The 288,358-nt window shown below is 43.0% G+C and overlaps 4 protein-coding genes and 1 long non-coding RNA gene across 6 annotated transcripts; all 5 read left to right on the plus strand.

The window, feature by feature from the left end:
• The first annotated feature begins 2,664 nt into the window (after positions 1 to 2,664).
• On the plus strand, positions 2,665 to 17,716 carry CLN8 (CLN8 transmembrane ER and ERGIC protein). Its single transcript, XM_053380812.1, has 3 exons — positions 2,665 to 2,936; positions 6,227 to 6,910; positions 12,305 to 17,716. The coding sequence occupies exons 2-3, from the start codon at positions 6,368 to 6,370 to the stop codon at positions 12,626 to 12,628; spliced, it is 867 nt and encodes a 288-aa protein (XP_053236787.1). The 5' UTR covers positions 2,665 to 2,936; positions 6,227 to 6,367; the 3' UTR covers positions 12,629 to 17,716.
• Positions 17,717 to 24,244: 6,528 nt separating this feature from the next.
• On the plus strand, positions 24,245 to 125,865 carry ARHGEF10 (Rho guanine nucleotide exchange factor 10). Its single transcript, XM_053380813.1, has 29 exons — positions 24,245 to 24,422; positions 35,386 to 35,480; positions 42,880 to 43,053; positions 44,492 to 44,782; positions 47,286 to 47,349; positions 49,768 to 49,847; positions 51,650 to 51,706; positions 54,226 to 54,389; positions 55,339 to 55,455; positions 56,766 to 56,880; positions 58,162 to 58,268; positions 60,394 to 60,471; positions 60,651 to 60,830; positions 62,972 to 63,088; positions 64,429 to 64,521; positions 66,193 to 66,363; positions 68,160 to 68,305; positions 72,100 to 72,272; positions 83,455 to 83,570; positions 84,922 to 85,049; positions 85,564 to 85,664; positions 86,950 to 87,071; positions 88,254 to 88,340; positions 90,328 to 90,551; positions 91,491 to 91,648; positions 99,043 to 99,185; positions 106,326 to 106,500; positions 118,570 to 118,692; positions 122,036 to 125,865. The coding sequence occupies exons 2-29, from the start codon at positions 35,441 to 35,443 to the stop codon at positions 122,554 to 122,556; spliced, it is 4,065 nt and encodes a 1,354-aa protein (XP_053236788.1). The 5' UTR covers positions 24,245 to 24,422; positions 35,386 to 35,440; the 3' UTR covers positions 122,557 to 125,865.
• Positions 125,866 to 131,302: 5,437 nt separating this feature from the next.
• KBTBD11 (kelch repeat and BTB domain containing 11) lies at positions 131,303 to 152,639 on the plus strand. Of its 2 annotated transcripts, none has more exons than XM_053380814.1 (3): positions 131,303 to 132,044; positions 145,786 to 146,090; positions 148,597 to 152,639. In XM_053380814.1, the coding sequence occupies exons 2-3, from the start codon at positions 146,066 to 146,068 to the stop codon at positions 150,621 to 150,623; spliced, it is 2,052 nt and encodes a 683-aa protein (XP_053236789.1). In that variant the 5' UTR covers positions 131,303 to 132,044; positions 145,786 to 146,065; the 3' UTR covers positions 150,624 to 152,639. The 2 variants fall into 2 exon arrangements, with proteins under 2 accessions (XP_053236789.1, XP_053236790.1); XM_053380815.1 differs by having other exon boundaries at positions 131,304 to 132,044; positions 145,786 to 145,920.
• A 450-nt stretch (positions 152,640 to 153,089) lies between these two features.
• Positions 153,090 to 156,844, plus strand: LOC128410086 (uncharacterized). The gene is made up of 2 exons (XR_008329382.1): positions 153,090 to 155,414; positions 155,776 to 156,844. It is a non-coding gene; the product is annotated as an uncharacterized LOC128410086 (long non-coding RNA).
• A 38,986-nt stretch (positions 156,845 to 195,830) lies between these two features.
• Positions 195,831 to 279,032, plus strand: MYOM2 (myomesin 2). The gene is made up of 37 exons (XM_053380816.1): positions 195,831 to 195,937; positions 207,061 to 207,187; positions 208,704 to 208,847; positions 213,649 to 213,790; positions 213,924 to 214,081; positions 216,270 to 216,362; positions 224,334 to 224,422; positions 224,512 to 224,562; positions 225,966 to 226,130; positions 228,428 to 228,589; positions 231,737 to 231,878; positions 232,593 to 232,792; positions 234,655 to 234,708; positions 237,375 to 237,502; positions 239,386 to 239,569; positions 242,137 to 242,311; positions 243,309 to 243,430; positions 244,389 to 244,576; positions 245,915 to 246,041; positions 249,571 to 249,749; positions 250,355 to 250,469; positions 250,988 to 251,144; positions 251,242 to 251,348; positions 253,926 to 253,970; positions 254,475 to 254,611; positions 259,275 to 259,419; positions 259,702 to 259,761; positions 261,637 to 261,704; positions 264,569 to 264,682; positions 265,528 to 265,615; positions 266,437 to 266,475; positions 267,494 to 267,599; positions 270,689 to 270,852; positions 271,167 to 271,203; positions 271,740 to 271,762; positions 276,138 to 276,193; positions 278,058 to 279,032. The coding sequence occupies exons 2-37, from the start codon at positions 207,084 to 207,086 to the stop codon at positions 278,364 to 278,366; spliced, it is 4,377 nt and encodes a 1,458-aa protein (XP_053236791.1). The 5' UTR covers positions 195,831 to 195,937; positions 207,061 to 207,083; the 3' UTR covers positions 278,367 to 279,032.
• Positions 279,033 to 288,358: the final 9,326 nt, after the last annotated feature.

Consider the following 288,358-nt stretch of genomic DNA (forward strand, 5'->3'; position numbering starts at 1 on the left):
GGGTCGTGCGCCCATCTCACTTAAGAGGTCGGGGGCCAGCGCTGTCCAGAGACACTTCCAGGTCACGTGGCCAGCGTGACGAAGCTGCTCTGGCGAGGCAGCACCAGCGCAGCACACGGAGATGCCGTTTACCTTCCCGCTATAAAGCAGTACCTATTTATCTACTTGCACTTAGGGGTGCTTTTGAACTGCTATGTGGGCAGGAGCTGGGACCAAAGGACGGGAGCTCACCCCCGCTGCGGGGATTCGAACTGCCGACCATGTGATCGGCAAGCCCTAGGTCCTGAGGTTTTACCCACAGCGCCACCCGCGTCCTAATTATATATATATATATATATATAAGCATTGAAAGTACTCAATTATCTGAGGTTCTGTCTCCCAGTAAGCAGCCTGCCTCCCACAATGTCCTATTTAGAAAAACTGGATTTCCTTTTTTTAAAAAAGCTCAGCAACTTTGGCTGTCCCCTCAACAGAAATCCTGGCCATGCCCATGCCCTAGGGAGACCCTTCCACTGTCAAACTGCTCTTACTGTCAGAAAGTGCTTCCTGATGTTTAGTGGGAATCTCATTTCTTTTAACTTGAAGGCATTGGTTCAGATCCCACCTCTGGAGCAAGAAAAACCACACTTGCACTATCTTCCATGTGACAGCCCTTTAGCTATCTGAAGACAGCTATCGTATCTCCTTTCAGTCTCCTCTTTTCTAGGCTAAACATACAGTGGTACCTCTGGTTACGTACTTAATTCGTTCTGGAGGTCCATTCTTAACCTGAAACTGTTCTTAACCTGAGTACCACTTTAGCTAATGGGGCCTCCTGCTGCTGCTGCACGATTTCTCGTCTCATCCTGAAGCAAAGTTCTTAACCCGAGGTACTATTTCTGGATTAGCGGGGTTTGTAACATAAGGTGTGTGTAACCCGAGGTACCACTGTCCTCAGCTCCTTCAACCCTTCCTCATAAGGCTTGGTTTCCAGACCCCTGGTGATAATCTTGGTTGCCCTCTCATCTTAATGGTCCATTGATTTCCCACCATTGAATCTCCATAGTGGGAAAAAGCTAACGATGTTGTTGTTGTTGAGCTAGGAGCCTCTTAAGAAACCAAAAGGGACAGCCCCACAACTACCTATTCTTAACTACAAGGATCAGAAAATAAGAACAGATGCAGCGTGGCCACCCTGAGCACCCCACAGAACTCCTTTTTACCACTGCCACAAGATGAGAAAAACAACAAAGCAGGCAGGGGGACCATTTTTACTTCCCCACAATAATTATATGGAGAAAAATGAGTTACACAAAACACGTTGGCTGTTGTGCAATTGGCACACCCGTCTCAAGATTTCAGCTAGCAGAACTGCCACAGACACATAACATGCCATAATTTTTTAGCATCTCTGAGGCGCAGTTACTTTCCTCTTCAAGTGGCATTTTAAACTGTATTATTCCCATGCTGGTTATTAGAAATAATGTACTAATTGTCAGTTTGTTTTTGATGGCCTGTTTTTCACTGTCACTGCAACGTTGTTAATGGAGTAGTTAATACTTGGGTTTTTTCCCCTGGTATGCGTGTTTGGATTGTAGGGCAAGCGTTGCTCATCCTCTGCATGAGTTATTCAGTAGGGCTTACTCGCATGTAAGAGGCATGCTTGTAAATAAAACCACACTAAACACAGCAGAGCTTCACTCTAAAACAGGCAGTGAATTGCAGCTGGTACTTACTACCCTAACAATTGGACTCCCAAGTAAATGTACTCGGGCTGCTGTCCAATCCTGTGCTCGCTTTCTGTGGAGTAAGTCCCATGAAACGTAAGTGATATTTATTTCCTGGGATAGCTCAGCAGGTAGAGCATGAGACCCTTAAACCCAGGATTGTTAAGAGGCCCATGTTGGGCAAAAGACTAGATAACCCTTGTGAGCCATTCAAACTCTATGATTCTATGACACATATGGCCCGGCAGCTATCCTACACATGCTTCCCCAGAATAAAAACAAATGGGCTTTATTTCCAAGTACCTTCACACAGGATTACAGTGGGATTTGCAGGGGCTCCTCGTTTGTGGAAGAGGTTTGCCTTGTGCCTTCATTATACATTTTAGGAGCCCAGCAAAAACGTTCCTCTTTAGCCAATGCCCTTTTAAAATGTGTTGGGGAGAGGGGTTTATTGGGTTCTTTTCGTTTTTATCATGTATTTTGTTTTTATATTGTGGTTTTATAACCGCCCTGAGACCTGCGGCTACAGGGCAGTCTAATCATCATCATCATTATCATTATTATAGCCGTGCTGAATCTGATCCTGCAACTATTTATTTGGAAGTGAGCTCTGTTTCATCCACACCAAGTGCTCACACTAGCACTTTTTCAAAAAGGCTTATTTGCCTCGTGAAACTCGTCACGTGAGAGGGAGTCAGGCGCCGCTTGCGAAGCGATCTCTTTATTTAGCGGCTAACATTACAAGGGGGACCTTGCGCTTGGTTCAGCAAACGGCGTCTCCTCCGATTTTGCAACGCGGCCTCTCCCTGCAAGCTCGTCTAAGATGCCTTTCCTGCGCTTTGCGGCCGAGGAGGCGAGGATCCCTCCCACCCAAGGGCGGAGAGGCTGGTTGCTCCTGCTCGGCGCGCTCCTCCTCCTCCTCGATCCTCTCCACCCCCTGCCGGTGGAACAAAATGGTTTGCTCCAAATTTCAGGGCTCCACCCCCCACCCCAAGAAAAAAACACGCACACACACAGAGAGAGGTCCAGGGGAAGCAGTTGTATGCCTCTGTGTGTGTGTGTCTGCTTTGCGTGCGCCTCGTTTCCTCCAGCGCTTCCTGGCGCACCGGGCTTTCGCCGTCCGCCGATTCGCCGAGAGGCGCATGACGGGAAGCCCGGGGTAGGGCAGTTGCGAGGAGCAGCAACAAGATCAAGTGACTGGAGGCCTCTGTCCCTGCAACATCGGATCCAGTGAGTAGCACAACATGCATTTTATTTTACTTTATTTCCACGGAGGCCAAAATCGGGGGGTTGGAACGGCGAAGTTTCCAGAGCTACCCGGCGCTTCTTGGGGTGCGTTTCATCGTCTGGGCTGTTGTGTCAGTTGCGGTGAACTTCAGCGATCCGGTGGGGCTGACATAGGTGCCACATCTCCCTGGGGCTCTGGGTGCCTGAGCACCCACAAAATTCCCCACGGAGGGGCTGGGCACCCACAAAGTTCGGTGCCAGAGCCATGCGCTCTGCATGGCGCCCACTTCCCCGGGCACCCACGGTCGCGGAGCCAAGCTGACATTCCCGGGGGCTGGTTGGTAGGTAGGGGCGGAGGGGGAGAGGAGATTGTTATTGGGGTTCCCCCCCTCCTTCCTTGCTGTTTTCTAATATCTTCCTCCTAAGGGTGAATTTGGATCAGTAGGTTTGGAAGCCAGACGAAGGCAGGATGCGATTAACCGTTATTGGCCGGCCCTGCTCTGGAAAGCAGATCTCATGGAGAACTTTGTTCTGTTTGCTTTCTTTCCGAAGGACAGTTTGGGAGGGTGAGAGGCGATTTAAACCACAGCACCTCGCATGACCTCTCAGATCTGTGAGCTAGCGTGTTTTAGAAAGAGTAGTAGAACAACCAGAAACTGTGGTAATGTCTTTAGCTGATCTTTCTCTCTCTTATAATTGTTCCTTTGCGTGACAAAATAACATGGCCTGGTCTAATTTTGGCTTGTTAGACAGGCGGTTCTCATGTACTAACAGGAACCTGATGAAAAGTAAACTGTTCTTTGTTTATCATGTGCATGTTACTGCCTGAAATGCAACTGTTCCTTTTTCTCAATTCAATGCTCAATGCTCATTTGGGGGGGGGGGACATATCAAAAACACAATAGAAATGACAGGCTAGACACAGCATCAAGATGGATTGTGATTAGTGTTGTCCGCTGTGTGTTGCTAAAACTTTCTGAAGTTCTCTCCTCTTCCTTAACTTGCTCTCTCTCTTCTCTCCCCTTCTCTGAAATCAATAAGGGTCCCTAAACTCAACAAGGCTTCCTTATGAGTAAAGTGCTCAATAGTTAAGGGACTACAGTGGTACCTCTAGTTATGAACTTAATTCGTTCTGGAGGTCCATTCTTAACCTGAAACTGTTCTTAACTAGAGGCGCGCTTTCGCTAATGCGGCCTCTTGCTGGTGCTGCGCCGCCGGCACATAATTTTTGTTCTTATCCTGGGACAAAGTTCTCAACTCGAGGTAACTCTTCCAGGTTAGCAGAGTTTGTAACCTGAGGTGTTTGTAACTCGAAGTACCACTGTAATTGAGCTGAAAGTGTAGAACGTGAAAGCAAGACACTTAGGTAGAGTATTTCAATATGCATCTCCTGAAATAAGGAAGGCTGGAACCAAATAAACTGCCAGCTCAAAAAAACAAAACAAAACCATGTCAAAGCAATCTAAGGGCAAATGCATCATCATGAAACCGTAAAATCATGGTCGTAAAACACTAAAATGCTGAACAAGTGACCATTTGTTGGCATGGGATTCTTTGCCCATGATTCAGAGGCATGCAGTAGTTGCATGGGGCCTGAGGATGGTGGAGTATTTGTTGGCAGAATTGTGCTCTTTTGTCATATTATATTATAGGAAATGGGTCACTGCTCAGTGACCCACTTGCATGTAGACATCTCCACCTTTGATCCCTGGCATCTCCGGGTTAAAAGGATCAGGTAGCAGCTGATGTGTGGAACTTCTGCCATTGCCACTCAAAGGAGACGTTTCTGGGCTGAGAGGACAAATAGTCTGAAACTTTGTGATTTGTGTGTGTGAGTGTGTGGTGGAGAGGGACTCTTCAGCTGAACTGTTCAAGATATTTCCTGCTTGGTTGTATTCATAGCTGCTCTTGCTTGTTCATCAGATAACTACAGTGTTTTGTTTTGTTTTGTTTTGTTTTGTTTTTGCCAGCCTTGGTAACTACTGTTTTCTATATGGTATTTAAACAAACACAGTAAAAGTTGTTTACAAATGCAGAAATCACAGTTGAAAGCGGGACAACTGGTTAAAAAAAATTCTCCAAAATGGTTACAAACAGCGCTTAGAGCTTTTATACAGATGCATTTTAAGCTATATTCAGTTAAGACCATAATCTGAATCACACTTGTGTGGATGTATGTAATAGCTTGCTAAATGAGGCCCTACACACCAAGGACTGGTAAAAAGCCCTTGCGGAAGAACATTTCAGTGCCCTTTACCTGTCAGTGACAAGTAATAATAATAATAATTTTATTTTTTTATATGCCACCCATCTGATTGGGTTGCCCCAGCCACTCTGATGGCTTCCAGCAAAATACAAAAAACACAATAAAACATCAAACATTTAAAACTTCCCTGTACAGAACTGCCTTCGGATGTCTTCTAAAAGCCATATGTGTGTATATATATATATATATATATATATACACACACACACACACACACATACACACACACACACACACACACACATATATATATATATATATATATATACACACACACACACACACACACATACATATATATATTTGTTCATCTGTTTGTTTATCTGATGAGTAAACCTATTGGCCGCACCAAGCAGATTCTCTTCTCTGCCCCTAAATCCTTTCCCTCTTCAGTGTGCCTCCTGGGATCCACGTCACAGCCAGTGGATTTAGATAAAAAGAAGTGTATGCATTACAGGTGAATGCTGTAAAATAGGATACAGTTGGTGTCGCAACTTCTAAGCCTGCAAATGTCCAGCATTTGGATTTGGGGCCATGTTGGCAGGGCCTGATGATGGGCGACAAAGGAATCCCGTCATCGGCTCTGCCCTTGATGGATCCAGATGTTACCTGGAAGGAAGTGGGCAGAGAACGTGGGAAAGCAGTTAATTGTGCTGCTATTGCTAATGCGTGCATCATCGCTTGATTGCAAGTTGTAAGAGCTACTAGTGAGGCATGAGTGTGTACGTGCTTACATTTCTTGGCACACAAACATGCTTATAGCTTTCTACAGTGGTACCTCTGGTTATGAACTTAATTCGTTCCGGAGGTCCGTTCTTAACCTGAAACCGTTCTTAACCTGAGGTACCACTTTAGCTAATGGGGCCTCTCGCTGCCGCCACACAATTTCTGTTCTCATCCTGAGGTAAAGTTCTTAACCCGAGGTACTACTGGGTTAGCGGAGTCTGTAACCCAAAGTGTTTGTAACCTGAGGTGTTTGTAACCTGAGGTACCACTGTATAGCTTTCCTCTTTGTTTTCCTCTGCAGATGGCAGCGTGTATTGGGCCACAGCTAAACCTAACGGCAGAAATTTGAGATCCGTAAGCAGGCCCGAGACGTGGGCGAGATCTTCCTGGGTGTGGGGAAACACACTCTCACAAGTTCAGCTTTGCAGCGTGAACTGAAGAAATGAATCTTGAAACTGCTGGGCCGACATCCTCGTCCCTGTTTTCGTGGGATTACGTTCTGTGGGAAGTCCGTCTGAAGCTAGTGGCGGCTGGCTTCTTCCTCTACTTGGGAGTGTTCCTCCTCTCACACTGCCTGTCTTCATGGCTGGTAGCCACTTACCGCTCGTTGCCAGCGAAGGAGAAAGTCTTCTGGAACCTGGCTGCTACGCGAGGCGTGTTTGGCATCCAGAGTTGTGTCGCCGGCTTGTGGGCCTTGCTTTTCGATCCGGTTTTTCAAGCCGACAAGGTCTACTCCCAGCAGGAGTGGAGCTGGTTCAACTGCCTCATAGCCTCTGGCTTCTTCCTGCTCGAAAATGTAGCTGTTCACGTTTCCAACGTTGTCTTCAGGACATTTGACTTGTTCTTAGTCGTTCACCATTTCCTTGCCTTCGGTGGCTTTTTTGGTCTGGTCACCAACATAAAGTCCGGGCACTACATCCCCTTGATGGGAATGTTGCTGGAGATGAGTACGCCTTTCACTTGCATATCGTGGATGCTTTTAAAGGTGAGATGTTGGGTGAGCAAAGGTCTAAAACATGGGTAGGCAAACTAAGGCCCGGGGGCCGGATTCGGCCCAGTCGCCTTCTAAATCCGGCCCGCGGATGGTCCAGGAATCAGCGTGTTTTTACATGAGTAGAATGTGTGCTTTTATTTAAAATGCATCTCTGGGTTATTTGTGGGGCATAGGAATTCGTTCTTTTCCCCCCATTAAAAATATGTTCCGGCCCCCAACAAGGTCTGAGGGACATTGGACCAGCCCCCTGCTGCAAAAGTTTGCCTACCCCTGGTCTAAAACCACTGTCCTGTTAATACCACCAACACAAACTGCGTTACCCTGTCTTTCGAGTGGAAGCCTTTGGGGCAAGGCAGGCCAGAGCTGTGGTGCCTCAAAAGAGCTCTGTCTGAGAAGCTTGGCCTGCCAAGGCCTGGAGGGGACAAATGAGGCCTTTAATACCTTGCTCAAATGAACACTGTCAGGTATGCATCTTTTCTGGAGAGTGGTGATCTTCAAAGGTCCAGTCTCCTGGCCAGGGGCATTTAGACAACCAACCTTTGTATGATAAAGGTCTAATATGGCGCCCAAGCTTCTAACTGAAAGCTGAAAGCTTTATGGCCTTCCTAGAAGTCTTCCCAGAAAGTGTATTTTTATAAAACAACAACAAAAACCTAGATTTTCGAACTTGTAACAGTGATCTGTTGGTTGCTCATCTGTTGACCTTCAGGCGTTTCTTTATATATAATTTGTTACCAGGTTTTTCCAAACATTTTCACAATAACCTTCCAGTCAAAATAATTGCATTGTTTCATAAGCTGACATCCCGCCCTCACCTCCACAGCGTTTTTACTCAAACGTTTTCTACTGCATTATATAATCATCGATTACAAAAAGTTTCTCTGTTACAATTAATTTATCATTTTTCGTCCGCTGCTTTTATCTCGAATCCTGCCCACGATTTCATTTGACTGCAATATATTTTTTTAATAGTCCATGAAAGGCCTCCAGTACTCTATATAAAGTTCATCATTTCTATCTCTTTAATTTCGCTGTCAGCTTTGCCATATCTGCATAGTCCATTACTTTCAAAAGCTCTTCCTCCTTTGTCTGAACCTTCTCTTCCTTCCATTTCTGTGCAAATAATATTCTAGCTGTTATTGCCAAATATAACAGTCAGGAGTTTCTTGCCTTCCTTTTCCAAAGACCGTAGCCTTGGTTTCTGAGTAATTCATCTCTAGATTTTCCATATTTACAATATTCACCAAGCTCACCTCCACATGCAGGAGAACCCCATCACTTGCACATCAAAGAACAGAAACCACCCTTGATAAAGTTGATTTTAGACTTTTCAGGCATTCTTTCTGGATGGAATTAGCTATAAACAGTGGAAAGTGACCATCGTTCAAAACCAATATGTGGTGTTGTTAGTGTAGCGCTCTCAGCTTACGAAGAAAGCAAATTCAAACTCTATTCTCGACTTTACTTGCGAAAATTCTGAACATTCTCACAAACTGAACAGCTGTTGGGAGAGAGCCAGTGTGGTGTAGTGGTTAAGAGCGGTAGTCTCGTAATCTGGGGAACTGGGTTCGCGTCTCTGCTCCTCCACCTGCAGCTGCTGGGTGACCTTGGGCTAGTCACACTTCTCTGAAGTCTCTCAGCCCCACTCACCTCACAGAGTGTTTGTTGTGGGGGAGGAAGGGAAAGGAGAATGTTAGCCACTTTGAGGCTCCTTCGGATAGTGATAAAGCGGGATATCAAATCCAAACTCCTCCTCCTCCTCCTCCTCCTCCTCCTCCTCCTCCTCTTCCTCCTCTTCTTCTTCTTCTTCTTCTGTGTTTCATTGGGATTAATTCCATTTGGGGCATTAATCTTGAGGGAAAGGCACTCTGCACCTGCTCAGGAGTACTCTCACCTATTAATCTTGTATTCCTTGCTCTACTTTTCAACTAGCGCTTCTAGTATTGGGTAGCTTGAGCATACTCAGGAATTAGAGGTTTGTGTCTCTTTTGCAGGAAATGCATGAGATCTTTTGATAAAGGGTGGTGTACAATTTGAATAAACAATAATAATAATACTGTTTTGTGTGTTACCACCCATCAAAAATTAGAGGGAATGGCATGCTGATCACAGGGTGCTATTTACAAACAAAGAAACCACGCCAGCATTCGAGTCAAAGGAACAATTAAACATTTATCTTTCTCTAGCATACTCTTTAAAGTGGTCAGGTTGTCACTTGCTTAGAAATTGTGGCATGATCTTCTTACCATATAAAGAGGGAGTGTGTACTAACAACCTATTTTCCTTTGTTGGAAATAGACATAGTCTGCAGTTTTGAAACCTGCAGCCCTGTGGAATCCAGTTTTAGCCAGGATTTATCTAGCAATCCTAAGATAAGTTAGCTTTAGGCCAGACATGGGCAAACTTGGCCCTCCAGATGTTTTGGGACTACAACTCCCATCATCCCTAGCTAACAGGACCAGTGGTCAAGGATGGTGGGAATTGTAGTCCCAAAACATCTGGCGGGCCGAGTTTGCCTATGCCTGCTTAGGCAGTTCATGGAAGGCAAGTTTTCCTTCCTTCTCTCTTCCATCTACCTGCAGCCTCTGAAAAGGTATTTTGGATAGTGTTTTCGTTTAGTTTTTTTAGGGGGCCTTAATGATGGGAGAGCATTCTTTTCTGGTCCTGGGAAGAAAGGCTGGATGCAATTTGAGTCAAACAATCCAACATGCATCTTGGACAACAGCCTATTAACAAGATAGAAAGATGCTGAGTCAAAATACAAAATGCACATGAGGACTTTGGATACATTTCCCCAAAGACCTTGGTTCAAAATATTTTCCCCCAAGGACTTTCGATAATTGCGACACATATTGGTTGAAACAGATTTGTAACGGATTCTTCTATTGTCGATTGTCCTGTTTGTGTTATTGTTTCCTTTTTGTGCGTTTCTCAGATACATCACCGCTTGTGAGAGCCAGTGCGGTGTAGTGGTTAAGAGCAGTAGACTCGTAATCTGGGGAACCGGATTCGCATCTCCGCTCCTCCACTTGCAGCTGCTGGGTGACCTTGGGCTAGTCACACTTCTCTGAAGTCTCTCAGCCCCACTCACCTCACAGAGTGTTTGTTGTGGGGGAGGAAGGGAAAGGAGAATGTTAGCTGCTTTGAGACTCCTTCGGGTAGTGATAAAGCGGGATAGCAAATCCAAACTCTTCTTCTTCTTGTGAGTCTTTCTGCTGGTTGTGTTTTGATGTAGAGAGATTTCCATCCGTGGCAGAGAACAAGAAACCTTCCTTCTGTAAAGTTCTAGAGATAAACTTGTCTTTAGTTTCAAGCCTTTTTTTGGACTTGGTTTAATGGAACCTGCTTATTCCATATTGAGGGACACAAGCCAGGGACAATCTGGTAGCAGCTCTTTCTTTAACTCACATTAAAGAGTTTAATTAAGGCAGACTCGCCCAAATGCTGACTTTGTGTTTTTGAGTAAACATTAAATTAACAGGCTCCTGCATTGGGAAGCTTAGGTGTTCACTATAAGTGCTCAAACTTCACTGCTGTGTTGGGTCTTCATGCAAAGATTTCTCCTGTGTTCTTTTCTAATACTATGGGTTATCCTTAAGATCTGTAATGTAATGAGAATACTTTTTCTGTGCAGCCTGAGCAGGAGCAGTGAACAGTGTGAATCGCTGCAGCTTGTTTTCACTTACCTCACAGTTGTGAAGAGTATTCTCAGGTGATGAAACAATTGAGAAAAAGAGGAATGAACAGGACACATACATATAGAAGAAGAAGAAGAAGAAGAAGAAGAAGAAGAAGAAGAAGAAGAAGAAGAAGAAATTATTTATACCCTGCCCATCTGGCTGAGTTTCCCCAGCCACTCTGGGCGGCTCCCAATCAAATGTTAAAAACAGTACAGCATTAAATATTAAAAACTTCCCTAAACAGGGCTGCCTTCAGATGTCTTTTAAAGATAGGATAGCTGCTTATTTCCTTCACATCTGAAGAGAGGGAGTTCCACAGGGCGGGCGCCACCACCAAGAAGGCCCTCTGTCTTGTTCCCTGTAACCTCACTTCTCGCAATGAGGGAACCGCCAGAAGGCCCTCAGCGCTGGACCTCAGTGTATGTGTGTGTGTGTGTGTATATATATATGGACAGTCCCTGGATCAAGTGTCTTTTCTTCTTTAAGTTCTCAAAGCTCTTAACTTGAGCTCAAGGTTGTCATCTGAACTGGCCAGACGTTTAACTGAGAATCCATTACAGTCCGTCCATCCTTTGAAAAATAAGATTTTAGAGCTGCCTTGCCCCCAAATGGGCAACTAGACATTCCATCCTGGCTACTGTATCCTTGGCTTAAGGAGCCATTTGGCTCCTAGCTTATAGATCAGAGTTTCTAAGACGCTGAGGAGGAACTCTTATTGGTCCTCAGAGGCACCACACCCCCTGATTGAGAAAGGTGCATGTCTTAGTATCAGCTCCTGGGAACGACCCGTATTGCTGTTCTGAGATGCCTGTCATCTTCACGTTCCAGTCATCAGTCATTGCCCAAACTTATTGCTTTCAATGCCAGCGTGTTTCTTCCTCTTGGAAGATGGCTGTTTAAAAGCCTCCTGGCATTTTAAAACAATTGACTTCCAGAAAGTTTGGTGTGTAAATATCTATACAGTAGTACCTTGCTTCTCAAACTTAATCCGTTCTGGAATTCCACTCCAAAACCAAAGCGTTCCAAAACCAAGGCATGTTTTCCCATGGAAAGTAATGCAAAACAGATTAATCCATTCCAGACTCTTAAAAACAACCCCTAAAACAGCAAATTAATTTGAATTTTACTATCTAACGAGACCATTGATCCATAAAATGAAAGCAATAATCAATGTACTGTATAATAAAATAAAAAACTATAAAATAAATAAGACAGTATTGTAGATGATAAAAATGTAAATTAGTTTTTTTTTCCTTACCTGCACTGATGATAGTCATTGTTTGGATGGGAGGCTTTTATCCATTTCCGCAGCCACACAATCAATCAATCAGTAGCTGAACTGGGTTCCACACAGTCACAAAAATAAATTAACCAAAAAAAGCCTCAAAAACAAAAACGCAAAATAAATGCACCAAACTTAATCCTTTCCGGAAGTCCGTTTGACTTCCGAAATGTTCGAAAACCAAGGCGCAGCTTCTGATTGGTGCAGGTGCCCCGGGAACAAAAGCCGACAGCCTCATCGGACGTTCGGCTTCCGAAGTCACTTAATTCCGGGTTTTCGGTGTTTGGGAACCGAGGCAAACTGGCAAACTTTGCGCATGTTCTTGGTGGTGTTATTTGAGGTGAAATGTGTTCTGAATAGAACTCCCATGAAAAATATGTGCTATATATAGAGTCTTTAACTTTTGATTTTCTTCTTTTCCAGGTCGGCTTGGCAAAGACTTCCTTTTGGAAGGCAAACCAGTGGCTGATGATCCACATGTTCCATTGCCGCATGATTCTTACCTACCACATGTGGTGGGTGTGTATTTCTAACTGGAACGCTGTTGTGGAGAACCTGGGCCTCCTGCATTTTGCTGTCGTCTTCACAGGGATGAGCGCCGTCACCGTAATACTTAACCCCTACTGGACATACAAAAAGACTCAGCAGCTCCTCTGCCCCGTGGACTGGAACTTTGCCAATAGAGCAATGGAAAACGGCTCATCCCCAAAACCCAACGGGGACGTGTTGCAGAAGAAAGGGTTGTGACGGCGACATTATTAGGCCTCTTCGGGAACCGATATAAAAAAAAAAGGGCAGGTGGAGGTAGCTCGGGTAGGCAGGATCGCGAAGCTTCAGTTTTTTTGAGTTAAGGGACCTGAAACGTATTTATTACTAGTCTGCAGTTTTCTTATCAGTATTCTTAATCAAATAACTGTGACGTTGCAAATTTGGTTTAAATATCTGTGTTGCACACCTGCATACTTCAAGAAATGTAGAAGAGAGAACTGAATACGAGAAAAAGCAGGAGATGAGTTGGCTGTGATCCAGTTTTGGGAACCAGCCTTCCATTTCTTAGAGCTGCCGCAAACACATTCACCAGATCACTGTCCAGAATACTATTCTGGTTGTCTCCAGAATGTCACCAGGGACAGGTGGTGTTTCCAGATGGACCCCCATCTTTCTAGACTCGCTCTCAGTTTTACATAGACATGCTGAGCTCTCTTCATTAGTCGGTGCTCATAGCCTTAAACCCCCGCTTGCAAATAGTGTTGAACGTTAACCTAGTGTATTTTTTTAAAAAAATAATAGAGGTGTAGAGCAGGTGGAGCAATGTGATTTGCACGCAGTCGACACCAGAAAAGTGCAAGAGGCAACACTAGTGCAAAGAGAACTGCTGGGCAACTCTAGAATAGCCAGATCATCAAAACAGAGGTAGTTTGATGATTCAGAATGCCAGGGTTGGTCTTACAGGTTTCGTTCCTTATGGCACCGTACATGCACAAACATGCCCCTTTTGCCTCTTGCAGTCAGTGAGTTTAATTGCCTCCGAGATGCAGAATCACCTTTTTGTAGCATGAACCAGCCCCCCCCCAACCTGGAGACTTCCGGATCTTTTGGGTTCCCAACTCACTAATGATGGTGAGAGTTTTAGTCTAAAATATCTGAGGGTAGGCTGCTGCAAACCTTTGGCACCTCTTTCAGAACAGTCCTGACCCCTATTTTACACTGCACTTTGGGGGCGGTATGTGTGTAGCCTGAGTGGAGGCCCCTCTGTGCTCAGGCCACAAGGCTGCTGGCACCCCTGCCTGTGGAAAGCCCCCCTAATGGAACAGGGCTGAGCCAGTCCTTCTGAGCTGGTCTCGCTGCCATTTGGACAACCGCGTCAGCCCTGCTGCTGTCCTTGCTGCTGTCCCAGCCTGGAGCTGATGCAGGGATTGGCCCGATCTTTGTGCCTCTGCTTCTGTTGCTGCCATGACCAGCTGGGCTCAGAGGGATCAGTAGCTCCACTGCACCCCAGAGAGGTTTTAGATTTCATCTTTTAAAACGTGTGTCACATTTAACAGACAGGGGCAGAGAGCAGATTTTGGATCTCTTGAGCAGTTTCCAATAGCTCCCCAACTGGTTGCTAGGAATTTAGCGATGAATAGTACAGTGCAGGCATCCCCAAACTCGGCCCTCCAGATGTTTTGGGACTACAGTTCCCATCATCCCTGACCACTGGTTCTGTTAGCTAGGGATGATGGGAGTTGTAGTCCCAAAAACATCTGGAGGGCCGAGTTTGGGGGTGCCTGCTCTAGTGGGTGAACTTGCCCTACAGGGCTCACTTAATTAGTACTGCCTTAACTGCTAAAAGACCCTGAGTGTTTGCCCTTTGCTTCGTAAATTTAAACTATAGTTAAAAGGCTATATATATATTAAAAATCCTATTTATAAGGTCAGACCTCTATCCTTCTCAGCCCTATCCCCTTCACGTGTCGGGTATTAAGATGCTTCTGAAAAGGTACCAACAGTTTTTGAAAGGTCCAAGAGGAAAGTCGTCCTTTTAACTTTTCCCAGTGTTAATGTTGTAAATCGCTTTGTTTTTTTAAAAGAAGTTGCAGGAAACTTGTTCAAAGAATCCGTATTCCAGCAGAAAGTTGTGGAACGCTGACACCTGGTGGCCATTGCGATGTATAGTTCGCTTGTTTTGACAAGCAGAATATATTCAATCAGCAAAGGATATAATTGCATGGAGGCAGTTTACCTAAGCTTGCCTGTGAGTTACGTCTGACTGAACTCAGTGGGACTTACGTCTGAGTAGACAGGATTGCACTGAAAGCATGCTTGTTCGTTTGTTTTTATTTATTTTGAGTGCATAATTCTTCCTGCTGTGTAGCTTTGCATTCCAACCTGTGGTGCAGAGGTGTAAGGGAAACGAGGTTTTTCCATTCACTAATGCATACTGATGGAACTGCTGGCGGAAAATTAGCATGATGAAGGACATGTTAAATGCAGGGTTTTTTCCTCCCTCTCTTCTGATCCCTCTTCCCTTGGTAAATAGACATTAATGTACAGTTGTGAAGGTCCAGTACAGAGGAATTACACCCAGGGTAATGTGCATTTGTCCTGGCATGTACTTGGGTGGAGTAATAGCAGTGAGGGAGCACATTTTGGTAGCATAAATGCAACTATAGAAAATTAGCATTGGAAACTCAAAGCATGGTGATTAATAGCAATATTCCATCCATTGATAGATGGGAGTATCTGTTCACAGAAGTCTTCCCAGGGTTAAAAGGGTCCTTTTGCGATCAGAGGAGAAACTTTGGATCCAACACACAATATATTGTTCTTGTTTAAAGGTACCTGTTACCTTCTACTGTTGCAATGTCACAGCAAGATATGAAACCCCAGGACATAAGCCGATGGAACTGAATAATTTTGTCGGTGGTTCTCGTTGAGCTCTGTGAGGCAAAGCGAACATGTCAAAATCGTTCTTTTTGTAGGCCGCCTTTCCGTAGTTAAAACCGTGCTCGAGGCGGCTTACAAAACTGGGAGAGGTTTACATAACTGTATGACGAAAACAGGCGTAAATAATAAATGAAACACATCCAAAAGTACACAACCAAATGGAACAATTTCCCCATAAACCGTAGCACAGTGGAACCTTGGTTCTTGAACGCCTTGGTACTCGAACATTTCGGCTCGTGAGCGCTGAAAACCAGAAGTATTGTAACTCCTTAGAAATATTCTGATACGAACAGATGAGGATCGGTGTGCCCTTTGTGTAACCTTGTTTTTATTTGTATGTGAAAGCTTATACAAAAGGGCTGTTCCAGTGGAGAGGGAGGCTGGTCTAAGTCAAGGTGACGCACTTCTGAAACCTTGTGGCAATGAAGATTCCTCCCTCCCCCTTCATTCAGTGGTCTAGTGCTGAGGTTTTCAACCTTTTTGAGTCCACAGCTCCCTTGATCAACTACATTTTTTCTGCAGCACCCCTGTAGGGGCCCGGGGGCCCAGTTGTGTCACCCCTTGCAGGGCTGGCAGCCTCTCAACCCTCTTTGAACACCCTCCCTTGTGGGGTGTTTCCTTGGCCTCCTCTCCTCTTACCTCTCCTTGGGAGTCCTCCGGGCAGCCACAGCTACCGCCCCTGGTCTCTGAGCTGCCCCCCACCTCCTCACAACGGTCCCACAGGGGTCTGGGATTTGTTTGCCCATTCCCAACAGCAAGGGCTGGCAGACCGGCTGGTTGGGCTCCCTCACCCACTTGCTTGCTTACTCTGAGGCCTCCTCAACTCCTGGCGACCAGCACCCCTTGGTCAGCACCAGGGACGCCATTCGCCTGGGGGACTTGTAGCCAGGGCTGCTGCAACAAACAGCTGCTCGTGCCTTTGGAAGGCAGAGACTCCAGAGGGCCTCAGAGGAAGGGAGGGAAGGACAGAGGCCAGTGTTGCCCGCAGCACCCCTGATCATCATTCAAGGCACCCCAGGGTGCCATGGCACACTGAAAACCACTGGTCTGGTGAACTAAGAAGTATATTTTGTCACAGAACCTTGGCCTAATTGTTTTTCTTAGAACTCCCAAGGTGGTTTTCAGCTGCAGCATTACACACACACACACACACACACACACAGAGTCCAGAAGATGTGCAATGTTACATTTTGGAATATAATCCCCTTGCAGCTTTTGAAAATGAGTTAACAAGTTCGCTTTACTAGTCTGCTTCTGATCAGAAGTTCGGTTTCTTGTTTCCCCCAGAGATCATCTTCTCTGCGTCTAAAAAGGGGAAGTAGGTGAAATAAACCTGAAAGGGCTTATCTTCAGTATGAGCTTACCTCAGACAAGAGCTGATCTGAATTCAACTTGGCCCACAGCCTGTTTACACAGAGCTGGGCAGGTGGTGGGAAATTTGGGGAATGGACGCTTCCGTGGTTCAAGCTGTGCAGAATCAAAAGTCGGCAAAAGTTTTCGTCATGCAAAATATGTAGCAGCAGAAATCTTGAGTTTAACCCTGTACCTCTTCCACTGTTGGCTGAGGTGGCTGCATTCACACGTCCTCATTCCCTCGATCCGTTCTGCCTGCTGCCGAAATGTCACTCTCAGCCCCAGCTGAGCCCATTTTCTCCCTAGTTCAATAGCATTTTCCCTTGGTGCAGTTCTGCAAACCTGCAATAGCCGTCTCTTTGCAGAACTCTGCATTTTTTTCTCAAAGGTCTTAAATTACTGAAAAGTGAGTGTGGGGAGAAAAAAAAACAGACTGAGGACAGAGATCCTTCTGGAAGCTAGCTGCCTATTGTGCATATACAGGTTCTGATTCTCGTTTTAGCAGAACCAGGTTCCGCGTGGCTTCGTGCTTTAAGGGGATCAAATCCTTTCTTTTCCTCCATGCGTGTTCTTTTCCGTAAATGTTCCCTGGCAGTTCCAAATAGTTTTTCTCCCTGCAGGAGGGGCTGCAAAACAGGAAGGCCATTTGGCATAGAGGACAAAATTGCCGTAAGAAGGCATTTGGCAGGAGGAAATAGGGCAGTTCAGGGGAGGCTAAGTGCCACCCGTCTGTTCAGTTCTGCCTTGGATTTCTGTTATGTTGCCAGGTTTGTTTCCCAGTATAATGTCAGTGCTGCAGAGATGGGACCAAGACATGTAAGCCAACACCATGCCTACTTGCACTTTTATAGTTTAACATGAGTCTTGAACTTGGGAGGAGGCGGTAGGACTGAATAGAGGCAACTGTTCTGTCTTATGTCCTCGAACTGTAATAAAGAGGGGGCTTAGTCTCTGTCTCCCCCCATCAGTTACTATCTGCCACATGCAACTGGTGTGTGATCCCTATTTTTTAAAAAAATGTTTCTAATTGTATAATAAAGAGTGTTTTATATACTAAGCGGTGTGATTCCTCCTTCCCCCACCCCCATCTCTGCACTAGTGGTGTATTTGGGGGCTTTTGGAAACATTATTCTTCCTTTAAATCACAGCGGCTTCGCAAGCCTTTGCAATACAGTGGTACCTCGGGTTACATACGCTTCAGGTTACAGACTTTGCTAACCCAGAAATATTACCTCGGGTTAAGAACTTTGCTTCAGGATGAAAAGAGAAATTGTGCTCTAGCGGCACGGAGGCAGCAGGAGGCCCCATTAGCTAAAGTGGTGCTTCAGGTTAAGAACAGTTTCAGGTTAAGAACGGACCTCCAGAACAAATTAAGTTCTTAACCCGAGATACCACTGTATATTGTTTGTAGCTGAAATGCTTTGCATATCCATGTCGTCGTGCTAAGCTCCCTTTTAGTGCACTAATGAAAAAGGGGTTCTCCCCTCTGGGCTTGCCAGTTAGATCGCTTCTTAATGAAGTTGATGTTAAAACGTTGTGCTTTGAAAGCAGTAGATTTGCAGGTCCGTCTAGCATCCTGCTTTCCACAGTGGCTAGATAACTTCCAGGAAGCCCAGATGCAGGATATGATGAGAAAATAGACCTCCCCTCACAACCGGTGTTCAGTGACGTATGACCTCAGACTGGAAATTCTGTTTCATTTATTTACATATGTACTTCTCCTGCCTTTCCTCCCAAAGGAAGCCAGGCCAGCAAATGACAAAATATAAAGATAATACAACTGACAAAGCAGCCTCTTTTTGAAGAGGCTGAAAAAGAGAGGTACTTGGTGCAGATGGGGCTTGTTGGTCTGGAAAGGGAGCCTGTCTAGGATATGGAAAACTATGATTCTAAATCTCCACTACCTTGTGGGAGAAGAAAATGCTGAGGATTAAACCCTACACAAATTCAGAGACAGTAGGATGGCGTCTTGAATGCCTCCTTCCAGCAACTCCTGCAGCCAAGCCGGTGCCAAACGTATTGCTCTGCTTCGCTTTGGACCACATTAGAGAGGCTGAGGGGGGGTCGTCTTGTCCGGACAGCCCAGGACCTCCATATATACACTGTCCAGCCTTCCACCCCAGGAAGGTCACAGCAGTTTGACTTCACTCCCGGAGGTGCACTCCATTGTCTCTCGAGGCAGATGGCTGCCAACAATGGACTGGTGGCACGTGGTCCCATCAGACTGCCCCACCTGCCAATCTTACGCACAGCTGCATTCTGCACTAGTGGCAGCTTTTGGAGTGTCTTCAAGGGCAGGTCTGTGCAGAGCGCCTTGTAGCAGTCAAGCAAGGAGGTCACTAGAGCATCGCAACTAAAGCCAGGCTAGCAGGACTGGTGGTCAGGGATGATGGGAGTTTTAGTCCAACAGCCGGAGACCCAGATTTGAGAAACCAACCAATATTTCAAATGAAGTATGCTTTTAAATATGTATAATATGTGGGGATGGGGGTTAATATAAAGTGAGAGTTAATATAAAGCTTAAAGGAGATTATCAGGTATAATAGGGCATATTATATGTAATTTACTGAAAAGTGGCCTGATGGTGGGGATCTTCCTTCCCGTTGTCAACCTGTTGGTTTAGATTTGTACTTGGCTATGTCCAATTACGGGATGCGGGTGGCGCTGTGGGTTAAACCACAGAGCCTAGGACTTGCCGATCAGAAGGTCGGCGGTCCGAATCCCTGTGATGGGGTGAGCTCCCGTTGCTCAGTCCCTGCTGCTGCCAACCTAGCAGTTCGAAAGCACAAAGTGCAAGTAGATAAATAGGTACTGCTCTGGTGGGAAGGTAAACGGCGTTTCTGTGCACTGCTCTGGTTCGTCAGAAGCGGCTTAGTCATGCTGGCCACATGACCCAGAAGCTGTACGCCGGCTCCCTTGGCCAATAAAGCCAACCCCAGAGTCGGCCACGGCTGGAACTAATGGTCAGGGATCCCTTTACCTTTATGTCCAATTATGTTGCATCTCCCCAAACTCTTCCTATGGTGCAAACAGAAAAAGTCCCTACATTTTGGAATGCACACACACGTATCTCAATGCCAGAGGGGTGGGAAATGGTGAACTGATTCTGCTAACAGTGATTTTAGAATGGCCCATTCTGGAGGTGGAGGGGAGGAGAAATCCCATCTTAATGGATAAAAAGCTGGTGCTGAGAAAGAAATATTAAGGAATGAATCAATACTGCAGGCTCTGAAATTGTTCTGTTCCTACTGGGGAAGGGGGATCCCTGGAACGGAGCCTAATATTGATTGAGAAGCCATGTATAATTTATAGAATTTTATATAAATAGAGTGTATCTGAAGGTCACCTGCTATCTGACTCTCTCCGGTTGAATGAAAGTTATTCCTCTGGTACACACACACACACACACACACACACACACACACACTCATTTTAGCTACAGTTTTGCATGTGTCTTGGGGAAATTTGTAGGGTGACAAAACAACTTTAAAGAATTCAGACCCTCCAAGTGTCCCTATTTTCCAGGGACAGTCCTGGATTTACAGAAGACATCCCTGTTCCTGATTTCATCGTAGAATGTCCCACTTTTTCTTAGGACGTCCCTATTTTTATCAGAGAAATGTTGAGTGGTATGGAGTTATGCAACCCCCGAGCCAAGGAGATAAGTAACTATGCAACCTTTAGAAGACATCTGAAGGCAGCCCTGTATAGGGAAGATTTTGAATGTTTCATGTTTTATTACATTTTTATGTATGTTGTAATCTACCCAGAGTGGCTGAAGCAACACAGTCAAATGATGATGATGATTTATGGAATAGGATGTCCCTCTTTTAGTCAGAGAAATGTTGGAGGGTATAAGAGTTACCTGTCCTATGAGAGTTTTATGGGGTGGTTAGAACATATTTTTAGGAATATGGGAGCCTAAAAAAGGGACATGATGGGAGCACAATTCTGAAAGTGCCCTAATTGGTGCTTCTAAGCCATGCTTACTCCTAAACCTGAATTGGTTCCCTATGGGGCACCAAATGCTTCCCATAAGTTCTGATTGCCCTGTCAATAAAAAATGAATGGGACTATGGCTTCATTGAAATGCCTTAAGTGGGGGAACGACTTATTATTTGAACCAGTGGTAGGTCCGAAGTGTTGTCAGCTTCAGTTGATCTTCCCCACTGACCATTAAGTCCAGTTGTGGACGACTCTGGGGTTGCGGTGCTCATCTCGCTTTATTGGCCGAGGGAGCCGGCGTTTGTCCACAGACAGCTTCCAGGTCATGTGGCCACTTCTGGCAAACCAGAGCAGTGCACAGAAACACCGTGTACCTTCCCACTGGAGTGGTACCTATTTATCTACTTGCACTTTGACATGCTTTTGAACTGCTAGGTTCCCCACTTACCAGCAAACAAGGACAGAGAACACGGAGCAAGACCTTGTTCTATAAAATGACTAAGGAAAAGTCACTACTTCATGAGTTTGCCTCTGGATTCAAAGCTTTGCGTTTCCCTCCACCATTCCTAAGATTTTTGCTAAGGATCTCATGTGGACTTCAGAGCATGACATTAACAAAATGAATTCCACATCAAAGCTTCATGAACTGTGTGTAACCTATTAGTAGTTCCCTTGTTTCTAGTCTTGTGCAACCTCCATTGTACTCAAATAGTGTGGAGGAAAGATGCTGATCACCAAAGGATTTGAGGGGATTTATTGATGACTTCTAGTGCTATGGAGATGTCTTGTTAGCACTGTGAATTGGTGCCTGAAAGTAATATCGGGCTACATGATGGCTAAAAAAGTACATCTTAATTCATAGATGAGCTCCTGGTCCAGAAGGAGATTTACCACTGATTCAATCTGTTTTGAATGGGGGATGCATTTTCCTTGAAGAATCGGGGTGCCACTGGATTTGACTTTATACCTGGATAAACAGGTGATGGCCAGGAGTGCCTTTGGCCAGTTAAGCCTGATGCAGTAGCTGTTCCTGAGAAGGTTGGATCTGACCAATGGACCCAGGTAGGATTATGGCAAAGCATTCTACCGGTGGGATTATATTTGAAGAGTTTTGAGGAGTTTATAGGAGCTGCAATCTGGACCAAAATGGATGAATACTTGCCTTTGGGTGATGTTGCAGCGATTCTGCAACAGCCGCACTGGTTACCAGTTTGCTTGGGGCACAATTCAAAGTGTTGGCGATTTACCTTTTCAACTAAAGCTTTCAATAGCTTGGGCCCAGGATCCGAGGAAGTCCTGTCGCAGGGTGGAGGCACAGCCTCTGGGTGGGACAAGAGAGGCCTCAGCAGCTATGCCCATATAATAGAAGTACTGTTGGCACTCTTACCCCATTTTGGGGCAGAGGCTCTGTGCCCTTAACAGCTGTGGCATGCAAAAATTCAGCAGGCACAGCTTTTCTAGCATGGAGGTGTATAACAATAGGAAAAGCTGTGCTGCACCTGCCGGATATTTATTGTGTGTCTCTAAAAGGCAGAGAACCTGCCAGCATAATGGAGGGTGGGAGAGAGATATGTCAATCTATTATTATTTTAATATCACACAGCACCCCAAAACAGCATAGGAAGCAGTCTTCAATTTCCCTTTGGGCTTTTAGGATTTGGCACAGCAATTATTTTTAACCTACTTAGCTTCTGCAGCTTTACCACAAGTAAAACATGATTATTTCTGCACCCTCTTTAAAGAGCCAGTGCAGAAACTTTTTTTAAAAAAAAGGTCAGGTGCAGACAGTGTCCAAACACATTGCTTCCGAGGCAAACTGATGGAATGTGTAGATGACATGAGGCATTTTCAGAAGGAGCTGCCCCAAGGAGCCACAATTTAAGAAGGATGTTGACAAGCTGGATCGTGTGCAGAGGAGGGCAACCAAGATGATCAAGGGTCCGGAAAGCAATCCTTACAAGGAGCACTTGAAGGAGCTGGGGATGTTTAGCCTGGAAAAGAGGAAATATGATAACCATCTTCAATAACCTCAATGGCTGTCATGTGAAAGAGGGAACAAGCTTGTTTTCTCCTGCTCCAGAGGGTAGGGCTCAAACCAATGGCTTCAAGTTATATGAAAAGGGATTCCGACTAAACACACAGAAAAACCTTCTGGCAGTAAGAGCTGTTTGACAGTGGAACGGTCTCCCTTGGGAGGCTGTGGATTCTCCTTCCTTGGGAGGTTGTTACACAGAGGCTGGATGGCCATCTGTCCTGGATGCTTTAGCTGAGGTTCCTGCATTGCAGGGGGTTGGACTAGATGACCCTTGGTGTCCCTTTCAATGCTCAGATTCTGCACAATGCAGGAAAATGCAGCTGTCCCATACGGAGATTGAGCCTGCAAACTTGGCGTGATCAGCATCAACCAGGGCCGGATTTAGGTTTGATGAGGCTCTAAGCTACTGAAGGTAATGGGGCCCTTAATATGTCCAGCTGTCCTTTGTCAGCAACAAATTGTTTTTGTGTTGAATATATGCTATATGGTAATTTATGGACCTAATAGGTATCTAATGCCATTTGCACATAACAAAATACAGTGGTACCTCGGTTTACGAACTTAATCCATTCCGGAAGTCCGTTCTTAAACTGAAACCGTTCTTAAACTGAGGCACACTTTCCCTAATAAGGCTTCCCACCACTAGTTACCTTCAACTGTTTGGATTCCATTCTTAGACTGAGATAAAGTTTGCAAACCGGGACACTACTTCCGATTTTGCGGAGTTCATAAACCAAATAGTTTGTAAACAGGACTGTTCTTAAACCGAGGTACCACTGTATGTATTTTATCAAAGTAATTGTTGAACTGAAATACAATTAAGAAGCATATTGATAGTGAAATACAATTAAGAAGTAGTATATTTTTTTGGGGGGGGCGAAGAGAGTGGGGCCCTAAGCTTATAGCTCAGGCATAGGCAAACTCCAGCCCTCCAGATGTTTTGGAACTACAATTCCCATCATCCCTAGCTAACAGGACCAGTGGTCAGGGATGATGGGAACTGTAGTCTCAAAACATATGGAGGGCCAGAGTTTGCCTATGCCTGAGCTATAACTTGTTTAGCTTATACATAAATCCGGCACTGTCTCTAACCAACTGAGCCAAAGCTTCTCCGCTTAAATTTATCATGGTGTTTTTTAAAAAGTGCAACTCCACCTGCTAATAGGGGCTCCCCTAACTTTCCGCCCCACCCGTTGGAGAAGAAACTTGCTGGGACGAAACAGCCCAGGGATGCTGCGGGGAGGTGACCGATGGGTTTCCACGCCTAAAATGGAGGCTTTTTAGTTTGTTTGTTTTTTGCTCCATCTGCTTGCAGGAACAGCGGCCGAGTTGGCCGCGCAAGTGCGTGCGTGCGCCTGGCCTGTTCTCCTCCCCAGCTCCGTCTATGGGCGACTCTTGACAGCTTCCCGACCCCGTACAGCTGTACAAAAGAGAGCAATTATAGGCGCGTCACGTGGGCAATGTAAGGAATGCGATGGGAGGCGGGAGGGAGCGGAGGGCGGCTCTCCCAACTCTCTCCCTGCGCGTTTGTGGCGCTTTCCCTCGCCAGCGACAAAGAGGGTGGGGCGAAAAGACAAAAAAGAAAGACTGGCAGCCGTGGGAGCCAACGGGAGAGCCGCGACTGCTGGCTGCTCCCTCCAATCACGGGGAAGCTGGGGCTCCCAGCTTTGAAGGCTGGGTATCCTGTGTGTGGATGGATGAGCTGGGAAATGCTGTATCCATATTCCGGGCGCGCGCGCCTCTGCGAAGGGGCGTCCGAGTTGGCACCCGCTAAGTGAGGTAAGGAGAAGGAGGCGGCAGGCAGCGCTTGGCTCCCTCTCTCTCCCCGGCCTGAGGCGCAGAAAGAAACGCTGGAAAGGTGAAAAAAATAAAAAGGGGGGTGTTTTTTGTCGTCGAAGCAAAGCAGGAGTCGAAGGGGCAGGGCTTTCGAAGCTTTGCCTGAGAGGCTCTTTGTGTGCGCCTTTGGGCATCTCGGCGGAGAGGGCTTCTTCGCGCGCCCTGGGGAGGAGGAAGAAGGAAAAGGGCTCGTGTAAGTGCAGTGTCGGGTCCGGACTCCGAAGCGCTGCTGCGGTGCAACTGCTGCCTCCTTGGCAGGCAGGTGCCCCCATGCCCCATCCCTCCAAAAAAAAGAACCCTGCATCTTGCTGCTGTTTCCTTGCCAGCGAGAAAAGTTGGAAGGCTTGTTTTGTATTGGAGGAGAAGCCTCTCCACCCTGCTCCCTTTCCCTCCCTCCCTCTCTCACCCCACCCCTCTTTGGGATCCCCCCACGGAGAGTAGTGATTCATAAGCTGCGAGTGGGTGTGGAGCTTTCTTCTGGATTCAGAAACCGGTGGTGTCATGGCCCAAAAATGCCTATATGCGCACTGCACAGATGCAAAGCGCTTCGTGGCTTTTTTGTTGGCTCAGCAGGTCTGCGAAGAAATGGACTTGGAGGAGAGAGACGCTGTTAGCTAACTGCTGGGATTTTATTTATTTTTTAAGTATAAATTTTGGTTTGATGTTTTGAAACCTTAAATAAATGGAAGGGAATCGTGGAATATACTGAGAAAGAGCTTGGCATAGTTGGGACTGGAATAGACTGTGCAAAAGGAGCATTTAGTAAATTAGGATGGTATTCAATTAAGTTTTACTCGGAGTAGACCCATTGAAATTAATGAGCATGACTAAGTTAGGCCCATTAATTTCAGTGGGTCTAAGCTGATTGAAACTTGAATATCACCTATAGGATTTTGTGATATTTCTACTGAGTATGCGTAATTAATAATATGTTAAAGTATATGAAAATGATATGTGGCTATTTCATATTTAAAAGTATCTGCATTGCCTATATTACTCAGACAGGGAAGTTTTACAAGGCATGCATTAGAAACTTTTTAAACGTTTTCTGAGGTTTGATACATGGTACATGACTTACGATGCTGTAAGATGTTTATGTAAACTGACACAAACAAAATAACTTCAAAAAAAGAGTCAGGGAGAAAACAATTAATTTTGTTGAATTAAATCTGTGGATTTTAATTTCATACACACTTCTCTGGTTGCAATCCAGTCGAGAGTTAGGGGTACTGAATTCCATTGAAATAAGTTTAAGTGTATTTAACTATGCCAGATTGTGGCCCAAGTCTTACTAAAATCAAGACATGCATATAGCTTGTAGAATGTTTATATATAAGTAAGTCCCATTTAACAAAGTGTATCAGCAGTGAGTAAACCTGCCTAAGATAGGATTAATACACACCTAACTGGAATGCTCTGCAGCATAGCAGTACCAATGTAAGGTGCAAGAACTAAATCAAGACACTGTGTTTCTGTCAATTGTGCAACTTTAACCAGTTTGTGTCTGCAGAGATGATTAAAGATTGCTTTGTAGTCTGCAGAAAAAGCTGCTGGCTATAGCATCCTGAAACATGAACTACAGGCATCACCTTAATGGTTGGATAACTTGGTACATGTTGAATTTTAATTTATTTTTTTATGATGGAAGCTGATTTATAGAGTACTTCCTCTTAAAAGGCATCCTACAAATGCTATAAAATTAATTAATTTATTTCCACTGGTCACTCACCTGTGTCTAGTATAAACTGCCAAGTCTGCACAAGAAGATCCTCACTTTGATTGCACAGAGAAAATGGGTCACCTCATTCATTCATTCATTGGGCCTGTTTCATTAACGTACTGTGTCTCCCTGAACTGTAAGGTAAAGCTAAAGGGATCCCTGACCATTAGGTCCAGTCGTGGCCGACTCTGGGGTTGGGGCGCTCATCTTGCTTTATCGACCGAGGGAGCCGGCGTACAGCTTCCGGGTCATGCAGCCAGCATGACTAAGCTGCTTCTGGCGAACCAGAGCAGCGCATGGAAACGCTGTTTACCTTCCCGCTGGAGCGGTACCTATTTATCTACTTGCACTTTGACGTGCTTTCAAACTGCTAGGTTGGCAGGAGCAGGGACCGAGCAACAGGAGCTCACCCCATCATGGGGATTCAAACCGCCGACCCTCTGATTGGCAAGCCCTAGGCTCTGTGGTTTAACCCACAGCGCCATCCACGTCCCTTTTCCCTGAACTGTACTAATATGCTAAACCAGGATTACCAGAAGCTTGCTGCTACATTGGTCTTTTCTGTAGGAGCTTGTTATTGAAGTCCTGTGGCAGCAGTACTAAGAATTTTCCTTCTCATTTCAAGATGTTGGTTTGGTAAAACAGATTATTAAGTGACTCCCAGAGAGGTGTCTTCTGATCTACATGAATCTGAGGGTTCACGATCCTTTTCTTCTGATCTGCAGTGTGGAGTTAATTTTAAAACTGAAGGAGACCATGCTGTCTTACATATTTTGTTCAATCTTCTCTCTCAACATACATTATTTCTGTTTTGCTAGGGACTACACTACAGTCGCGGGTGGCGCTGTGGGTTAAACCACAGAGCCTAGGACTTGCTGATCAGAAGGTCGGCGGTTCGAATCCCCGCGACGGGGTGAGCTTCCGTTGCTCTGTCCCAGCTCCTGCCAACCTAGCAGTTCGAAAGCATGTCAAAGTGCAAGTAGATAAATAGGTACCGCTCCGGTGGGAAGGTAAACGGCGTTTCTGTGCGCTGCTCTGGTTCGCCAGAAGCGGCTTAGTCCTGCTGGCCACATCACCTGGAAGCTGTACGCCGGCTCCCTCGGCCAATAAAGCGAGATGAGCGCTGCAACCCCAGAGTCGGCCACAACTGGATCTAATGGTCGGGGGTCCCTTTACCTTACACTATACTCAAAGTAAATATATTCATTAGCCTTGCTATGTTCCCCCCACTAAGACCTCCTTCTAACAGCCATAAGTGACCTGTTCTTTACTGAATTGAGGCTTAGAGCATCAGGACTCTATTTGCCCAGTGTACATTCTTTAACCTTTCATGAAGCTAGCAGCTTGATCCTAGGTGTGCTGATTCAGTTGAGTTTGATATGTTGGCAGCTGACTTGCACTTAAAATACTCATGTGGGCAATTTATTCACATGAGCAGTAATGCCAGAGTTGCAGAAGTTGTGATTTTTTCTTTCATGGGAGCAAATAGAGTTACGATATGTAAATCAATGTGACCTTGATGTTGCATTGCTCTCTACTTCTCTTTAACTGCTGGTATAGGATAAGAACCAATTTGCAGAAGTAATGTCTCTGATTTTAATGAATTTACTATGAAGTGTATGCCGTATTATAGCCATAGCTGACGGGGAGCCAGTTACATCACCTTTGACTGCGATCAGAGAAAAGATGCTTGAAAAGGTGACAAAGTGACAACTGATGAATAATCTGTTCGGCGACATTCCCCCTTCTAATATTTACCCATCACTTGGCACACTAAGCAGTAACTGATGACCCTGAGACATAAAGATTTATATTCAGGGTGGGGGTGGGGAAGTCTGCTAGCCCTAACTATAGAGAAGTGTGTTTTGATTACTTAGCCATTCCATCTGAAATCTTGATGCAAATAACTTTAGGAAATGAATGCATGCAAGGTCAATTTGAGAAGAACTACAAAAAACCACTCAGGCTTTTCTCCAGAATACAGTGGTACCTCGGGTTAAGTACTTAATTCGTTCCGGAGGTCCGTTCTTAACCTGAAAGTGTTCTTAACCTGAAGCACCACTTTAGCTAATGGGGCCTCCTGCTGCCGCCGCGCCGCCAAATCACAATTTCTGTTCTCATCCTGAAGCAAAGTTCTTAACCCGAAGTACTATTTCTGGGTTAGCGGAGTCTGTAACCTGAAGTGTATGTAACCTGAAGCATATGTAACCCGAGGTACCACTGTATAGCTGATCTAGTTGTTTCTTTCAAACTAATATGACCTACGTTGCCTGAAAAAGAAGGTGCTGTACCGTCAACAGATACTATTAATAGGTACCTTGCCATATATTGTAATAATAATGCAACTGTAAAACACTGCTACAAATACATTGGCTGCATTAAGACTTCATGCTGAACCATAATTAAGCATTATGTGAATGAGTCTTTGGCATCCAAGCTACACACATGCGTGCACACACACACACACACCTGTGCTATGGTACAAGTGCAAGGAAGAGATCAGGAGCTTCGGCCTCCATTTTCAGTTTGTTGTGATTTGTAATGTGTAAATGTGAAGAGACTGTAGTTAATCTTACCTGTGGTTTAGGGATTGCCACCCCCCAACCTGGTGTCTTCCAGATCTTTCAGACAACAACTCCAGCCATCCCTAACCATTTTTTTGTGCTGGCCAGATGGGACAGATGGGAGTCGGGAGAGCACCAAACCTCCATCTAGAGGACACCAAGCTGGCTCTGCTCTGCTTCAGATAAATAAAATATTTCAGGAAGTCCCAATATGCTAATCCCATTTGCTTCCATAGTTCCTTTGGGGAACGGGACGTACCTGTCAGTGTCCATAATCTTTCCTACATAATTGCCTGTTATAATTTAGGAAAATCAGTCTTTTGTTTTGAGATAAAAAATTACAAACCTTGGATTTCATTATCTCAGTGAAATCCAAGGTTTGTAAGACAAGCTGAGCTGAGTTAAAATGATGTATTCAGCATTCCCCTGTAAGCAGCAGAGAGAACCTTCCATCTGGGTCACTTGTCCCTCTGTTTAACTGCTTGGCTGCATAGACTGCCACTGGCATGTTGTGGGTAAAGTGCAGAGACTTGATATATATTTTTGGAGGCTAAACGTACCTGGATGGAGTAAATTAGTTGGGCACCATCCAACATGTTTGCTCAGTGTGCTTTAGTAGAAGCCTCTAGACTTAGTGGTTTTGGAAAGGCCATGAGGAGTTTGATAGAAGTGTAACTGAATCCCCTGGGCTCTTTGGGAAGCTACAGAAAGGCGTATTCTTGTGTGTAGAAGGAAGGTACAGAGTCTGAGGCAGCTGCAGGACAGAGCCCGGGTTCGAGAACTTCCATGGCTCTTGAGAACTGTGGAAAGGGTTGCAGCTCAACAAGTGGCAATTTGTAAGTGGGCGGTAGGTGCTTTCAGACATGGGGAGGTTTTGGTGGGGAGTAATGTAAATGACTTGCAGGCTGAGATCTTTCGAGAGGCATTGCTAGAGTTACAGGGATGTTCGTGGCTAAGCCTTAGACATGGCAACCATGAATGATGATATCGACAGTATGGCTCTTGTGCCATAGAGTATGTGAGGAGCTGAATTATATGGGCCTGAAGTCTGAGTTTGTGGGTTTGGGATATGTGCTAGATAATGGGTAGGCAAACTAAGGCCCGGGGGCCGGATCTGGCCCAGTCGCCTTCTCAATCCAGCCCATGGATGGTCTGGGAATCAGCATGTTTTTACATGACTAGAATGTGTCCTTTTATTTAAAATGCATGTCTGGGTTATTTGTGGGGCATAGGAATTCGTTCATCCCCCCCCCCAAAAAATAATATAGTCCAGCCCCCACAAGGTCTGAGGGACAGTGGACCGGCCCCCTGCTGAAAAGGTTTGCTGACCCCTGTCTAGATCTATGGGACTACATGAATCTTAAGATGTATGTATGGGGGGGGAGCAGGTGGGAGGAACTTCCTTGTGCTGTAAGAATTTTTTTAAAAAAAAAATTATTGCACTGGACTCACTGAAGTCCCTTTGTTGGGGCTCACAGTTTCCCTTATAACACACACTCTCTCCTGAATATTTTCACATAAGGGTCCCTTACAGTGCGCTATCTCTCGCCTGAATATTTCTACAATTTAAACAAAAGGCATATTGATTTTGAAAGGGATTAGTCACGTTACCAGAAAATGCTTTGCAGAGTTGGGCTGGAATAGTTGGGAATAAATGTCACAGCATACAGTTTCTGTGTGAAGACAGAGGGGTGATAACCATGGAAGCCAATGATCTTAATATCTTGTAAAGTTTAAAAAGAAATGGAGGTGGGAGATGAAGGCCATATCACTGATAGCAGAAATACTGAAGTTCAAAGTACTTTGTGTAGGTTATTGATAACCCTTGGTAGAACTCTGCAGTACCATCCACCCAGTGTGAGAAGAATAGAAATTTTCAAATAAGTAAACAGTAATCTTGTGTTTATGTGGTGGGGATGTTGCGACTGAACTGGGGATTTCACAGTCTATGCTGTGCACATTAACAAGGATGCTTGATCAGTTCACACCAGATCAATGTAAGAGCAGTGTTTGAGTAGCAAGAAACAGATTGAAGCATAGAGTTGGATTTTGTTAACCTGCTTTGCTAACAGCAGCTACCAAAATAACTCATGCTAGTGCAATGAGATAGTCCCCTCTCTTCTCCCCCCCATGTACCCCCCACTTCACCTAAATCTGCTCTAGGAGGTTGGGAGAACCCCCAGAATAACACATGGGGGGTTGCTAATTTGACCGTTCCATCATCCTGTCTGGCAAGCAGGAATGTTTGCACTGATGGAACGGTCAAATCAGCACAACAAAATAATACTGGAGAGTATTAAATTGAATGACTATGTCAACCACTGTAGGTTTCCCCATTTTATTATTTTTTAAAAAATATGAGCTTATTTAAAACAAAGCTGACTTAAACCATGTGTGGGCTTGTAGCATGCCTTCCAGTGCATGTCATCTTGAAAACAATTCCTATTGACTTCAGCAGGATTTATTCTCATGTTGGCCCTGTATAAGACGAACAGCCTTATTCAACGTATTCTTGGGGATTTGTAAGAAATACTTGCCTTTATAGAATGAACAAATGTGAATAATGCAAAGTTGAAGTACGCAGCCACAGAAATGTCTGTATATTAGCATAATGCTTTATCCTTCGTAGCATCGATAAAGGCTTTGGGAAGCAGTGAGTAGTTTCAACACAGTGGTTCAAACCTAGGGTGACTGCACAAGCAACACTGTCTTCCATAGAACAGAGGTTCTATGTTTAGAGAAAAATGTTGCAGTTATTTGGTGTATTGTACAAAGCGTTTGCTTCTTGAGGCAAACATCTGGGTATTATGGTAACGTTCAAGGTTATGTTCTGCTTTCTGTTTCTTACTTATGGTAGGAAAAAAGAGCCTTTGAACTATTTTCTAGAGTGATAAAGATTTTTCATGAGCAATTTGTAATAAATAGAAAAACCTTAGCAGAGATATAGCAATGTCCATTATAATTGGCGTACGCTGAAGTTCAGGTGGTAACAGATCACTTATTCCAAAGTATAAGAATAAAGTCTAATGTAGTATGAACTATGAAATGGGTGAGTTCATATCATGTACTTGCCATATTATGGATGGGATAGTTAGGATATTTTTCATAACAGGAACTCCTTCAATTGCTGTATTTTTTAAAGTGGATTTGAAGTGCCCAGATCCATCTGAAGCAGTCATGCAGTTTGTGTAAAATAGATATATATTCACAGGTTTGTCTTAAAATTGCGCTAGACATTGTATAATCATTAAAATGCAGCAGTTTTGTTTCTAGCATGTAACTATTGAAATAATTGTGCTGCCATCTTTATTTGAACAGCATGGTGCTTTTCCATAGTAAACCATGCTCAAAACAGTTCACAACATCAAAAAAGTTTATGTAAGTTTGCAACAGAATTTAAATAGATCAATAGTTTAATGCAAACATCTCATATTAATCACTTTATAATAAAATTAAACAGCCCACTGATAATTCATTACATGATCTAACAATAAAAATGCAAGAACGTAATCAAGATAACAGCAAAAAGTTATGGATCTTCAAAACTAGACATTGACATTAGCACCAACCCGTAAACAATACCCCTTCCTGTTGGCCTATAGGTACCTTAAAGAGCAGAAGCAGCCTCTGTAAAATAGGGTAAGGAGATGGAATGGAAGAAATTTGAAGCAATTGAAAATGGTGCATGTGCTGCGCCGTAGGACTTTGACAGCTGGAAAGCTGTGCCTGGTAGGATAAAAAGATGCCACAGAAATTTCAACCGGCAAGGCACACAATGGAAAGCAAGGAGGAAAAAGAATGTGTGCAGTTTTATATAGATTGCTTTAGATCCCTTTTTAAATTAAGTGATTTTTTTAAAAAAATGCTTAAATGAAATAAATATTATTAAACCCTTAACTCATCTCCTTGTATGTGAAGTGGAACTTATTCCCAGGTAAGTATGTACAGTGGTGCCTCTGGTTACGAACTTAATTCATTCCGGAGGTCCGTTCTTAAGCTGAAATCGTTCTTATCCTGAGGCGCGCTTTTGCTAATGGCGCCTCCGGCACGCAACTTCCGCTTGCATCCTGGGGCAAAGTGCGCAACTACTTCCGGATTAGCGGAGCTCGTTATCCGAAGCGTGCGTAACCAGAAGCGTGCATAACCAGAGGTAGCACTGGATAAGATTGCAGCATTAATAAAGGATCATGGCATGATATGTGGGAAAGATGGAGGGGGGGGGACACCCAATGAATTCCCACAGTAGCAGCCAGCCAGATAGACGGAATGTAGACAAGAAAGTGACTGAGATTTGAGGATTAGCAAATGGAATAGAATCTGAAGAATTTAACATCATGATCTTAAGCATATTTACAGTGCTGTACAGGTAAGTGGGGCTTTGTCCCCAGTAAATACGTTTCCTACAGAGTAGCATTCACACATGCTGCCTCCCTCCTGATTTTGTTGCATCTGTAGGATGCTTGTACAGTGGTACCTCAGGTTACAGACGCTTCAGGTTACAGACACTTCAGGTTACAGACTCCGCTAACCCAGAAATAGTACCTTGGGTTAAGAACTTTGCTTCAGGACAAGAACAGAAATCTTGTGGCGGTGGCTTGGCAGCAGCGGGAGGTCCCATTAGCTAAAGTGGTACCTCAGGTTAAGAACAGTTTCAGGTTAAGAATGGACCCCTGGAAAGAATTAAGTTCTTAACCCGAGGTACCACTGTAATGTGTATTGGCGGTGCAGTATCAAACCACACGAGCCAGTGTGCCATTTTATGCAACTTTAAAAAAGAAACTGGCGACTGAGCACTTTTCTCTCCAGATTTGTAAGAGTGTTGCAAAAATTAGTGCGGTTGGATGGAACTCATTGTTTGCCTTTGCAGAGAGGCATCTGAACACCCTTGCAATATGGAACAAGTGGTTCTTTATTTTCAGTGTATTCAACTTTGAAGATGTTTAATAAAAAGAAACCTCCGCTGTGAACTTCAGCTGTGCATATCCTATTAGAAAGAAATAATAGTCGAAACGAAGACATTTAATTTGAGCCATCTGTGTTGCAAATGCAAAAGTAAAACAGAGTTGCTCATTAGATCGTAATAATAATAATCAATAATGATTTTAATATTTATACCCCGCCCATCTGGCTGGGTTTCCCCAGCCACTCTGGGCGGCTTACAGCATATCTAAAAATATAATAAGAACATCAAGTGTTAAAAACCTCCTGATACAGGGCTGCCTTCAGATGCCTTCTAAAGACATCAACACTTCAGCGAAGTTGCATTGTTGCATAAGAATTATGTACACATAATACTTCTCCCCACAAGATGGTCACTGCTTAGTAGGATAATCTGTGTACACATAGACCTGCTTTTCATGTAACATTAAATCATGGTTTAAATAAACCCTTAGTTAATAATAAATCAAGATTTAGTGTTGCATGTGAACCCAGGCCAGTGACTTAACCATAGTTTATTAACTATGGTTTTAGCAAAAATAAGCCATGGTTTATTGTTGGCTTACTTGCCTTAACATTGCTTGTGTTAATGCGCAAAGATCAAACACATGAATCTGAAATGCATCTGTACATGTAAGCAGGAAGCTGTAGAAAGCCATTATGGCTTTCTGACATGAACATAAATACACCAAAACAGACTTCACTGTGCATACTTTTTTCCTACATGAAAATAGTATGTGAAGTGGCCTGTTTTAATGTGGCATCATGCTGTATGACTTGCTTTGAAAGGGAGGTTCTTTTTCTTACATCTTATTCACATATGTGATTCTTAGCACACACAGTCAGAAAGAGCTTTTTTGGGCAAAGTAATGAAAGAAGCGTTGACGCTACTCTGAAGGGTTCTTGTATGCTCTGGTCTTCTCCCTACAAGGAACTTGGAGAGAAATAATTGAAGACTTGCCCAGTCGTCTTGTTTATAATTGAAAACGGTCTGGTAGCAAGCTGCACCACTGAAAGGACTTCACTACTAAAAGATCATGCAAATACAGAGCAAGCTAACTATAGACTTATGGTAGACGTGTGGTACTTGTGAGTCCCCTCTTTTTTTAGAGAGAGAGAAAGAGGTGCATTTGCTAAAACGTGCAGATCACATTCTCTTAATTGCACATAAGCCATAGCCATTCTCTGCACATGGAGGGTTAAGGGGAGGGTTCAGTGCTGATGGTGAGTGGTTGGCAACAAGCTGAGGTGGAGCTGTCTAATGGTATCAGGCACCATGCTGCATTTGTGCAGAGGCCTCTAGCAAGTGGCGCCATTCAGTAACATCTATGCCAATATAAACAACTGGAGGTCTCCCAGCAACTGCAGCCAACTTGTACCTGCACTATGAAACTCTTCCTATCCGGTAGTATTGAGGCAGGAGAGCTGGAATCCCTTGCTCAACTTCAGCCGCTTGGAGTACAGATCTTTGTGTTAGCTCAGTGTTTCTCAACCTGTGCGTCCCCAGCTGTTTTTGGACTACAAGTCCCATCATTCCTAGCCAGTGGTCAGGGATGATGGGAGTTGTAGTCCAACAACATCGGGGACCCACAGGTTGAGAACTGCTGTGTTGCATCTGACAAACAGGAAATTTCAATAATATTAATACCTGTTTGTTTGTTCTTTTAAAAATGTTTTTCTGCAGGATCATTTATTGTGTGTTTTCAGAAGGAACCACAATAGACAGAGTACACAAAAGCATGGACACAGAAGGATTCCCTCCACCGCCACCACCTGAAGGTAAAAAGAAAGAGAGAAAAATCACTATGTTTGCATTGTATTTTAAAAGCCATCTGCTTGAACTGATTGCGTGCTTGCCTGTTCTTTTCACATTTTCACCTGCATTAACTTTCTCCTGCACAATCCCCTCAATGAATTCATAGGCATAAGGGCCTGCTCATAGCATGTGTTTTGAATATGATGAGATTCCACCAAGTGACTTCCTTCACTGACGCCAGCCTTTAGAGTTGCAGCACTTCTTCTAAAATGGTTTCCCCATTTGTTATGAATTATGCTGTGCTTGGAATTCAGTTCCTGTTATGGAATGTAACAGGGGATTGGGTGTGTATGTGCGCGCGCTAAATGCCGAAAGGTTACGTATATGAATGTGCAGTTTTGTGATGACAAGAATGCAGCGAACCTATTTTCTGAAATGGAGTTGATATTTTGCAGTCACACCCGTTCATACTGATTACTTAGGGTATTGCGGTTCAAACATATGCGCTGAGAGGGAACCAGAGAAAGGAATACACATGTGTGATAGATGCAGAATTAGGTGAAACATTTTTTTTTAAAAAAATTATCAGAATATTTGTAAACAGTCAACTCATTTAAAAATATTGAGGTGGTGCACAATTAGTGGCGCTGTGGGTTAAACCACAGAGCCTAGGAGTTGCCGATCAGAAGGTTGGCGGTTCAAATCCCCGCAACGGGGTGAGCTCCCGTTGCTCGGTCCCAGCTCCTGCCCACTTAGCAGTTGGAAAGCACGTCAAAGTGCAAGTAGATAAATAGGTACCGCTCCGGCGGGAAGGTAAACGGTGTTTCTGTGTGCTGCTCTGGTTCGCCAGAAGCAGCTTAGTCCTGCTGGCCACATGACCCGGAAGCTGTACGCCGGCTCCCTTGGCCAATAAAGCAAGATGAGCGCCGCAACCCCAGAGTCGGTCACAACTGGACCTAATGGTCAGGGGTCCTTTTACCTTTACCTTTATAACACTGTGTTAATTAGGTGTTTCATTCTTGTTTCATTGTCTTGAAGTCGCTAGCCATTTCAAGGGTGTAGGAATGAAGCATACTAGATTACCTACCTCCCAGAATAACTGTGAAGATATGCACCTCTCTGACTTCCTTGGAGAGATGCAGGAATCAGGATGCAATAAGATTCTGAGACTCCTAGCTTCCAGTTTCCTAAACGTGAAAGAGAGAGGCTCTGACTTTCTTGTTTGTGCAAGTGTAATCAAAACACGAGTGCTCAGAAGCAAGAAGACAAAGGCACGATTGAAAAGAAACAATATTATGTGCACCAAGCAGAACCATATGTACAAGCCAGAGAACAGTTTCCACGGCCATACTGATAAGTCACTGCTCCCCCCCTCTTTTTTTTTTACAAAGCAGCTTTGATTCTCTAGTGATAGCAACTGTTTCTACTGCAACATCCAACAAAGGTACAGCTGCAGTCATGGTTCTTTAAAGTATAATGCATAGCACTGCGCTAGATTGTAGTTTTAGGGCAAACAGCACAGGAAACCTGAAAAGTTACACTGGCGTTTTTTTCAAAGGGGTGGTATTGGGTTGGAGAGATGGGGGGAGAGATGTTCTGTATAAATGTGTTAGTTACGGTTTAATTAAACATAATTTTAAGAAAGATACACAAAGACCTCTTTAATGTTTTTTTCCACAGCACATTAATATACCATGTATCTGTAGAATGTGCCTTGTTCTTATTGTAATGTATGGTCTGTTTTTATGTTCTGCCTTGGCTCTTAATATTTGTAAGTTGCTTAGACTTTTGCCTTTTGGATTAAGTGATTAACAAATGAAATAAATATAATAATAATAATAGAATCTGTATATCAGAAGGTGACTGCACTTGCAAATTTTCGTTTGTGTCATCTAGGAGCAGAGGTTTGCGTGACTAGCTTTGTTTTGAAAGTTGTAAGAATATTGCCTAAAGTGAGCAGACACGGTAAAATGCGTTGTCTGTGCTGCATTTGTTTTGTGAGAAATGCCTGTTTGAGCATAGAGACAGGATGGTTACAAAGGATGATAAAAATGGAGCCAAGGTTTGAGATGAATGAGAACAGCATCTGAATTGTAATTATCAATAGTCTCTTGTTTGGGAAGCTGTTAATAGCTTGTTTGGTGTCTGAAATAGAGCAATGCCTTTCAGAAGAGAAAGTGAGACAGATCCTGTGGCTTTCCTTTTAGAAAAGCAACAGCCAGGAAAAATAAATCTGTTGAAAGTAAATAATCAATACTGTATTTAAAATTAGTCCTTTATAACAGAGAAGGAGAATGGAAAACTTTTTCTTTCTTCGTAGATAATTGCATTGCAATTTGTTCATAAAACTACCATATTTTTCGCACCATAGGGCGCACCGGACAATAGGATGCACCTTGTTTTAGAGGGGGGAGAACAAGAAAAAAAATTCTCCCCCTCTCTGCCCAGCGCCCCTTCAGTGAAGCGGCAGGAGGCGCTGCGCAGAGAGGGGGAGAATTTCCCCCCTCTTGTTTCCCCCCTCTAAAACAAGGTGCCGTTTAAGGTGCGTTCAGACGCCTTCAGGCGGCTACCTTGGAAGCCTGGAGAGCGAGAGGGGTCGGTGCGCACCGACCCCTCTCACTCTCCAGGCTTCAGGTTCCTTTCGACCTGCTCTTTGGGGCTGCCGGGTGGAAGCCCACCTCCAGCCCCAAAGAGCAGGTCGGGGAGCAGCGCAAAGGCGCGCGGCTATAGAGGCTCCTGCTATAGCCGCATGTCACCTCTCCAGCCGGGAGAGGGTCGCGGGGGGGGGCCTTCTTTAGCCCCATGCGCGCGCTCCCAGCTGGAGAGATGGCGCGCGGCTAAAGAGGCTGCTGCAATTGCTGTGTGTCACCTCTCCAGCTGGGAGAGGGTAAGTGGGGCTTCTTTAGCCCCGCACGCGTTCTCCCGGCTGGAGAGGTGGCGCACGGCTATAGAGGCTCCTGCCATAGGCGCGCGTCACCTCTCCAGCCGGCAGAGGGTCGCGGGGCTATGCTGTCTTCGCTCCATAGGATGCACACACATTCCCCCTTCATTTTTGAAGGGGGAAAAGTGCGTCCTATGGTGTGAAAAATACGGTACATGTCTCCAAACTGCATGTTACATTAAAATGCCCTTTCACATTTGTGTTTGAGCGTGCACATTTTAAAAAGTCTGCCTTGTGGTTTTGGGTGGAAGGGAATTTTGATCCCTACTCTGTGTCATAAGTCTGACAAAAGTTTCTTCACTAGAATCTATTTGCCCTTAAAACAAGGACAAGGCTTGTACTAGACCTTGACTTCTTCTCCAGGTTATTTCTACAATCTGGATGTAATCCATTCATAACAATATTGACTTGTGTAATTCCCCTTTTATCAGGCAGCCGTGATTATAAAAGATAACAAGCTACTGACAAGTGACACCTTCAAGCTTAACCACATTGGGAAGGAAACCAAAGAAAACATAAGCATGGCCCAGACAGAGAAAAAGACAGAGAAAATGGATAAAACAAGCAGGGCAGTGAATATTGTTTGGATTAAGCGTGAAACACTGTCCAAGCTCACGCCCAAAGGAGGTCACTTTATTGCTGCTAATGTAGTAGTTTGACTTTACCCACAGAGGTGCACTCCATTGTCTTTTGGAACAGACAGATTCCAACAATAGCAGGCATGAAGGATGTAAATTGGCCTGGTAAAATTAAGGACAGATTTCGCATAAAGTTGCACTGCTCCAAAAGTTCTCATTGAGTTGGCACAAAATTTGCAGTTGCTACTTGTGCTTTGTAAAAGCTGCTTTGGTGCAACAAAGCTTCATCTTTATAAATGAGGTCATGCACAAAATTACGCATGAACGATAAATGTGATAAGGGGGAGAGACGACAATGAGATTTCTGTAGACTTTGTTTCTGTGGCTGTGAGGAAAAATAATGGCCACACTGCTTTCATGGTCTGAAGCTGCTTGACTGCCTTTCTGAATGTAATGCTTCTGAGAAATCCTTATAAAGCCCTAGGATTTAGTCCAAAGTATTGCAGAGCCAATGGGATATGTTCAGCAAGAGAAAGAGTGAGCGACTTTCCTTCTGTGCAATAGAGCACTTCATTCTTGCTGCCTTCTTAATGCTCCAATTTCTCCTTTGCTGCATGACATTGTGGCCAGAGAAGGAGAATAGCTGAAGATTCACGATGCCAAATATGCTGACTGGTTATGAGATTAGGGTGTATTCTGTCTCTTCATTTATTAATTTTTTTAAAAAGACTAACAGTACAGTGGCAAGTACTCAGGATCACTAGTTTGACAACACCATTTTGGGACCACTGTGTGGCGATCACACAGGGTCCCCGGACGTTTAACGGTCTCTTGATCCCTGTGCCACCACTGTGCTCGCTTCCCTGCTGCCACCAATCCGTTACTCTCTGGTAAAACACTGAGTCCAGACAGTTGCTAAAAGTGAACAAAAAAAGGAAGAAGTTTATTTTACAAACATTAACAAGTTTATGGCTTCTCAGATAATATTCCTGTCAGCACCTTAACTTTAGTTTCTTTACCGGCCTAGACCTTCCTAATACCTTCTGACTGATTATCTCAACTGGTTGACTGACTCCTCTTAACAAATTCTCTCACTCTCTAACACCAGACTAGCCCAACCCACAGACTTATCTTCTCTATCTCTTCTAACTCCAGACTGTCTTCTCAACCAACCTAACTCTAACTCCCTCAAAAAAACAACACCACCTCTGTGCTTAAACCTTATATACAGTTAACTCTGCCCCTTGGGTTCCCATTAGTTAGTCATTTTACAATTAGGTAACCCTTTCCTTATGAACCTAATATGATGTCACACACCTAGGAGGGCAAACGCCACATACTGTTTTCTTAATTGCTCTGTGTGCTTGTTGCCATTTCTGAAGATAACTGCTAGTTCAACACTTTCTCCAGTGGTCTGAATGACTTTGAGTGAGCTTTCTTCAGAAAGGGGCTTGGTGTTACTCTCTCTGTTGTGGAAACAGAGCTGGCATCAAGGGTCTGCATAGTGGACATTTGCTGCAGGGAAATGGTGAAGAGCAGTGGCGGTGATTATCTTAATACAGTGGTACCTCGCAAGACGAATGCCTCGCAAGACAAAAAACTCGCTAGACGAAAGGGTTTTTTGTTTTTTGAGCTGCTTCGCAAGACGATTTTCCCTATGGGCTTGCTTCGCAAGACGGAAACGTCTTGCAAGTTTGTTTCCTTTTTCTTAACACCGTTAATACAGTTGCGACTTGACTTCGAGGAGCAACTCATAGAACACGGTGTGGTAGCCTTTTTTGAGGTTTTTAAAGACTTTGGTGATTTTTGAAGCTTTTCCAAAACTTTCCCGACACCGTGCTTCGCAAGACAAAAAAAATCGCAAGACGACAAAACTCGCAGAACGAATTAATTTCGTCTTGCGAGGCACCACTGTACATAGTGAAAAGGTGGACTCATAGGGGGAGGGGGCCCCTTGCCCACGGGCCCTTGAAAACAAGGAACCAGTACCACAAGACATACCTTGTTACTGCATTACTCAATTGTGCCTGCGTTCAGAAATTTGAGCCAATGGTATAATGGGCAGGGCCTTCAACCATTGCTGAAGAGTTTTGAATTAGCTTGCATGTTAATACATGAATAGATGGGTAAACCTCCCACAGAAAAGCTGTCAAAGAGTTGCATGAGTGTTGAAGGTCCCCAGTATCTGCCTTAGCTTATTTCACAGGATTAGACTTTTGCAGGTTTGTTCCTGAGATAATGGAGCAGGTTTTTGTCTCTGCTGTTATACGATTGGACCTTAAGTTGAATTAAGATGGTTGATGGAACCTTTCGAAACTGCACTGATTTTCTTTCTTTCTTAGAATTACCAAGCAGTGCCGGGTGTGAGGCTCTCAGTGTAAAGTATTTTGGGAAGAGTGAACAAAGATAACGTATCTTGTGCAAGCAGCAGAGAATTTCTATATTTGCTTGAGAGCTTGTAACACTTCTCCTTGGTGGTCTCTTGATGCTGGTTTGCTCAGCTCTGTTACAGCGTATGAGCATTCCTGTCAACAGCAACTTTTGCTTTTGAGCTTCTGTGGTTGTCGCCTCAATCCCTTAGGATGTGAATGATAGGATATTTAGCTTTGTGTTCAGAGACAAGTGAAAGAAGGAGCTTTTAAATGGTGCACACAAAAACTTAGCCATTTAACATGTCACACCAGCTAGATAATGAATATTATTTTAGTTTTTAAGTGGAAAAATATTGACCTTCCTTCCTTATAGTGCGTTAGAGGTGTCACTAACAGGCATGCTGAGTCAACGTGGTTCAGGAAACAGAATATATAGCAAGAAAGCTTATTGCTTTGACAGTCAGAACAGTTGAGCAGTGTGAATTTTTGTAGAGGAATTTTTCAGAGCGTGTCCAAGCTGGTAGAGTGTCTGAGAAAATCTTACATAATAATTAGATTTTCTAAGATTTATGTGGGTTTCCCTTGACCTCTTCTTACCTTCAAGTTAAATAATCTTGTTTCTAAATATATGCCTGGTTTCCTCCACTTCCCAAAGGAAAATATTTACATGGAAGTTTTTGAAGGAAAGAAAATAGATTTTTTTGTCAAGGTTCAGAAGAAGAGAGAGCTGAAAGGATTGCTTTTGACAAACTTAAGAAACACTTTGAAACACTGAAGACAACATTAGCATTGATGAATCACAGAACCCAAAGTTTTGATAGTATGTTTATCTTCTGTTCTTCTCCTAAGATGTTGGGCTTTGGTGAAGTACAAAGCAGTCCTATGAGATGTGTATTTGTGTGGAACTTGGTAGCAGAGCTACCACCACTCCCAGCTGAGATGTTAAAAAATTCTTTGTTTAGTCCACATGTATGATTAAATACAATGGTTTCCAAACTTTCCCCACCATAGACCACGTGAAACAACAACACAAAACTAGGGTGATAATTCAAGTATTATTCAGAGCAGACTCACTACTCATTGACTTCACTTACTCATGTTACTAATTCATTTCAGTGGGTCTACTCGGGGGAAAACTTAGATGAATACCACACTAATGATAATATCTATATATGATCATATTCAAAAGCTTTGCTAAACTACTGTTAAAAATTGTATAACCATTGTCAAAAAGTGAAATTGATCTTTATCATGATAGTGACATTGGATCTTTTCTTCCTTTGGGCATTATGGCAATTAAAACATCTCCGTACACTTCCTGTAATTTATTTCCAGACAATGTTTCACTGTTAGCTAGAAGTTCAGCAGTATATTTATAGAAGGATGAAGTCACCATAACCGTGTCCCAGAGTTGTATTGTCTTTTAATAATCATTTGTCCAATATTTCTTGTTTGACTCTGCAACTAGAGCTGTCTAGTCTACCTAAGTTAGACGTGGTCATTGTTTTGTTTATAAAGTCTGTTTTTTAAGTTTTAGAAAACGAACTAACAACCGGCACTGCTGATGATGAAGAGGAGGAGGAAGGAGAACAGTTTGACTTTGATAGTGGAGATGAAATTCCAGAAGCAGACAGGCAAAGTGCTTTGCCATCGAATTTAGAGCCTAAGAAGAATAACACAGAACAGGAAGAAGTGAATTCTACAGGTACGTGTGACCATGCCTAATAATGCCATGAGAGCATTGCTGATAATTTATTTATTTACTTAGTGCATGTGAGACCTCTTTCAACATAATAATGAACTGCAAACGTTCATTCAAAACAGAAATAAGTACATGGAAAGAACATTGGGATAGTTTCTATGGGCAACTCTCCATGAGCTCATAGCTTCAAGGTGTCGTTTACATAAGAGGCGACATGCAATAAGTGTGCTTGAAGAGCGCACAGATTGCGCACAGGCTTTCTAAGGACCAGATTCAGCTAATGGGTCCTACTAGTGGAAGCCCATGCAAGAACTGCTAATTCAACGGGACATTTTTCCCCTCACTTCCCCCTCCCAAAATTAGGTGTTTTTTTGGGGGGGGGGACAGAAGAATCCTCAGAACAGCAAATGGTGGGAGGAGAAGGAAGATTGTGCTGTTCTTCTGAAATGCTTGCACAGGTGGAATGATCTCCTTAGCACTACATTCTACGCAGTCCTTATGGGTGTTCGAGTCCTGTTTACATAAGGGTGGTGATGGAACCAGAGCCAGCGGGTGTAGTCTCAAGTCATTTCTATGCAGAATGAACACTTGTGCAGGCTGGCCTAAGGTGATATCAAAAGATAAAGATATGCTGCTTAGGAAATAAAAAGAAGAAATTGCTTCATCTTCTTCCACTCCTCTTTAAGTTTGCCTGATATAACATATGCAAGATGATACAATGGTACCTCAGGTTACATACACTTCAGGTTACATATGCTTCAGGTTACAGACTCTGCTAACCCAGAAATAGTGCTTCAGGTTAAGAACTTTGCTTCAGGATGAGAACAGAAATTGTGCTCCGGCGGCGCGGCAGCAGTAGGAGGCCCCATTAGCTAAAGTGGTGCTTCAGGTTAAGAACAGTTTCAGGTTAAGAACGGGCCTCCGGAACGAATTAAGTACTTAACCCGAGGTACCACTGTATCATTTACTTCACAAGCTGGTTGAGTTTCTCTGTCAGCAGAGGCACTGGGTTGCATCCAAAGTACCAATAATCTTACAGAAGGTGGAGCACAAGTAAGCTCAGGTCCCCTCTTGTGGTTTCCACCAAAGTCTCTCAGGTTGGGCATGGAAGGCTGCTGTAGGAAGACGGTCATTGGCTGAATATGGCTTTACAGGGGCCAGAACTGTCAAACTGAATCAAAACCACTATGCCAAACCATAGTTTGTGCTCACTATAATTTATAACCCAAACCAAAAGTTTGATCTTTCATCTGGCAGGCTGCAGTTTAGAGTTGCTCTCTTCCATTCTTCGTCTGAGCAGCACACTTGTTTCTGGAGTCTGCTACAGAATTATCTCCTTAAGAAGGGTTTTGAGGATTCATCTGAAGGGCAAGAGCATTGCAACAGGGTTCCTGCAAGGGAATTTGTGTTTTGACAACAACTTGTGTGGTTTTCATTCAAGGGAATGAAAATGTGGATGGAGCCGAGAAAATGGCGGGAGCTGACAGCACAGCAGAGGTGGTCCCACCAAGAGTAAACCCATACTCTGTCATAACAATTTCGCCAATGCAAGAAAAGGAGCCATCATTGTCACCAGAGCCAAGCCCACAGGATGGAAGTATAAGCCCTACCCTCCCAAGTGGATATTCTGTTCCTGTGCCCTGCGGTTATGCTGTACCATCCAACTTACCATTGCTGTTGCCAGCATACTCCAGTCCTGTCATAATACGAACTGTGTCTGTGGATGAAGAAGGTAATGTAACTTTGGAAGGCACCGTTTATGAAGCAGTATCATAGTTCAGATACTTTACATACATACATAATTTTATTTGCATGCCGCCTTTCCATAATTTAAAACCATGCTCAAGGAGGCTTATGACATGCAAAAAGTTACCTAATTCCAAACATAAGTACTCGTAAGCAATAAATAAAACATCAAAGCACACAAATTGAACAGTTTCAACATAAATTACAATAAGATCTAAAATAAAATACAAAATAATAATATCAATAACAGCAACAACACACACACTCAACAACCCCCACTAAAGTTACTGCAGCCCAAGAGTCTGTTCAGCCGCCTCAATTTTTGTAGCTGGAGTCAGTCAGGGTCTTGCCTTCCCAGGCCAGGTGGGAAAAGGCCTGCAAGACAGGGAGCAAGTCCCCCAGAACTCACAGCCAAGATGATACTTTGTGGGCGACTGCACCCAATAAGAGGGAAGGAACTTGCAGCCTTCTATCACTGTTCTTCTCTTTGCCGCTGTATGGTTATTTCACAATGGGTTACTTAGTGGATTGTTTGTTCCTCGCTGTAATCCAAGATGCGATTTGTCTGGATTGGTTCCATTGACAGGGAAGGGCTGTAGCTCAGTGATACATAGGGAATGGAATGGGTGAATCCGCCAGTTTCTGTTTCAGTTTTTCCTTTTCCCAACCTTGTTCTCTACATTCTCACATTAGTTTGCATTTTTTTTTAAAGTTCTCTTGCAAACTCATCAGCATCTTAGTATAAATTTCTCCTAATGTGCACATTTTTTGTAGGTGATTTTGCTCAATATACCCATTTTTGCAAAGCAATTTCCCCTGTAAAAATGCATTTTTGAACGGTGTTTTTATTGAAATATGCACTTTTATATATACAGTGCTACCTCGGTTTACAAACTTAATCCGTTCCAGAAGTCCGTTCTTAAACCGAAACTGTTCTTAAACTGAGGTGTGCTTTCCCTAATGAGGCCTCCCCCCACTGGTGCCTTTCCACCGTTCAGATTCTGTTCTTAGACCAAGGTAAAGTTCACAAACCGGGACACTACTTCCGGTTTTGCAGAGTTCGTAAACCAAATCGTTCGTAAACAGGACTGTTCTTAAACCGAGGTACCACTGTATATAAAAACTTCATCCCAGTACATGCACTTCAGTACACATTACTTGGCTGGAGACCTGCAATGCAAAACACAGAGAAGTGCTGTGTTCTGGTTTGCACGCTGTCTTGGAAAAATGTGAATTGGGTAGGTTTGCCTTTAAATGTGAGCTGAAATGAATTTCACCTGCATCTCTAGTGGCAGAACATCTGTTTTGCATACAAAAGGTCCTAGGTTTAAGCCCCTGCATCTCCAGAGAGAGAACCTTGTATGAAATCCTGGACAGCCACTGTCAACTTCTTTAGACAGTACTGAGCAAGGTAGACCCATTGTTCTGGCTCAGTATAAAGCAGGTTCCTATGTTCCTACAAGGATTATTTTGAACATCGAGAGTAATCTACAATAGCAGTGTGTAATTTGTAAATCTTTGACATATATAGCTGCTAATGCTCTGAAGAGTACTGGCTTTCATTCTAAAAACAACATTAAATCCTTATATTTCTAGTTTAAATATGTTGCCACAAACATATCTGTCAGCCTGTGTATTTCTGAATGTGTTACCTATCCCTAGCCTGAAGTTAGATCACTTTAGTGTTCAAATAGTTTGCTAACAAGAGGAGTAAAGTGAAAAGGTTAGAAAACGTATGCAAGGAAGATATAATATATAGGGTCTGGTTTGCAACTCTACAGGTTTGTCTTTTCTATTTTTTTTTTATTTTCCTACCTTTTACTCCAAGCCCAAGGTAGAGAATGCTGTTTGCATTTAAGAGAACTAATTTTTATTTTGCAAAGTACCGTATTTTTCACTCTATAAGAAACACTTTCCCCCTCCTAAAAAGTAAGGGGAAATGTGTGTGCGTCTTATGAAGCGAATGCAGGCTGCACAGCTATCCCTGAAGCCAGGAGAGCAAGAGGAATCGGTGCGCACCAATCCCTCTTGCTCTCCTGACTTCAGGGATAGCCGCCCGAAGCCTCCTGAGCACAGCACTTGCTCTCCTGGCTTCGCTTCGCTGGAGAGGCGCTGCGCAGCTTTCCCTCTCTGCACACGCCCCTTCAGCGAAGTGGGAGGAGAAATGGAAGGGGCTCTGCTTCTCCTGCTGCTTCGCTGAAGGGGCGCTGTGCAGAGAGGGAAAGCTGCGCAGCGCTTCTTCAGCGAAGCGACAGGAGAAACGGAGCCCCTTCCATTTCTCCTCCTGCTTTGCTGGAGAGGCACTGAGCAGAGAGGGAGAGAATTTTTTTCTTCTTGTTCTCCTCCTTTAAAACTAGGTGCGTCTTATGGTCGGGGGCGTCTTATAGAGCGAAAAATACGGTGATGTGAGTGTTTCAATCACAACTATTGTATTTTTTTAACATGGCTGTTACTGAGAGAGATTCTATTACTACTTCTGTTTCCTTTAGCAAATGTTCATATAGTTGCTGAAGATTGCCATAATTCTCAGAGTTCAGAGGATCCCCAGAACGGGTAAGAAGAAAATACTGGAGTTTATTAAAAAAAAAATCTTCTGTAAAGAGTAAAGTGCATGTGTTGGATGCAAGAGCTGGTATCCATGCCCCTTGTTTTGTCTTGAGTTTGAGGGTCAAAATGTTTGTTTCATAACAGCCTCCTTCAGTAAGAACAGTCGATGAGGCAGACTCTGATAGTGAATGGATTCTTTTGCAGCTCCTTCACCTTGTTTTAGACACCTTTCCACATTCCTCCATTTTGCAGGTTGTCTACTTCTCCAGCAGGGGTGGGAGTCCTTATCTTCCTCCCTCCCCTCTCCCACTGGCCAAGTTTGACTTTCCCACCTGTCAATCATGTGATGCCACAACGATGCCAGGGGGCCTCCTTTGTGGGTATAGAGGAACAGCCTGGTGTGCAATTCTTCATCCAACAAGGCATGTTGGGGCCAGTGCAGTGGCAAGGATTTGGGCTCGATAAACTTTGAGGTCCCTACCAAGCCTGTAGTCCTGCAATCAGGTTGGCCGCTGTAAGAAATGGGCTGTTGCGTGAGTGGACATTTGGGTCAGATCCACCAGAACTCCTACATTCTCTCTGCATGGTTTCTGTTGCAGTTCCTCTGCCTTCAACAACAGCTGTCTCTGTCAAGCCAGAACCCTATGCTTCTGCAAACTTTCTCTGCTCTGCAGAGCCTTAACTCCCCTGCAGCTTTGCTTCTACTTGCCCGTCCCTGTGACTCATTTATTAAGTCATCCTTGGGCATCTCCCTTTATGACATGTTTTTCTTCCTCGGCATGCTAGAATTCTGGGCAGTGGCTGTCCTGTCAGAGCCTCAGACAGTCATTTTCAAACCAAAGTATTTATTTTGGATAAATTAAGGGATAGCATTTCTTGAGCGAGGCTGTCATTGCCAGATTGCTAAGTTTAGGCTTCTAGTGGAAACAAACTGCAGTGATCCATAGAGCCATATTTGAGCAAAGGGCAACTCAGTCCCTTGAGATCTGTGATGCAATAGCTGCTTTGCCCAAACACACACACACACACACACACACACACACACACGTCTAGCTACTGCCTAGGTAGAATGTTTCTTTCTCAGTTTCTGCCCTGAAGCACTGCAAACCATCTTCTTGCTACTCCATTGTGAGCAAACAGCACTGGTGGAGCAAACAGCACTGGTGGAACTGTACACAGACCCATCACTACCTGAAGCCCATTACATGAGAAAGCACCCATATCATAGGTGATTGCCATATCAAACTGCATCTCAATGGTGGGAAGAGAGAAACACTTACAGATATGGGAGGGGGCTGGGATAGGCAAGCTGTTAAATAGCTTCCTGGCCCCAGCAGACATTGTGATCAAGTACATGTGGTTTGCTAGAACCATTGGACCACTGCTGCATTGCTGCTCTGCCTCTGCTATGTAGCTTGATGCAGTTAACACCCCTCTCCTGCAAGAAGCATTGTACAATCTCTTCCACCTTCAGTGGCTGTGTTTAACAGCATCTAGTTTGCTGGCATGCACACAGAGCCTCCCTGAGCACACTTGGAAAGGGGATTTTAGAATCAGTTGTATTTAGTAGGAGTAGTGCAGAAACTACAGCACAGGCTGGCATTATCCGCTATCTGTGCATGCAAATTAGGATCATGACAGGAGTCAATATTTGGTACATTTTAGGTTTGTTTGTTTTTTAACATCTCCTATTTCTGCATTGGTTTCCTCCCCTGCATTTTGTAATTAAAACCTCAAGCAAAGCCAGGCTCGCTTTCCAGTTCTCATTCTGCAGCAAACTGAAAGAATGTTAAGGAAGAGCAGCTGCACAGAACTACTTTGTGGGTAGGGACGCAGGTGGCACTGTGGTCTAAACCACTGAGCCTCTTGGGTTTGCCAATCAGAAGGTCGGCGGTTCGAATCCCCGCATCGGGGTGAGCTCCCATTGCTCTGTCCCAGCTCCTGCCAACCTAGCAGTTCGAAAGCACGCCAGTGCAAGTAGATAAATAGGTACCGCTCCCACGGGAAGGTAAACTGCATTTTTGTGTGCTCTGGTTTCTGTCATGGTGTTCCATTGTGCCAGAAGCGGTTTAGTCGTGCTGGCCACATGACCCGCAAAGTTGTCTGTGGACAAACTCCGGCTTCCTTGGCTTGAAAGCAAAATGAGCACCGCATCCCCATAGTCACCTTTAACTGGACCTAACCATCCAGGGGTCCTTTACCTTTTACCTTTACATTATGGGTGGTGGTGGTGGGGAATGTGCTGAAGGCTTAAACTGCATTCCAAGTCCCTGAATGTCAGACAGTACAGCTTCTATTCACCCTTACTTATGAATAAGCTTCACCGAACTTCATTGAGATTACAAAGCAAACATACATAGTATTGCACTGTGGATAACTGAAATATTTATTATAATTAATAACTTATATGTGCTTATTTTAAAGTGAAGATAATCGGGGGAATAAAGATGAGAATGCCTTGGCCAAATGGGCTGCTGATCCTGCAAACACAGACTGGATGGAGAGTAAGTACTGGTGATTATGGTTCCTCTAGAAATCAGGGAATGGGAAACTGTGGTCCACCAATATTGTTGGATTACGACTCCCATTGGCGATGGTGGCTGGGGCTGATGGGACTTTGGACGACCATTGGGTCCAACTTTTCTGCTCTGTAGAATGAGTTGGTGTGTCTCAGTTTATCGCTCAAATAGCTGTTTATATTGGAATGTTTTATTTAAGTCTGGAATGAATGCCTCCTTGTTTCTGGATACCTGGTCCGATTTCATTATTCAGGGTCGGTCCGGAAATTCCACATACAGTTCTCTGCTTCTAGGGATGTTGATGGTTAGATTCCTCTGATACGATTGCTCTACAAGTATCCTAGACACTGCTTATGTCTAATTCGATCTCATTTTATTTCCCTCATTATCAGCAACTGGGTATCCAAGCTCGCGCACATGTTGGCCAGACAAAAAGAAAAAGATGAAATTAGCAGGGCACATATCTTCTGTAAACTCAGGGGAATTGTGCAAAATTGCAGCTTCTTTGACTTGCGAGTCTGAAGAAGCCCCCTTCAGTACATATATGCTTGACCAATTCAATCTCTAATATTGGCACACCTTATGTGCACTTCATGGAGTAATGAGTATAGTCGTACCTTGATTCTCGAATGTAATGTGTTCTGGAAGTCTGTTCGACTTCCGAAAACATTCAAAAACCAAGGCGCACCTTCCGATTGGCTGCAGGAGCTTCCTGCACTCAATTTGAAGCCACAGAAGCCGCGTCACGTGTTCAGCTTCCAAAAAACGTTTGCAAACTGGAACACTTACTTCCGGGTTTGCGGCGTTCGGGAGCTGAAACGTACGAGTACCAAGGCGTTTGAGAACTAAGGTACAATAGTACTGTAGTTGATCCCTCTGTGTCTCCAGCAAGTCTCCTTCATCTTCTTGCTCATGCCTCTTCTCTTTTCTATATGGTGTCGTCTGATGCTTCTTTTCTTTTGCCTTCAGCATGTCTGCAGAACAAGAGATTGTGAAGGGCAGAGAAGGGTGCAGTTTTCCACCATCTTGGGGAGTAGGCAGGGAGCCGCAAAACGCATGGACACCCTTGTTGAATTTATTTATTTATATTTATATACCACCTTTCCCCCAGAACTGGGGCTCAAGGCAGCTAGAAACACCACTGGACTGTTAAAAGAACTACATGTGGGTCCTGGGACCTAGTTAGGCAACAGCTGGATTACATAATGGCTTATATTGCCACCCTGGGATCCTTTGGGAGAAAGGTTGGCAAGCAAATATATAAATAAATAAATATGCAGTCGGTGCAGAAAATATAAAAGCATGTTGCAGATGATGCTGCTGCTGTTATTATTTGTACCCCTACCATCTATTATTTCTTCTTAACCTTTATAATAATAATATAATAATAATTTATTATTTATACTTCGCCCATCTGGTTGAGATTCCCCAGCCACTCTGGGCGGCTTCCAATCGAGTGTTAAAAACAATACAGCATTAAATATTAAAAACTTCCCTAAACAGGGCTGCCTTCAGATGTCTTTTAACGATAAGATAGCTACTTATTTCCTTCACATCTGAAGGGAGGGCGTTCCACAGGGCTGGCGCCACTACCGAGAAGGCCCTCTGTCTGGTTCCCTGTAACCTCGCTTCTCACAATGAGGGAACCGCCAGAAGGCCCTCGGCGCTGGATCTCAGTGTCCGGGCTGAACAATGGGGGCTCTGCAAATATTTTTGTGTGTGTCTTGCTAAAAGTCTATGGTGTTTGTCTAATATATTGTGGTTTTTCCATCTTTTTTTGCGTTCAGATCCAGATGAGGTAATATATGACGATGTGCCAAGAGAAAATTCAGACTCAGAACCAGGTATGAGTTTGAATTCAAAACCTAGGCTTAGACTTAGAATTATTGATAAATGGTACAGGGAAAAATCACTATCTGAAGTTTTAATGGGAGCTGATGATCAATCCTTTCCCGTCCTGCCCTCCCCCCCCACCAAATCCTCCCTTATTAGCCTTGAACCTCACAGGGTTAGAATAGAATAGAATAGAATAGAATAGAATAGAATAGAATAGAATATTGCAGCGGAGGACACCAGATTTAGCCTTATGGAAGAGAAATCCCATCAACCTCCATGAAGAAACTCACTTGACTTACTCTGAAAAAGGGCTTCAATTTACAGATTTAAAGATCATCCTTATGAAGGGTGAAAAAGCCAGTTGGGGAAGTGAATTGTTACACAAAGAAGGAATTAAGAACTCCACTCATGCTTTACCATCCCCAATTGCCCCTTCTGGAAATGACATTTGCATGTTAAATATATGGGATGTTCCTGTTTTGTCAGTGCCATTTTAGGCTATGTGTGTTATGGGGTTGATGTAGAGTTCACATGTGAATTTATTCAGAGCAGGGGTGGTATTCATAGAGGGAGCAGGGAATGTTCTACAAGAAAATCCATGAACCACCCCCTTTCCATTTATCTTCCTGACTCTTTTTAGGCTCTTCTGAAATGCTGTATATAAGTACCATGTCTTTGTTGTTATGTAATCCCTGCCAATCGGGGATTATATAGTGAACATAATGACCTCCTAACCCTATGATTGCCAATGTAATCAGGAAGCTTTGCCTTCCATCTGAAGTGGATATATTTGCCTCCTGTGATATCACATAACCAAATACGGCTGGCTGAGTAATACAATGATGCCATGAGAATATATTTTCATCTCCTTTGATTTATTCCCCCCCCCAAAAAAAAAATTGCTGAAAGACGGCTTATATGTGAAGTGTTTGTAGAAACTGACTCCCATTTTGTCTCAGCCTATTTTTGTGTGTGCCTCTGTATTCATGTACCATTTCTTGTTTTCCATAATCGTTTTCCAGAAATGTTATTGCATATCTCAGCTTCCTTCTATATCTCTTTATATCTATGGGCAACACATTACAGTGGTACCTCGCAAGACGAATGCCTCACAAGACAAAAAACTCGCTAGACGAAAGGGTTTTTTGTTTTTTGAGCTGCTTCGCAAGACGATTTTCCCTATGGGCTTGCTTTGCAAGACGGAAACGTCTTGCAAGTTTGTTTCCTTTTTCTTAACACCGTTAATACAGTTGCGACTTGACTTCGAGGAGCAACTCATAGAGCGCGGAGTGGTAGCCTTTTTTGAGGTTTTTAAAGACTTTGGTGATTTTTGAAGCTTTTCCAAAACTTTCCCGACACCGTGCTTCGCAAGACGAAAAAAATCGCAAGATGACAAAACTCGCGAAACGAATTAATTTTGTCTTGCGAGGCACCACTGTACATTTGTTCTGGGTCACTTTTAGCCAGGAAATTTAGCCTGCTTTTTAGAGTACTTGCAATCCAAATGTTGTTGCATATTATGATATTAAAGGTGACTGCTTCTAAAATTCCGTAATGCTTCTTATGTGATTTTATTTATTTATATATTTTTACTTTGGTTGTAAATTGCTTGAGAACCTTTTTAGTGCAAAGCTATAAATTGAATAAACCTATAATTTTATAAAATTTGCCAACCACCCTGTGATCTTCGTATGAAGGGTGGTATATTATTATTATTATTATTATTATTATTATTATTATTATTATTATTACTATTACTATTACTATTACTATTATTATTATTATTATTATTATTATTATCTACAACAACAAAAACAGGAGGCATAGGAAAAGGAGGTGCATATGCCTGTGAATAATTCCTTGGCACACTATGCAATACCATAACTTGATTTTTGCATTTAAGCAAAGCTACGTTTCCCCCCCTGAAATCGCAAATTATATGCATGGCCAAACGTATGACACCTGTACTTGCTAACTGTGGGAAAGGCACACTATTAAGTGTATTCAGCAATTGGACCAAAGTCAGTGGTTTTCTCACAACGATTATCTGGGCACCTCCAACCTTTACCATCTGATCTATCAAAGAAAGATGTAGACTTTCCTTTAGATAAGGAATTATTCGCTTAAAGTAATAGAAGTGAATTGTAAAGCCAGACTTTGCACAAGGAATTAAGTGTGTAAATAAGACAAGACAACATAAATTTATTCATTCCTGGGATATAGTTTAAATAAAGGGTATGAGTTTCCCGAACATGGAGTAATATAATGATGTATCTCCTTTATGCCCAACGCTATAGGACCTGAGGTCTCCCATTGCTGCTCTAGAACCTATACTCTGAAAGATATTCCAAGACAGAATGCAAACTCTGCCTTTTGTGGCGTGATAATAGATGTGTTGATTTCTTAACCTTTTACTAATTCTTTAATCCTGCATTGAAAAGTGCAGGTGCAAGCTCATAGAACTGGTAATGAATTTGAACTTCTTCATAGCTTAACAAAATTATATTTTGCGTATTAATGCATGCAGAGGAGATGATTTACGATGATGTTGAAAATGGAGATGAAGGTGGAAATAGCTCTCTAGAATATGGGTGGAGTTCGAGTGAGTTTGAAAGCTATGAAGAGCAAAGCGATTCAGAGTGTAAGAATGGAATGCCCAGTTCTTTTCTGCGTGGCAACCACAGAAGACAAGTATGTAACTTTCTTTGGTAGCATTTTTTGTAGCACATTGTTGACATGCTTCCAAACACCGTAGTTTCCCCAAGCTTTATGATGTCCATTTTTTCTCATGCATTTGATTTCAAACCACATAGGTAGTAATCTAAAAATGAGAGATGACAAATATCCAGGCATAGTAAGACAAGAAAGGAAGTTAATAAATGCATACAAATGGAATTTTAAAGTAAGCTATTTGTCTTTTATAGATACAAAGAACTCTACTAGCATTCATTAAGCAGTGTTGTTTAAGAAATGTGGCTTGTATTTATAAGACATGTAAAGTGCACATGTTTCTTTCCACCCTATGACTGTAAAAATCTAAAACTAAGTTTTCTTTGCCAAGCATGTAGTAAGGGGAAACCTCACTTTATAAATGGTAGTTTCCAGACCTAGACATGGAAGACTGGGGATTTCTTAAAAATAAGGGTGATTTCCTAAAGCTTCACTTAAAATCATGAGACCTGCTTGGGTGTGCTTTTAAGTGCAAAACTTTTAAAAGAAGTGTGCATGCACACAAAAGCTTATACCCAGAACAAACTTAGTTGGTCTCTAAGGTGCTACTGGACAATTTTTAATTTTTTAAAAAAACCATGATATTTATAATCATCACATACTTTTAAAATTACGGTATTCACAATAATGTACAAAGGACTGCTGTCGTTCTTTAACCTAGCGTCATTGTATTGGTTCAGATGATCTGACGATTCTGTGTTCTACCCAGTCAGAAAAGTTGTATTGACAGCAAACTTGGAAACAAACCCATTGCTGAGTTGTTGTTTTTTTAGTACGTACTGCTGAAAACAAAAGCTAGATTTCCCTTCTGCTGGTTGCAAATCCTTTTCTTATCTGGCCGCCAGCATGCATGCTACAGCTCAAGCGCTTTAGAGTAAAGTTTAAGATTGTATCTTTTTGTATGCTATAGCTTTCTCATGACCTAACCCGTTTAAAGGAGCACTATGAGAGAAAGATGAAAGATTTGATGGCAAACACGGTGGGAGCTGTAGAGATTCAGCAACTAAAGCAAAAACATGAGCTGAAGGTAGCGTAGCTGATTTTCGTAACAAGCTAAAATGTTAAAATTATTGTTCTTCCAAACACAATGAACATGTGTTTTAATAAACAAAAGCTGATGGGGAAAACTGGACAGCATGTGTTCAAACTGTGCTGTCTGCATTGCCCACTGGCCTTAAAAGAACATTGTCAAGGACTTTTATGCCAGCTAACTTGCCTTTGCCCTACTGCTTATAACACTTACAAAGTGAAATGCAAAAGTTATTGCCCATATTGATTTTTTTTGTTTGTTTAGCTTCCGCTGTTGCAGTCTGATCCATATGGATGTATTATTGTGTCTATAAAGACAGCTGTAGTGGTTGTTGCTTCCAACAAGATCATATAGGTCTTAGCCCTTTTGGATTTTTGAAAATGAAATAAATGGGATTGCTTGCTCTACCTTTTTTAGGTTAAAATAATGTAACTGCTTATGTCAGCACTGCTATTATACAACATTATTTTATCCTTTTTATTGAGGGCAGGAAGAAAATAGTTTGCCACAAAGGGAGGGAAACTGGGTTGTATTCAGCTAACTTACTCAGAGTATGCCTGCTGCAATTAACAGCCATGGCTAATATAGATCTGTTAATTTCAGTGGGTCTGCTTTGAGAAAGTTAGATTGATACAAGTCACTGTGTGTAAATGCAGCCAAGAAGGGGATTATCCATGCTCCCTCCCTTAATTCTCTGATATATGGTGAGCTATGCATGATTCCCCCTCTCTTCTCCTGCATGTAAAGCAGGAAAGGGGTCATATTAATTTATGCTTGCTTGTTCATCTTGATGCCCTGCCTTCACCCCAGACAGTATGGAGTTAGTCATTAAAAGCATTTTAGGAACACAGTCTTACAATTCCGCAATACATTTATTTTGAGTGTGTCTTAAAATTTATGCTGGTAGATTCCGTGTCTTGATGCCGAGGGAGCTGAGTGCTCAGAAAAAGGCATCACATTTTTAACTTATTAAATACTGTTTGGATTTACATACAAAATTTGGATGGAATTTGTTCAGGTTCTATTAAGTGATAAGCACCATACATATATTGTATGGATGAATATCTGTATGCTTCCACAGCAAATCCATAAAGTATAGATTATCTGGGTTGTGTTTTTTTATAAAAACAACAACACACACCTAGAAAGGGCTTTGGCCTCCACAACTTGACAGTGTTCTTTTTAAGAGCAACTATTTGCATGCTCTAGTACCTGCTGCAAACCTCCGGTACCATGCTTAACAAGCCATTGAATTCCACCCTTACTCTTCACTGAACTTGTAGAATGTGTTTAATACTGTCTTGCAGATGCAAAAGCTAATGAGGGCAGCTAGGGAAGGAACCAAAGATGGACTAGAAAAAACGAAAGCGGCTGTGAAGAAAGGCCGGTCTTTCATTAGAACGAAGTCATTTATTAGTCATGGTGCGTATTGACTCTTTCTTTTCTTTTTTTAAAAAAGGTGTATGATCATCCTTTCTCATCCTGAGGGTTGCAGTTCATTGTGGGGCCACTTTGTGCCACTGGTGGGCAGGGCCAGGGTTAAAGGGGACAGGCACAGAGTGAAGAGATGGGACACACACACACACAATATTCAGAAGTTCACACACACGAAGCCTAACTAGCTTTCTACTCTCCATCTAGACAAGCAAAAGGCATTGTCAGAGTAGCACATTCCAGCCAAGCAAAAGTAGTCCAGGAGGACCAGGGTTGTGGGTCTGAGGTTCCCCATCCCTGATGTACAGCCCACTTCTCTGCAAATAAATTGGATTCATTTGTAAGCCAAGTAATGTAGATATTGGCCTGGTGTCACCTAAATAGCCCTGTTGACTTTGAAGCCATGCTGCTTGTATAACTTGCTACACCTTCTTACGCAGTTGTTCTTGTATATTGAGAAAGAAGAAAGTACAAAACAATGACAAAGAGAGGTTACATATGAATAGTCAAGGATAATGTTCTGCCTCTTTTTCTTGTTATTAACGCTCCTCTTTTAGGTAAGCATTAAATCAGGGGACGTGGGTGGCCCTGTGGTCTAAACCACTGAGCCTCTTGGGCTTGCCGATCAGAAGATCGGCGGTTTGAATCCCCGCGACAGGGTGAGCTCCCGTTGCTCGGTCCCAGCTCCTGCCAACCTAGCAGTTCGAAAGCACGCCAAAAAGTGCAAGTAGATAAATAGGTGCTGCTCCGGGGGGAAGGTGCGCTGCTCTGGTTTTGCCAGAAGCTGCTTAGTCATGCTGGCCACATGGCCTGGAAAAACTGTCTGTGACAAACACCGGCTCCCTCAGCCTGTAAAGCGAGATTAGTGCCGCAACCCTAGAGTCGTCTGCGACTGGACTTAACTATCAGGGGTCCTTTACCTTTACCTTTTTTAACACTCCTCTTTTAGGTAAGTGTTAAATCAGTCTCGAGTCCAGCTTGGTGCAAGGACCAGGATGTTACTTAACTACACTTACTGTGTAGACGTGGGCAAATGGTTCTTCTGAATGCACACTGTGATGGACTTTCTTCCTGGACATCCAGTGTCTTTTAGAGCTACAGGTCTTTCATTGTGGATGGTTATTCAGAAGAAGTGTTCATTGCATGAAATAATACTGAAGCAAATGCAGAGATGTCACAGTTAATCTCATCCAAAGAATATGTGTTTTTATTGCCTGCATCTGTAATATATATGTGAAGGAAATCTAGCATATTAAAATATTTCTGCAGACCATAGATCGACCTGCCTAGAAGAAGAGGAACTGTTTATTGATGTAGACTGTATGCATACAGAGGCAATCATGACACCGATGCCCGATGGATTATCGCAACAACAGGTTTGTGTGATGGCTGTTGAAACTGAACCTTCTTTCTGTGTCCTTTGTAGAATAAGTTGTGCAGTATTTGCTCATTAGAAAACTGAGGGTGAAAACCAAGTTGGTTCAAATGCAAGGATGTTAACACCCCTAAGTGGAGGGTTTTTTGGAGGAGAAAATGAAAAATGTACCTTCATTGCATAAATCATTACGATTGATTCTATTCAGTTATTTGCAGGCAGCACGTTAATATTCTGTATGCTGATTTCCTGTGATAGCGCACTGCAAAAGTGTTCAAAAAACAGGAAAGCCAAAATTGGTTTCATAAGTAACTTGCCCTAAACATCTCCCTATAAAGCTTTTGAGGCTCCACATATTGTAGAATTATTTGCCAAAACAACAACAAATCTTCACTGGCCACCTTGCTTACCTACTCATATCTGTGTTAGGCATTTCTGGCTTAAAAAAACTTTTGTGAAGCTTCACTTGATTCAATCTATACTTACCATAGGTGAGCAAGGTAGTTGTGTATAAGCTTTTACTTTGGATGTGGCTAACCTTTGGTCTTCCAGATGATGCACCTCAATTCCCATTGTCTCTGACTGTTTTCCATGCTGGCTGGGGCTGGTGGGAGTCTTGCAACATCTGGGCGGAACCAGATTTCCCATCATTGCTCTGCTGCCTGGTAGCAATTTTGGGGGAAATGTATTTAAACCTGCACAAGCTGCTGCTTGCCACAGGGTGGCATAATAGGATTCCTGTTTCCTTTTTTAACCACCAGTCATTGCACTTTGCAGATTACCAAGGCTATAAATGCTAGATCACTGAATCATTTTGGTTCTTAACGTTTTTAGTTCTTTGATGAACCAATACTGGGTTTTTTGAACTTAAAAATAATGTGAGATGCCTTACTTTTTTCCCGTTCATATTGGTCACGGTACGCAGTAAAAATATAATCATAGTGACCTCAAAATATTGTACCCAGCTTAAGTCACTCTTGGAGAACACTCATTGAAATAAATGGAATTAAGGTAGTCATGTGTATTGATTTCAGAGTATGATTTAATTGGTTAAAAAACTGATCAAGCAGCTTGGGCATTTGCCTTGGTTGTACTCTACAGCCAAGGCAACAAGGGGTGCCATATTTTGAAGAGCCAAAAAGAGAACACATCTGCTGAGTTCAGCTATGGGTCACTATGATGACTCTACCCATGAAAAAGAGGACATGTCCTGGAAAAAGAGAGGACATTTAGCAGCCTAAAGAATCCACAAAAACTTTGCGGCAATGTTGATTGCTGCTTCTCTTAAATAAAAATAAACAAAATAATTCAAGGAGCTTGAATAAAGAAATAAAGGATGCAGCCTGTTTCTGCAACTTTGGCACCCATTGCCTGTAAGTCAGGGAGGGGAACCTTTTAGTCCAGATATACGCCTGTTCTTCTGTCTATTGGAAAATGGACACAAATATAGTAATAAAATAAACTCGGTTTTGATCTTCTGTGTACATTTAAACAGTTAAGAATATTTGGTCATGCTGATACAATTATACTTATGAATGGAGTGTGTGTGTATTTTCTTTGGCTGATTTTGTTTTTGTACACAATATATGAGGTTTGTTTGTTTTTGTTTTGTTACCAGTCAGGTAAAGTGAGGTTTGTGCTCATATAACATATCTGTACTTGGGGATACCTTGTAAGGTTATCCCCATCATTGTGTATACACAAGAATGCACAAGGAACCCATCCTTGTGTATTCAAAAAGGTCATTAAAATAGGTACCGCCACCTGTTCTGAATCTTTGACGCCGCCATCTGCCCTCTTCCATGCAGAGAGAACAAGCTGTAATTCAGCAAAGTAACAGATCTGGTTAGCTATGTATGTGGGACTGCAGCAGTTGATTGCTTTTGGTTAAGGCTACCATCAGGCGACTCTGACTGCAAGCAAGAAGGCAGCGGAAGGTTGTGTGAAATACAGTGCTGTATCCAACTAAGTTATTGTACAAGTTCATCAACTTGTGCAAGTGCAATGGAATTACTTCTGCACTCCTCCAAATCGGGTCCCCCAACCTTCCAGAGCAAATTTGGAAGTATTCCTTAACCCCAGTTCTCAGTGTGTCATTCCTTGCGTGTGTGTTTTTTGTTGTACAGGTGGTGAGAAGATATATTTTAGGTGCCGTGGTTGACAGTGAGAAAAATTACGTGGATGCTCTCAAAAGGATTCTAGAGGTATGTCAATGCCTTTTGCCCTTTTATAACTTTGAAAGCAAATGGATCATTCTTTTGCTAGAAATAAGTTGTCGCAAATGTGTAATTGATTGCTGCTGATGTGTTTACTTATAATGAAAAACCTTTATTTGAATTATGGCTGTAACTACTTTATCCTTTTCTTAAAAAAAAAAAATCAGCAGTACGAGAAGCCTCTTTCAGAAATGGAACCCAAATTATTGAGCGAGAGGAAACTGAAGATGGTGTTTTACCGAATTAAGGAGATTCTTCAGTGCCATTCCATGTTTCAAATAGCACTGGCCAGTCGTGTCTCTGAGTGGGATTCTGTTGAGATGATTGGAGATGTCTTCGTTGCATCGGTATGTAAACCACCACATTTATATAAGTGGCCAAACTTGCCCTGCTGCTGCTGCCTGTTTGATTTAAGACTGAGCTTGGCAACAAAATTAGAAAACAGCTCTGGTTGTGCCAAGCTCAGTGCAGATCCTCATTGCCCCCGTGATAACCAGAGCATAAGAAGGTCAAAACATGTTGCCCACTAGCCCCTGCCTGTGTCCCCACATTGCCTGGCCTGTTGCCTGCTTCTCAGTTGCTTAGCAGTGGTAGCAGATGGAAAGTCCTTGCTTCGAACCTTCTGGTATGTAGCTGCAGCATGTCAGAGACACTAGAGCAGGGATATCCAATCTGGTATCCTATTATTGGACTCCAACTCCCATCAGCCCCTGCTAGCATAGCCAGTAGGAAGGGATGATGGGATTTGTAGACCAACAACTTCTAGAGTCTGACTACTGCAATGCGCTCTACGTGGGGCTACCTTTGAAGGTGACCCGGAAACTGCAATTAATCCAGAATGCAGCAGCTAGACCACATAACACCGGTCCTGAGAGATCTGCATTGGCTCCGTGGCTCCACCCCAATCGTTCAGCCCGGACACTGAGGTCCAGCACCGAGGGCCTTCTGGCGGTTCCCTCATTGTGAGAAGTGAGGTTACAGGAAACCAGACAGAGGGCCTTCTCGGTAGTGGCGCCCACCCTGTGGAACACCCTCCCTTCAGACGTAGATAATGTGAAGGAAATAAGCAGCTATCCTAACTTTAAAAGACATCTGAAGGCAGCCCTGTTCAGGGAAGTTTTTAATATTTAATGCTGTACTGTTTTTAACACTTGATTGGGAGCCGCCCAGAGTGGCTGGGGAAACTCAGCCAGATGGGCGGGGTATAAATAATAAATTATTATTATATATATTATATAGAGGGCATCATGCTAGCTATCCCTGCCCTGAGAAATGCAGCTTTCCCTGCATGTCCATACAAAGGACTCAGATACCTTAGAGGGGAGGGAAACAGATTAACCCAGCTCCATTATATTTGGGGTGCTGCTTTTGTAGTTATACCAGCAGGTGCCAGCTTAGTGGCTTGGGAAATCTCCAGAAAGATATAATTGCTGTCACAACTGCTGCTATTGCTGCCAGTTAGGTAAGTGGGAAGTGAGTTATTCTTGGCATGGACTGAAATGTGATACGAAGAACCCACAGGGACATAAAGCTCACCTCCTTTTTTCTGGCAAGGAGTGCACCCAGAAGAACCATGTATTCACGGTGTAGGTTTCTGCCTTTTGAAAGAACGACGTGACCTGATGCTGGCTTGGTTATCTGCACAGAATGGAAGATGGCAGGATCTCCAAGGATGTGCTCTCCAGGGAGCTAGCTTCAGGCACCGGACCAATTGGCAGGCCAACTCTGTTTTACAAAGATGTCTGCAAATATATGACATGAAGACTGACAACATCAACCCCACAGTGTGGGAATCCCTTGCAGACGACTGCAGTGCCTGGAGACAGACAGACAGACAGGTTGTGCATCCATAGCAGTGATCAGAGGACAAATGACCGCTGGGAGGAGCGCAGAAAGAGGATATGTCATGATACACCTACACGAGCCCAACTGGATGCTTTCATCTGCCCCAGCTGCAACAAAACATGTCTCCTCCATATCAATCTCTACAGCCACATCAGGCGCTGTAACCTTCCAACAGATTGACTTCATCCCCAAAGGCCCACTCCTCCCATGGTCTCCTGAGACAAATGCCAACAATATTTACATTTTCATCCCACTTTTTGTCATGGAATTCAAAAGTCATGTGCATAGTGGTCCCAGGCAGTTTCCCCTCCAGGCACTGTCCAGACCTCTTAGGCTTTTCAACACGTTTGTTAGTTTACTGCATAGTTTTTGAGTTGCTGAAGATGGGTGGAATTTAGGAATGTTTGGACTGAGATCAAACTACTTCCTCCCCCTCCCCAAAACTATGTTCTTGAATTGTCAAAGTCCTTAAGTACAGTACAATCTGGATTTAACTGCCATATAACTTCTGTGAGTCTTAAGTGTTGAATTAAGAGGCTGGTTGCTGAACTATGGCGAAGCGATTAAAGCTTGGTGCTCTGACGTAGATAATGCGAAGGAGCTAAAAGATTTCCGACTTTACTCTCTTTTTTATGTATTTCAGTTTTCTAAATCTATGGTGCTGGATGCTTACAGCGAGTATGTAAATAATTTTAGCACTGCTGTGGGGATTCTCAAGAAAACGTGTGCCACTAAACCTGCCTTCCTTGAATTTTTAAAGGTGAGTGTATTGGGCTTTTTAAATTCTGAAGTAGGTGGGGGCAAATAGGAGATCACAAACTGAGGGAAGGATCTGACTCTGTGGCTTCATTTTTGGTAGTTTGGTTTCATGGGTTGTCAAGGCAATTATGAATAACCAGTGTTCAGATTTTGGACTCAATTAATTTAATTCTATGGGTAATAAGTAATTCTATGTTCATAAGTAATGGTAAAATATTTACAGCCATCTATGCAGTATCGCTTAGTGAACTATTATCCTTTCCATGTCTAAAGCTCAGACTGTAAGTACCATTGTTTGTGTAGCCAAAATTGTACTTTTCACATGCAAGAGGGAGCATGCCCAGGGGTGCTCCAAAGTTCGCAGAAAAACATAAACTCCTTAAGAAAAGGCTTTCAGGGGGAACCTTCCAAACAGCCATGCAAGGCCTGAGCACACTCATAGGGTACAAATTGCTTGCTAACAGTGTGAGGTGAAACCATGGAGGGGGACTGGAATGGAATAGCTAGACTCTTGAACTTGAGAACTCCATGCTGCAACATTTTGTCGCGGGTCTCGACCTGTAGAAATCTTTTTGGCGAAGCACAATGTAAAAATGGGCACACAGTGGCCATATTAGCACATAATGCTGACCAAAAAACCATAGTTGGCTACATTGGACAGAGCATGGGTTGCATGCTAGTGCAGTCACCTTGAGCAGTCCCCCCCCACCCCCCGAGTTGAGAAACAAACCAGGGAATGGTTGGTTTAGCACTGCCTCCAAACAAACCATAATCAGAAGCTTTGCTTCCCAATCATGATTCGCTTGTGAGAAACAAATGGCAAGTGACACAAAATCACCCACTCCTTTATTTATTTCCCTACTCTAGAAAGAGAGAAGCAAAAGCTGTACATAGCTTATGCACTGGCTAATTTGCCTAATTGAGCCTCTTGGGCTTGCCGATCAGAAGGTTGGCGATTTGAATCCCCACGACGGGGTGAGTTCCCATTGCTCCGTTGCAGCTGCTGCCAACCTAGCAGTTCGAAAGCACACCAGTACAAGTAGATAAATAGGTACTGCTGCGGTGGGAAGGCGAATGCCCTGTTTTCCATCACGATGTTCCGCTGTGCCAGAAGTGGTTTAGCTATGCTGGCCACATGACCTGGAAAAGCTGTCTGTGGACAAACACCGGGTCCCTCGGCCTGAAAGCAAGATGAGCACCGCAACCCCATAGTCGCCTTTGACTAGACTTAACCATCCAGAGGTCCTTTATCTATATGTTATATGTGAATACAACTTTTACCTCTGTTATTAAAAAAAATGTGGTTGATACAAAGAAAGACTTGACCCTTTCTCATTACAGCAATGCCAAGAATCTAGTCCTGATAGAATTACACTCTATGGCTTAATGATGAAACCCATACAACGCTTTCCTCAGTTCATCCTATTGCTACAGGCAAGTGCAGTCTGATCATTCAAAGTACTTGCATGCACTGTTCATTGGTTACAGCTCAATGTTATTTGGCTAATTCTAAGTAAAAATTAAATGCACCATGTAATGTCCTATGCAGTTGTATTTTTGAAGCCAATGAGACTGTGTATGTTTTCATCAAGAAATGGTACAAGTATTACCCAATTTCATATACAAATAAATGCAAATGGTTTTCATGAGCAGTTTGAATTTTCCATCTGCTTTCTTTTGTATGCTGTTCCATATCCAGTTGCGAGCTCGAGAAGCAATTATGCAATGTACCTATTCATAAGAATAATATTGCAATATGACATGCAATATATCACCAGTGCCAAATGGATTCTTCAGGAAAATTGGAGGGGGCAGGGCAAGATGGGATGGAAGTCAAATGGCTGAACACCTCCTCAGTGCAACATATTGCTGCAGATCCTACTTGTAGTATATAGTTTCATAAGCTTTTCTTCCTCAGTCCTCCCCCGCTTCCACTGCTGGCATTAATAGCCTCCTGATAGCCTCCTAAATGGGACATGGGTGGTGCTGTGGGTTAAACCACAGAGCCTAGGACTTGCAGATCAGAAGGTTGGCGGTTCGAACCCTGCAACGGGGTGAGTGCCCGTTGCTGGGTCCCTGCTCCTGCCCACCTAGCAGTTCAAAAGCACGTCAAAGTGCTATTAGATAAATAGGTACCACTCCAGCGGGAAGGTAAACGGTGTTTCCGTGCGTTGCTCTGGTTCGCCAGAAGCGGCTTAGTCATGCTGGCCACATGACCCGGAAGCTGTCCCTCAGCCAATAAAGCGAGATGAGCGCTGCAACCCCAGAGTCGTCCACGACTGGACCTAATGGTCAGGAGTCCCTTTACCTTTACCTTTAGCCTCCTAATGCCTGAGCCATATGAACTCCATGTCTGTGAAAAAGATACTGCTAAGTTGGTCACCTTTTATTATAGAGCCATGACTACATGGAATTTGGTAGGGCCATGTTGCAAAATATCCTTTGGAACATAAAACTTGCCACAGAAATATGGAACTTGCCCAACAGTACAGAATCTATCAGGTGATGATCTGATGGACTGGAACCATTGATAACACTTCCTCATTTTTCCCCTTATGCAATACATAGATGCTGATATTTTGCACCCAAAGTATCAGTATTGTGTGGCAAGAGCAGGACAGGAGGAGCATAGCAGCCCCAATCTTTGCTCTGAGAAGCCTGCATGTTTGCTCATTTGCATGGCTTAGTGCTGCACATGCAACTGTGCCTGTATATTCGAATGTAATGTACAGCCCACAACATAGAAATAGGTTTAAATGGATTAATGAGCGATTGATAGGAAGCTATCATCCGGTTAAAATATGGCCTTTGCCTCACCCCTCCATGTGAAGAAGAGTTGTAAGAAGACATCTCAGGCTTTAACAACCTGGATGTGGATGGAGCTTTGTCAAATCTGGGGTACTAGGAACATTTCTGTGTGTGCATCTTTCTTGACATGCCAACCATATTCTCAGGCACGTGCTATAGGTGTACTTTAGAGATTATGATGGGGGGAAAGGCTTGACATTACTGCTTGGGTATCCTGAGATCATAAAAGAAAAAATCTTGACTTGTGCTGAAATAGTAACCGTAATAATTTGGGTTTTTTGGGGGGGGTCTTTTAAGGATATGTTGAAGAACACGACTAAAGGCCACCCTGACAGACTGCCTCTACAGATGGCCCTCACAGAGCTTGAAACATTGGCAGAGAAATTAAACGAAAGGAAAAGGGATGCAGATCAGCGCTGCGAAATAAAACAAATCGCAAAAGCCATGAATGAGCGTTATCTGAACAAGGTTGGAACAGCCATCCTTTTGCTCCTTCCTGATTTCTCTTGTAGAGGAAGTAGATATCAGACAAACCAGATGCCTTTCACATTGAGAGTGTGGGTGTCTATTTTTCCCCCCTTCCTGTGCTGGAAAATGGCATTTTGAGGTCATGTGTTTGGTTCAGTAGCACTGTGATGCTGACAAGCCATCTTCTAAAATGTACCATGTGGTTTGGGGTAGCAATTGTGGTGGAGATGTTTACCCACCAAGGTCAATAACTTTTTTTGTCTTTATCCTTCCCCATATCTTCAACACATACTTTGCACAAATGTATTTCTGTTTCAAGCAAACTGGAAAACACAACTACAGCCAGTACCTTTTAACCTTTCCTCCACTAATGTTGTGTAGGAAATATGTTTCAAAGGCAATTTTTCCTTTTTTAAAAAAATGGAGTTGGAAACTAGTATGAAATAAGTGGGCATGACATGAACACACCAAAAAAATAAGCACTTCTTCTAAGTCCCACTTACCCCATTGGGAAAGATTTAAACAAAGGCAAAAACATTCTTTTTTAATCAGGCCTGTAGATTTTTTTGTTTTTGCTGGTTTAAATGTATGTGTTAGCTTTTTGCTTAAAATATTGAATGCTACTTTGAATTTCCATGGCAAACAAGCGACTAATAATTTTAAATTTAAATTTATTTATTAAATTTAAGTTGTTGTTGTTGTTGTTGTTATATACTACTACTACTAATAATAAAAACAATAATGCTTCCATTAAGTAGAAAATAAGCGTGACCAAGGGAACAAGCAGGAGTCAGACTGGTGGGTTGGTTTGTGTTGATGAGTGTGCAGTGCTATGAGCCCTTCTTTTATACTATGTCTGTCTCCATTCAAATGCTAAAACATATTCTAAGGCTGGATTGAGCCAGCAGCGAAGCAAGCCGATTGGGCGCCTGGGGCGGTGCGTGTGCTCTGCGGCCAGGGGCGGGGCCAGCCACCCGCGGGACAGGGCGAGCCAGGGCAGGATGCTCCGCGGGGCTCCGAGGAGTCTGCCTGCCTCCTCCCACTCAGCCGCCCTACAGCTGAGGAGGAGCCAGCGGGTGGACCTTTTGGGGCAGCGTGGAGCCTGCGGGCGCCCAAGCCACCGTGTCACTCTTAGGAGAGATGTGTAGCTCGGGCACACTGCAGGCCCCGTGGTGAGTGCCGCCTGGCATTTTGTCACTCCTTTCAGTTGTGACACCTGGGGCGGCCCGCCCCCACCACACCCCCTTCCTCCACCCCTGGATTGAGACGGTATCATTTTTGCCTTAAGAACACCCCATCACAGTAGGAATCAACAGCTGTGGCCTCTGGAGTTGGAGTTGCCAACCTAAAGGCAAAAGGAGGGTTTAGGCAGCGGTTCTCAACCTGTGGGTCCCCAGATGTTGTTGGACTACAACTCCCATCATCCCTGAGCTCTGGCTAGGGAGCTAGGGGTGATGGGAGTTGTAGTTCAACAACTTCTGGGGACCCACAGGTTGAGAAAGGCTGGTTTAGAGGGAGCGTCTGTAGCAAAACAAAATTCTTGTTACTCAGTAATAATTGCAACCACCACCCCTTGACCCCATTCTCAAAGTGATTATTCAAGGAAAGTTGTTGATGAACTTGCATTGACATAGCCAAGGTTTTAATAAAATTTACAAAAACTGTTGTGCGTGCCTGATCCTGATTCATAGAAGCTTTAAAAGCAAAAAATAAAAACCCCATTTCTAGGAGTGTTATGAATTAGTCACTTTGGGGTTCTCCCTCTCGCTCTCTCTCTCTCTCTTGCAAAACTTCAGTTACTCAGCAGTGGGAACAGATGCCTCGTGCGAACTGATGACATGCTGGAAACTGTTTACAACGACAGAGGAGAAATCGTGAAAACCAAAGAGCGGCGGCTCTTCATGTTAAATGATGTACTGATGTGTGCGACTGTGAATGTCCGGTAAGATTCTACCTGCATTCTCTAAAACAGAGAGTGGGAGAGTTCCTGAAATTTGGCAGCACTGTTTTGTCTTTTTTTTTTTTTTAAATTGTGCTGATCACTGTGATGTTGAGGTGTTCCAGGGGTTTGAGGAGATAAATAAAATACCTATGGGAGATATCAAAAAGCACCTCAAAAGTGATCGCAAGCCATTGCAGGCACTGCACCCCATAAGCAGGGTATCACTTCCTTATCCTGGTACTCTGAAATCTTTGTGCCTTCTGCTTCCTCTATGTTTGTGCTTCAGAGAGATACGATCCCTCATAACCTTTCTCAAGAGTAGCCAAAATATGTAACTACAGAGAGTGCAACAAGTCCTCCTCTAGGCAGGTGGGCAGGGAGAGTGGCTTGGTTGCTGCTCCTGTTGCAGCTTAGCTGTGGGGTAACCTGAAGAGTGTGGGACACAGGTGGCGCTGTGGGTTAAACAACAGAGCCTAGGACTTGCTGATCAGAAGGTCGGCAGTTCAAATCCCCGTGACGGGGTGAGCTCCCGTTGCTCGGTCCCTGCTCCTGCCAAGCTAGCAGTTCGAAAGCACATCAAAGTGCAAGTAGATAAATAGGTACCGCTCCAGCGGGAAGGTAAATGGCATTTCCGTGCGCTGCTCTGGTTCGCCAGAAGCGGCTTAGTCATGCTGGCCACATGACCCGGAAGCTGTACGCCAGCTCCCTCGGCCAATAAAGCGAGATGAGTGCCGCAACCCCAGAGTTAGCCATGACTGGACCTAATGGTCAGGGGTCCCTTTGCCTTTTAAGAGATCTTTACAGCTGTGAATCTTAGGTACACTTGAGAGTAAGCCCCAACTTAATTCAGTGATACTTATGTCTGAGTAAACATTCATAAAACAGGCTGCAAAAGTGCCTGGCTTGTTTGGGAGCCAGATTGTTAGTGTCAGATCTATGATTTTATAGTCAACTCAGAGCGGAGTTATAAACTATTAGTATACACTGCAGAAAAGGAGAGACTGTGTGTGTGTGTGTGTGCATGCGCGTGCGCGTGCGCATCCATGCATGTGGGAGGCTGCATGATGTGCATGTTTGTTGTGTGTGTGTGTGTGAATTTCTAAGTTTTGTGAAGTGGCTACACACCGCTTTTGCATGTGGTTCTTGGTGGACTGGCCAAGGAGCAATGCTGCCCTAAGGCTGAAAAGGATATCTGAGAATGTGGAGAGAGAGAGGATGCAGTTATGCTGAACAGAAACTGTGTTGCTGTAACTGTTACACATGACTTTTCTGTTCTGCTGATTCTGTGAATATGGGAAGGGACCCAGGTCAGTGAGAGTGCATGCTTTTTATGTAGAAGGTCTCTTGTTCAATATCCAACATCAAGGGATATCTGCTAGAACTATGGCACTGGGTTAGATGGCTTGAGAATCTGGCCTAAATCACCTTGATTTCTGTTGCCCTTCAGATTGTTGTTGTTATACCCTGCCCACCTGCCTGGTTTTCCCCAGCCACTCTGGGCAGTAACTAGCAGGATAGTAAAAATACAAAAAAAATATCGAACATTAAAAACTTCACAGGGCTGCCTTCAAATGTTTTCAATAAAAGTTAGATAGTTGTTTATTTCTCCCTGTGTTCCACAGGGAGGGCACCACTACCGAGAAGGCCCTCTGCCTGGTTCTCTGTAACTTCGCTTCTTGCAGTGAGGGAACCAGCAGAAGACCCTCGGAGGAGGCCTCCGGGCTGAACAATGGGGGTGGAGACGCTCCTTTAGGTATACTGGGCCGAGGCCACTTACTCTAACTCAAACTCTCATCAGCCCTTGCAGACTGTTGGGAAATAATATGTGTTGCATTCCAGCAGCATTCTGAAGGATGCTGAGTTTGTTTAGACCTAACTCACTGTGAGCTGTTTGGCTTTTTCTGTGGGTGCGGATTAGAAAGTACCTTTTTGTTTGTAGATATTAACACTGTAATCATTCGTGTTTTGAATGTGGGAGATGTGGGACAGCTCTGTTTCAAGCCCTGGCATAGATTTTCCTGACATATACACATTCCATCTTTTAAAATAGGTCACCAATGCCCATCCTACAAATCCGATCAAATGGAATGAGGATTGCAGAAACTATTTGCATAATATAATTAGGCCATGATGCAGCAAATCTTTTTGCTCCATGTTTTGCAGATCACAGTTGGGCTCCTTCCCCCTTTTGTTTCTCCCATTGTTCACAAACAAGTGGACAAGTCACAGTCCATTATTCAAGCCCCATCTAGTGCTGCTAGGAATCTCGAGAGAGAGAGAGGGTTGCATGAGGGCGTAGGTGGCACATATTTACAAATGTAGGCTGAGTTGGTCTCTCATCACAGAGAAGCTCTATTCAGCAGCATTCCTATGGCAACTGCAACATGTCCTCTGAATTTGACATATTGAAGAAAACAGGCCTACCCTGTTTCTTGGCACCAGTTTAAAAACACTAGAAGGAAAAAGGAACCTTCTCAACTTAAGCAAGCAATTCTGATCCAAGATTTCTCTAGATATAGTCATATGTGTTGTTAACAACTTTTAAGCATATTGAATCGCATCCAGACTGCCCTTCTGCAAATGGAAGGGGCTGAGGTTCAACAATATCTACTGGAGAGCAGTGTAGAAGGGATGCTTGCCACTTCTAAGCTGCATTCTCATCGCCAAGTTGAATGTTGTTTGCAGGGTATATCGTTCACCTCCAAGCATCTAGCACATTTTTTCCAGAAGCACAGGGGACTGTAGGAAGAAGGGGGAGCCAGCAAAAATTGCCTCCTTCCTACAGAGCGTCCAATGGACAGAACTCTGCCCACAGGTTGTTTAGATGCTGTTATCATTAATGGGGTTTATAATTTCTCCAACTTTCTCCTCTCTTTCCATCTGAAAATTTACGGTCTTGTTATGCAAAATTTTTTTTTTCTTTCCAGTAGCACCTTAAAGACCAACTAAGTTAGTCTTGTTATGCATTTGTGATTTAAAATGAAGGGTTGTTGTGGCTGTTCTAATATTTCTCCTGTTCTACTGTGTGCCTGTTTTTGTAGGATTTTTAAAAATGAACATATATATTTAATCTATCAGCCTTCATTCATATGCTTGTTCTTAGGGCCAGCCCTATCATAAGGCAGAATGAAGGTTGCCACCTCAGGCAGCTGATTTTGGGTGTCATTAAAATATAGCAAACAGTTAAGTTACTTAACTTATTATCGTTGTTATTATCAGGGAAGAAGAGAGTCACTTGTATTTTTAGCCTCAGGTGTCAGAAACAAAAACTTGAGGTGGGGTGGGATTCTAGTTGCTGGTTCGCCTCGCACAGCATAAGGCCTTGGGCTGGTCCTGCCATATTCTAATGTAAATATCTATGCAAAGCATAAAAGCAATATGTAACCAAGATCTCAGAATAGTTATACAAGGTGTTTCCTCAAAGCACTGTGTCCTAGGGGGAGAGCGAAGGGAAGCCTGCAAAACTGCCTTTTCCTTTTGCATGATATCATTTTATCCTTTAATTAGGAAAATAACTTTTCCTTTGGAACCTTTTCTCCCCCAGAAGCAGCTTAAAAATAGTAGAACACCTTTAGGAGAAAAAAAATAAAGAAAAGTATATCAAAACATTTTCATGAGATTTTCAGTGCACTCAATAACCAAAAATAAAAGTGAACTTTGAGCACAAAACAAGACATTAAAAGCACTATATACAGTTTGGAGTTATCTATGCAGTTGAAAGTGTCTGCTGGAATTTAAATGTCTGCTAAAACATCTCTCATACTGTAAACTGTTCTCTTGTGGCCTTCTTTCAGTTCTTCCCATGAAAACAGTGGCATTGTGACTGGCGAAAGGTACTTACTAAAATGGAGTGTTCCCCTTGGGCATGTGGACGTTATAGAGTATGGGAGCAATGAAGGTCAAGATGAAAATTGCAGATTCCCTCCCCAACATTCCTCTGAGAATATTGCTGTTAATGCCAAGCCAAGTAAGTATCAGCTAGTATTTTCTTATGGCTACTCCTTTCTCATTGTTCATGAGTTGGTGCTTTCCTTTATGTCATTACCATACCACAAGTTATGCTTTTATGTTAATATTTGGAAGCATGGCTCCCCAGCTCTAATGTTTAGAAAGTGTGATCATCTTGGCGTAATTTGATATTATGCAACACGCCTATTGTGAAAACTACAAATACCCAGTCTGCTAAAGTTGAACTGGCAGCCACTGGTCTGATGGCTGATGGCAGCCAATGCTGATGTCTAGTGAGTAATATTGACATATTCTGAAATTTGTGTTCCAGTGTCAGTGGACTAAACACAGTTTTCAGACAATGGATTATTTGGATAAATAAGCACTTGGTTTGGTCACATTGATCTCAGATGACTAGAAGTTAGATGGGGTGGGGTATAGCGTCTCAAAAAATTACTGTGAGCTAAAAAAATGAGGACATTTTCATGTTGAGCAGATCTAGAGGTCTGTAAGTACTTCACATCTGCCACAACAAACATGTGTTTTATGTTATACCAGGCACCTTGTATGAAATCCACTCTTCCTGGTGTAGTTTAAAGTAGTCTACATTGTGTGTGCACTGCTTCATAGAAGCATTTGACAATACTGAGTGTGCCCCGTGCCCTATGACTTCTCAGTTGCAACTGTACCACCTGTATAATGTATTATTAACCTGTGAAACTTGCAGAGCTTCTGAAGCAGGTGCACATGTTGTCTGGGTAAGACTCAGTGTTGGAATACTTCCACCAGATATGAAGGATTGTATCAACTGACTTTCCTACCCACCCATATGCTGGAAGCAGCTCTTACAGGCTTTCTCATTTTAGGACTAAAACTTGGAGAGCCAACATCTTTCTTTTAAAAACAACAAACCACCTTATACAAAGTGAACTAGTTTCTGTTCATTCTGGAAGAAATAAAGAACAAGCATTTATTTGCCTAGGCAGGCAAATTATGTGACTCATGAGAGCAGCAAAATAACCAGACTGTGATGGGATGGTAAAGGTAAAGGTACCCCTGCCCGTGCGGGCCAGTCGTGTCCGACTCTAGGGTTGTGCGCTCATCTCACTTAAGAGGCCGGGAGCCGGCGCTGTCCGGAGACACTTCTGGGTCACGTGGCCAGCGTGACGAAGCTGCTCTGGCGAGCCAGCACCAGCGCAGCACACGGAAACGCTGTTTACCTTCCCGCTATAAAGCGGTACCTATTTATCTACTTGCACTTAGGGGTGCTTTCGAACTGCTAGGTGGGCAGGAGCTGGGACCGCAGACGGGAGCTCACCCCGCCGCGGGGATTCGAACCGCCGACCATACGATTGGCAAGTCCTAGGCACTGAGGTTTTACCCACAGCGCCACCCACGTCCCTTGTGATGGGATGAAAACAGGCCAATTTTTTATTGACAGCAGCAGGCAGGGCAAGGGTGGGCATGGCATTGGATCCCAGGATCAGTTCATCATTCCACAAGCCCCATGTTGATGAAATGGATCAGCTGGCTTTGGATCACTCCAAACTTACACCATAGGAGTCGGCCAGTGTTGAATCTTGCAAGCCAAGCAAGCGAGGTCTCACTGGGGAACCAGGGTGCAGATTCCAATCAGATACCGAACCCACGTTTAGGTTTGCCGTGGTCAATCCTCCCCTTGGGCCCCTTATGGGGGCTCCCTATACTATGTTGACCCTGCCCAATGCCATTTCTAACACCATACAAAACAATTTTCTTCCGCCTAACAACGGAAAGCCATATTTTCACTGAGGGAAAACCAAGTGCCTATCAGGTTGGGGGGGGGGAATCATTTCCAGCCCTGTCAACCAGTGACCCAAAATTGCTCTAACCCAAGGGCGGGTGGGTGGGCAGGAAGCTCTCAAAGCAAAATGTCTGTGAGCTCCAGGGGAAGCAGCCTTATATAGGGTTTCCTCTCCCCTCTTCAGCAAGGGCTCACGGGACAGATTTTTCTCATGAGCCCATCACACAGAGAAGATATTGCACAAAACCATGCCCAGTATTTTGCTGCAATCTATGGGCCACAGCGCAGCCGGGCAAAGGCATCCCATGCTTATTGGGCACGGAACAGGGCTTTCAATCCTTCAACCCATCTTGTACCACAGTTCTTTAAAGGTTGACCAGGTTTATTGACAAATGAGTACTAACTAATGTGGACAGCTTCTGGTTTCCATAGGAACACTGAGGATCAAACCAGATACCCCTTTGGTTTTCAACCCCCATCATGCATTGCTCACATTGAAAGTGCAAAATGTATAGAAAGGAAGTTATGCTGTTGACCCTGCCCTGGTGTTGCATGACTTTTCCTGCCCACAACATCCATGCATTTGTGTGGGTATCTGAGATAGGGGAACCTTCACACTTAAGTCTATGTCAGGCTTCCTCAAACTCGGCCTTCCAGATGTTTTGAGACTGCAATTCCCATCATCCCTGACCACTGGTCCTGCTAGCTAGAGATCATGGGAGTTGTAGGCCAAAAACATCTGGAGGGCCCAGGTTGAGGAAGCCTGGTCTATGTGATCCTGGAACTCTGGTGAGACATTGTTTTCAGCTGTGATTAACCGGACACCAATGGAAGGTAACAAGCAGATATGAAGGAGTTGAGAAGGCACTCATAGGTCTATATAAATGGCTGTCTGCCTCCACAGATTTATCTAATCCTTTTTAAAAAGTTATTTGAAATTGTGGTGATGGTATTCCATCTTGTGACAGTCAGTTCCTTAAGTTAATTATAGACTGTGTGAAGAATTACTTTCTTTTGTCAGTCCCCAGTTTACTGCTGATCTGCTTCATTGGCTGACCCTAAATACCTGTTGCTATGAGAGAGAATTTTTCCTCCACTTTTGCCATCTTGTTAGGCTTAACTCTTAAGGAAGTAAACAGCTTCATCGTTTACTTGTCCTTTTCTGTACCGTCTCCAGCTTGAACTGAGAATGGGAGACAGGAAATTGTTCTAATTGCATTTAAGAGTATTAAGTTCTTAAGGATTACCTCATCTAAGACAGCTCAGAAAAAATGTGTTTATATGTTTTATAAAAGTAACCTTAGTATGTAACGAACAACCTTGTTGTGAATTGTTAATTGATGGTGATTTGTGTCCTTGGCTTGAATCACCCATACAGCATTTGTCTATTTTCTCTTCAATAATCTCAATCCTACAAAATCATTTCTTTGTAGGGAGAGAAGTTGTTGCAATACCGTCCTTACACTGTCTGGCTTCTACAACTTTACATTTCATTTTACCTTTGGTTAATTGTATCAAGTGATATGGCAAGATCATAGATTTTAGTTAGAACTGCGTTTTGAGGATTTTGAATCCCTCTTTATCCCTCCTGTAAATATCACATAAAGAATGAAAAATTAAGCTGTAAGCTATATAAGAGGCCAGCTGGATACCATTTTATTTATAACATTTTTTGTTGTTTTTAAATACAGCAACTTATGCATATTTAACTTCTGCACATTCAGCTTTACACACTTGGCAAGAAAAAAATTAAAAACAGGAAAGGGGTGTGGGCATGCAGGTAAAAAGACTTTGTCAATCTCACCCACCATTGAACCCAATGTGTTTTGACTATATGCAATTTTGGCTTCCGAAGCAATCCTCGGACTTACTATAATAACAACTTTCTTTACTTGAAATCCCACTGCTTCAGAAGGCTGTAGGAACTACTTCATACAGCTGTAACTGACCCTGTTGCTGTGCTTTGCAGTTTGTGTTCTGAGCCCCAGGCAGCTCTTTCGATGACATTTTCCTAAAGATCCTGGCCTAGGCATTTATAGATACCCTTCCATTCAGGTGGTACAGTGGCATCAGCCTTGCTTGTGGTACAAAACTGGTTGGCATACAAGGCACTTGCTAGGCTTGGTCACATGGTTACTAGAGCACTGTAGTTTTAGGGCATTTGCACAAAATAAAATCAATCAGCAGAGGAAGTGTGTTACGTAACAGCCATCTAAATCCCAAACACTTTTTGGAAAAGTGAGTATCCCAAGGGTGGGAATTTCATAGTTTTGGTACCACCATAGGCAAAGGTCCTGCCCTTCAGAAGATGGGGTTAATTGAGGGCAAGCTCATGTGGTCCTATATTATTGTATCGTATTGATCATTCTATTCTGTTCTATTATCTCTCATGTTTGGTTTATATTACAAGGATTATAAATTATATGTAAATGTCTATCGAGTAAGTAGAAAGCAAATATTTGGTTTCTGTAGAGGTTTATCTAGCAGAGCCTCATTGCTTCATCTTGGATCATCCTTATGGCTGGGGTGGTTTAGTAGCTTTTAAAGACATTGGTTTCACACTTAGGGCTCAGAAGTAGCTGGCTTGATTTCAGCAGAAAGTGAGTACAACTTAAAGCTGAGCTAGACAACATCCCTGTGAAGAGCAAGAGGAATGATTGTGACAAAATTGGCTTGATTTTTAAAACACAAATCTGTAGGAACCATTAATACTGTCCTAAGTAGCTGTGAAAAGGGCTTAATGTCTTAAATCCTCTTCTCCTGAAAGGAAAATAACTTGTTAACTCAAACGTCTCCTCTTTTTAACTGAAATAGGCTCTCTGTATGGAAATAACAAAAACATATTACTCCTGTTTTGGTTGTGCTTCAGGAATAATATATGCACTCAGAGATGTGGCAAAGATAGCAAGTGCGCTGCTCTGAATTATTTAAACTTCCAATATCATTTGTGGCAATGATGCAGACAGATGCTGTGATGAAGATTTTATTTTGGATTGGTTTTCCACTGTGTATTTTTGGATTTCTTTGTGTTACGGAGATGACAGGCAATTATCAAACATTTAAGGCATATATAGTATGATGGAACCTTCTTCTTTTTAATGGAAGCTCTACCATAGTCCTATAATAAGGACTATAGTGGTTTGTTTCACTTTGCTTCTTAATACAACCCAACTGACCTTCTTAAAGCATGCCAGGATTTTACCACCAAACATATGGCTGCTTCTTTCCTGACCTCGAACAGTTTGATATTTTTGTTGTACCGCAGTGCTTCTAGAGCAGTAGACTGGCATTTACCTGTGGGTCTTGGGCCATTTTCAGGTGGGATTCATTGCCACATCCTGCTCACTTGTCTGCCCACCTCCTAGCTCTGCCATAGCCTTTTATTGGACCAATGTTTTGCATACTGAGTAAAAGTAGCCGGGGCCGGTGTTATATGGTCTCGGCGGCCACTCCCAGCCACCAGTCTAGCTGCTGCATTCTGGATTAATTGCAGTTTCCGAGTCACATTCAAAGGTAGCCCCACGTAGAGTCCATTGCAGTAGTCCAAGCGGGAGATAACTATAGCATGCACCACTCTGGCAAGACAGTCTGCGGGCAGGTAGGGTCTCAGCCTGCATACCAGATGGAGCTGGAAAGTGAAATAAAATATCTAATAATAAATACTTTAAAATGGGAATAGAAAGGGAAGGGATAATAGAGAGAACTTGCTGCAGGAGGAAGAAGTAAATGTAAAGATTGAGCAGGAAAGTGGCAGGGTTTTTTGAGTGGGTAAATAAGGTGCAAGTTGAATGTGAAAGGAGAGCAGGAGAAGAAATTACAGGAGATAGGTAAAAATACCTTGGGGTCATAGTGGAGATGTCGACGCACTGTGCAACAGCCGTGTAAAAGGCAAATTCCATGCTAGGATTAATTAGGAAAGGGGTTAAAATAAAAGTGCCAATATCATAATGCTACTGTACAAATAAATGATTATTATATTGTACACAACAGTTCTCATGATAAGATTGTATCTGCAGGAAACACTCTTCTGTAAAGGACAGTTCTGAGGTGATCTTTTTAGTATCCTGGTGCCAAGCTGCATATGGCTTGGTACACCAGAAACCAACACAGTGAACTTACCTTGACAGCTAAGTGGCTTCCAGTGCAATTCTTTAAGCAGCTGTATAACATGGTGGCAACTGTCTGCCCCGGTGTGTCTGCATTTTGCTCTGGCTGTAGCTTCTGGGCCGACCTCAAGGGCAGCCCCACATACTTCACCATTGCAGGGATAAAATAGAAGTTAAATGTCAAAAGCAGGGGAGAAGAAATTGCAGAAGGTAAGTAAAAACCGTTCAAGAGGCATTTTGGAGAGAGGGGCAAATATAGAATTAACATCCTCTGCACCAGCCTCTGCACCAGCAAATTACTTCTAAAATAAAAATACTTCCAGAACTCATGCCTGCATTTAATGTGAGGAAAGCTGAACTATGGCATCTGTAAATTAATACTCCCTGATGCCCAGCTTGTTTTTTATATGTATCCCATGTATATGTTCAAATTGGAACCTCTTTGCATTGTGAAATCTGCTTTATAGGTTTATCTGGAACCGCTGTGCTAAGCAAAATCCAGTTCTTCTCTTCTTCCTGCACCCAGTTTGTTTGTTCAACTGTTGTTTTGGGGGGGGTGGCTTTGGGAAGCTTTTGGAGGTAGTCATGGAAACGGCAACCGTGCTAGTTCCAACTCAAAGTGAACGACAAGTGAAATGACTATTGTTGGGGGTGGTACAGATGTAAAGAGCTTTGCTTACATAACAGAAATGTGCAGGAAGTTTGTAGAGCAGCAGGAGCTATAAATAAAACTTGGCTGCTTTATCACTGGCTTTGACATTAATAATGAATCTGTAGAGCCAGGAGTTTGGTGATCAACATCTAAATCACCACCGAGGCTTTTTCTTTCTCATTTAGCTAAGCCTCTGGTGGATTTTTTTGTTTGTTTCTTTTTCACAAACAGCACCAGGCTTTGTTTTTTAAAAATGTTTTTTTAAAAAAGTGTATTTGAAGATACTTGATACGGTGAAAAGCTGGAATTATCCTCTTGTTTGGCTGATTTGTGATATTGTACAATATAAGCCTTGATTTGGGGGAGGAGAAGGAAGAGAAGCATGCAAATTGACAAATCTGTATATACATTCGTAATAACTGTATTAATATTTTTTGACACTTGGAATGAAAATGAAATAAAAAAATTATCCAGAAAAAACCCTCCTTCCCCATATAAAACTTTTAAGAGAGGACCGAAGGCTTCACTTTGTTTAATTGTTCTGGAGTACAGTCAAGTTAGTTGGTTTCCTTCTCTCTCCTGCTCTTTCCCTTAGTCCCCCTTCTCCACCTCCATCTTTATTTTGTTTTGAGGCAGGATCTCAGGGAAACACAACCTTGTGTGTCCCTCTCCAAGTGTTCACTCAAACAGCCTTCTGCAAGAAGTAGAGATTTAATAAATAAATAATCAATGCAAATAAAATATGCAGTGTCGCAGTTGCCCCCAGTTCCCAACCAACTCCTGATCTACAATGCTCCTCTGGAGAAGAAGATATCTCTTTCTCTCTACCCCTCCACTTTGGGATGAGTGATATCTCTATATGGTACCTTTTCCTTCTCTAATTTTTCCCTCCTTTCTCCTCTTTTGAAACACCCCGAGCAAGTTACCTGTGCTTGTCTGCCAATGAAGTTGACATATCTCCAGATTGTAAATAATTTTGGGTGGTGGGGTTTCAACCACTGCCTCTTTTAGCAGCTGTGAACCTATGTCAAACCTCTCATCTGGACATTCCATCACTTCTTGGCTGCTTAAGCTTCTCATTTAGGCAAAATCGAGATCCGTATTTGGGCTTTAGTTGGGTTAAAGTTTGGGCCCAAATCTTATAGCAACATATCGTTGCTGTAGCTGCTGTTCCTTCTCTGTCGCACAGATTTAGAACAGCTGCATCTTTCCCCACTAGCCACAACAGTAATTCTGTATTGTACTAAATTAGCTGTAGGCCTAATCTGGGTTTTTACAGCTTTTCCTCATCCTTGCAGCCCTTCGTTCTTGCGTGTTTTGTTCTATTGCTTGATTACAGTACAAGCAGATGGCTCAGTAGGCAGAATCAAGACATGCACACTTGCCCGTGCAAGAACTGTAGCCGCCTTGTCGCATCATGCCCTACCATCCTTCACAGCATTATTCACGATTGACATCACCTTCAAGCACACAATTGACTTTGTGTTTCATCTCAAGAATACTGCATATTGTCAGGAAAGTCTTCTCTTCCTATGTTGTCTGTTGCATTGGGTGCATGAGTGTACTGAATTGTCAGATTGATTTACAGGAAGGCTGTGGTCAGATCTGGGCAAAAGGTCAAGTGCTAGCTACTGATATCAAATGCTCCTAGGTCCTCAAGCATTATTCTTTCTTCAGGGGGTTTTAGTACTTCTGTTTCCAAGTTGCTTAGTTAAGGGCTCTTGCAATTATTACATGTAGGTGCAGCTATTAAATAGAGCAAGTGCCCGACAACATCTTAAGGATAAAACAGGTGTTGTCACATAATTCTCCATGCAGAAGGGACACTAGTACCAGCCCGCTGCTCACTGGAAACTTAAGGTAATATTTTTCCGACAGTCTCACCTTTTTGGAAAAAACGTGTTCTCAGCCCCTCTCCCCTCACATGCAAACACAAGGCTGTGTTATTATTTGACAGAACTGGAACATTGGAAAGGAAGTGAACTTTCACTTCTGGCTTTATTCTCCCTCCTCCAAGGTTTCTGTTTTGTTCTGAGAGAAAAAGCTGCAAGCCCAGGGTTCAGGCATCAGGAGAAACCTGGGACTCAGCTACTTAGTCAAAATGCAGTGTTTTAAATGTGTTATGACACCAGATGGTGCTGCAGAGTTTGATCCTTTGGCAGTGTGATTTTGTATTATGAGCTTTACAGTGCGTTTCCTGAAAACAGTTTTTGCTGGCTTGTTACCTGCAATTCACACAAGATAAGCTAAAGAGCTTAGTAAACAAGCTTTGTAGTAAATAATATATAAGAGAGGACAGTATGTAAATGACTTAAAGCAGGGGTATATCTGTCCCCATCTGCATGTTTCCAGTGGGAGGAGCGTAGAAAGAGGATGATGTTTTTCAGTTTGACAAACTACAAAGCTTGATGACTAAGCTTTTTAACAACGAAATGTTGGATTACCGGAACGACGTCCGAGCACGGACTCTTTATTACTGCATTTGTAATTGTTCAAGATAAAAAATTATTTTGTAAAGAGAAGAAATGAGCACTGAACCACTGATATATTACAAGTCAACTCTCTATTTACTGTGTTTGCTATTATTTCAGATAAAACCTATTTGGGAAAGAAACTACTTTTGCCCATTTTTATGGACGGTTGTTGTTTGTTTACAGAGAGTTGCCTTGGTGATATTATCATGTGTCGATTGCAGTAGTCATTGTATCACCACCCTGTTCGTTGACTTCTTACCTGGCAGTGCAGCAGGAACAGGGGAGGCGAGGTGCAGAGAGAGAACATTTCGAAAATGTGCACTATAGCATGCTGCATGTTCACATTGAACTACAGTGGACCCCCTGGTTATGAATTTAATTCATTTCGGGGGTCTGTGTGTACCCCGAAAAATCAGTAACCAGAGGCGCTGCTTCTGCGCACGTGTGCAACACGATAGTGCGCTTCTGCGCATGCGTGAGCGGCGAAACCCAGAAGAATACACTTCTGGATTTGCCGCTTTCGCAACCCGAAGATTACGTATCCAGAGCGGTATGTAACCCGAGGGTCCACTGTATAGTTTTTAGCTGTGGTTTCATGTGACATGTGAACTAGGCCAATATCATCCTTGGGGGATAGCTGCTTCCACTTCTCATGCTCCACTCTCCTGCCTCAGGAGTCTTCATAAAGGAGCAGCTGCCAGGGCACCTGCGAGACCTTTTTGTCAGGAGTTCAGCCTACACTTGAGTAGGACTCTGGCAGAGATACATGCCCGACTGGCATGTTCCCTCCCTCCTGGGCTCCAGGAGGTTCATAAGCTTTCTTCAGCCCGAACATCACAGCGACCGATGCCAACCGACACCCTCACACATAGGAATCCGCAGAGTTTGCACAGCATTTGCATGACAGACCTCAGCAACTCAGCATTTTGGCTAATCTACTTTATTTACATATAAACACACACAGAGCACTGCAACATGGCTCCCTCTCTCTCTAGCATCAGGCAGCAAAGAGAAAATGAACAAAGGACAATAGTCCCACTTCACGGAACACAGTAACACAAACATCCTGTCTTCATCACTTCCTGCTCTTCCCATGTGAAAGACAACAACACCATGACTGCAAGCATGGATCAGGAATTCTAACGCTTTTGAGTCAAGCCTTCCTTCCCTCCTTTTTCTACTTCTAGCTTTTTGAGCTCATCAAACCTGGTGGTTTTTTTGTGTGAGTGGATTCTGTAACATGCCATTGACACAATAATAGTACAGTGGTGGAACAGTCATGCAGGACCTTCCGCACATCATTTCTACTCTTTTAGCTGTTCTGAAACACTTGTCCAATGTTACTGCATTATTCTTGCCTGGAAGAGCACTCCTACACAACAAAAACCATACCACACATTTGTGGTATATAAAGCTACCAGGATTTCATCAGGAAGTTGCAAGACATGCACTGGTTGGAAATAAAGCCGTAGATCTGCCCTGCATCTTTTTCAGACGGAAGCAGGATGAGAAGTGAGATTGTGTATAACTGCCCCATACCATCTTGAGCGTAATTCATCATGAAGGCACAATAAAAAGAAAGTCTGGAAGGTAAAAGTTGGGGTGGATGTGCTAGATACTAATGCAGCTACTTTGAGATAGTGTGAATTGATCTATTGGTTAAACTTTATGATAATTTTATTTTTATATATTTTGTGTGAACCCAGTGTTTTGCTTACTATTTCTGCTGTAGGCAGATGCCAAAGAAACAGGTCACCATTTAGTTGAAAAAGCAGCAAGTGATGGGAACTTAATCTGCAAGTCTCTTGCAATTACGCAGTTTCTCCTCACATTTTAATGTTGCTGGTACTTTAATGCATTAAGAATTGGCAGGGTTGTTGTCTGTAAGTATCCGTGTAGCCTGGCTCTTCCATTCATTTTCAAATGTGGTTTAATCAGTATGCTTGTTGATTTCCAGCGGAGAATATCACAAACAAAAGGTACCCAATTTAACTCAGTCTGTTTTGCAGGGGAATTTCCAGCTTAAGAGGAAAGTCTGTATTTTCTTAATGCGAATGAACTAAACCATTCTTCTTTGTAGCTGAAATAAAGGATGCTGTTCTTGTGTCTTTGTCCATAAAGCTAGCTGTGGCAACTCCTACTATCGTCTTGTATGTGTATAACTGCATGTTTTCAATGTGTTTCAGACAAGCTTTATATGGGACCAGGGCAACTGTACCACGATTTGCAGAATCTATTACACGATTTGAATGTAGTTGGCCAAATCAGTCAACTAATAGGCAGTCTTAAAGGAAACTATCAGGTAATAATAACTCATAAACATGGAGTTGATTCTCACATATGCTTTCCCGTTAGCTAAAGAAGTTTTTGATCTGAAAGTGTGTGCCCAAGCACACATTCTCTGTTCATACCCTTAATTAATTGGTTTACCTTTAAATGTTTTAACTTCAGAGTTGTAAGTAGATTTTATATGCCTTACTGATCTAGTTTTACTTCGCTTCTCTGAAGTTTGAGTTATTTATTTTTAGGAAATATTGCCATACAATGACGGTGCATGTCGGTGGTGTTATTGATAGTTAAGTTGTTTTAATAAAAACACTGTACTGTCTCACCACTTAAGCACTTAACCAAGACTGTTAAAATTTTTATTTGGTTTTTCTTTTGGCTGTTTGTTATACTTTGTGTATTTGTGAAAGCTCCCCTCAGACACAAATCACACATGATGGTGCCAGGTCAATGCCATCCCATTCAGGTCTGCCCTAATCACTTCTAAAATGGAAGGTGTAGTTTCATTGTGGTACAAGGGAGTGTGGGTGGCTATACTCATTCAATCACCTTGCTGTCTCTCTTTCTCTGGAGACCCCAACCCCTAAATGCTTTGCTCTCAGCTTTTGCTACCTAGGTACTTGAGGGGGGGGGGAGGAAATATTTTTTCCATTGTAGATGCACTTAGGATTGTTGTCTTGGGGAAATAACTAATTAAGAGCCCCACATGTGTGTCTTTTCAGAAGAGTTCTGTTTGGGAGCTGGAGAAGTTGAAGGCAGAAAAGTAAGGAAGAGTGGCCTAAGACAGTTTCCTGCTCCAAATTGTGCTCCCTCCAAGTATATTTTCCTTAGGGGTGTTAATACTTAGGTTCTAACTAGGGACGCAGGTGGCGCTGTGGGTAAAAGCCTCAGCGCCTAGGGCTTGCCGATCGAAAGGTTGGTGGTTCGAATCCCCGCGGCGGGGTGCGCTCCCGTTGCTCGGTCCCAGCGCCTGCCAACCTAGCAGTTCGAAAGCACCCCGGGTGCAAGTAGATAAATAGGGACCGCTTACCAGCGGGAAGGTAAACGGCGTTTCCGTGTGCTGCGCTGGCTCACCAGATGCAGCTTTGTCGCGCTGGCCACGTGACCCGGAAGTGTCTCCGGACAGCGCTGGCCCCCGGCCTCTTGAGTGAGATGGGCACACAACCCCAGAGTCTGTCAAGACTGGCCCGTAGGGGCAGGGGTACCTTTACCTTTAACTAGGCATTAACTCTTACTGCTTTTCTTGTGGCTCAGGCTGCTAGTGTCTATCATGCTGAGCTAGGGGTGCTAGTGGTAGAGAGAAACCGGAAGCATAAACTGAAAATAAACTTGGTGTTCTTCTTCTTTTCTTTCCCCCTTTCCGTCAGAATTTAAATCAATCAGTGGCACATGACTGGACCTCAGGTTTACAGAAGCTTATTTTGAAAAAAGAAGACGAAATCAGAGCTGCAGACCGCTGTAGGATTCAACTTCAGCTTCCAGGAAAGCAGGACAAGTTAGTAGTGATCTAGCACTGTTTGCAAGGGCGTTGTTGCAGGGTAGCAATAGCTGCTGCCAAGCACCCAGACAGTGGGTTGTAGAGCCTCCACCCAGAACGGGCACCGTGGGAGAGGGAGAGTGTTCTCTTCCTTTTGAAGGCTGCTCCAGAGTTGTGATGGAAGAAGCAAGATACAGTTGGGTTGTGAAGGAAGTGCAGGTTCTGGTGGTAAGGGCGAGACCATGGCTGTGTACACGCATGGCAGTTAAAGTGGACTCAATGCATCCCATGTGTGCATGTTCTTCATGTCATCCATGTGACTTTGTCCTCATCCGAATGGCAGCCTGCACTCCGATTTAATTCTGATTTTCCCTATCTGTGGGCAATGGGGTAGTGTTTAAAAATGGTCCACCATAAAATCTCATGTTACTCAACCGGGAGAATTATAACCTAGAAAGCCTTGTTTTCTTTCCACCAAGAGAATGGGTTGAAGCCCTTAGTTGTTGCTTTCTTTTTCTTTCCCCCCTAACAGATCAGGACGGCCTACTTTCTTTACAGCGGTGTTCAATACATTTACACCTGCCATCAAACAATCTTGGATCAATAATTTACAAATGGCTAAACTTGCTCTCGGTAAGGTTTAGTTTTAGCATGCTCCAAGCAGCTGTATAATAAATAGTATATGTATGTTGGCTTCTGGTTAACTTCCAAATTAATATTTGCTAGAAGGTGGTAATTTGTGTCTTTTGAACTAGATATATATGCCCCTCTCCCCCACATGTGCATGCACACAAACACACACAATTTTATGATTCCCACCCATTGTTCCCAATAGAAGGGAAATAAGCCATGCCAGGTCCAGGGCTTGGGTAGTTTTTCTGAGGACATGGTGGATGAACAGAAGAGTGGCTCCCCTTTGCCTCTGCCTATATTGTTAAGGCATGGGCTTCAGAGGTTCCCATGGTAACTGAGGCCTTCACAAGCCTGAATCTGCCTCCTGAGGCTGGACTTTTCTACCCTCAGGAAGGGAGAGATCTGAAACATATGATAGGCCCTTGATATCTTGCCATGAACCGCAGTATTTCAGCCCAAGTATTTTACCTTTTTAATGATTTTAACACATTCAATTTGTCAAGCACTACAAAATTAACCCAGAGGTGATGTAGATTTTAGCCAAATACACATATGAAGCTAAAGATGACTGGAAAGTAGCTATTGCATTACTATTACTATTATTATTACTATTATTATTATTATTATTATTATTATTATTATTATACTAGTGAACTGCAACACTTTTGTAATTCAATCCACCAATTCTTTTTAATTTTCCATGGCATGGGGGTAGTTATATGTTATATGTGATCGTGCGTGCTTCCTCACTAACACAAGGCTAACCTGTCATTCTGTATTTGATCATTTCTGCCCGTTTAACTCCTACTGGTTGGACTCTCTGGCTTTACAGGTTTCTGAAAATATCTCCTGGTACCCTTGCTAACCCTTTAAACCAAGAGATGAGGGACATGTAGCTCCCTCCAGACAGAGTTGAGTAATGAGTCCCATCATCCCTGACATTGTCCATTGGCCATGTTGGCCTTCACTCCCATCAGCCCTGACCAGCAATTTCTGGAAGGCTACAGCTTCCCTACCCCTATTAAAAACCCTTTGTCATTTGGATAACTAGTGTCACCCTAATGAAACAATGCAACCTGGGACATGCCACCATGTTTATCTCAGCATTCAGGACCTCCTGTCTGTCAGTATGTGTAAATCATTTTTTTTTTAAAACGAACCCTGATAGGTTTTTTTATCACCTTGTCCATAGACATTGGTTTTAGATAAGCTTTACATACCGGACTAGTTTACTAAATAAAAAGGTGTTGATTCCCCCCCCCCCAATCTTGTTTTCCCATTATAGCTGAGGAGAATCTGCTGGGCTGGTTCTGCATAGATGATGATGGGAATCAGATAAAAAAAGAGAAGCATCCACTGCTTGTGAAGCACATGCCTGTGATGATGGCCAAACAACAGGAGTTTAAGGTGAGTCATCTTTGTTTGCTAAGGAGATAATATGTTGACTGAAGCATCCATAGGCATGATCTACCTTTTGCTTTTATGGGCATGGGCTAACATGTTTCTCACTGAGGTGAAGTGAAAATAGCTCAGTTGAATTACCATGTGACATGTTCCATTTTTGAGCCTACCTAATGTTATAGACACGTGACCCGGAAGTGTCTGCGGACAGCGCTGGCCCCCCGGCCTATAGAGTGAGATGGGCGCACAACCCTAGAGTCTGGCAAGACTGGCCCGTACGGGCAGGGGTACCTTTACCTTTACCTTAATGTTATAGAGTTTATATGCCAAGAGCTTATGCCTCTTTAATTCTCACTCATTTACTCTTCTGTGTACGCTGCTCCTGTCTGTAACTATTTTATAGGCACCTGACATATAGATATGAAACAGAAGAAATATGGACCACACTTTGAAGAAATCCAAGGCTGTTTTTAGACAGCACTTTATGCTGTTTTCATGACATTTCCATGCTTTATATTATCTTTCATATGACATAAAAGCCGATTCTGGAAAACTAGTGGAATCTAGTGGAAGTTTAGCTCTCATTTCCATGTTATTTCAGAAAAAAATCTGTTTGCAACCCTATAAACCTAAAAGGTCACAGAAAGTTCGCATTGTAACTTCCCATGATGAAATTTCAGGTGTTATTCGAGCATGCAGTTCTTACCCAACCATTTAAAATTTAAGTGTGACATGGTGGTATATCGATGAAAAGGCCACAGTTCCATAATGCAGCAGGCGACACAGTGTAAAAGGAAGATTAGCATCTGAGATAGAAGCAGTGGCATTATAATCAGGAAAAGGAACACGATAATCTCCATGTCTGAATGCACCCCAGCTCATTTTAAGCTACGTCTGCTTATTCTTGCAGGTTACTTTAGAATGTTGTATTATTTTATTGTTAGCCGCCCTGAGCCCGGCTTCAGCTGGGGAGGGCGGGATATAAATTAAAAATTATTATTATTATTATTATTAGGTTCAAGTATCTTGCATGCTAAATGGGCCATGTCACATACAAATAAAATGTATTGTTTTACTGCTCTGCAAGAAGCCCATTGCATTGATGTGCTGCTGCCACAAAATTTCAGACTTATTTTGACACTAAGAAGACTAGGTGACTTGACTAACAATTTTTTAATGTGTTTTAAGGTGGAATGTGCTGCTTACAATCCTGAACCATACTCGGGGGAGGAAACTGCTCCAGATTCTCTCACTGTAGAGCATGGTTTTCTGTGGGTAAGTTCTTGAAAGGCCCAATGATGGGGGTTGGCGGGGGACAAGAATATTTGTTTATTTCAGTAGTTATGCCAGGTTTTGTAACTAAGGAAGTTGATCATAATTAGGCCAAGCTAGATGAGACGCTGGGAGTTTATTGATCAAATCTTCTGCTTTTTTAAGATCAAAGCAGTCATGGAAAGAAGGATTAGCCTGTGAATTAGCTGGAGGAAGAGTTGTTTGATCCTGTTTGCCTGGGCTATTTTCCTGATTAACACACAAACACCAGAGTTTTTCTTGGTCCTGTGAGGCAGATCATACTATAAGTTTTTTACTTTGAGGAACAAGGCTGGGGGAGACGCGAGTGGTGCTGTGGTCTAAACCACAGAGCCTAGGGCTTGCTGATCAGAAGGTGGGCGGTTCGAATCTCCACAACGGGGTGAGCTCCCGTTGCTCGGACCCAGCTCCTGCCAACCTAGCAATTCGAAAGCACATCAAAGTGCAAGTAGATAAATAGGTACTGCTCCAGCGGGAAGGTAAACGGCGTTTCTGTGCGCTGCTCTGGTTCACAGAAGCAGCTTAGTCATGCTGGCCACATGACCCGGAAGCTGTATGCCGGCTCCCTCGGCCAGTAAAGCGAGATGAACGCTGCAACCCCAGAGTCATCCGCGACTGGACCTAACGGTCAGGGGTCCCTTTACCTTTAAGGTGCTACTGGACATTTTAAAAAGAAAAAAAAAAAGGCTGGGGGAAATGGCATAAGGTGGGAAATTTTTATACACCCGCTCCACCAGTCCAATTTTTATCTCTTCCACATACACCACTGCTGCTTTAAACTGAAAAAAGAAGCCTGTGATTTTTCAGCATCTTGTCTACCTACTTGCTAATTAACAGTTCACGAAAACATTTAGTTATTGGGTTTTCTGGCTCTTCTAAACTCTGGCAGCAGAGTGGCTTGTGGCCTTGAGGAGCAGTGAATTCATGCAAGTCTCCATTTACTCTCAAAACTTTGTCCTCCAAAGTTTGTTCAAGTTTGAGCTTTTGCTGACTGGAAGGACTGAAGAGGAGCAACTTTCCAAAGCAGAAATGATCATGGGCACATGTCTTGGTCATTCAGTATGTATTTGTATGTTTTGGTAGGGTCAGTGTGGGAAGATGCTTAAGGCACTTCTCTCAAAACCTGCTCATCCTTAGTGCTGTTTATTTGCAGTGACTAGAGATGGAGGAGAAATTTGGTTCAGTGCACCAAATTTGCGCTTTCTGAAACGGTATGCAAACTGAAAACACAGCTATCCTTCGAAATTCTCACTACTCTGAATTTTGCAATTCAGTTCTCCAGCTACAATTTACAAAATTGCACATATTGGGGATAAATTTGCATTAAAATGAAGATAGTGAAAATAACATACAAGTATGCATTATATTAGGGGAAGTCACTTGAAACAATGTGCACATTAGAAAAAACTGCATGTGAAATGTGGTAGAAGAAATTTGCACTAAAATGCTGATGAATTTCCTTGATGGCTTTTTTTAAATAAACAAATAAATTTGCAGATTACTGCAGAATGTGGAGAACTGAATTTAAGATGGAAAAATGAGAACCGATACTGACAGATCCTTTCATCCCTAGCAGCAGCTTATAGCCAACATAACTTATAATAAAATTATTTTTAGATACAGAGACTTAAAAAAATAAAGGTTCTAAGTATCACTCAGTGTACATTTATTTGTACAAACAAGATCTTAAAAGCCATATAGCACCCTTCAAGAACAACTACAACAGACAATCTCAGCTCCCAGTTCATCTGTTATGAATAAAACTGAATTCCCCCTTCCTGTCCTCAGTATTTTCTTTTTCTCTCTCTTAAAGCCTTGAGTTGCCAGAAAAACTTCATTTCACTGCTGAAACCTTGATGAAGCTTTCTTTAATTAGTTTCGCCCTGCATGCATTTTTTGTTAACAGGGATCTTGCTTACAAAAGTACAATAATCTTTTCTTCCAAATTCAGATTGGCAGTTGTACTAACCAAATGGGCCAAATTGCCATCGTATCATTCCAAAACTCCAGTCCAAAAGTTATTGAATGTTTCAATGTGGAATCGCGGATTCTCTGCATGGTCTACATTCCAGAAGACGAGAAACGCAAAGAATCAAATATGCCTTCTGAGCCAGAAGATACACCGAAGAAGCCCTCCAGTGTGTCTACCATTTGCCTTGGCATGGAAGAAGGAAGGTGGTTTTCAGTGTTTTTAGTTCATTGATTTGCATGCTTTATTTAATGTCATATTGTCTTACAGTAGAAGGTGTGTTTGTAGTTTGCGTTGTGTTTTGACTAATCTAAAGCCAAATGGCGTATTATAAAATTCACCAGCCTGCCTTGCTCCATGTCACTATAGTCTGTTCATCTTGTAACATCTATATAAATAGGAGGCATGAGACTATTGCACTGTTTTCCTGTCCACAAATGGCATGAATTCAGGTGGGGAGATGCATAGCCCAGTTGTGTCACGTCACATATTTATATTAGATGTCTAGTTTTGCTGTTCAATACATTTTCTTTTTCTTTTTTCTAAGAGTTGCCAGGATATAATAATAATAATAATAATAATAATAATAATAATAATAATAATAATAATTTATTTATACCCCGCCCTCCCCAGCCAAGGCCGGGCTCAGAGCGGCTTACAAGCAATAATAAAAACAAGAAGAATGATTACAACTTAAAAACAAAAATAAAATGCAACATTAAAATAATGGAACATTAAAATATTAAAATGTAGCCTCATTGCAGGAGGAGAAGGAAAAGAAAAAAGAAAGAGAGGGAGGGAGGGAATCAAATTGGCTCCAAGCCAAAGGCTAGGCGGAACTAATAATAATAATAATAATTTTATGTATACCCCGCCCTCCCCAGCCACAGCCAGGCTCAGGGTGGCTAACACCAGTAAAAATTACAGTAAAAACATAATGGGGGGGGGGGACCAATTTAAAATACAGGTTAAAATGCAATTTCAATACAGCCTCATTTTAAAAGTAGCCCATAGATCACATAAGGGGAGGGAAACATAAGTGTCAGACTGAGTCCAAACCAAAGGCCAGGTGGAACAGCTCTGTCTTGCAGGCCATGAATATAAACCTGTGTTAAAGCATGTTTTCTCCCCTTGTTTCTTAATAGCATCTCTGTTTACAAAAGTAGCCAAGGCTCAAAGAAGGTGCGACTTCAGCATTTCTTTGCTCCTGAGAAATCTACTGTCATGAGCCTCGTGTACAAGAGTCACCATTTGTTTGCTGGGCTTGTCAATGGTAACATTGCCATCTACACAAAGCTGGAAGGTACAGAAATGATATCTAATGCCTTGAACGCCTTTGGAATCTTTTGCCAAAATCAGGATTTCGTTGTTTTGTTTTTCCTTTTGCTGAATATGTACTTGGAGCAATTTGAGCTGTCATTAAAAATAAAAATAAGTGTGTGGCTATAGCTTATCAGCAGATTGGATGCTGTGATGTGCTGGAACCTCCAAGTGGCTTGTCAATTGCTGCCACATATTCTTCCTTCTGTTAAGGAACGAGAAGAGAGGCTGTTGCAGGATGCCAGGAGGAGGCAGTGGAAGCGGGAGCAAAGGGTCGGCAAAGTGACCAGTGATGGTCCTTTCCTTGCCTGTTCTCTTGGCTTGCTTGCTTGCCCTGCACTGCCACTACCACCCTGCTTTTTATGGCTTAGTAGATAAATAGGTACCGCTCCGGCGGGAAGGTAAACGGCGTTTCCATGCGCTGCTCTGGTTCGCCAGAAGTGGCTTAGTCATGCTGGCCACATGACCCAGAAGCTGTACGCCGGCTCCCTCGGCCAGTAAAGCGAGGTGAGCGCCGCAACCCCAGGGTCAGCCACAACTGGACCTAATGGTCAGGGGTCCCTTTACCTTTACTGGAAAGGAAGCACCCCACAGCCCAGCTTCAGGGATGTCAGGGATGTGTATACCTGTGAAGAGATCCAAGATTTAGAACCTCAAAGCCAAAGTGAGAGCATTTGGGTCAAAATTAAGGGAGAGAAGAATAACAGTGACCTCATTGTGGGAGTTTACTATAGATCCCCAAGCCAAACGGAGGACATAGATGATGCCTTCCTGGAACAGATGGCCAAGCATGCAAAAGGAAGGGAGATAGTAGTAATGGGGGACTTCAATTACCCGGATATTTGTTGGATGTCAAACTCAGCCAAGAGCATAAGGTCAAACAGATTCCTCACTGGCCTTGCAGACAACTTCATTGTCCAGAAAGTGGGAGAAGCTACAAGAGGAACAGCCATTTTAGATCTGGTCCTAACCAATGTTGATGACCTGGTTAGTGGGGTAGAAGTGGAAGGATCATTAGGCGCGAGTGATCATGCTCTTCTGAAGTTTACTATACAGCGGAAAGGAGCAGCCAAGCATACTAGGACTCAATTTCTCGACTTTAAGAAAGCCGACTTCATAAAACTTAGGGAAGTGCTGGGTGAGATCCCATGGACAGTAATACTAAAAGGAAAGGGAGTTCATGATGGCTGGGAGTTTGTTAAGAGGGAGATAGTAAAAGCACAACTTCAGGCAATACCAATGAGACGGAAACATGGAAGGTGCCTAAAGAAGCCAGGGTGGCTATCTAAAGAACTTTTAACTGAGTTAAGATTAAAAAAGGATGTGTACAAAAAATGGAAAAGGGGGGAAACCACCAAAGAGGAATTCAAACAAATAGCCAGCACGTGTAGACACAAAGTCAGAAAAGCTAAAGCACAGAATGAACTCAGGCTTGCTAGAGAGGTTAAAAGCAACAAAAAAGGCTTTTATGGGTATGTTCGTAGCAAAAGGAAGAACAAAGAAACAGTGGGGTCACTCAGAGGAGAAGATGGTGAAATGCAAACAGGGGACACAGAAAGGGCTGAACTCCTCAATGCCTTCTTTGCCTCAGTCTTCTCCGATAAAGAAAACAATGCCCGACCTGAAGAATTTGGAGCAAATGATTCAGCAGAGGAAACACAGCCCAGAATAACTAAGGAGATAGTACAAGAATACTTGGCTAGTCTAGATGTATTCAAGTCTCCAGGGCCAGATGAACTGCATCCAAGAGTATTAAAAGAACTGGCAGATGTGATTTCAGAACCACTGGCAGTCATCTTTGAGAATTCCTGGAGAACAGGCGAAGTCCCGGCAGACTGGAGGAGGGCAAATGTTGTCCCTATTTTCAAAAAGGGGGAAAGAGAGGACCCAAATAATTACCGCCCAGTCAGTCTGACATCAATACCAGGGAAGATTCTGGAGCAGATCATTAAGCAAACAGTCTGTGAGCACCTGGAAAGGAATGCTGTGATCACCAATAGTCAGCATGGATTTCTGAAAAATAAGTCATGTCAGACTAACCTGATCTCGTTTTTTGACAGAATTACAAGCCTGGTAGATGAAGGGAACACAGTGGATGTAGCCTACCTTGATTTCAGCAAGGCATTTGACAAGGTGCCCCATGATATTCTTGTAAAGAAGCTGGTAAAATGCGGTCTTGACTATGCTACCACTCAGTGGATTTGTAACTGGCTGACTGACCGAACCCAAAGGGTGCTCATCAATGGTTCCTCTTCATCCTGGAGAAGAGTGACTAGTGGGGTGCCACAGGGTTCTGTCTTGGGCCCGGTCTTATTCAACATCTTTATCAACGACTTGGATGATGGACTCAAGGGCATCCTGATCAAATTTGCAGATGACACCAAACTGGGAGGGGTGGCTAACACCCCAGAGGACAGGAACACACTTCAAAACGACCTTGACAGATTAGAGAACTGGGCCAAAACAAACAAGATGAATTTTAACAGGGAGAAATGTAAAGTATTGCACTTGGGCAAAAAAAATGAGAGGCACAAATACAAGATGGGTGACACCTGGCTTGAGAGCAGTACATGTGAAAAGGATCTAGGAGTCTTGGTTGACCACAAACTTGACATGAGCCAACAGTGTGACGCGGCAGCTAAAAAAGCCAATGCAATTCTGGGCTGCATCAATAGGAGTATAGCATCTAGATCAAGGGAAGTAATAGTGCCACTGTATTCTGCTCTGGTCAGACCTCACCTGGAGTACTGTGTCCAGTTCTGGGCACCACAGTTCAAGAAGGACATTGACAAACTGGAACGTGTCCAGAGGAGGGCAACCAAAATGGTCAAAGGCCTGGAAACGATGCCTTATGAGGAACGGCTAAGGGAGCTGGGCATGTTTAGCCTGGAGAAGAGGAGGTTAAGGGGTGATATGATAGCCATGTTCAAATATATAAAAGGATGTCACATAGAGGAGGGAGAAAGGTTGTTTTCTGCTGCTCCAGAGAAGCGGACACGGAGCAATGGATCCAAACTACAAGAAAGAAGATTCCACCTAAACATTAGGAAGAACTTCCTGACAGTAAGAGCTGTTCGACAGTGGAATTTGCTGCCAAGGAGTGTGGTGGAGTCTCCTTCTTTGGAGGTCTTTAAGCAGAGGCTTGACAACCATATGTCAGGAGTGCTCTGATGGTGTTTCCTGCTTGGCAGGGGGTTGGACTCGATGGCCCTTGTGGTCTCTTCCAACTCTATGATTCTATGATTCTATGATTCTATGATTCTAGGCCAGATTTAGGTTTGATGAGGCCCTAAGCTACTGAAGGTAATGGGGCCCTTTATATGACCAGCAGTCCTTTGTCAACAACAAATTGTCACTGTTTTTCGTATTGAATACATGCTATATGGTAATTTATGGACCTAATAGGTATCGAAAGCCATTTGCACATGCAGAATGTAGGCACCCTGTATACAGAAATGAGCAAACCAGTGATATTTTAGGGAACAGGCTAGCAGGCAGGGCCCATTAATTACATCACAGGAGCCTACACAACACAAAACACTGTTGCTGTATGTAGGTTTTATTTTATTTGTTTTTTATCTTACATTTTGGAAATGTACATCCTGGATTTTTTTCCTTTAAATTTTATGGGGCCCGCCAAAAGAGTGGGGCCCTAAGCTATAGCTTGTTTAGCTTATACATAAATCCGGCACTGCAAAGCATCAAATATAAAAGTTATGGCTGTAGAGTGCCCCATTGTCCAACAGGAAGAGTTGGCAGCAATAGAACTGCTGGCCTCTGGCTGTAGCACATGCCCTAGAATGATTTGCTGGAATGCTACAGCTATGCATATATTAAACAGAGAGCTCAAAGTGCAACCCTTGCAGTGGCAGCCTCTCTTTAATATTTGTAGGCCTCTCTAACTTAGGCTGCTCTCTCTTAATTTAAAATCTGCTGTGATGATGGCACTTCTCTGTACCTAATAAAAAAGCATGCCCAGTCATATCAAGGTCCCGTTCCCCCCAGCAAGCATTTGTTTTCTTTCCCTTTTTGTAACCATGATCTTCGTACAAAGCTGTTTTTCCAATGATCCATTTTTGAAGTGCTGACCTATTTCGCTGGACATATAAATCAAGGCTGAAGAGTAATAGGACAGAGAATTTGAACCAGTAATGATTGGCACAAGTTGTTTATTAACAGGGAATCCGGAATGTACCACTTGAATAGTAAAACTTCAACTGTTCATTCAATTCAGCAAGAGTTCATGGTGTTGCAAATATAAATGAGGTAGAAAATGAAATGAAGCTACTTCGTTGGGTATATAATGTAGGGTAGTGTTCTTTCTTGAAAAACTATAGAGGAGTCTGTGCGATTATGCTGTATGATCATCTGTTTTTATGTTTCATGAAGAAATAATCTATCTGGGCTTTAGCCAAACATTAACTCTCTGCCCAACTATCTTGACAAGAACAAGCAACAAATCTTCCATGTTCAATGCAGAAATTATGCTTTTTATGCCACTGACACTCAGAAGTTAAGTCTAAAGTTAAGTTAAGTCTAAGTTTGATCCTGGAGTATTGATCCCACCATCTTTCTAAAGCCCTGCTTCTGTTCATCAAAGGCTTTGGCACTCAGCATAGGGAGGAAATTCTGCCCTAAGTGGAAAAATTAAATCTATGGAACCTTTTCAAAGGCAAACATTTTCTTTCATTGAAATCTCATTTTATATACCAGGAAAATTTTTTTTTAAAAAAATCCCAGCACAGAGTTTTCTAGGATGTTCCTACTAAAGGGTTATGATCCCAAAAAGTGTAGATGAGAACACATGCAGCCAAACATCCTTTGATAACTTTGATTAAAGTTAAGCAGCTAAGCCTATTCAAGAGACAAGTCGCTAAATAGTGGGTTGTTTCTTCTGTAGTGGGAACTTAGTGAAAAGCTCGTGGAAAGTTTTAGCTATACAACTGCTTCATAGGTGAAAACACAAATCAGTTCCAACCATTGGTGCAAGTTTTAAATCTCACTGCCCTGGCATTTAAAAAAATGTGGTCAGTAGTCACTATTCATGACAATGCGATGTACAAATGTTTATGCTTCATTGCACAACTCAATTAACAAGCCCTATTTGTGGGGTTGTTTTGGCAGTTCCTTTGAAATACCAGTGGTGGAGCTTGAGAGGAAAAGAGGGAAGCTATCAAACCAAAAGATGAATGTTAGTTTTAGCTAAATCAAAGCAGAAACGAGGCAAACTGGCAAGGGAAGGGGACGCATCATATTTAATTAAACCTAGTATATGACAAAAAAAATCATGAATGAATGTCAAAGAATTAACCTATATATTATTCGAGCCCCTTTTTTTCCTTGCCAGCTGTGAGTGTTTCGCAAAAGGAGCTGCCAAATGTTCAAAGGAAGGAAGGCCAATTAGTGGAGCAGTGCCATTCTCTAGAAAACCGAACATTAGGATTAGAGCTCCGGTGCACAGCAACAACTTGGGTATTTTCTTGTAATGCAAAGGCCCTTCTCTCTTTCTCCCACCCCTAGTGATTTCCGGGAGGAAATGCTCTCATGTTGCTTCCATCTTGACTTGGGTCCTACAATAGACCTTTTTTTCCCGGAATTCAAAGACCAGTATTGCAGTGGTTCCCAAACTCCACCCCACTATTGGTGCAGTTGTAAACTGCTGAGAGTCTTAGCGAACCACTTAATAATGAGCTTTTCGGCCTGTTGTAGCAATTGCAGTGTGTTGTATGTAGACCACTGTTTGAGAGGATTATAACACAGCTGGTTTGCATGCAAATGGTTCAATCCCCAGTATCTCCAAGTATGGGGAGAGAGATTGCCTGCCTGAAACCATGGGGAGCAACTGCCAGTCAGTGCAGACAATGCTAAGCTAAATAATAATAATAATAATAATAATAATAATAATAATAATAATAATAATAATTTATTATTTATACCCCGCTCGTCTGACTGGGTTTCCCCAGACACTCTGGGTGGCTTCCAACAAAACACTAAAATACAGTAACCTATTAAACATTAAAAGCTTCCCTAAATAGGGCTGCCTTCAGATGTCTTCTGAAAGTTTGGTAGTTATTTTTCTCTTTGACATCTGGTGGGAGGGCGTTCCACAGGGCGGGCGCCACTACCAAGAAGGCCCTATGCCTGGTTTCCTGTAACTTGGCTTCTCGCAGTGACGGAACCGCTAGAAGGTCCTCGGCACTGGACCTCAGTGTCCGGGCAGAATGATGGAGGTGGAGATGCTCCTTCAGGTATACTCGACCGAGGCCATTTAGGGCTTTAAAGGTCAGCAACAACACTTTGAATTGTGCTCGGCAACGTACTGGGAGCCAGTGTAGGTCTTTCAAGACCGGTGTTATATGGTCTCAACGGCCACTCCCAGTCACCAGTCTACCTGCTGCATTCTGGATTAGTTGTAGTTTCCGGGTCACCTTCAAAGGTAGCCCCACATAGAGCGCATTGCAGTAGTCCAAGCGAGAGATAACCAGAGCATGCACCACTCTGGCGAGACAGTCCGTGGGCAGGTAGGGTCTCAGCCTATGTACCAGATGGAGCTGATAAACAGCTGCCCTGGACGCAGAATTGACCTGTGCCTCCATGGACAGCTGTGAGTCCAGAATGACTCCGAGGCTGCGACCTGGTCCTTCAGGGGCACAGTTACCCCATTCAGGACCAGGGAATCCTCCACACCTGCCCGCCTCCTGTCCCCCAAAAACAGTATTTCTGTCTTGTCAGGATTCAACCTCAATCTGTTAGCCACCATCCATCCTCCAACCGCTTCCAGACACTCACACAGGACCTTCACCGCCTTCACTGGTTCCGATTTGAAAGAGAGGTAGAGCTGGGTATCATCCGCATACTGATGAACACCCAGCCCAAACCCCCTCATGATCTCTCGCAGCGGCTGCATGTAGATGTTGAAAAGCATGGGGGAGAGGACGGAACCCTGAGGCACCCCACAAGTGAGAGCCCAGGGGTGTGAACACTCATCCCCCACCACCACTTTCTGAACACGGCCCAGGAGGAAGGAGTGGAACCACTGTATGACAGTGCCCCCAATGATCTGACTCAGCATAAGGGAGCTTCCTGTGTTCCTTGCATGGTATTGCCATTGTTGTCTGTGGCTCAATGCCTTCGAGTTTTTTCCCCCTCCTGCCCAGCTGTGGTCTTTGGTCAAAGAGGTTTTTGAAGCAGTACAAAAACCTCACAAAACTTGTTTGAATAGAGGCTACACCAGGACAGGGGAAAGAAAAGAATAGAATGCATTCTGGGCAAGGAAGACTGCATCATATTATATATGAAAATAGATTGTCTCATGATCTCCCTGGGCATCCATTGACAGCCGCTTTTGTCTCTCTCTCTTGTCTCTTCTTGCTAAAGATGGAAGTTGGAACTCAGAACCTCAGAAAGTAGTAAAGTTGGGTGTCCTTCCAGTAAGAAGTCTCCTTGTCATGGAAGAAACCATCTGGGCTGCTTCTGGCGGACAAATTTTTATAATCAGTACCGAAACTCATACTGTAGAGGTAAACAAAACAAAACAAAACCCTTCCAATTATGCCTTTTTTTAAAAATGTTTCATATAGCCCTGTTTTCTACATGAACTGTGTACATTTCATTTCAGGTCAGCTTAACACCTGCAGAAAATATGGCAATCTGGTTTGTTCTCACCTCATCATAGCTCAGGCTATAAATGAGTCATTGCGCTTTAAGGGTGTCCAAGCAGAAAGCTTATTATGCTTGCTGTTCCTCTTGACAACAGTATAAACACTTAGGGAACAGAGACATGAACCATCCATGATTAAAGTACAGCTCCCATGTCTATCCTTCTTTGAATTTTGCACTTCTCACCTGCTGAGTGTGGATGAAGCACTAGCCATTAACTTTTTGTTAGTGGCCTCTCCACAGTTTGTCACCTTTGTATTTGGTACCTCTGTTGTCTTTGCCAAACCATAGCCCTGCTTTGGAGAACTCACCCTCTACCCCGGCCATCAGATACCTCAGGGCTTTTTTTAAAGCAAAGCTATGGCCTGTTTTTCAAACAACTTCAAATCCAGTAGAAATCTCTACTCTTCCCCCCCCCCCCGACAGTTTTAGATACGGCATTAAAACCACTTGACGTGTGTATGCTGTCCCTTCTGTCTTAACATTAAAAAAATCAAGCTTCAATTATACTTGCAGGGTGTTGGGAAGAACAGGAGGACAATATTATTAATATACAAAGAGTATCGTGGCTAGAGGTCCAGAACCCAACTGTGGCCTCAACCCTGCACTCTTGAGAATAGGGAAGAGAATTATGTAAAGCAGAAGTCGATTGAGACTGACAACTGCTGTCCTCAGCTGCCTACCTCTCTGTGAGCTGCTAACCCTTTCCATTCACCAGACCACTTCAGGTGCCAGCATCCTTGCCTGATGCCAAAGCACCCATCAAACAAATATGGCATGCATTGCCCTTAACAACATGCACACTCAAGATCAATTGCCAGTTAATAATATTGACAAAAGACTGCCTTCCCGGTCTGCAGCTTTAGCCACTCTCGTGTCCATAATGAATGCTGCTTAATGTCTTTCTCACATGTTAAATATTTTCAAGGCAAAAGAATAAGCCGAGATGCAGAGCCATCTCTGTGGCTTCCTGTCCATTGTTTGTTCCTTGCTGTGCATTTAGGACACTTGGAAGCCTCCTTTTGGAAGCCTTATCACAAGCAGAACTTAAATGAAGCTTTTTGGTCTAAGCTCTCTTGGAAGTGCATGCCAGTCTATAACATTGTGGTTATAATGTGTGTGTCTATGTGTTTTATTTAGCAATTGCAGTTCTGCCACCCTACCTCGCCCCAGTATGTTGTAGCTCTCAGAAGGGTATCTAAGTTATAGGGAATCTACAAGAGAGGGAATCCTCATTTTTCTTTTCTGCAAACAAAGACACTGTAATTCAAATGAGCTTGCAAGGGTGTCTCATAAGAAAGCATGGACACAAATATTCTGGCTGGAGTAGGAAGAAGCAAGCCCAGCTGCCCTGAACATGATAACACTTTGCTGTTTCTTGGACAGGGCAAACATCCACCTCCATTTTTGTGATTGCTGCAGAACTTTCACCAGTACCAGCTCCCAATGTCAATCTAGAAGTTATGGTAGTGCCCTAGCCAGAACGCGAGTCCAGGACTTATTCCTGGATGTTGCTATGCAAGCAGAGCAGTGCATAGAATTAGCATGCTAATACTGTTGCATTATTGAAATTCTATCAATTGTGAAGTGTTTGCCCTTCCAAAAGATGATGATGATAATACCCCACCCATCTGTCTGGGTTTCCCCAGCCACTCTGGGGGGCTCCCAACAGAATATTAAAAACACGATAAAACATCAAACATTAAAAACTTCCCTTCAGATGTCTTCTAAAAGTCAGATAGTTGTTTATTTCCTTGACATCTGATGGGAGGGCATTCCACAGGGTGGGCACCACTACTGAGAAGACCCTCTGCCTGGTTCCCTGCAACCTCACTTCTTGCAGTGAGGGAACTGCCAGAAGGCCCTCGGCTCTGGACCTCAGTGTCTGGGCTGAACGCTGGGGGTGGAGTCTCTCCTTCAGGTATACTGGACCGAGGCCATTTAGGGCTTTAAAGGTCAGCACCAACACTTTGAATTGTGTTCAGAAACATACTGGGAGCCAATGAAGGTCTTTCAGGACCGGTGTTATATGGTCTCAGCAGCCTCTCCCAGTCACCAGGCTAGTTGCCGCAAAAGAGAGTTGCTTAACAACTAGCGGATTTCACAAAAACATTATTGGGTTTTAGGGTGCCTTTGATTACTTGCCTCTCAGGCATGTTTCGCAAGGCTGCTTTCCCGCTTAACAAGCTGCTACTTCAGAATTGTCTCAGGTCCCATCTCGTAGGTGTCTGGTGCACAGAAAGCTCAGTGTTCGTGAAACGGATCTTCCTTTCAGTGTTCAGGGGAGAAAAGTGCCTCGGCGGAGATGTAAAACAATCCTACTGTTCAGTGTTTTTTGTGCGGATGAAATACATGACAACTTCATTTTAAAAACAAACAAAGCCATCTGAAATGCGCTAGATAAACAAGAAATACCCTGTGTTCCTTGGTAGGCTGCCTAAATGCTGCTCTTTCTCTCTTTCTCCCGAGTAGTTAAAAGTCAGTCACTTCTCCTGAACAATGGTGCCCATTATACAGAACTTGCTATGCCTGAGAAAGCACAGTTCAGTTTTTGGCACAGCTCTTTGGGCCTGAATCACAAAAGAGTTTGTACTGGGTGTAAGTGTGGGGGGGGGGAGAGAGAGAGAGATGCAAACTATGTGATGTGCTGTTGTAACAGTGGTGGGCCATCGCAGGCACCACTGTGTTGAAAGATTTGGCTGTGACTCTGAAAAATGTGTGATGGAGATCTAGCGTTGCCATAGAGTTGGAGCTTGAGAAAAGAAATACAGGCCTCCTTTGGAGAGGAGGAAATTGAAGATGCAATGGAGACCACCGGAAGAATGCTAGGGTGGATTCATTTTACTGAGAGCAGGAACGACTGCAATGCATTTTATCCCCCCCCCCCATTAGAGAGATGGGGAAATGGTTGGAGGGCAATTGCTGAACCTGAGCATGTTCTCATGTTTCTCTTCTGGAAGAGGACCATCACTAGAGCGTGAGACTCATAACCTCAGAGTTGTGGATTTGAGCCCCATGCTTGGCAAAAGATTTGTGCATTACAGGAGACTGGGGTTGGATGGCTCTCGCGATCTATTTCAGATCTATGATTCTACGAATCCCAATGGGTAGCAAACCATAGTACAGTGGTACATTGGTTTACAACCATAATCCATTCTGGAGGTCCGGTTGTAAACCAAAACAGGTTGTAACCCAAGGCGAGCTTTTGCCAGTGGGGCCTCCAAAAAAAAAATTAGGAAATCGGTTCTAAGTGCTCACTCTGAGTGCTCACTGGAAGGACAGATCCTGAAGCTGAGGCTCCAAGACTTTGGCCACCTCATGAGAAGAGAAGACTCCCTGGAAAAGACCCTGATGTTGGGAAAGATGGAGGGCACAAGGAGAAGGGGACGACAGAGGACGAGATGGTTGGACAGTGTTCTCAAAGCTACCAGCATGAGTTTGACCAAACTGCAGGAGGCAGTGGAAGACAGGAATGCCTGGCGTGCTCTGGTCCATGGGGTCACAAAGAGTCGGACATGACTAAATGACTAAACAACAACAACAATCCAAAAAAAGGGGCACGCACTTCCGGGCTTGACGTGGTTGTAATCCAAAACAGTTGCAAACCAAGGTACCACTGTACTGAATTGCACTTGTTGTTGTTTCTCCCCTGGCAGAGGAAACAGTAGGGCACTATGGTAGCTTTGGGTGTCTTTGCTCTGAAAGGAGAAAAAGAGTACAACTTCACACACAGAAGTAATGGCAAAATGGAAGAGAGAGAGACTGGGAAGAGGTTGGGTGACTGACATTAATCTGCAAGGCTGGCCTTCAAGGGGATACCCATTGTTTCTCCAGTCGGTGCTTTTGGCACAGCTTCTAGTTAGTTGCTGTTTTGTTTTGTTTTTTGTTTTTAAATGACGACTATTTGGTAATGTAGTAATGATACTCTTTAGGTATAAATCCTGGAAACTGGCTGTTAGTTTCTGCGGCCGCTTGGATTCAAGATTGGTACCAACTGAGAGATGGTGTTCAGCACTGTTTCTTTCTGTCTTAGTAGCACTATTTGTTGATGTGCATGTGCTATTTTTTATGTTGTACTGTATGAACTGGTGAATTGCTTTTAAAAGGTCTTTGGAACTCTGGTCTGAATGGTATGCATAGCTGAAATGGTGCACGTCATCCTATACTATTTGGGAAAGGGTAACTTCTTTTTTAAAATATTGACATCTTTTTTTCCAAATAGCACAGTTCCTTTCAATAAACGTGTGCTAATGATAACCTAGGAAATAGGTTAATATTCCCACAGTTATCTGCCTCCTGAGAGATACTGTGAGGTAGGAGTGCATTAAACCTACTTTGCAGCAATTGCACTAGCTGCCTGTCAGCTTCTGGGCCACATAGAAGCAACTGGTGCTTAATTTTTTTAACACCTCAAGGCCTGAAACATGCACACACCTTGGAGACCCATGTTCTCTGTATGATCAATCACTGTTTAATTGACAGTCTTGCTCTGCAACAGGAGGGCACCAGGTGCAAGGAACAGGGCTTAGCTCTACAGCATTGGAGCAATAACAGTACTCTTCTCGGTGAGCCCACAGCTGCTTCCTTCTGCGTACAATATAAAATCTTCCTATTTCTAAGGGCGCTTGATTGTTGGGTTTTAATTCTTTGATTTGCATTTGCAGGTTTTTCATTGCTTATTTTGCGTTAATACATCTTATCTTGAGTTAATGTTTTGAAGGAATCTGCTCTGAGTATAGGAAAAGTACATTGCACCCTTTAAAATATATATATTTTCAATGCCTACTTTCAATGTCTACTTTAAGCTGCTTTCATAGTTAGTGTTTTGTGTGTGTACTTTTGAGTTTGTCAGTACTTATTTCTCAGTAGATATGCGTAGGGAATGCACTCTAAATAGCACCGAGTTCAGTGGGACTTCCAAGTGTGTAAGATTGCAGATTTAATGTGTTAGTAAAAACAGCCTACTTGGCTTTGAGTTTTATTTATGCGTTCCCATTTTATTTTGATCAGTTTCACGGCTGTTACTTTTTAAAAACCTACGAAGCACAGCATGCAAGTGATATAAAACTTTTAAATTAGTGTTGCATTTACTTGATTCTCTTCTGAGTATTTTTATCTTCTTTTCAAAGAGGCACCTAGCAACTTCTTTCCTCCTCCTCCCACTGGAAAATCAGCTTTGAAATTACTAATATTCATAATGTTCTCTAATATATCTTAATCATAAAGAAAGCAATAGTGCTGCATGGTGTCACATACAGTGGTGCCCCGCAAGACGAATGCCTCGCAAGACGAAAAACGCGCAAGACGAAAGGGTTTTTCGGTTTTTGCGTTGCTTCGCAAGACGATTTTCCCTATGGGCTTGCTTCGCAAGACGAAAACGTCTTGCGAGTTTGTTCGCTTTTTTCTTAAAGCCGCTTGAAGAGGCGCAGTTGCGACGGACCGTGCTTCGCAAGACGAAAAACATCGCAAGACGAAAAGACTCGTGGAACGAATTAATTTCGTCTTGCGAGGCACCACTGTAATGATATGTATCGCAGCAACCAATGATCCTCAAATAACCCACTTGGAAAGATTTGATTTATTCCTAATATCATTTGTATTTTTTCCTGTACAGCTCAATTTTTCACCCACCTTTTAACTCAGAGTTCAGTTAAAAAAAAATGCTGTTAATAATTGCCTTTCGTAACTTTAGATTTAAAAACAATATTGTGGATCCTGGCTGAACTGAACTTTCTCATGATTGATGTGAGTCAATTGATTTGACAAAATTAACACAATCTTTCTTGGCCATATATTCCCTCCCCCCCCTTCCCGGTCTTGTTCTTTCCTTGAGTAATGCCATCTGTTCCCATATATCTGAAGGAGAGGATTCAGAACTGTGTTTTTGCAGAATAATATAACTGGAACTGTCACAATTTATCCTTTTATCAAGAGGCATCTGCAACATAAGCTATTTTGCTTATCTGAATGAGTTCAGAATATCTTCAAATAGAACATATTACATGCAGATATTTGAACCGATATGTCGACATTCCTTGTCTAGGGTGGGCTGAAATCTGTGAAGTTTAATGGAACAAGACTATTCTCTCTATAACTTGTTAAAATCCCTAGGGTGAACAGAGTTCAGATCCATCATTGTTCCAGGATTCTGTCATCCAATTGGTTCCACTCTGGTTAAATTTTGAGGAAATCTGGATTTTCGAATGCCAGGGTGAACAACAGTCAGTTGTTGTGGGTGTAAAGGAGAAGACCTATTCTGTAAAGGCCCCATCGCTCTGGGACACATTACCAACTATTCTCTGACAAGTCCCACTCCTTGAAGACCTACTTTTTTTTTCTTGATTACTCTTTTCCTTCTATTGTTGAGTTTGGTGATTGATATGTTCTGTGGGTTGTAGCTGTGTCGCTCAGCTGGTGACAAGGCTTCTGCCAATCGAACAGGGAGGCAAGCGGTTTTTGGCACCCCTCTCAAATCTGCTGCCCCCTACTGCCCAAAAAATCCTGCTCGCAGGGGAGGATTTGAGGACCTTCCAGTGCTTATTTAAGGAAATTGCAAAGACACCAAGAGGAAGGAAAAAGTTTTGAAATTTGCTGCTCTGCTGACAGTAGCCTTACTGTCAACAGAGTGACACCTTAGGACACACCCTTGTATTTTGGAGTTGGGTGCTGTTGTTTTTCTTCTATAATGGGAACATCTGAATCCCAGTGTTAAAATACAGTTTCAATAAAATACAGCATTTGGAGTTTCCTGATGATCATGAGTTTTCCAGCCATACATGTATGTTGTGGGAACAAGAGAGAGAGTTTAATTCTTGACACAGCTTACAGTGGGTACCTGGTTTGCCCTGAGAAAACAACCAACCTTTAATTGTTTTCATTATGGTAACCTGTCCTGGAACTTTAGGGTGAAGAGCAGGCTAATCATCATCAATGAGAACTGTAGATTGCAGGTGTTTTTTGTTCTGCTATGTTACTTTGAGTTACTTCTTTCTATTACTCAGTGCCACTTTGAAGCCCATCAAGAGGAAGGGATGGTGATTTCTCATATGGCTGTCGCAGGAGTTGGGATCTGGATTGCCTTCACATCGGGATCTACGCTTCGCCTTTTCCACACCGAAACCCTTAAGCATCTCCAAGATGTGAATGTCGCTACCCTGGTTCACAATATGTTGTCAGGTACCAGTGTTATATACATTTATTTAAGGGTGTCCGCTTTGTTCAGGTTGTGGAACTTTTTGAGTGTTCCAGTGCTTCACAGGCATGGCAGCTAAATAGGAAATTTGCATAATCAAAATATGTAAGTCACAATAACTTTTTTTTGGGGGGGGGTAAACATAATTGCATAGTATTCCAGATTTCTGTCCAAACAGTGGTACCTCGGGTTAAGAACTTAATTCGTTCTGGAGGTCCGTTCTTAACCTGAAACTGTTCTTAACCTGAAGCACCACTTTAGCTAATGGGGCCTCTCGCTGCTGCCGCGCCACTGCCGCGCAATTTCTGTTCTCATCCTGAAGCAAAGTTCTTAACCCGAGGTACTATTTCTGGGTTAGCGGAGTCTATAACCTGAAGCATCTGTAACCCGAGGTACCACTGTATCTTGCATAGCTTTTTTTTTTTAAAAAAATGTGCACAGCTTCAAAGTTGGTATTTGAAGATGAAAAGCCATTTTTATGTCTGCCTGGACACTGTTATACTTGTTTTTAAGCAATTGCTTATATTTAAGATGTGCCTATAACTATGAAGCAAGCTGTAGAAGAAGTCACCCCAATATCTTTGCCCAAAATGTGGTTACTAAGCACTTTAAGGTAAAGGTAAAGGATCCCTGGACAGTTAAGTCCAGCCAAATTCAACTTTGGGCTGTAGCACTCAGCTCCGCTTTCAGGCTGAGGGAGCCAGTGTTTGTCCATAGACAGCTTTCCAGGTCATGTGGCCAGCATGACTAAACCGCTTCTGGCACAATGGAACACCGGGATGGAAGCCAGACCGCACGGAAATGCTGTTTACCTTCCCAGCCACACCAGTACAGTGGTACCTCGGGTTAAGAACTTAATTTGTTCTGGAGGTCCGTTTCTTAACCTGAGGCACCACTTTAGCTAATGGGGCTTTCCGCTGCCGCCGCGCCACTGCACGATTTCTGTTCTCATCCTGAAGCAAAGTTCTTAACCTGAGGTACTATTTCTGGGTTAGCGGAGTCTGTAACCTGAAGCGTCTGTAACCTGAAGCATCTGTAACCCGAGGTACCACTGTACCTATTTATCTACTCGCATTGGCGTGCTTTCGGACTGCTAGGTTGGCAGAAGCTGGGACAGAGCAATGGGAGCTCACTCCATCGCAGGGATTCGAACCGCCAACCTTCCAATCGGCAAGCCCAAGAGGCTCAGTGGTTTAGACCACAGTGCCACCTGCATCTCTACTACGCCCAATTTATGATTGTTAGATGGTTATGGCCCTTCCCCCTACCCCTTTTAACAAAACTCAATCTTTAGGGGAAGACAGGTTATAGCCGAGAGTTTAGACTAAATGTGATCCACCTGGAGAAGGAACTGGCAAACCACTCCAGTATTTTGCCAAGAAAACTCCATGGACATGAAAAAGGAGAAGCTTTGAGAAGAAAGTGAGAGTTTCCAAGGCATGCTCTGGTTCATGGCATCACGGAGAGTCGAACACGACTAAGACGACTAAACAACAACAAGGTGTTGTTTTTAATAGGGTTACTTGTTTAATTGATTTTTTAATATTTCTATTTATATTGTGTGTTTTAGTTGTATCCATTTTAATTTATGCTGTGAGAAACCCTAAGTCCTGCCATGGGAGGAAGGTGGGAGATATATAAATAGAATGATCTGGAAACAGACAGACATTTTCAAAACAATTCCTGAGTGTGTCCTTTTCCTGTAAACGTGAGAGTAGGTAGTAGGGAGTTGGGTGTGGATTTTGCTCTTAACTAGTCTCAAATATAGTAAAATATCCCCATCCACTGCCAGCCCTTCTGTCTCACCTACACTTTTATTAGCTCCAAAAGTGCCCTGTGTTTTGAGTTTAATAAAGCTATGTTTGGTGTCCACCCCCAGTTTTTCTAATAGCCATGTCTAACTTTGTTTCATACTCACACATAAGCTTGTCCTGAGTTCAGAAAGGGTTTCCATTCAGTTTGCTACCATTGTGGGAAAAGAATCAATGTTTTGTAGTGTTAGGGGCAAACTGTATTCCCCCCTCCCCCCCCCCTTCTACGCTTGGTAGTAACTATGTTGTGTGTTTTTAATGGAGGGAGAAAAAGCTAACTGGAAAATATTTAGTCTTAGCTGCAATTGCCATGGAAATAAAACAAGATGATGTAAACTGTGCTTTTCTGTTGAAGAGCTTGAGTTAATTATATATGTGTGTGTGTGCCCTGGTGTCATTTCAGCTGCTTTTATTTTATCTGAAGAATTTTTCCTGTCCTTATAAGCGAACAGCCAAAGTTTCAATAGAGTTCTTAGAATTGTGATTGATGCTTGAGACAAATGTGTTATACTTGAGAAAAGGAATCATTTTAACATTTAAAATGAGTACACTGGGTATCGCTTTTTTGCATCGGCGTTTATTGCTCTGTCAGGGATCCTATGTACATGATATTTTTGTACATAATGTTTTATTTGCTAATGCTGAGTTATGACTGGGACTACTTTAGCAGAAGATCAATTTCATAAAGCAACAGGATAATGATGTGCGTGTATGCGCAAACACACAGAGAGTTTCATGCTGAAAATGAAAGTGCGGAAGGAAAACTTCTGAGAACGAAATCCTTTTAAAGAATTTACAGAAAATATTTTGGGGGTGGGGGGCACAAAACTGATGTCAGGATAAATCAATACTTTGAGTCAGATTGTAGCAACACTGTAAACCCAAAATAACCAGCTGCCTGGTGATTCATTTTCATATTCCTTCTCTTTTACTTTAGACAATTTATATCTGAAATAATCATTGTGCCGTTAATGGGCTTGTTGGTTATAACTTACCTTGAGGAAAGGGGGCAAAGAAAGAAACAGGCTGAAAACAAGGCCTCTTAATTGTGCCCCTCCAGCTTTCTGCACTGAAATGGTTTTTCTAGTAGCACGCCTTTTTTTGTTTTTAATTAAAAAAAACACCTCCTATATTGCAGGCCGATATTCCATTTTTCTTTTATGGGTCCCACATCCCCTTATATTACGACCATCATATTAAAGTCTGCCTGAAAGGCTTCTAAATTAAAACTCTTGTTCCTTCAATACTCTGTTGCTGTACTGAACACCCAGAGGGGAGGGAAGCTGTTGCTAGGTAGCAGCAGGCGGGCACTGCTTGACATGTATGTGTCATGGACCGCACTTTAAAAATTCCTGCGCTAGAACAGTGCAGAAATCGGATTTCTCCTATAGCCTCATCTTGCAGGGATGGGGAGGGAAAAAACTACCCGTCCTATTAACAGGCTAGTGTTATAAATGTATATTGCTCACTTTGAGAAATAGATGGCTGTTATGTGTTGGAACGGTAAGATTTAGCGGTGATACTCATCTTCTATAGTTGTGTTGTTGTTGTTGTTTAGTCGTGTCTGACTCTTCGTGACCCCATGGACCAGAGCACGCCAGGCACTCCTGTCTTCCACTGCCTCCCGCAGTTTGGTCAAACTCATGCTGGTAGCTTCGAGAACACTATCCAACCATCTCGTCCTCTGTCGTCCCTTCTTCTTGTGCCCTCCATCTTTCCCAACATCAGGGTCTTTTCCAGGGAGTCTTCTCTTCTCATGAGGTGGCCAAAGTATTGGAGCCTCAGCTTCACGATCTGTCCTTCCAGTGAGCACTCAGGGCTGATTTCCTTCAGAATGGATAGGTTTGTTCTTCTTGCAGTCCATGGGACTCTCAAGAGTCTCCTCCAGCACCATAATTCAAAAGCATCAATTCTTCGGTGATCAGCCTTCTTTACGGTCCAGCTCTCACTTCCATACATCACTACTGGGAAAACCATAGCTTTTACTATAGTTGTAGTCTGTATTAAAAAGCAGCAAGATTTCTCTCAATTCTTCCAAAGAGTTTAAACCTTCTATAAAGGGGTGTGGAGAAACCCTTTGCATTATTCTCTTCTGGGAGTCTTCATACCACTGGTGGGCATGTCTAGAAGCAAAAGTTGGAGGAGCAGTCAATGTGATTCTTGCCTTTTGTATAGGAAACCTCATTCCTCCATAGGTTCCTACACATCACCGCAGAAAACCCAGTTTTTCTGCCTGGACACTGAGGTCCAGCGCCAAGGGCCTTCTGGCAGTTCCCTCACTGCGAGAAGCGAAGTTACAGGGAACCAGGCAGAGGGCCTTCTTGGTAGTGGCACCTGCCCTGTGGAACGCCCTCCCATCAGATGTCAAAGAAATAAACAACTACCTGACTTTTAGAAGACATCTGAAGGCAGCCCTGTTTAGGGAAGCTTTTAATATTTGTTCAATTACTGTATATTAATATATTTTGCTGGAAGCCGTCCAGAGTGGCTGGGGAAACCCAGCCAGATGGGTGGGGTACAAATAAATTATTATTCATTAAATCAATCAATCAATCAATCAATCAAACAAACAAACAAAGTCATTAGTGCAGTTCAAGGCCATGTTCCAGCCAGGCAAAAACACTCCAGGAAGGGAACAAAGGAGAGCTGGTGAGGGCAGTGTGGTGTGTGGCCTGGGGAAGAGTCCCAAAAGCCAAGATGGAGAGGCCTTGGGCCTGGCACTTCCCAGTCCTACTCTATAGGGGATGTCTGATGGGATTAAGAAGATCCAGCTTTGTATTTTTAGGTGAGAACCCATGTTAAAATAAACTTAGTCGTTCCGGTTTGGTCAGTCGCTTCTCCCTCTGAACGCCTGAGCAGGGTCAATAACGCAAAACAGGTGCTTCAAAGTAATCTTAAGTCCGCGCATTGCTCCTAATGTGATACTTGCATTCGTTTTATCCACATGCCTTTCCTGTTCACATAGAAAGGAGATTTGATTTTACAATTTTTGCATTCAAAGGAGCACTAGGGAAAGGAGAGCCAACTCTTCTTCCCTCTCCCACTTTACTCTGCTTTGCTATGTTGCTTTGACCAATTTCCTCTGAACTGGACTCCTTTCCAGTTTCTGAACTGGGGCGAGAAGGAACTGTTTGAAGCAAGGGGTGGCTAATCTTGAGGCCCTCCGGATGTTGTTGGACTTACAATTCCCATCAGCAACAGGTGGTAGCAGTTAATCCAACAACATCTGGAGGGCCTCAGAATAAACCACCCTTGACCTAAAGCAACAAGGCTACTGCAGGAAGGTTGAGGGAGATGGTAGATTTTGCTCTCTCCTACTGGCATGTTCATTTTCACTGAAAATTTGAGAACCCACTCCGTCCCTGTGTTTCTATGTGAGCAGGGCAAACAGTTGCCTCATCAGGTTAGTTTAGCTCTCTGTGCAAGTGGCGGCATGCTCTGTTTCACTAGCACAGTGTTTCACGAACTTGGGTCTCCAGCTGTTTTTGGACTACAGTTCCTATCATCCCTGACCGCTGATCTTGCTAGCTAGGGATGAAGGGAATTGTAGTCCAAAAACAGCTGGAGACCCAAGTTTGGAAGAGACTGCGCTCATCAGATTATCTGTTTAGTAATATATTTGTAAACCTCCAGCTAGTGTAGCCAACAGGCTAAAAATTATAGCTGTAAACGTGTCACCAATATCTTCCTATATTGTGAGAGAAACATGCAGCGGCAGTGTCTGTGAGCTTAGTTTTGTATTGTCGTAAATGCCTGTTGCTCTGCAGGGGGAGAATATTTCCTTGAGGTAGCATCTGGCAAAAGCAAACCTGTGCCCAGGGGTGGAGTGTGATGGCTTTTAGCATCTAAATGAGTGAATGGAAAATTTTAAAATAACCTATACAGCTTCGTTTTGCTTTTGTGCAACAGGGTGAATGGTGGGTTAGAACCTCCTTTCTGCCTAATTTCCTCTAAACTAAAGTTCTAAAGCAAGAGATCCTTAAACTGTAACAGATTCTTACTACTCTCTTGGGGAAACACCAAAGGAAGGGGGCATGCAGTCACGTAAACCTGGCCGTGGTATACTTGAGTTTCTTTATTCATCACACCTGTGCCCTTGCTCTTCCTTCAAATAATTACACACTGGCTTACAAATGGATTCCAGGTGGCTTCTCAGCCAGGCAATTTACAGGGTGAGACCTGCTTAACTCCAGCCATACCACAGAATCATCATTTTCTTTCGGACAATTCCTTGGGCTCTAGTGCTCTTGAGTTGACATAATTTTACATATAACTCGGCAACCCTACCCCATTTCTCCTTGAATAACTGGAACAATTTCATGAATTTTAGTTTGAGCTGCCATTTATCCTCAGCTGAGCTGCAGATAGCAAGGTGCACCAGTGTGGAGTTTTAAGATATTCAGAAGAATCAGGGATGCTTAACTATATTTTTTGAAACAGTAAATCTTACTCCTTTTCACTCATGCCTGTTGCACTGATCTGAACAGCCCAAGTTTAATCATAAGGATTTTGTTATAAAGCCCATGTTGCCATGAACTCTGGGCTTTTTACATTTCAATGTAATTTTTTATTATTCAGTAAATGGTATTTTTATTCATTATGTCATATCCTGATGCTAACATTTCCCCCAGTGCTTACATTGGATTTCATAAAACATAATCCTTTCAGAACAATTCCGCTGACTGAAGAAATTCTTGATTTGTTCCTTTAACAACTGATGACAGCTTAGCTATGTAACAAAGCAATTTCCATTATTTACCTTGTTGTGTGACATGTGTTTCCTGCAAACTGAAGAGGGACAGGAAAGTGTACCATTTCCTCAGGAGAGGGAGAGTAGGGTAACAAAAACATCATTGCAATAGGTCCTAACTCTGCCAGAAGATTAAAATGCCTTCATTAATGGAAGAATGACTAAATAGGAGGGTGGATTTTGGACAGTTATAAAACGTACAGACATGTAGCCTAGGTGATTTGCAAAGTCCAAGAGTTTCCTTCAGTGAGAAGAATCAAACAGCAAGAACAATTTGGAAGTGCCCTAAGATTGTCCTTCAAATACTTTTTGGAACTAGGCTGATACTGTGCAGTTCACTCTCTAAGATTATCACTGAAGGAAAAGTTCAACTTTAAACCTTTGTTGTTGTTGTTGTTTAGTCGTTTAGTCGTGTCCGACTCTTCATGACCCCATGGACCAGAGCACGCCAGGCACTCCTGTCTTCCACTGCCTCCCGCAGTTTGGTCAAACTCATGATGGTAGCTTTGAGAACACTGTCCAGCCATCTCGTCCTCTGTCGTCCCCTTCTCCTTGTGCCCTCACTCTTTCCCAACATCAGGGTCTTTTCCAGGGAGTCTTCTCCTCTCATGAGGTGGCCAAAGTATTGGAGCCTCAGCTTCACGATCTGTCCTTCCAGTGAGCACTCAGGGCTGATTTCCTTAAGAATGGAGAGGTTTGATCTTCTTGCAGTCCATGGGACTCTCAAGAGTCTCCTCCAGCACCATAATTCAAAAGCATCAATTCTTCGGTGATCAGCCTTCTTTATGGTCCAGCTCTCACTTCCATACATCACTACTGGGAAAACCATAGCTTTAACTATACATGACAAGGCAGTGATCCACGAAGGAGACTTTAAACCTAGGTGTCAATAAATGGCATGCCAGGTGATGCAGCACAGTAGCTTACGCAGTGCGTTGGGCAGAAGAGCCTGATTCAGATTTCTGTCAATTTCATTGTTGACATTTCTGCAGTTCTGGTTGTCTGTAAGGATTCTTGTTGCAGATCTGGTATTGTAAAGGGTTACTGAGATGATGCATGTGAAGCACTTTGAATAATTGATTAGCGTTCAGTTTATCTGTAAAAATTATAGGAGCAAAGGTGTGCTTTTTATATAGCTCTAAGTGACAGAATGGCCCAGTTTTTCAAAATTCCAAATTGAGATCGTGTATGTGCATAGTTGTGACCATGTCCACCTTTATGCCAATGGACCTGCTGAGTAAAAAATTACATTCTTATCCTCTTGATATTAGCTACATTAGTTGATGCAATGTAACATGAATAATTTGTTGTAGGGTTGCGTTTTACAACAATTATTAATTGTCCGAGTCCTGTGTTGGATAAATTTATCCCAAAGGGAGCTCATTATGAGCTGTTGATGATCATAAACTGAATTGATCAGGAACCATTTTTGAGAAATGCAAATAGAACAATAATTTGAAAAGCTTCTTACTATCTGACCATATGCGCTTAATATGGAGAAGTACAGACAAATCATGTTGCACATCTACCATCCTATGATGATTTTATATTGTGTTAGAAGTTCACATCCCCCAACAGGTGTTTCCTCATTTCCCAGTTGTTCCATTGCTTCAAGAACAGAGGATTTCCGTTTGACCTCACCTCCGATTGTTTATTTCCTTCTGCATTCAAGATGTTAGATTCCTGGATAATCACTTGCAATCTTCACATGTGGAAACAATGTTTTTTCAGTGGTGCAAGCCAGCACTTAGACATTTCTGAAGCACTGCTGTGCCATGCTGGGACTCTGTTCTTGCCCTGTCTCCATCATGTTAATGCTGTCAAAATGCTGAAGAATAGGACGTAACATATCCACACATGTTTTCAAAACACTGTAGGCAGATGACAAACAACCAAAAGATGATTTTTTGTATAACTGGTTTCTGTGTGTGTGTGTGTTTTGTTACTGGAAGCTGGTAAAGCACACCTTTCACACTTCTCTGTGTAGATACAGGTAGGTAGCCACGCTGGTCTGCTGTAGTCGAAACAAATGCACACGAAAGCTCATACCAATAACAAACTTAGTTGGTCTCTAAGGTGCTACTGGAAGGAATTATTTTTTTTTTACTTCTCTATGTAGTTGTTGCAACTTCATTCCCACCAAAAACATTCTGCAAGGATTTCTTGTAGCCACCACATCCTCTGCCCCATTTTGTAAGGGAGACATTTGCCATGTCAACCCTAATAAGTCATAAAAAGGAAAAGGTAAAGGGACCCCTGACCGTTAGGTCCAGTCGTGGCCGACTCTGGGGTTGCGGTGCTCATCTCGCTTTATTGGCCGAGGGAGCTGGTGTACAGCTTCCGGGTCATGTGGCCAGCATGACTAAGCCGCTTCTGGCGAACCAGAGCAGCGCACGGAAACGCCGTTTACCTTCCTGCTGGAGCGGTACCTATTTATCTACTTGCACTTTGACGTGCTTTCAAACTGCTAGGTTGGCAGGAGCAGGGACTGAGCAACGGGAGCTCACCCCATTGGGGGGATTTGAACCGCCAACCTTCTGATCAACAAGTCCTAGGCTCTGTGGTTTAACCCACAGCACCACCCACGTCCCTAATAAGTCATAAGAAGAGCCCAGTTGCATGAGACCAAAGGCCCATGCAGTCCAGCATTCTTTTCTCACAGTGGCTGGGCAGAAGCCTATAAGAAGCCCATAAGCAGAATCCCCACCAATCGGTACTTGACAATGATGCTAGATCATAGCCGTCTTGGGTAGTAGCCATTGAGAGCCTTGTCCTCCATGAGCCTTTCCCATCCTATCATGCAATACAACCAGATTCAGCACTTTGGCCATGGCTCAGGTGGAATAATTGTGTGACCAGGTAATTTATTTCCTAGTATCACTTGTACAATTGTTTGGCTTCCTTGAGGTGGTCAAAAGGGTCGTGCAGTAGCATTTAATTTTATAACAAAGCAGCTCACTGGCAGTAAAAGTAGGAGCTATGAAGTTTGCTTTGAAAACGAACGGTTTGGCATCCTAGCTACCATCGCTATGTTGGGGCGGGTAATACGGAGCAAGTCACCAGTAACTGACAAGCTGTCAGTGATGTTAACTCCTTATTCAGAAAAACAGAGCAGTGTAGGCCTAGTGAGCACAGCAACTGTTCCCAGTAGATCTTGCCCCATGAGGCAGTTTCAAGGACTAAAATTCCCCGCCTCCCCTCAGCTTTCTTCCTCCCCCAATTCCTTCCCAAGCAATCTGAGGTTCCTTCTTCTCACCTGTCTCTGCCCCACCCACTGAGAGCCAGTGTGGTGTAGTGGTTAAGAGTGGTGGACTCGTAATCTGGTGAACCGGGTTCGCGTCTCCGCTCCTCCACATGCAGCTGCTGGGTGACCTTGGGCTAGTCACACTTCTTTGAAGTCTCTCAGCCCCACTCACCACACAGAGTGTTTGTTGTGGGGGAGGAAGGGAAAGGAGAATGTTAGCTGCTTTGAGACTCCTTAGGGTAGTGATAAAGCGGGATATCAAATCCAAACTCCTCTTCTTCTTCATACCTCTTTGAGTGATTAGATAAGCATTTACATGCCAAGAAAATAATGGCATGGTTCCATTCAGTGTGGTTTGGGGTTTTTTTAGTGGAGGGAGGTGGGGAGCAGGTTGTACCAGGCATTAACACTGTAAGTATTTTGTTTCTTAAGAATTATATATAATATATTATAATTTGTGTTTATTTATTTTGACATTTAAAAACAACTCTAGGCTGGAGCTTCTGGCAATATTTGGGAGGTCTAATGACTTCAACCTGACAGATGCCTTCCACTTTTGTCTTCTTTCCAGCTGTGATCAACTTAGTGTCATTCACCTTTTGGCTAGAAGGGCAGACTTTTCAGATTCATTCAAGGCTGCCCCCTCTGATCCATTCTGATGGAGCATTCAGGCATTCTGCGCCAGAGAGAGCCAGCATTGTCCCTTTCATTAATATTTTATTGTTTTGATATCCATCCTTAAGCCATGCACCAGTAATTTCCCTTTAAATACAATACGAAATGTGTGGTTCTACCTTTAAAAAAGATTCGAGTCTCAAATATGTAGTTTCACACAAATCGTTTTGCGCATCATGCAAAGCAGGTTCACTGCTTCACATTTGCAGGTTGAGGAAGGAAAGGCTTAAAAATACATCTTCTAAAGTAGCTGAATATGCTTGGGTAAATATATATATCTCCTTTTTTAAAAGGACTTCATCAGAATTATACAACTGTGAACTACGCATTTACACAATTGCTTCATTGTGCAATGAATAAACCCTATGAATCTGGTGTAAAAAAAAAAGGATTGCTTAGGTTGGGATAGTCTTAGTCTGAACTAGAAGTTCTGGATAAAGAGAAGAGAGCACACACTAGGTCTTCATTTGTGACAAAGTTTGAAAGTCAGTAGGGTCTACAACACTTTTTGGGCCTGGGGACATGTGGAAACCTTGAGACATTGTCATGGGGGTGGCAAAATACCCATTTCACAGGGCTGAAAACAGACAAATTGGAGGGTCAGGATGGGGCCTTGGTGGACACCAAGTGGGTGCCTGAGGGCCAAAGTAACCATTCAGCAGAAACCTAGATTTCTGCCAAATATCTAAAAAGCATCTAGGGGAGTGTGCAATTGGAGGGGTGCAATGGTAGGCTGCCTTAGGTACAGGTATAAAAAGTAAAGTGTTCCAAAGTATGGAATGGAGCAGATGAAGAGAAGCAAGTGTGTTTTTAGAAGCAGTGCAAATCTGCAATCCAGATACAAAACTCAGTAGGATTTAACTTCTAAAAAAATGTGCATAAATTGGACGACGTGTCTCTAACTGGTTGTATTCTTAAAGTTGCCTGGATTAACCATTTTACCCATACAGTAATCTGAAGGAACTCATCCACACTCTCCTCCATGGAATATTGCTAATGGAATCTGGGAAACTGGTCCAAGTAGGAAACAGTAGTCCCACCAAATGCTGTGTCTATTGCTAGTTATCCTAGAACAGTAGACGATATGTAAGAAATGTAAGCAGCATGCAGATTTAACAAGGTGCATTAAATCCATTGCAACACACCCTCTTCCTTTTAGCTTCATTTGTAAAACCTTGTTTGTTTTGCTTCCACATGAGTTGCAATGGGATGACACCTTAGAAATATAGATAAATTAGATCTGACAAATATTGAGTGGCTTTTTCACATACTGAGTCTGTAAGCTGCAACGTTGATTCATTTTTATAACAAACCAAAATGCCTTGTTTTAATAAAGCAGGATTTTTAAAAATGTTTTGTTTACAGCAAGCTCAATTTTATAATGGATTGTTTTCTTGTTTGCTGCTGGTTTTATTCATTTTTAAGGTGTTCTTCTATGTAATCTTTATCTTCTCACCCACCTTAGAAGGGCTGTTGTCCTTCAAGATGGCCTAAATATGTTTTAATTAAAAGATAAGTAAATAAATGCAATATCTTGCTTTTGGAGTAACTTTGTACCTCCTCAATCTTATAGGGCAGCAGCGTGTTTCTGTGACCAGCCTCCTGGTTTGCCATGGCTTGTTACTGGTTGGGACCAATCTTGGGATAATAGTAGCACTCCCAGTTCCTCGTTTGCAAGGAATTCCCAAAGTAACTGGTAAGTAAAATGACATTATTATTATTATTACATTTATATCCTGTGTTTTCCTGCAAGGAGCTCAAGGTGACAAGCATAGTTCTGTTAAGATTTCCATTCCACCTTAAGGGGCAGACGTGTGGAACTGTTGCATGTCACATGTCTGTTTACATTCCAGCACAGCTTGCTGGGAACTTCCTTTGTGTATAGCTTTTGCTTTTCCCATTCTCTCTGTGAAGACGAGAGAGATGACATGTTTTTTTGTCCTGATTTATGATTAATAAATCTGTAGTTGTAGTATGCTTCCACAAGCCTCACGCCTATTCTGTGTGCACAGTTCAATCTGCTGATAGTGTGCCTTGCTTTGAAGCCCGGGTCATTGATTTACGTTGGAGCAGAGGTGATGGGTCTTCACAGCAGGACGGCTGGAAGGAGACAGCCCAGCCGGGGCTAGCCAGCTGGCCTCCCGGCCCTCTGCATGTTGACAAGTTCTCCCCTATTTTACCCTCACAACAACCCTGTGAGGTTGGCTAAACTGAGGAAAGGTGATCAGCCCCAGGTCAGCCAGTGACCTTCATAACTAAATAGAGTTTTGATCTGAAATGCTGGATAACTGTGCTTTGGAAGCTGTTCTCACACGCATGCATGACTTACACTGAAGCACTAGAGAACATTGTGTGGCTCCTGCAGCAGCTTTTGAACTGAGTATCTGGCATAAAAATAAACTATAAATACATCTACAGTATATGAAACCCCAAGGACCTATTGGGAATTGCACATGAGTAGGTAAAGGTAAAGGACCCTTGGATGGTTAAGTCCAGTCAAAGGCGACTATGGGGTTGCGGTACTCATCTCGCTTTCAGGCTGAGGGAGCCGGCGTTTGTCCCCAGACAGTTTTCCGGGTCATGTGGCCAGCATGACTAAACTGTTACTGGCTCACGGAGGACCATGACAAGTGCCAAAGTGCACAGAAATGTAGTTTACCTTCCTGCCGCAGCAGTACCTATTTATCTACTTGCACCGGTTTGCTTTCGAACTGCTGGGTTGGCAGGAACTGGGACAGAGCAATGGGAGCTCACCCTGTCGCACAGATTTGAACCACTGACCTTCCGATCAGCAAGCCCAAGACGCTCAGTGGTTTAGACCACAGCACCACCCGCATCCCTGCACATGAGTAAGATGTGCTGAATTTGAAGGCTGCGCTTAATAGCCATTGTATTCTTTGAAATCCAAATAAAATTCTGAACCCTAATGCATTGATACTTTATGTTTTGCAGTTTGCTCCCCCCCCCCCGCTACTGTTATAACTGGTCAATTAGTTTTAGCAGCCAGTCCATATGTTAACAAGTAAAGAAAAATGCCCTACGGTTTAAAATCCCCTCTTCTTACTCCAGTAAACTATAACAGCTGAACACTCTACAGAATAAATGTCACTGCACTTAAGGATCTTGCATGTTTGAAGCTTTCATCTGGCCTCCCCAGTAAAATATGTTATCTATTTCAGCAAGGCCAGCAGCAATATGTATATGTGCAACAAGAGTGGAATATTAAGCTTAATTGGAAAAAAGGTCTTTGGCAGCAGATTGTGGAGAAAGCTAGTAATGTTAAGATAGTGCAAATGCCAACCAAAACATGTCAGCTAATTCCCTTACTCATGCTGTTGTGAAAACAGAGAACAAAGCATGAACTGTACGTCAACTTTAGCTCTGCATGTCCTCAGTTTTGCTGATTTGTTCTAGAATCATAAGGTAACTCCGGTATATATAATAGGCTGCTTCTGAAAACATTTTGTGCAGCAACAAGAAAAAGCAAAACTGCTGGCATATTCATAAAGCCAAGCAGGGTCTGGTACGGTTTCAAACTGGATGGGGGGGACAGTGTGTTGAGATTCTTGCACTGCAGGGGGTTGAACTAGATGACCCTCGGGGGGTCCCTTCCAACTCTACCATTCCGTGATTTTGTGAAGGTTTAGTCTTGTTCACCTGTCTTAACCTAGGGAGAGAGTCAGGGCAAGGCTTTGGAGAACAATCAAAAGACTGCAGGAAACCCCTGGCCTATATATGTAGCAGAATGGACTGTACCATTTTGGCCTGCAGCGGATGATCAATTGTTTATGTTTCCCTACATTAAAACCTCCCTGAAAATGGAAAATGACCACAGTAGGCAAAGGTATTTGTCCATTATGGTGTGCTGGTTTTTTGTTTCCCAGGGCGGGGTGTGTGTGTAAATGGAGGGGTACTCAAAACTGGTATTGCTCACCCGCAGTCTGAAATGGTATTGTGCATTTGTTTGCTTTACTATTTTTTTGCATGTGTAGATCCAGGCCTAGGTAATCAGGCAGGCAGGGTAACATCAGAGGGGAAACGATAGAAGGGAGAAGGTACTTGGGAGCACAAGGTCATCATATTGCTCAGCAAGATGGAAAGAGACCTGCAAGTATCTGTTTATAGGCAGCTTGAATCAATGAGTAGAGGTGGACCCAACAGAAGGTAGCAAAGACCAGCAGTGGCGTAGCATGGGTTGCCAGTGCCTGAGGCCATGCAGAGAGGGTAGATGGGTGGGAGGAAAAAGGACAAAGTACGCATGCACATTCAACTGCCAGGAGATCACAGTCACAGAGATCAGAAAAGAGCTGCTCTGTTGTCTGGAGAGGTAACTTCCTGGTTCACATGGAGAAGCCATTTCCAGTGGAGCCCAGTGACGGAAGTACACAGCTGTATTGAGGCAGCACCAGATGTTGAATTTTTGCACCCCTAATGATTCGCCCCTGGGGCAACCGCCCCTATGCTCCTCACACTACGTCATTGGCAAGCAGCTGTATATATCTCTTCCCTGTACAGTGGTACCTCAGGTTAAGTACTTAATTCGTTCCGGAGGTCCGTACTTAACCTGAAACTGTTCTTAACCTGAGCCTTAGCTAATGGGGCCTCCTGCTGCTGCCATGCCGCCGGAGCCCAATTTCTGTTCTCATCCTGAAGCAAAGTTCTTAACCTGAAGCACTATTTCTGGGTTAGCAGAGTCTGTAACCTGAAGCGTATGTAACCTGAAGCGTATGTAACCTGAGATACCACTGTAGTAAGGTCTCTCCTATAACATTTTAGGTAAGTTTACCATGTGATACAGGAGCATCACATTGAGTTCCCCCCAGTAAATGTTGCGCAATTGCAAAGTAAGTAGTCACCAAACTCGTGTTGACTTAACAATATGCAAATGTTATGACTTGGCAAGGTTTTTGTTCTGTGGTGTGCAGAGAACCGTTTAAAAAATTGTTCCGAGGACTGAATGGCTGGTGAAAGTAAGGTCAAGATAATGAGAATTGCTTTGTTTTAAATGAAGGTGTTGTTTTTTTCTCCCCTGGCTGCAGGAAGAGGAATGGTTTCTTACCATGCACATAACGGCCCAGTTAAGTTCCTTGTAATGGCCTCTGTGACCAACAAGCAAAGCAAAAGCAAAAGCAAATCAAGGCACAGCCTGAGTCGTCCTCGTTCGGGATTGAAAGATGAGGACCAAAAGAACGTTGTTCACAATGAGAGACCTAGTTCTTCTCTGAGCAACCCCAATGACAGTGCTGTTTGGCTGGGAGGCTCAGTAGGGTCCATCGCTCAGAAAAGTGACTTGTCTTCATCTTCTGGGTCCCTGACGTTGTCTCATGGATCAAACACAACTGAGCACAGGCCCGAGGAGAGTGCCGTCTATGAGCTTTTGAAAGAAGTCTCTCTTAGCCAGAGTAGAAAATGTCGATCCAAAGAAGGAAAAGCAGTATCTGTCTTGGTTATCTCTGGAGGACAAGGGCACAGAAGAGTGAACAAGAAGTGTAAGCAGCAGCGGCCAGATGAACTGGTTTCGTCTGTGATGGTTTGGCAGATTCCACTATTAAAGATCTAACATCACGGTACATTGTGATTTTGTGAAAAACGTCTGCTTTAGACCTAAATGTGTCTTCATCATGATGAACCTTCATCCAAATAGATTTCTGGTGTCACGTGAAAATGAGTTCTGGGCCCAAGTGTCAGTCTTTGCAGAGGTGTGCACACATATGACTAGCTGCATTGAAATTGGTGAGATTGCTTGCTTGAATAAGGTCCTAAAAAATATCATAAGATGTCCTTGGGTTGAAAATGCTTAGTTTTTAATGCAAACTCTCTAATGGAAATAGGGCGTGTAAGCTGCTTCTTTTTAAAAAACAACAACAATTTTGCCATTATTTATATTCAAAAGTTATATCCTAGAGAATACTAAATGAAATGCAAGGATCAAATAGAATTCCACCAGTGGGTCTCCCTTAACTTCTTCTTACAAAGCAATATAAATCTTCCATTTTGTCTACTAGCTTAATTCCAGAGGGCATAGGTAAACTTGTTGTATATTTCTTCAGACCAAAACAAAAGAAAAGTGTATTGAGTCAAATAGTAATTTAGATTTATATCCTTTGAAGCAAACAGCTAATACTATTTTAATACTCAGTATTAAAAAAAAATGCAGAAAATGTTGAGACACAAAACTACATAGTTTACCCTTTTTACTTATTTAAGTGTGGGGTTTTTGTTTGCTTTTTTTTTAACTGTTTGGTCATTGCCAATAGGTAGAAGAAAATAACCTGAATACAGATGTTAGTAGGTACAAATAGTAGTTCATGTTTTGGTGCTCTTTTGTTTATAGCATATTCTGTTGCTGGCAGTAGAATGTGCTCCATTTTATTGTACATGAATAATTGGGGGGGGGGGGTAAATAGCAAAACAAATTATGAGATTATGTATCCATAAAGTAGCAGAGTTCAGCACTATCCAAATACATGAATGTTTGCTAGAAGTGCACATTATTAATGCAAGCTTTGACCTGAAATCAATTGAAGTGTACATTTGCCATGTCTACAGGCCAAGCCCGGTGCCTAATATCTATGGAAAGAAGCATTCTATTTACAAGCAATAGGGGTGGGAGGTCATTTTGTTTAGAGCAAGTTTCACAATCCTGTTTTGCTTTATAACTTATGTTCCCATTTAGCCCTAATAATGCACACTTGGGATTCAGGTATAGGCAACACAGCAGTCTCTGATGTTGCTATGACTGTTGAGAAATGGTAACAACTTGAAGCCAGCCAACTACAAGACCAGGGCTTTCAACATCTAGTCCAGAAGTCATGACAGCTGTATGCATTCCTGCAAGTTGTTTCACAAGCGGTGGACCTCTGTGATGTCTTGAAACCTTCCTGATACTTGACCGCTGCATAATGGGGCCATCTTATGGATCACGTTTGACCATGCCTCTTAAAACTACCCGGACGGGTGTATTTGATCAATGATAGCAACCCTTTTCACAGCATGGGATGGAATAGCAACTGGTGTTGGTGTAACTTGCTGTACCCATGTACTCGGATCTCAGCAGGAATGTTGTATCACTCTGAGGTCACTCCTTGATGCAGGGAGAAGTCCAGTGGGAAAAGTTTGTACTGTATATATATTATGACCATTTACTGTAAGTGTAGATTTAGAATGGCCTTAAGATCATCAGATGATAGGCCCAGGCACTTAACCAAATGGGCAAAATAGGAATGTGGTTTGGGTTTACTTGAGATTGAGCAGGGCTGGATAGAAGGTACTTTGTGATCTACTGCTATATTGCTGGTTGATTTGCAGTGGATGGGCAAGCATTTCTGAATCCCAGATGTTTTAACAATTGAAAAGCCCCCTGCCCTCTTTTCTTTCTATATTCGTGGGCAGCTGGCTTCATCCCCAAGCCACTGTTTTGCACATGCTTCCCCAGCTGGTGTACCTTGAGCTGTAACAGAAAATAAATGTAGATCCCACGAGTGTGAAGCCTGCTGCTCACACTTGGCAAAGAGGATGTGAAGGTTGTTCACGCTTCTACCTCTCCCAGTAGTGTAACATTTGAATTATTGGTGCATGGGGAGATACGTCTCAGCAAAACCTGCGTGTTCCATTTGTGGACAAGGAACTAACCACAGACAAGATGCAAGTGCCCATACTGGAGCATGGAGCTAGATATTCAGAGATTCAATTGACTCTCACCCCTGCTGTACCTGACAGCAAACAATATCCTAGTGACCCCTTGTGTCCTTTACTGGAGCAATGGGTTGAGATCAACAAAAAGTGCTGATGCCATCTATGAAAGATGGAAATATTAGTCACTGTCCCAGCTTGCCAGATCAATTCCTAATAAAAACCCAACCAACCCAGTCTTCCAAATGTACTAGAAGAACTGTTTTTAGGCTTGTGTGCTGCTTTTGGTTTCAAGATACGTTTGAGCACAATGGCTGGTCATTCCTAAACCCAATGTATTTCCATGGAACTTGTGTACGCCTTTTCCTTGGAGCCACTGTGTGCACCATTCCTTTGGAAAAACCAAAGGAATAACATCCACTACCATAAACAAGAGCAGAATCGACCTTCTTTCTCATGACGTATGCACCGAAGTTACCTGCCTCTGAGATTTATGTAGCTGGTTCAGTTTCCTGCCCTGAATAGCCTTGCTGACTTTGGTTCCATTCATCCAAAGAGATGTAAAAAAATTCCCTGATCCCTTTGAACTTGCCTTTCTTGAACAACACCCCATCCCTGTGTGTGCAGCACATGCAGAATTGCTTTTGAAACCGAAGGGACTTTCAAAAATAAGTTTGTGCTGTGGCCTTGGGCTCACCTGCTCAAAGGAGAAAAAGTTGCAGATTCCGCTAGGCTGTCTCTCTGGATCCCAGCTGCTGACTGCTACCAAACACAGACTTCTGCAAATCTTCTGAAAGACATTTGCGCTGCTAGGTAGTATGGCAAAGAACAGCTTTAAAGTACCTTATGTAATTGTATATAGATAAAAATGCTAACAAGTAACCAAGTGCAAGATACATTTGCTTTGCGATATATTGCAAACTTTGTGCTATATTGCTTCAGTGTTGGGTGCACACCAGTGGTAATGTACTTCTAGAGTAAACGGGCATATATAAAAATAAACGTGTTGCTAGGTGGACCAGATTTTGCTTCGGCTTCCACTTGCAAGTACAAAAATCCTAAGAAAAAAAAAGGAGGAAGGGAAGAGTGTGCAACCACTATACCACATTAAATATTTTCTAACATCTAACAGTATGTGTTATAACCTGAGCCATAAGATTTGTATTTATGTCTACAATAAACTCAGAAAAAAATATTTCATAAAGAAAAACTGTGAATAAACCATTCCTCAAAACTATATTAACCTTTCTTATTTTATGAGTTAAAAGCCTACCAAAGGGTAGTTCTGGCTGACAGTGTCAACAAAAAATATATATGTAGCCAGATATTCCAAGCCATTTATTTTAATGCATTGGTGCTTCAATTGCTTATTGTTTACAGTGCACATCATTACTTGGGAAGCATGGAGGTGCTGTGATTCTCCCATAACTTGATAACAGTGTGGCACTTTTGCAATAATATTTTGCCACATGGTTCCCAAATAGCCCATCCTGGTTTTGGATAGCAGCCCTAACAAATGCCTAATAAATGCACCCTCCCTCTTTTTCAAAGCATTTACACAGCCGGGAAGATAAACAAGCCTCGTGAGGATCCTTTGAGCCTGGGGCTGCAAACATGGAATTGGTCAAGTAACCTGGTAGGCTGGATCCATGGCTGATGGGCTGTGTAAAATTGTGCTAATAAGCCAGGAGAGGAGAGATGGCGTATACTGGGATGTCAGCGTGATACCCATGTTCTATGGCGCACATCAAATGTCTCAGTAAATGCCTTTGGCGTAGACTCACTCTGACCCCTTATATGGGATTTGGTATATAAATTTTCCCTTGGCTTTTTTGCTGGCCCATGTAGGACCAGCATGGATAGCTGGCTCAGGTGGATATCTGATGTTTCCTCCCTTTATGGTCTTGATTGGTGGGCTACTACTAAAATGAGGCTGCATTTTAAGCTGCATTTTAAGCTGCATTTTAATTAACTGTTTTTTTGTTTTGTTTTTCTATTACATTTTATTGTCATTTATATTTGGTGTTAGCTTCCCTGAGCCCAGCCCTGGCTGGGAAGGGCGGGGTATAAATATTTTTTATTATTATTATTATTATTGTTATTATTCTTACCTCAAAAATCCACGGTGCAGAAGATGTTCTTCTTTCTGCTCAGTTCCTGTTTGTGCAGACTTGGCATCTCCTCCACTGAAAACACACACCCTGCCGATATGCCCACATTTTGTTGGATGCCAGGACTGGGCACCCTCCCATTCTGAAGTGCAAAGAGGCTTCTTTCTGTGAGCAGCAGTGGCTGTTGTAGGTGCCTTTCCTCTCCATTGTTGGGTTAGCTGTGAGGACCACATGATTTTGTGGTCCTGTTTCTTTCCCTACTCTTTTAGGTGTGGCCTTCATTTTGTGCTGCGCCATGTCCCCATGCATTTTCTTTCAGAATAATTTCATAGGTTATGTTGGCGGCGGCAGCGGGGGGGGGGGGTGTCGCTAACCATTTTGGGACGGTGTGCCGATTCGGAATTTTGAGGAACTGCTGTGAGACACCTCCCGGTATGAGTATGTGAACCAGAATATTCAGAATTAGGTTTCTGTTATGCTGTTGTGATTTTTTTTTTGAGGGGGATGGACAGGCTTTATGCCTGAGCCCCCCTTCAAATTCCTGGATCCAGCATGGATTTAATTCCTGGAATAGCCAGGCTAGCTTCCTGTGGGGTAATGGCCCTCTAAGTATGGGCCATTAAGGTAACAAAGGAAGTGGCTCTGAGCCAGATAGAAAATGGGTGGACGCCTCTCCCTCAACTTGCTGGTAGTTGGAAAGACAAAGGCCAGAGAGGAGGGGTGAGGTAGAAGCTAAAAGCAAGGTTGTAGGCTGGGCAGCTGGGAGAAGCAAGGCCCTCTTGGGGTGTTGATGCTGTGAGCCCTTCCATCATATGCCCAGGTTGTATATATGTGTAAATGAACCATATATCATAAAGACAGCACAGTCTCTACTGTCCCTCATTCCAAGGAAACCGAACCCTGGGTAAGCTCCTTGAACCCTGGGGATCTTGCACCACACAGAGTTTGGGCTGGCATGCAACAATACATTCTATCCACATCCTATGGAAGTGCTACAGGTGACGGCCTTCAGATCACATGATGACATAAGGTTTCATTGTTGTTTATAGATAGTATATAGTGGAATATAATAATAGTATAGAGCACAATTCCATTTGCCTTCAAGTCACACTGATGTCCGCAGAATGAAATATGGGCTTAGTCTTTCCCTATTGAAATCAAAAGGATTATAGTCACAGTTTATCAGTGCTTCTAATTAATGTACAGTCATACCTCAGAAGTCGAATGGAATTAAAACGTGGCTCCTGCAGCCAATCAGAAGCCACAGAAGTCTCATCGGACGTTCGGGTTCCAAAGAACATTCACAAACCAGAACACTCACTTCTGGGTTTGCGGTGTTCGGGAGGCAAAACGTTCAACTCACAAGGTATTCGGAATCCAAGGTATGACTGTATACTAGCTTCATTCTAATTATATCAGATACTAGCTACTGTATGTCTATTTTCTTACACTAAAAACTTTCTCCCAAACTACTTCAGTTGGCTCTACTTCAAATGGCGGCATTGAAAATTAATGGCATACAATCCTGTGCATGGGTAAAGGTAAAGGGACCCCTGACCATTGGGTCCAGTCGCGGACGACTCTGGGGTTGCGGCACTCATCTCGCTTTATTAGCCGAGGAAGCCGGCGTACAGCTTTCAGGTCATGTGGCCAGCATGACTAAGCCACTTCTGGCAAACCAGAGCAGTGCACAGAAATGTTGTTTACCTTCCCGCGGGAGTGGTACCTATTTATCTACTTGCACTTTGACATGCTTTCAAACTGCTAGGTTGGCAGGAGCAGGGACCGAGCAACAGGAGCTCACCCCGTCATGGGGATCCGAACCGCCGGTCTTCTGATCGGAATGGAATGGATTGCAACCTTTAACGAATGCAAATAATTTTCAATAGACAATACAACAAACTCCCCTCCTTCTGAATAGTGGGGGAGGATTAAACGGGAAAAAAAATAAAGGCAAGGGATGCAGAATAGGAAAAGAACCAGGGGATTGGGAAGGAAAGGGGTTAAAGGGTGTTGAGCTGAAGGGTAGCTGGGAGAGGTTGTGGAAGGCTTTGAGGAATGTTGGCTGCAAAGAGAAGACAAACAAGCCAACCCACGGCCACTTTGCAATGATAATCGAGCATCCCTGCACTCACTGAAATTCTGTAACACCCTGAGAATGAGTCAGGAAAATGAAAGCCTCTCTTCCCAGAGGAAGAAAACTGGAGGACAGATTTCAGCACAGCACTACTGTATATATATAAAAAAGACCTGTGGCTCTTCTCATCTCTCCCTCCACCCCTGAACACTACTCCTTCCAGCTTGGGTTGGAAGACTCCATGAGTCAGAGAGGTCAATGTGAGTTCACCAAAGCTAAAAATCAGGTTGTAGAACAGATGTTGATGTCTCATCCGAATGCATGTTTCGTGCTTCCCATCACCCAGTATTTTATTGTAGGGTGACTTGGGGGAAATGGAGAAAATTAGGTGTGTAAACTCCAAATGTTTTACATAATGTGAGTGGGTGTTTGTGAATGTGTGTGCTATCTTGACTACTTGGTTTAAAAATAAATAAATGCTGGCTAATGTTTTACTTTAGACTGAGCTTCTGCTCTATAGAAGATCAAGCAAGAAGATTGAACGGTCTGACTTTTAAATGATATCAAGGCATGACCCACTAGAACTGACCATACTGGCTGGTCCCTGGTCATATTGGCTGGGGCTGATGTGAGTTGGAATCCAGCCACATCTGAAGGGCTTCACAGGCTCATCCCCCAAATGTTAAATCTCTACATGGAGAAGGAAGACCAAGATTTAAGTAGGATGTGGAATGCTTAACACATGGCATGCAAGCAGAAATGACAGGGGCATAATGGAAAGAACTGTGGGTAGGAAGAATGCACAGAGATGGCTTTGTTGATAACAGTTCAAGTTCTATTTCTCCTTGTTTTCATAACCTCCCTGTACCCACTTACAAAGAATGTCTTCTGGGCTATCATCTGTTGTTTGCTGCTTTTTGCCTGATAACCTACTAAGCAAACTGACAACTAATCTGACTGTGTACGGTGGATGAATGAGGAAAGGCGATTGATCGTGATGGGAATGACATGCCATTAACATGACAACAACAGGTCTGCTACAAGGTAGCAAGAGACTGGAAAGGAGAATGTGGAAGGCATCCATCGCTTTATACAGCCCTAATATTGGAGCACTCTCTGGTTCTCCAGTTGATATCATTTTAAAGTCATGTGGCATGGATAGTCCAATAACATCTACAATGCCTCCCTGTCCCTGTTTCAATACTATATAATATTATGGAGTGTGTGTGTGTGCTTGTTCACCAATTCTCCTGCCTATTGGCTATTGCGCCAAGTCTTTCTTAGTTGTTTCCATTCCACAGTCCATAGACTGCTACAGAGGAATGCAGACTCCTTCATGCATGCACACTGATCACTTGAGGGCTGTATTTGTGAATGAGCCCTCATACATCAAACACAAACAAAAACTTTCATATGTCAGCATGTCCTCTGGCTAGCTCAGTTGGTTAGAGCCTGGTGCTGATAATGCCAAGGCTGCAGGTTCAATCCCTGTATGGGACAGCAGCATATTCCTGCATTGCAGTGACCTTGCACTAGATGATCCTCAGGGTTCCTTCCAACTCTACAATTCTATGATCTCTCCCAAATGCAAGGCTTTTTAGTGGCATCAGTACATTTAGCTGCAGTTTGCTATGTGCTCCTAAGTGTTGTGCAGGCATGTGTAAATGGGCTTTCTCTTGCCATTTGGTTTCTATTAAGCTTTTATCTTTGAAAAGAAAAGAAAAAGAAGCATAGAATAAAAATATAATTCCTTGTATGCCTACCTGCACTCCCCCCCCCATTCACCTGTTATTCCCCGTTGTGGGTGGTAATTCGATTTGCCTTTCCTTGATGGGTTGCCGCTCTGCATGACAGACTCCAGGAGCAAAGATGCCCGTTTAGCATTTGTGGTGATGCTCAGTGATGAGCGGCATGCTTTGATCTGCTGCGACATTTCCTATTTCCTCCCTACCTATTGTCGTTCCATGTCAAACAATGCCAATCACTTCCCCTTTGCGGGGTTTGCTTTTGATTTGCCTTCCTAGCGCACGGAGCCACCCTGTATATGTAGTCAGTATGGAAGCTGCCTCAGGGTTTGTCCTCTTCGCTCTGAACAAAAGAAGCTCCTCCAAATAATGGGATTTGCGACGAAGCTCAGGGGCGCATTAGGCCAGCAAACAGCAGGGGCTATAAACCCTCCACCCCACCCCATACTTTCTGTCCTGTTAAAAGGTTAAGTAAGAGTGCCAGCCACAGGTTTAAAGCCAAAGAGCTTCGGATTGTGTCACTGTGTGACAAGTAGCTGCTATTTTGCAGCGTGGGCAGCAACAAGTTTGCAATATTTGCTTTTCTCAAGTACTAAAGCAAAAAGGGTGTAGTCGAGGAGGCCAGTTTTACCCGAGGCTGATTTCTTGCTTTCTTATTTTAAAGCTACTGAACAAATATTTAAGGGTGCACCCAGTTCTATGTAGATTTACACGGGCGTAAGCTCCGTTGAACCCTGTGGCACTTTCTCAGCAAACCCAGAGGAATGTTTAACAGGGCGACGGCGAGCGGGGATAAACAAAGGGTCATCCGCCCGGCGCGCAACGTTACGTGACCCAGACCAGGACCGCGCATGGCCAGGCTCCGGCGCCCTTGGCAGGCTGCTCTGCGTGCGCGCCGCGGAGACGAGCGCTGTAAAGAGAAACGGCCTCAAAACAAAGGAATTCTTCCTCCAGCCCCTGGTGCAGGATCCCAGCCTCCGACCTACAACGCGCCAGCCAAAGAGCCTGCAGAGCGCCGCGCGGGTTGCAGACCCTAGCGCGAGAGTGCGCGCTCCGCCTGCCCAAACTCCGCCTGCCCGCGGTGCGCGGAGACGACGGCGTTATGCGGCTCCTCGCCACGCGGGAAGCAGCGAGGACACTCCCCTTTCCCGGCGCCCAGAAGTGGCGGAGGTAGTGGCGGTGACGACGACGACGACCACTAGGGAGCCTTGCTCGTTTAAATCCCCCAAGCGGCTCGTCTAAACGAGGGATGTTTCCCGCAGTAGCGGCGCTGCGCAGCACAGCTCGGCCAGACGTGTTCCTGGCTGCGCTGAAGTGAAGAAGGCGCGATTTGGCGGCGCTTGGCACCGACCGAGGCTTCCTTCTTGTGCTCTAGGGGAGGTGGCGCCGAGGATAAAGGTTGGAACGGACTGAGATTTGTCCTCGCTCCTGCGAGGGAAATCTGCTTTGGAGAAGCCTGCCTGCCTGCCTGGCCCAAGCTGAGGTTAGTAGCTTTGGAGCTCTCCGTTCCCGCTTCCCTTTCTCCTGCGGTTCTTTGGCGTGCGTAATTGCGAGCGGCCTGTGCACTCCTACAGCTATGCGCAGCGTTTCCCTTCTCCCTTTCCGCCGCCCCCCTTTTTTTGCACTAGGCATGGTTGCTTGCTGAGTGGGAAACGGGGGAACATGAACGCCCCTCTCGAAGGCCGGCGGCGAGGTTTGCAACGAAACAGACGCAGCAGCAGGCATGATGAACTTAATGTTCATCGCTGTTTTTGGAAACGTGCCTGTTATTACGCACTTTGCCCGAAAGATCTCGCCTCGCGGGTGGGTGGCGTGGAGAGAGATGCAGGAAAGGCGCGCGCGCGCTTGACATTTCCTGGCTCCCTCCGGAGGAATTGCTTCTCCGGTGTCTCCTCGCACATAATGCAACAGTTAATTCAGCAGCAGGGTTGTTACATGTGTCGAAGGGGGTGGGGAACGGGAGAGAAAGAGATGCAGCCAGGACAACAAGCGGAATGTGTGTGGCAATGGAGATGTGGAATTATGTCAGTTCTCATCATGCTCCCCCATCCCCGCCCGCTTTCCCACAATCCCGATTAATCCACTTCGCTGCTTAGCCTGTACAGTGAGACACCGCGGCTGCACTGAGCATGCTCTCCGTCATATGCACAGGCATATTATCTTGTCCTCTCTCCTGAGCTTAAACCCAGGCTGGGAGCTTCAACTTCATATCTGTAGGTCCCGTCCATGCCCAATATTTATGCTTTTTTTCTTAGAGGCCTGTTGGAATACTCAGGGATTTGTCAGCATTGTTCCAAAGCTGAGATCTTCAGCTGCTGTGTGGGCATTTGCAAGAGAGAAGACCGATTCATATTAAAGTCCTTTCCTTCTGACTTAGAATGTACAAAGCAACCCAGTGCATATTTCACCATAACTAAGACCAGTGTGGCTTATTCTTTAGCAAGTGTGTGCAGGATTGCAGCCTTACAAAAGGAAACACTTTTATTCCCCACCCTCCAAGCCCCAAGTTTGTACTAAACATGGTGCTGTAGCCAACTAAATCATGCTCAGAATCACCCATTCAAATCAGGTCCAGTGATTTCAGTGGGTCTGCTCTGCGTTTGATTTAGTTGGCTTCAGCTCATGCTCTCCCTTCTCCTTATACATTACACTTACATGGTTCTGCTTCTTTTTCTTTCAACTCGAAATTCCTCCTCAAAAATGCATTTGCCAAGTTAGTCCAACCTCCTGCAATGCAGGAATCTTTTGCTCAATGTCCCACGATTCAGAGAAGAAGAGTCTCATGTTGTACTGACAGAAAGCCTAATAGTGCATAATCCTATGGATCTCTATTATGAAGCAAGCTCCATATAATTCAATGGAATTTACACCCAGGGAAGCAGGTAGGATTGTAGCCTACATACATATGACAGCATCTGCACCTCTCCTGTTACTCTCCTTTCCCCCTACTGTATGTTCCGCGGGGCAGAGACCTATAAATTGGTGCTAGATCTATGGTCAGAAACTAAATACATCAACATCTTTAGCATTTTTATTCCTGGAGAAGAAAACATACAAGAGTAGGAACTATTTCCAGATCTTGATGTAGTAATCAATAATATAATTTCTTAATGCTCTGTATAATTCCCAGTGATTCATTGGGCAGTATAAACCCGTACTATCTGAATGACGAAGTGCCAACTTCATTCAAGGAAGATGGGGCGTATTGATTGATATGTTGCAAATAAACAATGCCATCCAATCAAACCCTTTTTTACAGTGCAGCCAGAAGGAAGTCCTATTGAGTTAAAAGTGCCCTGTGTTGACTGAATTGGACCCATAAATGTTTAGTATCAGTTTCACCATGTTTTTACATTCTAGGGCCTACCTCTTCTTAAGTGGAACTGATTACTGAGCAATACAAACCAGCAACAGTACCCATGTGCAGGAGAGCAAACGTGTTGCTTACTTGAAAACTCCTCAGATTCAAGCGCTCCCTGACTATGCAAAGCTTTGCCATGTCTGGGAGATGTAGTCCTAGGATTAGAGAAGGCTGCCTTGTAGCAAGTCAGCGGATTGCAGGGGTTTCAGACAGGAGACACTTTCAGCTCTAGATGAAGATGCTGGGGATTGAATTTGGGACTATATCAGCGTGCAAGGCAGTTGCTACCACCCACCCTCAGCCCCATAAAGATTCTACCTTAGCTTTCTTCCTGACATGGCAGCTTTGCATGCTGTGAGAATTTGAAATGTCTTTCAAGTAGTGGCGCCAGTAGAATTCTTTGGTACTGCTGTATCATAGGCAGCTCAGAATGTCTGGTTTGCTTTCAGATTCATTGCCTGTGTGCAGAATAGCTGTGTGTGTGTCTATATATAAAGGCACACAAACTCAGCACAGTACAGGATATGATCTCAGTCTTCTTCTTCTTCTTCCTCCTCCTCTTCGGCGATCACTTGTAGCTGAGTAAGATTGTCTTCCATGGAGCATGGTCTTAACAGTGAGTCCGTGATTGTGGAGGTCAATTCTGGATCCACACGTCCTTCCACAGTGGAGACATAGGTTTCTGGGTGGGAGTTTATCACAGTGAGGGTTTGCCAAACATGCCTTCCTCGTAGCACATTTCCCCCTTTTGTCCTGAGTTTGAGTGTCTTCAAAGCCCATGACACCTTTGGTAAAGGCTGTTCTCTAACTGGAGCACTCGCATGCCAGTGTTTCGCAGTTGTCGGTGTTTATACTACATTTTTTAAAGATTTCTCTTGAGAGAGCCTTTTAACCTCTTTTGTTGACCACCAGCATTACGCTTTCCATTTTTAAGTTCAGAATCGAGTAGCTGCTTTGGCAGACAATAATCAGGCATCCGAACAACATGACCAGTCCAACAAAGTTGATGTTGAAGAATCATTGCTTCAATACTGGTGATCTTTGCTTCTTCCAGTACACTGGCATTCGTTCCCCAGTCTTCCCAAGTGATGTACAAAAATTTTCAGAGACACCATTGATGGAATCTTTCGAGGAGTTGGAGATGGCATTTATAAGTGGTCCATGATCTCAGTGTAGTGCATATAAAACTGCAGATTGATTTTCCTTGAGTGTTTTATACTGGGCCTGTGCACCATTTGGCCACACAAAAGGAGGTAGCCTTTTCTGTACTTGTCCAATCAGCTCTCAGGAGACGTGCATGGCTGTATTTTACACACTGTCTTTGCCAGGGCTAACCAACATGGTGCCCTGCGGATGTTGTTGGATTCTGACTTTCAACATGGATTCTGACATTCAACATGGCTGGTGGTCCAAGATTATAGGAGTTGTAGTCCAGTGACATTTGGGGTGTGCCATGTTGACTCCCCCCCCCCCGGTTTAGATAGTTTCAACTGCCTTCGAGTGAATTTACAAGCTATAAATAGTTATACAAATCTACTCCTGGGAGTTTATCAACATCATAAGTAATTTAAGTAATTTCCTCTACATAAAGAACCCTGGAAACCTCTAGGTACCTTTTTCTAGCAGGGTTTCCCCTTGCTAACCACCCCCTGCTGCAATTATTAGATTCTTTGGCAGAAAGAAATGATAGTTGTGTACAAAATACATTTGAACCAAATGATATTCCTTAAAAAAAAAAAAGCTTTGGAAACAGCTGCTGCTGTCTGTACCTAATCCCAAAGTGAAAACCAAATGAGGGATTTATTTATTTTATTATTATTATTATTATTATTATTATTATTATTATTATTATTATTATTTAAATGAAGCAAGTGCTCCTCTAGTGTGTTATGCAGCTACCCCTTCACGCCACGAGCTGCAGCTTCCCTCCACCCCAGGGGATCCATTTGAAAGGAAAGGTCATAAGGCAGCAGGTTGAAGGCTTTCCCTCCCGAGCTTGCGAGTTAAGTGCCCCACTGGGGTGGTTGCTCACATGTTAAGTCCTGCTTTGCATTTTGGGGTTGTGAACCCTGCACTCCTAACGAAGAGCAACAGAGATATTTGACAATACTTTCCCCCTTCATTCCAGCAACAGTCAGGATATAGCCCTAACCTTGTTGATAACTAATGCATTGTGGATCTGGGCTACATATCTTTCCAGCAGGAAATTCCTTTTCCTACTCTTTCTCTAGAGGATTTCACCTTTTCGTTCTAAGCTGTGTGGTGTCTACCCTGCTTCTCCTTCCCATGATAAACCATTTCTCAGGCACTTTCCCCCTTAGGTCTTTATCGATGGAGAAGTGGGAGATGTTGCCTTATGTCTAGCCTAACGCAAAACGGTATAAGTCACTGGAGAGGAGGAGTCCTGCTAAATTCACTCCCCCGCCCTTGCCACCTCCACAGCAAAGAAGGGGGAAAAATGCTGGATGAGTGAGTGTACCAATGCCTAAACAGGAGACACCATTTCGCCTCAGGGACAGAAGCAGTGAAGTGAATGAACACATTGTGTGGCTGGCTGGCTGGCTGCTGCAACATCTGATGTTACGTTACATTGCATGCACAAAGATGACCTCACGGTGTACAGTATTTCTCCATCTCTGATTATATGAAGCAGGTCCAAGTTGCAGGCATTTCATAGCTCTGTAGTAAAGGCCATTATCCACTGCATTCTCCATGAAGGCCAAATTATACAGTATTTGGGACTGTCCTAGGTTTACCTCTGAGTAAAGAATCTAGTGCAAGCAGAGGACATGTGTCCATGGTAACATTCTAATTTAAATAATTCTAAAGATAAGCTTTCAGTGAAAGAATCTCATAGTGATCTCAGAAGGTTGCAGATTTTACATCTATATCTATCTATCATCTATCTATCTATCTATCTATCTATCTATCTATCTATCTATCTATCTATCATCTATCTATCTATCTATCTATCTATCTATCATCTATCATCTATCTAATCTTTCATCTATCATCTATCTATCATCTATCTATCTATCTATCTATCTATCTATCTATCATCTATCATCTATCTATCTATCATCTATCTATCTATCTATCTATCTATCTATCTATCTATCATCTATCTATCTATCTATCTATATCTATCTATCATCTATCTTCTATCTATCATCTATCTATCTATCATCCATCCATCTATCTATCTATCTATCTATCTATCTATCTATCTATCTATCTATCATCTATATCATCTATCTATCATCTATATCTATCTATCTATCTATCTATCTATCTATCTATCTATCTATCTATCATCTATCTATCCTCTATCTATCTATTAGTATTAAATAACAGCAATTTATTGCTGTTACTCAGCAATACTGCACATTTACTCAGAATGTAGTCCTACTGAGTTAGTGGCCCTTACTCAAGTGTATACAGGATTGCAGCATAAGGCTGCCCTCCTCTTGGGAGTAAACCCTATTGAACTCAGTGGGACTTAGTTCTGGGTGAATGTGCTTAGGGTCACACTGTAACAGAGCACATCAACCCTACTTTGTCCTGTGCTACTGCATTAGAGATGGATGCTACAGCCATCATACTGTTTCACAGCTATGAATGCTCTGTTGCAGTTGAAGAATCCATTCCCTTCAACGGAACAGAAAACCAGACATTCTTCTTGTTAGCTCCCTCTGAGCTCTTGAATTATGAACATAATTCTACATGAAATTCTATTTTTAGTATATAATAAGGTGGTGGAAGAAAAGCACTTTATGGTTTATTTAAGAGAATATCTGAAGTAACTTTGCTTTTAGCATGTGACACGTGTTTCCTACACGTGTTTCCAGATGAGCGGGGTATAATAGATTATCATTATTATTATTACTGAAATATTCCAATGCACTGTAAAAATATGATACTTTTCTAGAAAAGGGGTTGCACTGCATCTTGACAAAATTAACTGATTTTAATTTTTCACATGTGGAATTTCCAGTGGCAAATAGTATTTTGTGGTTGGCATAAGTGTCCCAGCCAAAAGGCCCAATCAGGATGAGGATGTTAATTGCTGGGTGCTGATCAAACTGCTCTCTAGGTATGGCTGCGTAACTATTTGTTATTTTAGGTAGGCACCTCCTCCAGTGTGCAAATTATAGTGTTAAATAGAGTCTCTATTCCTCAAGTCAAATGGAGGCTTCCATTATTCTATTTTTACACACACACACACACACACACACACACAGTCTCAAGTTAAATGACAAGGGCTGCATTTTCCAGATTGTTTATTCAAGAGGAACCTTCCTTAAAACAGCAGCCTCATGCTGAGCATGTAATTTGACAAGTGATGCCCGGGGCTCTGTCTGTTACATAAACTCTCTTGGAAGTGGGACACAAGTTCAGTGGAGCTCTGCGGGGGTTAGGGAGAAGCCACTTGGCAGCTTGGAAGAGAGGCACATGCCTGTCCATCAAACCTCTGAGACCCTGCTACCTGTGCAATGCTAGTATAAAGCAAGTAGGGTGGATAACAAGGGGTTGCTTATGTTGGACTGGGTGGAAAGAAATGGCTTGTTTCCCAATCCCACAATCCCCTGCACACTGTTGTGTGCCCGTATCAGGGATGAGGAGCCTGTTGCTCTCCATACATTTGGGGGTCCAGCTCCCATCAGCCAGTTTAGCATAAAGGTCAGGGGTGATATGCTCTATAGTCCAGTATCTTGAGGGCCACAGGTTCTCTATTCCTGGCCCTCAGAGTAAACCATGGCCTCTAAAAAGGAGTTGCGAACATGGCACCCATAGGCACCTGTGTGACTGTGGATACCTTCTATAGCGCACACAGAGTTCTCTTTTACTATAAACCAAAAATTAGGCTTGAAAGAAGCTTTCCATTGTTGCCAATATAATAGGTTGTGATGTTTGTGTGTGTGAGGCTCACAACAGGTTTTTGGTTTTTATTATTTGCAAATGTGCCCAAGCCCCAGAAGTGGGCAACAAACTGTTACAGCTCAACAAGTGCTGCTCCTAGACCAGGGGTGTTGTTGGACTACAACTCCCATCAATCTCAGGCAACATGGCCGGTGGTTGGAGATTATGGGAGTTGTAGTCTAATAAATATTTGGAAGGCTGAAAGTTCCCATCCTAGACAGTGCTTGTTGAATGCTAATAATACCTTAGGCTCCTTCAGTCCCTGCTATCCTTTTCTTTGGAGGAAATCCTCATGGAACAGGCTGCTGCTTTCTGTTCAGCCTGGAGTTGCATAGACCTGGGCAGAGTGATATCACTGTCTATGGAGCACAATGTGCTGTGATGCATGGTGACCTGTTTGCTATATGAATGGGCAGTGGAGCAGTTTGGTCTGCATCACTATGAAGGTAGCATGGATAGGGATCCACAGGAATGTGTGAATGCGTGTGTCAAAGGGATGGAGAATTCTCTGCCTCTTTGTGACTCCCCCCAGCCCTTGTATCTCAAATGAATATGGATGTCCACATAGTCATTTCATATCAAGCTTCCAGATGGCATGGTTACTCCTATATTCATTTCTGCTGCCATTGGTTCTTATAATACGGTGAACAGGAGGGCACAAATTATGAGAATGAATTTAACTCATGTCCTTGCTGAAGTCGTCCCTCCAAACTGGAACTGACATTTGATCATCAGTTTTGCAGAACTGAAGGAACATGGGTGGTGCTGTGGGTTAAACCACTGAGCCTAGGGCTTGCTGATCAGAAGGTCGTGGTTCAAATCCCCGCGATGGGGTGAGCTCCCGTTGCTCAGTCCCTGCTCCTGCCAACCTAGCAGTTCAAAAGCACGTCAAAGTGCAAGTAGATAAATAGGTACCGCTCCAGCGGGAAGGTAAACAGCGTTTCCATGCGCTGCTCTGGTTCGCCAGAAGCGTCTTAGTCATGCTGGCCACATGACCCGGAAGCTGTACGCCGGCTCCCTTGGCCAATAAAGTGAGATGAGCACCGCAACCCCTGAGTCAGTCACGACTGGACCTAATGGTCAGGGGTCCCTTTACCTTTACCTTTGCAGAACTGATAAGTACTAACAAGGTTTCACTGAAAAGTCCAGCATCTACTATGGCCCAGCTGGGTCAGAGAGTGGCTAGTAGTTATCATTGCCTCGCTGAGCTTCTCGAGGAGAAAGGATGGGTTATGAATAAATAAATAAATGACTTCCTCTAGTTTGATGCAAAAAATTAGAATTTATTCAGGGAAATCTCCACAATCCTGGCTGAGGGCATCTATCTATCTATTCATTCTACCTCTAACCTGAATTCATTGACCAACCATGACAAATACCCCAAATCCCTATTTTTGGCTATTTGGTTCCTCCCTGGGAACAAAAGAAATGGACATTGCCTCTGTCTGCATTCCTCAGCAGATGGGCTGTTCAGTACAGTTTTTGCAGACAAGTATATTTTAAACCATTGCTTTGAATTCTCTTTCTGATTGCCATGACATCCCCAACAGCCAAGGACAGCCTTTCTCTGATAATCCATGATAAATTTCTTTGCTTTTTTTGGCCCAGTACCTGGCTAGAGTTGTGCCAAGATTACACCGTGTTAAGTCACTCACCGTTAATCCACAAGATTTCTGGGTCTGTTTCTTGCAGACCTGACTTTTCTATGGAAAGTGATGCAGGAATAAAACTGCTAGCACATTTGTAATGCTAAGCAGGGTCCTCTATGGTTTCAAATTGGATGGCAGACCGCTTGTTGAGATTCCTGTATTGCAGGGGTTGGACCAGATGAGTCTCCGGGGTCCCTTCCAACTATACAATTCTATGATTCTAAACAACAACAAAGAAAATAAAATTAACAAGGTAAATTTGGGCAGTCATAAAGGAGAAAGGGAGAGTTGAAAGGAGACTCTTGGCTCTGCCTTCATTTTCCAAAATCCTTGAATTATTATTAAGGTCAGCTGATAAAATCTCCTGATCTGCAGTGTCAATAGAACATAATAAAAATTCTGCCTGCTCATGTTGGCTAGGTTTTGTAGTCAGTGCTGAGCTGTTTAGTGGATAAGGTTTCGCACTGTGAAATCCTGCTGCATCATGCTAGAGTAATTGACTGCTAAGTTAAAGGATACTGAAGCACCTTCAGTGGTGGTTAGCTGACTGGAAAATGCCAGTGTTCAAACAGCACCTTTATTATGACCAGTTCCAAGATGCAGGGTTCAGGGAGAGGGAGGCAATGTATGTTTCTGTTCAGCACACTAGAAGCAAACATTTGGACAGAGTGTGGGCTGGATGCACGGGCTCTCTGAGGCTCACCAACACTTTTGAACACTTCCCCTGGTGCTTGTGTAGCCTCTGGTCACCCCTCTGTCCCCTTTGTCACGAGGTGGTGAGGGTTGTTTACCTTGTCCGCCCTTGAAACACATAGAGATGAAGCAGCTGAAGTTGGAAGAATGGTGTTTTATCTCACTTTCAGCTCTGGGTGTTTTCCAAGGTTTGGGTTGGTACCTGAGCAGCTGAACAGAAAGCTGAGTGACCAAGAGGGTAGAGAGGAAAGTAGGGAGGATAGGAGCAGAAGGGAGAGAGAGAGAGAAATGAAGCAGGCAGTGAGGAGAACAGTGAGGTGCCACAGGAGTCACAAGAGAAAGAAAAAGAAAATGGAGAGAGAAGGGTTTTTTCCCTCCTAAGTCCTTCTACGCATCCAAAGATGCTCCCATCACCACCATCCAAAGATGCTCCCATCACCACCATCCAAAGATGCTCCCGAGTCTGAATCGTGGAGACTTCTTTATTTCTATGTAATTTAGCTGTTTAAATCACCTGAGGAGACTTTTTGGTTAGAGGAGGCTCCCTGCATCAAACTGTTGCCCTTAAACTAATGGAAGGCTGTAAATGGGATAGAAGTGATGTGCTGCACAGGGCTGGGCTGGGCAGCTCTCTCCTTCATGTGAATGTTTGTGCAAAAGTAATTTGAATGCCTGCTTAAGGCTGAAGTGCTGTTAAACTCATGCTTGAAAATGAGAGTTCTCCAGAAGGAAACAAAGACACACAGCTTGACCTGCCTTTCGAGAGAGGTTTGTTCCATAGCATTTTCAGAAAGAAGGACCTGATCAGGGGTTGAATTAAATTCTCACCTTACAAACAATGATAGGCTGGCATTACTTTGTAATAAAATGCCTTGTTGAGATGGCTCAGGACTCAGGAGGTTTGGGGGCTATGCAGCTTGTTTGTTCTCTGAACACACACACACACACACACACCGGAACTTATTCGATGTGTAGTTATGCATGTGTGGTCCTAATCAGGGAAAATTATTCCTGGGAGCTTAGTTTTTGTTGTCATAGAGATTGTTTGGAGAAATTCATACTTACGAGATGGAATAAATGTACTTTTCTCAAGCACTTTGGGAGTATAATAATACGACCAGTTATGGATAATGAAGAAGTTTAATAAGCTCTTTGAGAGTAGATGTAATGACACAATCTCGTTAAGACACATCCTGTAGTTAAGTCAAATTGCTCAAAGTGCAGTTTTGACCGCTACTTTACTTAAACCAAATAAAAAACCCTTCCTTCCTGAAATTTCCCATGAGGCAGTTTCTCAAAAATGTTTGGTGATGGGGCAGTTTTTAAAAACAAAGCAAAATACAGCTTTTCATTTTCATGTTGACTCAGCTAAAACATCTTTTTCGGGTCCGAAACACCCTCAGTTTCATTGGGAGTTCAGCACATGCTTTAACTTGTTCATGTTGACATTAGCAGGACTAAAATTTGTTTCTGTTGGCTCTAAACTTAGTCCTGATTAGAGTAGACCCTTGAATTATTAACATCATTTACTCTAAGCATGACTGTGTCTGGATTCAGCCCTTTGAATCAGTTCCTTTATGCTTCAAAAGGTCTTCTCAATTTTGTTTTATTTGACATTGTTTGTTTGTTTTATTCTATGTTTATATGAAGGACAGTTTGCTATATCCAATAATTTTAAAACATTTCTGGAAACGTAAGATCTTAGCAAATATTAGTCTTACAAACCTGTATCCAGTCTTGTTGACAAGAGCATTTGAGAGCCACTCCTTTGTAAAGTTGTAGGTTTTTAATGGGCCACACAACTGAGACTAGACTTGGAGAATAAACCTTCTGTAAGTCAGCCTGGATAGCTCAGTTCGTGACAGCGTGGTGCTGATAATGCCAAGGTTGCAGGTCTGATCAAACATGGAACAGTTGCATGTTCCTGCATTGGTCCCTTCCAGCTCTTATGTATCTAGTTTTCATTATGGGACTAAACTATGGTAGTGCTTCCATAAACAAAACAGAAAAACCCATTGCTTCAGACCTGGATAGCCTTAAATTCCATTTGGGGAGGACCCATAACTCTGTGGTGGAACACATGCTTCTCAAGAAGAAGATCCCATGTCCAATCTCAGACATCTCCAGTTTTAAAAAGGATGAAAGGTAATGGGAGTGAAATTTATCAGAGTAGACAGTGAGCCACATGGATAGCTTGATCTGGAATAAGGCAGATTCCTATATAAAAAGTTCCATTCAAACCAAGGAGACACAAACACCTTATATACCTTTTGATTCTAATGAGCTGTGCCTGGCACATTCACATCTAAGTGTGGCTGGGCAACGTGGAAGCTCCGTCCAGCAATGAGACTGATGTTTGGTGAAAAGGCCGAGCTGTTTTAACAAGAAAAAGCAAAATTGGGGAACATGTGGGAAAGAAATGCATAGGTAGGCAAGTGCTTAGGAAATATGACCTTCCGTATGTATATTAACAACACTTCTCTTGCTCAAAATGCAATCTCAGAAGGCTGCTTATGATTGCCAAGACTTTCTTTGCCAATTTTAAGTCTCTGTTTGCTCGTTGAGGGGGCACGGGTCCAGGATATTGCTAGTGACTCACCGCCAAGACTGTCAGCACAATTCAGGGTTGCTGGAGGTTCCCATGTCCGCTGTCTTCTTACATTTCCATTCATCCTGGACTAAATCAACAGCAGTTAACAACAACAAAAATATACAAATTCATTAAGTCTTATTTAATAAATGAAATGTTTCACAGATGACAGGCTAGGCTCTCCATCTTTAACAGAAATGTACCACAAACTTTTCCCATGTATGCAGTAAGATTCTGTGGGCACATCATGCAAACTAATCATTAAAGCTGGATTTGATTTGGTTGGTGTGTGCATGCATGTGCATGCTCAGGTTTTGCTCTATATTTAAGAAACTTTAGGAGTCCTGCATGTACTTGCTTAAGAGTTTTTTTCTCATTTTTGCAAAGCTTTGATGAAGAGAACTTTGCAGGATTGGCTTGTTTCGTAAGCACAGCCTAGACTGGAAACTCAGTTCGGAAATTAAAAATGAAAGTGACTTTTTGGAAAGTAAAGCATCTGCCAAACCTGGACCACAAACTTTCCAAGGAAAATGATTTTCTTTCTGGTGCGGAAGGCAAACTGAGTAAATCCTGAAAAATGAACTGTGGATGCAAGAAAACAAAACAAAACCATGAGACCAAAACCACCTGAAATGAAATTCATTGCTGACTTGCATGTTTTGCATATCAAATAAAAATGTGAATGGAAAGCAAAATATAGATAAAATTGGTGAATGTGAGTTACAACCTCTGCTATGATGTTATTGGGTATTCTGTAAAAAAAAACCCCTGCAAGGTGCCATGATTTTTGGACAATTGATTAAAACCATGATAAAGAATACCCTGAACTGCTACTTTAAACTAACCAGATTTGTAAGTCAGTTGAATAACTTGGGATCCTTATGGCTCAAATGCTGAAAATTGCTTCTTTTGCAAATACAGTGGTACCTTGGGTTACATACGCTTCCGATTACATACGCTTCAGGTTACATACTCTGCTAACCCAGAAATAGTGCTTCAGGTTAAGAACTTTGCTTCAGGATGAGAACAGAAATTGTGCTCCGGCAGCAGGAGGCCCCATTAGCTAAAGTGGTGCTTCAGGTTAAGAACAGTTTCAGGTTAAGTACAGACCTCCAGAACGAATTAAGTACTTAACCCGAGGTACCACTGTACATGCTTGGGATACCATTTGAGGCAAACTATCAATATGCGTATTTTAATGCTGGGCTATAATTTTATATAACAGATTTGAGTATCCAACTTAACTGTTGATCTCAGCTCAGCACCAAACCATTATTTATTTTCTTACATTGATATCCTTCCTTTCACTTCTCATGGAACCTTTCCTCCCATTGCATAAATGGGGGGAGATTCTGATGGGGGGGGGATACAGGGTTATCTCCCCTCTCATGCCAGGCCATAATCGCAGTCCAACTTGGGGTCCAGCCATGTCAGCTTCTTCTTTGAAACAACTATGAAAGGGGCAAATGATGTGAAAAATGCCATGTCTAGTTTGGCCCTTAATTTTATGAAATCAGTCATTCTCCTCCAGGGAAAGTGAGCAGAGGATCACAGTCTTATTATGAGATACTTCAAAGAAGGCCTGTATTTAGGTTTACCGGTTTGAATGCAGTATTCATCTTTGAATGCAGTATTTCATGGGCTGGATGCATCTTTTGATGTGGGTGGAAATGTAAACTCCACATCCATGCCTGCTGGATTAATTGCCCAGTAGATGTGTTTCACCAAATACGTAGGATGGAACACTCCTGATTAGCGGATAGGAGCATTATAATCTTCTATTCCAGTAAGTAGTAGGCAAACTCTAAAACAAACAAGAGTTTTGGGTCCTATACTGTATTAGAGGAACACCTAGAAAAAGAAAGTTGGTTTAGCTTATGAGATACAGAATCCACTATTAAAGGAAAATGATATCAAAGTTTACTCTGGGGAAATCAATTCAGACAAAATACATGTGGAATTGTTTTGTTTTAAAAACTGAATGATAACCAAAACTGTTTTTATCATATAGGTGGACGGAAGATGCACAGTGAATCGGTGAGAAATGGAATACCTTTTTGACGCTGATTGAAGGAAATTCCTGTGCCAGCTTGCTGACCCAAGGGGGAGATTGATGCAAAATCTCCCCCTAAAATGTTCTGAAAATGTACAGTATTGCCATTAATTTATTCCACTGAAATAACTGCAGAAATATATTCTGGAATGACTATATTCAATGCTCACTGATAGTCAGTAATTATTATTATTACTATAATAAAGGACCACATTCTCAAGTTGAAGGAGCACTGAGGATGCCATCGATCACAAGAGCTTCAGGTAGCAGAACCATCAATTAACTTCTTCTTATAAGTTTTAGCTGTCAACCAATTAGCAAATATTAACTGATCAATAGTTCCAACTAAACATTTGTATCACCAGGCCATCATGAGGTCCAGCTTTTGCCATTGCATTACTGCAGTGTCTGTAAAAGCTGCACTCTGCAGAATTATCCTTCCTTTGCATGTGTGTGTGTGTGTGTGTGTGTGTGTGTGTGTGTACGACAAGGATCCTGCACCATTGCAGGGGGAAGTCAGAGTCCCTTTATTCTTAATCACAAGTAGATGATTTAATCAGTTAGCCACTTAGTTGACCTGTTGGATCCACTAGCCTTAGATAGCATTATTCTGCTTTTATAGACCCATCTTTCATAGGCTTATACTATGGGCAAACCACAATTTAAATAGGAGACTGATAACCCAGTGCTTAAATCAGTTCCTGCTTAAAGGCTGTGCAGTCTTGCCATCAGAGATAGACGGTAACTTTAGAAGTCGAACTCTGCTTGATGTAGGGTCTGCTTGATGCAGCAGAGCAACTTCAGCATCCCTGATGGATGGCTGCCCACTCTGGCATCACCTTTGAAAAATACTCAAGGTCAGACTGATGTGAATTGGTGCCCAACAATATGTGTGGTGCCATAGGTTCCTCTGAATGCCTTGCTCTCTTTCCATTCACAACTGATGCACATACAGCAGTATCGAGAGGATAGTAGCGGCTGATCATATACAGCACTACAATGTCAACATTTATTTTATTTATTCATTTGCTGCATTTATATCTCACCTTTTTTGCTCCATGGAGCCTGGTGGCTTCCATAGTTCTACCACCCCTCATTTAATCCCCCCAACAATCCTGGGAGGTAGATTAGGCTGAGAGGCAGTTGCTGGTCCAAGGCCACCAAGTGAGCTTCATGGACGAGTGGGGATTTGAACCCTAGTCTCCCAGGTCCTAGTCCTCACCACTACACCACCATTGGTTCCTGTTTGGTGTTGTTTGCTACTGGTCATCCTTCAAAAAGCAGGGCCACATACAAGAGTGATTGGAAGATGGTGCAGTCTTAGGTGGGCTGAATTTTAGTTGCATAATAGCTTTGCTGGGCACTCAAGCTACCAGTTCTCAGAAGTCTTTCCAAATTGCAAATCGTATAGTCAAATCTCCCCACACACAGATTGGAGTCTTAGTTATGCATCAAAGCGTTTAAAGAGGTACTACTGTTTCAGTGTGTGACCAAACTCATTCCACAGGCTCCAAACTGAACTTTGTGCTCTACTGATATTGTATGAATTGACTGCTGGACTCATTGCTTTCCTGCTTAAGTCTGCAGTTTTCTTGGTGCAATTAAGGCTGCAAAATAATTTGTGCTTATGTAGAAGCCGGATCCCATCAAAACTCATGAAACTTACTTCTCAGTAAAAACAGATAGGATCTGGCAAAGAAGTTATCTCACTGCAAACTGATGCACCTTTAGTTGGAAGTAAATCCTGGTGAACTCAGGCTACTTCTGAGTAGGCCCACGACTACCAGACTGTCTGTGCAGAAATAGCCCTTAGAAATGTTAAAGGTAGGATGGTGTAGATTTTTTTAACCAGAGCACCAATTGACAATAGGTATACTGCTTCCATTTCTAAAGCGGCAAGTTTTCAGTTCTCAAGACTATACAGATCAGTTTGAAAGTAAGGGTGATAACCTGGTGAAATCTAAAAGCGGGCTGAGAGCATGGAGTGTAAGAACTCGGAGGAAGAAATCATGTAAACACACAAAGCTCTGCTTAAATTGCATAATCTCCAGAGGTTAAATTTGCCTTGGTGCAGAATGTTAAGTTTGGTTTGACAGGGTGAGAACAAGACTTTGCTAATAGGGTAGACAGGCTTACAGAAATATTCAGGGGAAGGGCTGGAAATGAGGAAAGTGGATAACCACTTCTGATCCACTGCAGAACGATGTGATTTACTGAGAAGATATAAAGCCATCTTGAGGGTGCCATAAAATGACTTTGGAAGAATGGGAGCTGGGTATCAGGAAATCCCCTGCACAGATCTTCCGGCCCCACCTCCATAGGACGTGCGATAATTTACTATACTGTATGTAGGCTTTGCAATGTCACTCAGTGATATTGTGACCTGATCAAACAACGCAAACAGCGCGAGCTGAACTATATACACCCTTCGGCAGTTCAAAAGTTCAGCGGTGAGCGGCTCTCTTAGCTGCTGAGAGAAGCCCGACGGCTGGGAAACTAGTGCGGAAATTGAACAAGCGCCAAGGGGAAGGGAAAAAACCAACAAAAACCCAACCCAAGCTAAGAGCTGAGCAAAAGCGAGCGTCCGCAGTTGCCTCCAGAGCTGCCAGGCAGCACGAGGGGAGGCAGTGGGAGGAAAAGGAGGTGCCTGCGAGGGAGGGCAAGAGAAGCAGGAGACAGAGAAAGAGAGAGAGGGGCTGGCTGGCAGGCAGGCGAGAGCCCTCCGAGGGCCGATGGAGAACTCAGCGCTGTCTTGTGTCCTTCCCCCAGGTGAGAATGGGACTGTCGGCGAGGTCGAGGCGCGCTGCGGGGAGATGGAGATGGCGCAGCCGGCGCAGCTAGCGTCGCCGAGGAAAGCTGCCGGCGGCGAGCAAGCGGCGGCGAGGAGCAGCCCGCCGTCCGCCCCGATGGAGCGGCGCGCTGCGGCAGACGGCGAGGACGGCATCCTCGGCAGCGGCGGAACCAGCGCCGAATCGCCCGCGCCCTGCGGCTTCAGCTCCTCGCTGTGCTTCAGCTCTCCCGGAGACAAAGCCCCGGCGCCCGAGCGCGACGCAGCCTCCTCGCCGTCGTCGGCGGGCAGCAGCGGAGGCAGCCGCGTGGTGCAAAGCCAGTGGGAGATCAACAACGCGGCGTCCGAGTCAGAGGAGGAGGAAGGTGGAGGGGAAAGCAGCAGCAGCAGCAGCCAGCCTTCGTCGTCGTCGTCGCAGCAGCAGCCGTCGTCCCCTCCGGCTCCCGCGCAGGCCGTCGGCGAAGCGCTCCTTCAGGACCCGTGCGCCTCTCCCCCGGGGGGGACGCAGCCGGAGGAAGAGCCCGACCTGGTGATCGAGGTGTCGGGCCGTCGAATCCGCGCGCACAAGGCGGTGCTGGCGGCCAAGAGCGACTACTTCCGCGCGCGCTCGTCCAGGGACATCCTGCGCGTCAAGGGCGTGAGCTACGCGGCGCTGCGCCTGCTGCTCGACTACGTGTACACGGCGCGCATGGGCGACGTGCGCCACGACAACCTGGCCGAGGTGGTGAGCGGCGCGCGGGTGCTGCAGATGCCGTGCGCCCTGCACTGCGCCGCCGAGGCCATGAGGGCGCAGCTGCGCCTCGACAACTGCCTGCAGCTGCTGGCCCTGGCCAAGAAGCAGCGGCTGGCCGAGCTGCGCGAAGCCGCCTACCGCTTCATGAGCGACCACTACCTGCAGGTGCTGCGCGAGCCGGCCGTCTACGGGCGCCTCAGCGGCGCCGAGAGGGACCTGATCCTGCAGCGCCGCCTCGACGCCGGCAAGCCCTGCCTGCTGGTGGCCGAGGTGAGCGACGCCTTCGAGAGGCTCAACGCCGGGAGCAGGCCGCAGAGCCGAGAGAGCAGCAGGCCGCAGAGCCCCTCCTCCGTGGTGTCTCTGGACGACGGCGGCTACCTGCTCTACAGCTACCACGAGGCGGCCAAGGAGTGGAGGGTGCTGACCCGGCTGCCCGACGAGGCCAACGCCAAGGGGTGCGCCATGTGCGTGCTCTACAACTACCTCTTCCTGGCTGGGGGCATCTCCACAGGGCCAGGGGAACCCCGCACCAGGCTCTCCGACAAGGTCTTTTGCTACAACCCCTTGACGGACACCTGGAGCCAGGTGAAGCCCATGGGGCAGCCTCGCTCACAGCTGAAGCTGCTGGCCCTCGACGGCTATCTCTACGCGGTGGGCGGCGAGTGTCTCTTCACAGTGGAGAAATACGACCCCCGGGCGGATCGGTGGAGCCCGGTGGCTCCTTTGCCAAAAGGGGCTTTTGCCGTGGCTCACGAAGCCACCACCTGCAACGGGGAGATCTACGTGTCGGGCGGGTCTCTCTTCTACCGCCTGCTCAAGTACGACCCCAAGCGGGATGAGTGGCAGGAGTGCCCATACAATAGCAGCCGGCGACGCTCCGCTGACATGGTGTCCTACAAGAACTTCATCTACCGCTTCGACGTGAGCAGCAGCCGTGGGGAGCCGGGGCAGGCCGGTGGGGTGGAGGTCTTCCGGTACAATTCAGTGGCCAAGCACTGGAGTCAGTGTGCTTCCTTGCGCCCTGGCGGCAACCCGGTGCAGCCGTTCCGCTGTGCCGCCTTGGGCAGTGCCATCTACTGTGTCAACCGGACTGGAATGCTGTGCTTTGCCCTGTCCCAGAATGGCGAGGTGGAAGCAGATGGTGGACTCAAGGGGAGCTTTGAGCCAGAGCTTCTCAAAGCCCCATTTGATACTAAAGGGGTCCTTCTCCCGTTTGTACTTACCCTGCCGGAGAAAGAGAAAACGGGGGAGCCAGAAAGTCCTCTGACGTTATGAGAACTGACCTAGCTCTGGGAAGGCCGGCTGGAGTTTATCTCAGTGCTTTGCTCTGATGAATATCGGCAGGACCAGGCCTCTGCCAAGGAAAGGGTCAGAGCAGGTGCATGGTCTCCAGCCTTCATTGGTGGTGGTAGTGATTGGGGCTGCAGTTTAACTTGCAGAGGCTAATCCAAGGCGAAAAGTGTGTAACAGCCTCTTTGCACCGAAAGAAACAAACAGAAAGCCACTGTCAGAAGTTTACCAAATTAACACGTGCATGCACCACTATGGATGGAGAATTGGGATGGTGTCCCACCTAAAGCGTTGGCTAGCTGGCTGTAGCCTCTCAGAGCTCTCTAGCATAGTTCACATAGGAAACGGCTCACCTCTCAGCACAGATACAAAGCAGTCATTGCAAAGCTGCTAAAATAGATTAATTGTTGTGCAATGCCCGTGCCACTTTTCAGTCTAGAAGTATTTTGGAGATATATATATATAAAATTCAGGAAAGCAGCAACTTTCAAAGGAATTTCAGCTATGAAATGGTTCTTTTTGTAAATATGCATCTTTGGAAAAGGGGAATCTTTCTTTTTCTTTTTCTTTTGCCTCCCTGACCTCTTGGCTTTCTTTTCTTGGATGCTCGTAGTAATTACCAGAAGAAAAGCTGCTGGCAGTCCCCATTCAGAGAGTATACCTTTTAGGAAGATTAACAGGGGAAAGAAACAATGCTTCTTGTGTTGGAAGCAGTGGACTATAGAGCCAGGTCACAGTATCCTCCCTCCTTTCCCCCTTTTTAACATTTAATGGAGTCTTTATTGAAGACATGGCATTGTACAGCCTTAGGAAGTTGCATCCACAGTGTGTGATTTAACAGAATCCAGATTTCAAGGTTTTAAAAAAAGTTAAATGTCTCCCATATGTACATAGTGGGAGTAGAAAGCCTCCTATATGTACATTTTGGGTTTAGAGGTTAACTAAAACAAACAAATCAATGCATCAATTCAAATTTGAATTTTGCTTCTTTTTTTGTAAAGTTGTGCATATATATATATATATATATATATGCCACATCATAATTATCAATTTTGGTTTTAACATAACTGCTGGCTTTCAATCATGGTTTTGTATTGTAACTCATTCATTCAAATCTTGGCAAATTGGCATGAATGAACATACCTGTGAATTCTTTGTAGGGGAGATTTCAGTTCGTTTCAGATCACTGCTGTTAACTGCAAATCAAGTCACTGAAAAGCCAAATGTGGTTTACTTGAAGCTTCTTGCATACAATTGAAATATTTTGCTTTGATGTCCGGAATCCTTCTGCAAGAAATAGCTCTTCCATTGTTCGCATAAGGAAACGAGAAGTTTGCTTAGAGAAGGTGATTTCCATTTGCCCAGGCAGCACCCTAGGTTGCAAATGAGACTGATTTATTGTAGTTAATAATTCACCTGTCAAGTTCATTTTGTACAGAGAGGCCATATACTTTTGGTTTGTTTGTTTTCATTCTAAATCTTATGCTGAGTAATTGCTTTCCAGGCAGCATGTTCTCAGAAGAATATCAGCCTTCAGGCTTGCAGGCAGTCCCAGCATATTGGCTTCCATGTTATATGGATTGGCATCAAAACAATTATTTTCAGTCAATTTAAAATTTGACTAAGCTTTGTAAGCTTGCCTAAAAAACAACAACCCACCTGGGCTTACACAAGAGGCTTACACTAGCCCAGCGAATGTTTTCCTTCTGTCCTTTGAAGAGCTAACCACTACTGTTGAAAGCCCCTTCAGTTCCAAACACAGTTTGCCCTGATACACGTGGAAGGGGGAGAGGTTGCTTTTGGAGGAAAGCAAACCCCAAGCCTCTCCCTGCTTAGAGAACTATTTCCTTGGCTTTTTGGATCCTAGCCATTGAGTTTTATGGAGCTTATTCCAGCACGTGTTCTTGCCAAATAGATGAAGCTCATGCATGCTTATGTGGAAATAAATCCCAATGGAAATTAATCCCAAATTAAAAGTGAATCACTTACTTTTGCAATCTATCTGATTTTTATCCCATTCTTTCTTCATGAAGCAGCCCACCCTTTGCATCTTCCAACAACACTCAGATAGGTTACACCAGTGGTTTTCAACTCTTGTGCCGTGGCACCCTGGGATGCCTTGAATGATGCTCGGGTACCGCAGGCAACACTGGCCTCTGTCCCTCTTTCCTTCCCTCCCTCCTCTGATGCCCTCTCATGTCTCTGCCTCTCAAAGGCTTCCACAGCTGTTTATTGCAGCTACATACTCCCCAGGCAAATGGTGCCTGGCCAGGGGAGAGGAGAGGAGAGGAGGGTGTTCAAAAAGAGGTGGGGGGCTGCTGGCTCTGCAGGCAAGGGTTGACATAACTGGGCTTCTGAGGCTTGGAGCACATTTCCCCACAGGGGAGCCACAGAAAGAATGGGAGCTGTGGACTCAGAAAGGTTGAAAAGTCTATGGACTATGGACTATGGACTATGGCTGATCCAATAGCATTCAGTAATGCTCTTTGTAGCTACCTGGGTTTTCTGCTCAAATCTCCACCCTGCAGATGCCACAATTGCTCTCAGATGCTCTGAAATGCATTTTGTCTTTCATCTTCTGAGTTAAGCCTTCCAACCGTGAAATATTTAAAAGGTGCATTTATTTTATAAACACATGCAGATTAATTTACTGCACTGATGTGTTTCATATTAGCTGGGAGAAACATACAAACAGATCCTGTATTATGGGGTACTTTGACTTCAGGCAGCACATCCACCCATGGAAGTTTCCAATGGACCCAGTGGGGCTCTGTTTTCCCACCTTCCACTCCCCATAAATGTTCACACAACAAGTGGGCATTACAGTTTATAGCACCCATCCCATGTACCCTTCCCATGTTTCCCCTCTGCCCAATTCAAGTGACTTGGGCATAGAAGCAGCTTGTATGGATGCAGGAGGGATGGATGAGGAATTGGGAGGCTTGCAGAGACATTTCATTCTGCTAATGCCCCCTCATGCTGCCGGAAGGAGGTTGTGTGTGAAACAAGGCTCCGTTGGAATCTTCACTGTGTGCTTAATATATTTTTTTAAGGATTATCATTCAGCGAATATTTGACCTTTATCCCAGGAACAGCTGCTTAAAGCAAGTAACAACTTCAGAAAAGGCCCACAGAGTCTGTTAAAATGCGTGATCGTTCCTTGCAAAACGTTAACGTTAAAATTTACTGTTTCCAACGAAAGCAGGAGATCCTATAATAAAAGGCATCATTTAAGTGGTGTGAAATATCGCACTAAAAAAACCCCATCATTATGCACTTAAAAATGGTCATGGTTGTGAAATGTTTAGAAATATGGGTTTTTCTTTAAAATTGGTAGGAACTGCAGGGTTGGTGTCTCTTAAAACTGGTGAAGATTTTTATTTTTAAAAAACTGCACATATTCCTAATTTGGAAATATCTTGATTTGGTCCTATACTTTTTGGAGCAAGCAATGGAAGGACTGAGCAGTTAAGTTTGCTGCTGTTTGCTGATCAGATTACACTTTTCCTCTTTGCCCCAAAAGTCCCCGTGGTGCCTCCCCCCCCCCCCATAATTATTAATTAAAAAGAACAGTGAAGAGTAAATATAAAATGGTCTTACGAACTGTTTTGATGAAAGGGACAAATTATTGGCTAGATATAAGAATCATAGATGGCATCCTTCTGCCTTGGGAGACAAGGGATGTGGTCAAACGGTTGGCAGGTTGCAGCGCTTGCTGTGGTTGTAGAAACCGATGTGGGAGAGGCATGTTTTGTTGCAGCTGGGGCAGATGAAGGCATCCAGTTGTGCTGCTGCAGATGCACCATGGCGGTTCTTCTCTCTGCACTCCTCCCGGCAGTCATTCCTCCTCTGGTCACTGCTGTAGATGATATTTGGGGGCAGTCCAGTCCAGTTCAGGAGTCCCTTATCACCTAACCCAGTTTCCCTTTAATAATAATAATAATAATAATAATAATAATAATAATAATAATAATTATTTTATTTATGCCCTGCCCTTCCTGGTTCAGAAAACCAGGTTCAGGGCGACTAACAACAAATTTAAAGCAATTGATGCAACAACAAAAAAGCATAAACTACAGTATAAAACATGAATACAGTGGTACCTCGGGTTACATACGCTTCAGGTTACAGACGCTTCAGGTTACAGACTTCGCTAACCCAGAAATAGTACCTCGGCTTAAGAACTTTGCTTCAGGATGAGAAGAGAATTTGTGCTCCAGCAGTGTGGCAGCAGCAGGAGGCCCCATTAGCTAAAGTGGTGCTTCAGGTTAAGAACAGTTTCAGGTTAAGAACGGGCCTCCGGAACGAATTAAGTACTTAACCCGAGGTACCACTGTAACAATAAATTCAGAATTCAAAAATCAATTTCGGGGAAAATCCATCCAATAAACATTAGATGGTCTTCTTGTGCTCTGAATTGCTACACGCTGTGGGGCAGAGGGGGGTGGACTACCTGTATAATGGCATGTGTAGAGGACTGGCTGGATTGTCCCCACTCCCAAAAGTTTCCCAGTGTCAAGCATGAGATCCAAAGAAAGGTTGAATCTGTATCATAAAAATAGCTACAGGTGACCTTAACTGCACACTTCTGTCCTTGGGTGTAGGCTTTTGGAGGGGCCAGAAATAGCTAGTATGGGGGAAGTGATCCAGACTGAGACCCTACTGTAGGAGGTAAGGTGGATTTAACCTTCCATCCTTTGCTGCAGTTATGATTTGGACCAGACCCTCCACACTGGTCAAAGCCCTGAATCTCAAAGGCAGAACTACCCTGTTGAGGTCATGTGTAAAGGTAAAGGTACCCCTGACCATTAGGTCCAGTCGTGACCGACTCTGGGGTTGCGGTGCTCATCTCGCTTTATTGGCCGAAGGAGCCGGCGTACAGCTTCCGGGTCATGTGGCCAGCATGACTAAGCCGCTTCTGGCAAACCAGAGCAGTGCACGGAAACGCCGTTTACCTTCCTGCCGGAGTGGTACCTATTTATCTACTTGCACTTTGTGCTTTTGAACTGCTAGGTTGGCAGGAGCAGGGACCGAGCAATGGGAGCTCACCCCATGGCGGGGATTCGAACCACGACCTTCTGATTGGCAAGACCTAGGCTCTGTGGTTTAATCCACAGCGCCACCCGCGTCCCAGGAGGTCATGTGTAGTTAGGCTGTAATGTATGTGCTTGAAGTATATTGGATAAGTTTAAAACATCTTGGTAACAGTCAGCCACACCCTGTTGCACACTTCAGTGGAACAAATGATGAAACGTGATTTCCGGAACATCGCCCAGCCTCATGCAGCATTGTTCTAAAGGTTTAGTAAAGAATAAGCTAACCCATACCATTTCTGCCTGTCCTCCAGGGGCAGTTTCTTTTAATTGGGCAGCTGGATCAAAAATCAGGAAGTCGGTGCAATCATTTCATCTGCAGAATTTTTTTCTCTTCAGCATTTCACAACACGACTCCTTTCCTGCCATGTAATGTATTTCCTGTATGTCTTCACAAAGCATTTGTGCATAACTCCCACACACACATACAAAAAAAGAAAAGAAAAGAAAAAAGCATTATTAAGCATCTTGGATGAAAACGTTTACAAGCAAAGTTTCCATTTCCACAATTTCATGGAGCTCCAAAACATATGTAAGGCTCTAATCCTGCAACCGGGGTAAAACTGCAGCCTCCTTGAATTCAAAGCTAAGTGTATGAGTGAGTGTTTTCAGGGCCATAATCTGGACTTAATTACTAGCCATTTAATGCAGTTTCCTTTATGTGATGCCTGCGTAATCATACCCAGATGATTGACTTTGCCGGTAACATATGGGACATTTCTAAACTGATTTCCTGCTTGGCCATTTTCTCATGTACAGACCCCCAATCAGTCCTGCGGTGCTTTTAATTTCAACACTATGTTGGTTAAATGGATATACAGTTGGGTTTTCTGTCGCACATTAGCAGTAACTGGGAGTCTGACTGAACAATTACACTAAATCCATTTAGAGCCTCTGCACTGCTGTATACAAATCCTGTTTACTCCATGAAGACTTTCACAGGAATAGCTGGGAAAGGAACGACCCAATATTTGAACTACAAAAGCTCTCATTAAATAGAATGGAAATGATACTAATCGTACCTGTTTAATGAACAAAAGCCCTGTGCAATCCCTAATGAGCATTTTATGCACAATGAGCTCCCTTGTAAATAAACACCTGATACAATTTCAACTCTTTTTAACAAATACTCTCCTTATTCCCAAGGAAAGGGTGTCTCTCTCGTGTTTTTGGTTAGCAGACAGGGGAATTGCTCTCAGTACCGGTGGGTCTTCAGCTCATGAGTGGCTTATTTTCAATGTCTCCCCTGTCAATTTGATACAGCTACAAAAGCACGTTAAGAGAACTGTGTCCCACTCACAGGACACTTAGTGCAAAGTCATATGAAAGAGAAGTTGTGTTGCAGCTGTGCCACAGGTCTGTGTACTGACACAAACATTAAGAAATGGGTTGAAAATGTGCTCTTTGCATGATGCAGCAATGCCTGGCTTGATGTGAGTGGATCACCGATACATTTATCAAAATTTATTATTATTATTATTATTATTATTATTATTATTATTATTATTATTAAAATAATGTGGTGATCATGTAGTTCATTGCAGGTTAGGCTACTTCGGGGAATCAAGACAAGCCCTTTCAACAATTCTGCCAGACGAACGCTGCGTGTTAGACCACTTCAAGCTCTTTATCAGGCAACTATGTAATGACTGTGAAAATTACTGTGGGATAGGAAGAGAAAAGCAATTTAAATCCCCCCTCCCCCACCACTTTCAGTCCTAGGAGACTGTTAACAAAAAGACTGTTAACACATGACTAATTGGATGCAGGACTGCCGCCAAATTGTGCCATCACGAGTCCGACTACTTTTGAACACTTGACCTGTTTTCCAGCACATTCTGTCCAGTTTTCAACACTTGACCAATATACTTAAAATAATATTTTTGTAACTGTTAGGTCTCTCTCCCACCACCCCGCAGGCTTACGTTATTTTCCGTAGCAGGGAGAGCATCTAGGACATTGTACGGTGTTTCCATAAGCTGGTTTGGTGCTTTGTATGCCTTGGCATCCCCACTGGAAAAGGCTGGATGCATTTCTTCCGTGATCATGTGGCCGCTGCCAGTTTTCACAGATTAACTAACGCAAACGCTTCTGACACAGTGCACAACTCGAGCGAACTACATGCAGAGCAAGTGTGATTCGTTAGCAGCTTGTTTCTGAAATGCGCAGGCAAGAATTTCCATAAAAGCTTTTTCTGTACTACCTTGGCGTATGCTGGACTGGAATAAATACAAGCAGAAAGAAAAGGCTCCCTGCTGGAGGTTTGCAGTTGGCCAGTGTTGTTCTTTTTCTTTCTTTTTAAAAGCATGTCATACATTGTTTTTGTGTTTTCTCATGAGAAAGTTGTGCTCAATGTCAAGACTTCATTATGTTGCTATGAATTTTAATGGAAATCCATTATACTGGGAAGACAACTGCTAGTCTTGCCTGAACATTTTGCAAGGATAGAAGTCATCATCACCCCCTCCCCATAAAATGCTAGGTAATCTCCAGCCCATAGACCTAAATAGGCCTGGCAGATGTCTTCATTTGGTCCACACTAGGGTTGGGCAATATATCACCCAGAACTGGTTTGAAGTCCATATTGTGATGCTGGTTTCATAATTTTTGACCTGGCAATATATTGTGAATCATGGTGTGTGCATGTATGTACTATGCAAAAATCACAATACGGGAAAAACCGTGAAGCCAGCCAATGCCTCTACCCATCCTTAGTTCAAATATCGCGATATACCGGTATCGTGATATATCGGTATATCACAGTGTTTAGCTTATGATATATTGTGATGTTGAAAACCAGATACTGCCCAGCCCTAGTCCACAAGGAGGCATTTTGGCCAAACCACATCTACCTGACACCGTATGTTTCATCAGTCATGGGGCAGGTAAGGACACAGCTCTCTGCTGAAAAGGCTTTGCAAGCACTGGCAATCAGTTGATTTTCCAGCACTTGGAAAGCACTATGCCTTTGCACACACAGTTCAATTTCAAACCATGCAGGCAAAGGGTGATTGCCAAGCCTGCCAACCTGTCAGAAAGACCCACGGGGCTGGGGGCTAGGACCAAGGCATCTTGCCCACCAGCTGGAAGCAGTTCACCATCCCTACTCTAAAAGCAAACTCAGATGGTGAGTGGTGACAGGTTTGGAGCTGAAACAGGGCCAAGGAGAAATAAGAACAAACATATTCTCACATATAGGATTCTCTGGTTGAGCTGCATGTTTCTCACCTCTGCAGTGTAAGACTTAAAAGAAGGAGGAGGATGTGAACCCAAGTCCACTGTCTTTTTGGTTGTTGATGCCTACAATGTGATATTAAAGAGTGGTTGGTAAATGTTATTTGTTATTATTATTATTTATTAAATTCATATACAGTGGTACCTCGGGTTAAGTACTTAATTCGTTCCGGAGGTCCGTTCTTAACCTGAAACTGTTCTTAACCTGAAGCACCACTTTAGCTAATGGGGCCTCCTGCTGCCACCATGCCGCCGGAGCACAATTTCTGTTCTCATCCTGAAGCAAAGTTCTTAACCCAAGGTAATATTTCTGGGTTAGCGGAATCTGTAACCTGAAGCGTATGTAACCCGAGGTACCACTGTACCGCCCTTCATCCAAAGGTCACAGGGAGGTTTACAGGTCCAGTGCATCATGAATTCTAGTCTATTAGGTGTTGCATTCTCATCTTTTTAGGACACGAGATACAGATCAGGAACACCTGGTTGGGAAGACTGAAAGAGCTTTGCTGTTCAGCTGGAAGATAGCTGGGACGATTTGAGCTGACGAGGAGCTGAAATTGAATATGTGTGCTATCTTTACAGATGCTTTTGAGTGTGCTCACAAACCAACAATTCTGATTCCAGACTCTCTTTCGGCTAGGATGTGAGAGTCAGTTTTTCAATTGTGCCCGCTTTATCCTTTACAGCAAGATTGTATTACTCTCCCTGTGCGATTCTTCCAAAAGGACAGAGCAAATCCAAGGCGGCTGCCAAACTGGTGAAATTCTCCCTGTGCCTCTGAATGTTAGAAAACGTTCCTTCCCTGCTTGGATTTCTCTTTTTGTGCTGCAGAAAAGAAAGAGGAGAGAGTTGAGATTTCCAGCTATGCAACCTTAAAAACTCTCCAACAGTATGAAGCAGATGGGGGGGAAATAGCTTCTGGGCTTATACACTCAAATGGCATGAACCTTTACTGCTGTTAATCCTGAAGGGTGTTCGGTCTCATAGCTGTAAACCCAACTTTTATCAATAGCATGCCAAGAAAGATACATACATTCAGCTGAGAGGGCACAAACTGTTTTGCCATTTGGGTTATGGCCAGTGCCGGCCCTGTCATTAGGCAGAGTGAAGTGGCCACCTCAGGCAGAGGAGTCTGAGTGAGGGGAGCAGCAGTAAGGTGTTGGAGGGCAGCTCTGCACCCCACCCTGCCCATTATTCTACCGCCCCCGATGTGGGTGGAGTAATGTTACTTCACCATCAGTGTTGAAGTATGGTTCGTCTGCCACTTTGGTCAACTTCTGAATGTGAGGAGGGGTGCTATCTTGTCCTTTTCTGGCTGGGTTTCCCCAGCCACTCTGGGCAGCTCCCAACTGAATATTAAAAACACAATACAGCATTCAAAATTAAAAACTTCACTAAACAGGACTGCCTTCAGATGTCTTTTAAAAGTAAGATAGTTGCTTATTTCCTTGACATCTGATGGGAGGGCGTTCCACAGGTAGCAAAATGTCTTGGGCCTGTTCTGACTTGGGTAGTCAGTGGGGTGCTCTCCAGATGCTTTGGACTACAACTCTGATAATCCCTGAATATTGACCATGTTAACAGCGGTTGATGGAAGTAGATTTAAGGGGTAGGGGGAGAAAGGCCCAGTTGCATGAGTGAACCTCATTCTGCACAAGCAACAACTGATGCTGATGAATTGTGCATGGTGGTGGGTTCTTCTAATCGCACCACCACCATTTCCTGCCTTCTTATTTGCTTAGGGTGGTTTTGAAGAAGAGAAAGGGAGAAAAACAGAAGACAAGATAGTCTAATATAGATGGTTAAAAATGACTATAACTGGGTTACACATCACCGGCTGAGGGTGAAAAAATCCAGGTTTGAAAAGGTTGAAGACCTGTGAATTAGGCTTCAGTCTTATATAAATTTACCTGGAAGTAAGCGCCAATGAGGTTGGGACACGGGTGGCGCTGTGGTCTACAACACTGAGCCTAGGGCTTGCTGATCGGAAGGTCGGCGGTTTGAATCCCCGCGACGGGGTGAGCTCCCTTTGCTCGGTCCCAGCTCCTGCCAACCTAGCAGCCCGAAAGCATGCCAGTGCAAGTAGATAAATAGGTACCACTGTGGCAGGAAGGTAAGTGGCATTTTTGTGTGCTGCTTTGGTTTCACCAGAAGCTGTTTAGTCATGCTTGCCACATGACCCTGGAAAAACTGTCTGCGGACAAACGCTGGCTCCCTCAGCCAGTAAAGCGAGATGAGTGCCCCAACCCCACAGTGGTCCGCGACTGGACTTAATGGTCAGGGGTCCCTTTACCTTTAAGTGCCAATGAAATCTGTGGGGCTTACTTTGGAGTAGATATGTACAGGTTTGCCCTGTCAGGCATACAACATACTTTCTCATACTCAACAACAGCCACTGACACAAATACACTGGAAATGGCAACACTACATTTATACAAGAGGTGAATCTTGTTGCCTATATCCTAGAACATTAGTTTATTGCCATTAATATTTCACTAGTTGGGGAAGAGTAATTTTTTGGGAGGTGGGTGGGTGGGACAAGAACTCCAGCTGACATCCCACACTCATTTTGCTTCTCTCATATTCCCTCCTGCATCCTTTAATCCTGTCTCTTTTCTGATGGCCCAGCTGTCACCTTGCCTTCCTGTCTACTTGCATTCCTCCACCTCCAATAGCCAAGCCTGACAGAAAGAGAAAAGGATATGGCAGGACTGGACTGCTCTGAGGAAATCTACAGGAAGTCCAAGCGGCTCTGGGGGACGGCTGGAAGGATGTGCCAGCAGCCTGCTGTGGCCTGAGGAGGGGATCTTGAGTCACCTCTCTGCTGCGGTCCCACTTCAGAGTGACAAAGCTGGAAACATGTACTTATTTGAACTACCCTGCTAAATCTCTGCCTGCACGTCTCTCTTGTTTCCTTCTGCACATTGCTATGGAGCTTTTAGAACTTGAAACTTAATTGCTTGTCAGGGCCTGACAACATATCTATTACTACAAGAGCTAGTAAGTGGATTGAGATCTTACATGTGGCTTTTGTTTCCTTTAAATACCACTAGGTAAGGTCACAAGTTCCGCAAAGCAGTGGGGGAGCTTTACATTGCCTGTTCTGCACAGGAGGGGTCCCCCTAGCAACGGTTTCATGTATCTGACATCATCAGCAGAGGGGGAGAGACAGGTTGGCAGAGCAAACCGGAGAAAAGGGGGAGGTTAAGAATGGGCGAAGGCAGCAAGCTGAAGCTGTTTTCTTTGCAAAAGCAGAGCTACTTGTGTGTCTGTTGCTCCCACACATGCCTTTATGTTGCTTTAATTAAGCGGAAGCAACAACAAAATGAGCTTTGGAAATTTTTGAGCAAATATTAATTCTGTGATTGTAACTTTTCCCCCGGGCAGTTTGCATGCTTATATTTTATTCCCGTTTACATCGAACGCTTCCATTTTAAACTATCGACTTCCCTCTTATTTTCTCATTTGTAAAGGGAAGACACTGCATCCTGATATTAACGGATCCCCCTCCCCTTTGACCACAATTCAAATACATTTTGTAATACAGGGTAAAATAGAAAGTACCTTAGTAGTTTCCCATAGTTCCATTTTAGTTTCTTATTAGCTATTTCCCATTAATTCCTGTTAGTGTTGCATGATACTTCCCAGCTAAATTTTTCAAATAATGTGTTTTAAACAACATGAGACAGAAAGGAGTCCTGATAATTTTCAAGCAGCTTGTGACTCTTATCCCATTCAGATTTTGTACACTGCCTCATACTGTCTACAGTTACCAGGGTTTTTTTGCCTCATTCCTGGCCACATATTTTCCTGTTTTCTCACAATTTCTTGTTTGAATGTTAGGTTTTGTTCACACCCTGCTTGAAGAGGAGTTGTCGTGAACTCAAAAAGCTGTGATGTTTTATTTTAAAAGAACTGTGCTGTTGCTTTTTGGATTCATGCAATCCTAAGGTTACCAGATTTTTTCAATGAATCCAGAGACACTTTTCAACTTCAATTGATTTTGTATGGGGGCTGATTTGTAAATCCGGGGACTGTCCCCAGGAAACAGGGACATCTGGTAACCTTACGCAATCCTGCCATGCTCTCCTAAACCAACATGGGGGCCTGGCTTTATGGAGAATAATGGATTCCATCTTTCAGAAGGTGAATCCTCAATCTAGCAGCTAGAGAGAGATAAGGTTTTATCACCTAATGGGGCTTTGTTGACAGGGGGGCAACAGCATGCTCTCCAGCTACAAGGTAATAAATAATAATAATAATAATAATAATAATAATAATAATAATAATAATAATAATTTTTTAAATTTATATCCCGCCCTCCCCAGCCGAACCCAGGCTCAAGGACCACCATGTTCTTCCTTCCTTCTGCTCTCTGTGTTAGGGGGGACCACCAACATCTTTCAATTCATGTAAGATGCAAATCTGAATCATTGCTGCCTCTTGTATTTTCAGAGACAGAGCAGCCATTTCTCCTTCATCCCACAATGCTTTGCTGCAACTTGAGATCCTTTCACATCGGGCATGGATTAACCTAATTATATGTGTATCAGCATCCCCGTTGCCTCATCTTAAGGCTGTTGTAAACTGCACTCTTGGATTTTCATCTTACTGAAGCAACATATTTTTCTCCTCTTTTTGGCTCAACATCTAACCTGGTGAACAGAGCTGAGAGTGGGTGAGGCGGTTGCCAACACCCCCCACCCAAGATGCAGGCCCCTGTTCTGTCCCCCAGCTTTGCTGCTGATCTTGCCAGCCTCTAAGAGCAGAGAGGGACTAGTGGCAAAACTCTGCAGAACACCTCCCATCTTGTTGAGTTGGTGGTGGGAATCCGGGAAGGATTAAAAAAATCATGCTCACAACTTTGTGGCTTTTTTTGTTTGTTGGTTCTCATAATGCCCCCCCGCCTTTAGTCTATATAATAATATATAATAATATATAATAATAATAATAATAATAATAATAATAATAATAATAAGTTATTATTTATACCCTGCCCATCTGGCTGGGTTTCCCCAGCCACTCTGGTTGATTTCCAACTGAATATTAAAAACAGTACAGCATCAAACATTAGAAACTTCCCTAAACAGGGCTGCCTTCAGTTGTCTTTTAAAAGTAAAATAGTTGCCTTGACATCTGCTGGGAGGGCATTCCACAGTGCAGGCACCACTGCCGAGAAGGCCCTCTGCCTGGTTCCCTGTAACCCCACTTCTTGCAGTAGGAAACTGCCAGAAGGCCCTCAGCGCTGGACCTCAGCGTCTGAGCTGGACGATGGCAGTGGAGACGCTCCTTCAGGTATACTGAGGCCATCTAGTGAGAAGAAGTCATTTTTTCTGCCCATCGGAACTTGCAGAGGTTTTTCTTAAATAGAAACATGTATAAATTAACGATGTATGGAAGTGAGAGCTGGACTATAAAGAAGGCTGATAGCCGAAGAATTGATGCTTTTGAATTATGGTGCTGGAGGAGACTCTTGAGAGTCCCATGGACTGCAATAAGATCAAACCTATCCATTCTTAAGGAAATCAGCCCTGAGTGCTCACTGGAAGGACAGATCCTGAAGCTGAGGCTCCAATACTTTGGCCACCTCATGAGAAAAGAAGACTCCCTGGAAAAGACCCTGATTTTGGGAAAGATGGAGGGCACAAGGAGAAGGGGACGACAGAGGACGAGATGGTTGGATGGTGTTCTTGAGGCTACCAGCATGAGTTTGACCAAACTGTGGGAGGCAGTGGAAGACAGGAGTGCCTGGCATGCTCTGGTCCAGGGGGTCACGAAGAGTTGGACACGGCTAAGCGACTAAACAACAACATAAATCTAAATGCAACCACAAACACATAAGTATGGAAGCAGCACTCTCCCCCTCCATGGATCAAAGCTACAAAGCAAAATGTTTTCAAAAAGGCATTTCTACAGCTACACCCCCTCACACTTGAGCATCTCCCAGGTAACAGAGGCTTCATTAGGATTCATCTGTTTCACATTGTGACTCTGAGTTATCTTGCAATAGTACAATGAGGCTCTGGGGTGGGAAAGACAGCAAGCAGGTTTTAACCATCTGTTTAATTTCTCTCAGTGGATCTTCGTGAAAAAGGCACATTCACATGCAATGAAAGTTGTGCAGACTTACGCTGACACCAGCTTCCATTTCCAATTTTATTATGGTATGCATAAAGGCAAGATGATAACCATTAGGGTTCATATTTACCTGATTTTGCTGTCAGAAGCTCTTCTTTCACCATGCCTCCAAGACCTTGTTTGTTTAAGGCAGTAGACTAGTTCTTAACCTACCATAATAAACAGTTACAGTTAATAACTTTTAGATACACGTGGAACATATGTAGGCCATACATCTGATAATATCCATGTTTGCTCACAACCTAGGACAGGACAGTCACAGAAAAGATGTAGAAGCTGAAGGTCAAATAAGCCAAAAGCATCCAAGCTATTTTGGACTAAGGACCCTTGTAGATAAAAAAGCTTTATGAATTGAAAGTTGCCTTTCTGATCCTCTATAACTGATGGCAAGCAAAAGGTAGGAGAACATAGCCTAGCCTTGCAAGGCTGGCCTACCTTGAAGCAGAGTGAGGAGGCAACCTCAAGCAACTGACTTGAATGTCATGAAAGGGTAGCAAGTTGTTTGGATTTTTTCATTGGCTGAGGTCATAGGTGCCAGCTCCCTGGGGCCCTGGGTGCCAGAGCACCCACAAAATTCACCATGAAGGGGTCAGGCAACCACAAATTTGGGTGCTGTGGCCCTGGGCACCCACAGTCGCAGGACCAAGTTGGCACTCCTGGCAGAGATGGGGAGAAAGAGATGCTTCTGGGAGGTGCTAAACTTGGATGGCCTCAGTCACTATGAACTTTGACATGTTTGGTGCCTTTGTGTTGTCTGCCTCGGACAGCAAAATGTCTAGGGTTCCCGGGCCATGTGGCCTCATGTGCATACTCTTCAGCTGTGCCTATTTTATTGTGATCTGTACATGCATTTTAAAAAAAGGATCTTACCTTATATTATAATTTTACTTGCCAGCTTAAGCTACATGAGAAAATTGGATTTCGCCATCATGTTGGTGTTCACCTTGAATTTTGGTATTTTGAACCTGCCAGTATTTGTGTTGATACTCTCACAATGGATAATTTTATCATCTATAAATGTAATTAAAGTTTCAGTCAATGTGGCTTGTAAGCAACAAGGTTACTAACCTTCAGTAAGGTTAGCACTGGATCTCAGAATACTGTCTTTCTCTGCATTACACTGTGACTCAATGTCATATTCGCCTTCGTCACATGTTTGCTGTTATCATGGTTTAAGATGAGCAGGCAACACTTTCTTTCATCATTCACACATACAAGTAGGGCTTTCTTTCAGCCGGAACTCAGTTCTGGCCCCTCTCAGGTGCGCGCCATTGTCATTCTAAGAGAACATGGTGAGTTCCAGCACCTCTTTTTGCAGGACCAGGTGTTGAGTTCCCATACCCCAACCTATGCAAATAAGAGACCAATGAGGCTGGGTTTTTTGGGTCGAAACAGGCCACAACTTTATTGAATACAAATGAAAGAGGTTTGGCTTGGGCATGGGGCAGTTGGAATACTTCTGGCCCACCCCCCGGAAGTGATGAGTGGTCAATCCAGCTGGGGGTTCCTAAGACTTACATCAAATAGGGTGACCCCTGCAGGGACCACTGTCTGGGGGAGTGCCTTCGGCCCTGATCCCACCTGGGCACACAGACATGGCCACTCCCCCTGGATCCCTTTAATGGTATACTCCAGAGTTGGGAGGGGCAGACGAAGACTGCAACCTCCCCTCCATCCAAAACAAAGGATTGCTCCAATGCCCAACCAGTTGTGATGATTGCTATGAGGCAAAACCACCTGCTTGCTGCTAATTAGCCGAGTGGGCAAATTCCTACCCTGCCCCTTAGATAACGGCGACCACCATAGCCACAGCAAAGTCATTGACTATCAGCTTAAACAGAGGGTGGGTGGGCGGGGGGAAAACCCAACGAAGGAGCAAACAGGTAGTGCCCCAGGTGTGGGCTGCTTAAATGGGCAAGGAGCACAGCCCAAGTCCCCAGCTTGCATCCCCATTAGCCAAAGCTGGGTGCAGGCTAGGATCCAGTTCCTGATAGGCAGAGGGGGCTTAAACTCATTTCAGCTCCTTCTTCGGGGCCCCAGTGAAGAAGAAGAGTTTGGATTTTATATCCTGCTTTATTACTACCCTAAGGAGTCTCAAAGCGGCTAACATTCTTCTTTCCATTCCTGCCCCACAACAAACACTCTGTGAGGTGAGTGGGGCTGAGAGACTTCAGAGAAGTGTGACTGGCCCAAGGTCACCCAGCAGCTGCAGGTGGAGGAGCGGAGACGCAAACCCGGTTCACCAGATTAAGAGTCTACTGCTCCTAACCACTACACCACACTGGCTCTGTGAAGCTTCTGTTGTCCAACAAAGCCGCCACACCAAAAGGGGTGAGCAGAGCTCTAGAAAAATAGCATAGCATACAAGGATATATCCACACTACTGTACCCCCCCCCATGAATGTGATGCATAGACATCACTGTGCAGCAGATATGCTTTATGTGAATGAGTGATCAAATAGATAATCCTGAGACGAAATGTTTGTTTGGGTGACAGTAGAGATAACGTGGAGAATTTAGCAAGCTTTGGATCTCCTCTCTCTCCATTTCAGTCAAAGTGATTGCTCTTCAAAATACTTTTAATTTGAATAGGGAAATATTGATTTCTGAAGCTTGCCCAAATGTAATTAGACCGCATGTCTTTTCTGCATGTCTACAATGCAATGAGAGCCAGTGTGGTGTAGTGGTTAAGAGCAGTGGACTCGTAATCTGGTGAACCGGGTTCGCTTCCCCCTCCTCACATGCAGCTGCTGGGTGACCTTGGGCCAGTCACACTTCTTTGAAGTCTCTCAGCCCCACTCACCTCACAGAGTGTTTGTTGTGGGGGAGGAAGGGAAAGGAGATTGTTAGCCGCTTTGAGACGCGTTAGGGTGGTGATAAAGCGGGATATCAAATCCAACTCTTTTACAATGTGCAAGAAATGTTAGTTATATGGGTAGAGAAGAAGTAAGCGTGGCTGCTCGCCAGTGCACAGCAATGACATGAGCTACTGGGCAGCAAGAAAAGGCATCTCCTCACTAAAAAAATGTGGGACTTTCCCACATTTAGTGTTTAATTTTCTTTTAGCAGCACTGCTAACTGCTGTGTCAACAGATTCGGCTCCCCCCATTCTTATTCTTTTTAGAAGCAGATCTAAGCAAAGCAACGTGAACACTTTGGCAGACATAGCGGAGGTCACAAGCCACTCTATATTGTACTTGAAAGCAGCACTAAGCGCTCGGCTCGTGTTTGAAGGAGAAAATGCATCCTCAGGGTCATATTATTGGGCAGCCATCCTTGGCAGTGTCTTGCTCAAAAAAAACATTTTCTTTGATTGCATCCTGTGGTTTCAAATTATTTTGTTGGAAAACAAAGCATCTTTATTTATAGTCACTTTGAAATTCTTCTAAAAACCACTGAGGCTCGTTGGCCGGAACAAAATTAAGCAACTGAAGACCTTGGAAATGTGTTGGGACACAATGGACGACAGCAGCAAGCTTTAGACCTCACCTTTTGTCCCTCTAGAGCACTAGTCTGTCTAAGAGAAACTGCAAATGGTCAAGAGCTTAAGTATATGTAGCTGAAATTTTGACTTATTGGATAATTTCCTATATACAATTTTAAACATATCATTTTAAAATAACACATAATAACATCTGAAGAGCTTGCTGGCTGAGGCCCAAAGCCCATATAGTTTAGCATTCTGTTCTCACATTGGTGACCCAGATGTCCATGGGAAACTTGCAGGCCAGGAGCATTATTGCCTCTGACCATGGAAGCAGAATATAGCTGTCATGACTAGTAGCCATTAATAGACTTATGCTCCAAGGATGTATCCAAACCAACAAATGTACACGATGTTCTGCTTCCATATATGACCTCTGCATATTCACCCATATATTCTAAAATAACCAAGTCTAAAAACCTATTTGTGTGTGTGTGTTTGTTTGTTTATTTATACTTTTCAAGTTTATACATTTCAATAATTTTACAATCATTTTGATATTTCAAAACTTGGCTTCCTCCCCCCTCTTTCTGCGGCTCCTTAAATTTATTTTTAATATCTTCTGCATATCCAAATTAACTTAATTTGCTCATTTAGTCATCTTCTTTAAATATATACTCTTATAAAACTTGCAGGTTATTACAATAATCCTGCCAATGTTTTTATCTGTTGATAATTTATCTGTAAATATTCAATTAACCATTTCCATTCTTTTATTTAAAAATTCTTTTATTTTAAAAATTGTTATCTTATTAAAAAATATCTTTATTTCTTAATAAGTTTCACCACTTCTGCATATTCCATAAGTTTTTGAATCCTTTCTTCCTTTGCTGGGACTTCTGCTTCTTTCCATTTTGGGGCAAGTAACATTCTTGCCACTGTAGTAGCATACGTGAATAAGTTTCTATACAGTTTAGGTAGTTCTGTCCCTATAAGTCTAAAAACCTGTTTGAAGCATGTAAATACTATGTAGTCCTTATTATAGAAGCCCCTACATTTATTACTACAATATATTTATATGATGCTAAGTATGCCAAAGCTTATTAAAATACATCTCAAAATAATACAATTCATTTTCTCATTTTGCATTATAATAACATGAAACCCCATGTTATTAAGTGGATTCAGAAATACCCCCAAGCTGTGTACCTGCTCCTTCAGAGGGAATGTAACCCCATCAAGAACAGGCAACCGCCCATCCATCCATTCTAGGGAGCCACCCATTAATAGTATTTCAGTCTTATCTGGATTGCACTTCAGTTTGTTGGTTTTCATCCAGTCCATTACTGAGGCAACACCATTTTCCAGCACACCCACTGCCGCACACCAGCATATTGCTGACAACTACTGCAAAATTCCAGATGACCCCACTCAGAGGTTCCATGTAGATGTTAAACAGTGTAGGTGTCAGGGACCGTGCTGAGGAGGGCTGCACTGAGGAGGAATGGTGGGAGCCCCCCTCCCCCTGTTCCTGATCAGGATCCTGAATCTTCCCAGGAGCAGGAGGACAGTATAGATTTGGAACAGCGGTTTGCAGAGGGGCATAGTTTGGAAGGCAGAAGTTGGGAAATACTGGATGGGGAACAGCTAGGAGAAGAAACACTGGGAGAGAGAGGGTTAACAGATTCACTGTCTCTGGAAAGCATTCCTCCGCTCCCCCCAAAGTCAAGAAGAACTGAGAAAGTGGCAGAACAGAAAGAGCACAGAGGGGACAGGCTGAGATTACAAGACGCAGAAGTGACGTGGATTAATAGGGAAGTAAGGGGGTGGGATTCTTAATTGGGAGCACCGCCATTTCTAAGAGGTGGGTTCTTTGTTCTTTCACTTGTGATTATTAAAGTTTCTAACTGGTAAGAAGACTCCTTTTCCTTTGTTCTGCTTATCTACTGCCACGGGGGGGGGGGCAGATTCCCTGAAGCCCGACAGGAGGGGATAAAATCAAACCCTGAGGAACCCTGCATTGAAGGCTTCACTCCCCAATCATCACCCTCTGGGAATGACCATCCAAGTAGGATCAGAACAACCACAAAGCAAGTGGTCACCATGATTGAAACAAGGACCATGTCCACGTACTCTAATTGAAACTCATCCAACATAACAGGACACAGATAGTGCTCTGGGCACCTCTCAGGGTTCATCTGCTGCAACAGTGGAGTCAGGGTCCTGGTGGATGCATGCGATATTATCCCACTGAAATAAACCCACCAAAATTGATTGACTTATGTCTATGGATTTCAGTGGGCTGGCTTGGAGGATGGCTAACAATGGATGTCACACTTGGGGCTCTAAGTGGGTGTCCTGCAGCCTTACCCTCTAGCCTATGGCATTGTAGCACTTGAAAGCCTCCAATCTGCAGTTTGCCCGGCTCAAGCGTTTGTTTATTTATTCTCCCCACTTATCCATATGCAGGAGTGCCTTGATGTATCACAGATGTGGTGGATCAACGTGCTGTTCTCCGATTTTGTACTTTGCATAAAAATCTTTGCTCTTTACATACCTCTTGTTTGGGACAGATTTTGTGCTTCAGGCTTTAGAAAAACAGAAGGGAGGCGAGATCGTGGGCCTCCTTTGTGGATGCATAGAATTCTTCCTATGCAGTTGGACAATAGGCACTTTCTCTTTGCTTATCCCTTGTTTTTCTTTTTTCCTTGCTGTCCCCACTGTTTCCACCTACCCACCCCATGCCTTTCAAGGAATGAAATATTTATTTAGGCTGTTTATATATCATTTTAAAAATAATAATAAAAACAAATCTCCAAGTAGTTTGCCTCATACCTTAAAACATCATAAATCAGAATCACATACAAGAAATACCAGGCGGGAAATCCACGTTGTAGAACGCCACAATGAGCAGCGAAACAGGACGCCCTTTTAAATATCTGAATAAAATGATACACATCAGAATCAACTACAAAATTACCGTACAATGAAAGTCCCACGTGTTAAAAAAAGTACAATTAACAGCTAAACAAAATATCCTCTAGAACATTTCAAACAAAACGTTATAAATCAAAGTAAACTACAAATATTTTATTATTGCATTAATGAAGTGGTGCCTGGTTTCTCTTCAGCGCAGGCAGCAGGGTGGCAAATTATCACCAGCAGGCCAAGAAGACAAGGGTTGCCTCGTAATTGGTGCTGAAAAGCTGCGCACAGGATCAGACTTGCAGCTTTTGCATCTGCCTGATTCCTGTTGATCAGTTATTCTGGGAAATCAACCCAGAACTTAGTTTGACCTCTTATTTGTTTACAGTGTGTGTAAGAGTGGCTGAATAAGAGATTGGAAGCAAATTGATCCAAAACCAACATTTCCTGGCAAGATAAGCAGATGGAGGACTCTCCTCTCCTGCATGTAACAGGAACAGCTGTTATCTTTACAGAGTGGAGTCCATACCCGCAGAGTAACATGGTGACCTGCATATAACCCAAAATAAGCCTGAAAAAGAGTACATGTCTGGGGTGCCCTGGAATAACCTCGTTCACCATTCTATAATCAGGAGCTGATCTGGATTTTAACCATGGCTGTTAAGGTAAAGGTAAAGGGACCCCTGACCATTAGGTCCAGTCATGACCGACTCTGGGGTTGTGGCGCTCATCTCGCTTTATTGGCCGAGGGAGCAAGACGTACAGCTTCCAGTTCATGTGGCCAGCATGACTAAGCTGCTTCTGGAGAACCACAGCAGTGCACGGAAACGCCGTTTACCTTCCTGCCGGTGCGGTACCTATTTATCTACTTGCACTTTGACATGCTTTCAAACTGCTAGGTTGGGAGGAGCAGGGACCGAGCAACGGGAGCTCACCCTGTCGTGGGGATTCGAACCGCTGACCTTCTGATCAGCAAGTCCTAGGCTCTGTGGTCTAACCCACAGCGCCACCCACGTCCCTACCGTGGCTGTTACTTGATGGTAATAAGCTTTTAGCCTCTGCAGTTCGGTTGAGTATTTGTCTCCATAGCATGGGCCATATGAGCAGCTGCATCTGTGCAATGCCATAAATCAGGTGAAGAACCTCAGGCCTGGGGATTAAAAAGCCTTTCTCAGGTACTCCCTCTGTCCAGGCTACAGCCTTAACTAGTCTCCTTTTCCTCACTTATTGAATAAGAACAGGATATTTTAATTCCACCACCACCACAGAGGTGTCTCTGGAGGGGATATATTAATTGAAAATGTCTAGTAAATCAGATTGGTATTGAGTTCCTATTGTGGGTATCTTGTGAGCCAATATGACAGTGATGAGGGATTGAGGACGTGTCTGAAATGCGTCCTTGAATTCTAATGATGTTTCTGTTGAATTCAAGCCAAAAGCCAGAGGAATTGGCCACCCTCCAGGTGCCCGGCTTGAATCCTTGTTGACCTCCCTGTCTGCGACTCCCGGCAAGATCAAGGCGAGGTCTTTATCGGCGATCCTTCTCAACGTGAAGAAGAACACACCACTTCACCCCTCCCATTCCCAGGGAGGCGAAAGAGACAGACAGCAATGTATCTACATGCCTTTATTCCTGTCTTTCCAGCAGTACAGAGAAATCGTGTCTGTACTCTCTCATCACCAACAGCAGAGAGAGAATAACTCCACCCATGTACTTCCAGTACAGGGTCATGTGACACTCTGAGCTAACATCCGGTGCTCAGTGCACAGAATAGACTGTCCCTTGTTCCCACGGTACAGTCCCAAAACATCAACTTCCTGTTTGGCTTTCCAGGCACCTGGAGCTCGCTTCTGCATTGCTCCTTTTTCGTAACATCCTCCCCCAAAAGAATCAATGCGTGTTGTGGCAAGCAAAGCGTGATCCAGAGAAGAAAACAAACAGTTGTTATACACATAACACTCCCCTGTTGTTACAGTTCCACCCTTGGAACTCCCCGCCACTGGTTTCCCCAGTGTACCTCTCTGGTTGTCTGGCTTCCAAGGAATGAGTGCATCTGCATTACCTTGGCTAGCAACTCTTTGTTGTGTCTTTGTCTCTGACTCAGACACAGCTCCAACCTGTCCTCGGTTGTGTACAACAGCAACACATGCAACAGCTAAGTTAGCAAACTCTTTTGAGTACCTCTTGGGTGGTGCACCCTTTGTAACTCTCTCAGACCTTCGTATGAGGTGCTGATCTTCTCTGCTCACAGGTTCAGTCTCAGGACTCTTTGGAGAACCAGTTCCAATAGTAAACAGTGGTTCATCCTTCACCTGTGAAGGTCTATCTATTGTGTGAGATTTCCTCTCAATGACTGTGACAACTGAGCTCTCCGAGCTATCACTGTCACTCTCAGTACCACTGTAATCTGTAAAATCAACATCATCATCTGAATCGTCCTCAGTGGGAAATGTGTGTACTATCACTCTCTCCTGTTCAGGAGCACTCTCTAGAAATTTTGTGAGAATCACCTGACCAGATTCAGACAAAATTACTCTGTAGAGACCCTTTTCATATCCCACAAAAATGCCTCTGGCATTCTTTACTCCACCTGGAGCTTCTGTTCTCACATGAGACCCAAAAACCTTGAAATGGGCAACAGAAGGTTTTCTATGGAACAGTTTCTCAAAAGGAGAACTTCCCAACTCTTTTGAAACCTTTCTCATCTTCGTATGACAATACGACATTAGCGACTCGGCCCAGTACTCATGTGGCAGATGTGAACTAAGCAATTGCGCATTCATCCCCTTTTGCAATTCTTTGTTCACCCGTACACAGACACCCCTGTTCCACGCTTCTTCTGAAACAGCAACCTTGTGTCTTATCCCTTTCTTCTGCAGGAACCTCTGGAAATCCTGTAAAAGAAAAATCTGCTTTTCATCTGTGAAAAGAAAATCAATGTTAGCATCATGCATATTTTTAACCTTGTCACAAAACTCCTGAAATCTATCCAAGGCTTCCTGTGGCTTTCTCAACACATAAATCCAGACAAAGTTAGAGAAATGATCCACACACACAAGATAAAATCTTGCATTGCCTCTAGATGGTTCTAGAGGACCAATCACATCAGCATACACCCGCTGAAATGCTCTGTTGACCCCAGTCATCTTCTTGGTCACACCTGCAAGAGAAACTAGGTTAGACTCAGATGAATTACATTCCATGTAATCACTTTGTTCATAAGTCAACAAATACAGTCCATCTTTCTCTCTGGCAGAAAGATACAACTCTCCATCTTTGAAGATCTTGCAGCTCTCAGCATCATAGGACAGTTGCAGTCCTTTCTTTGCAATCTGCGAAACACTCAGCAGATTGAACTTCAATTCAGGAACCAAGTAAACATTGTTTATAGTCAAGTTCAGACTCTTAAGATACACAGTCCCTATCCCGGTCGCTTCCAGCTCCTGACCGTTGGCCTGTTTCACAGCGAAGCTTTGCTTCTGAAACGTTGAAAAGAGATCTCTGTGTGGGGACATATGAAAAGTACATCCAGTGTCAATTATAAACGCGTTCCCAACATCTGGCGTGGTTCCTTTCGCCATCAAAGCCTTTGCAGGTTTCACCGAAGGCTTGGTATGACCTTTGCCTGATGCCTCAGGCTTTGCTGAGCGGCCCTTAGCTCCTTTTGGCTGGCGTGGCTTCTTACAGTTCCGCTGAAGATGCCCAGCCTGTCCACAATTGTAATATCGGACAATGTTCAAAGCTACAGCATCCTCTCCAGTAGCCACATAAGCGGGGGAATTAGAACTCCGTTCCTCCCTCCCCCTGTCCTTTACTTCCAGTGCAGCAAGTCTGTCCTGTTCATTCAGAACCACGGCAGACACCCTCTCCGCGGTCAAATCTTGAGCCGGAAGGGAACCAAGCTGACTGGCAACGGTTTTGTAAGTCCGATTTAGGCTGTTTATCATCATGAAGCAAAACACTTCCTCCTGCAGACGGAAATTGCGTTCCACCATCTGTTGGCGCAGATATTTCATTTCCGTCAGGTGCACTTGAACATCTCCATCAGGCGCAAGCCTCAGATTGGTCAGCTTCTCAAAATACAGCAACGCTGAAGAACCAGCATCCCTCTGATGTGTTCTACGCAGCGTCTCCCAAATCTCTCGTGCATACTGTAAATCCTGAATATGCACCAATTGGTCATCTGACACACACAGAATTATAGCCGTCTTGGCTTTCAGATTCTGTGACTCCCAACCTCGCGTTGGTGCTGCAGGGATGGGGTTCTCAATCACCTCAAAGATCCTCTGATTCTGCAGCAGGGCCTTCATCTTTATAGACCAAGATGAATAATTGTCATTAGTCAGGGGAGGTGGATAGGGTAACCCTCCCCCCTTCTTGGCATCCATTGTGAATCCAAGTCTCTCTCAAGCCAGTAAAAATCCAAAAGTCTTTCTTGTTTACTGCCTACTCTGGCAGGCAAACTTTTGGGCTGTTTCACAGCTGCGTAGGTAGTCAAAACAAACTTTGACTCTTTCTCTGAGCCACTCAGTAACTTTCCATTTACTGACGGTCGTTGCCTAGCAACCTTTCTTGGGACAGGAAATCTTATCAACCACAAGAATTCCTGGTATGCAGCCTTGCTCTCAGAGCTGTTTTTCCAAACGCAGCTCTTTCGTGAACCAGAGAATTAAATCAATCTGCGTTCACACTCTTTAGCCCGAAATTCAGCGTACCATTGGGGCTCCGTTGCCTGGAAAACACCCCTCTCGGTGTCCAGCTGTCTGTTCAGCTTCTGGCTGTAGGCAGACGTTTCCTTATCTTTCCTTTGGTGCAGAGGATGGCAACGATTCATCGACCTCTCACCTCTCATGCTGATTCCCATGGATCAGATAACCATTCGCATTGCTACCAGATGTTGAATTCAAGCCAAAAGCCAGAGGAATTGGCCACCCTCCAGGTGCCCGGCTTGAATCCTTGTTGACCTCCCTGTCTGCGACTCCCGGCAAGATCAAGGCGAGGTCTTTATCGGCGATCCTTCTCAACGTGAAGAAGAACACACCACTTCACCCCTCCCATTCCCAGGGAGGCAAAAGAGACAGACAGCAATGTATCTACATGCCTTTATTCCTGTCTTTCCAGCAGTACAGAGAAATCGTGTCTGTACTCTCTCATCACCAACAGCAGAGAGAGAATAACTCCACCCATGTACTTCCAGTACAGGGTCATGTGACACTCTGAGCTAACATCCGGTGCTCAGTGCACAGAATAGACTGTCCCTTGTTCCCACGGTACAGTCCCAAAACATCAACTTCCTGTTTGGCTTTCCAGGCACCTGGAGCTCGCTTCTGCATTGCTCCTTTTTCGTAACAGTTTCTTCCTTGCCTGGAAGGATAGTTAGGGCTGTCAGAATGTTTGTAGAAACCAGCCTACTATACAAATGTAAAATTTATGCAAGTTCCTCCACAAGTGTTTGCCTCTAGAATGTGGCCTCCAGAAGAATGCATAGAAAGGACAGTCACCCTTCAGCTGAGAAAATTTCTCCACTCATGCCATAAACCATCCAACTAAGTTGCTGTCCCAACCCAATAAAGGCCGTGCCTGTATTTTGGATTGGGGGGCAAAGAGTGAATGGATCAGAGTTCCTGCTCTGTCAGGTTCCACAGGAAATCGGACAGCTTCCTCTTGAAGTACCAAATTAATGTTATCTTCTTGTATTTTGTGAGGTTCTTCTCTGAGTCTGCTGGGAAGGGAATGCCAGGGAAGAGAGAGAGAGTCCGATTGCTTGTGAAATTGAGTTTTGTACCTTCGGCACACTTTGCTCTCTTGCTTGCCTCTGGCCTCTCAAAATGTGGGCTGACCTAAATAGATGCTGCTGCTTCTGTTTTGAACAAGAGATAGTGAGAACAGAGCTTCCTTCATTAAATAGAAGAAGGGTCTTCTGGGAGGAGGCCTAGTGTCTATGGAAGTGTCCCAGAAGAGGATGCTGCTTTACTCTGGAAAGATTAGTGAGAAAGGCTTGGGAAATCCACTTCTAAGCATGCTGAAAGGCTTGTTGGAGGCCATGCACAAGCCAAGACTTGTTCCCATGCACAGTGCGAACTGGGGAAAGGGCCACAGCTCAGCGGCCAAGCATACAGATGGTCTCAGGTTTAGTCCCGTGCCCAAAATCCTGGAGGGCTGCTGCCAATTGGTGTAGATAACACAGGTCAGACAGCTTGCTATGTTCCAATGTAATGACCATTTGTGGTGATGATAGTTCACTCTATGGAGGCCTTCTTTGTAATACAATTTGATTCTGGGGTCCTGGGGCTCTTTGCCATTGCACTACAGTAGGAAAGGGATGCTCTGGGCCATAGAGGCATCACTCAGGAAAATGAGGCGTGCTGTTCTGTTTTAGTGCTGACCTCAATTCCACATTTGCCCATGGGTGCAGGAAATGGGAATGAGTGGCTGAGCTGACAAAGCATTCCTTCCTTCCTTCCTTCCTTCCTTCCTCCCTCCCTCCCTCCCTCCCGGGAGCTCTTACAAACTCCAGGATCTTGACTGTGCTTGAGCCATGGGGAGGGAGAAGCCCCCTTGCCTCCCCATAGTCTTCAACTCCAGTTAGCAGCTGTCTTCTGCATCTTGCTTTTGGATTCTGCTCTCCTGAGCACAGCCTAACACTCTAGTAGTAACCAAAGCTGCTCCAAACGCCTACACAAATTTAAGCACCCTTGACACCACCTTCTGCTCCTCTGCCGGCTTCAGCTCAGCAGCAGCTGCTCCCATCATAGCTGGCCTCCCAAAGCTCTGCAATGGTGACCTTGATCCCACCTCCAGTGCTGTTTGCACCCCCAACCAGTGCTGCCAAGGCCGGCTTTGCTGTAGGCCGCACTCCACACCTGCCTATTGTCTGTGTTGCGGCACACCCCTGCCAGCCCTCCTGCAAGAGGGGCGTACTGGTCTAGGGGGCGGCTGTGGCTGGGCCCCCATGCCACTCATACTCTCTGGGCTCTTTTTGCTCCTGCTGTGGGGGTGTTGGCATAGGGCAGGCACAGAGGCTGGGCTGGCGGGTAGGGGTGGGCTCTGGCACACAGGCTCAGCCCCACCACTCCAGCCTCACTGTGTCTGAGCAGCAGCAATAATCGCCCTCCTTCTGCTTCCCGGTTTGGAAGAGATGGAAAAGCAGCCTTGCTACCCCAGAGCCAGGCATTCCCTTGGGAAGAACCTTTTCCCACTTCCCAGCTGGCAGGTAATTTTGCTGCCCCCTATCCTGCCAATCCAAGGCACATGTCCTCTTTTGCACCCCCCTGCCCTCATTCTGGCTCTGCATCTGCTTCTGCATAAAATACATCATTCTCATACAGCTGCGCTTCAATTACTGAAAGCTCTATTTAGAACATTGATTCTTCTTACGTGGTTTTGTCCTTGCACTAGCTGTCAGTCTTCTTGATAATGGAGCAGCGTGTTTCTCTGCAACCAGCTCCTCCTATCTGCCCACCCTCCCCTTACAGATTCAAGAGCAGTTTGAATCTTTGGCGTTTTATGGCACCATCTAGTGGACAAAAAAATGAAATGAAAATAGACATGATCATAGAATCATAGAGTTGGAAGAGACCACAAGGGCCATCGAGTCCAACCCCCTGCCAAGCAGGAAAATAAATAAAATGGCAAATAAAAAATGTCAAATATATTTTTTTTCTTATGAAGTTAAAATGAGAAATATGAAACAAAGTAAACAAAATCTCATTGATTTATTTTATTTCATATTTCTTAATGGATTGTCATTTTAACTTCATAATAAAGTCTTGATTTTTTTTAAAAAAATATATTTTTCATTTCTTGTTTGCTTGACAGGTAATTGATAAGGGCAGCTTCAGACTGTCACTATTTTATTGGCAGGCTTCAAGCACAAAGTGGAAGTTTAGGTTTGCAATTAAAGTGGATTAAAGCACTCTGCTCCCCACCCCATCCCACAAACATTTCGTGGTTAGGAAAGTGATGGGAAATGCACTGAAAAGTGCAGGATGAACAAATGATTAATGGGATGATGCAAAAACATGCCTCAAGCAAATCTGGATAAATGCCCATTGTCATGTAACTGCCCCACAAACAAATCTGAACAAACCCTCAGTAAAGACCAGGCACAGTCTCACCTTTGCATAAGTTTTGTGCAATCAAATTGGGATAAATAAACAGGTCATCAGGAGGAGCCAAGAGCTGAAATAATTTTAAATAACTTTTTCTGCTACTGACACTTCACTGGGACCATAATAATTAGGTCATTTGGGGAAATGATATTTTAAGTGATTGCGGGACAAGCTTTCCTTCTTCTTACTGTCTCCCAACAATAATCACTCTCCTTTCGTGGAATATATTCATTGCTGAAGAATCCTTGGTTTAAAAATAAGAAAAACAAAAAAAACCCTAGATTGATGTGCATTATACTTTTAAACACTTATATCAAATTTATTAATTGATTCAGAGATTCATAACAATGGCCAAGTGGACTGACTGAGTACAAGAGACAGATATTTTCCTGGCGTCTCCTCCATGCAATTTAATATTGATTTCACTGAAGTACAGGGGCAGATTGGCAATGCCAATGAGGTCTTTAAAAGCTTTATAATGAATATCTTTGATGACATAATTGAACGTTTGCCTGATAAGAAGTGCTTCCAATCAGACACAACCTAAATGAACCTGAAATTTCAATTACATTCTTAGAATGCTGCCCATTTCACATTCTTCTAGCGCAGCTGTATGTTTATAGTTACTCTGGGAGTCTGTGACATTTGTGTTGAAAGTTAGATGGATGGGGCTCCAGCTTAATTAAGTAATTAATTAATTATTTGTTTAAAGGGCTGGCTGTGGGTGGTAGGGATGTCATGGAATTCTGATGGAAATGGGAGCAGAAATCACCAATGTCCATTTATTCATTCCGTGTCTGGAATGCAGTCACTATTTGCGGCTGTTGTTTTCATTCTGCAAACAATATGTAATGGAGGATTCCCCACTGGGGAAATTGCAAATTGGGGAAATTTGCAATTTGTGTCTCCTTTACATTGATATGATTGGCCTTTGCAATAAATAAGCACTAATAACATACTACTAAATAGCATACTAATAATGTACTAAATTATGTAATTATTTATGTAAAACTCCATCACAATGGACAACAAGAGGACTAATACAGTTTTTGTCGGAAGCCGAACTGCAGCAGAATAGAAACAATTCTGCATGTGACAAACATGAGTCAGAACGGAAATCGATGCCTTCTGACTTCCTTAATGGGTGGCACACCCTCAGTTTTTGGACTGGGCTAGAGAAGGGGTGGCTAACCTTTAGTTTTTCAGTTCTTCAGAGACCCAACTGATTTTGGTGGTAGTGGTGGAAAAGGAGAAAGTAGACATAGCCCTCGGTTGAGTGGACCTTGGGACCCTGATGGGAATATGATTGCCCCTGCTCCATCCTCAATCACCAGATCAAAGATTTGATGAGTGGAGAGGGCTGTCTTTGCATTTGTGTTGGTTGGGAGGCTACACCCAGTCTCTGGATACAATTTATTCTTTTTGTTAACAAATCATTTATTGATACTTACTCAAAGATATACAAAAATACATGCCCATTACAAAGTATATATTTATAACATACTAAGATAAAACAGCTACTTAGTTTAAAAGAGAACAATGTCAGAAGGAAGAAAAAACAAGCAAAGGAGAAACCTAAAGGAAGAGAAAGCAAGAGAAAAGGGAGAGAAAGACAAAAACTAAAGAAGAAGAAAAAAAGAAAAGAAAAGGACTTCCGGCTCTCTGTCCTGCAGCTACATATGATATACATTCCTTAAGATTCAACCATTCCATCCTTTATAAACAAGTATTTTTCAATCTTCAAAACCATCTATTACAAGTTCATTTTCTCTTTCACGCAAAAAGTCCACAAGAAATTCCCAATCCTTAACAGATGTCGGTAATGATTTTTCTCTAATGCAACCTGTTAACATTGCCGTCTCAGCCAAATCCAACAGTTTTACCAGCCATTCTTCTACAGTGGGTTGGGCTATGTCCTCCTGGATACAATTTCTGATATACAGTGGTACCTTGGGTTAAGAACTTAATTCATTCTGGAAGTCCGTTCTGAACCTGAAACTGTTCTTAACCTGAGGTACCGCTTTAGCTAAAGGGGCCTGCTGCGCCTCCGCCATGTGATTTCTGTTCTCATCCTGAAGCAAAGTTCTTAACCCGAGGTACTATTTCTGGGTTAGCAGAGTCTGTCACCTGAAGCGTCTGTAACCCGAGGTACCACTGTACATACTTACTTGGCAGTAAGAAAGCTAGCTCATCCTTCATGGGCTGGGGGGCAAAAGAATGGTCTTGGAAGTGGCATGAGTGCTGTTCTACTGGCAGAGACAGATATGTCTTCGGGAAGACAAGCCAGCAGAAACTTCTACCAGCAAAGACGGTCCACCAGCACAGTGAGGTGAATACAGGGTGTGTGTGAACATGCCATGTCCACAGCCCCTATGTTTTCTTGACATGCCCACTGAATTGACATTGTAGCCAGTGGGAGAGAAGAAAAGGAGAAGAAACCCTCTCTCCCACCTATAGCCCATGTCTCTGCAGGGCAATGGATCTGGAGATGGTTCTGTTAACAGATCTCCCATCCCAAAGGGAAGCAAGGATTGTTCTGCAAGTTCCACTAAGCTCAGAAATCCACATTCCTGAAAATGGCATCTCAGTCTTCTCCAGATCTCCCCAATAATGCTTAGGTTCACTTACCTAAATGGGCATCTTTTGATTGATAAGCGGGATACAAATCTTAAAAAGGAATCCAAAATATCACCTTGTTTCATTTCACCACATTGACTGAGGGGAGAGGGCTCGTAAATTCAGCATCATAGCATGATGACACAAGACAAGTGGTCCTCAATGTTCTGGTTGCAAGGGGGATGCTATAGGATGCTGAGGATTTTGTTCTGTTTTCTTTGCAGTAGCTGCAGATTTCTGAAGATCTCTCACTGGGCTCAGCAATGCTGCTCTAGTATGTGTGGCACTTGTGGAAAACTGCCATCGAATGTAACCAGATCGGCTAGTCAGCATAGGGTGGGGTAACAGCTGCCCCAAGCGTTCAGGGCTTTACATTCTCTGTGATCAAGGCTTCAAGACATTTATTAAACTGGAAGGAAGCCTTTTTTGGTCCTCCAACTCTCCAGACTGGATCGGGTGATGCCTTTACATCTCTTGAATGCATGGTGGGGAATGAGAGTGCACCTTACTGTTTCACCTCTGACTTCACAGAATGTCTGTACATGGGCATAACATTTAGATAAGACTCAAGCACAAATGTGTGTTGTTGTTGTTGTTGTTGTTGTTGTTTAGTTGTCATGTCCGACTCTTCGTGACCCCATGGACCAGAGCACGCCAGGCACTCCTGTCTTCCACTGCCTCCCGCAGTTTGGTCAGACTCATGTTTGTAGCTTCAAGAACACTGTCCAACCATCTCGTCCTCTGTCGTCCCCTTCTCATTGTGCCCTCCATCTTTCCCAACATCAGGGTCTTTTCCAGGGAGTCTTCTTCATGAGGTGGCCGAAGTATTGGAGCCTCAGCTTCATGATCTGTCCTTCCAGAGAGCACCCAGGGCTGATTTCCTTAAGAATGGATCGGTTTGATCTTCTTGCAGTCCATGGGATTCTCAAGAGTCTCCTCCAGCACCATAATTCAAAAGCATCAATTCTTCGGCGATCAGCCTTCTTTATGGTCCAGCTCTCACTTCCATACATCACTACTGGGAAAACCAGAGCTAGCTAATATCCCAGACTACATCTGGGAAGCAGTCACAAAATTTTGGCCAAGAAATGTTGGGTTTTATTTTCATAGTACCCTTTTAAGAACATCATGGGCAAGTATAGGCATGTGTGATGACAAAGGCGGGTCTACAAGGCATGGTGTTTCTCTATGCTATGTATAAGAACATAAAAAGAGCCTGCTAGGTCAGACAAATGGCCCATCTAGTCCAATATTCTGGTCTCACTGTATCCTGAAAACAAAGCTTGAGCAAAACAGCATTTGCTCCAGTTGCGATTCCCAGTCACTGGCAGTGGAGGTCAAACACAGCCACCAGGCCCAATAGCCATGGAGAACCTAATTGTCCATGAATCTGTCTAATCCTCTTTCAAAGTTCTCCTGGCTGATGTCTGTCATCACTTCTTGTGGGAGGAATTCCTGAAAGACCTACACTGGCTCCCAGTACGTTTCCGAGCACAATTCAAAATGTTGGTGCTGACCTTTAAAGCAATAAACTGCCTCGACCCAGTATACCTGAAGGAGCGTCTCCACCCCCATCGTTCAGCCCGGACACTGAGGTCCAGCTCTGAGGGGCCTTCTGATGGTTCCCTCACTGTGAGAAATTAGGTTAGAGGGAACCAGGCAGAGGGCCTTCTTGGTAGTGGCGCCCACCCTATGGAACGCCCTCTCATCAGATGTCAAGGAAATAAACAACTATCTGACTTTTAGAAGACACCTGAAGGCAGCCTTGTTTATGGAAGTTTTTAATGTTTGATGTTTTATCGTGTTTTTAATATTCTGTTGGGAGCTGCCCAGAGTGGCTGGGGAAATAATAATAATAATAATAATAATAATAATAATAATAATAATAATTAGTTTAACTATGTTCTGTGTGAATAAGTACTTTATTTTGTCTGCCTGAATCTTCCAACATTCAGCTTCATTGGCTGTTCCTGAGTTAAGAGGGATGAATCTGAGTAATTGTATCACCCATTTCAGCCCTTACTTTATTATTTAGCAGTGTTTTCCCATCATGTTCTGTGAAGGGAGGGCAGTTGACGTTTCTGAGGGACGTACTTGCATGTCCATATTTGAGAGTACTTTTGTGCTCCTTCACATCTGGTTGCTGATGTGGATACCAATGAGAATTCCTTCTGGACTTACCTCCACGAGGAATAAATGTGAAATCCATACTGATGGAAGGAGCGGTCGTGAAGGAGCGGTGCTGACATGGTAAGCATCCTAACGAGGAACAGGCAACCTATGTGATGCGTGTATTTAATTGATTTACATATTTTACATTCTGTGCTTTGTTGTCAAACAACCCCAGGGTGAGCCACCACAATAAAAACCACACCATAACATAAAATCAGTGAGAATTAAAAACAGCAGCATTATGCAAAACATTATGCAGATCACTCCATGTCTCTCCACCCCACCCCCAGTGTAGACTCCATGTGACAGCATCTCCCAAGGCCTGGAGAAAGAGGAAGGTTTTCAGCTCACGCCTGCTGAAAACTGTTTTGTTTCACCAAGAATTTCTAGGCAGTTAATTTCTTTCAGGGCTGGTCATATTTTCTGCATTTTATAATTTTATGATGTTTTTATTGTGCTCTGCCATGATGTTTTTTAATGAGTTGTCAGTTTATTAATACTCCTATGTGTAAATAAAGTAGCATATTCGTACATATTCGTAGTTCAAAAGAATGTTCTCCGCTGAGAGTGTGGCCCGGAATACATGTGTCCTGGTTTTGAGCTGCGACATGTTGGAGGGTATGCATGGTGGAATGCTCCACCATAAAGCATGTAGAGAAACATCATGAAGAAGGCTTGGCCACAGCCTTTCTTCATCAAATGATATTATACTACATGGACCATGCCGTCATTTGAACTCCCCCTCCTTCTTATCCAATATGGTACAGTCCACATTCCTCAGTTTGACTGCTTTAGTGAGAACTAAGCCACTGTGGTGGAGGGCAACTTCTTCTCCACTTGGCACTAGGTGGCCCAGACTAGGATTACCAGGGAACTCCATTGGGTGTGAGATGCTTCTCTGTCCATGGGCATTCTCCACAGCCTAATGATGGACATTTTAGGAATTTGTTGAAATAAGAAGTGGAAGAGATTAGATGGCTTCCAAGTCAGGACAGATGGATGGAAAATTTCAGGTACTTAAACTGCACGGCAGGCAGAAGGATTCATAACCAGTGGTAGTCTTCTACTCATTAGGCATCAGGTATGTCATTCAAACCATGTCATTTCTCTCCTCCAGTTAGATAATCTTTATAGACAGTTGAGGCTTAACAGATGCCAACTGTATATCTCAGAGAAATATGTCAGGAAGAGGGAGCGTGACAGACATACCAGAAGATCATCAGACCTAGGAGATGCTGGAGTAATTAAAAGCATTCCCTGTTTTCTTTTGAGCAAGAAGGAACACACTTGAACACACATGATTACTCTGATCTGAAGTGCTGTTTGCACGAGACTACAAAGACTAAACAAAGTGCTTTTGGGGGGGGGCGGGGTTTCAAGGGTACACAGTACCGGCACTTCTGTTTTGTTATTGTTAAAAAGTGTGGCACTTACTGTAACAACTTCATGGTGAGTACCGGCAACTATTTTTCCAGAAGAAATGCACTGGCTAAACATATTTACTAAAGTTGATGGAGCAGTGAGGGAAGGAGACTGCATGGCTGTAGCTAGTGAACCAGATGAAGTGAAATTAGGAAATTCTTTCACTAATCGCAGTATAGAATGCTTATAGACCTTCTGCTGTATTTTGCATTGTTTCATAATACATCTCAAGAGATTTATGTACTTTTACTAAGGGGGGAAATTTAAAAGTACTATAAGGAAGTATGCTTTGAATAAGACCTTCAAATCTTATATGCCTCCTTTGCTAGCTAACACAATCATTTCTGTGGCAAATAATGAAATCCTTCAAATCTAACCAAATATATATCAAAAAGACATCAGGAAAATCTCACAAGGGACCAGAACCCGAGTAAACAGAATTGCTAATAATAAAAAAGCTAGTGAGATGATAAAGACTCAGTGCTTTTTTTCGGGGAGGGGGGCCGCAGGGGTACACATACCCCTAAACATTTTGTGGATCTTTCTACTTTTGTCCATTTACTGTATTTATTTTCCCTGATTTGAACAATAAAATGCTGATTTTCTTGAGTCAAAATGAGAGTATCCGTAAACATTTTTTAAAGAAAAAAAAGCATTGTAAAGACTAATGCAAAATGGCTAACATGGCATATTAATTACTGTAACAGCTGCATAGGTTTAAAGAACCTATATTTGAAGCACCCACAGCTATGTTGTTGTTGTTGTTTAGTCACTTAGTCATGTCCGACTCTTAGTGACCCCATGGACCAGAGCACGCCAGGCACTCCTATCTTCCACTGCCTCCTGCAGTTTGGTCAAACTCATGTTAGTAGCTTCAAGAACACTGTCCAACCATCTCATCCTCTGTCGTCCCCTTCTCCTTGTGCCCTCCATCTTTCCCAACAACAGGGTCTTTTCCAGGGAGTCTTCTCTTCTCATGAGGTGGCCAAAGTATTGGAGCCTCAGCTTCAGGATCTGTCCTTCCAGAGAGCACCCAGGGCTGATTTCCTTAAGAATGGATCAGTTTGATCTTCTTGCAGTCCATGGGACTCTCAAGAGTCTCCTCCAGCACCATAATTCAAAAGCATCAATTCTTCGGCGATCAGCCTTCTTTATGGTCCAGCTCTCACTTCCATACATCACTACTAGGAAAACCTTATGGCAAAATATTGGAAAACAGAAAAAGTACCACAAATGACAGAATGGCAAGTTAAGATTTATGAGATTGCTGAGATGGCAAAAATGACTGCATCAATCAGGGGCTGCTCCAATCAAAAATTCTATACAGAATGGGAATGCATAGGGGAATACATGAAGAAATATGGTGTTAAAGCAGAACTCTTAATAGGCAATTGTTACGCATGCAAGGACAAAAAAAGTAATTATAATTTAACACTTTTTATGTTATTCTATTTTATTAAAGCAACTAGAAAAAAATATTATGATGGGAAGATCTCACACAGGCGAAGGGAAGCAGTGGGGAGGAGGGGAGGGTTAGGTTGAATTTGGAAAATAAAATAATATATGGAACAGCAAAGGATATAATAGATTCTTATAGAATAGTAATATATTGTAACCAGAATAGAAGTTCAAAAGGAGAAGTAAATGTATTTTTAGTATTTTCGTTATTTTAATAGTTATTATTATTTCTTATCGGTAGAAGGCAATGTTAATTTAGGCTTCTTCATTTTGAGGTCTGTATAATTTTCTTAAGTCAATAATAATAATAATAATAAAAGAGTTGTTAGTATTATCCATTGAGCTTCAAGGCTGAAGCAAGGTAGTGGGAAATTGTGTCAAAGCAGTAGAACTTTTGGGATTGCAGATACTGATGGAACAATACATTGTTTCCCATTCTGGTCAGTGTTCGTCACACACAGCACTGTTTCCATTCTGATGCAGTGCATTTTCCTCCAAAAGCTATGTTCTTTGCAGGGCACCATCTGCCCCTGCCTACAATACTCCAGTTGTGACTGAGCACAGGACTCCGGTGAGTCTTCTCCGTTAAGAATATAACCCAATTTAAGTGAGTGAATAGTGCAGAAGCAAATCACACACTCCTGAATAACCCCAATAAAAATTACCTGGTAGTCTTTGCCACTGTTAATGTGAACGTTGTTGAAGTAATAAAAGAGAAATAAAACCCCCACCTCCTATAAGAAGAAATATGGCTTACAATAAAAACAAATTCTGTAAGAGAGAGTGCTGAATGTTCTGAATTGGTAAATAATACCTCTGGTCAAGTTGAAGTTCTATTCTAGTTTGATTCTATTTCATCTACCTTGTTTCACTTTTTGTTCATAAGAGGGGGGGGGGGGAGAAAGCAAGGGAAAAGAAATGGGAAAGATTGCCAGAACTGCGATATGCTTTAATATAGTATCACTGTTATTTGAAAGCTTTAACCAGTTGTGAAATCAGATGGCAGGTATAGGTTGTGTTGAAGAGAGGGAAAATATTGTTTTTATTAAATGTAATTGCTGCCTTTCCAAGGGTTTCAAAAAGCATTTAGACACAGTCAAATGCAATATTTATTGCCAAGAAAACTAAACCAGGTTAGGGCAATATTGGGAGTTGGCATGTGGTATGTAGGTAGGTTTGTGATAGAAAAAAAATTGCATAATAACTTCTTCGCTATAAAAAGAGAAGATGGCAACTTTAGGGCTTGGTGGAGTCACAGCCTTCCCCATCATTCGTTTTGCTCCCTAAGGAGGGAGCCTGCGAAATCAGGCCAATGGCCCATCTAGCTCTGCATCTTGTTCTCATAGTAGCCAAACAGATGCCCATTGGAAGCTCTCAAGACTGAGGGAATCCCGGCCGCGTCGCCTACCCAGCCAGCCAATCGGGTGGCTGGGGGGCGTGGCCTGCCCTATTTAGGGCCGGCGCGGCTGGGGCTCGCCCTCTTTTCGCCGCGCCAGCCAGCTGATTTTCCCACCCTCCCTCCCTTTAGGTAGGCTCCTGGCTTTGCTATGGGCTTCAGCCGGTCGCCGCAAGGGTCCTGGTAGGAATTTTTCCCAATTGGCAATTTCAGTCAGTTTTCGCCTACCTCGTAGCAACTCATCACAACTCCTCAGTATTGGCAGTTAGGCATTGGTAAGAAGGGGTTAAGAGGATGTGTGTGTGTGGGGAGGAAACGCCATCACCTCCCCCCAAAAGCTAAGGGTAGTCCATTAAAGGATTCCGGGGGGGGGGCGTGGCCCTGTCCGAAACCTATGGAGGTGTGGGCCTAAGGCACGCCCCCGAGTGGTGACCCGGGGGAGTTCCTAGTTGACGTGCCTCAGCAGGACTCCCCCTTTTGGTGTTAACCCATGCTGGTCTTCATGCAATCGGACTGGAGCCGGTTAATCGATAGGACCAATGCCTAAGCCAATACCTCTCATTCCTGAAATCAATAAAGTTGTGGCCTAATTTGCCCATTTAACCTTAATACTTGGTGTCCTGTGTCATTATTTCTCCTTGCTGGGGGGGAGGGGGGGCGGGAACTCGCCACACAATGGCCCGTCTAGCTCTGCATCTTGTTCTCATAGTAGCCAAACAGATGCCATTGGAAGCTCTCAAGAAAATTTATTAGCATTTAGTCTGAGTTACTCCTAATGCAATTTTTTGTCTGTAAATTTGTCTAATATACACATTTTTGTAAAGCAATTCCACTTAATATAATGCATTTTTGTACGGCGTTTTCTATAGTAAATGTATACACACACACACATTTTATCCTGATGCATGCATTTTTGTAAACATTACTTGGGTGACAAACCTCTTTGCAAAAGAGTGTGACTCTTGGAAGATGGCTGTATTTCAGTTCACATATTGTTTTGGAGACCACAAGTGTAGTAAGCTGGCCTTTAAATGTTAACTCAATCACATTCCTCCCCTCCTCATCCTTACCTGTACATGCACATACCTGACATTATGCCCCATTGGCCTCGACAAGACTTCTGAGTTTTCTTTGCATGATTAGACACTGAGCAGTGGCCTACAAGTATGGTACCTCTCAGCTTGTCCCTGCACACCCATCAGACTTGATTTATATAATCGCGCTGTCTTTACATTCAGGAATGGAGGAAGGGTAAACTTGCCACTCTGCCTTCATCTGGGAATGAAGTGATTGCCTTTTCAGATGTGCCACATGAACTGCCTGTTGTGGGTTGGAGGGCCGAGACTGAAATGACCTTTCTGAAAATATTGGCACACTGCCCTTCATACGAAGAGACGGCTGGGATAACCCTGTCGTCCAGATGGAGGGTTTTTATTTGTTCTGCCTTCTTGGGCCAGTAGGTGCACCCAGCCTGTAGTTTTTACATCTCTTTTATCCTCGCTGGAGTACAAAGTATTAAAAGGGATGGAGATGCAAATATGAAACAAAGTGAGTGTGAGGCATTAAATGAAATGTTGGGTTTGGATATTGAATCCCTGATCAGACCCAAAACACACTGGGTAGCCTGGGGGAAAGTGCCCTGTCTGTCAACCACACTTAGTGGTGGTAAACGGATATGAATATAGACTGCAATTTGCACTCAGGTATTTGAACTGACTCAGGGGAGGAGGAAATTAACGTTTGTTTTGTTTTTTGGGCAGTTGACCATATCTAGTCAGTGACTGCTAGTAAAAATCTGTGGAAAAAGATGTGTGGCATAGGCCACACTGAATTTACAACCATTTTTTAAAAGGACAACAGCAGCAATTAAAGCATATGTATTGCAAAATTTACAATTGCTCCCCTTCCCCCATCTTTTAAAACCAAGTTTAATAAAATGGTGCTTAAGCCTTTCCTCACGTGTTTTGTATTCTAGGACCTATGTCACCCTGATTTTCTTGCCTTAGAAGCTGCTCTAATATGTCAACACACATAAAGCTGACCTAACAACACTGGAGGGAGAACATGCTGTACTACCCAAAAGAGAAATGCAGAGTGTGAGCTATCTAGAAGCTTGGAGCAGGACAGAGCTTCAAGGCATACTGTTCCTTACATGTCTCTGTGGCTTTGACCTAAACGAAATCATTAAGACACTCTTGGGCATGCACTTGTTTTTCTAGAGCAAACCCATTGCTATGGGTTGTAGAAAACATTATGTACTTGAAAGCGAGCCATAAAAGCTTATATCATGTAGGGCAGACAGCCTATATGCTAAAGCTGCACAATGAGTTACCCTCTTGTTGATCGAAAAATTACTTTGAGCATATATAATCAGTGATTCAGAGAACATCATCAGCACTAAATGTGCTCCGTTCTCATTTTGAAGTCAACTGACTTGATCTGAACTTCCCAGTCTAATGTGTGCGTTGTAATGCAATTATTCCTTGGGTGTTGGACTTCTTTGAATTTTGCAGTACCGTTCTTGGCTCAAAGAAATAAAAAAGTACCAAAGTGTGCTTGGAAATGCATGTTTTAGGGGGGAATATATTTAGAAATACACACTGTGCACCAGTAATAAATGGCCTTGGCCCAGTATACCTGAAGGAGCGTCTCCACCCCATCGTTCAACCCGGACACTGAGGACCAGCTCTGAGGGCTTTCTGATGGTTCCCTCACTGCGAGAAGTGAGGTTACAGGAAACCAGGCAGAGGGCTGTCTCGGTAGTGGCGCCCACCCTGTGGAACGCCCTCCCATCAGATGTCAAGGAAATAAACAACTATCTGACTTTTAGAAGACATCTGAAGGGAAGTTTTAAATGTTTGATGTTTTATCATGTTTTTAATATTCTGTTGGGAGCCGCCCAGGGTGGCTGGGGAAACCCAGCCAGATGGGCAGGGTATATTATTATAGTAGCGGGCGGCAGGGTGATGTGGGCAAACCGCTGTTGCTGACTTCTCAATGCTGCACATTGCTGCTGGTTACATCGGGGCAAGGCTGTGGTGTGCTTGAGGTGGTGTGTGCACAGCGGCAGAGATTTCAGATCAGATCTTCCACTGTGCCTGCACTGCACATATTAAGTTAAAATGTATATTTAAGTATTAATTTTTATATGGATTTTCTTCAAAACTAAAACTATTTTTCCTTTCCCAATTCCCTCTTCACTCCACAGAGCCGGTGTGAGTTTGCAGATATGGTTCATAGTCAGTTAAGCAGGCAACTGACAGCCAATATTCAGAAAGCTATTTAATTACCTCAAGTCTCAAAGTGCTCTTCTGGCACAGATCCTATTCTATTTCTGGCAATATATAGAATATTTAACTGACTAGCATGTTGGAAATAGTGTATGAAGACTATGTGGGAAAAGAGGGGAGATCTCATTCGTGCACCAAATCAGATCATTTCTCTCCCTTGCTAAGTTCTCACCCACCACTCATCTTTTGCCTGTATCCTTCCCTAAAATCACATCATTTAGCTGACCATGTGATGCCTTTATATAAAAATTCAGCTCCACATGAAAATAGACTGCAGAGAAATGGTTTCTGTGCTGCAATGGTGACATATATGGATTGAGCCAGAAGGTCTGATCCTGCTTACATATGGTGTTGGTGCTGATCAGTAGATGTTTTACTCTGTCCCCTGATGCAAGAATGTTCATATTTATCTGAACAGTCACCATCAGATTCACCATGATGACATTTGTGATTAAAGAGAGTACTTTTTCACACAGTGCATAGTTAGACTAGGGAACTTGCTCCCACAGGAGGCAGTGATGGTCACCAATCTAGTTGGCTTTAAAAGAGGGTTAGACAAATTCATAGAGGACTAGGCTATGGAGGACTGCAAGCCACAATGGCTATGTCCTGCATCCATAGTTGGAGGCAGCAATGCTTCTGAATACCAGTTTCTAGAAACCACAGGAGAGGAGGGGACTCTTGTGCTCTGGTCTCGCTTGCAGGTTTCCCACAGGCCACTGTGAGAAAAGGATGTGGACTAGAGAGGCATTGGCATGATCCTGCAGGCTTCTCTTGTGTCCCTATGATGATATTAACACTCTTTATTGTGCTGCCATCAGGGGTGGCCTTTGGTAATCTTTCATAATAGAGTGGTACCTTGGTTCTCAAACTTAATCCATTCTGGAAGCCCATTCCAAAACCAAAGCGTTCCAAAACCAAGACACACTTTCCCATAGAAAGTAATGCAAAATGGATTAATCCGTTCCAGACTTTTAAAAACAACCCCTAAAACAGCAATTTATCCTGAATTTTACTATATAACGAGAAGGCAATAAACAATGTACTGCCGTCACACAATCAATCAATCAATCAATCAGTAGCTGAACTGGGCTCCACACAGTCACAAAAACAAAACAAAAAGAGGTGCAAAAACAAAGACGCAAAATAAATAGCAAAAACAGACAGACCTCAGCGTAACACTCAAAATGGAGGCACGGCACTCAAAACGGAAAGGTGGCACTCAAATCGTCAGCGTAACACTCAAAACAAAAGTGTGACACTCAAAACAGAGCACATTCGGCTTCGAAAAAAGTTCACAAACTGGAACCCTTACTTCCGGGTTTGCAGTGTTTGGGTTCCAAGTTGTTTGAGTACCAAGATGTTTGAGAACCAAGGTACCACTGTATGGCGGCCTGTATGAAGCCAGCATTTTACACCCCAAAATGGATCTGCTCCATTATAGATCTCAATTTCGCATCTCCTTGACTTGGTGTGCTGTGCAGGGGAACCACCCATGTCACCCTAAATCTAGTGCTGCTACCATGAGAAAAAGCTGTATGGGAGTTGCCTGGGCCAACTTGCATGGCATCTGGGGGTTGGGGGAGCTCACAGTATATATGGTAATGCACTTATGCTTTCAGGAGCAAACAGTGATGTGCAGAACTTTCTGGGCTGGGACCAAAGAAGCTGTTTCTTTGGTTGAGGGACCACTGTCATTATTTCTCCCAATGATCCCCTGTTTTTGTTTAGGAGGGAAGCAAACAGCTTTCAGTAAGCAGGCTTCAGAAGCTCTGCTGCATGCATTGTATTGTTGTTTGGCTTATGATCTTTGATTCCACCCAGAGCTGCTTGTGATGATACCACTCAGCTGTGCATCATGTGCTCCATGCCTCGATTAAATGGCGTGCCCGCATATTTGGTGTCTCTTGGTGGTGGTTGTTCATAGTGTAAGGCACATTATCACAATCCTAAAAGGGTGAGAAGTCTCAGAAAATGCCATGCATTGTCAGACCCAAAATTACACCTATCCAAGGATGTAATCGGATAGAGCATTCATTTTGATTTTCAAGGGGGGCATCATTTTGTTTACTTGTATGCTAGATACCACAAACAAAGGATATTTATATCCTTAATGGCTGCTTCTAACCTGTCTATGGACCATCGTGTATTACTTCTGAAATGATAGTATCTTGTTACTTTGAAATCAAGTGTGAAAGGCTAAATGTGCATTTATTTTTGCCCTTTTCCACTGCCAAGCTATCCCTGGGCACAGTCCAGCCAAAGCACTTTTAAGACTTGCAATTGACTTAAATAAGGGAGTCTGCAGCCCAAACCTAGCTAGGTTTACACAGAAGTAAACCTCTCTGACTCAATTCTGAATAGCAGTTTAGCACTGCAGCTTTAAGCTTGTGCTTCACAGATGTACATTTTCAAATGAGTGGGGCTAATCTGAGCATTTTATCTAATGTTGTTCAGTTGACAGTAAGGCTTCCATCTGTGGAACAGGGAAGAAAGCCATTTCCTTCACTCCCCCCCCCCCCGCCACCACTGAAGGCTCCACTCCATCTAACTCTGTTCCAGATAGGTGAGGGACCTTCCAGAACAGATTGTGTGTGTGTGTGTGTGTGTGTGTGTTGGGGAAATAGTAGAAAATTGCTTCTCTTCCACTGATGGAAGCTTCTCAGTTAGCTGAGTGACACCATTGGATGTCAATTGTAGGCACTGCTTCCTGGGTCTTTCTTTATTTCTTTCTTCAATTGCACAATCTTTTTTTCTTTTCTGTAGTGTTTTCCAAAAATTACACATAAAATTCCAATACATATGTATTTTAAAAAATCTTTTCTATTTTTGAATTCCCAACCCATTTTCCGTGATGTTATTCTTATCCCCCCTTCACTGTACCATAACTTTATTCCTTTTTTTATCATAATCATAACACAATAATCTCAAATTCTTTCTGTCGCTCATAGTTCAAAACCTGGTCAGGGGTTCTTCATATTGTAATATTTCTTCAAATAATCCAAAAAGGGTTTCTATTCTTCAAAAGTGATCATTAAATTCTCTTATGTTAGCTGTTAGCTTTGCTGATTCAACATAGCCCTTTACTTATCCATTTCCAGTTGTACAATCTTTTGTTGTTGTTGTGCGTTACACACACTACAGATGGTATCCCACGATAGTCCTACTCTATTGAAATTAATGGACTTGCCTAAGGTGGGTCCATTAATTTCATGGAATCTATTCTGAGTCTAACTGAGTTGCATGCAACTTTATATATATATTTCCTAGGAAGTTTTGTGTAGCAGACAGACGCTCTTTGGGACTTCAAGCAAGTTAGCTATACTGAAAGCCTGGCAGCTGACCCAGGAGGCAGGATGAAGAAGAGCAGGAGCTGGCACCGATTTCTTCCCATGTTAACAAGCTTTTTTTAAACGTAGATGATATGGCTTAACATATGGCAACAATGTTTTTTTATAATCCAGGCAGCCCTTAAGGAGACTTTGGGGAGGATCAATTTACAGCTCAGGGCACCAGGGAAGATCTCATGTCGGCACTAAAAAGATTTTAAAACCTAATGACTGTTCGTTGGTCTTTTTAACCACTATCTGTGCAAAATAACTACCTGCTGGCTATTAAGTGGGTGTTTATTTTTTTACAAAATAATTTTTCTTTAGTTCTTCTTTATTACCTTTTTTGCGTATAATAAATAATAAAAACTTTAAATGTAGGTCAACAATTAATTTTCATGTTTAAGGATCATACAATCGTACTGAAAAGCTTCCAAAATATGGCCTCTTGTAAATGCTCATTTAACTTAAATCATAGTTTTAATGCTTATTAGACACATCACTGGTTTGTGAGAGCAACTAAATTGATTCTATATATAGCATCCTAGCTGCCCATAAATGGGAGGGAAGGGGGCAGTAGCCTTCCCTTAGAGTTAGACATTATTTTTGTTTTCCTCAGCCTAGGGCTTGGTAAGCTGGGTAAGACTGTCCTTCCTCTCTGCATTGCCATTTTGACATCTCTCTAGGTAAGTCTGCTCATTTTAAAAAAATTATATGCATTATTCAGATTTGGAGAAAATATATTTCCTCCCCAACCTTCTCTGTGAAAGTGATGACTTTAAGAAATGGAAAAAATTGGGCTATTTTTTTTTAAAAAAACATTCTTTTCAACCTCATTTTGCACCCTCTAAGGCCACAATCCTGCACACAGGCTGCTTAAACTTCATTGAAGCCAATAAGACTTAAAGCAGCCACGAACTGCAGCCTTAGAGTCCAACCCCTGAATAGGGATTTAACATGCACATCAGTGAAAGGAATACTAGACTCTTGGTCTTGAATAGAATAGATACTTCCTTGAGCTAAACATATGCATCTGTATTCATATTTATTTATTTCTGTGTTAATGATTTATTCATATTTATTTCCTTCAGTTTGAAGACATTAGATGCTGGGCAAAAGATGTAGCACGTATTTGTCTAGGAATAACAAACTGAGCAAAAAAGAAAGGGAAAAGATGTTGGCACAAAACATCCATTAAATTAGAGTTTACCATATATTTCAAATCCTACTTCTTAAAAGATGGAATTCTGGCTGTTGATATTGTTGAATATTTACTGTTTGGTTTCTCTGTGCCTTTTGGCAAATCCCTCTGCATGACTGGTGAGAGAGTGAGAGTGGAAGGAAAGGCTTTTGGAAATCTTTTTTTTTTTTTTTTTGCTCTGGAAATGATGCCTGCTAGAAAGCAACAGTGGAATTGGATGAAGGAGGTGCATGAGTCAATGGAGGTGCCGTAGGACGGGATAATAGAAGTTGAATTGTTTGGAACGGACTCCCTTTCGCTATCTCACTCGTTTCACATTCTTTACTATCCAATGAAAAGGTCAGGGTGTCTTCAAAGTGCGTCTTGGATCTTCAGGCTTTACAGGGCATCTGCTACAAGTCCCTTTTCTGTGCAGGGAGTTGGCAGAGCATTCCTATGGAGGAGGGAGAAACCAATGCAGAAAGTGAATGACAACTCCCTGCCTCTTGTGATTTGGCCTTTTGTTGCCGCTTGCTGTTCCAAAAACCTTTCCTTCCCATTTCTCCCAATGGCATAATCCCCACCACCACCATTCCAGGTCATGTTGTGAGAAAGAAAGGGGCCACGAATCCACAGCCTCTTCTGTCATTGTTAGGTCTACTTTTCTGAATGAGATGTACACCTCAGGCAGCAGATTTTGGGTGTCATGAAAGGGGCAGTGAAGTGTTTATTATTTAGTTTGTCATTGCAGTTTTACTGCCAGGGAAAGGAAGATGTGTGAATGGGGTTTTCAGCTGTCGAAATAACTTGGGAGGCCTTGGTACTATATATACTTACTTGGGGTTGGTGATAGGGAACTGTTTGCTGATCCACCACGGGCAGCAAAATGCCCTGGGAAGGCCCTGCACATCATTGTCCCCTCCGATGTTAGAGCTTGACGTTGGAGAAGCACCAGCAGAGGTCTTTTCTGCAGCCACAAGTAGGAAGCTGGCAAAAGCAGATTTTTCCCTCTCTCTTTGAGGGCAGCCCTCTCCTTCCATCCATGGAGGAGGAGACCTGAAAAGTCCTCCGTCCCCTGGGACTTTAGAGGACTGTGACCTAAGTGATAAAACTTTCAGGTGCCCCCATATCAAGTTGCCATGGATTTGTGGGGCCAAGATGGCCATGATTTGCAGCAGTTTGTCAGCACGCTTGATTGTAGTTAACTGACTTTTGTGAGCAACCATAAGAGTAAAAAGTTACAGAATGTAAAATACATAAGATTGTTAAAAGGGGCTAGACTGGAATGTAACAGTAACTAGCTGCAATTTTTAATGGTTTTGCTAGGTACTTCAAAAATCAGAGCCTTCTAATAAAATGATCCTATGCATTATTCAGATTAGGGTAAGAAATATATATATATATGAAGTTATACAGGTAAGGCAGGGGTGGATAAATTTATGGTCTCCTGTTGTTGCTGGGCTACAATTTGCCTCACCCCATCTATTGTCCATCCTGGCAGGGACTGATGAGAGTTGGAGTCCAACAGCATCTTGGGGAGTGGGCATAGGTTATCCACCCCTGAGATAATGAATGTGTTCCTGAGCAACTGCTTCCCAACATATGTAACTTATAACCATTTATATACTCTTAACTGATTTGTTCTATATAAGTACGTCTAGCCAAAATGGTTGCTGAGTTTTGGAATATATGTGGGTGTGTCAACCCAACTCCTGTGCTCAACAAAATAAAAAAAGGCAGATGGACACACATGGACTGCATGTAAGAGGTTTGATCAGTTTCCAGCAAATGATGCACAAGGCTACGCAAGGCAACTCCCTTTGCTTAGCCAATCCCTGCGGGCAGTGGGATGCACTGGTGGGACGTAAGCAGAAGGATGGGGCAAGGAGTCACACCAAATCCCAAGTGCTGTTGTCAGCTGCCTCCATGGCTTCCATGAACTCTGTTTCCAAGTTAATGGCAAAGAGGAGAGGGGACTTTACCCTTTGAGGCTATGGTCTTGGGGAGGCATTTGCTTGTGTGAGAGAAGGGAGGGAAAAGGGCGAGAGAAGGTTTCCTTCTGCTTTGTTTTTCTCCATTGAGTCTGTAAAGGTAAAGGTAAAGAGACCCCTGACCATTAGGTCCAGTCGCAGACGACTCTGGGGTTGCAGTGCTTATCTCGCTTTATTGGCCGAGGGAGCCGGCGTACAGCTTCCGGCTCATGTGGCCAGCAGGACTAAGCCGCTTCTGGCCAACCAGAGCAGCACACGGAAACGCCGTTTACCTTCCTGCCAGAGTGGTACCTATTTATCTACTTGCACTTTGACGTGCTTTCGAACTGCTAGGTTGTAGATGCATAAAAGTAATGATGTATGTGTGCACACACTTCTGTCCCATTTCTGTAACTTGAATGTGCACTGTATGAAAGCATCTCTGTGCAGGTATCTCATTAAGGTGAGAGAGAAAAGCAAAAAGACGTTTTCCACCTGCCAGCTGCATCCCCTCACTGTGCATGTGTAGTTCATGGTGTGTATACCATGTTTGTATGTTTCTTTCAGTCTGTGCCTGTGTGCATTCGCAGGATGGGTGGAGTAGCTGGTTGCAGATTCATCTGGTGAGGCAGAGCTGGAGCAATAGCTCCCTAGCTGCAGTGTTGCCACTGCTTACCGGGAGGTTGAAGTGGCAGCAAGGACAGGACTGTGTTCTCTCAGTGCATCTGAATAGCTTCAACCTCACTGCCACCTGGCTCCTTCCCCTCCCAACATGCAACAGCGCTGCAGCCGCCACCAGGATGCTATTGCTGCGGTTTCGCTTACCTCACCTGGGATGATCCATGGCTTAATTTATCCACCCATTCCCCAGCACTGCCAATTATTGCAGTCCTGTATTATAATATTTCTAGGCCAGTCTTTTAGACAAGATCCCCACTGAGCTTTATATTGGGAGGGTGGGTTCGTATATATTGCTTTTGAGAGCATTAAAAACAAAAAAAGAGTTTGAAGCCATCCAAATGTGTCTGCATCTTTTGTTTGAGGTAGTCTATTGCTCTTGGAACATAATAAAGTAGTAAATTTATGAATTATAACTTTTGTTAAGGGTTTGGTACTTGTACAGAGGAACATGTTTTTTTAGAATTGAAAATTTCTGAGCTATTGGATTCTGTATTAAAATTCTGGACAGAATCAGGTTCTGCTGCAGCATTCATAAACAATTTCAAGATAGGCTTGGCATCAATGCAGAGATCAGGGAACTGGAGTGTTCTGATTTTCCCCCATTTGGTTGGATGCATTGATCCATTGTATTTCCATAAAGGGATCATGGACTTGTTCACATTATTCATAAAATAATGTGGAGGAACTTGTGGTTCCACCACAGTTCCTTAGTATATTGGAAAAGCTGGGAGAATGGGTTCAGTGGTAGAGAATCTGCATTGCATGTAGAAGCTTCCAGGTTCTATCCATGACATTTCAAGTTAGGGCCAGGACTCAGCGATACCCATGCCTGAATCTCTCCCTATGTACCTGAAGACAATTGCAAGACTGGTTACTTACAATGTCCTTGCCTTGAAGGGTTCCCTGTTTTCTTGGAATAGATCTAAGCATTACAGCACCATGGTCTGCTCTATCAGTACATGCTTGGCATGGTTATAGTGCAGAAGGAGGTCTTCACTGGGGATATTGGTGCAAGCAGCACTGTACACTCGTCATCGAGCTATATTTACATCATGTGTAAGAACACGAGACGTAAGACAAGCCAAATGGATCAGGCCCATCTAATCCAGGATCCTGTACTCACACAGACCAACCAGATGCAAGAAAGACCTGAGTGCAACCACACTCTCTGCTCCTGTGATTCTCAGCATGTAGGAGGAGCATAGCCATCATGTGTAGAAGCTTTTATATTATACCCTGGGCAAGCATTTGATTTAAGAATATAATGATTATATGGGGGGCAGCAGGAAGGCCTGTGTTTTGTTTCCCCCCTTTAAAATTTAAAGAAAACATTTATTACACATGATTTCTATTCCATCAGGGTTTTTCCTGTAACAATGGTATGGATTTGAAGTAAATGTTTATCATGTGCCCATTCTCTCCAGTCTGCCAGTTGGGCTGCAATCATGGACAAGTTCTGCATTTTACAAACAACTTAAGAAACATGTCCATGTCGTCAGCTCTGTATTTTAACCAAAGCTGAGGATCAAACTTTTTCTGCGATTAAATTAGATTTGTTTACATTGTGGCAATGGAAATCTCATGAAGCATCATCAGGTCAAAAGGTTAAGGGGGAAATGACCTCATGGTAAATGTCTTTCATTGGTTGGTGGAAACACGAACAATTTCAAAGGCACATACTTCCATGTAACTTGTTTAGGAATTGACTTTAGGGGTGCTTAGAAGCGTCCTTAGGAATCGACAGAATACATCTTGTTCAGTTTCTGTTAATTGATTCTCATGAAAACTTACAGATTCTGGCTTCACACAATTAACTCAAGGCAGTGTCAATTTACTCTTGGCAGAAAGCCAAGGTCTGCTTGACCTAGAAACTACTTACTCTGATTGGTTAACGACCAGCACTCAACTCTGTTATCTAGGAATGCTAGCACAGTTTGGGTTAGGTGTGTTAGGAGTAGGAGTGCTGTGTATGGTTAAGAGAGAGAGAGAGAAAGAAAGGATTTATTTTGCTTTGTTTTGTATGCAGAAACTCTGCTGGTTTTATTTTTTCCTTTTAATAAATCCTGTAAATAGTTATTCTGAGTCTAGCTGACTAGTCATTTCCACCTCAACTAGCTTCTTCGCTGTGTAGGAAAACTCTGCTACGTTTGGGCTAAAGCCATTAGAGCTATGCCTGACATTTCAAAGTTCCATGACATCTTAGGCTAAATCAGCAACTAAAAGTCAGAACTTGTGTTGTGGCACTGCAAGAGTAATGCTAGAGAGTTGCATTGAACTGACTGGGTTCAAAGACTTCCAAAATGTTTAATATGACCATAGTCTTACTGTATAGAAAGTCTAAATGCTACACCTGGACTTGTTTCGATTAATGTCTGCAGGAGACTTTGTGGCTATTTAAGTTATAGTTAGAAAAATCTTAATAATTATTCATAAAGGAAACAGTTTATAAGAAGTAAATAAGGAGGCCAGATACAGGGTAAAGGAAGTCTTTTATTTGGTTGTTTGTATTGTTGTATGTTATGCTCACTGTATGTTATGTTCATGTTCAAGAAAGAAAGAAAGTCTACATGCTACAGACATTATTGGAAACAAGATATATATTTATAAGAATATATTTTATATACATATATTTACAAGAATATATCAGGCCCATCTTCCTTCTGAACTGAAACCCTTGTTTGTGTACAACAAAGTAGCTGGTAATGAAATCTGCAGTTTTAACCATGTCTACGTATAAATATATCCCGTTGAATTCAATGTGGCTTCCTCCCAGATATGCAGGGTTGGGATTTGAGCCTATTTATATCTGCTTATGCTAGGCAGGAGTCTGAATATGTGAACTATTTTGAGGTTCCGGCTAGATTTTATTGGGCTCCTGAAAATTCTGCTCATTTTATTGCCCTTCTGTATGTGGCCCCCACAAAAGAATCAAGGGAAGCAGCGGATCTTCTCTGTTTCTCAGAGGACCTTGCAGCATCTCCTCTTGCAGCAGTCTGAGGCTTATACCCACCATACACTTAAAGCACTTGACTTCCCCAAAGGATCATGGGAAGTGCAGCTTACCTTTCACAGAGCTGCGATTCCCAGCTCCCAGGACTCTTTGGGGGAAGCCATGTGCTTTAAATGTAGAGCATGCATGATGCCTGAGAAATGCATCTGACGACCCTGTCTCTCACAGAGAGTCAAGTACCTATCAAGTTCCTCCTTTAGTGAGAGTAAGACTCAGATGTGGTATCCCTGTGGATGCTGACCTAAGTAAGATCTTTAAGTTCTGGCTCAGGGTTCTTTTCAGACATTGGCCACCTCTGTAACCCAATCACCTCTAGTGCCCCGCTCCTTATAGCAGTGCGACCCACATGCTTAGGACAGGAAGTGAGGACCTCTTCCATCCAATTACAATTTCAGGTGGACTTTGGACAGGCAGGACACTACACCCTCACAAAAAGTAGTCAGCTGGATTTTGACTAAGCAGAAATAGACAGGATTTGTGCTAGCACAGGGGATTCTTTTAAGGCCTGGGAATGAGCTTAATGCTAATTCAGTAGGAAGTCTCCCACGGTCAGAAAGCGGTGAGCGACGTTGCTTCCAGAAGCTTTCCCATATCACTCATGCCCAAACCCAACCAGGCATTATGACGACGGTGATTTAAACAGCACTTAAAATAAGCCGAGTGCTTTTGCAGGGAATTAAAAACGACAAGCTCCCTTTCCTGAAGACTCATCATCTGAACACAGATGAGAAGAGGGAAGGGGGTGACGGAAAGGTGAGGCGAATATGTGAAATAATGCATCATTTATAAAGCATGGGGTTTTCGTGAGTGAGCTATCGTTCCGACTTAATAGAATTTCCCTTCCTTTGCAAAAAGAAAGAAAGAAAGAAAGAAAGAAAAAAGGCTGGCCTCTGTCAGATGGCAACTGGAAGGCACATTTCCTTTAGTGGCTCTGCAGGCACCATTTTATTGCACATTCAGAATGAGTTGTGCTTGTGGTGCTATCTGGGTGGGCACAAATGACCCTGTTAGAACCGTTTGCACCTTCAAATGTCTTGGGACAGCCATACTGCTTCATTCCCAACCAGTGCTTATCCCATAGCTTCCAGCTGAAATCCCATAATGTTTTATATGGAATTGTTCAGGTTTATTTTCATCCCAATTTTGTCGCACCCTTAGCTTTCTGAATAGAAATTCAGATGTAGCAAACTGAATCAGAACAAATCCATCACTAAGGCACTATTATTGTGAGTCGAAGCCCCATCCCTTGCTTTATGATGAAATAAGACACATTGACACTGGCGGAGGAAGAGGAGTGCGGGGGGAGCGCACCGCCCCCGGCAGCGCAATCCTGGTGGGGTGCTATCGTGGCTGCCCCCCACATGCGCTGGGTGCCATGCCCCCACGGTCGATGAGTCCTGCCCCCAGGATGCACGCCATGCCCCCAGGATGCGTGCCAGCCCCACCCCCACCTGCTCTCTGCCTCCCGCTCTGCCACTGCACATGGACACCAGTATTTTAGGTTAATGGGCTAAAAATGGCTACAACTTTATTTGTTACAGAATGTGAGTGGTATTGGCTTAGGCATTGGATCTGAACAGACTATACTTCACTCCAACAGGCTGAGCCACTGTCCCGCATTTGCTTAAGAGCGGCAAATCACATCCCCCAGCCAACTGCTGGATTGGTTGGCTGAGGGCATGATGGAGGTCCGGGACTTCCTGTCACGCAGTGGGCCATCCACACCCCCTGCGAAGCATGGGAAACAAGACCCGTTCACAACTCCTCCCCTCGGGGAAGAGGAGAGGCTTTGTGTCAATAACATGCCATAGAAAACAACCTCAACAAAACAGCAGTGTGGAAGGACCTGCGAGTGTCCTTTCCTTTGACACTCGACAGTTGTTCCAAATCCAGGTCCTCCAGCAGCACAAAGTAGACAAAGCTGTGGGTGGGCTCAGGCCAGCTGACGACTGAGCATTTTTCTGTACTGAGAAAGATGAAGCAATAATCTCCTGAGATGGGTGTGCCTTGCTGCAAACTGAGAATATTTCAATGAAGTTGAAGCTGGTGGAAATTAGAATACTGTTCCATATGACAAGGAGCGTGGATGAATGTAACCGCAACGCTCATGGAACTCTGAGGCATCTGAAGGGGGTGTGGCAATAGACAGAAGACTAGTGTGTATTTATTGCAATGGTTTATATTCTAGCTCTCAGAAAACTAATTGATCCAAAGTGGCCTATGAGTGGCATTTTTTAAAAAAACAACAACCCCACAATAAACAATATCAAGATAGAAAAAATCATCAGGACCCTGCTCATAGAGGAATTGATGTTAGGTGACCTTGGTGGTGATGGTGGGGTAGAGAGAAAGTCCAGCTAGAGGAGACTTTGAGAAGGCTATTGCTGGTATTTTTTCTTCCTCCTGGAAAACTTTCCATAGGACTACTGAAGGGGGAGGACTGTAGCTCAGTGGCAGAACATCAACTATGAATGCAGAAGGTCCCTGCATCTTCAGGTAGGACTGGGAAGAAAACCTTGCCTGAAATCCTGGAGGCTCTGTCAGTCAGTTCAGATGATACTGAGGTAGTTTGGCCAATGGTCTAGCTGTTCTATGATGGTAAGAACATCCCTGTACGGGAGGGAGGAGGCAGTCCAGCTGCGACAGGCTCTGATATGGTTTGCCTTCATAATGTCCCTTCTGTGACCTGCTGCTTAATAGAGAACAATGGATCATTTCAGTGCTTGATAGGATGTAGTGATGGTCTTTTCTGGAGAAGAGTTCAACAACAGAGAATGGTCAATCATATCAAAATAAGACATTACTGAAATAGCAAAGTTATACCGCTCCTCTCAATTGCTATGAGAAGAAAAGCAAATAATATTCCTAAAAGATTCTCAAATGCTCTATGTAATTGAAATGTCTTATTCACTCCACAGAACTGGTGGGATTATATTAGCTAGTGGTGAGACAAAATCCTGTGCCTTTCAATGCTATAAGGGCCACTAAAAGGTAATACATTTCTTGGGTGGAAAGTATTTCACTGTTGGAAAAACCATGAAACTTGTGCAGGCAAACCACATTAATTGTAGACCTGAGCTGCAATTATTCAGAATTGGCTGTTATATGGGGGGGCGGGGTATTGGATTGCTTTTGATCTTTGCTCTTGTTTTACTATGTATTTGTGTCCTCATTTTGTATTTTATGCTGTGAACCACCCTGTGATCTTTGGATGAAGGGCGGTATATAAATTGTAACAACCACAGAAGCAATATATGGAAAAACACTGAACGCCCCACCCCGAGATGAAACCTTTGGGGCTAAAACCCTGTGAACATAAAACAATTAATTTAATCAGAAATATGGGCCTCTTGGGCAAGCAAGAGTTAATTGATCTGTCTAAGCAGAAAGAGACACCCACGAGAAGGCTGTACCTCTTTCTGACATATCTCGAATGGAGCAAAGTTATAATGTGCTAATCGAGCAATGACTCTGCCAGGATATAAATATGGTCAGTTTGGAAATGCATTTTACATTTTGGTTTGTTGCCAATGTCACTCTCTTAATAAACCTTGTCCCTTCTGGACCATGCAGCTGCCTTTGCAGGCTCTGTGTCTGATTGTTTGTCTCTCTGAATGCTTCTTTCAATGAAGGTTGAACCCCAAAGGGACTTGGGTCAGCTACCACTTTCTCAAAGGGACACAGAGATTTCCCTCTCTCTCTCTCTCTCTCTCTCTCTCTCTCTCTCTCTCTCTCTCTCTCCTGGGAAGCCATGGCTTTAATATTTGAAATGGCCCCATGAAGGTTGGGTGCCTTGCATGCATGTTCATTATCAGGCAGCCCTGATCCAGCTAGATGGTAGCAGATGACCTTATGGTTCTATTGCTTCCAGTGGAACCTGTAGCCCAATTCTTTGTAGTCAGTGAGGATTATTCCCAGGTAAGAGTCTGTAAGCTTCCAGTCTTTAGGTGGATTGGGGCCACTGATTATAGTAGTGGGTGGCTAGCCTGCAGGCCTTATCTATCCTTCCCCCACAAAAAGATCTGCTGCAGCCCCAGTCATCATTTTTAATTTCTGCTAAAAATACTGATTCCTGGTGTAATACCATGATACCAAACAATTTTCTCAGTTTTCATTTTTTAAAAATAGAAATGCCATTTATGTTGTGAATTGCCCTGTGATCTTTGGATGGTATACAAATTTAAATAAATAAATAACATTAAGCACATTTTAACTCAATTTAATAATGGATAAATGATTCTAAAGAGTGTAAAATAGCTGATGGGGGAAGCCATTAGGAAGTCAGCCTTAAGAACTGCAGTTCTCATCACATCCACTTTGACATGTGGGCCTCTGGAGGGTGGAGAACAGTTCCTTGACTGAAAAAAGCTAAGCTCCCTGGACTATAGCATTGTAACATGCACATGTGAATGCTCCTTCTGAGATGGCTTGCTGTCATGAAAATTTTGCATCAGCTGCTGTCAGTTCAAATGCCGTATTTTTCATTGTAGACGCTAAGTGTTGAGAACTCAAGTGATGTGAGATTGAGGCTAGTTCCAAAGTGGCCTACGTGCATTCATTCCGATAATTCAATTCCATATGAAAGGGATGAGGAACCAGTGGTTCTCCAAATGTTCTCTATCAGCCTCAGCCAGCTAGGACAAATGTCAAGGATAACAGAAGTTGCAGTCCAACAATATCCAGAAGGTTATACATTCCCCATCCCAGCTGTACATTTTATGTGGTAGTACATCTCATTGAATGCAGTGGGACTTACTTGCAAGTAAACCTGCATAGGGCTTATCTGCATGTCTCCTAGCACATGATCCTAAATATTCAGTCCATATATTTGTTAGTATCTTCCATCATGTTAATTGACAGAGTAGTCTAACACGATCTGTTGTTGCCCATTCAAGCTCCAGAATTTAAGAGAAACAACGAAGGTTCTGAAAGCCCCAGGTAAATAGGATTGTCACTGTTTAATTCACAGGAGAGTGAGTGGTAGCAGATTCCAAGATGTCGTCTACAGTGCCATTCTATCAAAGGAGGCACAAGCACTTTGACCAGTCCTATCGCAATATTCAGACGAGGTATTTGCTTCAGGAATATTCAGCAAGAAGGTAAGTGCCATACTTCTGGGTCTGGGTGAAGCCCAGGGTGGTGGGGCCAAAGCATGATAAATTCACTATCAACACAGGACAACCACTTGGGATTTAAACAGGCTACAACTTTATTGATTACAGGCGTTAAGCAGGTTTTGGCACAGGCATTGGATATGTATCCTGAATCAACCAACCCACCTGCTGGTTCATTAATCAGCAGGGTTAACCAAAGTTAAGGATCACCCTATGATGTACATCAAATCAGGGCACAAGTTGTGCACGGTGGGTCTAATGGCTCAGTCCTAAGATGCGCATCTGAGTCAACAGATTTGATTTGATTTATTTTCCAAGAATATGTATACACACACACACACACACACACAAACGCACACTCGCAAAACCAGATGAGAGAGGAAAAGTAATACAGAGTTTTGCAATAAAATAATAATAGCAAACCAGTGTACCAAATGACAATCGTGCTTCACTGAACAGCAAATGGTTTTTAAAGTAGCCCTGCCATAACAAAGAATGAGAAGCTGGAGGGTTATGGGATCTGCCTCACTCTCCTGGTGTTGACTGGAAATATTGGTGTCATATTGGATATATGAGAAGCTTGACTTGTCCCTGTGCAAATAGTTAAGAGAGGTGAATGGAAAAGCTGTGACCTTCAGGTCATGCTGAAGAACCGGGAGAAGTATAATGATACATTTTTGCAGTGCACAGCCTCACCACGACAGTCCATATAGCTGTGTCTTGAGAAGAGTCTAAAACAGAGGCAGCTATGTTTATCCATTATTATATACATGTACAAACAATGCGTTACATTGTAGTATATCCATTTTATTAGGAGCAGCATGACTGTGATTCTGTGCATAGTTTTCTGGGAGCAAACTCTGTGAGTGTTTGCTTTTGACTGCTTAGGCTCAGCTTGTAAAACACCTTGAATTTCAACCAAAGATTTTCAGCCAGCTAAAATGCAATGTTTAGCTTTTAAAAAGAAATACAAATTTTTACCAGTTAAACTGATAGTAGGAAGTAGGAACCACATCAAAGAAACAGAAAGAAGTATCCAGCCTTTGCTGGATTATTTTCCTCCTTCTCCAACTTCCTCTAAGCTGTCACAAAAGCAATGTGAAAACCTCATTATCACTTTGTTCACTCAGTGGTGATAGGCAGGTCCACTCAAGTTACTTTTTCCTCCAGCAGATGCCATCATTGTTCCTGTTCTGAAAAAAAGTCACGGAGCTGCATTCATCTGTGCTTTCCCTTCACCATAGTACTGGAGCATCTGTCTTAAGGCTTCTGTTAGTGAAGAGGAGCTTGTTAGGTTCTCAATTCAAATTCAGTTACCTCTCTAGTCTGAAACAACCATGACTTTTTATTGCCATTTGGATAGCTTCTCCCTCCTCCATTTTAGCAACTGGGCAAAAGAAAATCTGAAACATATTTCATTTATACAAGTCAACCAATGACTAGTTTTTTGATCTTAACATTGCATTATCGTAAAAGTTGTTATCATTGCCTTGCATATAAGGGCTGCTTCCAGACAAGCTGCTTCTAGACATGCTGTTTCCTATTCTGTACCTGCTGACGTGGGAAGGACAACGTGTCGCTTGTGTGCCAGAAGACTTCATCATGTCTCATCTGAAGAGGAGTCACACGAATCCCAGGCAATGAGGTAAAGCTTTCTTCAGCCGGGAGATATAAAAGTAAGGAAAGTGATGGTGGAAAAGACTCTAGTGATTCATAGGAAGCTGCCTTATATTCATCCATCTAGCCCAGTATTGTCTCCTTTTAATTGCTGATGCCCAAGATTGAACCTTGGAGCTTCTACAAACAAAGCATGTCATCTAGGTAAAGGCGCCCCTGACCATTAGGTCCAGTCATGGCCGACTCTGGGGTTGCGGCGCTCATCTCGCTTTATTGGCCGAGGGAGCCGGCGTACAGCTTACAGGTCATGTGGCCAGCATGTCTAAGCCGCTTCTGGCGAACCAGAGCAGGGCATGGAAATGCCGTTTACCTTCCCGTTGGAGCGGTACCTTTTTATCTACTTGCACTTTGACGTGGTTTCGAACTGCTAGGTGGGCAGGAGCTGGGACCGAGAATGGGAGCTCACCCCCGTCGCGGGGATTCAAACTGCCGACCTTCTGATCGGCAAGTCCTAGGCTCTGTAGTTTAACCCACAGCGCCACCCGCCTCCCAAGCATGTCGTCTACCACTGAGCTATAGTCCCTCCCTTAATCACTACCCTATTGATTGGCTGAGCTGCCTAAGAATGGTGCAAATGCCATTGGCTAAGGTTCTCAGACCACCAATGGGAAACCTCAAGCCTGAAGGCCAGATGCAGACCTCTCTGTCTGTCCCTTGGAGCTCTCTGTGGGCCACACCCCCTCTTCAGGCCACACCCCTCATGAGCTCTGCTTTGCACCCCCTTTGAGTATTTTGCCTTCATTGTGTCCAACTCTTTTTTTCCTTGGATGGAGGATAGAGAAGGCTGCATGTGTGTGTTCGTGTAGAGACTAGCCTAATGTTCAAAGGTTTTGTTTTTTAAAAATTCATTGGTTGCTTTGCCAGCTTTTGCTTGTGGGCCCGAAAAAAGTTTGCCTAGCCCTGCCACAGAGAGAGGTGGAGAAGCAGAAGGAAATAGGTAAAGGGGAGGAGAAGGAACCAGAGTCTGAGAAGGCAGAAGACCAGGAGAAGGGGCAAGATAGGAGGGGAGTGTTGGAGGAGGAAAAATTTGATCCAAATGAATAAGGAGGAGAAGGGCAACAGGAGGAATATGAGAGGACCAGCAGAAGGGAGGATAGGTATAGAAGAGAAATGTTTACATGGCCAAGAGCTGCAGTAGCAAGGTAGGGTGAAGTTCTCGTTTTGATTTGAAATTCCAATCCAGATCATTGACAGGGAGTTCCTAGTTTTCCTTTCAATTTTCATATGTGTTGCTTTTGGGTCTCTGGCACCCAAGAATTGTGTTTTGTCAGGCACATCAGTAAATGTGCCTTGGGGCATATTTATAATGGCCGACTACAGCATCCTCCCTACTTCCCCACTGAAGTCCTCAAACAGGAAAGGAAATTATTTCCTACATTAAGAACTCTCAAAACCTCCTGAAACACCCATGAGGAGCAGTTTCGTTGGCAGAACTGTCAACATGACAAGATGCTTGTAGTGTCCTGGGCTCCTCATTAATTTATTAGGCCTGGAATACTGAAGCATTGAGTGTCTCGTAAATCTCATAGCTGACATATGCCCGTACTGAAAATAGACTTTAAAAATTGGATTAAGTATGAATCTGCACTGAAATGTGTCTGTGTGTGTGTGTGTGTGTGTGTGTGGAGTGTAAGCAACTGTACTAAGTTCTTGCTAAAGACCAAAACTATATGTTTGGGCAACTTACTCATAATATAGTTATCTTCATCCCTTCCTATTTATCATCGGGGGAGCTTAAGGTGACATCTCAGTTTCAGCCGAGAGATGTACTCCTGTAATAAATATGCTGACAGCCCTGTTCCTGTTTTGTGTGAGTGGCTGTACGGCCACTGACGTATTGCACAACAAATACTCCCCAGGGACATGGACATGGCATGTCATGAAAGGTAGAGTTATAGAGAGATTGCAATCCCTCTTCCTTTCAGACAAGTTAAGGGTCCCCAAGTGACCTGTTGGCAGCCCCTTGACATCACAGCGGGTGGAATATGAATGCTGATCTCGGTTTAAGTAATAAATCTAAATTTGAAGATGTAGTCTATTCTGCTGCAAGGGACTAAGGGTGGTTTCCAACTATGTGGCTACTCAGAACAGACCCAGTGAAATTAATGGATGTAAGTTAGGCAACTTCATTAATTTCAGTGGGTTTAAGTAAGTCCAGCGTTGGATACAGAATGTAAAAAACCCCAGTACGTGATTGCATATTACACCTTTGCAGAACGGTTGCCATTATTGTGCTACTCTGCTGTGATCAGCTGTCATGATGCATTAGAATTGGAATGCTTTAGATCACACTGAGAGGCTGCGTCAGATAGGTACTTCCCACCTTCGAATCAGCGGCCCCAATGGAGAAGGGATGAAAGTACCCATAGGATTTGACCTACCAATGCCATATTAACAAAGTAGTTATCTATTCTTGGGGCAACCACACCACAGGAGTCCGATCAGTGATTTTAAAAAGGATGAACAATGGGGAGAATAATCTTATGTTAGGGATGAGAGAGAACACCACCCATGGTGGAAGCTGAAGGTGGGAAGAAAAGACAACTTTTACCCCAATGGTTCTGGTGTTAACTCATTTTCCATCCTTTTTCAGTTTCCCTCCTCTTGGTTCTTATGGGAGGGAAATTCAGTATGCTTCCTGGATTAAAGATTAAGACCTCCTGTAGGACCATGGTCGAGTATTGCTTTATCCCCCCCCCCACTTTAGGATGCATTTATTTTTTAAAAAAAATGACCACGGGAGATTGTGGCGTTGGATCTCCCATGGCACATCTACTTGGGTATATAAAACTATTCAGGCAGAATAATAACAAAAGTCTAAGATGGGCTGCTCAAATCCCATTTTATTATCTCTCCATGCACCCACCCTCAGCCCAGTTTCAACAGATGAATCTAAGAAGAGGTCAGCTGGACCATAGTCTCATGTAGTTCAGCACCCCATTTTCACAGTGGCCAACCAAATGAGGAGCTCATAAGCAGGACCTAAGAGAAACACAACTCTCCCCACTTGTGATCTGCATCGGCTGGTATTCAGAGGCCTCCTGCCCCTGCCCTGGCTTGCTTCAGATTCAATTAAAGGGACTGAGGCTTGCTAGCAATGACCTCATTCTCTGTAACTGGGCAAAGTAACTGGGCTTTTTCAAGGCCTAAAGTAATGACATGAGTGTTTTTGACAGCTATTGGCTAAGGGTCAATGAAGGCCAAAGAAATAAAAGAGCACTTCTTTGTACAAAATCCATGGACTTATTTAAGAGACTTTTAGGTCTCCTTTTAGGACCATGACCTCACAAGGGAACTCCATAAAACAGCAATAAAGTCTGACAACAATACAATTACCAATAACAACCCACATTTAAAGTGCAATCCTACACAAGGCTACTAGGAAGGAAGTCCGATGGACTTCAGCAGGGCTTGATTACCTTTCAGCAGTGTTGCTAACTGCATTATCAACTTGTCTTCTCCCCCCTCCACTTTCGGAAGCAGAACTAAGCAAAACAATGTGTATGAGCAATTTGGCAGATATGATGGAAGTCACAGGGCACTCTGTGTCATTCTTAAAAGCTCTCCACTCATGTTTGAAGGCTGAAAAACAGCTTGAAGGACATATTATTGGAGAACCATCCTTGGAAGTGGCCTCCTTGAAATCCTTTTTTTCACTCAACATTTGAAACTAGGGCAACTGAGGGCATGGTGGGGAAAGTATAAGAGTGGCCGCAGGTATATGCCCTAGATGCCCTCAGTATAATGTGTGAGCAGATCTCATAGGGCTCTACACTATACACGTGTTAAGTGACCTGTGTGATTGGGCACCCACCACCACCAAGGATCTGAGACAGAACCAGATTAAGACCTTGAAAGGCATTTCCAAGAGTTTGGTGCTGCCATATATATCTAATTCAAAATATAGACACTAATAAACTGTAGAATAAAATTTTATTTTTTGAAATGAAATGAAACCGACAGTAAGATGGGAAAAGATGTTTCTTTTTGTATACTTCCACTTGATTTAGATTTATTATTTTTATTATTGTGTATATATATATATATATATATATATATATATATATATATATATATACATATGCATGTATTTTTCCAATTTATTGTGGGAGCCTTTTTTGTGGAACCTGGTTCAACTGCGCCATATGGTCCATGGTAATCCCAGCAATGGAACATTTCTGTGGTGCTCCCCCCCCTTCCCTTGATGCCCTAAGCACGTGATTATTTTGCTTAATGGTTTATCGATCCTTGATCTGAGAGCTGGTGTAGAGCAGTGGTTAGGACTGGAAAGACCCAGGTTCATGCTCTTCAAAGGAAAGGAGGGGTGCAAGTGTAATTTCATTACACGGTATATTAAATGTGAATGGGTTATGCCACCATGACCCTGCTCTCTTGCCAGGACCCTTTCAACCATCGTAGGTTGTGTGGAAAGGTTAAGCTAAGCCCCACATAAAGCAATGTCTCAGTGACATTGGTGGAGCCACTCCAGCCCAGCACCAATTAAGGTCTAATTAGGTCTAATTAGGTGAGCCACTCACAGCAAAGAAAGACGAGGAAGAAGAAGATGCTGGAATGCTTGTGCATCTGCCCCTCAAGATTCTTGCATTATCATGGGAAGGGAAATAGTACAGAATCTACATCTCCTTAATGCCACTAATGAAACTTCATAGCCTTCATTTGCCTGCTGTAGAGTTTCAGTAACAACGTGAAGGCTTTGATGCTGGGTTCTTCTCATGCCGTTTCCCCCCACCCCTCCTCTGATCATGCAGGGTTCAGGAGCAAAAGTCTCAGCACTGGAGCGAACAGAGAAGGATCCGGTTTGTCACCAGCTTGTCCGCTTTGGAGGAGGAGATGCGCACAGCCAGGCTCCTTGCCAGAGAACAACTGGACAGAATTGCCATACAGAGGATGGTACTGTAAGAGGGTCTTTGTCCCTTCCTTAGTTTGTGGGCCTGCTCAAGCACCTTCCTTGCTAAGAGCCTCCGGACTGCCTAGTTCTCCCCTCTTCCTATTTATTTAATTTGTTCCCCCTCTTGTGCTGCAGGTAGAAGAGAAGATGGCTTTGGAAAGGTATACCGTTGAAGAGACTATCAGCCGAGCCCCTGAAATTTTGGTGCGGCTCCGGTCTCACACAGTCTGGGAGAGGATGTCCGTCAGGCTTTACTTCACTGTCCAGGGATTTCCCACTCCTGTTGTACAATGGTAAGGCTTTGACCCCTTTCCAGGAATCTCAAAATGGTGTGAGGCTTTACTCATTTGGGAGCTTCGGCTCAGCTATTAAGTGTCACATACATAATGGCTATGTTAAAAATGCTTTGTAATCCTCAAAGACATGCTGGATGGGTGCTGTTGACATTGCAGTTAAAGGAACTGAAGGCCCTTTGTACTGCAGACATACACACAGTAGCTATTTTGGAGCACAAAAGCTGTGGCACACTGGCCTAACGGCTTAGAAAAGAGGGAGGGAAACCGCTCTACAAGTTTAAAACTCCTGCTGATTTTAATGGAGCAGCATAGCAGCCCAAGACTACCATTATTGCTTTACAAGAAGAGTTAAATGCTACAAAGTCACCTAAGAAAATGTGAATCAACTGGAACAACGGCGTGAGAGGTGGGCATGGAGCAGTAGAGCAATGCGATCATTGTAGTAATCTAAATGAGGGTGGGCAGACTTTAGGCTTGTGGAATCTTATATTTTTAGGGAGGTTTTTTCTACTAAAACTCTTAAGGTCTACCAACTGGAACCTGGTGCAGAAGACATACACTTTGATTCAAATAATTCTGAGCCCAAGACATTTTTGAGCACTAGAACTGGCTACACATCTGAAGCTCTCTTCCATTTCCACAGTAGAATTTGGGAACGGGGGAGTCATTGTGTTGCTGCCATTGTCAAGCAGTTGGGAGCTAGGAATTCTTGCCAATCTACTGCCAATATACCAGTAGATGCTGCTGTAGCTTCTCCCCCAGCCTTGTTCTAAACCTTCTGTAAGCTGCAAGTGAGTTGTCTAGGGTTCCCTCAAGAGAAGCACATCTTAACAAGAAGAAGTAACTGTGAATCACTCTCAGTGAGTCTGCACATGCATGCTCATTGACAGCTCAGACATTACATGATAATGTACATGTGTGAAACAGCCTTCGCAGATCAAACACTGTGGAATTTTCACATAATACAATCTTGGATCTCTTTTCATCTGAGGACGTTCATGTATTCAGCTCATAATCATCCAGTGATAAGTCAAAGAGTGAAGAGGCATTGGCAGTGTATCCACATGCCTGAATATGCCTGTAGTCTAACCTCCATTTTGTTGAATGAGTGCCTTGATTTCTCTTTTGCAACCATCTGTTTCCTGGGAAACCTATTTTCTGTTTCATTATTTTAGTCATGACCTGCCTGTGGCTTAATATTATGTCTATCTTCAACTTTATATGAAGTAATTAGGTCTGTGAGCAGTATTAGGGATGTATAAGTAATGTATTTCCACTGTGTTTCACAGTAGCTAAAATGTTGCCTCCCCACTGTCCAGGGTTGCTAACCTGCCAGTTGATATGTATGTGAATGGTTCCTTTTACCCCTTGCCACCTGTCATAGGATCATAGTAAGCTGCTTTACACAAAGACAATTGGTCTATCAGTATTGTCTATACTGACTTGTGGAAGCTCCAGGATTTCAGCAGAAATCTTCTCTATCAACTCTTGGAGCTACTGGGGCTAAACCTGAGGCCTTATGCATGCAACACAGATGCTCTACTGATGAGTTACTGTCCTCCTCCTTTCCCTGCCATTCTAAAGACAGATTTGGTAAGGGCTGGTGATGGAGAAAGACAGATGCTAGCATAAAGCCAAACAGGGAGGCACACAGTTAGTAATGCTCTTCCAGATGTTTCAGGGAGAAATAGGATGTCCTATTGCACCGTAGGGAAGCTTACTGCATGATGGCTGTAATTCAATGGTGCAATAATCTCATGCAGTCTCCCATGTGACTATTAGCATGACTATTTGCTTAGGAAGTTCTCCTGTGCCTTTAATAACTGCGCAGAAGAGGGAATGATTGCAGGATAGCTTATAAAGTTTCTAGGGGTGCTACACTTAGTGAGATTTTCTCTTATGCAGCCATTAAAGTGACAGAAGTCCTGTCTTCCTGTGTGCTCAACCATCCCAGCTGGATTGAGCAGTGAGCCTAACTAAATGAGATTATGGACATCTATGTTCAATACCCATAGTTTGTACATTTCCCCTACACCATCCCTTCTATATACAGGCAGAAGGTCATTGAAACGGGGCAAACAGCTGGTGTTCTTACTGTTGTTATGTCCTAAATGCCATCGAATTGCTCCTTACTTTCTGTTGCAATTTGTTTATTGGTGTGGCCTGTCCTCTTTTCATGTGTTAGGTATAAAAATGAAGAACTGATTACTCCTGCAAGTGAGCCTGGGAAGTACACAATCGAAAGCAAATATGGGGTGCATGTCTTGGATATAAACCGGTAAGGATATATTCTTCTTCTTTTTTTGGGAAGTACGTTTATGTGAATAAACGACCTCTATAAATATAGCGTATTATGCCACAGCAACTGTAGGGGGAGTCAGATGACCACCCCATGGATTCAGAAAACATGGCAGCCCCACGCCCTTTGCAACCTAAAGCTTGACCACTTGTGTGATTGGTGCATGTGAAGGGACTATACATGAGAAGAATCCTGATAGGGCTTGAATTCCCCACGTGGATGAGCTCTATGTGTGCATATCTACATGTGCATTGAGCACCAAACATATGGCATACCTGTCAACTGCCCCCCCCCAAATATGGACATTCCCCCCCCCCATGAGAGCAGGGTGGCTATTTGCTCTTGCCCAATTTCGGGCCAATATCTCACTCCAAGAAAGCATGTTTTCCAGGTCTGTGATCTTGCACGGCACCCCAAAACACATGTTTTAGGGTGCTGTGCCCAAAGAACTGCTTTTTCATGTTGGTAATCTCACGTGGTACTCAAAAACCAGTGTTTTGGGGCAACGTGACTGAAAAAGCGTTTTTTCTGGGTCCATAATCTTGCGCAGGTCATGTGACTCACATGGGATTTTGGACCCAGAAGACGGTGTTCTGGATTTGGGCTGCATCACTTGGGAGGGTATGGCCACTATGCTCATAGGGGAGAAAGAAGATCATCAGAACCCTCTAATATGTTACACAAACCATTGGTCCTCTTAGACTAAGAATGGAGGGAGTCTATTGCATTGGTAGGCACTGTAAAGTTCACAGTCTGCTTGGACCATGACTTACCTGTAGTTAGTTGTTTCAAGGAAAAGTGGGCAAAATATTTTCTTGTGGGTGTGTGTGAGCCCAGGTGGAGACTTGCTTCAGGCAGAGCCTTGTGAAGGAGGAAGATGAAAACCGGAATGGCTGTCTGAATGCTGTAGCACAACTTTTGGAAGTATTGACCCAGGCTGGTGGCAGCACCGTTTGGACTCCAGAGCAAAACAGGCTGCAAAATAACCAGATAAATTTGTGGCTCTTATGTTGCTTGCCCCTGATCTAATGGAAATTGATGAAACAAATCCTCAATTTTACCAAGTGCAGGGAAAAACCTGCTGTAAACAGACAACACAAATGATTGTTTGGGCAGTCAGATAATTACAAATCGATGAGACTGCTGTCTTTGGCGGTCAGCAGCAAATGCTGGCTGGAGTTTAAGTAACCATAAGCCAATTTAAGGAAAGAGAATGCTAAAGAAGCCAAAAGAAGAAGAAGCTAAAATTGACTTTTATGATCATGGGAAATGCAAGCAAAGGCTAATGCTTCATTGTCTCATATCCTCTTTCCATAGGAAGGATCGGGGGGGGGGAAATGTTATTTTTCTCTCCTAGAAATTAGGCAGAAACCTGTCTAATAGCAGCTTGGAATCTGCTTGATTTAATGTTTGTATATTTTTCTAGAACGGGTGATGGTCTTCTGTCCTTTTCCATTCAGGGAGATGATTTCCCCCTCTCCCCAGTATCTTTCCATGATATCATTTCTTCTGACTTCTTAGGCGTCTTGGGGTCAAATTGTAGATGTGATGGCATTTATGTCTTTAAGCTCTTGTGCGGTGGGAGGGGTAGCCAGCCTGGGGCTATGATATGGGGAGAGAAGGCTTTCACCCTTTGATTCCAAGCTGGACCAAGGATTAAAGCCCCCTCCTCATACCATAGTTCCAGTCTGGATATACCCTCTCTCCATGCCAGTGGTTTATAAGCAAAGGCTAAAGGTGTGAATCCCATCACACTTAGTTTGCACCTGGAAAGGACAATAATCCCCGGAAAAGCCAGTGAATGAAGTCTAGATGCATTTGGCTGAAAGGGTCTTCTTCCAAGTGTCTCTGTATTTGTGTGATTGAAGGTGTGCCTGAGGGAATTTGGACATGTCTTGAGATTGGATGTTTTTGGTGCCTATGCTTGTTTGCGTGGATGAAGAAGAGATTGAGGAGCAGGGAGTGGATGCATTTGGTGGTGCTAATGGAAAAGATGCTACGCTAATGAATCACTAAGAAACTTGCTGAATATATATATATGCAGGTGTGATCATTACTTATTACTTTATATAATTAGCTGGGATAAATTAATGGGTACCAATGAGCAACTGTGCTGTCCGGTGGAGGCGCTCTCTTTCTTTTATGGTTTTCTGAGGGCTTTTGTTCTCTTTCCACGTCCATTTTCCTCTGTCTTACACACACCCTAATAAAACCACCCACTGAAACCAAATCCGATAGCTCAATTGGTAGAAAATGAGATTATTGATCACAGGTCCATGGGTTCAAATCCTACATTGGGCAAAAAGATTCCTGAATTGCAGGGGGGTTGGACTGGATGATGCTTGGGGTTTTTTTGAAATGTTTTTATTTCCCCCCCACAAATATTTAAGCACACAAACAGATAAATAAAGACATAAACAAAGAAACAATCATAAATCATAATCTTTTTGAGCCTTAATCTAATTAACATTGTTAAGTGACTTCCTCATATCCCCATGGTTGGGTTTCAATGGATATCATTTTAACGGTTTTCCAATTCAGTATTCTTATAAAATTTACTTAATCCTTAACATCTTTCTTTCTAACCAATTCAGTATTCAACATATTGAATCATCACAAATTACATATATAAATCCTAAGCCTATCCGGTTTTTGCAAGTCCCCCCCCCATTAATTTAACTTAACATATTTAACTAAATATTCGTTGAATTATATGTCCACCACATATTAGTAATACATCATTAACTATGTGCATATGTTTCTTTTTTCTTTTTTACATTCATTTACTTGCCCCTCCTTTTCTACAGTGAGCTCAAGGTGCTGTACAATGTTCTTTTTATCCATTTTTATCCTCACAACAACCCCTTGAAGCTGGTTAGGCTCAGAGTGTGACTGGTTCATTCAGCGACCTTCATTGCCAAAGGGGCATCTGAATCTGGGCATCCCCATTTCTAGAATAAAACTCTTAAACATCACTCCAGACTGCTGCTTATTGCAGAATATGGTACGTAATTAATTGAATTAATTAACAGAGTCATACTGTTGCACCCAGAAAGGCACCTACAGCAACTTCTTCTACAGCTAATATTTAATGCCCCTTCCCAAGTCTTTTGCGATGTAGTAATTTGGACAAGGGCCCTTATAATCCCCATATTACAGAAAGGGGGAATATTTGGTGACAGCCAAGAAAAATAAGCCCGACATCAGAAAAAGCTGAATGGAGTGCTTTGGGCGTTCCCTCTTGATATTCATTAACAATCTTTGGAATGGAAGGAGAATGAATTTTTTAGTGTTGCATCAAGGTGTGTATCTGTGCTTTGCACAATGCAGTTTGTACTCACTAGTATTCATGTATACTCTTGAATTATGATGTCCAGCCACAAATTTTATTCCACAGTTTAACCCACTCCATCTTTCAGAAAGTCAGGCATTTGCATTCAGGTGAAGCTTACTGTCTATCATTCTTGTCCTGGACAAAAAAGAAAAGAAAAACTGATCATGGATTTCCAGATGTTTTGGGACTAAAACTCCCATCATCCCTAGCTAACAGGACCAGTGGTCAGGGATGATGGGAATTGTAGTTCCAAAACATCTGGAGGGCCAAGTTTGGCCATGCCTGATTTAAAACTTTTGGGATTTTTTGGGAAAAATAACAACCCCACATAATTAGTGAATGAAGACCATAGTTATGAAGGCGATTCATGAACTGATCTTGAATCTGTTTACATTTTTTGCAAAGTAGTCCAAAGGAGATGAAGTCTTATTAAGATTTGAAGATATATCCTGGAAAGTTGCAGACATCTCTAGTGTCATTTTTGGGTGGTAGTGGAGCTATAGAACAGCTAAGATTCTCCGCCTATTTCAGTATTCTTCTCAGCTGTTCATGCCAATATGCTGAGCTTCTAGTCATCCGATACTTGGCCACTTCAAGCAGCTTAGGAATTTCTTGGCTGTCATCTTAGTGGTTCTCTGAAGCTTATGCAGAGAACTTTTCCTTCTGATGCAAGTGTGACATTTATTCCTATGAATATACTGGGTGCTCCTTGGCTCCAGTGGAAAAATTCTTGAGGAGCCAAAGATGTGGCATCATCCTATCATTTTTTTAAAGTTGCAATTGGACACTCTTCCATCTGTTCATTTGCTTGTCTCAGAGGACTCTGACATCTGCACCAAAATCTAGTCTCCCCCCCTCCCATTTTGGATCCATAAGCTCACTCTGTGTGGTTGTCTCTGTGTGTGTTTTCATATACTGTGGCCTTTCATATTCCTTTTCCTGGAATAAGCAGCAAAACAAAATGGCTTCTCTTTCCCATTCACTGCTTTTCAATTGGTCAGTGTTTTTACTTCCTATTGAAACCAGCAGCTGAGATCCCAATTTATTAAATTGTGCACCATATGAGAGATTTCACTTATGCGTAGCATTTATCCAGATATGAAGAACCTGTGACCGTGCAAGATTTTTCTTCTGCCTGAGGCAAAAGAACAAATGGTGCCCAGTACCAAGTGTACTCAGTATATGTAGTACCAAAAGCTGGTCAAATTATTTTGGTACCTGAGGCAAAACATCTTGTAAGGACAACTCTCCTTCCCTGGGAATCAAAATATAACCAAAAAATTTAAATAACTAGTCGTTTACTGCCCTTTCATGACACTCCAAGCCACAGACCAGAAGTGGCAATATCACTCTGCCTAACAGTAAGATGAGGCTTGGTTGTTGTACTCCAGTTCCCATCAGCTCCAACTAGAATGACCATCATGGATGATGGGAGTTATAGTCCAATACACCTTGGAGGCTATAAGTTCCCCATTCCTGAAGTATGATTTCATATCCTTTACCTTTGAATTCATAAAATTAATCGATTTCAGATCTCCCCTGCATATTATTCTATGGTTTCTGCTGTATCATCTACTGTGGCAATACCTTCATTGACTGCTTAAGACCCCAGTTCCTCATGAACTGCTGCCACCCACATGAAGCCGCCTGGGGAGATGAGGGAGCTGGCCAGGAACCCAGACAGCTGGTGTGGGGTCCTCTAATCCTGGTGGAGGGAGGTCCCAATTCATTGGTTCCTCAGGATCATTGGCAATGTGGAGATCAGATGGGGGAGGGGTCCTGCTCCTTTGCTCCTCATTGGAGGAGGCCTCATGTTTGAGAACCAGGCAAACGGATACGAGGGTACAATCAGTGCTGGATTTATGTATAAGCTAAACAAGCTATAGCTTAGGGCCCCACTCTCTTGGGGCCCCCAAAAAAATTTAAAGGGAAAAAACTGGATGTACGTTTCCAAAATATAAGATAAAAAACAAATAAAATAAAACAACACCTACATACAGTAACAGTGTTGTGTGTTGTATAGGCTCCTATGATGTAAGTAATGGGCCCCGCATATAGCATATATTCAACACAAAAAACAGTGACAATTCATTATTGACAAAGGACAGCTGGACACATAAAGGGCCCCATTACCTTCAGTAGCTTAGGGCCTCATCAAACCTGGGTACGATTCACCTTCCCTTCCATTTGCTAGCCTCTCAGGCAAAGTGCTAATGCCCAAATAGGAATTGTCAGTAAATATTTTCCCAACAAAGTTGTGCTCATAAAAGATAACTCACATTTCTTTACTATTTGTCATGCGAAGACAGCATCAACAACCTTGTTATTGTCTAGGTACAGTCAGTGCATGATCTGTGTTTCCTTTATTAGCAAGGCTGTTGCTATTTCCACAGAGATTTTCCACAGGTGTGCAAAATATAGATTAGGATCTAGTGGTGATGATGAAGATAGGGATCTGGTGGTGACAGCAACAGTAAAAAGGGTTCCCTTCACTCTTCAGAAATAGACTGTTATCAGGTACCTTTTGATCCAATCTATAGGTACTGAATTTTGGCTGTTCATTTCAACTTTACAGAAGTCCAGAAACAATTCTGAGTATAGTTTGCCCTTTCAAAAATTATTTGAAGGCATAGACATTTATCAGAAGTGAGCAGAAATTTCATTTTAGATTAGCTGCTTTGAGTTCCCTTAGAAAGAAAAGTAGGATAATAAAATAAATAGTATCCATTGCATCCACAGTACAGTCTTGTTTTTCTTTTTGTTTGTTTTTTGCTAATGACTATAATTCACTTTTTGCAATATAACACACAATTCTCAAGTCTCTGTGACTATTAAATTTCCCCGATTCGCCTCTAGTTTTTGCAATGCATGAGCAATGATCTGCCTCTAGGAGGAGCTACAACCCTTAGATATGACTACTGTAAAGTGATTCCAGAGTTTACTGTCATTCATAAGCGAGTTATCAAAATGAAGTAGTGAACATTTCACCTTTCAGTGATGTCATAGACCAAAGGAAGTGCTTTGATTGCAGATCTTCACTTTATTTTTCCTCTTCATTCCCTCTTCTCCCTTCTCCTCATGCAAAGCAAGGCTGTGAAATTGTTGCTTTCGCGAAAAGGTCCACTTCACACCACAAAAGCTAACCGGGCATCCCAACTCTCTGTGTCAGTTATCGTCTGTCAAATCAGAAGCAAATGTGAAAGCGATAGTTATATCCTCTTTTTTCACCTTTCCTTATCTATAATATATCTATCTAATCTCAATATGATCTTTGCAGAGGAAATCTGAAACTTCATCTTTAAAGGCACAGAGGAAATTTGCCTAGTGAACATGTTAGGATATACCTGGATTTTACACAGAAGCATCCAAGCACATATTCTCAAGTGCATCACAAAAGTATTGCAGTTTTTAAAAAACGTTTCTTGCAGGACCCTGGGACCTGAAGACTCAGTGGAAGTGCAATTTTAAAACATGTTCCAAAGAGTTTGATTCCTTCTCTGCCCATCTTTATGGCATTGTTGTTGTTGTTTAGTCATTTAGTCGTGTCCGACTCTTCGTTACCCCATGGACCAGAGCACGCCAGGCACTCCTGTCTTCCACTGCCTCCCGCAGTTTACTCAAACTCATGCTGGTAGCTTCGAGAACACTGTCCAACCATCTCGTCCTCTGTCGTCCCCTTCTCCTTGTGCCCTCCATCTTTCCCAGCATCAGGGTCTTTTCCAGGGAGTCTTCTCTTCTCATGAGGTGGCCAAAGTATTGGAGCCTCAGCTTCAGGATCTGTCCTTCCAGTGAGCACTCAGGGCTGATTTCCTTAAGAATGGAGAGGTTTGATCTTCTTGCAGTCCATGGAACTCTCAAGAGTCTCCTCCAGCACCATAATTCAAAAGCATCAATTCTTCAGCGATTAGCCTTCTTTATGGTCCAGCTCTCACTTCCATACATCACTACTTGGAAAACCATGGCTTTAACTATGCGGACCTTTGTTGGTAAGGTGATGTCTCTGCTTTTTAAGATGCTGTCTAGGTTTGCCATCGCCTTTCTCCCAAGGAGCAGGCGTCTTTTAATTTCGTGACTGCTGTCACCATCTGTAGTGATCATGGAGCCCAAGAAAGTAAAATCTCTCACTGCCTCCATTTCTTCCCCTTCTATTTGCCAGGAGGTGATGGGCCCAGTGGCATTTACTTTATGGCATTACTTGGGTCAACTTCATCTGTGGAAGTAGAAAGTCTTGTTTCTGCTAAATGAGCAATATCAGACTTCTTGCTGCTGTTTTGAACCTGAACCTGTATTTCAGGGGTAGGAGGTTGTTTTTCAACCTGAGGGCTGCATCCCTTTGTGGAAAAGCTTTTGGGGACCATATGCCAGTGGTGGGAGGTGCTGGAACCCACATTGCGTGGATTTAATACCAAAAGTGTGCAGGGCCACCCCCACTCTATTTCTCTGATAGACACGCACAGGGGTGGTGCGTCCCATTTTGCATGGTGAGTTGAAACAGGAAGTGTCTGTGGAAAAGGGGCTGACCCAGTTCTCCCTCCTCTGTCAACCCCTGGCAGTCTAGTAAAATGGTTTTGTAAGTACTGTGATCTTGTTTGCATCTCTCCTCTGACCCTTTTTAGAGCTCACTATGATGACACCGCTACCTACACCGCCGTGGCGACAAATGTGCATGGTCAGGCGTCCACCAGTGCTGCTGTCGTCGTGAGGAGTAAGTAAGCTACAGAGACAGTCCAAAGAGAAATACCCACAACGATGCTTAAGTTGCTCGTGTCAGAACTGTTTGTCCCTTTCTTTCAGGGTTCAGAGGTGATGAGGAGCCTTATCCTGCTGGAGTTCTTCCTATTACCTGTAAGTCCATTTAGTAATTTGATGTAGTCGTATGGGCGTCAGGAGTCTCTGTAGTACATTTCCCCAGAATCATAATAAATTTTGCTTCAAGTCTGCTATTGGGCATAATTTAAGATGGCAGTTTTAACCTATACAGCTCTGAAAAGCCTGGGGCCTGCCTATCTTAGAAACACCTCAATCTCAATGAGCTCTTTGCACTGTTAGGAGAGGACTTCTGGTGGGTGCCAAATAACACCTGCTGGGGCTGTTGCGTGTCGAGGTCCCCAAGCGACACCAAATAAAACACAATTCACACATAATTTTAGTTTAAGGTTTTTGGCATAATTTTGGCCACAACTTTATTAAAATACAAAAAAATGTGAGTGGTTGCTTAGGCATTGGTTACGACTATCTGACCCCGCATGGGGACAGACTGACATTTCGCACAACCGCGAAAGTCAGAAAGGGAGGACATTTTGGGGAGAGCGATGGAGAAGGGGACCTTCCCTCACCTCTCCCCAAATGCTCCCAGGGGCTCTTGCGTAGCCCTAGCCCCTTGTCAGGTGTTCGGACAAAAGCATGGCGAGCCCCTGGATTCCTTTAACGGAATACCCTTGCAGCAGCAGCATTAGAGGGGCAGGCACAGCCAATCCATGCCCCTCTACCAACCAAATCCTAAAACCAATGCCTAACCGCAACCTTACAAGTTGTGACAATTTGCTATGCAGTGGGCAAAAACCAAATGGCACAAGCCAATCAGCCAAATGGACAAAATTCCTACCCTGCCCCTGCCCCAAAAGCAGATGACCCCATGACAGGCATAGCAAGGTCAACCCAAACAACCCTAAATATAGGGAGGGTGGACGGGCAATCCGATGTGCGCAGCGAAAAGAGGAAGCTCAACGCTGCGCGCAGGGGTTTTAACATTTCTAGCTGTCAATCAGAAAATGGCAACATCAAAATCTCCCCCACAACAAGGGGAGCCCAATCACAACGGTGGTCAACTCAATTTTACCCGCCCAGCAACAGTGTGGTGTCCTGTCAGCTCCCACCACACCACATGCTCTCCATTAAGGAGAACACGTAGCAGGACCTTCTAAGCCAAGGTTTCCCAAACTTGGGTCTCCAGCTGTTTTTGGACTACATTTCCCATCATCCCTGACCACTGGTCCTGCTAGCTAGGGATGATAGGAGTTGTAGTCCAAAAACAGTTGGAGACCCAAGTTTGGGAAACCCTGTTCTAAGCAGTGCCCCTGGTCTGTGGGACTCCTTCCCAAAACAAGCTCACCAAATGATCAACTCCTGAGGGAAAGGCTAAACTGTCCTATGTTTGATGTCTTGCTGGGGTTATGCATCTCTCTATCTTGTTTTTTCTCCCTATATTACTGTACTTCATGCTAGATTCATTCTTGTTTTGCTTACAGTGCCCATGCCCCTGGACATCTGCTTCTCCCATTTTGATGTTCAGTTCTTGGAGAGGTTTGGTGTCACCTTTGGTGTGGAAGGGGAAACGTTGACCCTCAGGTGTGATCTGCTGATCACACCAGAGCTGAATCGCCTTCGACCTCGGGCTGAGTGGTACAGAGATGGTATGTTTTTCTTTCTTCAGGTGAAATATGTGGCTGCTCTTAAATGGCCGCTCACCTTTTTCTCAGTTGGGCGGTGGTTGCGGCCTTAAAGTTGTGGCATTTTAAAATCCACATTGTTGTTTGCTTGAGTTATTTTATCCCACTTCAGTTTAGTCGCTGCCAGGGGAGGGGGCACTGCAACTGGTAATTTTTCAAGGGGTATAGTATTGTGTGATGTCACTCAGAAGCGTACTCTGTGGGTGTCCTTGGGTAGATTTCTCAAGAGCACTAGACATGTTGATAGTGACTGCTATCTTTCTGCAAATCTTCAGTGTACTCTGAATTAATAGCATTAGTCTAGAAAGCCAATGGTAAAAGCCCTCTTGGGTAAGAGAGTTACTAATGGACTGATGAATATTTTTCTTTAAAAAGTACTGATTTTAGCACACTCAGCATAGATAAGTCTGGGTTTGCGTTCACTCCCTTGTAGAAGTTGTTTCATTTTTCTCAGTATTAAAATCTTTCCCTCCTCATCTTTTTTTTCTGAATTAATTATACGAACGGATAAGGTGGACTTCTGCAGTTTACTTCCCCTAATTGGACCCATGGGAATTTTTTGCTTGCTCCAAATTACTATAGTTTAAAGCATTTATTGGCTATTAAACTCTGGGGAATGCAGTATGTATAAAAATCAGTTAAGTCAGATCCTGTTTATGGTTCACACATTCTGGAAGTACAAAGAGACACATTTCAGATTTTTGCTGCTGATTAACATTACAGGATTTCCATTTTAAAATACTTGGCAAAAGTAGGCTTGCCATACAACAGGAAAATTCATGACATGTCCTGATTTTGAGGTGTAAAATTGGCATTGTGGTTTTCATACAGTATATGTTGGAAGCTGCCCAGAGTGATTGGGGCAACCCAGTCAGATGAGTGGGATGTAATAGTAATAATAATAATAATAATAATAATAATAATAATAATAATAATGGAATAGGACATCCTTATTTTCATTGGAGAAATGTTGGAGGGTATGGATACAGGATATGACCTACAACATGCTTTCAGCCAATGATATATTGAGATGGCCACTGGTTGTCACAGAGGCCATGAAGTCCTCAATTGGGACACTCAAGGTGGCCTTGGTATGAAAGTTTAGTCTCCCAACACTACTCTGTGGGAGTTCTCCAACACCACCTTCTGGCCCCAGCACAAGGCACAAATGACATTACAATCACTTAATTGCATAGGTGTTAATTGCACAGTTAATTGCACACTTAATTGCACAGTCTAAAATATTCTGACTTTTGAAAGTTGTCTGTGTATTTCCAGACACAACTTGTGCAGAGATCTGAACTTAAGTGCTCATTGTAACAAGACCTTATTGATTAGACTATATCTGTACAGAACAGTTCTCAGGAAGCTAAACACGTCCCCTTGCCCTAAAAGTAGCCAAATCAATTATTAAGGTAAGAGGTAAGAACTGGAATCGGTGGGATCTTCTTTAGCCAAGATAAAATATTCTACACGTTTCATTGCATCAATTGCACTAGTCATACTGATTAATTTACATTAATTTTGAGTCACAACCTCTCACCTGTGAGAAATTCAAACTTAATTTGATTCACTGCTCAGCAGGAATGCCCACAAGATTTTAAATTAAGTGTGTATTTATAGCAGACTTCAGATTAAACTGAAATCTGGCCTTAAGTCATTTCCCCCCCTTCCAATTTAATCTGACACATGCCTTGGATAGAGAAGTTTATTTAAAAGGATCAAAAGTGCATACACAGAGTGATAACTCTTGATTAGGTGTGTGCAATCCAGCCAAAGTTAAGCATATTTAAATCCCATTGATTTATGTGGGAGAGCAAAGCCTGTGCTTAACTCGCTGTTGTTGAAATCAATAGGTCTTAAAATACTTAACTTTGACTGGATCGTTCTCTAGATTATGTTTTCATGACACTGCTTCAAAAGGGTTCGTGGGGTTTTTTTTTTGGGGGGGGGGGAATGGGGTCCAGGTGAGCTGATTTGTTTAAAATGGCAGTGTTGAGACATCTAGTCACCAGGTCTCTGAGGGACAGTCTTGAGTAGTGCAAAAATAGAATATGCATATCTTTATATAATTGGAGGTGGCATGAATTTGAAGGTTGACAGTTTGGTTCTTTAAAGATAGAACTTTAAAAGATACGGTGTAAAGTTTCTCCTGAATATATTTGCCCTAAAATGACTATCTCAATGCTTCAGCACAGGTCAGAATAGGATCAGGGCCAGTCAGGCACTGCTAACCTGATATATGTGCAAATCTGTTCCAGATGTGCTTGTGAAAGATTCCAAGTGGACGAAAACATTCTTTGGAGATGGCCGGGCAGCACTGTCCTTTACCCACCTGAACAAGGATGACGAAGGCTTATATACGTTGCGTTTAGTTTCGAAAGGAGGAGTGAGTGAATACAGTGCATTTCTGTTTGTGAGAGGTATGGTCTTCTTTGGTATTGTTGTTGTTGTTTAGACATTAAGTCATGTCCGACTCTTCATGACCCCATGGACCAGAGCACGCGAGGCACTCCTGTCTTCCACTGCCTCCCGCAGTTTAGTCAAACTCATGCTGGTAGCTTCGAGAACACTGTCCAAACATCTCGTCCTCTGTTGTCCCCTTCTCCTTGTGCCCTCCATCTTTCCCAACATCAGGGTCTTTTCCAGGGAGTCTTCCCTTTTCATGAAGTGGCCAAGGTATTGGAGCCTCAGCTTCAGGATCTGTCCTTCCAGTGAGCACTCAGGGCTGATTTCCTTCAGAATGGATAGGTTTGATCTTCTTGCAGTCCATGGGACTCTCAAAAGTCTCCTGTAGCACCATAATTCAAAAGCATCAATTCTTTGGCGATCAGCCTTCTTTATGGTCCAGCTCTCACTTCCATACATCACTACTGGGAAAACCAGAGCTTTAACTATACGGACCTTTGTTGGCAAGGTGTTATTTGGTATATAGAACGATTATGCTTTGTTCTGCATGTCTGATCATCAGAACTGGGAGTGGGGGGAGGTAGGCCATAACAGTCTATCTTTGCCAGATGTCATCACCATGGGAAATTAGGAGACATGTCCCTTAGAGACACTCCCTTTCAGGGGTTATGCTTGTTGTGGCTGACTATCATGCAAGAACACGGATGCAACACTTGTATGTCCACACCATGGTGCTCGCATGTACAGGAGAATTTGATTCAATTCATGGAATGCCTGAGGGAGAAAAGAAAAAGGGGTTGTCTAAATCAGATGTGTAAATGAAAAGGAGAGGAATACATTAAGATAGAATGAAGGTCACCATTTGACCTCACATTTGCGTTCACAATTCCCCCTGGCAAGTCAGAATAAGATTACATGAGTCCATAGGGGAAGGGGCTCCATTTTAAATTCCTTATTTTAAATTAACACATTTCTGTTATGTGTAGCATTTTAGATTTCGTTAAATACTTCGGGAGAAATCCTCTGCTATAAGCAGTCGAGCTATGCTGCATTATACTCTGTGTGTGACAGAATAGCTCTGATAATAAACTTATTTTCTTGCAAGTATAAACGATTTCAGTAGAATTTACTTCCAAGGAAGTTCACTCTGACTCCCAACCTTAGAAATACTGTGGGGTTTTTTTTTGTTTTTTTACATACAAATCTTCTATGCCGTTTGGTGCTGGGGGCGGGGCAAAGATTTACCATTTCTCTCTCTGAAAGAAGCACCAATGCCATCTCAGAAAACTTCCTAGCTTTCTGTTTTTCTTTTCTTGTTTTTCCCTTCATTGGAGCCATACTTTTGTTTCTTCAGTATACTCTGCTCATAAACTTACATGGAAAATTCCACTGGCAGAAGGTGAAAGTTGAATGTTCATAGTGGCCAGTTCTGATACAGGGAGATGGAACCTGTGGCCCCCCAGACTCCAACTCCCATCATGCCTTGCCACTGGCTATACTAAGGCTGATGGGAGTTGGAGTCCAACAAGATCTGGAGGTCAACAGATTCTTGTTCTAATACATGCTCCCCAATGAACAAATCTCTGAACTAAGGGGGCTTCAGGGCAACATGGGTGTTGAAGATGTTTATTTTCATTTAAAAAATAATAATTCCCAAAGAAAAGTGAACATTATTGAAATTAAGACAGTTATGAAAGGGCAACCAATCCACATTTTGGGTAAGAAGCCCAACATTGCTAAGATAAAAAACAATCCTGAGAGGAAAATATTCTCAAAGAGCCAGTATTTCAACAGATTATCTATAACATCCAGAATGAGCACGTACACTTTACATTGTGGGTGCTCTTTGGGGGATTGCGCACGGTGCTACAGTTCCCAGGGAATATACTGGCAAACAGGGACTGGCCTGCCTCTCAGGGTTATTATTTGGAGGTTCACGCCCAGCCTCAGTAGTCACGTTTCATTGCTGGGAGGTGGGGCCAGTCCCATTTATATATAGGGCGTGGAGCCAACAGTAGCCAGGCAGTTGGCTCAGGAGATTCACCCGCCCTACCCTCCCTTAGTTTAATGTTTTCTTGTTTGCAGGTTAACTTTTTCTTCCTGTTTAGCGGGCGCTGCTACGGTCTTTGACTGGTTGCTGTTGAAGGACCAGGAAGAAATTTTCCTGCATTGGCAGGTTTTGTCTTCCTCGTAGCAATTCGTCACAACTTGGGCAGTTTATGACCTTGGGTGGAATCCTTTAGTCTTTCCTTCCCCATGGGTGTGTGTGAAGTGGTGACTGACCCCCCTGCGGCGACGATTCCAGGGTCCCCTCTTAAAAGGGGTTATATATATGGGTGTCACTGGCCATACACAGAAAGTGAACTACCCCGAGTGCGGGGATATGGGCTGGGCTGCCTGCGTACACATACATCTCACAGTGCACTCCCATATCCCATTTACCCTGATGAGCCCCAGTTCCCCCAGCTGGGGGGATGGGAGGGATACACGCCCAAGGCCTAAGCCAAGGTCTTCCTACATTTGGAAGTTTATTAAAGTTGTGGCCTAATTTTAATTCCATAACACATCGGAGTCTTTAGTCTTTCTTTATGATCCCTGGGGGTTGGGGCTGTTGTGGCCTGGTCATGCAAACTGGATATTCTTTAAGGCCCAACCATAGTGTCATGTTGTTGTTTTTTTGCATACTCTTTCCTTAATGCATGTTCTGGAGGGACATATTGTCCTGTATATAAAATTCCTTTATACAGCTGGATCTATCATGGCATGAAATGCCACTTCTTCCTTTTTTGCACGAGTGATTTATGACACATAACTTATTGTCGCAATGTCAGTTCCTCAGGTTTAGAGCTGAACTTCTTTTTAAAGCCACCAAATTTATGCCTCCCACCCCCCGGTTTAGTTTAATTGAAACCCAGAATCATCATCATCAAGTTTATTTTCCAAACAATGCTCAAAGCAATTCACAAGAATGGGAAACAAAGCAATAGGTATAACATACTCATAAATATCGCAAACACATTTCATAAATATGGTAATTTATATCCACATTAGCAAACTAACAGAAACATTGCTCATGGGTTTCATATACACGCACCCGCTGAGAATATCAACTGAATTATGGCTCAGATGTCATTAAATCTACATTTTTTGCTTGGTTTCAGATGCTGATGCCCTGGTAATGGGGGCACCAGGAGCACCAATGGATGTGAAATGTTATGATGCCAACAGAGATTATGTCATTGTTACTTGGAAACCACCCAATACAACCCATGAAACTCCAGTTATTGGCTATTTTGTGGACAGGTATATGTCTGGTGGGGTTGCTGTTTCTTTTGTACATCAAACCCATAAGCAACGATTAAGGAGTCTAACACTGGTTTTACTTGCTATGGTGAATTAAGAGCAGTATCATTCGGGTCTCTTTTATTGCTCCTGTTTCTGTGTGGGGTTTATGAGTTCGTCACCAAGTCTCCAGCCTCAGTTCCAGCCTTATTTGAGCTGGGTCACACAAGCAGATACATGGGATAGCCATCTGGAATAGTTCAGCATGAAACTCTTAATCTTAGGGTGGTGGGTTCAAGCCCCACCTTGGGCAAAAAATTCCTGCATTGCAAGGGACCCATGTGGTCTCTTCCAACTCTACAATTCTATGATAAATCACACCTGAATGTGTGTCAGCTCCGTGGACTTTTATAAGGATTTATAACACTCCATTAGTACCTTATCTTACAGCAGAACCCTGTTTTGCTGCCCAGTGTTTCTAAAGTCACTGACCAGACTCCACATTCAGCATGGATGTGTATGGCAAGAAATAACATACATGTCTTCAACAACCCTAATAAACCACGTAAGAGGAATTATATGCATGGTTTTGCCATTCCATTTTGTTACATGTTCCTGGAACAGTGTGGGATCCTTGTCACAGAGAAGTATTTCGTCTTCGGCATTAGTTGGCTGTTACGAAACGTTGGAAAGCTTTTTCTTCCCCTTGTCTTTTTGTCCCTTTCCAAAACCCAGATGTGAAGTGGGTACTGAAAACTGGGTTCAGTGCAATGATGCTCCTGTTAAAATCTGCAAATATCCAGTGACTGGGCTGTTTGAAGGGCGTTCCTACACATTCCGTGTGAGGGCAGTCAACCAGGCTGGCATCAGCAGGCCATCTAGAATCTCTGAAGCAGTGGCAGCTCTGGACCCCGTTGACTTGGAAAGATTGCAAAGTAAGTAACATGTGAATGAAAGAACTCTTCAGCATTTATTCAAGCTGCAACCTGTTAAGTTGTGGGTGAACATATCAGATGATACAGCGATTCTTCAAGCAGCTCTTGTTTATTCACAGGCCAGGATAGAACTGAACTGAAGGGTTCAGTCAGCCTGCTTATATAGAGCTCCAGTACAACGTTACTGTAACAACTTTCTAAAACTATCCAATCACTGAACGTCACTTCCAATCCCTTATTTGCATAACTATCTACAGTATCCCCCTGCTGGCCCAGGGTGAGAACTTCAGTGCATAACACAACCTTACACATATTTACTAAGAGGTATGTCCCACTGATTCCAACAGGACTTCTGCTTGTATAAAAATGTTGAGAATTGCATTGTAACTTAATATTTGAAAGGGTTTTTTTTTAAAGCAGAAGGAGATTTTTTTTGTGGGGGAGTGGAGAGGTCTGTTCCCCCTATTATCTTCACTAGCTAACGATAACACAAGGGAGCACCAACCTTGATATGCTTGGCTTTCTTGCTGTCAGAATTAAAAGGTGCACTCTATGATCTAAATGGGTTCCTTTTATTTGTATTATTTCAACATTCAAAATTGATTTTTCAGATATAGTACTCAACCCGTACATCAGAATAGTTTTCTACAGCCAGTAAGCTCTTTCTCCTGCCTCTTCCCTCTGCATATTTGAAAGCCTTTGAAACTCCTCTTGACTATTTCAAGTAAAAATATAACTAATCTGGTATCATTTGTAGATTCCTCTATGGATGATGCTTAACTCTTGCCCAGACAGCAAGGAGTGATTTTCATTTGTCTGGGGCTCTTAAAACAGCTTTTGTTCTGTTTTGTTTCTATTTAACTTATAACAAAGCAATAACTAACAGGACATGTTTAATTTTGAAGAACTTTACCTCTGTTATAAATTGCTAGCTTCAATCCCTTTTACAGTGATTGCTTTCATCAGTTAGACAAAGCTGAGGTCCTTATAAAAATGATTTTTGCAACAATCTAATTCAACTTCATCTTGCAATTTATGTAAGCTATCTAAGGAGGTGTTCTTGAGTTCAAACCTGAGTACACAAGAATTGCCTAAATCAGGCAAAGTAGCCATCTATTTCTAACAGTAGGTAACCCAATGTCTATGGTAGACTAACAAACCATCCATGCTGAAGACAGGCATTTCGTGTTGCTTGTCCTCCCAAAATCTGATAATAATATGTGATTCCAATATGATGATGATAATATATAACATGGGATTCTGTTCTTAGCTATTATGGCTTGTAATCTGATAGAATTATCTTCCATTTCTCACCCTAAGCTTTTTCAAAAAGACATCTAACAGCAACACTACCACAAAATCCATAAACAACATGATGTTCTTTAAAGTACTTAATTTTCATTTCTTCTGAATTATTAATTTGATTGGATGACCCCAAAGTCTCCTATTTTAAGAGAGGCTAAGATATTTCCTAGTCAGATCATTACTTTCATCTTTTTTAAAAACAACAAGGTAAGGTAAAGGACCCCTGGACGGTTAAGTCCAGTCAAAGGCGACTATGGGGTGTGGCGCTCATCTCTCAACAACAACAACAACAAGAATATTACTTCATTTTTGGTGGTGATACCTCGTCATCCCAACCCTCATCTGAATCAATAAAATCAGACCAGTGAAGACAACAATTGTAACCCTGAATGAGAATCCAGATGTAAAAAAATTCCACACTTCTGAGCGGTATTAGCAAATAGTGGTGCATAAAAATGATGGTGGCTTTTGAATAAATGTAATCTTTAGAAAATGCAAAAGCATTCAGATAGCATGCAGAGCTGAATAAAAGAATAAATGTCTGTTTTGATCTTCAGCTATTCATCTGGAAGGAGACAAACAGATTGTAATCTACCAAGATGACCTTGAAGGTATGTTCGTAATTAGTGCCTTTGTACCTCTGCTCCCCTGCTGCCATTTATTTAGGATTTTCTTGCCCCTGGTTGTCTTTCAGTTTTCCTCCGCTTGTCTTTGTGTGTTTCCCACCCAATGAAGTCTCATTCCTCTTGCCTATTTAATGCAGAGCTAAATATATGCACCTGTACACACATAGACAAGAACCCGGCCTCTTGCAACACTGCAGCTCTGAATATTGAAGGAAGTAAGCAATTGCTGCACTATCAGGCTACATCTGTGACACCACTTCCACTATCATGGTTGACCTCAAAGGATCCTGGGAACTAAAGTTTGTGGTGGTGCTAAGTATTCATTCCCCCCGCCCCACCTGAACTATAATTCCAGGCTGTTAGAATAGTTTAAGTCTGTCGAATCAGTGTCAGTATGCCTTCACAGAGCAGATGTATGGAAAGATGGACCAGTTTATTTCTAGTCCATAAAACCAATCACATAAATGTGGGTAGCAGCACTGATAGACAAGGGGGTGGGGAATCCAAGGGGCTAGAAATAGGGGTTTTCATGAATTTTTGTGGAGGGGATCCTTCTTTCAGGGGCATGTTTCTAGTAGCAATTCTCAAATACTAGGGAACCTCTAGTGACTGTAGCCCATTTCACTTCCATATGTATTCACTTCTATTTCCACATTAATTTGTGTGATTTCTTTTTTTAAAACTGCATAATTACATACATACATATATAAACATATTTTTGAACACGTTTTCTCTCAAAATGCACATATCTAAATATATTTTATCCCAACATATTTTTTTTGAGCTGAAATTTTGCAATATTCAGAGAACTGTAAAATCCAGTGTATACCTATATTATGATCACACTAATCTGGGAGATACAGATCAGGCCAGTTTATACTGGATTTTGCAAATCTTGAATTCTGCAAGTGTCCAAAGATACCAACTCCTTTCTGCTTCTTTGACTGTGGAGCCTACAGGCATAGAAAAAGTCTGGGACTGAACCATTGCAGTTCTCATTGGCATGACTGTTCTAAACTGAAGCAGGGTTTTCACAACAGGGATGCTAAAGGTCAGAGCACCTTCATGCACTCAAAGAAAACCATGGCCTGTGTGTCTTACAATTTTTAATAGGAGTCACTCTAGAAGTCTTCTCTCTGTGTGATGGAGTCTTTCTTCCTGTTGGATGTCTCAGGGGTTGGATTCCAAAAGGAAGCGGGAGCTATGGTCACAATGCTTTGCTCGTTTGCTCAAGACATCGATTCCATAAAACATATTTTGCTGCGCTGTGTGAAATATGAGCAAGCCAGGGCTGAACTGATATTGCCCTTGCTGGTACCTTTCCCGGGAAAATCAGAGGCTCACTATGTCAGGTTCCTATTGGAAGACCGGACAAACGTTAGAACATTAGTACTGGTGAAGTTTTTATCGGTGGTTGCAAGAACCAATGATTCCTATCTTTAAGTCTGAACAAAATGCTTATTTAACCTGGAGGTAGGCTGTCTGAATTGTGCATTGCTTTGTAATGATTTGATGGGTCTCTGGACCGTAATAAAGATTGATTGATATGGTCACAATGAGGGGTGTGATATCTTTGCCCAGAAAAACAAAGGGGCAAATGCAGTAGAAATGGACAAACAGCCTTGCGTGTTTATCCTTTGAGCATTCCATCTGGGTGTTGATTCCCTCTGCTGCCCATGACCCTATATTTTGGAAATTCAAAATATGCAATGCACCCTAAGTCCCTTTTCCCCATCTCCATTTCTGTGCATGCAGAGGCATGGAAACAGGAAATGTGATGATGTCGCATCTTACCCTTTTCTTACTAGGCATTGCAAGAGAAAGATGAGGAAGGGTTTACTATTTTTGACAGCATTCAGTCATCTTGCCTAAATTCTAGTTGCACCCTTCAGGACAAGATAGGGAATGAGGTGGGAACAATATCAGACACTTTTGCTGATTTACAAGCATGGGTTGGGCAAACTAAGGCAGTGTGGGCAGTCACTCTGATCTCTGTCATCTCTCAGTTTTCCCAAATTAGGAAGTCTTAGATTGTTGCTTGTTGGGAATTTGAGGGCAAAGGTGATTGGAGACTCATTTCTCCATTCCTATGCTGTATGTGTCATTGGTTCTCGTTAACATTCCTGGTGTAGAAGAGATATTTATTCCGTTACTCTGTGCTTTACCTGTACTGTTTTATACTTAATTGCTGTGATCTTTCATGCGAATTTTCCTCCTTGCTCATTTTTTCAGGGGCGGAAGCTTTTGGGCTCCTGTCTTTGATCAGCTCTGTCTCACATCTGCATAAAGCATGAAGACTTTATCAAGCCATTTAGTACAGCAGATTAAAGTGATTCAAACGTGATCAAAGTAGAACAAAGATCTTGTGAGACGAATACACATGGATTTTTTTTTTGTTCCCTCTTCAGATTTTTGTGTGTTTTTTTTAACACTGCCTGTGAAAAATCAATCCTTCCCTTTTAATTGGCTTGCTTGGATGTCTTAAAATAGAAATGAAGCAACTTTAATAAACTGTAAAGCTGATACTATAGCCCTTAATAGCCAAGCAATGCACTCTAGCGAGGGAGTTCAGGAAGACAAGCTCTCAAATAAGCGCTGACCTGGGAGGTTAATCTGGCATTTAACACTTACTGAGTTTATTGCTCCTCTAGGCGATGTTAAGATTCCAGGACCTCCCACCAACGTACACGCTTCAGAAACCAGCAAAACATATGTCGTACTCAGCTGGGATCCACCTGTTCCCCGTGGCAAAGAGCCATTATCATATTTCATTGAGAAGGTACTGTGCCGTATAGTTGCATTCAGCTGTAAGGCATTTCATGGCCACATACCCTTTCGTTTCAGATAGTTTCCCCGGTTTCAGCAAGCAAAACAATAGAATTAGCAAACCAGTCTAGGCAGGAGGAAGATGAAAAAGACCAGAAAAATATAATGTTTTGTTACTTTGATTTTTTTTATCGTGGCCAACAGAAAAACACAATGCATTCAAAATAAAGTGCTTTTTCAGGGTTTGGTTGGCCTGGTCTAGATTGAGAACAAGTGAGAGTTATATTTGATGTACCACTGAGAAACCGTGAAAGCTTTGCCTTCCTGTTAGAAAGAGTTTGTGAGGATGGAAGTGCCTTGACTAACCACTTGCCCTGAGTGTTTCTGCTTCCCAAAGGAAAATTCGCCAATTCCTTTTCTTGGCAAGGTTTGGTGCCTGCTTTCCTATTTTCAGTGAACATAAAGGTAAAGGTAAAGGGACCCCTGACCATTAGATCCAGTTGTGACCGACTCTGGGGTTGCGGCGCTCATCTCCCTTTATTGGCCAAGGGAGCCGGCGTACAGCTTCCAGGTCATGAGGCCAGCATGACTAAGCCGCTTCTGGCGAACCAGAGCAGCACACAGAAACGCTGTTTACCTTCCCGCCAGAGCGGTACCTATTTATCTACTTGCACTTTGACGTGCTTTCGAACTGCTAGGTTGGCAGGAGCAGGGACCGAGCAACGGGAGCTCACCCCGTTGCGGGGATTTGAACTGCCGACCTTCTGCTTTCAAATTCAAAGTGCTGGTGTTGACCTTTAAAGCCCTAAATGGCCTCGGCCCAGTATACCTCAAGGAGCGTCACCACCCCCATTGTTCTGCCCGGACGCTGAGGTCCAGCGCCGAGGGCCTTCTGGCGGTTCCCTCATTGCGAGAAGCAAAGCTACAGGGAACCAGGCAGAGGGCCTTCTCGGTAGTGGCACCTGCCCTGTGGAATGCCCTCCCATCAGATGTCAAAGCGATAAATAACTACCTGACATTCAGAAGACATCATAAGGAAGTTTTTAATGTGTGACATTTTAGTGTATTTTTGGTTTCTATGGAAGCCGCCCAGAGTGGCTGGGGAAACCCAGCCAGATGGGCGGGGTACAAATAATAAATTATTATTATTATTATTATTATTATTATTATTATTATTATTATTCTGATTGGCAAGTCCTAGGCTCTGTGATTTAACCCCAGCGCCACCCGCGTCCCTTTTTTCAGTGAACATACTCAGGAGAAAAGAGAATCCCCTTATGGCACAATACGGAGTGCAATAGGAAAAAACCAGTTCAGGTGACTAGCAACGCAAGCTTTTATATATATATTTACTCAGAAGTAATCTCTATTGAGTTTAGTGGGGCTTACTTCAAGGGATGTGCATAAACCTACTTAATTCTTAATAATCACAAGGACAGTAAAACAGTAGCAATACCACCGTTATCAGGACTGAGCAATGCTCACAAAGTAGTTCATTCTCAGATTGCTGCAAACAATTTCCAGACTCTGGGAAACAATAATCCTGTTTGAGGAGCAGCTGTTTTAAGATGATTATTATTATTCACACATACACACACATGCATGCACACGCAAACAAAATCTCTCTGCTTTTATAATTCCCTTATTGATGACAGACTTCAAACAGACAAGCTCCTGCAAGGTAAAAGAAAAGGCTCACGTTACATTCTATTTGGCATGAATCCATGCTTAGTGATCCCATATTAGACAGATAACGAATGGGATAGTTGGCAGCTGACTATCTGGAAACAATAAGGATTTGTGCTGATGGTTTAGTGATCTAAGCATTTCAAGGACCTTTTTCTACAACCTTTACAAAGTAGTGATAATCACACTCATTTATTTATTTTCGAATAGTCTGTGGTTGGCAGTGGAAGCTGGCAGAGGGTCAACGCTCAAGTGGCTGTGAGATCTCCCCGCTATGCAGTGTTTGACCTTGCTGAAGGGAAATCATATGTTTTCCGAGTTTTGTCAGCAAACAAGCATGGGATCAGTGATCCTTCAGAAATAACACCTCCTATTCAAGCACAAGAGTCCATTGGTAAGTCGGTTTTAAAACGTTAACAAAAAGTGATATTGGGGTGTTGTTGGCGCTGAAAAGTAGAATGTTCTGCTAGCAAGTTCAAGAATGTGCATAGCATGTATATGGCAAAATTTAAAAGGTGATTGTGAGTCTGTGAGGCAACTCATCATTCTCCCAACCAAAATCCATAGTCATGCCCATGGACCGGATATTGCCTAGCAACTAGAGCTCTTCAAATTATATTCTTCTGATAAGACATAGAAATTGAGGTCTGACTTCTCTCTTATAGTAACACACGCACACACACACACACACACACACACGAGAAAGAGAGAGAGATATGTCTATCTCACCTTCCTACCTTTTTAAGAGGAGTTATATGACAATTTAATCAGCATTGCTGTTTAGCATTTGTATATTTGTATCGGTGTTTCTGTCTACCAAACTAGAGTAAAATTGTTGTAATGCTAGTGGGGCAGGATTCAGCTACAGTTAAGCCCAGTTAAAGTTTCAAGGGAAAAGAAATAAGCACATGATTTACAATGAGTGAATTCTGCTTATCTCTATTTTCAACCAAGTCAGGACAACAGTATGACGTTGTGGTTTTAACTATGGTTTTCTTATTGAATCTTTGTTTTATTTAGCCAGTGTTAGCTATCTTGTGTTCCTGATTGCAGGAAGTGCCTGATATAAAAAATAACAAATGCATAAACATGAGAAAATTCCTAAATTTTGCATCCAACACAGCCTTTATGGGATGGAAACACATTCTCACAATGCGCCTTAGGTTCTGTGGGTCAAGCGAAGGCAGCTTCAGTGATGGTTGAGACAGTAGATTGGCACCAGATTGATGGGAGCTACTACTCAGGAGGAGCGACCTGTTGCCATGGTGCAGCTCCTTTCCTCTCAGTCTTCCCTATGTAGAAGCAGAGCCATCTTCCCTTCACACTCAAAACAGTAGACAAATGTTTCAAATTTCCCAATAAATATATATGCCTAGTTGGTGTGTGCCACTCATCGGATACATACATCATCCTGTGCATGTACTCTCTTAGTTAAAGGTAAAGGTAAAGGGACCCCTGACCATTAGGTCCAGTAGTGGACGACTCTGGGGTTGTGGTGCTCATCTCGCTATATTGGCCGAGGGAGCTGGTGTACAGCTTCTGGGTCATGTGGCCAACATGACTAAGCCGCTTCTGGCGAACCAGAGCAGTCCACGGAAATGTCGTTTACTTTCCTGCTGGAGCGGTACCTATTTATCTACTTGCACTTCATGCTTTTGAACTGCTAGGTTGGCAGGAGCTGGGACCGAGCAACGGGAGCTCACCCCGTCATGGGGATTCGAGCTGCCGACCTTCTAATCGGCAAGCCCTAGGCTCTGTGGTTTAACCCACAGCACCACCCACGTCCACTCTCTTAGTTTCTCAGATAAAGCAATTGTCCATATATTCTGTTTCCATCGTGTGATGTGTAGGGGATCAAGTCATTTCCCATTTTGTTACAAGCAATTGTGCCACAACGAAAAGAAAAGTAATAAGTTCCTTGTGTCATAATTTAAGTTGGGTATCTTTGAAGTTTGTTAATAAACCTAGGTATGGATTACCTTGTACATCCTGTTTTGAGATTTTGCTAATTTCTGTAAATACCTTTCCCCATGAATAACTTTAAAGGTCACATTTACATGCTGCATGCCTTTGAGACGTCCCTGGCTTTTTTGATCTTGGAAGTTCCTGGGCCAATTGATTGCTCAGGAGCCAAGATGTTCTTCTGCAAATGAGTTTCCCATTTTAAAAAGTTCTAGTGAAGTACAGCAATCAAAGATAATTCCATTGGGGTTAGGGGTTTATAGTAATCAACTTCTGAGCATTTGTCAACAGTGGCTGCTGGGTTTGATCACCCACTCTGATTAGCAAAGACTGCATAGGCACAAAATTAGCATGTAAACACAACATAGGTCACTTCCAGACAACCTGTTTATTGAGCATTTATCCTAATTTGCTCATGGAGAGATTAGACTACACAGGCTACTTAATGAACATTCATCCTGATTCTTTTTTGTAGGAAATTAGACCACAGTTTGTCAAGCAAGTGCTACCCCACACTATTCAGTGCATTTCCCCATCACTTTCCTTACTGCAAAAAGTCTAACATTTGGGGGAAGCAGGTTTGTTTTGAAAGAGCACCAGATCTTCTTTAATCGTGCAGCCTGAATTTCCTGGTATGTGATTGAATCCCATCCAAAATAGAGCGTCTGTAAGCATCCAGTCTCATTTTGAATTCCAAGAACAGTACAAATTTTAGGACAAAGAATCTCTCTTTGGAACACATCTAGGCATTATAAGCTGAGAGGGTATCTTGAACGCATTATTTCCAGACATTGGCATCATCACACTTCCCCATTAAAATTGCTAGGACTGAAAAGTGCTTAGCTTTGGGCTCTATTGCATTGGTATTGTGCTGGTTCAGCAACTGGGATATTGTGTGCTAAGTAGTTATTTGTTGGTGTACCAAGAGCTGGCGGGTAAGCTGGCTATATGTTGATATGCAAATAGTTACAAACAAAACCTTCTTTTCTTGTGGCACAGTTGTTCCTTCTGCTCCGGGACGTATCGTGGCAACAAGAAACACAAAAACCTCTGTTGTTGTCCAGTGGGACAAGCCAAAACATGAAGAAGACCTGTTTGGCTACTACATTGACTGTTCTGTGGCAGGATCGAATCACTGGGAACCTTGTAACCATAAGCCCATTGGCTATAACAGGTAAAGGGAATTGTGATGGTTTGATTTATTACCTTTCTTTCCCTTTTTTTAAAAAAATCTGCCCTTTGGTCAAACAGCTTCAGAGCCTTACATGAATTTTGGATGGACATTGACTAGGTTCAGAGCTTCTTAGCTTCAGCTACCTTCAAATTATTCTCTAGACCCCAAACTCTTCATTTCCCCATTAATTTGATGCTTAATAATATAAGTGCTTTTTCGGGGAGTACTCAAGCACCATTTTTCTAGAAGAAAAGCACTGAATACACCATACAAGTGGTTATTGTTGTAATTACTGTTACTTAACGGCATTTATTGCCTCCTTTTAACCATTAGGCCCTAGGGCAGACTATAGAAATACAATATCAGAAGAATAAGGTGGATCCTATAATATAAATACCTCAAGTGCCAAAAGCAAAGAGATCTGTCTTTGGCATATGATGGAAACTTTGGAATGAATGCATCCTGTGAGGATGGGAATTCCACAATTTAAGGGCTGCCACAGAGAATGCACTCTCCTGGTCCACTGGCCCCTGAACCTCTGAGGGCACAGGAACTATGAAGAGGGCTAGAATCAAATGTGTACATCTTTCCCACTCGTTTGAAGGGAGATGTTGCAGAAATTATATTCAACAATGCGTCAAATTTGCTCACATAGAACATACTTTTGATGAGAGCCAGTGTGGTGTAGTGGTTAAGAGCGGTAGACTCGTAATCTGGTGAACCGGGTTCACGTCTCCGCTCCTCCACATGCAGCTGCTGGGTGACCTTGGGCTACTCACACTTCTCTGAAGTCTCTCAGCCCCACTCACCTCACAGAGTGTTTGTTGTGGGGGAGGAAAGGAAAGGAGAATGGTAGCTGCTTTGAGGCTCCTTTGGGTAGTGATAAAGCGGGATATCAGATCCAAATATAGGTCAGGAATTCACATTATGTAATATAGTCCACGTATACATCTTTCCATTCAATCCCTGTAACAGCCTCCATCCCCATTTCTTTCAGATTTGCTGTGCATGGCTTAGCAACAGGAGAGAAATACATCTTTCGTGTGAAGGCTGCAAATGCAGTGGGAATGAGTGAAAATTCTCAGGAGTCTGAACCTATAACAGTACAAGCAGCCCTCAGTAAGTGATGTTTTGTAATGATCCAGGTTCAGTAACAGCAACAAAAACACACTGAGAACTCTTTTGTACTCACAAGTGTCACAGGGCTGGCATATGTGTTACCTGATCCAAGCGGTGAGCCATCTCCCTGCAGTGACTCTGTCATGTGCTGTATAACATGTAGCTCACTGCTTCATGTCCCAATAGCATGGGACTGTTTCACATTATCAGAAGTTTCCCTGTGAGGAATGGCATGGCACATTCCAGTAGGATGTGGGGAGTCAGTGTGGTGTAGTGGTTAAGAGCAGTAGTCTCGTAATCTGGGGAACCAGGTTGACGTCTCCGCTCCTCCACATGCAGCTGCTGGGTGACCTTGGGCTAGTCACACTTCTCTGAAGTCTCTCAGCCCCACTCACCTCACAGAGTGTTTGTTGTGGGGGAGGAAGTGAAAGGAGAATGTTAGCCATTTTGAGACTCCTTAAAGGGAGTGAAAGGCGGGATATCAAATCCAAACTCTTCTCTTCTTCTTCTTCACAGCAATATAGGACAACCCTTGATAGCTTGGCTCATTAAAGGAATTTAGTTGCTCAAGAAGAAGGGTAGGAACTTAAAACAGGTTCTGAACAATCTAATATTTGGGGTCTTTAGGACATAAGGAAGATGATTAACCTAGCTGTTTTATGTTAATGCTGTCGCAAGGGAACATGGAAGAGTATTATTGAGGGATGATGGGAAATAATGCCTTAGTTAAGCCTTTCTTTACCTATAATGTGTTTAAGGTAGACCCCACTGAGCTCTATGAGACTTGCTTCTGAGTAGACATGCATAGGATTATGTATATTCTTAAATTTGTTAGCTGAGTCTGAAACCATTATTTCACCATAACACAACTAATAGGTAGAAAAGAAGCAAATTGGTATTATGTGACATATTCAATTTGGACGTTGTTATAATATTTCATGTGCTTGATTTCTTTAAGCCTGCCCCTCCTTTCCTTATGGTCTCACACTTCTCAACTGTGATGGCCACTCAATGACCATTGGCTGGAAGCTTCCACGATTCAGTGGTGGGTCAAATATTCTGGGTTATTACATAGACAAACGAGAGCTACATCATCACAACTGGCATGAAGTCAACTCTTCTCTTATTAAAGAGAGGATTTATACGGTCAGTATTGCTTTCAAACTTTGGTATTTAGACTTAATATCACTTTATTTTTAAGATGTAATTTTGGCTATGATGAAACCATTCCAAAAATATGGCCTGGAAGAGAAGAAACAGTAGCACATATTGTCTGTATGGGCACATTGTGCAGTTGCATGAAGTGGATGAGATGATGATAACAACAACAACAACAACAACAACAACAACAACAACAACAACAATTTATTATTTATACCCCACCCATCTGGCTGGGTTTTCCCTCCCTTCCTCTTGCATTGAGACAATGCTTCTATAGTGGTCTATTCATGCTGGCATAAAGGAAAAGACAAGTTCAGAACAGGATGAGACTGTGATGCTGTTTGCACCTACAGTGGTACCTCAGGTTACAAACGCTTCAGGTTACAGACGCTTCAGGTTACAGACTCCACTAACCCAGAAATAGTACCTTGGGTTAAGTACTTTGCTTCAAGATGAGAACAGAAATCACGTGGTGGCGGTGTGGTGGCAGCGGGAGGCCCCATTAGCTAAAGTGGTACCTCAGGTTAAGAACAGTTTCAGGTTAAGAATGGACCTCCAGAACAAATTAAGTTCTTAACCTGAGGTACCACTGTAACAGTAAGCCATAGTCAGAAATAAACCTTGGTTTAACATGAACAAATAGTGTGCTGGTGCATGCCTGTCAATCACTTCTGTTCCACTTCACCCTGCCTGCTTTCAGGAGAAACACAAGCACAAGTCTTGCCTTAGTGGTACATGCCAACTAGGGTCTGTTTTACTCCAAACAACCACCAGCATGAGCTAAGATCTGCTCATGACTAATTGCTCATGTTGGTTTGGGAGAAACAAACGGCAAGTGTTGGTTTGCATGTATAGATAAGCCCAACCTTGTGCTTTGTTTCTCCTGGAAGTCAGAAGACAGGATGGAACAATTGACCAGCATGTTTGAGCTGTGGTTGATTTCTTGCTACATCTTACTGTTACTTGTTGCTGTTTGATGAATGATTCTGGACAATAGCTTATTTCATCTGTTATCTATTGCCAACAAAATCTCATGTTATAAAAAGACAACCATTAAAAGTCCCACAGGAGAGTTTCCCATTAGAAATTTTATTTTAAACAGACCAGCCATTGCTTCTCTTTTGGAACCTGTCCATATTTAAATAGCTAAAGAGCTCTCCTCCCTATTTTTTCTGTTTAAATTAACTTGGTTATTTAGGTTAAAGCACTACGGAAGTTAACTCCCAATAAATGAGAAGATTTTGAATGTCTTACTTCTATTAAGAAGGTCATGTGAATATTACCCACATTAAATTTGTTTTTAATGTCAACTGTTCTGCAAAGGTAGAGGATTTGACAGAAAACGCCTACTATGAATTCAAAATTGCGGCCGCAAATATCGCTGGCATAGGGCAGGCATCTGAACCCAGCGAGCATTTCAAATGTGAGGCTTGGACAATGCCAGAACCTGGTAAGTAGTTTGGCCATTCATAAAGGGAATGCATTTTTGAAAATGAGTGACAGTTCAAACGTTATCACTTGACAATGGCAGTCGTCATTTAATATGTTTGAGTTTTAAGCACAGTACTCCAGTTTGTCATAAGAAAAGGTTTTCACAGTTTATCAGGGGAAAGCAATACAAGGCCTGTGGGAGCCAGTGTGGTGTAGTGGTTAAGAGCGGTGGACTCGTAATCTGGTGAACCGGGTTTGCGTCTCCGCTCCTCCACATGCAGCTGCTGGGTGACCTTGGGCTAGTCACACTTCTCTGAAGTCTCTCAGCCTCACTCACCTCGCAGAGTGTTTGTTGTGAGGAAGGAAGGGAAAGGAGATTGTTAGCTGCTTTGAGACTGCTTAGGGTAGTGATAAAGCGGGATATCAAATCCAAACTACTACTACTACTACTACTACTACTACTACTACTCTTCTTCTTCTTCTTCTTCTTCTTCTTCTTCTTCTTCTTCTTCTTCTTCTTCTTCTTCTTCTTCTTCTTCTTCTGTGGGCTGTTAACAGCCAATCATGACTCCATTCCCTTCCAGGCGTGCCAGATTTTGCCCCACATTGAGGGTGCCTGGTGTGTGGGTTGGTGTGACGTCATGCCTCAGTCCAGTATACCTGAAGGAGCGTCTCCACCTCCATCGTTCTGCCTGGACACTGAGGTCCAGTGCCCAGGGCCTTCTGGCAGTTCCCTCGCTGCAAGAAGCCAAGTTACAGGAACCAGGGAGAGGGCCTTCTCGGTAGTGACACCTGCCTTCTAGAATGCCCTCCCACCAGATGTCAAAGAGAAAAATAACTACCAAACTTTTAGAAGACATCTAAAGGCAGCCCTGTTTAGGGAAGCATTTAATGTTTAATAGGTTATTGTATTTTAGTGTTTTGTTGGAAGCCGCTCAGAGTGGCTGGAGAAACCCAGCCAGATGGGCGGGGTGTAAAATAAATTATTATTATTAGTAGTATTAGTATGCCACATGCATGGCATCACATGGCAACACACAGCCCAACATGGCACACACATGACGTCACATGGTGTGAGGGGCCCCGTCAGAGCCTCCAGTGGCTGTGTTGAGGCCCATCAGGCCTTGGGGTGCTATGTGACATCACACATGCGACACCATAGGCCACCCGGCTGGGCACCCACTGTGAAACTTTTGTGGGTGCCTTGGCACCTAGGGTCCCCTAGAGATGGCACATATGTCCCCTTCCATTTGGTGAATAAACTGTGGTTAGTTCATCAGTGGAGAGAACATTGTCAGAAGTGTGCTCAATAACTGGTGGGTGAGTGCCCCTAATCTTTCTTTAGATGAACTCAGAAATGATATGCAATCTTTTTTAAAAAATCAATCAGTTAAAAGATCTCAGTTTGTTTCTCAAAGTGAGTCTGAGGACTTGGAAAAATGCCCACATACTATCCCTGTCAGTCCTCACCCCCCAAAAAAAAGCCTTCTTACCCACTGAAACACCATTACTCCTTCCCTTATTTGTCAAATAGTGAGGGAAGCAGCAACAATGGCGGCACGCAAGGCGTCGTTCCAAGGTCTCCTTTCTCTCCCCATCTATATTCCTCTGACACTTGGGCTAACAGAGTATCAGGGCCCAAGTGCTCAGGAAAATGATCATTCTGCCAAGGGTTTCTGCATTTGCAACAAAAACAACAAAAGTATTCAAAAAATGACCCAAATTTTCCTATCTCCATTCCTGGAAACTTTCCAAGTTCTTCCAAGGTGAGCTTCAGATAGCTTGCCCAGCTCTCTAATTAATCAAAGCAAACAGAAGCTTCTAGGTAATGTTGTTTGTCTGTTTCATTTGAAGGGAATACGTCTTCAGCCTCAAGCTTTTGACCATAAATAGATTCCAATCTCAAGAAAGTGACTATAATCATGCTGAGAGAAAAAGGGAATCACTATTTACTTCTTTGAGTCCTTTCTATAACCTTCCACTTTGGATTATTGCCTCTGCACATGTTTGCAGAATTTCAGGCTAGTCTCTTAGTCTTTAATAGACGCATCTAGAAGCAGGAAAATGATGGGCTTGTCCTGCATTATTTGAATAAAGCAGTTTGAATTACGTTGGGAAATTGTGGCACAAACCTGCTGCGGTTCTTTTTATATGAGAGTATTTTAATATTTGGGTATATAAATATTAATGTGGTAAGCTGTGTTGCACTGGAACTCTCAATGACAGCTATAGAAAAATAAATCATGAAGTAAAGATTCAGCCTCTCAATATAGAAAGACATGAATAAGGCACCTGCTTGTAGCTGGATTCGAGGGAAATATCATTACATTCCTTGAATTTTTCTCTAGCCTTTCACTTCATGCCTTTTTGTTGTTGTTCCATTACCATGAAAAGTACTTCCTCACAAAACACAAGCAGATTGATACAAACCCTTTGCAACAGAAATTCAAACACTACCTGCTGCCTTGAAGGACTTCAGTGGCGAATACTAGTTTCCATTTTGTGCATGCTATTCATGTGGAAACAGTAAAATCAATATAAGTGTTAATGAAATCATTTGTATTCGGTGACAAAGTTAGTTCTAAACTCAGTGGAGCAGGTTGGCACATCAGAACAGTAATAAATTAAAACTGTATTTAAAGGAAGCATTTGTGCATGCACGCACACACACAAAATACTGTTTGAACACATGGAATCTCCCATTGAAATGCCTCTTACCTCAGATTGAAACTACTAAATTCCATTTAGCAATCTATGCTCTTGAATTCTAATGTATCACTCTTGTACAGGAAAACAGGGGGTGAACCTGTTTGCTAGGTAGTAATTAGGACTGGACTGACATTTCTCAGAAAAGAGTTTTCTGTTTGGAAAATACTCTTCTTTTCAGCTCCTCCTGAACAGTCAGGAAATTTCAGGTTCCGCCCTAGAGAATATTCAATGAAATGGCCTCTCCAGTTTTGCCATCTGTGAATTTTGGCTGAACTGTGGATCCAATTCTGACATAATTTAATATTGTTGAAGTAAGCAATGGGCTTTGTTCCTATTCCTTCCAGGCCTGCTCTTTCAACTTGTTGCTAAGAGAATTTTTCTTCTTCCAATTTTCAGTTCTCAACATTTCCACATTAATTTGTGATTCTTTTTTTTTAAGTCCCCATGAAATTTCAGCAGCGTGCTAGTGAAAATTTCTTTCAATAGACACATTTGTATGGAATTTTATTTCTTTATAAAATTATTTGTATACTACTATATCATTAAGAATATGTCAAAGCAGTTTACAGCAATAGAAACAAAACCAACCAAAAAAACAACAACCCACACCTATTAAAGAGTGAAAAACAGACATCAACCAACCGTTGTGGATATACAAATTTTTGCAGAGCAATTCACCCCAATATAATACATTTCGGTATGTTATTTTCACCAATGTATGCATTTTTATGCATACGTTAAAAAGTGCTAATGAGTGAAGTTTGCCTTTAAATGTGAACTGAACTGGCTTTCTCCTTCATTTCTCTTGTTGACATCCATGTATGATCCATCTTCTTTAGGCCCTCCCTACGACCTTACATTCTGTGAGGTTAGGGATACATCCCTTGTGATTCTCTGGAAAGCGCCTGTTTACACTGGCAGCAGCCCTGTTAGTGGATATTTTGTGGACTACAAGGAGGAGGAAGGAGAAGAATGGTTCACATTCAACGAGAAGCCAACATCACACCGTTATCAAAAGGTAGAAAATCTTAGAGTTGGAAGGGACCCCCGGGTCATCTAGTCCAATCCCCTGCAATGCAGGGATCTCAACTAAAGCGTCCATGACAGATGGCCACCCAACCTCTGCTTAAACATCTCCAAGGAAGGAGAGTAAAAGTAAAGGTAAAGGGACCCCTGACCATTAGGTCCAGTCGTGGCTGACTCTGGGGTTGCGGCGCTCATCTCGCTTTATTGGCCGAGGGAGCTGGCGTACAGCTTCCGGATCATGTGGCCAGCATGACTAAGCCGCTTCTGGCGAACCAGAGCAGCGCACGGAAACGCTGTTTATCTTCCCGCCGGAGCGGTACCTATTTATCTACTTGCACTTTGATGTGCTTTCGAACTGCTAGGTTGGCAGGAGCAGGGACCAAGCAACAGGAGCTCACCCCGTTGCGGGGATTTGAACTGCCGACCTTCTGATCGGCAAGTCCTAGGCTCTGTGGTTTAACCCACAGCACCACCCGCGTCCCTTAGGAAGGAGAATACTTGGAAGTTATTTGCTGTGGTATTTGGAATGTTGTCACTTCTAATCTCCCCCCTTCTTGCTGTTAGTTGAAAGCACTTCATTGTCTGTATTTTTTTAAGGTCACTGAATTACATGAGGGCAGATCTTACGTATTTCGAATTCGTCCAGTGAATGATGCTGGTGTAGGCAAGCCCTCGGATGTTTCTGAAGCTGTGCTGGTCCAGGCTAGACCAGGTACGAAGACATGCTATTGACCGCTATACTTCTAAAATGCCCAAATATGTACAACATGGGGTAACTTTTTAAACTCTGGAAGGGGTAGATGTGGAGTTTATTTTGCTATTTATTATTTTGACCCAAAGAGGTCAAAGTGCAACCCTAAAGCTATTTTTGCTTCTTGATGAAGCCCTGTGCTTTATGTTGGTTTCTACTTTCATGGGCACACTGAAACCGCCTCCCAATTCTAACCCCGTCCTGTCTCTGAAACTTCACTGGGTGGGAATGCTAGATGGTATAATAATATCTCTGCAATGGCCCCATTTCCCCACTGTTGCAAGCTCTTAAAATAAACTTGTTTGCTCTCTCTGTTTGTAAGCTGCTTCTTCCCTCTGGCTTCAGCAGCAAATTGAACTAATTAAAGGAACATTCCAGACTTTAAGACTCTCTTAATTGAATCAACATTCATCCCCCCCCATACAGAACCCATACATCCCCTTAATAATTACATTTCTCATGGCAATCATATGTTGCAGACACTAAGGAAATCACTGCAGGTGTGGATGAAGAAGGCAATATTTACCTTGCCTTTGACTGCAAAGAAATTTCAGATGCTTCTCATTTTGCTTGGAGTAAATTCTATGAAGAGATAGAAGATCATGATAAATATAAAGTTGAAACAGTTGGAGAACAGTAAGTTCTACAGTTGTTTTAAAGAAGTCTTTGAAATTCAGGATACTTTTAGCAAACAAGTAGTGACCTGTCTTTTTTTTTGTACTTTATTTTTTAGTTCTAAACTTTATTTTATGAAACCGGACAAGGATGATTTAGGAACCTATGCTGTTGCTGTTAGCGATACTGATGGTATTTCATCCAGTTTTATTATGGATGAAGAAGGTAAGAAAATAATCTTGTATTCTTTATAGGGCATGGCAGAGTTATATAAAGCTAAACAGGGAACTTTATTAACCCCCAAATCAAATGTATGCATCTCATCCTTCATTGTTTCTATGCCAAAGAGGACATGAAACTTTTATAGCCTTTAAATTTTTTTAAGGAAAGACATTTTTTCAAATTTTCAGATTCTAGAATTTGGCTTTTTTTAAAAAACAACAAGAAGAAACATTTAATATAATTAAATACTGCTTAAGCAATAGAAAGGTCAATAGAGATATATCATTTTCCAGCTCTACTACTACTTTGATTGTTAATTATTTGACTTGATGGTCACTTGGTACACTAAGGTCTCCAAGCGACTTACAACATATTAAAAAACATAAATATAAATACATTATATCATAAAATCGGGGGGGGGGACGGACTAACCCCATAACAACCACAATAAGCTTGGCAGCACATTAGGAACAAAACAGCAGCATCTCACATCTCAGTCTTTCAAAAGCCTGGGAAAAAATGATATCCTGAGGCCAAAAAGATGTCAGAAAAGGTAGACCTTGCTTGGGGAGAACACTCCACAGATAGGGTGCCACAACTGAAAAGACCCTTGTCACAACCCTCTGAGCTTCCCTCAGAGAGGGGAGCTTGAAAAGGGCCTCAGAAGATGATCTAAGAGGCCAGTTAGGTTTATCTGTGGAGAGGCATTCCAGAAGATATTGGGGTCCTGAGCCATAAAGAGCTTTATAGATCAAAGCTAGGACTTTGAATTGGGCTCAGAAGCATACAGGCAGCCAGTGTAGTTGTAACCAGATTGGCATTGTATGATCTGTTCACTTTGAACCTCTCAATAGTTGGGTAGCTATATTATGCACTAACTGAAGCTTCCGAACTGTTTTCGAAGCAATACTTTAACTTGGAGGTTTTCAGAGCATAGATTACTATCTATGTTATCCCTGTCCAAATAGTTGTGTCACCAGCCTAAGCTGATGGAAGACACTCTGCACCGTCAAGAGTACCAGTAACTCATGAGCCACAATACTACAACTATTTACTATTATTAATGTTAGCATCAAATCCAAATCAAAAGTTCAGCCAAGTTCAGTTTATAGCCAACAAACAAAACAAAACAAACAAGCAAACAGATTTTAACAGACAAGCAAAGATGATGAAAACATCATAATAAAACACATGTAATGAAAGACTTGTAACACATAAAACATATCTACACATGTGGCATATGTCTCAGGTTGCAAGGCAAGACGTATGGTAATAATAATAATAATTTATATAGGCTTATTTCTGGATACAATTCTAAGGTGCCCAGTCCTTATTGATCATATTACATTTATATTACATTTATCCCACAAGCTCTAGGATTCATGTTTCCTCACAAACTAGGAAACCGTTGAAATGAATGGGCCTTAGATGCATGTAATACATTTTAGAAATGAGATAGAACTATCTGTTGGGTTTCCTTGATGTTTCACTTGCTAATTTTGCCTTTTCTTTGTTACTTGCAAATTTGCACATTGTGCAATTAGTTCCATTTTCTGAGCTCTCATTAGCAATTCTAATGTGTTAAGTAGGGCTAATCTCTGTATCCAGCTATGTAGAACCTAGCCTTTTGCACAATTTCTATGAGGATTTATTGACATTTGCTGTGTATCTTTGTAAACATTTCCTGTCCACCAGCTTTCATTCTCTTTTGCAAACGCTGAAAGGAGACCCTTTCATAAGGAGACACCAGGGAACAGGGTCAGCTCAGCAGAGAAATGAGAGACGTAGATGTTGGATTAGGGCTGGCCCAAGACAATTTTCATCCAGAGGTGGAACCGCAAATGCCCTTTCTTCATTGTACCCAAAGTGCATCTTAACAAAGGGCAGTCGTGTTATTTTGGCACATCTCATAAGCACCCTTCCCTGGCAGTAAATACAACACTAGTAATTTAAATAACCACCAATCTCTTGCCCTTTCATGACACTCCAAATCGGCTGCCTAAGGTGGCATTCTCACTCAGCCCCTGGGTCTGCTTGTTTTGGACATTTTACCTTTTGCTTTTAGTATATTTCATTCTGAACTTAGAAATGTGGAAAGCCGTCTTAAACCATGGCAGACCTTTTGTCTATCTAAATCAGTATTCTTGACACTGACAGGCAGCAGAGCTCCAGGGCTGGATAGCTCAGTTGGTAGAGCATGAGACTCTCATCTTAAGGTTGTGGGTTTGAGCCCCACATTGGGCAAAATATTGCAGAGGGTTGGACTAGATGACCCTCGTGGTCCCTTCCAACTCTACAATTCTGCAATAATTCTATAATTTCGGAAAGGGGTCTCCCCAAGTCTGTCTTGGAGATGACAGGGATTGAACCTGGGACATTCTGCATGAGGTATACGGCCCTTTTCAAACTCTCTGTCTCTTCTCATATTCTTTCATTTGCAAAAGTTGACTTTTTATAGGTATCTTCTTCACCGAAATGAAAAAAAAAGATTATTAGTGCTTTATGGAGTCATATACTGTTCTTAACATTTATTTTGACTGTCAGAATAAATTAAAACATGAAAATTGCCCTTCATTTCAGAGCTTGAACGTCTGATGACACTAAGCCATGAAATCAGAAATCCAAGTAAGTAGGACTTCTGAATCTAATATTCAGTCCCAGAAGGAATATATTTACACTCCGTTGATTGGAGTAAAGTAATGAAAAGTGTTTTTTTTTTTAAATAGAGCAGCTTGCTTATCCTTCTATTAATTAAATGCAAATATTAGTTTCTGTTTAAGAGAGATCTTCTTCACCACTGCAAATGTATTTGGATGAATGGATTCAGCTTGGATATGTCTAATATTTGCTGGATTATGTATTTAAAAGCCCTAAATAGTGCAATAAATATGCACTTCAGCTTGTGCTCTGACTCATGCAAAACCAGCTTTAATACACATCTGTGCAAATACCATGGAGGGGTTCCATTTAGCTTTCATAACATTTCACTTGTTTGTTGCTGAAGACTCTCAAAAGCTTTAAACTGCTGGGACTTATCTTTGGCTAAGTTATTCCAAAGCAGAAAAGAAAGGAAACCGGAAAAAAAATCCTTCACGTGTTTGCTTTTGTGCTCTGCTCTTTTCCCTCCAGCAATCCCTCTGAAGTCTGAATTAACCTATGAGGTTTTGGACAGAGGCCAAGTTCGTTTCTGGCTTCAGGCTGAGAGCATTTCAGCTGATGCCAGCTATAGATTTGTAATCAATGACAGTGAAGTTGTCAACAGTGATGTAAGTACATGCCTGGGAAGATGTAGATTCTTTGTAGGACGAGTACTTAGACCTGGTGAAGGGACTTTTTCTTTCTTTCTTTTTAAATGGCATCTCTCCATATGTACAGCTGCGAGATACATATAACCTTATAAACCACTTCACCAGGCAAGTGAGGTGTTAACAAGTGAGAGAGTCCAATGTGATAAATAAAGAAGATTGATTCAAGGGTAGGGAACTGGATTTGGTGGTGAACCCAATTCATATATCCCCTACCCCCTATTGGCCAAGTCTGAGATGTGAATGAAGTCATCTACCTCTCAATCACATGATGTCATGATGATAGCATGATATCAGGTGACCCATTTTTGCCCATGTGGAGATTCAGCTGGTCAGTGGAATCTTCTTCTACTCTTTGGCGATCACTTGTAGCTGAGTAAGATTGTCTTCCATAAAAATGGGTTTAACAGTGAGTCCGTAAGTGACTATGGAGGCCAATTCTGGATCCACATGTTCTTCCACAGTGGGGGACATAGGTTTCTGGGCGGGAGTTGATCACGGTGAGGGTTTGCCAAATGTGCCTATCTCTTAGCACATTTCTCCATTTTGTCCTGAGTTCAAGCGTCTTCAAAGCCCATGACACCTTTGGTAAAGGCTGTTCTCCAACTGGAGCGCTCGCAGGCCAGTGTTTCCCAGTTGTCGGTGTTTATACTACATTTTTAAAGATTTGCCTTGAGAGAGCCTTTTAACCTCTTTTGTTGACCACCAGCATTTGGCTTTCCATTTTAAAGTTCAGAATAGAGCAGTTGTTTTGGAAGACGATAATCTGGCATCCGAACAACATGACCAGTCCAACAAAGTTGATGCTGAAGAATCATTGTGTTGACACTGGTGATCTTTGCTTCTTCCAGTACACTGGCATTAGTTTGCCTGTCTTCCCAAATGATGTGTGTGGTGCCTGCAAACCCCCTTTGGCCAAACTACACCTTTACCTGCCTCACACCTGACATAATAAGACATCAGGTGGGTGTAGTTTGGCCAAAACAGCCTCATGGGCCAAACTGGGTACCCTGACAGGCCTAATTAGGTCTTCAGGTCAGACATTTCTTCTTGCAGGTTAAATTTATGGTTATAAAGGATCAATGGGATGATCAACCAGCATCTGTAAGGCAGCATTGAACCTTAATTAGGGGGCTCGGGCAAAATGTTCTCTCGCAGGCTCTTTCTTACTGCTGTGGGCTTGCATGGTAGTGCTAGGCAACAGCAGTGCTCTGATGCCCCAGAGCTACATTATATATTGGGAATATTGTAGAAAAATGGCACCCAACCTCCTGGCTCTCTTTGGGCTGTTGGGAAAAATGGTTTAAACATGGGAAGTGCAGCTGGCATCAACCTGCTAGGTTGTGGGAGTGCCTCAACTTTTTTCCTTCATGCCACCCAGTCTCTACTTACTGTTCACACATGACATACCCTTCATGATAGTCAGCCTGCAGACTTGCTGGAAAGAGAGGGACAAACAGCCCTAAAAGCTGCCAAGCACAGATTTTAGTACCTTCCCTTATTATGCTCCCCACTGGAAACCGCTTAAACAACTGCACAGAGCAACCGTGTCAAATTGCCATCAACTTTAGCCACCAACTTAATTCAGAGAACTCATTCTTGAGTCTGAAGGACCATTTGCCCTCTGCAGCTCTTCACCACTTATAGGACAATATGGGAAGTACGCTCCACCTACTTCTGGCATTATATAATTAGTGACTCATCAGCTAGCCACATTTTTAGGAAATCTTCCTTGTCAATTCTAGGACAAGCACCCCTTTTTATTCCCCCCAGGCTCCATTGCCCGTTAAATGCAGATTTAACGTCCCCTGAACAAAGTGCACACCATTTCTGTGGTGTACAGCGTCCAATACACCTTTGAAACTGAACAGATTAGTAGTTGTAGTCACGGTAGTAGGAGCATATTAAAACACACACACACACACACACACACACACACACACACACACACACACAGAAACACACCTCCCCTCTATTCATCTGCGCCGGGGCGGTTTTATGGTGCAACTAACATAAAAAGCATTCCAAGGCTTTCTGTAATAGACAGCAATTCTGTGAACTCTTTCCATTTTTTGTAAACTCTTTAGGAGGTTTAACTAGTTTATATATAAGGTAAAGGGACCCCTGACCATTAGGTCCAGTCGTGACCGACTCTGGGGTTGCGGCGCTCATCTTGCTTTATCAGCCGAGGGAGCCGGCGTACAGCTTCCGGGTCACGTGGCCAGCATAACTAAGACGCTTCTGGTGAACCAGAGCAGTGCATGGAAACGCCGTTTACCTTCCCGCTGGAGCGGTACCTATTTATCTACTTGCACTTTGACGTGCCTTTGAACTGCTAGGTGGGCAGGAGCAGGGACCGAGCAACGGGAGCTCACCCCATCGTGGGGATTTGAACTGCTGACCTTCTGATCGGCAGGTCCTAGGCTCTGTGGTTTAACCCACTGCGCCACCCACGTCCCTTTTAGTTTATATATGGGAAATGGGAAATGTTTTTTCTTTAGAATATTATATTTTGCCTACTTTTTGCTTCCTTATTTAGCAGTAATATCCAGGGCCTATTCCTTCTCCCCCTCCTCCTCTTCCTCCCACGCCATTTCCCCCTCTTCTTCTTTTGGCTATTTCCAGACCTGCGTCATCTCTCCCTCCTTCCCTGCCTTTTGTATTTTTAGCAATGCTACGAAAGCACTGGCATCAGAGCTACTTTTTTTCCCTTTTTTTGGAACAGTAGTATTATTTCACCTCTTTAATTAGCAAGCCACAGGTGACGTTTGCATTTGGAGATTGATGATATTTTTGTGGAAATTCACATAAAAGCCTCGTATTTATGACTGCCATAAAACCATTGAACTTCATCTCACTGCATAATGGCAATAGCTAGAAACCTAATTATATTCTAAAACCTGCCCAGAGACAGTCACTGCAGCTGCTGATCATGTTCAATAGACCATCATACTAGCAGGAATATAGTTTTGTTCTTGACACTGGCCGAAAATAGATAATTTCCGATGAGGCTCTAATTGGAACAACTTCCTCTGGCCTTTCTTTCAAAGGATTTTATTTTTTGAAATGAAGGAACATAAAAAAGAGGGCTAAATTCATTAGCTCTTCTAGGCGGCAGTTTTAATCCCACACCCTGCAGATTTTAAAAGGGGAATAATAGATATATTCCAATGAAGTATAAAGAAAAAAGATCGAATTTTTGTTTCCTTTTGTCTAGTGGAAACACAGTTAAGTTTTCTGTTTTGAATATCGATCTATTGCAAATGTAAATTTTTTGTTTTTGCCTCTTTGGTTGTGGGAGCAGAATATGGTAGAATCAGCAGGCGCACTGCCTTCAAAAGGTACATTAATATTAAAAGATGTGCATCTGTGCTCTTGAATGCTTTGTATTAATCCCTATGGAGCTTGTATAGAAGATGTTCAATACGGATTGTGGGAAGCCACAAAAAAGTGGTGCCCCCCACAAATTGATGGAAACAAGACTAGCATTTCATATTGTCTAGTCCTTCAGAGAGAGAGAAAAAGTGATAAAATCCTATGTAAGCCTACATTCCTATGACTGTAGAACTAGGAACAAGCTATAACTGGGAATAAGGGTGGATCTACACAGAGGAAAACCCCCACTATAAATAAGTCATAAATTAAATTGTTATAATAAAAGGGAAAAAAAGCCATGTAAAATTGCATAGAAAAGTTTTGTGCTCTACAGCGCCATCTGGAGTTGCATGTTTATAATGCATTCAAAACACTGTTTTTTGACTAATGTAGCTGAGTCCTAAATCATAATTGGGAATAAGCCCATGAAACACAATGAAATTAACTTCTAAGGCAACATACAGTTGTACTGTACAGTCTATATATATATATATATATATATATATATATATATATATATATATATATAATGTGATTTCTTCAAACTATTATATAAACCTAAACACACAACCCCAAATATCCAACCCATAAACCGAACTTTGAACACTTTAAAGCACCATACAAATGACTATGAGGATGTTGATGATCAGCCACCATTTAGAATGAAAAGAACCAGTTTTCTGAAGCAACAAAAGCTTTCAAGACACAATACTGGAGATACCCACTTGTGGAAAGATACAGCAGAGAGAGGAATCTTTCCCCCTTGGTATTCTTATGCCTTCTAGAGCAATGACTTACTTCTATTTTGTACTGCCTTTTAAGCTTCCCGTTGTCCTTATGTGGAAATAAAACCTTTCGGCCAATCATATTCAGAGATTTAAGGTGCAATGCAAACGCCCCCTCCTGCCACCAGGGCTTTGCAGAATGTCAAGACCACAACCGTGTCTGCAGTCCTGCTGTTCACAGATGCTGTAGTGGATAATGGGCAGGGGACAGTCGGCACCTGAACAGGGCAAACACTGCTGTACAATGGCAGTGAGTACAACTGGGTATCCAGCAAATCTCAGGCTGCCTCCACCCTGTCCCCTCCTGACCCCTGGAACACCTTTCCACTTCCCAAACATTTGGCAGCAGGCCCATTTTGCAGGGAGAACTGGGCAGAGCAGTCCTGTTGCCTCACCCACCTCTCCCCTTCCAGCCCAGCCTCATAATACCAGTAGATAATCTCTTTGACCTGCCTTGTTTTCAGACGCATAAGATCAAATGTGACCATTCGACTGGTATCATTGAGATGCTTATGGACCGCTTCACTATTGAAAATGAAGGAACCTACACGGTGCAGATTCATGATGGGAAAGCCAAGAACCAATCTTCATTAGTTCTTATTGGTGATGGTAGGTTCCCCGACCGATGTGCCTTCGCTTACAGTGGCCTTCCCAAACCTGGTGCTCGCCAGACATTTTGGGCTACAATTCCCATCACTGCCCATGCTGGCTGAGGCTGATGGGAGCTGGAGTTCAACCATATCTGAGGGTTTCTCCATCTGTGATCTAATCCAACTGCCCCACAGATTGGGGAAGGCTGGGTTACAATGTAATTTAAGCATTCTGAATACCTGAGCAAGTAAGCAACTCACTCTGTTTTCTCTCATCTATTTTTTATTTTTATTTTTTTAGCATTCAAGGATGTATTGGCTGAAGCCGAGTTCCAGAGAAGGGAGTTCCTGAGGAAACAAGGTAAGGTGGGAACAATTAGGCAAGCTTTGTTTTTCTTGTGTGATGGAAGGGAACATTCCCTGAGAACAATGTTCTCACTTAATTCTCGCTGACATCACTGGATGCAAAAAATGCTAATACAGTACTTTGTGCAGCTGTAATTTTGTTTCCATGCAGACTGTTATCACGCACAACGTCACCATGCCCTGCTTCCAAGATAGTTGAAATGTACTTCCCTAAAGATTAGCTTGCAATATATCATCAAGGTGCAATAGGTTTGGAGTTTTCTTTCCAAAGCAATTTTCTGCTGTCCTCTTTAGGGTAATAGTGTCAAGGAACCAGGGTGTTTGGGGTGCTGCTAAGGCAATTTTCTTCAGCCCAAAGGAGATCCGACAGGAGAGGTTTCTCCATTGCTTCTGCCTGATAGATGAGAAAGGGAAGAAGATGACTGTGACAGTGAATGGGAGGGAGCAGAGCTGACCCAGGCATTAGACAGGGTGAGGCCACTGCCTCAAGTGGCAGAAGTCACCCACATGGCACCCCACAGAAACCTTGCTGCCCCATTGCCTCTGCTGGCAACAGAGAAGCGCTGCCACCACTGACGCTGGCTTGGGACAAGATCATGTCAGTTTTGGGTGAGATCTCACATGAAATTGGCAACGATGATGATGATGCTTCTCCGCCAGTGGTGGAAGTGGCAGGGCACACGGCAGTGGGCGGTGGCAGCAGCGGGTGGCAGGGCAGGGCAGAGCAGCACTTCCCATTTCTCCTCATGGGTCAAAACACAGCATGTTGCCCCCGGAAGGGAGAAACGGTGCCAGGATGAAGTTCAGAGCAGGCTTGGGTCCAGTTCTGTGTGTGTGTGTGTGTGTGTGTGTGTGTGTGTGTATTCCAAAAATGACAAAACGAAAAAAAATACAGTGGTACCTTGGGTTACAGATGCTTCAGGTTACAGACTCCACTAAGCCAGAAATAGTACTTCGGGTTAAGAACTTTGCTTCAGGATAAGAACAGAAATCGTGTGGCGGCGGAGTGGCAGCAGTGGGAGGCCCCATAAGCTAAAGTGGTACCTCAGGTTAAGAACTGTTTCAGGCTAAGAATGGACCCCCAGAACGAATTAAATTCTTAACCCGAGGTACCATGGTACAGGAAAAAAAATCATAACCAGATTAAACTATAATGTTTTTGGGTCGACTTCCTTCCACTCTCCCTCTTGGTTCCATTATAATATACTTACTCATGCCTGTCCATAAGGCATATACACATTCATTTGTTGAACTCCTGCTTCAGCCCTCTTTACCTCACTTGTCCGGAGTAGCTACTATCACACATAGATGTACATTACTTGTTTTCGTAAACCTTGATTGCTCAGCACTTAATGATTTTCTGCTGAATGTGCCAGGTGAGTCTGTTGAAAAGCATTGCTTTTGAGGGAATTAGATATGAGCACTCCAATAATGAGGTTTGTTGACGTTGCCTATTGGCGCTGCAACGATCAAGTGGCAAACACTCAAAACGTGGACGCCATCCTAACTACTTATGCAAACCATAAATTACAGAGCCTTGTTCCTGCTTTGCATGCATTATATGTTGGTAAACACATTTGCCAACTTGTATATGAGCAGCACAGAGCCATCACAAATCCCACAATCGTGCTCATAAGTGCAGCAGGGGCACTTAGCTGTACTCACAGATCCTCCTTGGCCTTGAGGATCTCTCTCACCTTACATGACTATCTATGTATTGGTGCACTGACCAAAAGAGTAAAGGTCTCTCAGAGACAACTGCTTGTCATGTGATTTAGTTCCTGTTCTGTGTTTCTCTCCAAGTTTGTTCCTTCTCTAAAACAATAGAAGCAACAGTATATGATACGTTTATCTTTTCCTTTTTTTTAAGGTCCTCATTTTCTGGAGTTTTTGTATTGGGAAATTTCAGAAGAATGCGAAGTGCTGCTGCTCTGTAAGGTGAGCAGTCATATTTTGTTACCTTTTAATAAAATGGCACCCTTCCTCATGGGGCATAACTGCAAGCAGTTGCAGTACAAACGTTTAGGTCATGTAAAAAGAGTGCCATGTGCACATGAAGAGATAGAAGGCTCTGACCACGAAGCCAATGGGTGCTAATATAGCCACTGGTGGCGACAGTGCCTCAGTGTCTTGGGGTTGCAAGGATGCAGAATCAGGATGTGTTCAAGGTGGTACAGTTCAGCTGAAGGCCAGGCAGAAAGAGAAAGAGATTTGTTTCCATTCTCTTACTACCTACACTCAGTGCAAGTCCCTTATATATATATCAGTCTAAACCGAGGCCAGCAAATTCAAGCAACAACTTTGAATCATGGGGATTTTCTGGAGTCAGTGTGCTGGGGTGGGGTGGGGGAAGGAGGGTGTACCCAAAATGCAGTGAAGCTGAGTTCCTCATTGACAACCAAGCCATTCATCACCGGCTTTTGATCATCTGCGGCACAAAGCTTAGGTACATTCTCTGTGTCTTGTGTAGAACAATGAGTGACATATAATGCCCGTGGCTCAACTTTTTTCAGTACCCCATTCCCCAGCTATTGCTTTTGTCCCCCTACCCCTGAGTTAATCTCAGAAACATGGTGTCTCACCAAGTGGTAAGGAGTGGAAGGGGCATCGTGCTTACTTAGGTTCAGTTTCTTTGGAAAGGAAATCACTGAAGGCTTTTGGTGTTTTGTAGTATTTGTGTTTAGTTACAAGTCTTCAGGTTGCACATAGGTCAAGGCACAGTGGAGGCACACTCAAAACAGCCAACCGCGCTCAGATTTCTAGAGAAAGAGTCAGCACTCTCAAATGTTGCTAGTTCACAGAGCCGAAACTCAGCTTTCAATTTTTCTCTTTGGTTTTCTTCTCTGGTTCAAACTGCAATCTATTGTTTATGATTACACACAGACACCTAGGTTACACCATCTTTTGCTGCATGGTGAGAGGCCTGCTTTTGTCCTGTTTAGAAGAAGACTAACAATTACCGATAGTTCCCAGGGAAACACATCACTGACAGTTCCCTTAACGAAAAAGCATCTGCCATGGGACTAGCAAATAACTTTTGCACTCATTCCAGTCCTGTTAACCCTCTCCTGTCCAACCCAAACCTAGAATAGTGGTATAACTCTGAAACAGGATCCATTCATTCATCAGAACGGCCATTTAGTGACTGACAGGAGAGGGTTCTGTACCAAACCATATTAAGGAACCAACATCTTTATAAATCTTACAGTGCCTGAGATACAAAAATCCTGAGTGCTACTGTGATTTCTGACTTCTCTTCTTTCACTAGTACAACTCCATGCCCTGCTACAAATTGCTTTGGGATATTCGCTCAATTTCAAATGTAGTTTATATTTCACTGTTTGCTATTTTTGGGCTCCACGTGGAGAGTAGTTTGCCTCTGTGTGCATTTCTTCCAGAGACTCCACAGGCACATTGCTAAAATCATTATGGGCCAGGAAACCTAATTTTGCCATATCTGCTTTTAGTTTTGGTATTGCTGTGATCCTTGTTAGACGAATGTGACAAAAACTACAGCTACAGAAGCAACAGTGGCTCCATGATGGACAGACCTGTTCAGCAGCACAGAACAGTGTCTCTGAAAAGTAATCATCTTCTGTTCTTTTTTTTTGGAAAAAACCTCTTTCTAAAATTGCTTCTTTCAAGTTACCGTTTAAACTCGCTCATCCAGCAATATTTCATGTCAGCCAATACACAGCTATATTCCAAGCATAAAACAACACACTGTTTCTCTCTCGCCATTCGACTGAGCTGAATTTCCACTAGCACTTCAAAAGGGCTGCCTTCAGGAAGCTTCCTTGTGCTCCTGCCTCCCGCAGGGCACTCCATGCTGTAGAAGAAGGCCTTCAACCCAGCTCCAGCACAGTCATTGGTCGCCAAGAGCGAAACGTTTGGCAGAATTGCAACACTGGTTTCTTTATGAGTCCAGATGAACCAATTCGGGTAGCAGCTCCCACAGGCACTTTGGCAACAGATCCAAGAAAGTACTGCATACTTATTTGTGATGGATCCTGGTTTCCTTCAGAAAACACAGAAAGTTGCAGCCCAGAAGATATCTGAAAAAAGCAGAAGACCTGAAGCTCAGCAGTTAAGCACATGCTTTGTGTATGCAAAAGGTCCCAGGGTCAATTCCTGGCATCTCCAGGCAGGTAGGGTTGGGGAAGACTCTTGTCTGAACCTCTGGAGAACCAGTGTGCAGTCAGATAGACCATTGGCTCAGTGCAAGTAGCACCCTGTGATTTCTGGCCTACCATGTGGGTAGCTGTTTTCCCCAACTGCTATCATGTGAAATGGCATGCAATCCCATTGATTTCAAAATACGTTGTTTCCAAATACTAGTCTCAAGTACAAATCACAGTCCAAATCATAGTCTTAAGTCACTCCAAATGCTTTGCTACTCTTTCTGATCGGTTCCAGTAGAAACTAAGTGCCACATTATGAGATGCGTCTGTAATTATTGGAATATTTATGTGGATCTTCTCTAGAGGCAGCTAGCAATATTTTAAAACAATATGAAGATCAAAATCCAGTGAATAGAGAGAACATAATGGAAGTTGTTAAGTATGCACCCCTGATTAATCAAATTGCATTCCAAAACAGGGGGCTACCACGGATGAAGCCTTTCTCCATTTTGCACCTCAAAATGTGGGCAGGGCCTTCAAAGAAGGTCTTAATGCTAGAGCAGACTAATATGAGGGCAGGTGGACCTTCAGAAATGTTGTGACTGGTGAGCCAAACAAACCATCAAGGCACAGCTTGTTAGCAGCATATTATACTCCATTGATTTTGTTGTCCTTGTTCAGGTGGCAAATACCAAGAAAGAGACATTTTTCAAGTGGTACAAAGATGGTGCTGGATTTGATGTTGAAGAGGTGCCTGACCTGCAGAAAGAGGTTGTCTGTTTGACTATTCCAAAGGTATGGTGCAATGATTTCTGGGTGACGCATTTAATAGATTCCTCCTTCCTAAGTTCAGGATTATTGAGGCTTGTACTTATTGTACTTGTTGACTGCTCCAGCAATGGGAACTCCCATTCTTGTGTCTGCTTTTTATTTGTGTTTCCTGCTAGCGAGGGAAATTTAGCTTTGTGCAGGTTATTATTATTCAAATACTCTCTTTCACTGAAATCAATGGGACTTGAAGAATGTTTTGTTTGACTACATGCAGGTAATGCCCCATATTTAATTAGAAGTAAATACTGCAATTCCATGTATCTAGGAGTAAAGCCCACTGGACACAGAGGGACTTACTTCTGAGTAACATGCAAAGGATTTTGCTGCACGTCTCGTTGATTTCTATGAGGCTTACTCCCAAGTAGCTGTGCCTATGGCGCGGTCTCTGTTGCATATTTTCAAGGTAGCCACCACTGCCTAAATGTATTTGGTTTTGACTGTATCTCACATAGATATAAACCAAAAGTGAGAAGGCAATCTTTAATCACCTATATGGTAGTATGTTAAACCAACTTGCTTCATCTCTTTCTGTCAAAATGAATACTTCCTTTGACCTTACATTGGTTTGTACTGGACTGAAAATGATGTTAAGCTTGGTAGGCAGCTTAATTAATTAAGCAGTACATGCAAAAGTATTAATGCGATAATTATCTCATTAACGATGCTCTCACTGCATCTGCCTCTCATGTCATTTCTGTTCAGACAAAGTTCAAAGTAGATTTCCTTTCTGATATAGAAAATGCAGCAAGTATTTAAGTGACTTTCATTAATATAAGTCACACAATCCCTGTGTCATATTTTATTTCCAGTTGTCTAAAAAGGACCAGGGTGAATATAAGGCAACACTGTCAGATGACCGAGGTCAAGATATGTCTGCTATTGATGTATCAGGACAAGGTAAAGCTCTATTTTCCCCTGCATTGATCATGCATGGTTATTTGTTATTCCAAACCACAGGGAATAAAGGAAATAACTACATCACCTCTGGGATGGAAGCTCCTCTGGCATGGAAGTTGTGAGAAGTTCTGAAACATATATAACTGCATATTTTCTGCTCCTTCTAAGGTCATGCAGGTCATCCACCTCATCCCATACAGCTCAAGCCTCACAAACCTCTGATTGCTGCTGTATGATTCTTGGAGTAACTCATTACCTCAGATTTATTTGTTTTTTACTGCCAAATACATGCACATATTGTCCTTTAATTAATGTCAGTTCCTCCCTCAGGAAAACACTCAAAAAATAGCCACATGAGGTGGCAGTTTGAGCTGTTTACAGAAGCCTACTTTAGGTGCCCTCAAACATCTGGCAACAACTGCATGGGGGTGGAGTTTTGGGCTGTGCATGTTTGACCTGCACTCCATTGCTGACCCCTCCTGAAGGCTCTTTCTGGACAGCCTGCCAAATTACACAGAGGTTGTCCCCATCAGCTGCGAAACTGGTTGCAAGACTCCAGCTCATGAGGACAACTGAGGGATATTTGGCAGGTTGGCCCACTGAACTGGTCTAATTTGGACTTAGCCAAAGCTATGTGTGCAGCGATATGGAGACCAAGATTGTTAAATGCAAGAACATAAAATCAAAATAACCAAGCACAAGCCCTTCTGAAATAATTATCACACTATCATTGTTTATCTGTGTAAAGCTTTCTCATGTGAATACTACATATCTGTATTTCCCATGCTAACAATCCGTTGTTTCCCCCTTCCTCTCCTCAGTATATGAAGATATGATCCTGGGATTGAGTCGAGTCAGTGGTGAGTAAATGTTATTTCCACTTCATTTCAAAAATATATTAAAATTTTCAGAAACTGAGATAACCTGTTCACGCTGAAAACAGGAAATCTCAAAAGAGCCTTATCCCCTTCTATGGTGTAGTTAACATTCTGAATAGGTTTTTGACTTTAATAGACATTATTAAACAGGAAGGCTTTTTTTTACCACATGCTTGTTTTTGTGTTGTTTATCGAAGAGGCTTTGGGCAATTGCAGTTTGTTAGCTTTGGGATAAGAAGTTACTCTTCTATAAGTGTGTTTATGGTCACAGTATGATCCAACTCAGAAGAAATTTTTAAAAAATGCATCAATAAAATCTAAATAATATTGAATTCTGTAATATATTGAATATATTAATATAAATATTGCACTTTGGGCTGAAATATTACAGCATACGGAAAATTATGGTTTACAGAGTAAGCATCAGAAACTTAGTGAATGTTGATATTTATTGGTAAATTCTAAGAATGATGAAAATGTTTGAGTTCAGAGACTTGGTTTTGACACTTCACCATGCTTAATCATGTTAATTTTGGAAATGTGGGTAATATTTGGTCATTTACTGAGGGCACTGACCTGACTGAGATTTTTTGGTAGGTCAGAATTTCTGGCATTTCCTTCTGGCCTTTTAAGACTTTTCAGTAAATGTCAACAATCTCCAGATTTCTGGCGTTTCATACAACATACATAGATGACATAATAGTAATAGCAATTTTAATTTATTGTGAGTATGGTTTTTTAATGTCTAATTAAACATGTGAGAATTTTAAAAAAAACCCAACCAATTCTCTTCTTCAGCATCATTATATTAACCTTGCTTCATGGCAGTCCTTTAAGAGGAGTGGTCCTGGAGATCTGTTGATTCACTATATATTTACTGAAAGTCTGTAGGTAGAATGAATTATCTTAGGAATGTCTGGTTGTTGGAGTTTTTTCTTAGATCATGATTTGAGATTCTAAAACCCAACCACTGGATCTGAATAATGTTTTATCCCTGCAGGTAAATCTGCTTCTGAACTGAAGATCCACTGTACTCCAGAAGGCATAAGACTACAGTGTTTCTTGAAGTACTACACAGAGGAAATGAAAGCAAGTTGGCTTCACAAGTAAGTAACAGCCAAGCCCTGAATGCAGATGTACCTTGGAAGTGGAACGGAATCCATTCTGGAAGTCTGTTCGACTTCCGAAAACTTCAGAAACCAAGGGGCGGCTTCCAATTGGTTCCGAATTGCACAGGTGTGCCGGAAACAATAGTGGAAGCTGCGCCAGACATTCGGCTTCCAAAAAAGTTCAAAAACTGGAATACTCACTTCCAATTTCCAATCATTCGGGAGCTGGAACGTTTTACTCCCAAGGCATTTGGGAGCTGAGGTATGACTGTACTGGGTGATTTTTACCTGGTATTCAGTGACTAAACAAATTAACATTTTGATATTGATACTAATATTGGGGGTGGGGTGGAGAGATGCGAATCTTCAATGTTCCTTCTTTTTTTTAAAAAAAGTAGAAAAATGAAAAATTCAGGTGACAACCTTTTCATAAGAAATGAGACAATTTCTGGTTTCCATGCTGTCATCAGCACAGCTGGAAGCATTGCATACAAATCCCCAGCCCGCCCTGAATCATCCCAACACTTTGCATCGCAGGGAGCATAAAACAAATCGTAAAGCCAGCATGCAATCATCCACTCATTGCACTGCAGGGAATCTGAATTCCCATCTAGAGACTTGCTTGGTCGAGTGAGCTGAATCTAGGATAGCAAAGCAAAAGCTAAGTAATGATATTTCAGTCTTTTCGTATTAGGCCTTTCTCATCATTAGGCCAAATCATTTCTGTTTGGACTTGGGCTTTTTTAGCTGATCGATGAGAATCTAAGTTGGAGGTATCAATATTTTAGCCACTGAGGTTTAGTCATGTTCTGGATGGAAATAGCTGGATTAAAAAATAATAATCGCACTGGATGCATCGTTTCAAAGCCAAGATTAGATTTCCACTGCTCCTGTGAGCCAATGATTGTTTCCAAACCAATATGTCTGTGGTCACCCTGAATTGTTAGTTTCTATTCCTTTGGTTGGTGTCACCAACAGCTCTAAAGAACCAAAAGGCTGCAGCACATATAAGACATTTGTTTAGTATATCAATTATTTTTTAAAAAACTGCTTATGACTAAAAAGGAAAAAAAAGCTGTAAAAATTGCTTATAAGATAAACGAGTGAGATAAAACCAAACAACAAGGGGGCTAAATAAGATAGCATAGCAACAACAAAAGCAGTCTGATTGCGTTTTCAAATCTGAAGTGATAAGACAACATGTGTTGAAATATAATGCCTGAGCAAATAAATCAACACTTACCTGGTTGTATAGATGGGGTTTGGGGGAACTCTACAAATAAGGTGCCACCTTATATAATTGAATTTGAACCCGCAGTATGAGAGCAGAGCCCTGCAGTTGCTACCTGCCTAACCTCAACAGGTGAGGAAATTTGGGAAATGGACACTGAGGTCCAGTGCCGAGGGCCTTCTGGCGGTTCCCTCGCTGCGAGAAGCCAAGTTACAGGGAACTAGGCAGAGGGCCTTCTCGGTAGTGGCACCCGCTCTCTGGAATGCCCTCCCACCAGATGTCAAAGAGAAAAATAACTACCAAACTTTTAGAAGACATCTGAAGGCAGCCCTGTTTAGGGAAGCTTTTAATGTTTAATAGGTTATTGTATTTTAGTGTTTTGTTGGAAGCCGCCCAGAGTGGCTGGAGAAACCCAGCCAGATGGGTGGGGTATAAATAATAAATTATTATTATTATTATTACTAAACACTCTTAAGCTTGTAGGGGAGCAAATGTCTTCCCACCTTCCTAATGATGGAGCAAAATATCCAGAACTTGATATTCCTATTTACAGGCTAAAATCACGATCCCAGGAAACCTAATCATGTGTAGTAAACAGCCAAGTGTTTTCCTTTACATTTCCCCTATCCCTCACCCAGTAGTATCATCCATTGCTTGGTCCTGGAATGTCAAGCATATAAAATACAGACTACACATTTAAAAATCAAAATGCAGCAGCGACCCAGGCAAGTAACGAAATCTTACCAGTGGCACAGCCTTGAACATCTCAGGTTGAAGTTTAGAATTTTATTCAGGTTCTACACGTCTAGCAACATCAGTTGTGCTTTTTTCCATGCTGCCCTGTGTGCCCAAAAGCCCATCTTTCAAACATGAACATAGGACTGACATACACTGAGTCATGACCCTCTAAGTTGTTCTTGTCTTTGCACTAATGGCCGGTGGCTCTCCAGGATTTAAAAAGTGGAGTCTTTCTCAGCCTGACCTGAGATTGATTGAACCTGGTACCTTTTGCCCACAAAGCCAAAAGTGAGCTGCACCAATGAGCTGTTCACAAACCTTTGGCTGATCTAATCTGCTTTTGCTTGTCTTTCTCCTTGTCTTTCCCCTTCCCCTTGCTGGCATTCTTCCCCGCCCTGTCTCTTTGCATATGTCTCTTATTTCACTCTGAAAATGCAATGCACATCTTGAAAGCACTATAAATGATAAATAGCAGAAGTAATAGAACCCTCTCTGGGTGACAGATGTTCTTCCTTAAAAAAAAAAAAATCCTTCAAGCTTCATGTAGATTATTAAATTGAAATATGAATAGACTAAAAATAAGTATAAAATAAATTCAAAATGAAATAGGAAGGAGTCATAGGCTTTGAAGAAAACAAACCAAACAAAGGTAGAGGCTAGATCATCCAAAAATGAATCTCCCAGATGTGATGAAATTAACCCCAGAATTGTCCTCTGGCTTGTAGACCCAGAGCATGATTTTATGTCAAAGAAACTGATAGTGCTTAGGTTAGCCTGTAAATTCCGTCTTGCATTTCTTGAAGCTGGCGCTGATTATGAATCCATTGAAAACAAGTTTCTCTCCCGCTAACCCTTGGTCAACAAGCTTACAAGTATGCTTACTTTTATAACCTTCAGTCTGATGGCTAAACCAAGGCCAGCAAAAAATTGTATTGCTTCTCCCCTTTTGAACATTTGTTATTGATCCCTCCGTACACCATGTTTCAGCCTGATTCTGAAAATTCTCCTGGCCTCAAAAGGCTTTGTCACAGAGCAAGAGAAACTGTTGCTCAAGAAACAGAAGCCTAAAGTCCACCTGTGTGTGTATTTTGAAGACTCCCTGTGTTCATTTCCCCAGGGAATCTAAGATTTCTTCTAGTGAAAAGATGAGGATTGGAGGCAGTGATGAAGTTGCCTGGATGCAGATATGTGAGCCCACAGAAAAGGATAAAGGGAAGTACACCTTTGAGCTGTCTGATGGCAAGGAGTCCTATAAGCGGAGTATTGATTTATCTGGACAAGGTAGGCATCTTTAAGCATGCAACTGGATTCATCGCACTGTAATTTGGGACCATTTTGCAGTTGGGGAATTAATGTTCATTGTTTATTATTAGGTATCTATTTTGTGCTAACAGTTTTCAAGGCACACTACCAACTTCGTTCATGCTATGCCTCTTCTCATCAGGGCTGCCTTTGATCTCTCTTCTTAGATTTCATTTGATGTTTCTCTACCACTTTTATAAGTTGAGAACAGAAAAGAAACACAAGTAGGCATCAAAGCATTTGTGCCGATTCAAAAGGCAAACTTTATAATACTCAAAAATGTTTCTTTGCAGCGTTTGACGATGCTTATGCAGAATTCCAGAGACTCAAGTAAGCTTTATACCGTTTTCCTTTAAACTTATGACAATTACTTTGTCTTGGCTACCAGTGTCATTCTAACATAATAGGGTATAAGATGTTTCTTACACCCTATTTCTATGGAGAGCCCATGTGACATAATGATTAGAGTGTTGGACTCAATTATCAAGGAGACCAGGGCTCAAAACTCAACTCAGTCATGAAGCTCACTGGGTGACTTTGGACCAGTCACCATTTCTCAGCTTAACCTACTTAGAATCATAGAATTGTAGTCCAACCCCCTACAATGCAGATATTTCAACTACAGCATCCACAGCAGATATCCATCCAAACTCTGCTTACAAATCTCCAAGGAAGGAGAGTCCACCACCTCCTGAGAGAGTCCATACCAATTCACAGGGTTTTGTGGGGATAAAAGGGAGACCAGGGAAAGCCATGTACAGCACCTTGATCTCTTCCAAAAGTGGGAGAGTAATGTTTGTGTATATATACATATACATGATTGTGATATTAATTATTCTGTTTTCTGTTTTCTTTCCCCAATTTAGGGCAGCTGCTTTTGCTGAGAAGAGTAAGTACATTCTGTACAGAGGAAGCCTGTTATTTATTATCATCATAAAAGAGCAGTATCTAGCAGCCTAGTGAATGCTGGGTAGACCTTGTTCCTTTTATTTACCTTTACTTTTTTTATAAATAATTTTTATTATTTTCCAATACAAATATACATTTCTGCCAAATTTTCACAATTTTAGTTCTTTTTAGACTTCCTTCGGCTTCTCTGACAATCATCTGTATTTATCTCTCAGTTTACGCATTCCTCTGTTTATATTGCCATTAAACTTCCCTCCCACTCCTATTTCTTTTTAACAATATATCTCGGCTTTCACAGTGCTTCTTGAAATCCCGCCAGTGTTGTTTGCACATCACATATTCTTTTCAGATACTCAACAAATTTCCCCCAGTCCTCGATGAACTTTTGGTCTCGGAGATATCTAATTTTTCCGGATAGTCTGTCCAATTCTGCATAGTCAGTCAGCTTCAGTCTCCATTCTTCTATTGTCGGTATTTCCTCTTGTTTCCATTTCTGGGCCAGTAGAATTCTTGCTGCTGTGACTGCATATTGAAAAAGTTTCTTCTAATTTCATTCCCTGTAATTCCTAAAAGAAAGGTCTCTGGTTTCTTTACAAATGTATATTTTAACATCTTTTTCATTTCATTATAAATCATCTCCCAGAAACCCTTCACTTTCTTACATTCCCACCACATATGGTAAAACGTACCTTCTTTTTCTTTACATTTCCAACACTTGTTACACATCTTATACATTTTTGCTAATTTTACCGGTGTAATATACCATCTGTAAAACATTTTCATAACATTTTCTTTAAGTACCGTACAAGCAGTAAATCTTAGATTCTCTTTCCACAGTTTTTCCCAGTCCTCAAACTGAATATTATAACCAAAATCTCTGGCCCATTGTATCATTACCGATTTAACTTCTTCATCTTAGGTATTCCATTCCAACAATATTTTATACATTTTTGACAAAATTTTACAATTGTTGTTAATCACGTCTGTCTGGAACTTCGAGTCTTTTTCTACATAACCACTTTCTTTAATATATTTTTTAAACATTTCATTAACCTGAAAATAGTGCAACCAATCATATACATGTTCTTTGACTTGTTCATATGGTTTTAATTTCCATTTTCCTCCTTCTTTGATTATCAATTCACCATATGTGATCCAATTACCTCTCATATTTATTTTCTTTACACTCATAATCTCTAATGGCGACAACCAGTGTGGAACTTTCGGTTCTAATAGGTTTTTATACCTATCCCATATTTCAATTAATGAACTCCGAAATATGTGGTTCCCAAAGCCTTTGTGGATTTTCTTCTTTTCACACCATAGATAACAAATCTGTTATCAAATCCCTCTAAGTCTAATAGTTCTTTATTCTCTAATTTTATCCACTCTTTCAACCAGCAAAGACCTGCTGCTTCGTAGGATAATTTCAAGTCTGGCAGGGCGAAGCCTCCTCTTTCCTTTGCATCCGTTAGTAATTTAAATTTAATTCTCGTCTTCTTACCCTGCCAGATATACCTTGAAAGCACTCTTTGCCACTCTGTAAAGATTGCTACCCTCTTTAATATGGCGATAGTTTGAAATAGAAATAACATCTTTGGAAGGACACTCATTTTTATCGTAGATATTCTACCCCAAAAAGATAATTTCATTCTTCCCCACACCTCTAAGTCTCTCTTTATTCCTTTCCAGACCGGTATATAGTTGTTCTGAAACAAGTCAATATTCCTAGGAGTTAACCAGATTCCTAAGTATTTGACCTTTTTCACCACCTCTATCTCTGTTCTTTGTTGCATTATTTCTATTATACTTTGCTCCATATTTTTTGTAATTATTTTGGTTTTATTCTTATTTAATCTGAACCCTGACACACTTCCAAATTTCTCATTCTCATCCAAAACTTCTTTTACACTTTCTAAAGGTTCTTCAATCGTGATTACCAGATCATCTGCAAAGGCTTTTACTTTATATTCATTCTGACCAACTGTTACCCCTTTCATTAATTCATTTTGTCTCATTGGCCTCAGGAAGACCTCTAGGACCATTATAAATAGTAATGGCGAAAGTGGACACCCCTGTCTAGTTCCTTTTGTTATTTTTATATCTTCTGTAGTCACATTATTTACAATTAACTTTGCTTTCTGCTCTGAGTAAATTGCCTTTATCCCATTAAAGAACTCATTCCCCACATCCATAAACTCTAAGTTCTTCAACATAAAATCCCAAGCAATATTGTCAAAGGCCTTTTCTGCATCCACAAACATTAATATAGCCTGTTTCTCATTCCTTGCAGTCAGATATTCCTTTTATTTACCTTTACAAAGCTCAACAAAAGTGAGATTTTAGCCTACAACTTCCATGATTCCTAGCCAGCAGGACCAGTGGTCAGGGATGATGGGAATTGTAGTCTCAAAACATCTGGAGGGCCGAGGTTGAGGAAGCCTGGAATAAGGTATACATAATGGTGCTTTCCATCAGTTCATTTTAAGAGGAAGGTGCACTTTCAAACCAAATAGATAGTTGCCGTTTTAGAGAAGATGTGGAAAACTTGTAACCCACCAACCTTAGCACACTCCACAATACATGCCCGATGACCCCCCCCCCCGAGACTTGATAAACCATCTGCTTTTGCTATCTGTTGGGGGAGGGGAGGGTTGTCAAGCAGGTCTGTCTTAGTTGGAGAACCTGTGTTTGTCTATTCTTGGAAAGCGAGTTGGCAGATGGGAATAGAAAAGTGGGAGAGAATGGGTGTCCAGCCTAAACCTCTCAACTTAAGAAAATATTGTTAGGTTTCAGAGCTGACAGTGAGAACAGACTATGGGTAGTATATGCAATGCAGACTGGAAACCAAGGATGACAGATTTCATGTTGATGATGGCAAGAAATCTGAGTGATAGATAGTATACATAAGGGCTGCCTGTTATTCACCAGCATGGATAATCAGTCAGGTACTCTGACCCTAAGCATGCTTATTTATTACTTGCCTGTAATATACTTCCACTTTTAGCCTAAAATCATAGCTTCCAGGGAGGTGTCTTATTTCATCATATTTCACTATGATTTCTGTACCATTATGATGACAGACGCTAGTCATTTCCCATTTCCCAGGACAAGCATTTTACCTGAAATGGTCAGCTAATGTTTTTCTTGGTTGTATATGCAGAGCCTGCCAAATCCGTAGATGCAAATGAGGCAATCTCCTGGGGTGATAACATTTCGGGGTGTCTGCTTCAGTTATTTAAATGCCCTGCAGAAAGAGCAACTGCCTGCCTTTTTAGATTCATCCACTTTTTCAGCCCCTGCTTACAGGTGAAATGGGGACTCTAATTTATGTCAGTGATAATGCCCCTGAATGCGGAGTCCAGCTAAACTATGCAGTTACAATAACAGGATAGGTAAAAATTAAAATGAAGTGTAAAACTGAAACTGAAAATAGGAAAATAATATCCTAGTCAACTCTTAATAATTTTATGTATTATTATTATTATGCTGCTCAGTATAATAATAAAACATGCTCAGTGTGGGCATGTTTTTAAATTCATCTTGACCTACCAAAAAAAAGAAAGAAAGAAATTCTTTAGGCCAGCTCTGTATATATTAGCAGAGACCCACCTGGTGCTGTTGAGCCAGAAGAAACTGGATGTTTCCATTTTCAAAGTGTCCAGATGTATTGAAATTTGAACTGAGCATTACTTGGAGAAAACTGGAGATACTGATTATGGGAGCATAGGAAGCTGTCTTATGCAGAGTCAGTCCAATGAACCGTCTCTCTCAGTATTGTTGACACTGAAATGCAGCAGGAGCTGTCCAGCACTTCAGGAAGGAGTCTCACCCAGCCCTACCTAGATATGCTGTGAATCATGCACTACTTAATGTTTCAACAAAAATTAATTCAAGTTGCTGTAAGCTGTCCAGAGACATTTGTTACTGGGTAATGTATTAATGTTAGTTTAAAAGTAAGTGCATGACGCTATCACAATAAACCCCTTTGCATTGCAATGGGCTAAGAGCTTAGCTGTTCCTTATCTCCATTTTTTAAATAGTCTCCCAGTCTTTGTTTTTTAAGAGTTTGGAGCGCCTAAGAGTTTCTACATTGAAAACCTCTGAGGGAGCAAGAAATAAATTGAGGATGAAGACAACACAGAATGGGCTGTACTCTTTAACAATCTTCAGTATCCACTTGCCGGCTAATGTTGCCTGCAGACATTTGATATTTGCATATTCCTTAAAAATCAGGAAGTAGCTGCTGGTACTGTTTTAGCATTTGTCTCACCTTGATCATCCTATAGGCGCCTACTCTCCAATTGGCAAAATGCATGGATAATTATATAACTTGATTGCTTTTTTCTTCATAGATCGTGGTAAAGTGCTTGGTGGTTTGCCCGATGTGGTGACAATAATGGAAGGCAAGGTAAGGGTAAGCCGTGTGGCTTGGCTGTCATGGTGTGGATACAAAAAAAGACTAAGAAAGCCTCGTGAGAGAATACCATTATATTTTTATTTTAAATGCACCTATAAATATGCAGCCCCCTCACTTGATCCCACACAATATTCTGCAAGGGTGCTCTGCTGGAGGCGTTAGAGTGTCGCCCATATTGGCACTGAAGCAGAGCTGCCAGCTCCGTGTTTACAGAGGAAAATTGATGCAGCCCTTCACCACCTTCAAAGGGGTTGGGTGTATTTTTAGCAAGGCAAGAAACATTTCAGGATTGTCATGCTTTTTAGAATTGCGCTTCGAGGACCTCAGGTAACCCCCTAGAAATAAATTCACACAGACTCAAATTTTTTGTTTAAGATTAATGGGAAAAATTTAGGCCACAGCTTTATTGATTCCACAATGTGAGTGGTATTGGCTTAGGCACTGACAAACTAAAACTGACTCCTGCCCACCCCGCAGGAGTTCTGGAAGGGTAAACCAAACGAGGGAGCTACATCAATGCAAATTGGCTGTAGCTCACCCCAGAGTTCCTGTGGTCCTGGCATGGCCCTAGCCCCTCAAGCAGACTTCGGACGAGATCCAGAACCCCCAGATTTCTTTAGCGGAATACCCTTTTTTAAAGGAGGGGCAGGTGATGGCTGCACCTCACCTCCCCCAACCACAACTAACTCAATACCTAACTGCCAAACCTTACAAAGCTGTGATGATTGCTGGGAAGTAGGCGAAAACCAAATGGCCAGTGTCAATCTTCCATGTGGACAAAATTCCTACCAGGCCCTTACCACAAAACAGGCGACCAACCGAAGTCCCAAGCAAGGTCAAAGCACAGAAACCAAAGAGGGTGGGTGGGCTGGTGTTCAGCAGTGCAAAGTTTATAAAAACCTCCCCCAACTTGCAACAGCCTGATTGGGTGCTGGAACTGGGGCGATCGTGGGACCGCCCCAGCAACAACTGGGCTATGCCCTGCCTCCAGATGTCATGGAGGCCCCAAGGTCCTGAGTGCAAGCAGGATCCTCCTTGAAGAGGATCCAATTTAGCAATCTGGGTTGTTACCTGTGCAGGGAGGTTCTTTTCTCCAGTGGATGATGGATGGAAGAAGGAGGGAGGCAGTTTTCAGAATTCTTCCATTTGTCTGCACCACCTCTTGCAGTATCGTAACTATCTGGAGCAGGTTTATGTGGTGGGGTTTTGTACAGAAGGGGGTGGGAATCAGTGAGAATCATCTTCACCCTTTTTCCATTAAAAGGAGGGGGGGAAGCAGGCAGTCCCTTAAAGTCCCATCATAATTATGTCTAAGAGGGTTACCTGGGCTATCTCTATAAACTGGAGACTGTAGTGGTAGCATTGGGTCTGTAGTCAGCCTTTGGGTGACTGTCTTTGCAGTTTTAAAATAAATATCAGTCTTTAAAAAATAGCAGCTGTACACAGTTTACAGTTTGTTACTTACAAAATCTTCTGTGAAGTAGAAACAGGGGACAGACAAGATACAATTGGTTACAACCATTGCTTTTCCCCCCTGGGGCTACGCAGGGGGTACGCATACCCCAAACATTTTGTGAATCTAAGTTTGGCCTCATTGAGGGGCAGTACTTCAATATGAGTAGGAAAATGAGAGTACCTCTAAACATTTTTTTTAGAAAAAAAGCACTGGTTACAACCCATTGTGTCTTGTGCTGAGCTGGGATAATGCCAGTGTATGCTGGAAAACTGTCACAGTGGCAGAGATTTGTGAGGTTTTGCGACAATCAGGCTATGAGATCAAGAAATCTAAGTTAGCAAGCCAATGCCAAAGTCTGGATTTCACATTCTTCCCCTGCTCCCTCCCTGTTTGTTTTAGACCCTGAATCTGACCTGCACTGTGTTTGGTAACCCCGACCCTGAGATAGTCTGGTTTAAGAACGACAAGGAGCTTGAACTGAACGATCACTATGTAGTCAAACTGGAGCAAGGAAAGTATGCCAGTCTGGTCATCAAGGGGGTGGCATCAGAAGACTCAGGAAAGTACAGTATCAATGTCAAGAACAAGTATGGTGGCGAGATGGTGGATGTCACCGTCAGTGTGTACAAGCATGGCGAAGAGCTGCCCGACGTCAAACCTGGCACAGGTGGCAAAACAAGGCTAATAGCGCCAGAAGGAACTCATTAATCTTCGAAGCATGACAAGGGCAGCAGGAAGTAGATTTGTAAGGGGTGTGTTTGACAGGCAAAAGGCTAGAGAGAAGCTGTAGGTCGTTTCCCCCCCCCCCATAGTGTTTCTGCAGTAGATAACTGGCAATGTCCAAGGAAGAGTTAAGCTTTTTGAGGTGGGCATCACAGTCTCGGTTCTCTAACCGTACCATCCACAGATGCAATTACATCATTATGAATAGAAGCTGTTATGTGGCTGGCAACAAAAAGCCATTGCAGGGGCAGCTGTTATTAACTTTATATGCAAATTGGTGCTATATCTGTAGGATAGAACTCTGCTTACGGCAATGGGAAGATCAGACTTTTATTAGTTATATATAATTTGGGAACCGAACTTTACTCCTCAATCTGGGCTGTGACCCTCGGTGCTTTTGTAAAACCCCCAACGGAACTGAAATGGGCTGCAGAAATGTAAACACATTGAGGACTGCAGCCTCATATAAACCAGACAAGCTGAAAAATGACCTTCTGAGTTATTCTTAGTAGTATTGCTGTTTTGTAGTGCAAGCTGATCTTTAGTGGTATTTTACAATCACCGTGGACTCATTTAAACCATAAGTTTCACAGTTGTTGTTTGTTTGTTTCCTCCCCTGCTTTGTGCTAATAAAAAAAACTTTAAAAGTCACCTTGTGTTTCTCTCTGCACCAAATTACACTTAACTAGTTCTGTTTACTCTCTTTCACTGTTTAATTATGGCTTATTGCACAATTTCACAGCTGGTAGCATGCAGACAATGGACTTAACAATGAAGAAAACAAATTATGCTTAATCATAGTCACTCCATAGCCACTTACTACATTAATTTTACACTTTATGGTGTGGTCAGCAAGCAGTTAGGAACTAGTATCAGGAGACACCTATGCCATTTGGTAGCTTCCTAGGATAATTATATTTCCAGATTGGGTTTGATCCCCCCCCACCCCACAAAATGAGGTAAAACTCTTTTTTATGTATTCATTACCAAAGTAGCTGTGCTGAACACAATACTGGGAATGTTTTACCACTTGCAGGTGTTTATTTCTGTGGGATTGTTCATGTGTTTTGTGGCTGTAACATAAGGGCCTGAAACAGGACTCTTTCATGTGCTGCTCTGAAACTATAATAGTTTATATGTGGCCAGGAGAGAATAGCTTTGCAGCTGCTCAGTTCCAAAATTTTGTCTGAGTTTGCAGATCCTGTCTAGTTTCGGAAAGACTAGAAGTATATTGGCTCTAACCAGAAGTGCCAACTTGAATAAAATATTGTGGGGGCCCAGGTAAGCTCCACCCCACATAAGCGATCACATGATGCAGTGCACACCCACCATTTGAATCGGAATGCCCATCAACTTTGGTGGGGGGGCTGGCTCCCTCAAATATTTTATTGCCCTTAGGCATTGGCTGCTATAGATCTAACCAATATGTTCTTACTTAGTTTTGGATGATTATGTATATCAGTGGTGCCAAAAACAGAACTTGGCAAAGTCTCCTAACATGAACTAACTACATGCACCAGTTCCTTAAGACATGCCTTTCTCCCCTCCCACCTACAAGAAGATTATCTGAGTGAAGAAAAACCATTTCTTCTCAAGTGATGAGCGACTAGTTTATAAATATGCAAGCTGAGAACCACTACACAACACAAGGTAAATTAAATATTTTGTGTGAGTAACCGCTTAACATTTGTTTAGTGATTAGCATCAATATGACCACTTAAGGCAAGGATTTAGCCCTTCAGAAGTTGCTGTTGTACAACTCTGGTGGGGCAAATTTTAGGGGATGACAGTGGATTGGGTGTGATGTAAGAAAGCAATTTGATACAATATCATGCTCTCAATGGAAGCACTGAAAGTACAGAGGGATACCAAATTCAGGAATAGGCGTGAGGGGAGAAATTCTAAGATACCATTCAATTTTGGTGGATTAAAAAACTTGATTGGTCAAACCCAGTTCCAGCTTGAACCAGAGGAATCTGTACAGTACAAATTAAAATGTTACTGGATTCAGTCAGCCAGCTGAAGGAACTGATCAACATAGCATACAAAATAGCCAAAATTCAGCATTCTTGTAGGTGTCTTTTATCCTACACAAGTTGTATTTAGCAGAGACTCAGGTTATTGTGTGTTACGGCAGTTTTCCAGAAGTATCCTTAGGCACTGCAGACAAGGTTACACTCATCTTGGCTATGCCTTTAGCTGGCCTGTTTTAGCTAACTAAGCTTCAGCCATATCCTTTCAGGTAGAGGGGAAAGAATTTATGGTGACATTTAATCCTTTGCTGAAGCAGAGAAATTAGTACTTGCTGGAACACTGTTTTCAGGAGGTTGAAGATTTGTAATAAGCACTTATACTTTGTTTTCCACCCAGTATGCCGGGCAGCAGTTTTCGCATTGTTTGGATGTGTGTGTTTTGTTGTTGTTTTTTGAAAGAAAAGTATGTGGAAGTAGCAAGGACATTAATCATAAGACCTATTCCTTAATGATTTTTCAAAACACTGAACTGCGCAGGGCTTCTCCAATCAGCTGTGGGCTATGTGCACACAGCCACACTTCTTTGCCTTAACTCTTGCACCACAAGCACTTCCGACTCTTCAGAAAAACCAGGCAGGTTGTTTGTTGATCAAGAGCACCTTCTAAGACAGGGCTTATAAAATGCTCACACCAGGTCAGCTCCTCAGTCTGAAAAACTCATCTCATCAAACAGGCTCACTGGCTTCCTTTGACTTGTCTCGCTTCACCTTATTCGTCTCATGCCCGCCAACATTTCTCCAGTGAAAATAGGGATGTCCTATTCTGTAATAAATAATAATAATAATAATAATAATAATAATAATAATAATAATAATAATATAATTATTTATGCCCCAGCTACTCTGGGTGGCTCCCAACATATATAAAAACATAACAAAACATAAAGCATAAAAACCTTCCCTATACAGGGCTGCCTTCAGTTGTCTTCACATGTCCAGATGGGCGGGGTATAAATTAGAAAAGAAGTATTCTTCTTCTTCTTCTTACCTTCCACTGCACTCAAGGGCAGCAGGCTAGCCTTGTGGTGTCTAGAACTCCGTCGTCCAACACCTTTTCAGTGCTCCAGGTTCCCCCTTCCTAGGGCCTTCATGCCTCTGGCCCATACGGGTCCCAGTTTGGTCTGTGAGGCCATTTCTCACAAACCATGCTCACCTGTCCTACTTCTGACATCAGAGGTGGGGCAGGTATGTGCTATAAGCTTCCCAGAGTGGCTGAGGAAACCCAGCCAGATGGGTGGGATATAAATAATAAAAAAATTAATAATAAGAAGGACAAGGAGGAAAGTTCGTGACACAGATGCTCTAGAATGTCCATGTGTCTTAGAGAGCGAGAGAGTGTCAGTTTCTCTCTTTGGAAGAAGCTGTTCCTCCCCTCTACAGCTGGAGAAAGCAGTTTTAATTCCAAGTGCTTCCTCCAAACAGATTGTCAAAGGGACTCCCTATAACTGCTGATCATTGGTTACAGCAATCTCTTTCAAACTTTGTCAGGTGTCGGATGATGCCCACCTGTCAATGTTGGCCCATGGAAGGCTAGGAAAAGTAGGACTTCATCCTACAGGGCAGGTCCAGTTCCCCATCTGTTCTCATGGTAGGACCACCGAAGAGAGACTTGGCAGAACTAGCTTGCAGCAGTGATATCCTATGGCCTCAAGTGGCTGCAGGAAAAAGAACAAGGTTGAGGGTGTTTAGCCGGGTCTAGTTTCTAGATATAAATCTCAGATTGCAGTCAAGTTTGGAAGTGCCTTTGTGCCAAAAGAGTGCCTGAACAAGCTAGATCTTTGACACAATTTCCATACATCGTTGAGCTATAATACATGTGCTAAAGCAGAGCAAGAGATGGCGGCATTCTGTTATCGGCTGGGCTTCATCCCATGTGCTGATCAGTGCCTGCTTATCAGAGGCAATGAAGCGACAGTAAATTACAGCAGCTGGAGGTTTCATCCATTTCCCCTCCTCACCCAGGAGCCTATTACACAGAGTTAGCTGCTCCTAATGGAGGCTGTTTCTTATTAGTCTGATTTTCTGTCTGACTAGTGAGCTCCGTGTTGGGCAACTTTCCTGTTGCGCTCTTTTAGGCAGTCACAGCATGAAATGGGGCATAGTTGGCTTGTCACAGGAGGCAGATAAGATGTCAGCTAGTTATGCTGATGAGTCTGAGGTAGCCTCTGGCTCTGTTATGTTGGCAGACTGTTGAGAAGCTTCCTTGCCCCCAAGCACCTGCTTCTTTTCTGCCGTCTCTGATTCGCACACTGCTGAGATGCTTAAAATAAGTCCTAAGCCATTCTCCCTTTGAGGACAATATACAGGTGCTGAGACACACACACACACACACACACACACACACACACACCAAAGGTACAATATGTCTTCTAACTCAAATGTCCTTTTACATAAGCCAGGGGATGCCAATCTTTTGGGGCTAGTGGGCAGATTTGGAAGGACTGCCTCTCCCCGTATGAAACGACCGGGTCCCTGTAATCATCATCAGAGGTCCTTCTTCTTGTGGCTCCTTCATGAGAGGTCTGGATGATGGCAACATGTGAATGGGCCTTTTCTGTGGTGGCTCCCCATTATTATTATTATTATTATTATTATTATTATTATTATTATTATTATTATTATACACCCTGCCCACTCTGGGTGGCTCCCAGAAACATTAAAACATTAAAAACATCCCTAAACATTTGTGCAATGCTCTCCTCAGGGAGGCTCACTTGGCACATTTGTTACATATCTTTAGGCACCAGGCAAAAACATTCCTCTTCTCCCGGGCCTTTGACTAACTGAGCAATCTATGGCCTTTTAAAGTAAGAGAGAGAGAGAGGGGTGGGGTGGGGTTCTTGTTTTTGTTTGTTATGTATTTTTGTGTTTTAATATTCTAAACCGCCCTGTGATGTTCGGATGAAGGGTGGCATAGAAATTCAAATGATGATGATGATGATGATGATAAATAAATGAAATAATGTTGAGAAAGTAGCAAGGGTACCTGAAATATACTCGGAGTCAAGAGTGGATTTCATGCTCTTTATTCAGCTCATAGTGGTGAGGAAGAATGGAAGTTCCCCCAGAATGTCTGCTTTATATACATTATTTACACAATGGGCCTCACGTGATTGGCTAATTCCGGGATTCACCTGTAGGCCAATCAGGTTGCGGATTCACTTCCACCTGGAGCTGGATTGGGTGGCTCCTGTGGACCAATCAGACTACTGCATTCTGGACTCTATTGTTCTAGGACCAATCAGACTGATGCCTTTTGGATCCTATTCAACTCAGTACATAACACCACCAGTCACAAAATGGCTGCCATGGGAGCATGGCATAATGCAAAATAGCTACCATACTGAAAAGAGCAGAAAAAGAGACAGAACCATAAAAGGTCAAGTTATGCCTGGTGGGGGAGTGGGGATCAGTCCCCTATCAATGGGGGAAAGGCACAGAGAAAAGCTCTGCACCTCTTTGCAGAACAGAAGAGAAGGTGTGTGTCAGTTCTTGGCATGCCGTGAAATGTGTCGGATGTTTAAGGAAATGTGTTCATGGTAGGAGAGGCCAAGCTAGTACAAACAGGAACTGAGCAGGAAGAACAGCCTCTTAAATTTTGGAACTTTAAAGAGATATTTATTGAGACTTTTCATGGGTGCCATAAGAGGCACTAGCAACTGTGGGTGCTGCGTTGGCAGCCCATAATATAAACTATCCATGTATGATGTAGGGGGAGAGGAAAAATGCAGGGCCAGGCCTATCATTAGGCATAATGAGGTGATTGCCTCAGGAAGCTGGTGCTGAGGACCAGCAATGAGGTATTGGAGAACAGAGCTGTGTATACAAAACAGGGCTCTTGCATCTTGTAAATTAGTCCGCTGTCCTCAGGAGAGACCATTTTCTCATCTCCAGTGTCAAAGTAATATTCAACTACCAGTCTGGTCAGCTTCTGAAATGGGGGCCGGGGGCCGGGAGCATGAGGCATCATCTTGTCCTTTGCCTCAGGCAGAAAAATGTATCGAGTCTGCCCTGAGAGGACATATTGCTGAGGGAATAGTATGCTAAATAACAGTAACCTATGATTGTCCTTTAAGGAAACTTTGGTGGAGAAAATAAGGCACATTCGTTCCAAAACACATGAGTATGATGTTGAAGCCTCTAGGTGGCACCAAAAGAACAAAATAAAAATAAGGAGGTTTTAAAAAATAATCTCACTCTTTTAATATCAGTCGTTTTGATGCAAACACATCACTTAGGGAATAGGAGATTATTAAAGGCATTATACTTCTGCCAGGGACAAGGACAGGTCCAGCAAATTATAGTTTCTAGGAAACGGGTGATTATTATTATTTTTTAAAAATGCAATAATCCAGCCTCTGTGCATCTTTTCATGGTACGTGTTACGTGAAATCCAAAGGCAGTCTCTGAGGTATTACAGGTCTCTTGTGTCACTGAGATTTGTATCGAAGACTATATATATATATAGCATGCAGCATACCTGTTGCTTATGGTTATTATAAGCAGAAAGGGAAATTTCTGTTGATGGATCTTGCAGATCTTACTGCTTTAAATATTTTACTTCAGGACTCCACATTTAGGAACTGCAGATCCCAGAATCTGAGCTGTAACTAATTCAGTTGCAAGGTCTGGTGCTGTCAAGATCCATACATTTTACAACCATTGAAACCATGATGATTGGTCAGGGCTATGAAGACAATTCTTTTGTGTAGTTTTGAAAGGAAGAGGCTTTCAGCCTGGATGGAAGTTGTGGTAACTATTCCTCCAAATTCTGAATGACTGCAGGCCATTGGCCATTCTGGCCCAGTTTCTGACATGCCAAGTATCCCCTCTATGCAATCCCTTGTGCCTGTAGCAGAAATTAAAATGCATAAGGTTTTGCCGAGTCATGGAATATAAGAGTTTAAGTCTCAATGACACTTCCCTTGAATGCTTTGGGAGACAGGCTTCTTGAGGGATTAATTATCGCCCAATATAAGACGAATGCTATTACTGTATTTCTAGGATGAGCTGTCAACATGTGGTTCCCATTTCATCTTAGATCTAAAGTATCTTTGCAATGGAATCATAACTGCTTAGCTCATTGTAAGCTTTCTGCGATAAGGAGGTGAAACTGTCACGACGTCGCCCTTCTTAGCAGCCAGCAAGTTTCAGAACATTTTGCGCAATGAGTTAACCATGTCAGTAGCTAGAGCATGTGGCTGACATTCCACATGCCCACTCATTGTGGAAGGTGAATTGTTCTCCACCAGTGCCCAAAGTGGAATTATGAAAGGAAGTGGGCTGCTTTTAAAGTAAGAGTCAAGCATGGGATGCTAAGGTTAGGGTCAAATTATGCCCACCTGGGATGGCGCAAGAATTCATCTACTCAGTGGCGGCGGAACCCTCTCCGGCACCTGGGGCGGGATGCTGAGGGGTGGGGCGAAGTGCCCGGTGGCGTACGCGTGACGTCCATACGGAGTGTGCATATGGACTGCATGTGCGGCATCCCGTACAGAGTGTGCACACACGGCAGTCCATACAGTCGCCATGTGAGAGGCAGCCCATATGGACACCCTTATGGACAGTGCGCGAGAGCGGCAGCCCGTACAGACACTGCGCAAGCAGTGCCCATACTGACTGTGTGCGCCCTTGGCCGCTCTTCAGCTGGGAAGCAGGGACCATCTTGTCACCACCCCCAGAGTGGCACCCGGGGCGGCCCGCCGCCTCCGCCGCCCACTTTGTACGCCCCTGCATCTACCCAATTTTGGGTCATTTCCACCTTCCAGCCTAAGACACCATCCACACTGTCTGGTAGGTCTTTCTGAGCCTCTGAAGAGGCATTTCTGTAGGAGGTTGCACCTGGGCTAAGGATGTGCTGCCTTCTGCTCCTTCATTGTTGGATCTAAGGCTTTGTGGTCCTTCTTATGATTCCATTTCCTGTGGTGGTTCTGATACTATTTTCGCCAATGGTTCCAGTGCCGCATTTTGTGTTCCAGTTGCTGCATGTCGGACTGCAGAGACACAGAGCCCTGTCTGATCAGTCAACTTTCCCACAAAGGAGATGCAGAAAAGGCAGGTATCTGAATCATCCCAATTAATGGCACTCTCAACATAACTACAATTGTATCTACAGAACACTTTAGCCTGGTGACTTGCCCAGTATTGCAGACCTGTATGTGTCACCTCTCAGCTTGGTTGTCACCTACTGGGAGGGGTGAGGTCAGGGCTGTGTGGGTCCCTCATATTAAGTGGCAGTGACTTGCCTGCCAGGAAGCTGTTGCTGCAGCTCCACCTCACTGGGTTACTCAGTTCTGTTGACATCTGTATTCTGGAGTTGTAAAAACACAGGCCCTTGGTTTATTAACAAATGGAAGTTCATTAGGAGAACATACTTTTTTTTTTTGTCTGAAAATAACATAGCACCTCCAAGTTATTATTAAATAGCCTGTAATTACAAATATGCCAGAAACACATTTTATCAAAGAAAATAAACCCTAATAACAAACCATTCACTTATACCCATATCTGTTTTCTGGTCACAAAAACATCTTATCTGCACAAGGAACCCTCTTGATTATATTCGCCGAACCGTTTACTTGCTACAAGACACCAGACAATACAATAATGTGATGTACAGCTTTAATGACATGCTTTTATCTTGAGGACGAAAACTCATAAATAAGCCCTCTTTATCTAGACAAATGTGCTGTCCTTCCTATTCTTCCAGCGTTTGTTGGTGTGACTGCAAAACAAATTACTTGGTGCTAATTAGCATAATTATCAACTTTTTGTGTCAGACATCTTGAATTCAAAAACATCCGATTGAAGCTGCTTCTTTTCACATTGATAGAAATGAACACCCTTCAATCTCGTGGAAAACCAGGAGCTCATCCTTTTGCAAAGCAGCCACCTGGCCAACAGATACATGCAGCCATTATATAGAGCAGGGACAGCCAACATGGTGCCCTTCAGATGTACATGGTCTGGAACAATGGGACTTGTTGGCCAACAATATCTGGAGGGAACCTCATTGATCATTCCTGATTCAGAGCACGCTCATTGCAGCAGGGAAGGGGAACCTGTGGCCCTCCAGATGTGGTCCTCCACTGGATTACAACTTGCACCAGTCTGAGCTAGCATGGCCAATGGCCAGAGAAGATGAGAGCTGGAATCCCTGACCCTGCCTTAAAGCCTTAAACCTGGTATTTGGATGGATAGGCCGCTACACATTGTTCAACTGTGACCCTATGCATTCCCAACAGTAAAAATGAAAGCAAGTAACACCAATAGAAGCAACGGATGATGTAGCAGCATTGATAGGCTTCCTGGCAAATCTCCTACCGCCCACTAATCATAACATTGCTCACCCATGATGCCTGAAGGTGGCAACAACCGTTACAGAGCAATGTCAGGGATTCTACAATGGTGCCACCCATTACACATGCCCTCCAATGTACAGGTATGCACCCAGGAAGAGCCCACAGTGTATCTCTTGTCACAAGACTCTGTGACCCCCAAATTAGAAGTTAGCAACTGGCACCTGATTGGGAACTTCAGACCATCAAAAAATGTCCATCAATCAAACTGATAAAAGAAGGAGATTTGATGAGTAGTGCTTACTTTCCCAGATCCCTTGCAGGTTCTCTACCTCAGTAGGGACACAGGTGGTCTAAACCACTGAGCCGGAAGGTTGGCGGTTTGAATTTGCATGATGGGGTGAACTCCCGTTGCTCTGTCCCAGCTTCTGCCAGCCTAGCAGTTCAAAAGCATACCAGTGCAAGTGGATAAATAGGTACTGCTGTGACGGAAAGGTAAATGGTGTTTGCAAGTGCTCCGGCTTCCGTCATGGTGTCCTGTTGTGCCAGAAGTGGTTTAGTCATGCTGGCCACATGACCTGGAAAGCTGTCTGTGGACAAACGCCGGCTCCCTCAGCCTGAAGCGAGATGAGCGCCACACTCCATAG

The sequence above is a fragment of the Podarcis raffonei genome, chromosome 3 (assembly GCF_027172205.1).
Source record: "Podarcis raffonei isolate rPodRaf1 chromosome 3, rPodRaf1.pri, whole genome shotgun sequence".
In the NCBI taxonomy this organism is placed as follows: Eukaryota; Metazoa; Chordata; class Lepidosauria; order Squamata; family Lacertidae; genus Podarcis; species Podarcis raffonei.

What these genes read in the sequence shown, in the direction of transcription:
- CLN8 (XM_053380812.1), top strand. Translation starts at nt 6,368, where the DNA reads ATGAATCTTGAAACTGCTGGGCCGACATCCTCGTCCCTGTTTTCGTGG. An exon ending in TATCGTGGATGCTTTTAAAG is followed by an intron (nt 6,911 to 12,304) that starts GTGAGATGTTGG and finishes CTTCTTTTCCAG; the next exon opens with GTCGGCTTGGCAAAGACTTC.
- ARHGEF10 (XM_053380813.1), top strand. Translation starts at nt 35,441, where the DNA reads ATGGACACAGAAGGATTCCCTCCACCGCCACCACCTGAAG. An exon ending in AGCAAAAACATGAGCTGAAG is followed by an intron (nt 55,456 to 56,765) that starts GTAGCGTAGCTG and finishes ACTGTCTTGCAG; the next exon opens with ATGCAAAAGCTAATGAGGGC. An exon ending in CTCTCAAAAGGATTCTAGAG is followed by an intron (nt 60,472 to 60,650) that starts GTATGTCAATGC and finishes AAAAAAAATCAG; the next exon opens with CAGTACGAGAAGCCTCTTTC.
- KBTBD11 (XM_053380814.1), top strand. Translation starts at nt 146,066, where the DNA reads ATGCCATCGATCACAAGAGCTTCAG. An exon ending in ATCGATCACAAGAGCTTCAG is followed by an intron (nt 146,091 to 148,596) that starts GTAGCAGAACCA and finishes TCCTTCCCCCAG; the next exon opens with GTGAGAATGGGACTGTCGGC.
- MYOM2 (XM_053380816.1), top strand. Translation starts at nt 207,084, where the DNA reads ATGTCGTCTACAGTGCCATTCTATCAAAGGAGGCACAAGCACTTTGAC. An exon ending in TGACTTGGAAAGATTGCAAA is followed by an intron (nt 232,793 to 234,654) that starts GTAAGTAACATG and finishes TTTGATCTTCAG; the next exon opens with CTATTCATCTGGAAGGAGAC. An exon ending in GTGAAGTTGTCAACAGTGAT is followed by an intron (nt 254,612 to 259,274) that starts GTAAGTACATGC and finishes CCTTGTTTTCAG; the next exon opens with ACGCATAAGATCAAATGTGA.